General features: G+C 40.4%; 5 protein-coding genes across 9 annotated transcripts; 4 read left to right on the top strand and 1 right to left on the bottom strand.

Annotated features, from left to right (window-relative positions):
- Positions 1–58,068: 58,068 nt before the first annotated feature.
- Positions 58,069–215,838, top strand: LOC121193612 (receptor-type tyrosine-protein phosphatase F). Of its 3 annotated transcripts, none has more exons than XM_041056006.1 (33): positions 58,069–58,345; positions 111,544–111,718; positions 123,200–123,345; positions 124,089–124,230; positions 144,777–144,965; positions 149,409–149,519; positions 156,963–157,232; positions 158,115–158,696; positions 158,860–158,993; positions 159,549–159,693; positions 163,487–163,792; positions 164,616–164,809; positions 169,607–169,633; positions 172,799–172,916; positions 173,337–173,909; positions 174,652–174,752; positions 175,486–175,733; positions 177,412–177,487; positions 178,744–178,968; positions 185,774–185,928; positions 190,099–190,211; positions 194,480–194,577; positions 198,559–198,682; positions 199,105–199,280; positions 203,805–203,924; positions 204,717–204,871; positions 205,344–205,629; positions 206,877–207,055; positions 210,264–210,390; positions 211,894–212,019; positions 213,079–213,233; positions 213,597–213,732; positions 213,855–215,838. In XM_041056006.1, exons 2-33 carry the CDS (start codon positions 111,619–111,621, stop codon positions 213,921–213,923), a joined length of 5,706 nt encoding a protein of 1,901 aa, XP_040911940.1. In that variant the 5' UTR covers positions 58,069–58,345; positions 111,544–111,618; the 3' UTR covers positions 213,924–215,838. The 3 variants fall into 3 exon arrangements, with proteins under 3 accessions (XP_040911940.1, XP_040911939.1, XP_040911942.1); XM_041056005.1 differs by lacking the exon at positions 58,069–58,345 and adding an exon at positions 95,581–95,889; XM_041056008.1 differs by lacking the exons at positions 58,069–58,345; positions 169,607–169,633 and adding an exon at positions 95,581–95,889.
- Positions 215,839–217,900: 2,062 nt separating this feature from the next.
- Positions 217,901–219,340, top strand: LOC121193776 (la-related protein 6-like). The gene is made up of 3 exons (XM_041056241.1): positions 217,901–217,922; positions 218,002–218,182; positions 218,315–219,340. Exons 1-3 carry the CDS (start codon positions 217,906–217,908, stop codon positions 219,338–219,340), a joined length of 1,224 nt encoding a protein of 407 aa, XP_040912175.1. The 5' UTR covers positions 217,901–217,905.
- Positions 219,341–221,050: 1,710 nt separating this feature from the next.
- LOC121192613 (neurturin) lies at positions 221,051–231,698 on the top strand. Its single transcript, XM_041054359.1, has 4 exons — positions 221,051–221,932; positions 222,102–222,553; positions 228,454–228,790; positions 229,249–231,698. Exons 3-4 carry the CDS (start codon positions 228,481–228,483, stop codon positions 229,683–229,685), a joined length of 747 nt encoding a protein of 248 aa, XP_040910293.1. The 5' UTR covers positions 221,051–221,932; positions 222,102–222,553; positions 228,454–228,480; the 3' UTR covers positions 229,686–231,698.
- Positions 231,699–265,969: 34,271 nt separating this feature from the next.
- ranbp3b (RAN binding protein 3b) lies at positions 265,970–277,567 on the bottom strand. 3 transcript variants are annotated; one of them, XM_041055981.1, is made up of 17 exons: positions 277,526–277,567; positions 275,466–275,521; positions 274,620–274,656; positions 274,442–274,519; positions 274,265–274,336; positions 271,723–271,788; positions 271,456–271,548; positions 271,146–271,255; positions 270,635–270,754; positions 270,239–270,339; positions 270,057–270,132; positions 269,851–269,947; positions 268,808–268,932; positions 268,594–268,714; positions 267,960–268,102; positions 267,165–267,360; positions 265,970–266,313 (listed from the first exon to the last, which is right to left on the bottom strand). In XM_041055981.1, the coding sequence occupies exons 1-17, from the start codon at positions 277,545–277,547 to the stop codon at positions 266,270–266,272; spliced, it is 1,557 nt and encodes a 518-aa protein (XP_040911915.1). In that variant the 5' UTR covers positions 277,548–277,567; the 3' UTR covers positions 265,970–266,269. The 3 variants fall into 3 exon arrangements, with proteins under 3 accessions (XP_040911915.1, XP_040911916.1, XP_040911914.1); XM_041055982.1 differs by having other exon boundaries at positions 275,466–275,479; positions 277,526–277,557; XM_041055980.1 differs by lacking the exon at positions 277,526–277,567 and having other exon boundaries at positions 275,466–275,564.
- A 6,431-nt stretch (positions 277,568–283,998) lies between these two features.
- Positions 283,999–286,503, top strand: ccl25a (chemokine (C-C motif) ligand 25a). Its single transcript, XM_041054328.1, has 5 exons — positions 283,999–284,127; positions 284,743–284,828; positions 285,035–285,152; positions 285,278–285,407; positions 285,736–286,503. The coding sequence occupies exons 2-5, from the start codon at positions 284,765–284,767 to the stop codon at positions 285,763–285,765; spliced, it is 342 nt and encodes a 113-aa protein (XP_040910262.1). The 5' UTR covers positions 283,999–284,127; positions 284,743–284,764; the 3' UTR covers positions 285,766–286,503.
- Positions 286,504–288,358: the final 1,855 nt, after the last annotated feature.

Below are 288,358 nucleotides of genomic sequence, written 5' to 3'. Positions count from 1 at the left end.
CACCCTCATGCATCATGAACAGTGGCCTCTTCAAATAAGCGGCATATTGTCCTGTGGACGGCCAAGGTCAAGGGAATTTGATAAACAGTAATGATCACCTCATCAATGGATCACCATATTTTTTCAGTGGAACACACGCCCCTGTGCTCAGTCGTGTCGCCAGTGCAGCGCTGATAGTAAAGCAATCTGTGCGGATCATGTGATAATCTGTGGGTCATATGACAGATGTAAGAGGTCTAATCAATAGATGTGCTCATGCTTTTACTTTAAGTGCATCATTTATTATTCAGTAGCTTTATATATGCATATTGTATTGAATAACCAGTGAGTGGGACTGATGTCCTGTTGTGCGCCGCCTTGTAATGAAACTGTCCAACTCCTCACTGTGAGTGTGAAGTCTTTTTTTTTTTTTTTTTTGCTCCATCATCAAGCGTTACATCATTGTTTCCCCCTGATTGAGTTGAATGTGCATCATGGCCTTGCACCTCAGTCATTGTAAGCATTTGCATTTTATGTTTTTGTCCCCCTTAGTAATCAGTATCTCAGGGATCTGCTTAATGGTCTGGGACGGTTTAGTCAACAGATCCCATGATGAACAGCCTATTTCTGCCCAGTCGCTAGATTATGTTTTCAGGAAGCAGTGCATCAGCATTCAACAATATGTTATTTCTGCCTGTGTGGAATTACACTGGCGACTCTGAGCATTTAATAAAAACTCGATAAAAAATGACGGTGGTCGCAGTGCCGAAGGCAGAGCAGCTAAATCTCAGCTAAAGCGTATTCAAATCTACCCTGTGCTTGCCTGTCTTTCCCATCATGAAAACACTATTATGTTTAGTCATTGAATTTTATGATTACGCATAACAACTTGCCAGATAGGAAAATATAACAACAGACAGCAAACCCAATTACTGTAGCCCGACACCTAAGTTTGTTTGCTCTAATTTATAGCCTGGCTGGACTGATGGCTCGCTGGTGACAGTAGAGCATGAAAGGCCAGCAGCTGATTTATGCAATAATATTTGTTGGTCAAATTACAGGGTGGGGTGTAGGGGTTTATTCATATCTCTGACCAGCCTCTTTTGTTTCTACCCCTGTGTATACATACAGCCTCACACAGCCTTCAGATAGTGGGGGGTCTAGCTCACTTATGAAGATGTTTTCCTGTTAAAGCCAACAGCTACGGGCTTCTACCTCCACGGGGAAATAATTTTACCTTTTTAACTTTTAGATAAGAGCTCAAATTAGCTGCTTTTGCCTAGAGCAGTTTGGTCCTTAGTACAGCTGCCTAATCTTGTCTCTTGTCAGTGAGAGTAGAAGTTGAGCCCCAGGGATTGCAGGGCTTTAACCTCAAGGGCAACAAACCTTTTTTGGGTTTGGGTTGCATATCACAGCGGATTAAATTGTGCCCAATATCATTTCAGAATTTTGTCTCATACTTAAATTAGACACTTGTAATCACAGCTCCGACACATTCTCTGCGCTTCCCGGTGGCTCCCAGCAAACCATTTGCACTCCTAAAACAGGTCCAGGGGGCTGATGTAGTTGCAGGTCAAGGGTGTGAGATACGTGATGAGCAAGGGGAAAAAGTGCTGTGGAATTCAGCACTTCCCTCAATACTCCGGCCGTCATACAAAGGACATGCTGCACACTGAGTCCAGACAGTCACGCAAACACACACACGCACACACACACACGCACACAGAGGCTCCCAATGGAATGTGTGACCCTTAACCCTGATACTTCCAGACAGTAATTAAAGGCAGACAGTGTATTATGTGACAGTGTGGCAGTTGGTCAGATGGAGATAGAGAGACATGGGGTAAAGGGGCCTTGGGGACCAATGCGATGTCCAAAATAGACCTTGGAGATTAGGGGCCATGCTGAAAAGCGCCCACACTTGTGCAGGAATGTCACAGCTTGCCATGGTTTTGTATTAGGGCAGGCAGCATCCTTTTCCATAATGACTAAATTCCTGTGACCGTGAAGGCTATCGGGCGACTCCCACTAGCCAGCCCCTCCCTAAGAATGCATTACATTCCTGTGGATTCATCTCAATTGGCTTTGAAGGTTTTCGGTGACTAGGTCTAGTCCGGGATCAAGAATAACATGCGTGGTAGCTGCATACAACATGCATTGTGTAACTTGACTACTTACTAACTTTCTCCCTTTTCTGTTTTCTCCTAGTTAGCCAGGAGACGTATGTAGTCAGTACTTCATTATTTTTTTTCTTTGCTGAAGAGAAGTACTGCATTGTCCTAGTTACACAACAGACTTAGATACTACAAACGTACTACGCAAACCTCACCATTTCTGCATCAGGTCACCCACTGTTGTGTACGACAATGAGCTTCATTATAACAAAGTGTGTTGTTATATCTTTCACTGCTCCTTTGACTCGTATTTGCCAGCGAGCATTATTAAAACTCACAGCTGGGCATTTTATCATCTGTTTGGCAGACCAGGAGTCATTTTGGGCGCATTGTTTCAGAGGGAAAAATGACGTGTGGCTCCTGTTGGAGGATAATACAGAACGGAATTGTACTGGCACAAGGGAGTGTGGTTAACTTCTGAGTCATGCTGCAGATTTGGAGGATTAGCGGAAGAACAATGAGAATCTTTCAGGGACCGAGATAAGCATATTGTGAAAATAGATGGGCAGCGATGGTGCCAGAAACTTTTTTTTTAGGACTGACAGATAAAAGACAGAGATATGGTCTCGGAATTTGTGTGATGAGAAAAATTAATTAAACACTTGAATGTGTAAAAACCCTCTGAAGAAGAAAACATCTAATTTAAGCTAACAATCTGATAACGACATCAGAATTATAGCATCGGCAATCAAAGGGGGACGCAATAACATTTTTTCTTTATAGCACTCATCATATGCAGTAGCATTATAGACACTGCACTGTCCGGGTCCAGCCTAAATGAGACAAGGAGCCGTCTGCCTGTCTTGCAGTGCACGGTGCGCAGTATGCAGTAAAATACATCATCTGCAAGCTGCTACCTGGGAAATGATATTCATTACGCGTGAGCTCTTCCTGGCACCAAATACATCTCTGTGTCTCACAAATTAACTGTGCGCCAGCCTACAGACTTGTTTTGACGCAATTTGTCATGCCAGCTTCATTTGCCCTGTTTAATGTGGCAATTAGAAATTGGCTGCATTGGCGAAGCCCTGGGGTAAGTCACACAGATACAGTTCTTGACCTTCGCACCCGGCGATACTCAGCTGCCAGTGGCCTTGTTGATGATCAAGAGTGTTGCATTTTTACACCCTGAAGGACGCTCAACATGTTAGTCCCTAAGGTATAATCCAGTGATGCATTCTGCTTCATTACCATTTCAAAATGCAGAATTACCTGTCAGAGCTCTATTGGGAGTCAGTGTTGCCAGCACTCCCACACCCACAGTAACAAAGGGTACTGCCTCTGAACACATAGATTGTCATTAAACGAAACTGGAGCTATTTGTAGGTTCATTAATTACACCCTTTCACACACCGCTTCCCTTTCCCCCGGAACAAAGGGAAGGTGAACGAGGACTTCCATTTTTGCTGTACATCAATGTCAGATTACAGCCGTCCTGGCTTCGACTTGCTTCTCCTGCTCTCTCAGTGTGCCCTAGAGATATGCGATTAATTATAATGAAGTGGGAAAAAAAAGTGACATTGATGTCGGTGTGTATACACTGTCACCTCAAACTTTATGCAAGAGTCATGGCCGTGAAATTGGGGGTAGTGGCTGAGAATTTTTATGATCGACGCGTCTCGCCCTGAACTCATGATTTCACGTCTCGTTCTGTGAGAGGAGGTTTGAGATGTCATTCAGCGCGTCGTTCATTTCCTCCAGACGGTTGAATGCTCCACTGCAATTAGTTCAGAGGGTGATATTAGTCTTGACTCATCATTCCGGTATTGTTTGGCTCTAATGAGTAACTGGAACATATCTGGTTGTTTGTCATGGAATGTGATACTTTACCGTACATTAGGCACTTTGGAAGATAAAACACTGTACAGTAGAGCTGGAAGAAAATGGGGGGAGGATAGTGTTTCCCACTTTTCATAAACATAAGCTAATGAGCCACTGAGAGTTGACTAGCACACAGCAACCTCTCAGCTTTATGTCTGTGCTGAGATTGACTACGTGCAGCTTGTGTTACAGCAGGAAATGTTTAGTTTAGCTTTTCAAATATGGCAATCTGTAGCGCTTAATAACGCCACACACTGCACACAGGAACATGCATCTATCTGCCGTCTATGTTGAAATCACCATGTAATTGCCATGACAAATCTGTCCCGTTTAACATCCTAATTAAAAGAATAAATCATAATATCCCCATGTGTCACACTCTCTATTACCACTTGAATCCGTCCTCCTGTGTAACGAATCACAAAGCCAACAAAGCTAATGAAAGTATATCAAACTCCAGCCCCTTGTTGAATGAGACAAATTTGATCTGTATCTTTCAACACACACCAGCTGTCTAAATATATCTGAGGTGTCACGGCCTCTTAATAGAAATTGCTGCGGACAGGTATCCAGAAAAGGACTGAAAATAGTTAAAATCTGTATTATGTTTGCGCAGATAATAGGTCCTTTTACTTTATCATAAACAAACAGAGAGTGTTTCAGAGGTCCTCACCCTTGATGCATTACGGGTGAAGCGCTCTGCTGGAGTAATGAACTTCACTGTGTCTATATCTGATAAGAACTGTGGTTTTACACTCGATTTATGGCTGTATTAATCTGTGAGCCTTGTATTTTTCCAACCTTGTTAAAGCTTGTAGAGTTATCTTCTAGGTGCAGATGTGCATTTAAATGATTTCCCGATCGTTCTTCAGTCAAGTTAAAGAACAAAATCTCATCAAGCTGTTACGTAACATTTTCATGACCTGCAGCCAAGCAAATAGACGCTTCTCTTCTTATTTAAATTCAATTCATACCTAAATATTTACTGACACTGGCATGTTGTAGGTGATAAATGGCCACAACTGGAGAGCACACTTATTATGTATGCTGTAATTAAATGATAGTTTATCAGTAGCATGGTTATACCCTGTGATGTGAAAATTGAAAATGATGTGAAAAATTGCTGTGGTGTTGTCTCTCTCACCGCCAAGACTCCCCACCAATAGATGGATGTCACAACTGCAAACCACAATACAGCTTGGATGATTATAGGCACTAGTCCATCACTGATAATAAGCTTTATTCACAGAGCACTTTTTCAGCAAAGTTTGAGAAGTGTTTCACAGCAGATAGAGACACATTTACATTAATAAAAACCACACAATAACAGCAAAATAGAAACAAAACAGAACCACCATACAATTTCACAAACAAAAATCCAGTCTCTGTAAAAATAAATAAATAAATAAAATCTTCTAACATGGGATTTAAAACAAGGTTCAGTGTTTCATCCTCTGATCTTCTCTGGTAGGTTGCTCCAAAGTCTTGATGCTCTGGTAGCAAAAAAAAAAAAAGGCAAGGTCACTTTTTTTCTTCAAACTTGGATGTTTGAATGACCAGTAGGGCCCCATCTGAGGATCTGTGTGTGAGGGGCTTTGGATTGGAGTTCAACGTTCAATCATACAGCTCGGGGATAAAGCCAGCTGTTCTTTTAAAGTCAGTCAGTAAAAAAAAAAAAAAAATCTGTGAAATCTACAAAATCTGCCCCAAAACTGACAGGTGACCAGCGAAGAGATAGAAGGATTATGGAAGTGCTATGATCCCCTGTCTTTTCAGTTAATTCTTTCAGCTGCATCTTGAATAGGTTCGACCAGTTTCCATAGTTTTCTTTTTCTTTCTCATTTTTCGTAGTAGGTATGATACCACAGCTGTACATGCACCTTTACCCTTAACACTAACATTTCTACAATTGGAGAGAGAAAACATTAAGATATTTGGTTACTATGGGTAGTTTTAGGATCTGGATCACTTTGCAATCAATTAAGTGATTCCTTCGGCATCACCTAATCTAAATCCATTTCATATAAACACGTAAATACTGAAAGCAGTTTGCATTTTCCATGTTGTTTAGGTTTATATAACGCTTGACTTTAGCAAACTAAATCATGCTTGAAACGGATGATGGACGCCACATGCAGTAGTAAAACTGACTTTCCACTGCTCTTTGTGACAGTAACGACCTCAAAGGACTTTGAGTGTTGAAACAACTTTAGCAGAATTCTTGAATTATAAGGTGACACAGAAGAAGCTGATTACAGGCTATTCTATTGCTGACTGAAAAACAAGGAAATTTCTAACACTGCATTTGGATGATCACATTGTTTTGGCCAGAGACATTTACGTCAAAGAATCGATGATAAATTGCCACAAACAAAAAAAAAAAAGGCTCTGCTCTTTCAGGAAACTTTTAGAGAAAAATTCAAGCAGCCAGGGTTTGGGTGGCTGAGGGAGGACTGAAGGTTTATGGACGCTGCCTCATGCATGTGCATTAATGTGGTTGGAGGTTAGTAGTCAGGTGGTAGCTCAACAGGTGATGTGTCAATACAGTAAGCCAATCATACTGAGTCTTGATGACACAGCTGATGACAAACAGGCAATGCGAAAGCTTCATTAATACACAATTCTAAAGTGGCAGGGGAGGAGTACAAATAAAAATGCATGTTTGATGAACTTAATCTCCTGATCACCTCATTTTAAAGTGAACATTAATCACAATGTGACCTTATTTCTAACTCTAAGCCTGATGTAACCTGGAACTTATAGACTGTTAAAAGAATTGAAAGTGTCACCGCTGAATATCCCGAATAAATGTGACCTGTCTGTGACACATGACCTGAGTGTTGGTGTAGTTTCATACGCCCAGGACCGACAGTCCGCCGGCTGGTCTCATTTTCCGTCGGGACCTGTGCGCCCTTTTTCCTGCCTTTACCTACATGTCTTCTGCCAGCAATTTCCAACTTTGATCTTTGCTATCTGGCTCTCATCTTATGAGGTGTGTCTGGGGCCGTGATTGAAGGTGATGGGGTGAATATTAGAGACTGACATTTCTCTGTCATCTGACATCACAGGCGGCACATCTCAGTGTTGCCTGTACAGGTGGCGTGTCCTTCATAGCTTTCCATTACTCTTCACAGACCCTGAGCTGTGATTAATTATTGATTAATTGATTAATCATGTAGATTAATCATTTAGCCTATAAAATGTGTGAAAAAATAGAAAAATAGCCACCAGTCCTCGCATTAGAACCAGTGAAGTTTTTTTTTAAATGCACTGTTGCCTAATAAATGACTTTACATTCCTCATGTAGACAGTCTGCTGCACCTTTTATGTGCTCATCAGTGCTGATCGGTTGGATTGATGTGATTATAGAACAATGAACATGCAGTAATTATTTGTGGACACCCCTGGGTTGCATCTCTGAACATAACCGAATGTTTTACGGTAACAGAAAACTTGGATTAAATGGCTATAATTAAATTTGTCTCCCTGCAGAGCTTCAGCTAATGCTTGCTTTTGTATTTTGTCCCTCACTGATTGAAGTTTTGAGAAATTAAACCGGTTTAAAAGCTCGCACTTTGGTGGGGTGAGATAAAGAAGCACCACCCTCAGAAATGAGACTGGGTTTTAGTCAGCTTTTAGCCCGCCTTAATGAGGCCTAAACCAGGGTCATTTCTCTTGTCACCTTTATCTAGTAAAACAAACACATTATGTCTTTGCTGACCACGGCCGCCTCCTCTTTTTCTCCTCCTTTTAATCTCACACTAAACCAAAACTGACCCTCCCAGGCTTTCTTCTGCTTGAGGATTCAGATTTGTGTCTTGTCATCTGAAATGGAGATGTATGGGCTTGTGCCGCCAGCCTCGATTGAGCCTTGACGTGTTGCAGGGTCTCAGGTGTCAGGAGCCATTTCCTGGCCAGGGTCCCGACCAGAACGAGATTAGGTCCATTTATCTGATTCCAGATTGCGCTAAACCCATTTCAGCTGTCATTTACTCTCATTAGTCCTACATCTGTTTTGTTTTGCGCCGGGCCTGCGGCTGTGGGTCTGTGTGTGTCTGTGTGCGCCTGCATGTGTGTGTGTGTGTGTGAGTGTTTGATTGGATAATACTGAGATCAGCAGCGCCGTATGAACATATACAGTAAGACTAATTTGCCTGTCATGTTCTCACCAAGATAAAGCCAAGAATGACAATTGCTTGCAGTAATTACTGACTTCTGTTTGATGGTATTAAAAAAAGTGCATTTGAAGAGATTTGCACAACAACATGCTAGAACGAGAGAATGCCTTGGTTTTATAAAGTTTTACACATAACTGGTGATATTATTGACTATGTACAACCAAATAAATGAACTATATACATCTTAGTCTTCTTAGCTGTTGCCATTCTGGTACGTCTTTCTGCTCATGTCATTTGTTGAATAACAGAAACACACTGGCTGATAAATGATGATACTTGAGTGAAAAGTTTTGTGTTGAGACCAAACGATTCGAACACACAGCATCTTTTCTACTCCAGCGATTCTTTTGGAAGCAGGGCAAATTGAACTGAAAGCCCCTAAGAAACACAACATATTGCCTCACTTGGTATCCAAAATATAATAGAATACATTGGAAATCACATTGATTTCCTCAGCTGTGCCAGATTGTTCAGCAGTGAAATTCAATTTTGTGAGGAATGAAACCTACTTACTGTTGTGTTAGATTTTCTTTTAAAAGATTACAATGACTGAGGCTTTTACAAATGACTCTGGATTGGTCTCCACTCCGTAAAGCGGTATTGAACTTCTTTGTTTATTCTGTCACATCCTGTCAGCCTGAATTAGCCTTACACTTGATGATGGGTTTCAATCCGGATCTAACTCAAATGCTAATGGTAAACAGCTATTGTTTTTAGGCTGCTCGCCTCCCATACAGTCACTGCTGATGGGTAACATTTTGATTAATCTGACAGGACTTTCCTGGTGGGATAACAGCAAGCTACCTCTCGGAAGATTATAGAATTATCTGTTTCAACCGGCAATTACCTTTCCCTGTGGATGACGTAACGCAGAGAGCTTGCCAGAAAACCATTGTTTATTCAAATCAGGTTGCATATGTTGCTGGCAGACAGCCTGATAATCTGTTACAACAACCACAAAATTGGATGTTTCCAAAATGGCCAGGGTCATTGTTTGTAACTTGTGCATCCCAGCTAGACATGAGCCATTTCTGCTGGGTCTGCAGAACATTATAATGAGAGTCCTTGTCTACATATATATTCTCACAGGTGTCCATGGTGTGGGTGGCCCTTCAGCTGTGTTTCTCTCTCTACAGGCAAAGCACACTGATCACAAGTAACCTAGTTACTAGACAGGGTTATAATACTCAGTCTGTTTAATATCAGATTCTTTGTCTTGCTTCAACAGTAAAGATATTTTTATCTACTAACAATTGCTCGTTTGAACAGACTTTGCCTGGAGGTACTTGGATCAGGTCTAGATCCTAGACAGAAAACCTACATAAACCTGAAGCATTTAAAATTATTGTCCAAAAAAGACAATAGGTTTCCTATGCTGCCAAATTTTTCAACTGACAAGCTCTGATAAATGGGAATAGGAATGATGCTAATGTTGCTCCAGCCCTGCTGAAGGTATAAATAGTCATGCATTTGCTAACATGAAGCAACACCATTACATGGCAATAACATTTCAGATCTTTGGAAAAAAAAAATAGAAGTTTTTCACAACCAGGAAAACAAGGTTTTGTTTTTCTTTTTACTGAAAAGTAATAATTTCTTCTGTCTTGGTAAGCTAGCCTTATTATGTTAGCCTTGCTTGCTAATCCGGTGTATTCTTGACATTGGGAGACATGGCACTGTAAATATTGTACTGGCAGCGGGCTTTGTGGATATGGGCAGAGCTTCATGTTAATGTATTGTACTGCATATTCCAACATGGCTGGCTGAGAGCCTGGTGCTGTAGCCATAATTTATAATACTGTTGATAGTGTATAATAAAATATACTGGTGCTGCAGTACGGTTTTGCTGTTGCTTTCCCAGTTTCAGGTTTACAGAGACAGAAAACTAGTTTACTGTTAAAGAAACATGCATCTGTGTTGGTTTGTTTTCGTGCAGATTTTAGTCTAATTTCCAGCTGTGTGTGAGTGGATGTCATTTCTTTATTTAGAAGCTATTCATCTGAGAGCTACGATTTCAGAGCTTGCCAAAAGCCTACAAGGACTTTTTATCCCCTTGATGTTGTTTGTTCAAAGGACAGCTGACTGTCCTGCAGTTTTGAGTTACTTGTGTTGCTTCTGTGCCTTAATTTCGAGCTATAGTCTATATGTTACACATGTGATATTCTAGTAATAGTGTAAATAGGAACAGGTCTTGCAGTTGTGGACTTACAAAACAGCATGAAGCTACATGAATCATTAGCCTCTTCCCTAAGAAGAAAGCATTAATTCTTTTTTAGTAGCATTCCCATACTTGTTTGCATGCCCCTTCCTTGATTCAGTGTCCAGCTTGTGCTCCTGCTTCCTCCTCCACCTCCACCTCCCCCCCAGGAGCCCTCAGTCCTTCCCTGTAATGAGGACATTCTTCCTGTTGGAAGGTTAATGGCAGACAGAGAGAGGAACCTGACGAATCCAAAACCTCCTGACTCCTCAGGCAATTTCACATAGAATCTGTTTTTTTTTTCACTGGAAGCAGAGTCCATTCACTGTGTGAATGAGTCAGGTAAATCCAATTCCAAAAGGCAATGGGATTTGAGATGGGGAGCAAATTGCACCAAGGTGATGCCGGACTGGTCAAGAGACCCTTGAGGAAAAAAAAAAGTTAGCTCGTTCCAACACAATAGAGGACACTGCTGTTATCTTTGCTGTTAGTCGTGTTTTTATAATTGATTTCCCCCTCTGGCACAATGGCTGGGCAATAATGAAAAGCCTGTCATTCCTGTTCCTTTGTGTTGTACGTTGATGAGGTCACTGGCTCAAGGTGGCCAGTGCTACGGACTTCATGGTCCACGCAGAAAGTGGTCAAGGGGTTGAGGGCATATATGCAATCTAAATTCATAAGAATCTGGCAAAAGTGAAAGTACTGTAAATTCAAAACATGTTGTAGATTGAGGACTAATCACTTCATGCTCACTGGATGTTTTTTTTGTCCGACAAAGTGTTTATTGGTGTGGTTGCATTCCCTGCAAGATGGAGGAGATAAAACTGCCCTCTAAATCCTTTAAAAGCAGAAGGAAATGGCCATAGCCATCAGAGAAATGAGTGGAACGTGAACTAAGGCAATGCTCACCAACACCTGAATCAAAGGGACAATGATAAGCTGTAGCTTGATTGAAGCAGCAATGGACATTAAAGATTTAATTATTAATATCAGCTCAATTTATCTCAAAAAGAATGCATTGTAAACTCCATCTGTCTGACAGGCTAATGCATTTGATCAGAATATAATAATTAAACAGGCTGTTCTGTAGATGGCACTTAGTAAATACTGCTCCATCTTCAAATCTCTGTAAAAGGTTTTGTGACATACTTTTGTCCCATAATTGCCCCAAGGCAACTCAAAGAAATTTGATTTAAGCAGTCATTCTGAGAATCTATCAAATTAATACACTGCAGCCTGTCACCTGCCAAACCACTTAAACAAGAGAAGCCATTCGATGCATTCACAAAGCGGAAGGTGATGAGGAGAGAGCACATTTGATGATTTTAGGTAGATGTCTTTTTAAAAAATTTTTAAGCATTTTGCATTTTCACTTGGAAATGAAAGAGAAAGACAGAGATGACGTGTGACTAAAGTCTCCAACTGGACTTCACCACCACACAAAAAAAAAAAAAAATATAGAAAAAAAAAAGTATATTTTATTGTTAATCTAATGTGGGCAATACACAGCATCATCAGTGCTGATCAAAGACAGGGCACTGAGGCTCTAAATGTGATGGTGGTATTGCTAAACATTATCGACAGGCACAAATGTTTGTTGACAGACAGGGGCATTATTGGTAAAGCCGGTGGTAATGGACTGAGAAGGTGGAGGTAATTAAAAATAATGAGCTACATGGGTCTTTTCTTTATCATCTGTATCGTACCTAACATTGTGTCAGATTAATTAACCACTGAAATCCATTAGCTTTTGCCAAAACACGCAGACAAACACTCAGATTATATGATCTTGAAACATCGTCCTCAAAATAAGGAAACACCATTTACAGCAGGCCTGTTTTGTTTCCATAGTGGCTTATTTAACCAAGTCAGTTTCCTCATGTAAAACAAGTAATAATTTAGCATGGAATTCACTGAAAATTGTGTGTATCTCCCTGTGACAAAGGTGTCGGAAAATGCACCCCGTAACACAGCAGAACTGCATTTTAATCACATTAGTAACCCTCAGCCTCAATAGCTGACTCCCTTGTTGGTGAAAAATATTATGTCACCGTTATATTTTGAAAATATTTCTATGGTAATGGTTTAAAACAGTCTGAACAGTAAGGCACCACCTCCTGGCACCACTGGTACCACAAAAAACCACAGTACTTCTACTGACAGTTACACCACAGGGTAGATTATTAATGGCAATTAATTGACAAGTGATTAATCACCGACATCTCTAATATCAGTATAATATTACCGAGGTACACCCAGTAATGGGAAGAAATGTGATAACCACTCGGCCGTGAAAGTTTACAATGCATAAGTCAAACTTCAGGGACGTGGTTACAGAAACCCGGTCTGTGGCAACATGCAGGGATTCTGTAACTGCCTCAGAGATATAGCATCAAGTGTTACGCCACTTTATCTTGGGGAAACTTGTAGCCTGAGAGTCTGTGTGCAGGAGCTATCAAGACTTCAGATTTCAAAGGCAGGAAAACACGGCGAACAGTTCCTGCACCTGGATGAGTTCACCTCGTGTTCACCTCTGGAGTCGCAAATTTGAGACATGTCTCTGAGATTATCAGTGAAGTGAAATGATTGTAGCAGAACTCAGTGCAGTTTCCAAAAAAAAAAAAAAAAGACAAGTATAAAGTTTGCAGTGTAACTCACTGGAAGTATACAGACCTTGTGGCTGGCAAACAGATGAGTGGATGTGATTCAGCCTCCCCACAGAGATACATGGAACTGTGCGCCTTGCTAGCTTCACTCCGTGGGCTTGACATAAAGTCACAATAGGATGGATGAAGAAGAGCAAGTCCGATTTGGTGAGAAATTACATAGCCAGGAGGCTTTGATCCACAGTCCTGCTTGTGATGCACCTGATGATGCCGAGATTTGGGGAAATGATAGGTTTTCCTTGAGGTTTATATCTCCCTCCACCTCCATCTAATCTTTGCACGTAATCACTCTCCCCCACTGAGCAACAGAACATTCAACAGTACTGTACATGAAAAACGAGGAGGTAAAGTCGTCATGACAGCTTGCAGCTCACTCGTGTGCACGGAAGCACTGTACACCCCGGCAAGAATACAGGCCCACATATTCATCTCTTTCACAGCGCGACTCGCATCTTTCTTTCAAGCCAACACATTTGTCCCTCCAACGGCGTCTGTCTGCAGACTCCGACCTGAAGGGACAAGAGGGGATGAAAGTGGTTGAGATGAGAGCAAAATCACACTTTCCCAGCTGGCGACTAAAGCTCATTTGAATTCACTAACACATGTAACATAATAACTCAGTGGGTTTTAGCTAAGAACCGCTGTTTCATCCTCCCGTATCGGCGGTTTGACCCACACATTGCTTCTCTCCCTTCAGATTTAAATCTGGTTATTGAAGCAGGTCAGTTCTCGGATTGTGTGAGAGGGGGGCGGGCTGGCATTCTTGTATATGTCCTAGTTTATGACTGCTTTGATTAATTGTGTGAGAACATAAGTCTTGTTTGAAACAGAGCTTGTGTAATTAACTATCCACTCAGGGTCTGCCTTGAAATTAATAACTGTGATGTTTAATCAAAATTTACATCAAACAGCGGTATTGCCGTATGAATATTTGCTCATACTGTGCCCTATCAGCCCTATACTCTCTATTATTTTTTTTCCCCCCCACATTCCCAGTAGTGATATTACTCAAAATTATGGAAATAAGCTGAACTTGATCAGTTATATGTGGTATCAACACCTGCCTCTGAGGTACATGTTCTTTAATTAATTGAACAGTAATTAACAGTTAAAGTCCGGATCCTGAGAGAAAGTGAACTTGAAAGGCAAATCTAAACTAATGAGATTACTTTGAAGTAATGAACTCGCTGGGTTTAGGGTAATCATGGCCTTCTGGGCTTCAGTCAATTTTTCTAGAAGACAGTGAACTGTGCGGGGATGTACAGTGTTGTTCTGTTCTTGAACTTTTTTTTTTTTTGACAACTTTTAGTTGCATCTTCACTCTTTTATTTATTGTTACAACACAACAACACATGACTTTTTTTTTTAGGGAGACACTGGCTGTTGACAGAGGTGAGTCTCATTGGTGAGGTTTTAGCTAATTACTTCCAATAGGTAAGCAAAACACGGTGCTCACCTCCTGGAAACAGCCTTACAGCTGAGACCAAAGACATACCTACCTCATCAACCCAGCAATCAAAGACAGTAATTTGGACGTCTGTTAAAACATTAAAAGTTATCACTCCAATAATCAGTGTAATTAATGATGTTGGATATGACCTGGATATGACACCTGAGAAGTCAAATGAAATGATCCAAATAACGGACTGTGGTCCTTTTTCTCGTATTGTCTAGTATTCTCATCAGACGTGACTGAAATAAGATGTGTGAATAATTCATTTTTGATTTTAGCAGTCATACATTACTGATGTGAACAGTTCTTCTTTCAGGAAATGCTTAGTACTTTTTTTTTTTTTTTTTGCTTTGTTTCCATGAATTAACCCGTAAACTCAGAGCAGTAGTTGGCTTTAACAGACTAGCTGCTTCTCCCTGTTTCAGTCTGTATCGTAATCTAAGCTAATTGCCTTCTGGCTCTAGCTCCGTAGTTAATGTACAGACATGAGCGTGGTATCAGTCTACTCATCTAACTCTCAGCAAGAAAGAGAATAAGCATTTTCCCAGAAACGTCAAGCCACTTGCCTCTTGCTTAACAAAGCAATCCATCAGAGTATACTGTAATTTGTTTTTACCTTATTAGTGGATGATAATTGAGTTACAAAATGCTCTCATTTGAAAAGTCTAGCCTTGAGGTGTGGAAGTGAGAGACACTTGATTCACAAGCTCGGCTGTCGAAAAATGTAAACCAGAAGACGAACAACAAAACGTGTGAAAGAGATAGTGTGAGTGTGACAGCCCTGCAGTCAACAGCTGTTGGCATGTTTTTGAGAGGCCACGCTAGGTGACTGAAGGTGCATCTGGAGTGTCAGTGATTGAGATTATTTTTATTCAAATAAAACTCTCAGTTTTTATTTGAAAACAAAAATGTATATATATATTAAAAAAAAAATTCTGTCTCAGCAAGTACAGATAAAAATAGTGAACACTCCTGGCATTCATGGTGGAAATGTGTGCGTGTGGGTGACACAGGTGCAGACACACATGTCCACATATACACACACACACACACATTTGGCACTCACACCAGCAGCCTGTCCACCTGACTTTTTCAGCGACAGAGAGGAGAGTGAGGCGATGGTGGTTATTATAGCTCTGCTGTCATTAATATCACTTTTACTTTCTCAGGCATGCAGAGGTGCTGGTGGGGCTTAGTCATTGATGGTGGGGGTCATTACATCTTGGCGGCTCTTGTCTACCTGTCTCTGCCTCCACAGGACACTAACAAACCCTGCTGCCTCCAGTGAACCATCCAGCACAGGAGCAACCAGATAGAAAATAGGTGTTGTGCCAGTCACCCCTGTTACTGACATAGCTGGGTCCCAGAAGGACAGAATTAACAGCTCCCTCACCACTGCAGCATATGAATAATGGTTATTAGACCTGCTACCACCACGGGACTTAAACTTTGCGGTTATTACTTCTGATGATATGACCATAAACAATGCCAGGGTGTCACCAGGCTAACTATGGCCAATAAATTTTAATGTACAACAGCATCTGTATTGGTCTGTTGTAGCTCAGTGGGCAGAGCCGTGCACTAACACTGAACTGGTGAGTTTGAGCTTTGTTGCCTTCTTCGGGCTCACCGGGCAACACTTCCAGTGCATTTTAATAGGATAAGAATGAAAGAGGAAATAAAGCCAAGCAATCACACATAAACTATGACAGGATATTTACACATGTGGCCATGAATGAGTTTAGTACATGGTCACATTGTTTTACACGAATCAATACTTGCTGTAACACTGCCGGTTTTATGGGTTCAATTTACCCACATGCTAAAATATATACGCCCATTAAGGCTGGATGATATGGATATCAATGTCATGATATTAATTTAAATGTTTGTTTTTTTTTCTGATATCAGTATATACTGTAGCATGAAGGCAAATTTTAAACCGTTAAGCGCTTCGATCACGTGTGTAAAACAAAAATAAAAAATCTGTAACTAATTTTCTTGGTTTTTAAAGGAGCTCTTGCATAATTGTTGTAGATTAAAATGATGCACTGAAAAAAAATGCACTGAAGCCTCAAACACGTCTCCATAAGCATACTGCATGTCATGAACATGTTTACATCCTCTCACACACTGACCCACACATACCCACGTAGAGCCATGTGTTGTAGGCCCTACAGTAGTTCATTGCAGGTGTAGCATTTTTATGGCCCGCAGACAGATTGCGTAGACTTGTGGTTTGCTGAGGAAGGCAGGGAACAGTATTAGTCTCCATCCCCTTACGTCAGTGGTCATAACATTTGCCATTACTTCCCCTGCAAGATTCAATCACCAGCACACAAAGCCATGCTTCACGCACAATGAAAGGCGAGTGCTTTTTGTCAGGCATTCTGCAGAGTGAATTGCATATAGAGTGACTCCGAGATAGCATTGTTTCTGGCTGCCATAAAAAATCTATTTAAGGCAAATCTAATCTTCATAATCTTCTCCCTCAGAGGTGGTGAACGGTGATGGGAAAGATTTCCATCCAAGTCCTGGGTGTCTGGTTGGCAGTGCACAGGGCTCGAGGATGTAGGAAATTGCTGGGAGCAGAGGATATTAAACTTCAATTTGAGAACACTGATAAGCACCGAATTGGTGATTTATTTAGGAATATTGTCAACTGAATCATACTTAACCACTGGACACAAGTATATTCATAAACACAACCCTCCCGCTTGCTTTACAATTCTATTTTTTTCTATATCTTCGATCTGAACTGCGGGGTAAATACTGTGTGTCCTCACACAAGTTAGAGATATGGTTTTGAACGAAGATAATTTTCCCAGCGATTAGTTGTGGTGTAGCCTAGCAACCATGGGTGGATGTGTGTGTGTGAGAAGGGAGATGGAGACAGAAAGCAAGAGGTAGCTTCCTATCTCTTCTGTTTCTCTTTTTCCTTTCTTTTTTTTTCCCCAGCTTAAACGCTTTTGCTGCTAAAGCCGCTCTGCACATTACTCCACCGTGCGTCATTTCTGAGCGTGTAAATGGACCGGTGTGCTTCACTAAGAGAAAGGGGGCCCTCCTAAGTCCGCAGCAGTGGATGAATTATTAATGGGTATAAATCCCAAACAGAGGGATGGGGCCGAGACTAATGTCCACTGGCATGAGTTCCGTAGAGATGGGCAACGTCTCAAGGATAGCCGGGCAGCCTGGCAGCTTCACACCGCTGTCAGCTGAGGACACTAGATCACTGCAGTGGCAGGGACACTCAAAAAAGATCATCCTCACCTCCGTGCTGCATTGTAAACATTAGCAGCAGAGTGTGCGTGTATGTGTGTGTGTGTGTGCGATCTTTTATTTTTCTTCTCGTGAGCTTGAAGTGTCCTCTCAGGGATTCTTTGAGGGATTAGTTTATGCACAGGGTTTAGGTTTAAGGTTAACTTCAGAAGAAGGATTAAGTTGCATTTGAAAGGTGGTGAAGAGGTCAAGGAGTGAATCTAACCAATTATGCGATATAAGAATAGTAATACGTAACGTATGAATGCAAACAGCTACTTCTTGTGGGTGTGAGTTTGACTGTAAACAATCAGCCATACATCTAGTTCTGCTTCTTTCTGTTTGTGCCTTACTTTGTGTTTGCCTACGAGTCACAATCGTGCAGAGGTGGGAGGGATGGGGAACCCTTTTTTGAAAAATCTGCTAAAAATGAAGGAAAATGAATTTTGCTACACCTGCTGTTTCTGTTAGTAGAAAAAGCACCGCTATATCCTCATTAATTGTCTCGGCACCTCGGGCTGCCAGAAGCAACCATTTACAGCCCGTCCTCATGACTCATCATAATGAAAAATCTTCACACCAGAAAGTCTGTAGTATTGAAAATAGGAAAAGTTTCATTGCAGAGTGAAATACCACTTGGAACAGTGGCTCACTTTTACAGAATGATAAGTGAAATAAAAGTGAAACTTACTGTGGATTAAAATGAAGTAATTAGCCAACTCGCAAACTTCGGTTGGAAGATAACATTTGCTAGAATTGGATCATTTGTCATCATCAGTTTCAGGAAAGTCTGAAAATGAATGCACGCAGTTTTTAGGAGGAAACGCTTCGGTTACTTTTATTGCAGTTTGTTTATGATATTAGACCTACATTCTTTTTAATACAGACCTTAATTATGTGAATAAATCCGGTAAATCTGGCACATAGATATGTAACCCTGGTGTATTACAATGCAGTCCAACGGTCTTGCAATAAATAAGTGTTGCATTTGTGTCCATCGACTTCATTATATAATTTATTACAATGCGGTGCAGTACAACACCAGAACAACGCACAGCCTAAAGTTTTCATAAAATGGTCTGAACACACACACACACAATTAACTGCAGTAAATAATTGTAAATCTGAATAATTTATCAGTGAATATGACAAACTTTAGCCCACTGGTTTTTCTACTTTACCACCTCACCCAGACTTTAGCTGATTTAGCTGTTTGTCAGACATTTTAGTTGAGTAACTGCTGATTTTGCAAGTGATTTCTGCTAAGACCGTCTTTTTGGGCTTGCAGTCTTCTCGCATGTGACACCGTTTCTCCTGGCCATCGGAAAGACAACTCTGTCTCATCGACTTCTGCAGTAAAGATATCACATGAAGTTACTACGTTAACATAGTGAACATGGCAAATATTACCTCCTAAACACCAACACGGTCACATTGTCGTTGTTAGCATGCTGTCAGCTTTAGCAATTAGCTTAGAGCACCACTGCAAAGCCTGTGGGAAGGCCTCACAGAGCCGTTGCTCATTTGGGACAAAGGGGAAAAATATATTCATGACCAATAAAGTATTCTTTGCAGTGCCACTGTGTGCATTGCATTAAGTTGCAGATTTTCTGGGTAGTATATGTACAGTATACAGTATATACTTTCAAAGCCCTGTGCCGTGCATTGTGCATCCTGGCCGTTCCATTAAATTTAGTATTGACAGGACAGACCTTGGTAACAAGGCAAACAGAGAAGCCAGCTGTGCCTTTGGGGAGGTTTGCTTATTAACAGGCAGGGAGTCAGAACACACACTGAGACACAGAGACAGGGATCACTATTGAGCTGTCTGTCACCAGGGAAATTGCTCCTGTCCATACACTGCAAAAAAAAAGAAAACCAGCCACCTCAACAAGCGATTTAGTCATTTCATCAGTCCTAAAAATCACGGCTCGACGAATGTGACCACCTGAAGAGAGGGTGAGGGGGGGACTTCTAATTCATCTCTTCATTCCATACTTTCTTCTTTTGTCCATCTGTCCGTCATACTCTACACAGTAGCTCAGGTGAAGTTGATGCAGATTTTCAAAATCACAAGTTTAAGTTTGCATCGTTAATTTTTGTGTTGTCTTTTAACTTTTCTTAATTTAGTCATTAAAACAGGATAACTGTGCTTTCAGTGCTTTTTGACAGGCTAATTAATTTTCTCTTCTTAACTTTAAATGTCTACAAATCAATTAGATTACTCTAGTGACAGGACAGTATCACCATAAAAACCCGAAACAAGTTGATGTACATCAGAATTAATTAGTGCGTCTTATGCATCTCAAACTTTCTACTTATTTTCATTATTTATCTGGATCCTCTACATGACGACTCTATAGGATGAAGTTCACTTAGCATTTTACATTAGTCATCACGCTGGGCCGGCATCGTAGGAGGAGAATAATGAAGCACATTGTTTGCACTGAGAAGTCTGAGATCTGTCACAGCAGGTGAGGCCCTTCCTTTCCAGCTGGTGCTAATGAAGCCTGCTAGGACTCTGTGGTTTTTCCTCTCCACTGTCAGAACGGGCTTTAGAGATTAAGTCACATAGAGATCCGGTTCTCTCTTCTTTTTTTTTTTTTTGTGTGTGTGAAGTGAAGTTACATAAGAACACGAGGGCCGAACCATGCGTCATCTACCCATTCCTCCTTACAGTCTGTAGGCATTTCCATGTGATTGCTCCTCTGAAATGGACCAGTGGACTGAAATGGAGCTTAATGTGCCGTCGACTTTATGGAATGTTAATCAGAGTACAATAAATGTTAGAATTAGAATTAGGATATGTTGTCATAAAAAAAAATAAACCAAAAAATTAAAAAAATAATATTGTTAATTTAACAGCATGTGTGGTGTAATCTTGGTAACAGTTTGATATACAGACCAGGGAAGCAGCCCATTATTATTTCTACTATCGGTTGATAAAAACAATGTAAGAAAATTGGGGAAAAAAATCATTTGTGCAAAATCACAGATTTCATCTTAAGCGTGTCTGTTTTGCCTGACATTGAAGAAGAACCTGAGTCAGCAAATGTGTGGTGCTCCTTGCTTTATAAATTACCAGCGACGCTTTGTTTTACAGGTCCAAAACCTGCTAGAAGGTTTCCTTGAAAGAACTATTACATTTGGAGCTAATATTAGGGAAAAGGTGCATTTCCTTGAAATAACTGCTCCATTTAAATCCAAGTAAACATTCACTCGTTATTTATTTGTTATCGGTGACTTTGTTTTCCATATTTGTTGAATTGTTTATATGCCTGTAGGAATTTCACATTTGTGTGATTGTCTGCTCAGTTGACCTGTTGTGCTCTGAGTAAAAGACAAAGGATGTGGTAGCAATTAATTAGAATTAAATAATTGCAGGTGTACTAATTGAACACTCTGTCTGTTTTCTCTATAATTAGTACCAAATTACACAGCTCTTTCAGGAAACTTTGCGGTAAATTATTTGGAAATCTATATTAAATGATTATTTACTTATCATAATTGTTTTGGATTAGTTTTCTGTCAGTCAACTAATCATGTGAGCACTTAAACAGAATGTCAAATACAGTCAGTCTTGTACGTCTTACATACTACTGCGTTCAGGCATCTTGCACAAGGTCATCTCATCCTTTTATTTGTCTTTTTATCAAGAATATCTTCTGCCTCAAGGGATCTGACTAACTATAAAGCTATGGTGGCTAATGGAGGTCTTACTACATTAAAGTGGGGTCTTCTGATTATAAAATGACTTTCATATGCTAGAGGTTCAGATTAGTGAGGTTTCAGTGCCAGTGAAACTGGGATAATGTCTCTAAAGGTTAATTTTTTTTATGTAGGTCTAGGTTTCACCAGCCTCTAAGCTCGGACAATGCGAGGCCCAGTTTTGTCACTCTCATGGTTTTGTCTGCTCCCAGTGAGGCCCTAGGTGCAGAGTGAAATGAATCTTGGGTAAAGGCTCAATTAAAAGGCGGGATCCTTCGGCATGCCGGAGGCACACTGCGGTCTCTCTGGTCTGAATAGAAAGTGTCAGGAGGCGCTAAAGCATTGAGCGGTGACCGTCAACTCAGACTGACAGCATGTCATCTCTCCTCTTTCAGCTTCACCAAGCAGTGCCCCCTTCTCAACGCCCCCGCTAATACAAACACACACACTAATACACATAATGCACATACCACATCCATATCCCCATCTGTACATACTGTACATACCAAACACACACAAGTAGAGCCTCCCACGCTTTAGCTTTGAGGCTTTTAGTAACTCTGGTGAGTAACTCATTGACTCAGACAAATATTATCATATTCTCTCTCTTGCTCACTCTCCTCTCCTGCTTACACACACTTATCCATGTAGCCCAGTGCACATAAAAGCATACACACACATTCACGCGCTTGCTCGGGAATGCACACTCTCACAGATGCATGTGTATGCACAGTCACAGAGTAATTAGTGGGTAGGAGTTCAGAGTCCTGGTGGTTTGTGGTCTGGTCGCAATAAAAAAAAAAACAAAAAACCACCCCTCCTGTTAGCCTCATTAATCTTGGTTTCTGCTCAGGGGACGTTAAACCAGCATCCCTTTTTTTCTTACCTGCAACTCAACATTGTCATCATTGTATGGTGATTACAGCAGCATGTCCCAGTATAAAAATGGCCTTGATGTGAAGAGGTTTTATCAGCCTCTCTGTTGAGCTGGGCGCTGGAAGAAACATAAGCGCTTTGTTAATACACTCATTCAGCGAGGTGAAAGTGTTTAAACGGTTGACCCAAATGTGCCCAACTAAAGCACCGTTAGAAAGAAAGCAGAGTGGATCTGATGGGGGTAAATAGCACAGTCGTTTCTAACACATGGACGTTGGGTGCGGTGGCATGCTGCCGAGCTGGGGCCATTTCTATTCAAATGACTGAAGTCACGTGTTTCAGGCCGTTTGCGCTTGGCTGAGCCCGGCACCCTGGTTTGGATCACCAATTTAAGGCCCCTGATTAGAATTCTGAAGTGGATCAGCGGATGATTCACCTTCCCTTGGCTCCAGCGTCAAGCTATGTATGTGTCTGCATGCCTTTCAGCAGCACACTGAGCTCAGTGCAGTAACTTGCAATATATATTGTCTTAGGAGGAGCTTATGTGTACAGTTATAAACTGGTAATCTACACAAACTTGTTTGTTTTCATTATGGTGACACATTTGGTGCTAAGCCATCGGTGCTCTGGTGTTTCTGAACTGGACTTCCCAGTACCTCCCCACTTGGCAGATGACTGGTGTGACATCGCTCTCCTGGAATGTTTTGGTAAACTGATTTAGTATCTACGTATCCGTCTTTTTTGTTTTTTGTCTGTCCTTACATGATGGCGTTGATCTCTCATGCACTGATCCTGAAGTCATGTTCTTTGCATTTGGCTGTTTTGACATGGGAGGAGATTACATTCACTTTTAGGCCGATTCTTGTATTTTTGAACCTTGTGTTTTTCAACTACTATTTTATGGTTGGCAGCAGGGCGAGGGCTTTAAAACAGCATTGAGACATTTGTGTTGCAAAATAAAATGGTAACGCTTTATCTGACAAGTGTAATTTCCCTGGAAGTTTTAGGAAAATCACACTGAAATCTGGCAGTAATCATAAGAAAAGTAGAGTGAGCCTTTTGAGACACTTGTTTTAGTTCGTTTAGTTAGTTGTATTGAGTTTATAAGATGTTGTTGAATTTACTTGAAATGATCAGTTGGGGGAATTAACAAGATAATCCTGCACCCGCTTTATTAACAACGATTCCTCAATAAAATTCATACAATCAGACAGCTTCAGAACCATAGATATGTATACAGCCTGGGAGAAATCCACCAATCAGAAGGCAACAGCAGCACTTCACAGAAGACATACATAAAAGGTCAATGAGCTCTTCTAATGGTAAACAAAAATAATAAAATGTAATGTCAGAAGAGAAACCACATGGATACATATCCTCTAAAATGATACCTCCATGTACAAGGCTAAATCAATACAATTACCATAGAAAAATACAGTGTCAAAGGATTAAATAAGCAGAAACATCTTATACAACAGGCGCATTTTTTTCAGTGTGAAATTGGTGTAACTCACTATGTGGAAATGACTGTGGAAATAGGACTGATTAATCAACCAACTGTTGACATCAGTTAATTATTTTAATTTCCAAACAAGCCACTGAAACCTAAAGCACAATATTTCCTGTACTCCACTGAATTTCCTGTAGCAGGCACCTAAACTGTTGAATCACTGTTGTAATGTCACTATTGCATTATAGATCCATCAGTGTTAGGGAAAAAAAAAAAAAAAAGGTTGCAGAACGTGCATTTATTCACACAAAAATTTTGCAGAGCATCACTTGAATAAAGGTAGACCACATAAACTCGATTACATAGTCCAGTGAACTAGGAGAAGTTACAGGAATCTATTCTGTCAAAGCTCGTAGCTGTGAAATGTATTTTATGAGAGGAGAATACATTTGCTCATGTTTTGTCAGTCTTTCCCAGTTCGGCCCTATAATTGCAGATGTGCATTGTGAATGTCAGAATTATTCAGCCGGTACTGACCCGACCGCTAGGACTGCGTCGTCAATAATTGATGCCTTCAGACATAATCGGTATTAATATACTCGCTGGCACAGTATTATATTTTACCCAAATTTATTTTAAGGCCATTAAATTTTTCTATCTCTCATTCTAAAATAGCCTGGCATTTGTTAAACAGCTCGCAGATGGATGCCTGCCAAAGTTGCTTCATATCTCAGTTGGATAGAGCTGATGGAAAACTGGTTCACTGCTGTTGTGCTGCTGTAAACGAAGTAACAGCACATCATTTCTGGAGACGTTTAAATCTTATAAGACTTTGTTTTATTCCAATTTGCGATTCATTAAATCATTTGTCTTAACCCCATAATCACAGCTTCTTCTTACTTTGTTCAGTTTTATGTAGTATTTTGTTTTTTTGCAAATGGCCTGTTGACTTTTGTCCATCTATTCACCAAACTTATTACTAATATCGGTGTGAATTAGAGTTGTTTGACAGTGAACTAATGGCTGTGACCAACACAGAAAAAAAACTCTTACACTCAGAGTTGAGAAAATAGCAAAAGAAAAGAAAACGGAGACACTGACAATTCCTGTTGCATCAAAGCAGCTACATCAGGTGAAACCATATTTTTTACTTTTCTATCAAGATTTAGGCTTGATATCATCATCCACGCTGTGGACTGAAGACTTGTTGTTGGTATTCAACTGATAATTTCTCTGACCCACAATCCTCTTTGGTTACCCAGCAACAGGCTGACTGACGACGTCCCCCAGGAGGGAGATTTGGTTTAGGAAGCAGGAGAAACAGGGGGAGGCTGGCCTATGGCAAGAGACTGAGAGAAAAAGAGAGAGATGCTATCTTTTATCAAGTATGGCTGTATGAGCCAACCGGCACCAACTTTATCTAATACAGGTGCCGCAGGATGCCTCCCGGTCAGCTGCTGCACGAGCAACAGAGAAGTATGGCAGAAAAAAAAAAAAATCATGCACTGTACCTAACATGAGAAAAAAATATAGGGCAAAGGCAGCTTGGCAAGAACCTGTCGGTGATCTTCAGTAAAAGACCATTAACGTTCCACAGCTCAATATTCTTTGTGTTGGAATTTCATGTTACGAAAAAAGTTTTTCACGCGGTACACCTGTAATTTCTCTTTCTGCTCCCAAGGTAATTTTGGCAGCGTGAATGCATCACCTGCTTGAGGGTAATGTGTTGCAACATGAAACAAAATGCAGACTGTGATCTGGAGGGAGGTCTGCTCTATGTGCACCTTTTCATACCTGCGAACAACACACAACCACTGCTCCGTATCAAATATGTAGTATGGAAATAGTACAACGAACGCTGATCGTGTGCGTGCAAGGCTGACTTTTATCTTGTTATCCTTGACCATGTGTTGGTGGAAGACAAATAGTTGACTTTCACCATTACATATGCTGGATTCAAATCGTCTTCACGCACGAGGGACGATGCATGTATGTAATGCAGCATCGCTGTCTTTAATTTTTTATCTTTCATCAATAAGAGCCTCAGTGTTTACTGTTCACTTTCCTGAGACCATATCAGAAACTGTATAAAGTTACAGCTAATGGGAACCGAACATTTCCTACTTGTGCTGCTTCGCATCAAGAGGGTTCAACTGGTGAAAGTGCTCATTATGGGGTAGAATGGCTCCTGTCAGTGTTAAGTGATTATATATTATATTATTGGATTGTCATTACTGATGCATTTGTGTGCGAGCTGATTTGTACTGCTACTGCTACTTCATACACTCTGCATTGTATTATAGCTACTAGTATGTTTTGTAAATGTAAAATCATGTTCTGCAAAGTAGCCAGTAACTACAACAGCAGTCAGACATATGTAATGTGGAGCAAAAAGTACAGTGTTTCCCTCTGAAATGTTGTGTAGAAGAAGTGTAACGTGGCATCAAATGGAAATACTCGAGTACAAGTACGTCAGAATTGTACTTCAGTACGAAACTTGAGTTACCGTACTTCGTTACATTCCTCCACTGCCTGCACGTATACGTTTTTTTGGCAGTATCTTTATGGAGATTGAAAAACTGCGTTCTGTGTTTGTGCACATCAGAATAACGATTGATTTTAAGTCATGCACACATGAAGAAAACCTAAAAATATTTGATGATGTCTGCATCCGCAGGAATTCACAAGCAGACATCTTTATTGATGTGTGCACCTTTTCCATTGTTGCGGCTGCCCCAGCACAGACATCGATTCTAAATTCACCCCGCAGACGACTGAGAATCGATCCCCTTTTTGTGTCGCCTAGATCTTCTGCCAAGTACAAACCTGGCGAATGTCTCCCTTTCAGATGAGAGAAAACGACTTTGTGTTCTGAGAAAAAAAAAAAAGCACACCAACACTGAAGGCAGAATGTTTTTTTTTCCTCTTTTTTTTTTGTCTATGGTTCAGCACCCTAATTGAATTTTTTAATAACGTTCACCAAAAGAGGAGAAGGTAGTTTGCTCCCTCTCAACTGAGCCTCACTTCTGGATTTACAAGGCATTAACATTCTGGAGAGAATGGGCTGCTCTCCGTTGAGAGGAAGGAAAAAAAAACATTGTCAGGAAGCAATTGTCTGTAAATGAATGGCAGGGTCACCCACCACAGTAAAATGTTAATGAGGAACAGTACACTGGTTCAGAATGCAGGAGGGCTTGAAAGAGGCAGTCTTGAATACAACACGCCACGGTAATTGAGGCGTACTCTCCTTGCCACAACCACTGAAAACAAACAGTATCAAAACATATGGCAATGTGGTCCCAGTTTGAAATTGTTTTCCTTACGGAGCCACTTCCATAATAAGGTTCATGTGTCGACAAATAACATTTATATTTTAGCATTTAAACTTTCACTCTCCTCTGGAGTAGCTTGCTGAAGGCTGTAGTGCCGTGACAGAAGACAGCTGAGATTTCAGCTTAGTAGAGAGGAGAGACACGAGGGCAGAGTTCAAAGCCGCTATGCTCCGACAAAAGATGTAAACATATGTGTACCCACAACATTCATATGTATGACAGAAATACCACAAAAGAACAGGCAGGACGGAAGCCTTTCCTGGAAACAACACATTTATAGTGCTCATTGGGTTTTCTGTGAGATTTCACCTGGCAAGGCTATATGATGTAAACATCTCATGTGAAGGCTGTGTATTCTGAAGGACAAATTCACTGAAATGTCACGTCATAGCTCAGGTAAGGAGGTGTCATTGCAAGTTGTTTGATCAGCACTTGACGGACACGTTATAGAAACAGCGCGACCTTTCTGCTTCTCTATCAGCAGTTTGTGGAGGTGGTACACAACTCGGTTGCACGCATCCACTTTGCAGATACTGTCCTTATAGAGGGGTTCCCGAGCCTTATCACTTCAGAGTGTACTGAATTTTAGTTTCATATTAGGATGAAGTTAGACTTTTTCTATCTTGATGAAGGTGTTGCTTCTCAGTGTTGCCACCTCGGTGAGAATATAACTAAAACCTGCAGCTGCCTCAGTAAATCTGTAGAAAGGAATTAAAATAAACACGCTGGTAGAACAGCCGTGGATCATAGAAATACAGAGCAATTTTCAGAAAAAGGACAGTGTTTTCCTGACGTAAATAATGATCTAGTAAGTAGACAAACTAAAAGGAAAGAGATGAAAAGGACGTTTGAGACCAATTACAAGCAGGGAGGAGGAAAAAGGATGTGAATCAGTAGGTATATTGTGACAGCAGTTCCACATTTTTCACCTGTTTTTTTTTTTGGGTCTATAACACAAAACAGGAGCAGACTGTAGGTGATCACAAGAGTGAGTTTGGAGAATTAATACTTGAAAGACCAGCGAAAGAAAAAAAAAAAATCAAGTGGTAGCAGCTTGTTTCTGAAAAGCACTGAATCAAGGACGATGTGGTATAGAATAAGGCGCTCAAGAACAGACCGTTACACGCTATGCTCATAAAGCTGGAACTCATAATAAGTTCCCAGATGCCTGTGGATCTGCACACTGACTGCTTTCTTAAATGGGTCATAACCACTTACTTTAACATTACTTTGTTATTGTAGTACATATATAATGAATTAGCTTCTGTTTTTGTTTCACCTTGTAGACAGTGAGGCATCATAGTGAATAATTGCAAGGACTACATTATTAACTTGCCATTACTTACATACGCTACTTGCATTTGTGTGCCAGCTCAAATGAAGTGAACCACCAAAAATAGCTGAGTTTTTACTGTCGACTGAATCAGGAATGACACAAGCTGGGAACATGAAAATTCTCCAAAAACAACAGCAGCACAGAAAAGGACAGGTCAGAGGAAAAGCAAAGTTCCTCAGGCTCTCTTAGGCAGGGCAAGGAGACCAGTGAGAGAAGTTGTATTAAAAGCCTTTCTTTAGCTGAGGATATTGTTTGAAGCTCCAGCAGGTTTTGGACCTCACAGGGTCTTCATCAGGGGCAGAAATAGTAAAAACAGTTTCCTACATCTGATGAAGTTGCTCCTTACACATTCTGTAACTGTTCTCGGATGCGTGTGCAATACAATGTCCTTTAGATAATTCTTAAATAAATGTATTTCTTTTCCATTTATAAGACTTCTAATTATCACTTCTCATGGATTCATGTGTCCTGAAACATTTCCCTCAAATTAAATCAGGACTTGTTCTTCCCTCAGTTTTATGCTAATCAGGATGAGGCAATCGTACCCTTGTAGATTGTTCACTCACCTGACTCGTGATTGCCTGAGACGCGGCGCATAGTTCACAAAGTCAAACTCGTGGAATGCAACACAAGTTACTTCTCCCGCAGGGTCTGACATCTGTGCACAGCCGAAAAAAAAGGAAAAATAGACTCTCCTAGGAATAATGTCTGCTTAGGCTTTTAGTTTTTCTTATCATGATGGTGTAAAAGGAAAATTAATTGCTGCACGTCTCTGTAGCCTTTTGGCTGAGATTCTTTCCACCGGGTAACCATGTTTTTCACATAGCAGCTGAACAAACTAAAAACTTTGCACCATGTGCAGCACCTAACTCACAAGTCATTGGCCTTCGTTACCTGGGGCTGGATGCTGTACCTGGAAAATGATGAATGTATGAATGCAACACAATGGTGAGGTTTGTAGAGAAAAACTGCAGGACTGCTGTAATCCCACGACATTTTTTCATCCATTAGCCTTTTTTTTTATTGGAGAAGCTGTGAAATAACAAATGAAAGTCCAGTTTCCATTATATATATGATGTGAATCTTGGTACCGAACACCAGGACGTGTTGTGCTTGTTCTGACTCTTCAGGTCAGTTTCCCCAAATATGTCTGCCCTGAGCATACACCATGGTTCACCGAATCCCTTCACCCGCTACACTGCCGCTGTGGTTTAGGGTTTTTCTCATAGCAGTACACTTCCCCAGTGTACTCTACCAATAACTGTGAAATGTTCTCTAAGGTACAGTATATAGCATGTTAATTGTAAAACCCTGAGGTGGAGGTTTTCGGAGTGAAATCAATCATTTTCCAAAAACCAGTTATTCAAATGTGCTTGCACTTAATGAACGTGATATCTATCATCTGTGGCTCATTAGGTTCCACATAAGCACAGTCCATCATAGACACATATTTAGATGATTCATGTCCTCGTCAAATGGGCAGTGCGTCGTTATCTTCGCGGGATAGTTTTCTATACTCTGCGACACAGATGATAATATGATCCTAAATTAGACAGCACTGAGTCTGAGGCCGCCTCACTCAGTGTCTTTATAATTACCGCAGTCAAAAACTATAACATTAGTCAAAAACAGATCTCAGGAGTCATTTCATAATGGCAGGTTGACTTGATTTGTTGTCATTTTTAGTAGAGCAAATTTATTATAAGGTCTTCTTTTAAAACAAAACTTCAGCTCATGCTGATCAGGATTATCAACATAAAGTTACAGTGCAGTTACATGCATATATATGTAACCCACCACACACACAAAAACAAAGAACGAAATAAATAAATAATAGTTAAAGTAAATAATTGTGTTAAAGACCAAGATTTGTCTCTTCCGACCCATGTACCTAACAATTTCAGTAGTTACATCACCTCCCTGATCCACTGGGTATGAGTCAGAGGACTGCTTCCCTTCCAATTAAGCAATACAAGACGGCGGCCGAGCTGCAATGCAAATGCTATTGCATTTTTATGGAGGCAGGAAAGCCCTTTCCCATCCTTGACTACTCCAAAAATTGCTGTTTAAGGATTAGGGGATATCGTTTCGCTGCCTTTTGCTGAAAGCGATTTAAAAACAGAAGTCCAAAAAATTTGTCTGGGGACTGGCACGGCCCAAACTATGGAAACTGGGGAATACTTACAGCTACATCTTTAGAGAAATAAAGGTCAGCACGATAGCATCAGCAAACTCGTTTGGTTATTTTCCCTACATAAATCAGATTCATTCAGCTTGGTTTCACACCACATTTTCCCCGTGGTCATCCACGCCCTCCCTGCAGTCGCTCTATTCCCCCTCAGAGAACCCCACCCCCCAGTTTAAGAAGAACTGCTTTATACAGGGCTAAATATGTTGCGTAATGACTCCATCTCTGTATTTAAAGCACAGACATGAGAATAGTATCATACTCTATGCTGAAACTGAGATAATGCAGGTTTATCAACCTGGAGACATGAGCAAATTTTGTTTTACATATAAAGGTGGGTCACGAGAGTTGAGGTGGGCTTTTGCCCCCACGATCACAACAACCCCACTCCACACGTTATTCAGTGTGTATTGGAGGAGACACTGGAGAGCTGGTCAGGTTGTAAGTGCTTTGGTCTGTAGTGTGCGCCATGACCCCTGGCAGGGCCTATTAGAGGAAATGTCTCTGTGGTCTACATGCCTCCAACCTCTCTGGCAGCCACCGAGCAACATCAATTACACCCACAGCAGCTCCAGCCTATAGCTACACTAGTATATTGCCATCACCACAGGGGTAATTGGTCCACTATATACTTCCAATTCCGAGCAAGTCGCAGCCTATTTTTCCAGTCAGTCAACATTGGTCCATGTTAAAATTGTTATTATAGCCTGTGGCTTCACTATGGGGTCCTGAGATTGAACAAGAAGGGGGGAGGAGCAGAATACTGTACCAGCAGTGATCACAGAGATCAGTTTTGAGATACTGATGCATGTAGGACTGATGCAGTTTCTGTTTTGGCTCATGAAAAGCTTTTATCAGCTGTGAATCAGCGCATGCAGCACAGTTGACTCAAGTAATGAGGAGTGTTTTTTTTTTTTTTTTTCCCTTCGCTTATTCCTCTGAGATGGACGTACATGCATGATGCGTCTCAACCCCCGCGGCGAGTGTGACTTAAATGTCCTCCTCTGCAGTGATGCACACATAAACTGTTGTTGGGATTGGACCTGTGACCTTTTCATTCACAAGACAGTCTCTCTCCCCACCAGGCCAAAGCTGCCGCTTAAAGTGACCGGACAGACAGGATGACAACAATAATTAACTCCATTTATTACAGAGTCCAGGATAATGTAAATGTCTCGTGTCATTTCTGTTTGGAATCCTTAACTTGACTGATATTAGTCATGACAGCAAGAGTGCACACACACACACACACACACACACACACACGCACTCTAACACCACACAGCCACACACTTGAATGCTTAATGCCAAACACACGTGCGATGAAATTATGCAGACATGCATACACTCTTTTTTTTTTAATTCAATTTAATTCAATGAGGCTTTATGGGCATGACATTTTGATTAGATTAAATGTTGCCACAGCTCAAACACTCAGTAAACAGAGTCACAGGGAGATAATAAATGCAGTGATTCCCACACATAGGCTCTACTTGAGAAGCTCACCCAGGCATACGAAGACCTAACCATATAGATAAAATCACCTGGTTTCAGCTTCGATAGATTTTACATTCGATTGGCTTTTTCACTTCTTTCACACACCTGGCCACACACCTGTCTGAGTTGGGTGCACTGCAGTAACTAAATGGGGACTAGAGGCTTCTCAGGTGTTTAGGGAACGTTGGCAAATTACAGCATCCACCAATAGTCTGCCTGTGAGGCGTTTAGGGGACATCTGTAAATTTTAGCATGTTACATAAAATAACCCGGGTCGCACCCTCCCCCTCTACACTGCATGAGTCTCTGGATGCACATTGGACACACTAAGTATATTCTCAACTTGTGGGAAACACTGAAATAAATACAATAAATACTCATATTTACCAGCACATGCAAGCATATACACATCTACAATAAAGCTACACATATGCATGCATGCATACAAAATAAAAAATAAAAAAAAAATCACTGTGTGTGTCCGCTGTGGGTGTTTGTGTGTGTCGGCTCAGTGTGGATTGTGCAGCAGATGAAAGGTCAGTGGAAGTACATCCCAGCCCAAAGCGCTCTATGTGGTGTACATTCAAAATGACAAGGAGCGCAAGAGCCACACACCAACACACACACACACACACCTGAACAGAAAGATTTTCACACATTCAAAAGGCAGCTCCAGAATGCAGATGTGTACCACACACAGACAGATGTATTCAAGAAGAAAATATGAACACAGAGCTGTGTACCCTGCACCACAAAAAGACAAAGACAGACACATGCAGAAACACACATGCACACACGGGTACACACATACAGAATCACCAGGCCCTCTGGCTGAGGCACTGGGGCCAATTAGGATGCCAAGGCCAATGCATCATCTGAGGGAGCCAGCTGTCTGTGGGCTGCCCTGATGTGGCTGTCCTCACTGTGCTCTGTAAGCCCTGTCTGCTCCTGGGGGTCTGGACCAGATCTGACACACACACAGGCAATCTCTCTCTCCCTTTCTCTGACTCTCAAGAAACAGGAGACCTGCAACACGCAACAGGTTAACTGGTTGGCTCGTGCAGCCATTGCAATCCCATTTCCTTCTTTTAATCATTAATGCAACCCCCATGTTGCATTTTTAAACATTAAACAAGAGCATGGTCGAGATGATCTGTATCTTCTTCCTTGCTGCAGCAGTGTTGTTAGTGGTGATGTTTTTCAGAAGTAAGACTTCATTTCTCATGAGTAATGTTGCAGCTTCTCCAAGTAAAATTTTCTTTCTTTGGCCGTAGTGAACTGGGTAAGCATGTGCGAAATCTTCTTGTTTTTCTCTCCATTTTCCCTGACTTTGCGTCTCTCTCATTCCACCATCTGCCGCTGTAAAATCTTGAAATCTTTGTCTCTGTTTGTGCTGGATAAACAGCACCGACCCAGTGGCGCATAAAGCAAAATTCATTATAGAGGCTGGAAGAATCTGCCAAGTCCAACAGTTTCCTTTTGCTTTTGGTGATTATAATAATGTCTCAAAATATATAGAAGTCACATCATCACACATGCAAAGTTTAAGAAAACACTGAATATACACAGAGGACTTCAGTCTAAATGAATCACATATACTTATAGAAGTGACTCTGATCAGAGAGAGACTGTCATACCCTTTATATTGTCTCTTTTTTTTCAAGACTAAGACACAGTTGACGTGCAGCAGAGTCCAGTTAAGTGCTCGACCTTGACCATCTGCTGGATGGGAAAAGGGCTGACGTCTCCCAGAGGACAGACAGAGGTGCTGCTGAGGGTGAAGGAGAAAGAGAAACCAAACAGACTGACAAGAAAGTAGGGCAAATGCAGTTTGATATTAAGGACAGTTTGACATGTGAAAGTTAAATATTTTACATTACTTAAAATTCTAGATGTAGCTCTTCTTCATACCAAGGATTAATATGCATTTTGTTGGTACAGAAGTTAAAGGATAAGATGCGGTCATCCAAACTGTTCTTAGAGCTAAGCAGCTACATACTATTCATTACAAATAACCTGATAATAGATTTTAAAATAGGACAGAGATAAAGGCAGCACCATACTTGAAAGATTTTGAGAGAGATTTTCAAATCTCAGTTGAAATGTATTTGAAAATCTCTGCCTAATAAAAAAGTGGCAGCAAGTGGAGACGGTCACAGTGAAATTATTTGAAACCAGGAGATATAATGTAAGTCTCCTTGATCTTGAATTACACATGAATCCTAGAAATGCAGCCCTGCTGTAAAAGAAGGATCAGTCCACTTATAACATCCACAAAATAATTAGTTATTTATCGTTTGTGTTGTTTTTTCAGTTGCATTACATTTGCGAGTTCCTTCCAGAAACAAACGATTCTATTCATAATGTGCCAGCAAGAGAAAAAAATTCTGGACATCTGACAGTGACTATGGAGGCGACTTCGCAGTTTCAATGATGCCACCCGGGGTAGCTATGAGGGGATATGGGCACTTTTTCCTGTTAATAACTGTTAGCACTACAGCGAAATCATTTGGGTGTAAAAGCTCAGACAAGCGTTCTGTGAGCCAACAAAGTGCAGGCACCAATTAATTGTCAGTGGAATAGTTCCAGGTTTTGTCACAGATCACAGGATTTCTTGCCCAGTTTCTTGATTTAGCAGACATTTGTTCATTTTAGCAATTAGAATTTAAACTCCCACATCATACAACCAATATACTGTATATGCTCTTTTTTTCTTCTTATATGTTTTCGACACGCAAGAAGAGTGACCCGATGCCACAAGAGGTTTTGCTTCGATTAAAGTTTATCTTAATCACAGGGCGTGTGTGTTTGAGCAGAAATGGATTTTCGTCGTGGTACGGAGAGAAAGCAGTGCAGACATTAGCTACTGTGGGTGCGACACAAGTTCCTCTTGAGAGCAAACAACGCGGAGGCCTGTTGCAGGGGATGATAATTGAATGAAATAGAGATTGGATTCGAAGCTCCTGTCACTGCCAGACACATTGGCAGGTTGATGACTCATCGCCCCAGGCCCCCAGGGTCTGGCTGGTGAGAAAGAAACAGCCTGTTTGGAAGGCTCTGTGCTTTTGCCTTTAAACAACTGTCCTGCTCGGAGCAGGTGGGATTTAACTACACATGGACAGTCATATTTTTATCCAGCACAAACACCAGTGTGCGATCTTTCCTTCTCCTCGTAAATATGCAGATACTCTCACAAACTGAGGCTTTCAGTTAAAAATAAGTATATGTACACACACACACACACACACACTCAAACTCGCACACTGAGCAAAAACAAAGGAGGGAATGGGAACCCTTTCAGTTTTAATTAGTCACTGCTGCTGTGTTTTGGAGGCGGTGCAGGGGTCAACAGTAATTGGGTTGTTTTCATATAGAGGCATTCAGAGCAGAACGGAGGGATATGGGTCACAGCGAAGTGATCCCTGAATCCCACTGCCTGCTTTCCGCCCTCTCTTCCTGCCGCCCCCCTCCTCCTCCTCCCCCTCCTCCTCTGCCTCCTCCTCCTCCTCCTCTTCTTCTTCTGCTACCCCCATCCGCCCTGGCACTGGTGCGTTCGCTGAAAAGACTTGTGGATCCTGGCAGGCCTGGCAACTGGAGAGGGGCCACGGCACCACCCTCCCAGCGCAGCTCCAAGTCAGTTCTCACCAAGACCAAATGGAGGAATCTGGAGAGCTCGACCGTGCCATGAAAGAACAGGCTTCTGGGAACATGTCTGGGAAAATAGAAGGAGGCGAAGACTCAGAATGAGGCGGTGGAATCACAGTCCCTGGAAGAAATGCCAGGATTTTCTTCACCACCAAAACCAGGAGCGCCAAAGTGTGGAGTGCCAAGCCAAACTGAGAGAAGCCAGCTTAGGAACGTAGAGAGTGAGATGATAGAAACGGTAAGACGACGGAAATGATTCAGTAAGAGCACTGCTGTGGAGGATAGACACCATCCAGATGGTCAGCTCAGTGGCTTTCAATAAATTATTTATCAGCTTCTTTCAACGTATGACGCCCGAAGCATAAAACTTTATTTTTGCTTCGTATTCGTGGATCAAACATGAAGAATGAGTAATCTTATGCACACTTGTTTTATGACAATTGCATCACTTTAATATGGAGATTTAGCATCAATTACACACAAATACATAATGAATGTGCATAGGCTCTCCACGCAGTGAAGTGCCTTTAAGGGGTAATACGATACAGCGGGGACAATGGCAGTGGAGTTTTCCAAGCTGATTGCACTAGGCAGGTTGGAGTGCTATCAGAGTGATGTTGGAAGGGCCACTTTCTGACAGACGTGCATTAAGATGAAATGGCCTTGAAGGGCTCTGATATTGCACGGCTGGTCGTGATAAATTATAAAACCAAGAAGCTGCCAGGTTAAGGTCTCTGCAGGGGTACCTCTCATGTACAGTTGGTTAGTGCGTTATTGTATAATTGCATTATTATTTATATATTCTTCATTGACTTGCTGTTTTGGGGTTTTTACTTTGGGTTTGTCACTGAAAAAGACAAGTGGAGAAGATCAGTTAAATCTAATATTTACACAGATTTTATGCCCCCATTCTCCAAAAATTTCGTACCTTTTGATTTTATTAATCACCTTTTCAAATCCAAAAACACAAGAACAGAAATGTGCGGAACAGTGTGTTTCAGTCTGCTCCAACATGAGCCACTAGATTAGGTCACATCGCTAAAGAAATTTATCAACAGTAGTAATTTATCCTTACCTTCCAGGGGAACTGTTCATGTGCAGTGCTATAGTGAAAAGCTGGTTTGGGTTTAATAATTAATAATGAATTTTCCATTTGGTCTTTAATAGTCTGTTAGCACCAAGACAACTTGAATCTGTGTTTGAAAAATAAAAATGGAAAGTAAATACCCCTGTTCACAGATTCACTTGTACATAACACTCAACACATGCTGCATTCAGTTCCAGGACAGTAAACAGGGTTTGCCACAGCACAGCAGTGCTCCTTGCCTTCTTACAGCTGGAAAACACACATCAGTCCTTGCCAGGGATTTAACATCTTAAACATCTTTCTCCTCACTGGTTCTCCTCTCTAATTCAAAGCCAAACTACCTCCACAACATCCTCACATCTCTCAGCAGCATTGGCATCCCCTCTCTTGGGTGCTTTATTTCACTTCCAGCATCCACATCAAATTATTTGGAATATTATGTCTGCACAAAGCCACCCAAAGAAAAATCCCATTGCAGACGGCCAGATTTCAGTTTCACAGGAAACAGAGAAAAACTAGAGGAGCACAAGTGATTTTCGCATTCTGCCGTGGCTCACGCTTTGAATCATCATTAGTGTGATTAATTTTCCCTCCAGTCCTACAATCCTCATCGGTGATTCCCCTTCAACACTTTGGCCACGCTCCGGAGAAGTGACAAATGTGTTCCCATGGAAACAGACCTGTCAAGCCATTGTCACCGCTGGCCTGTCACATGAAATCCAGCTCTGCCAGAGAGGAACCAGCTGGTGACCTGACTGATCTCACATCAGTACAACAGTGTGATTTTTGACAACCGAGTTGCTTTTAAACTGCGTGTGAGCTCTCGCTGTCATTGCCGGACACATGCATGAAACGGTTTCTTTTGGTCTCTTTGCCTCTCAGCCTCCCTTTTCCCGCTCTGTCTCTGTCTATCTCTCATCATACATCTCTTCTTTTTTCTTTTTCTCCTACGGTTTGTCTTCTACAAAGGCTCAGCGCATATCTCTTCGATGACACTGGCCAGTTGAAATACAGCTGCCTTAGGGGGGGCAAAAGTTTTTCTATCCTATTCGGCCAAAATGGTCAAGAAATGACTTCGTTCACATGGCTCAAAAAAAAAAAGCTCAGAAAGTTCCCAGTGATCAGAAAGAAGGTAAAGGATATGAGAGACAAATAAATCTTTTACTTTGCCGAAATTTTCCAACCCCACTGGGGAAAAAAAGTAATTCCCTTACAAGTGAGTCACTGTGGACAACTACAAGTATTAATTACTGTATAGAGTTGGTGTAATTCACAAAAGTATGTACTGTAATTTAGTCCTTTCTCCCCTCACAGTGTAACTGAATAATGTGACTTCAGACTATAAAACAAATTGGATGCACTTAAGAGAAAAAGTTTTGCTCTGTTGGCCTTGTGAAGGCAACGTTACCTGGAAGTGGTAGTTTCATAGAAACAATCAGTCCTTTGAAGGAAACACCTTTAATACTAAACTGCTTGAAAAGGAAGTCGGTTCCTAGTAGATTATATTTTAACATTATGTGTACAATTTCATTATTAAAGGAGTAGTAATAGTTGCCAAATGCACTTATGTAGCTTATGTTGTGTAAAGCTGGAGCTTAGAGGCAATTAGCTCAGCATTAAGCTGAATGACAGCATAATAAAAGAACTACCTGGCTCTGTCCAAAGTTTAAAAAAAAAAAAAAAAAAAAACTACTCTTACCAACGCCTCTAAAGCTGACTAATTAAAATGATGGATCTTGTTTGAAAATCCCTGCACAAACAGAAATGTAAAAATGACATTTAGGGGTCTCCAGGAGTTATGTGCTGTGACTGTTTCTTGGTGAACAACAGCTGGGTGTGACTTTCCAGAGTCTTGTTAACACAGTGAGGTTGCTAGCCAACCAGCAGAGACGCTGCACAAAGGCGCTCGGGAGACTGATAAAATGTTCATTAAGAAAAATGAATAACTCATTCTAAAACAACGAATTGCATTTGTGCAGTATTTTTACATTACTCTTTCTGCAAGCATTAAACAATATACAGTATATTTTGTTCCTACCCTCGGATACGACCCATAGGAACGTACCAGCTGCAGGCATACTGGACCTTTGTCGTCATAGTAACAATAGTAAACACGTGGTTAAGATGGTGCAACAATCATGGTTTGGTTAGTTTTGAGGTTCATCATCATAGTTACAGTAATAAATATATAGGTAAGGTTATCGAATGGTCGTGGATAGACGTATGGAAGACATGTACATATGGGCTGTAATAAGCTGCTTGCTCATAGGTGTTGGTGGTTGTATGTTTGAAGCTTGGACAGAGCCAGGCTAGCTGTTGTGGTATTGTACTTTGAAGAGCATGAAGATGTTTTGTTTTTTTTAAAAACCTTTAATTCATCTGGCTAAAATCATGGCAATAAAGTTAAGCAGCCCTCATGTGCACAAAATAATGACAGACAGAATTATTCAAACTGTATGCAGTGCAGGCTTGAGGATGAACACATGCGGTAAACGTGACAAAGGCATAATGAAAGCAGGGGCAGCAGTTTGGTTTCTAACAAGCTTTATTGAGCAGGTAAAACATGTTGATTAGCTTCAGGTTCCTGTGTTTTCTGACTTCATCACAGCAGTAGGCAGCAGTTTAAGCGCTAAAGAATGCCTGTCGTGATATGAACACCTCTTTCCATCTGCTACTGTTTTAATCAGTCTTATTGTGCAGTGTCTGTAGGCTGTTTATCTGTGGCTAACTGAGTCTGCCCACAGCTCAGCTCAGTGAAGTGCATCCAACACGTCGACCTCGCTCCCCTCTCGTCTTAATCCAACCCTCAGTGTGAACGTTCCCCTGATTAGACATGGCTCTCAACATACGTGTCTTTGCTTTCACATGGTGGGAGGAGGCAAATCAATAGTCTCACAAAAACTGTCTCTGGATTGTAGAAATAAAGGCTCCAGTGAGTCGTGTGTGTGTGAGTGTGTGTGTGTGGGTCAGGTGCCATTTGTTGTGAAATTTCTTTTCCTCAAAATACAGTCAGGACTTGAGAATACATAGGCCAGCTTCCCTTTCCATGTTAGCGACTTTCAAAGAGACAAATATTGATGAAAGAGTTACATAACTCTGTTCTTCCTCTCCTCAGCTCTCTGTTATCTTTTTCTCTTTTCCCAAAACAGTTCATTAAAAAAAAAATCTAATCTTCAACTAAACCAAGTGCTACTGACACTGGTGAAATCCTGCTTTTTATTGTAATGCATGTGCTGTATGCACCCGCTGCTGCATCTGCTAGACTTCTGCTCCTCAATAGGTGATAAACTGATTAGAAATATCTACATGAATTATTAATGGGACATTTTTGGAAGATTGTTCATATTTGAGGTGTCACAAAGCTCAAGGAGTGTTTTGACAAATAATCATGAGGCAAATTTAAATACGTCTCTTAAATTTTCTGTGCAGTGTACAGGGAAAATCGACTCCTGTAGCTGCAGAACTAACCAATGCAGGCTGATGTAAATCTTTATAAGATGCATAAAATGAGAGAAAATGATCACACAGATGCAAGTTATACAACTTAATCGAGTACTTTTCTGGTCTACATTTCCTTATGGTGATGGAGGGCTAGAGGTCATAGTTTACACACCATTTTACTGCCCCCTGCACGACTTGGAAGAGATAGATGCAGCTCGACAGTGGCTATCAGGGCTCTGTCTGTGAACTGTGGTGGACTTGGCCACAGACAGAGGACTCGGGACATATTGCTTTGGTTAATGACTGGTGACACTTGCAAGATTTGTGATCTTTGAAGGTCGTGCCCCTGCTGAAGTCACACAAGGAGGGGAATAAGTCGTGGGCTGATCCCTGCTGAAAGCTGCAGGAACGGACATCGTCGTGATTCATCTCTGTCTCATCGCTCCTGCTGCTGGGAGCTTCCATGGACGGACGCTCTCTGTGACACCTCCTTCACTGGCCAGCTCTCAGCCGGTGACAGGAGCCATGTGCTAAAATGCAGGCTAGTGTGGTAGAAATGGAAGCACTCTGTCTTCCTCTGCACAGCTCAGACAAGTGTTTTATAAAGTGTAAGTGTGAAAGCACTGGTTCGCTATTCCTGTTTATTACAGCTGGGGTCTTATTTTTGTAGTTTTGACCTTCGTTACCTTTGACAATAATAGTATGGTGGTCAATTTTACTTCAAGGTTCAAATAAGCTGTGATATATGATATTTTCCTCTTTATGAATAGACGAAAACCAACAATCTACTGATCCTGTTAACAAGTAATGTCTGTGTGGCCAAAGCCTTACGTTCTCTGTGCCGTTATAGTGCCGTTTTTGTTTGAAACACATCAGTGAGCCACACCATTTTAATGGTATATGCACTGAATATACTCACTAGATACATACTGCTCAGTAGTTTTCCAAAAACTGCTATAGCCAGTTGTATTATGAAATTATTGGACTCTTTTAAAAACTGAGTTATGCACTTTCTGACCTATTTTTAAAGATTTATGTCCTTAGTAGGCACCAGTGGGCTCAATGCTGAGTGCCACAGACAGGGTGTGGAAGTTGGAGAGATATACACGTACAATTATTGTGAGACAGACATTTTTCGTTTGGCTCTTTTCATGAGATCTGTTAAAAGTCAGAGGAGTATGAAATAGTGCTGGCATTGTCTTTTAATTGCTGAAATCTGGGAATAAAAAGATGTCCATCACCCAAACCCTCCAGTTAGCCACAGCTGTGTGAAAGAGAAAACAAAGGGGGGGGGGGTAACAGTGAAGTTACTGGATCACCCACACTGTAAATTGTAAAAAGACATCTCCAAATACAGTGTTTTAGATGATCTGGCTGAACTGTTTAACCTCTCTGATTGTCTCATTTCCACATCTCAGCAGTGACTTTGGTTGTGAGAACAGTATTTTTCTAACTCATGGAAAAGAACGACAGAACTATGTTAATAAGACCCAAGTTTTAGGAAACTGGAATCATCCCTTAATCCTATTTCAAATACAGTATTGGGTAGAAAGCATGATCAATATGTGACAGCCAGGTCTCATTTGCGGTCTTCCCCCCCTAGACAAAAATGTCTGTCTTTTGCAATACTCACTCATCCTATGCACAGTGAAAGTATTAAGATTCATGCAAGGATTCCAAGGAATTAAGCATGGTGGATTTAAACACCCTATCTCTTGTGTGCTTTGTCTTCATTAACCCAAAGATCAATATGTCATTGGCTCAATTACGGCAGACATTGATGACATTGAGCCCGCCATCCTATTTGTTCCGAGTCACTTCATCCCACCCTTAACCCCGTTGTAGTCCATTCATATACCAAACAACCTTCTGCATCTCCCACCATCTTGGGTTTTGCCTCCTGCCAGACAATTTTCATAATAGTGTTTGTGGAGTAAACACAGCTTGTTATGATTGCGTGTGCAAAGCTCGTACACATGCCCCCATGGGAGAGGTTAGCTAATAGAGATTAAAGGGTGGCGAAAGGAATACCAAAATATCAAAGAGAGAAAATGCAACTGTACAGGAAGGAAATACTGCTGCAGTTGGACCGACGAGGTTTTTAGCTAATTTTAACAAAACTGATAAATCTGAGCAGTTCATGTCTCCTCAGTCCAGTGAATGCTTCTACAAGGACTCATTTAGAACCTAGAAAGTTGTGCTTTGTATGCAAGTGGTTTCAAATGTGCACACATAAAAAGGGAGGGTCCTTCAAAGTTGGTCTTGATAGAACTGTATTTTCTGAAGAAGGAGACTTCTAAGAAAATGCAGACAATAAAGGACTCAGTGCTGCTCTTAAAGTTTTGATTGCTGCTTTTTGGATGATTTCATGCATTTCAAAAGTTTTTTTTTTTTTGTTGTTTTGCTTTTGCTTTTTTATTTTTTCAGTGTAGAGCCATTTCAGCCCAGTTCCATAAAGAACCATTTCAAAAGGGTTTTACATTACCCCATTACATTTTTCAGTTTCATCATACAGAGGCAGAGACAGAAAGGCTCTTATGCCGCATCACAAAAGTGCAGACTAGTGCTGCTGATGAAATACTCACCCAGTGAGTTCCTCAAGCTGCTCTTCGTCTGTTGGACAACGACACCAAGAGAAATGATTCAGGCTCGTGTGATGAAGATACAGGTCAGCAGAGCCAGTCGTTCCCTGGTCAGAGCCGAGAGGAGCAGGTGTCATGAAGCCGTGTTTAATAGGATCTCCCCAAGCCTCTTAGACATATTCCATGACTCCAGAGCTGTGCCCCACTTTCTAGGTGATATTATTCCTCCTATCTTTGGATGATCTGGTTTGTTTCCGTGTTGTGAAACAGCTGGTCAGTTGCAGTAAGTCTTATCTGCGTACCTCTTATTTTCTCTAATGGTACTGCAATTTTTATTACCTTTGGGTAATGCTTTTAATAAGTATGTTGAGAAATATTTGACTGTAATATTTCGTATTGAAAGCAGGGAGATCAGGTGTCTGCATAAATACACTTATTTTAACAGGGATTTATTCAGTAGCCACTTTATGTTTTAGATATATTTAATTAAAAGTCTAACACTTGTACGTGCTGACCCGCTTTTCAACCTTTATTTTAAAATACAAGCAGCGTGAGAGACTTTACCTGACTGCCATACATAAACAACAACAAAAGTCAGGCCTGTCATTCCCAGGGCAGGACCTTAAGACACACACGAACGTACACAAAAACACACATGCCTGCCCAGCCTGTGACCCGCTCAGACAGCCTGGCACACTGAACCGTCTGTCGGTTGTATGGTCAGCTGCTCATCTCAAAGCCTCTTGACAGCTTTTGTCTTTATTTAGTTCTGTCACCTAGCTGACTGTGGGTCAGCTCTGGCTTGCAAAAGGGCTTATTTCTTTACTTAGGTTGCCACAGCTCACATCCCCGGAGAGACAAAAGCCATTGTAGACTTTCTGTCTTCATCACTCACCAGGCTGCCTGCTGTGTCCGCAGGAGCTTTGGCTGCTTTGTTTGTGGTGGTGAGAAGAAGATCAAGGTTTGTCTGTGGTTAAATTTAGATTTTTTTGTTTTTTCTCTGAGCCCTTTACAACGCCAGAGTGGACACTACAAAGCCATGAAACGTTCTCAGAGGTCAGCGGGAGTTCTGATCTGGTTCAGTACCACTCTGATCTCTAAAAGAGAGTTTTAGAGAGATTTTTAAAGAATAGTTTGACATTTTGGGAAATACACTTGTTCCCTTTGCTGTTGAGAGTTTAATTAGAAGATTGATAGTAGCTTGTTTGTGTGTTAAGTATGGAGCTGGAGCTGAGAGGTGATTAGCTTTGCTAAGCAGGGGGAAACAGCTAGCCTGTCTCTGTCCAAACACGCCTACCAACAGCTCAGAAGTTCATTAATTAAAACATTGTACTTTTTTGTTTTAATCGGAAAGTAGCTGTTTCCCGTGGTTCTAGTATTTTATTCCTAGCTAAGCCAAGCTAATGGGAGTGGTATCTGTTTTCTCTTCTAATTCTTGGCAAGAAAGCAAATGTGTCAAAAATGTCAAAGTAGTTCTTCAATTTTTGAAGAAATTAATTTTTTTTTTTTTTTTTAGAGTGGTAGGATTGATAAAGTAATCTTATCTTAAACCTACTCTGGCCTACTCTCTGCTATATAAAGATAATAGTGTGCCATGCAGTAATTACTCAGGATGGACATATGGGATATCTATATACAGTAGATATGTAACTTAATAGTTGCACAACCCTGAGTAGCTCCATGCAGCACTTACTGTAGAGGCGTCTGACCCCTGCATTAACCCCTGCTCTGCCACCACTGAGGCAAGCATGGAGATTGATATGTTCAAAGCAAACGCAATTAAACCTGTGGGTTGAAATACATCACTAGAGGCGATGTGAGGGAGATGCAAGCATCTGTATCCTGACATGTTGTGCAGCTTCCTGCCTCCTCTCACATAATGCTGCACATTTGTCACCCCCGCTCACGCCTACACGCTGGGCCGCTGATGTGCAGGAGAGTTCACGCTCTTTGGAGTGGCAGCCTCACTTTTATAGCAGCAAGGTGGTGTGGGGCGGACACGCTCACCGGTGGACATATTCATTATTCAATAAACATTTTACATATTTCCAGTTATGAAAGCACACTTCTGTCCTGGTGTGATTGTCCTTTGTGGCTGTGCGCTCCAGGAAATCAGGAAGAGATAAACTCAGCATACCAATGATCAGAGCCTCCCAGCAATAATGCAGTAATGATGTATGAAGTCAGATTTGATAGAAGGGGGTTTTGAATATTCTGTCAGTTCTTTAAAAGTCTTAAAGTTTCAGCCGACTGTAAATCAATGTTAGGCTGAAGTGCAAATAATTTATTTCCACTGACGCTGACATTGAAAACCACTTTTTGTTTCTGTAGGCGCACATTAAATCAGGAATACACATATTCAGAGATTACATACTGTGCAGTGTTAGAGTTTAAAGTAGAATCAGGTTAGGGGTTAAGGTAAAGGTTAAGGTTAGGTATGTAATGTTGAGGGTTGGGGTTAAGGAATGAATATACACGAATAGAGTGTCCCTACACAGGGGGTTGCAGCGTGTGTGCATGTGTTTGTGTGTTTATTTTTGTGGCTGTGCGTCTGTGTCTGTTTCTGCAACGCTGGGCTATGTTGAAAAGATAATCTGTGTTTTTGTGCCATTCCTGCCAAAAACAGTAGACTGATAACCTGATTTGCCAGTAACCTTACACTTGGGGGACACTGATGACAAATACCTTCCTGGGAGGCCTTGGCAGCTGCAGCCCATATATTACTGAGGGGTCACCTTGGCCCGGTCCCCATCTCATCACAAAATAGCGTTCAGCACCCTCTCACTGTGGACAAAGCCATACTTCATGCTGCCATATATCTTACCTGCCGGAGCATCTCCGGGTGTATCAATATAAATAGCAGAAAACTGATAAACTCAGTGCGGATCCTTGCGGTGTTCTGCAAAAACGATAATATTTTCTACAACGTTCCGGAGATAAAAACTGCCTGCTTTCTGTTTCCAATGAGAGATGGGACTCGCACACAGCACAGCACACACACATATAGGCAGACACGCACATATGCATGGAGCCAGGCATCCAAACAGACATGAAAACAGTCATGCAGAGTCTCATCGAAGAAAAGTATAATGTAAAATTAAGTATTGATATGTCACAGCACCATAGCCCGAAGTAGGAAACTGTATCTGGTGTGTGTTACAGTAACTACAAAAGACACTATTACAAATGTGGAACAGACCGTGTGGCAACTGTGGGATGCAGCAACTTAAGACATGTAATATAAGTAAAAACTACAATTAAAAAAAAAGGGTGGGGGGGTGGGAGGGGTTGATAAATGCCGGTTACCTAGCAACAAGAGAGAGAACTCAGACAATAGCTGTGGCCTGTGTTCTGCGGGCAAGTGTCATATCATTTGTTATGATTAAGCATAGTGAGGCAAGTCAAATTCAGAGACAAACAATCATGGCGGTGTTAATGGCTCGGCTGTTACTGCCAAACCATTAGCGGAAGCTAAAACTGTGAGTTATTGTTTTGTGGGACCATTTCCAGATAGACAATAATCAGAAATGGTTACAAACGGTCACCGATTTGTGGTGTTAGGTGTGTTTGTGACAGTGTGGCCTGTGGCACAAAAAAAAAAAAAAAGAAAATCAGTTTCAGAGTGTGGATCTAATGAATAGATATTTTGTCTGATTAGTTCAGCACAGATGAATATCGGTGTCTAGCTCTTGTGCTCGGTGTGTGTGTGTGTGTGTGTGAGTGTAGTGTTGAGTAGGAGGAAAAGTTTGTGGACTTGAATGCCAATAGGAGTGTGTGCGTAAACAGTTTTTGTGAGCAAACTTGAGTGTGTGTGTGAGTGTGTGTGTGTGTATGTGTGTAGAATCTGATAGGTACTCCCTTTTTCCTCAGTGTTTCACCTCCGATCAATGGCCTCCCACTGGAGACCCTATGACTTCACTTACAAAGAGATTCTGTTACCTTCTCCCCCTTGTCTAGGAAACAAGACCCTCATAAAACCAAAAAGCCTTTTTTTTTTCAGCCATTTTCCTTTTGGGGAGCCTCCATTTCATTATCCAGCCTTTTGTGTTACCATCTTATCTGTTGGAAAGTCCCACTGATATGTACATGCAAACACAACAAAAATACGTGAAACAATGACGATGAAAAGTGCACTTGTCTCCTGCTAGCTGATTCCCATCCAAACCATCCGCTGTTAGATGATGATGTGTTAAAACTGAAATGTGTAATATTTTAATTGATATGTGCTTCTGTTTGTTGGGTGGGGCTGCGCTCTGTACCCTCTGCAACTGCAAAATATTGATCAGGTTTGCCAAGTTGCACCAGTTCAGTAGGAATTGCCATCTAATTTCATCACTTCAGTAAGTGACATATTTGAATTAACGTTACCTGGTGGGTCGATGGCATTTTCACTGCACAGAAACAGCAACGAGGTGAATCAGCCTCACAAACGTGATGCTCTATCAACATTTCTGCAGTGCAGGGGGTGTCAGTTCAGCAGCGGCTCTGGTACGATTATTAACCACATTTCCCTATGTGGTCCAAGACCGTTGTCCAAACTCTCAAACCATTAGAAAAAAAAAATCACAGAAAATCATAGAAAATCTTCACAGTTCTTAGGTTTTGTTTTTTTAGTTGAAGCCATTCAGTCAGGTGTTATAATATAGGTGCAATAATGTTATCTTTTGCCTTTCTTTTGTTCATCTACGTAGGTCTGGCTAACCTAAGGGTTTATTTAAATCAGTCTGACCTTCAAACTGCTCAAGTTTCTTGCCCTGTTGTACTGTTGCTGTTGCTGCGTTCATAGATCTTAGCAATTAACTTGGTCCGTACAATGTTATTAACACTGATGTGATGGGGAATGATGGCCATAACTACAAAACATAAGATACAGGTAGTACAAATATGGAAATATCCTCTAAAAATCTGACTTCACATTATTAGTACCTGCGTGAATGTATATGCCAGCCTTGAAATTGTCTTTATAGCTTATTCGTTTTTAGCTTTTAGCCTAAACTAAACACCCCGTTCAGTTCAGCACTCTGTAGAATGGGAGCAGCCTCCTGATAGGTGATAAACCCAGTGACAGAAAAGGACAAACTGTTAGATGCTCTGTGTGAAGTTAAGTCTCATGGTCCACCTATATTTTCCAGTTTGTTGATGTTAAAGCCATGGCTACAGAATACACGTCAGTGCTGCCAAACTGTATGCAAAACAAAATAAAGAAAAAAATAAAAGAACTGTGTGAAAGAACAGGAGAGTTAAGGGCATTGTTTTCAAGACAGAACCGAGTAACAGGTTGCAGGCCTTTGTTTCACCCCTTCAGTGAAGTATGCAAGCTGACTCTAAGAACTATGGTTCAACAAGTTTGTGCTTACGGTGGCATTTTTAGGGGCGTCTGAAAGTGGCTGCCGACTCATGCAGAAGGAGCGGGTTGACAGAATGATGATTCTCAGCCTCTCAGTGCTTAGCAAATACAGATGGTACAGTGTGTAAATGGAGGCTTAAGGATGGCAATACAGGGGAGAGGAGAGGGGGGGAGAGATGCAATGAGACGTGTTCATCCAAATTGAGACAGTGAGCAGAGCCGAATGGAAACAGAGTGTGTTGGAATTAAAGGGGAAGATAATGGCACAGAAAGAGAGAAAGAGATGAAGAGCAGCAATCGAGGTGGAGTGAGGGAACACGGGGAAGATGCAGTGAATGAGCAGAGAGTGGGCCGAGCTGAGAGAAAGAGCTGTTTACCAGAGAGAGGGGAAGGCAGCGAACGAGAAAGAGACTGCAGTAGAAGAGAGAAAGATAATCGACGTGGGTGACAGGGAATGAGAGAGGGGGCGGTCGAGAGTGAAACAGACAGTGACAGAGTGCACAACGGGTAGAGAATAAGATAAAGGTAAGCAGGGGGCGGAGGTTGTGAGGGAGAGATTTCCAACAAATGGGTGACAGTTGTAAGGAAAAAAGAAAAAAGGGAAGGAGAGTTCCCATCTTTCCTCCTGGGCACAGTCCTTGAGCCAGCCAGAGGGCAGCCAGCACGGATGCAACCCTGGTTGGGGCTGCGGAGGGCATCGGGCAGGACGAGCACTCGCAATAGGGATATTAACAAAGCGTGAAATTAAAACTGCCATGCTGCTGGGACCCTGGGCCCTGCCTTAACCCGCCATCGTCATCACTCCTCTGAGGCCCGCTCGAAGGCTGGAGGGAGGCGGTGGCGATGGGGCATCGACAGGGTGCTGAGGGGTAATAGAGCCTGCTGTATTACTGTAATGATGTGTGGAGAAAGGACAGAGGAGGGAGATTATAAGAGGAGGCTCTAATCACTCCTGCGTGACAGCATGGCTCTATCTGGTACCACAGGCTGGCACACACACACAGGTGGCGTGTACTAAATGCTGACAAGGCGTGTGTGTGTGTGTGTGTGTGTGTATGCACGCTTTCCAATTTGAGCAAACGTGCACCTTGTCACTCACTGCATTACACCTGCACTCTAGTGGAGTTCAGCTGACACGATGAGGTGACATCCTGGTAAACACATTATTCAGCATTTCGATTTATAGCTGACGCCCTGATGTGAAACAGCAGTGGACATAACCGTTGGTTTCTACTGCAGCTGTCACTAAAGTTTCTGGGTTTTTTTTTTTTTTCTTCTAAGTGAATGACGTGACTCGTCTGCAGCACACAGCTTTTCTCTTTGCTGAGTTTTCTAATTCACCTGTTGTTTGACCAGAGTACGAAGTTTGTGAGACCACTTGTTGTTCTTAGCTTCCGCTGACCTCCATTCATTTAGGTGCATCAGTTAGCCTTACTGGTTTTTAGCAATTGACTAGTCAGACTTATATTACTGGTACAAGGTAATGCTGTGCAGACTTTTCAAACCAATCAGCACTTTCGACAGTCTGCTAACTGATGTACATACAAAAATGAAATCACAATCACTTTGTACCCAATTTACCAAGGAACCCAAACTCTCAGACACAGTTATTTTATTTTTGAATTATTTGTCATTCAAGAGTGCTGAAACACTCTGTGGTTCCCGTCTCTCAAATGTGAAGAATTTGCTTCTTCTCTGTTCTGCATCACTGTAAATTGAATATCTTTAGTCAGAAAAAAAAACCCATTCCCACGAGCATTTCTCACAATTTCATTTTTCATTTAATAAACTAAACAATTAATTGATTAATTAAAAAAATCAACATACGAATCCAAGATAAACTGATAATTTCAGCTCAATAAGATTTTATGTTGATGCCAGTTCCACTCTCTTTCTATTATCATAAAAGGGAGGATTATATAATTAAAATGTTATTTCCTCAAGTTGAAAGGGCAAGGTGGCGCAAGGTCTAGCAATTTGAGCTTCCATTTAAAAAAAAAATACTGTGACAACAAAAATTTCTTTCTTTAAACCTCCTTTGAATCTAAAATACTGTCAGCCCCATCATCAGTCCTCCACTCTCACCCACGCTCTGTTAGAAGATGAGATGGACCAGAGGACAGCGTTATATTTTATCCATGTACGTGTCACTGTCGGGGGAGCGCTGGTGCTCTGTAGCTGTGGCGGCCAGTTAATAACCCTGGTGTGAGGTCTGGTGACGGGACATCATCAGCCAGCTCTGTGCTGCTGTCAGGAGCCATTTACCCCAAGCAGCTCCTCGCCTAATGGAACATCTGAGTCAATAAAAACAATCATCACTGCCAATCCTACTGAAAGCAAGGAAATTATTTTAGGTGGTCAAGGAAAACATGGCTGAGGTGTTTGAATCTATCTGTCCGGGGAGCATCTTGATGTGCACTTAGCCAGACAGCCTATTACAGTCTCCATCTTCTGTATTTATATTCTGTGAATACACCGATGATCGCAGGAGGGTTTTCTGCAGCAGTACAAAGGCAAGCGCGGCCTTGCAGTGAACCAGCCATTGTTTGAGCATGCAGATCCTGCATTTTGATCTCTCTTGGTGGGCTTGGGCAGTTGTTTGGTGGGAAACAGAAATCTATGTCTGGCTGTGTTGGATTGGGTACAGACCTTATCAACAGCCATGTTTTTACTCCCACCATGGCTTAATGAACCGCTCTCAGCATCCACTCAATATCTCTTCAGTGAGGACCTCCATTGTGCCTCTGAAAGGTCAATAGCTGGACAGTGTGTCTTTGAGAGGCTTTCTGCCTTGCCCCAAGACTCTTAATGGTGTTCAATGGAGAGACCCACACTGAATTCCCAATGGGCCGTTCCCAGATATCCGCCCGTGATACCTAATCCGGGCCCATTAGCTCTGCTACCAGCCATGAAAGAGCGCGGCTCCCTTGCATCTCAGGAATTAAAAATTAACCAGCTAATATCCATTTGTCTGATGGGGTGCTCTGCGCGGTTGAAACAGCAGATTCCCCCAGCGATGGTCTGTGAGGGATGACTTGTGGAACCCAATCTGCTGGAGGGAAAACGCTGACAGGGATGGCAGGAAGAAACAGAGGGATAATGCCTGTCCATCACATCCATCATGACTGACTCACATCTGTAACAGCTGGCTACCGAGAGATGACCTCCCCCATAAAACTGGAGTCTATTCCCGAGCTGTCATGTAGCGCACATTACTCTGTGCTGTATCCTGTGCAACACTCCATCATGACCTTGCTGTTAGTGTCCTTACACGTGCAGTATCTGCACCCATGAAACAACACGCCCTGTAATATATATTTAAAATTTCATGAATAATTAGTGAGTCATCACATAAGATGCCGTGTTTGTTGCATTAGGGAGTGCAGAACTGTAAAAGGAAACCACTGCATATAGTGTTAACGTTTTCTTTAGTGCAAAACCAGCATTCAACACTCAGCACAATCCTCCACAATGGAGAATATAAAACAATTTGTGCTGTGTCGCCTCCTATTCCTTCTCAGATCTTTGTGCTCAAGTGCCTCGCCAACCTGCTGGCTACCATGCATCTCTCTTCTATTGCTGAGAGGCTAACCATAGTGGGAAAAAAAAAAACAAAGAGGAGGAGGACAGGCTTGTTTCTCTGCCCCCATCCCTCTGCAGGAATTTTCTGCCTTTGATTTCTTCTTTTTTCAATAACCAAGGGCTCTTTTCACTGTTGCCAACTCAATGAGAGCTTATGTGTCCTTCATCCATTTCCAACCCACCACTCTCTCTCTGTCTCTCTTGCCGCTGCTGTCTCTTCCTCTTCGTTTCTCTGCATTCCGCCTTTTAAATATAGCTTCTGTGAAAATGCTGTGTGTTTCTTGTAGCTCCAGTCTTTGAAGGAGGGAAGTATTTCAGATCATTCATGTTTCTCTCTAGTGGCTTAAGAGGTGCGCTTGTGATGCAGTAAAATGCTGTTTAGTTGATCACATCATGTTATCTAAAATAAAGGGAATCTTAAAGGGAATTCATATTTTCTTAGCTTGTTAGAGAGAGGAAGAAATCTGTGTTGTCACTGAGAAAAATCTGTTCTCCTCCTCTGATAATAAAAAAACATATTTGACAAGTGATTGCTGAAGCTTTCATAATCAAAAAGGTCTCATTATTGACATTATTTTCTATATTATTTGCGACTGCTCTGAGGAATAAAAACGCACCAATAACACAAAAATGCCACTATATCTTTGGTTGACTGGCACTGAGGAGGCTCCAAGATTTCATCATCAACAGTCTCTATTCTTACAGAATATTTGCAGCCTGAGCCAATCAAAGATAAAGGAAATTGGTGACAATTCAAGGCCTTAATCTGCTGAGCAGCATAACAGTTTAATAGTATTTGTATCACCAAAATACACCAGTAGTATTCTACTAGTATTCTCTAGAGTTCCTTCTGCTCATTTATGTTGCATCCCTGCTCAGTGCAATTTGCAACAGTGAGAGTATGACTTTATTCCTCCAACCATTTCCTTTTAGGAAATGCAGCAAGGTACAGCAGTACCTCATCGAGTACTCACTTAAAATCGGGTCTTCGTTCTGTCCAACCGCTGAGATAGTAACCTCAATCATTACCATGTCTGACTGCATGTTGGTTAATGATACAAAGAGCTCTGTGTGTTCTCATTATTAACTTCCATTAGCTGTTTTCCTGCCTCATTGAATCCTGCGTTAATTGTGCAACAGTTATAAGATGAAAGCATCCTGCTCTGGAGTCTGTGTAAGGTCTCCGATCATTATGCATCAACTCCAGTTTTGATTTTTGTGTTCGACCTTTTGGGCAAAAAAACACCTTTAATGTGTAATTCAATTAAAGATAGATGTAACGTGTTAACAAATAAAATATCACTCTGCCAGTTTCTTATTGATAAACCATCCTTTCTCTATGAAATTCAAATCAAACTGGTAACTACAGTTTATCAGATAAAAAAAAATACAGTTTTATTCTAATTGCATGGGTGAACAAAATACAGTTGAGACTTTTACAACAGGGAAGTTAAACTGACTGTTGAATGCATGAGCATATGCATGCTGAGTCTGAGAATTAATTTATTAGATTAAAATGGGAAGATCTAATGTTTTCAGATGATATGTAGATGGGATGTAACACACTAACAACTGTAATCAGTCTCATGAGCAAACATTTTTCTGGTAAAACTCCAGGAAGAAATCACAGAATAAGCAGAATCTAACTCGGTTTAATAGCACTGATTAAAGCTGGAGATGCACCACTAACAAAATTAAAAAAAAACAAACAAAACACAACAAAGAATTGACGCAGACAGCTGAGAAATAAAGATAACTGTGAGCTGAAATGAGCTAAATTCCACTCATGACACAAATATGAATGCGGCCAAGGGAAATAGTCAGATATTCTGAAAAACTATCAACCATCTCACTACAAAGGCAAAGGAATTAATGAAAATCTTAGGGCAAGGGGGAGAATAACTGAGGACATCTGTTGTACAGCCTCCATTTTCTGTCTGGACTCTGTGCAAGAAAGGACTGCAACAAATGATCTAAAAATAACATCAAATACTAATATCAGTCTGTTTTTTTTTTAACTGATGAAGAACTTGAGCACAAAATAATTTCCTCAGAAGCTCGAAACCATTTATGCTTGTTAACTTGACCAAAAAAAACCCCATTTTCATTCCTCCCATTAAACAGCTGGACATATCTCTTATTACATGGAAACTAGTTATTAAATGTGGAGATTGCGCTGGAGCCAGTAATAACTTTTTATTGTGTTGACAGAATTGTCATTGAACAACTGAAAAACATCTTAATGCTGGTAATTTTCCTCTATATAATATGCAATTTGGCTTCAGAACAAACCGCTGCTACAGCTCTATACAGGCATTTCTACATGAATGTAAATCAGTTATTTCATTTCATAAGAGTTTTCTGTTTTCACCGTTAGATTAAGAATCTCCTTAGTGTCGAATAATGTTAATCAGCATGATATGTATGGTTAACTATATGATACTATACATAGTACACAGAGATCAGTACTGGATGACGCCATATTTAGCTTGTACATAAACACAGCAGTGGACTGTGGTGTGAGTGAAATGTAGACTGATGACACTGTTGTATATTTGCTAACACTGCAGAGCTACTTCAAAGCCATGGCTAAGATTGCACAGTGGTTCAGTCAGCCGTGCTTTAACCTGATGATTGGGATGATTGTTCCCTGACAAAAACAGAAACACTTAATTCTTATTTTGAGTGGCCAGAAATTGACAAGATCTGATTACAAATATTATCTCACTCTCCAGTCTAGTTTTAAACCGAACAAGCAGACAGCTGAGTCTCCACAGGGGCAGATAATCGTTCATTCCATGATCCCTATCTTTTTGTCTCACTTTGGAACAATTCTGGACTGAGAAATAAATAGCCAAACGATCATTATACAGTTCCTGACTCACATGTAAATTAAAAAAAAAAAGTTAAAACACAAGGTTGGAAAATAAGACTCCCAAATGTCTGATTGACAGGGCTTTTAAAACATGGACTACTTTAGAAAATGACTAAATTGGAGTCAACAATCTTGTCTGATGATGTGAAAGATTTGTTTAGATCAGTAGTGTCAATAAAAAAACTGAACTTATTCCACCATTTTCCCTTCACCGTCTTTTGAAAAGCACACAGCACAAAATCCTCTTTGTGCTTCATCCAATGCTTCATCTGTCAGTCAAACTCTGAAATTACATATGTGACACACAGTTACCTGTGTGTGTAATACATCTTTTGGATAATAAGGCAACACAATATCATCACCACACTTCATACCAGTGGGTACTCACTTCCTCAGCTTTAGAGTTTCAGATGGGAAGGATAATCAAACATGCAATTAGAACTGACTACTGCTGGTTGTGTGTATGTTTTTTTGGGACTGTAATTTATATTTTTGCTCAGAGAGTGGTGCGGTGTATGTACTGTTGTTGTTTATTGTAAGGTGCCAAGGAAAGTGAAATCTGGTACCACCCAACAAATGACAAATCGTGCTTAGTCCCTAAAATCAAGAGTTGATGTAATTTCTCTGCAACACAAGTGTCTTTTACACCCTTTGGTTTCAACTTACACGTAGTCCACAGAATATTCTGTTTTTAATGAATCTTTGTAATATGGACAAAAAAGTAACTGCACCAGCATTAAATCAGCCTTCAAACCATCAAGCACCAACTGAAGGGCTTCTAGATAGAAATGAATCTCTTTACAAGTAATTTCTCTCAACTAATTTCCCCATAGAGTTCAATAAAAAAATTAATAAGGAGGAACAGCTGATAAAGGGACCCATGTATGAAGCTTCATTCCAGGAGTGTTATGGTTAGAGGATGATTTGGTACCGCAGACCCTTTTTTGATTTGCAGTAATTTAGCCAGCCATTTATTCCAAATCATAGCAATAATTAAGAGCAGGAAGAAGTTTAGAGCGGGAGTTTTGTTCCTATACTCTGATGGATATAAGTTGTGTAACTGACTGAAAAAGTGGGTTTATGATTCTTTATGTCATTCGTTAATTTATGCAACAGTCCTATGCAAAAAAAAAAAAAAGCTGAAGACTTTCTTAGTTATCAGGTGTTGTCAACAAAACTATAGTTGTGTGAAACCTGACTGGAATGAGGTGAGTTTATCATGAAGGATTCAACAGCAAAAGCCAGGAGGTTACAGGGCTGCCATATCAAAAATGTGTTGTTATACAAACATTTGATGCTCATGGTACAAAATATGTTATTTGGTGGATGCTTTTATTCAATGTCTGTCAAAAGACAAAGCATGGTTGTCCTCACAGGACTCCTTAGTCCCACTGCTGCAAAAAAAAAAAAAGAAAAACCACCAGACAACACTTTGACCTTCACAAGCAAAGGTTGTTTATAGGTCTCCTCTGCAGCCCACATGAGATGTCTGAAGCTGAGAAGCAGGCTTGGCGTTGGCCACCAGAGATACACAACAGCACTACTGAGCACATGCACCAATTTCTCTGTCTGGCACCTACATATTGATGATCGTTGTATCAAAACAATGGCTTCCCTCTGAGTGTAATAGCGCTGGCTGAGCCTCTTATTTGTCTGACAGGATCCTATTCCTGGAACATTGTGCACTGACCAAGGTTATCATTTGTAAGCTAAAAGGAACAGAATTCCCTTTCAATCACTGAGAGGTCGCATAGCAACTCATTTCGTTATATGAAGTAGAGGTGAATGTGTTCATATGCCTGTTTGTGTGTGTGTTGAATGGAGAACCCACCTGATTGCCCAAGTGCAAGAGACATTTATGGCAAGGTAAAACCTTGTGTAAACGTCATTTGTACCAGTTATTGTGGAGGGTGTGGTGGATAGCCGGGCCGCGGTTCAGCGGGGGGCTCTGCCAAGCTAACGATTGATCACGGTAAGGTTAGAAGGCGGAGTAGATGGGTTGTCAGAATCCTAAAGATATTCAGGTTCCTCATTACTGGGGGTCACAGCGTCCATGCCCTGCACGTTCAGTCGAGTCGCTTGAGTGCTCATGCACTAACAGCCAAGCTGCACTGTAAGCAGAGCCCTGTCTCTGTCCCTGTTACGTTGCTTCACTTGTGAATTTTTCAGTTCCTGAAATCTGTCCTTGATTGCGAGCGGGTTGCGATTCAGCTGGAAATGCCAAATGTGGAATTGAAGCATTCTTCATACCTTCTTCAAAAATCTAATTTACAGTGTAGCTGCAGTGACTGTGCAGCCTGGGGTCTATCTTACTGTCGTTCTCAGCATTTAAATGTGAACAAGTTGCAAAATCACTGCAGTATCCATTGTCAAAGGCAGCTTGTTAACATGTCTGTGTGTCAGTGAACAGTGGTGAATGTTTCCTGCAGCCTTCTCCCAAGACTGTCTTAAAAAACAATTTCAAGTACTGGTGAAAGAGCCCGAAAGTTGGCCTGCACCTATAAATTATAAATTACAGTCTTGTCCTGAGCCTTCACAAGGTGAGAGCAAGGATGAGGAGTGGGGCTGTGGATGCATTTTATTTGCTCTGGAAAATGGGGATAATAGGGCAGTATTTATAAATGTGCTGTTTTCAGTGATGATTCATGACGTTGCTTTTTGCAGAGGCTCCCAGACTGGGGCCTGGGGACCACCTGGATTGGCTGGAGGGGCTCCCCAGCACAAAAAAAAACAAGGAATAGTTTAGTAGTTTAATAGTTCCCAGTGTTACAGTGTTATAATGTGAGAGTGTATTAAGAAGTCTGTATTTACCCTGAATTGTGCTTCCTGCCCTACTTCCTGTCATATTTATATACATATATGTAATAATTTTGTGCTTCCTGTCCTACTTCCTGTCATATTTATATACATATATGTCATAATTTACCTACAAAATCACCTCAGGCAGTTTCCCCTTAAGCAAAATCGATGCAAATACGGGTCCAGTTCCCTTTTTGCCTTGTGCATTATTTTTTTTCTCAGAGGCTGCAGGACTTGAGGGGCAGGGAATGGAGTGGACACAGCAGCGAGTATAGCCGAGCGAATCCGAAAATCCTGCTGATCGACCTGTATTTGTTTTCTCCACAGAGGCTGAAAGAAGCGTGACTGCGAGGGGAGAGACGTAACAACTCCCTTACCTTCCCCGGCTCCTTCTGTGGGGGACTGTGGGCGCACTGTGTGCTCGCTGGATCAACTTGAAAGAAAAGAAATTTACTTGCAAGAAAAGAAGTAAGACCCCCCCCCCCCCCACCTCCACCTCCTCCTCCTCTTCCTCCCCGTCGCCCTCTCGCATGCATGCATGCATGCAGCGACACTGAACACTTGAGCGAAGCTGACGTTAACCCGTTAGCAGCGAGACACGGGAGCTGCCACGAATAGATCCAGTATCCACGACCCCCGGTCGGCCGACCAGGATAGGACCTCGTGTTCCCCTGGCAGTGGACTCGTAATCTCTTTCTGCTCTGCGCTTACTGTCCTCGGGGGCTGGTTCTGTAGTCTTTCTGTCTTGTGGCCGGTGATTACGCGAAGTGGATTTTTTTTTTGTGCTGGCTCCAAAACTGAAGACGGGACTAAACGTAGCGGTTCGGAGAAGGAAGGAGAGAAATGCCAACGGCGGTGACAAAGAGGAGATTCAGTAAGTGCACCGTTATCTTGTTTGAATGCCCCCCATTGAACTTGAGACGCAGCTTTTTTTTCCCTCTCTCTTGTCTTTTTGCGTTGCCTTTAGCTAACTTTCTGAAATTGCTGCAACTGCGTTCAATTTATTTGCTTGTTTGTCGTGTTTCACGAACTGGAAATACTTTGAAAATAGCCTTTAAAGATGTAACGGGGTAGATATTGTAAGTCTGCTCCGTCTGGCAAAATCGGGCTCCGGCTAACGTCAGACAGCCACGCACACAGTTTGTTGCTGTTTTTTTTTTTTTTTCCTTTTTAATTTATGCTAACTCTGAATGTTTAGCTTACAACTTTTTTTTATTATCCGTGCTAAATGAGAGAAGATACTAGTAGGTCTGCGTGAGGGAGTCTCACAGATATATTCAGTCTTTGTTTTAACAAAAAAAAAATATATATATATATATATTATTATTATATCCAGAGTAATTAAGGTGAGTGGGGGGAAGAAATGTGTTCGTCTCAATCACTTATTTCACGAGTGATTTTCGGCGCTCAGACCTGCGCAGAGTTGGCGTTGAACCGAGCGCAGGCACTTTCCAGTGAGCAAATGGACGTGGCTGTAGTCTTTGCAGGGATGAAAGCTTCAAATCAGGCAGAAAATCTGTCGAGGATCTCTAATGAAATAATAAATAGGAGCAGTGATGGTCTGCGGGGCGTGAGCCTGTCGCCACACTTTCTCTCTCTCTCTTTAAACGTGATCGCAATTTGATAATTTGCTCCCGTTTCTGACCTTCTGTGGAAAACGATTTGCCATGAGGTGTCACACAGCTTCCTCCAAACCTGGCTTTTCACTTCATGTGTGCCTGTGCAGGAGCCCCGGGCATGTGAAATCTTTGCCGTTTTCTTTATTTATCAATACCACAGGGACAGGTATTTGAGTTCTTGTGTGCCCCATCAGCTGCTAAGGCTCTTGTCATGTATGTGTCATTCATCTGCCCTTAAAAAAAAAAATCACTACTGCTGCAGCACAGGCTGCAGAGACACGTTTGATGTCATGTATTTGCACCTTGCAGCTCAGACTAAACATAAATTTCAATACTCATCCATTAGGGAATTCAATTGTAAAACAGTTTGTGTGTGACAGCTTTCACAGGTGTCACTGCATTAGCAATAGCCTGAAACTCTCATTGGGTATTGAACAGATCTGTGTTTAAAAAAAATAAATAAAGAAAGAAAAGAGGTGGGTGGGGGGTTATAGAAAGATTCTCAGCGTTGCATCAAGCCTGCAGCCCCGTGGGGTATATTTAAAGAAAGGATTGGAAGCAATTTTGCAGGGTGACTGACATGCTGAAGTAGCCTCATGGCCATCCTTTATCAATACACAAGTCCGATTATAGCTGTCACAGACACAATGAAGAGACCTCACCATGAGCCAAACTGTAACAGGATGATACAGGGTGGGTTAGTTTCTTGGAATTGCATCAGAGGCTTTCTGCAACTGAATCCCAGGCCCTGCCGCATGTTTGGGTTTCTAACCTTCGGCTCCTGCCAGTTGAAAAGAAAGTGACATGGTGTATTTCTATTCTAGATTTAGAGTAATTTGATATTAAACTGTCCTTGTAGAGGCTGTAGCCCACACAGTACTACTGTCTGAGGCCTCAGAGGGTCAGCCTACTGTATTGCTGTTGTTGCTTTTAAGTGTAGATTATTTCATAGACACTGATAGACACATGCATGCTGATTAATGGAAACACACTAATTTCTTGTGCAAAGCAGGTGACTTTCTCTGGTGCTGTTTGAGTTGCCTGCTGTTATCTGTTAAATGGATATTTTATCACTAAAACCTATGTTGACAGGCCTGTGCGGTGCCATGCTGCTGAAGCATTAAGGTTTTCTTCAATCATAGTGGCTAGATACTGTAGGAAAGCTGCAGGGTTTCCTCACTGTGTTTATTCTGGTTTATCTGCTTGTTTATTCTCTCTTTTTTTTGTGGGCTGCAAAAGCCATTATACAACGAATCTTTGACTTTTTGACTTTTTCTGTAAAATACATTAATATTTCTCAACATGTTTTAAGCATTAGTTACCGCGAGTGTTTATTTGCTGAATATTGGTGCGTTACCTCAAGCTATTAGGCCTGCTTATGCTCAGACCACTTCAAAACAAAAATGATTCACAAGAAGACATTTGATTTACTCGACCTAATCCCCATGACTCCTGAGGGATTATAGTGTGGCCCACAATGGATCACTACATCTTTCTTCTTTTGTTTCTTGCCAGACGAGTCGACAGTTCAGTTGGTGTTTCTGTTGGAGGTTTTTGAAAGAGTGCCCGGGCCCTTAGCGGGTGACGTCATCTGCTCGGCATTCACACCGGCAAAAGCTAGGTTATACAGAAACAATTGCCAAACAGCTAACTGACAGTGTTGTGGTTTTACTTAGGGCAAACATAGGATTTTTCACCATGAAAATCATAGTTTGTTGACATATGTAACTGAAAAGAATGACCTAGATGAGAATCAACATTTATTTTGTGTCTCACTTGATTTATTCAAAATTTAGGCTTGTTTACTATATTTAGTTTACAACCAGTACTGATCAGTAAATCTCATGGTTTCAGTTATTGTTGGTTATTATTCCTTTTATGGAAAGACCTGTTGATTAAGTAACACCATTAACCAACCAAGTACATTTACTCCCCTCTTTTATGCTGTATGTGTTCTCTTGACCTGGCTTACACCCCTGACCTGTGTGAGCATTTGTACATAGTTGTGTCGGGTATTTCCTTGCAGGCCTGGTCTAGGGCTAGTAGCCAGAGCATCTGCCTCAGCTTCCTCATTTGCCGGTGCTCCCTGGCAGGGGCCAAGCTGAATGGCACTGTTAAAGAACTCCAGCTCCTCTGTGGCCACATGCTGAAAAACCACTCGGCACAACCCTCTCCCAGCTGACGCTTTCTCATGCTTTCCATATGGGTAAAATCTTGGTAATTTCAGGGCCCTGGAGTTCTAATGAGAGGTTTTGCCCATAGTGTGTTGGTCTGTGGTGGGCGGGATCAGCGTTTCTCGGGTTTATAGGGGATTATAACTGCTCTGAGATGCCTCACTGGCCCACTGTCAGGGCGTTGGCACAGGGAAACCAGAACTCTTTTTAACCAGGCAAACTGGTTCAAACTGGTTGTGATGGGGCTTCTTTGGCATGGGGGTTACATGAGCGAGGCGATAGGCAACAGTTTACATACAAGGCTGCAAATCGGGTCAGTTACTGCAGGATCAAGATTCAGATTCCGCTACAGATACAAAACGTGCTGAATTTCTGCTTAGACATCAGGATGTTTTGCTCTCTCTTCTATACAGCCTTGAGCAACTGCTATTGTCCTGTTTAGCATCCCATCCCCACATACAGACAGGGTGCTCTTAGTAGCACGCTTGGCGGATTTTTAACAATGCTTGTTCCTTAACGTCAGCAGCGTAGAGGCAAAGAGTGATTTACTACTCTGTCTGCGAGGGTAATGTAGGAGCAATTTGACTGCTGATTGAAACCAGGTCTCCCATTTCAGAGTCCACTGGTGGCATTATAAACCATTTACACCGATGTTTTACAGGACACCCCTGCAATGGGGAAAGTGGAAACAGACGCATGGCCTAAAAATGGCCTACGTTACCACGAGAGGCCTATTTTTATCCATTCCTTGTGTGATTTGTTGTTTTTACTTCAAAGTATGTGAAAGCTGCTGAGTGAAGTAGTGAATATGGATGAAACTGAAAGGTCAAATGTTAGGTTAATCAGTTCTGTCTGTTTTTCATTTAGGCAGAAGGACCTCCTAGATATAGGGGGCCTTCTGCTTTGAATTATACAGCCTTTTCTGTAAGCGGTGGAGCTTTTTTCCCCCCTCCAGTCATTACGTGCGAATGAGAACTGCGGTCCAAATTCTGTGAAAATTAGCTCATTTTTGCGCTTGTTCTGTATCAACATGTGTTAGAAGGTAGCCATTACATAAATGGACCAAGCAGCCTTAATTATATTTTTACTGCATAAGCCTTGAAAAGCTCACAACACATTACAGAGTCAAAAGTGCTGCTGAAGAGCAAGATTAGCAGACTTCTGGAGAAGAAAAGGCATAAAAGCTAACGAGTTAAGGATGTTGGAATTTGATGGCTGAACCTTTAGGATGTCAGTATTGTGTTAATGGCTAAAACTCAACATTAGCTGCAGCTGCTTCATAGTAAAAGCCTCTGCAAAGGTAATTGACTATAGCTTTAGGGGAAGCAACTAAAGAACGTATAGAGTTACGGTCATTAGTGGTGCCAAACCTCAATTTTATTAGGTTTTTAAAAGGGTTGGTTTGGTAAAGATGGTGTTGGTCTGCATTTGGATATTTTCACTTTTTGTTTTTGGGCATCCGATTACCATTTTGTAAGTGTTAAAGTGGAGATACCAGTGTCAACATAACCACAGCCAGGGAGTTCGTGTTTGCTTAATTAAATTGGATTTTTCAGGCACATTCACTGTGTAGAAATCAGAGATAAGAAGTAGGTCAAGGTTTCAAGTTATCAGTTTGTTACTTGCTGACAGCTCAAACATATCACTGCTCTTTTTGCTCTCGAGAGATTTTCTGATGCGAGAAATGGAACTTTCAGACAACTGTGGAATATCATACACACAATGTGCAATTAGCTGCCTATTGGTATTCATAACAAAGTCTGTAGTGAGATGTAGAAACTGTTGCTATTCATCTGCCGTCCCTGTGATCTCAGATGGTCCTAGATGGCTTTGCATTCTCACTACACAGGCCATCTAGTTAAAATTTCTAGCCACCAAACACAGAAAAGAGGGTTGTTTTTAAGTGTTGTTTTTTTTTTCCATATTTATGTTTCCCATACTAGGCTACCAGCTTATCTAGCTGCTTATTTTACTTCTCTCCACTGACATTTAAGAGGTTATGTAAATCGTTTCATTTTGTGTAGAATGCAGCTGTAAATGCTTGAAAGGTCCTCAAGTTTTCCTGACTGTTTTTATTCCATTACTGTCAGGGATTACTCTTTGTTAAATAGGTAAATATCAATAACATTGTGTTTAGCAAACCGCTATTAACATCAGTGACATTGTTAGCTCAACCATGTGAAAATAAATTATTGTTTTTGTCCAGCCATAGTAATTACAGGTTTGTGTGTGCTTGATGAGTTAGGTGCTTACTCATGACATGCCTGCTGGCAGCGTAGGAAAAAAGTTTTCCTTCAAGGTAATATAACATCGTACGTGTCTGCTATCTGCATTTAAAATTAAATAAACTCGAGAACTGAAATAACTGGTTAATACATTGACTTAAAGTTGAATATTTTGATAATTGATTAGTCATTAAGTAAAAATACCAAATATTTGCTGGTTGCTAAATTTTCAAATGTGAGGATTTGCTGCATTTCTGAGTTATATATTGTTGTATAACCAGTGGCCAACCATTAGCCTCATATATTGGCAATGTGATTAAATTGGTTTGGCTTTAAGTTACATGATAGCAATATTGGTAGTCTGTTTAGACTGATGATAACATGCATTGTCGGGGTACAACAATTTAGTATCATTGTGCTTGATCTGGCATATCTGGTGAATCAAACAATTGACCATGCAATTTACTCAATATCTGTTAAACAATACAGTGGTGTGATTGTTCTGCTGAAGTGATGTCTCCTGTTTTGACACCACATGTGATTGCTTTTGTTGTATTGTGAAGCGCTGCTTTTGTTTTTTTGTCATCCCGCTGAGAAACCACTTGAAATGGGACAAAACTCCATTGTTTCATTTTCTGCTCTCAAATGATATACTTTTATACTTTCATAAAGTTGAGTGTTATAGTAGATTGAAAAAGGAAATGTGAGACTCATTTCAGGCAGGCCTTATTTTTGCAGGGCTGAAAATATATAAAATTGTAATGCCTCTGTAATGCATCAAATCCAACTGTGAATTTTATGAATCATTAGAGCCCAAATAGCTTCACGTCCTCTACAGTTGTCTCTGGTGGGTTATTAAATCTTTGGTTGGGGATCCTATCATAGATTCTGCGTGGATGCTCATCCTGGGTTATGGCACAGCGGAAGGTTTTATCACATCTTGTGTATTGGTAAATGTACCAAGGAGTTGACAGGACAATGTGACACGCGTGTTAGACCTCAGTGCCTTTGCTGTGCGTTTGCCCAGTCAGCAGAAGTGCAGAGATGACGCACTCTTTCATTTCAGGCAAACACTGGATGGGGACAAATGGAGCAACGGCTCGCCGGCTGGTGTCATTCATTTTGCTTGTCATTGTCAACCTATTCTTTTCAGGTTCTCATCTAATTAGAACACACACACACACACACACACACACACACACACACACACACACACACACAGAGACACAGACACAAACACATAGACACAGACAGACACAAACACACAGGCTGTACTAGAATTGATACAGACCATTACATGAAGGTCAAACAGTCAGCTGTCTTATCAGGCTAGACTTAAATGTCACACACTCCATGCTTCAAAATGGAAGAAAAATTACAAATTCACATAGGCTATGCAGATTAAACACTGACTGCAGTGAACAGTGAGCCAGTTTTCACACTGAGCTTGGCTGGATTCTCAAAGTTATCAACAGTAATTTATTATAGCAGCACATGCTAGCAAAAATATCCTTTGAGAGAAAGAAAACATCCTTCTAGTCATGCATTTACTTTATTATTCACTATTTATAGTGAATTTGCTTTATCACAGTTGCATAACGGATGATGGGATTTGCAGTGTTACAGTTATAAAGCTATTCTTTATTCATGTTTTTGGAAAGGGAATCATGACTTTGCATGTTTCAGCTCGCATGCTTTCTTTCATTGGAAGGATGTCAGCACATCATAGCTTTTCCCTGTGTTTTTTCTTTTCCTCTAAAAAGCTTCTTTCCTCAAGGGAGTCTCTGTCCAGGCCATTACCAGTTTTGGCGAGAATACGGTTATACAAGCACACGGACATTTTGTGTGCACTTTCAGGTGCAAAAGTCATGCTGACTGACAAGGATTACAAATCAGCATCAAGACACTCTGTCAGGACACTCCACCAGGTGGCTTTTAGCTTGGGGAAGTAGTATGAAGGTAGTTCACGGCTGGCAGTTGGAACTTTTTTATTAGGCTGAATTTATGGCAGCTGTGTCAAGACGACCTACAAGCGATTTTATGCAAAGAGAAATAACAAAGAAACCCCAAAACATCAGTAACTGACCATGTGTTGATTGTGGCAATCGAAGCCTCGGACACAGGAGCCCTCATTGCTACTAGCTGGGTGTGCTAAAGCACAACAGTGAATGGCAGAAAAGTGCATTGCTTGCACTCCGTCTGCCCCGCTGGTACAGCAGATGGATAGGATTTTAGGGAGTGGGGGCGGGGCTCTTTGGCAGTGAGGGACAGAGATGACAGCTCTTCGTCCGTGGAGGACTACCAAGGGCCTTGGCTCTGAGCACCTACTGTGTCCTCCTGACAGAGCCTTGATGCCATCAGAGACCATTAGCGTTGACAGCATGTCATCATGTCACAGTGGAGCTCATGGACAAGCAATGAATAAGTAAGAACAGTAAATAAAGATGGCGCACTTGGAAATAAACAGGATTTTACTAATTCTAGTCCGAAGATTTCTGTGCTCTTGTCTCCAGCACTTTTACATATACTGTAAGCTTGCAGTATTTCTCCTGCTGTCCAAATGCTGTCTTAGCCTGTGGCCTTTGCTTCGAGACACAGACAGTCTAGAAAGCCTTCAGAGTTAGTGTTGGAGATGTTTTTCGAGATGCCGTGATTTGATTAAACCCAAATATATGACACAAGTGAAGATGAGTGATTCTAATAAAACCAAGTAATGCAATACTTCAGTGATTGAATTAAGGGCTGAGCAAGGCTTAAAAGAGTGTTGTTCTCACAGCTAGGCTGAAATTCCACAAAAACAACAGAGGACTTAAGTGTGAGTCTACTTACTGTAAATTATTTACTCTCTGGGCTCCGGCTTGTGCTTGTCAATTGCTGAAAGAATGCTTCTTATGGTCAGACTCTAAGGAAGTCTGTCAATTGTGTTTAAGGTCTGTGCTGTTACCAAGTGACAGATTTAAACTGAAAATTTGAGATAGTTAACGCAGACGTCTGTTCTCTTCTACCTGTTCACATATACAGTAGGTGCAGTACATTTTATTAACATGAAATAGTAAAAAAGAAGGTGCATATAAACATTTTGTCTTCAGAAAATCAATACTCTATTTGGCACTGAATTTTAAATCTCATTGCAATCATTATTACATATCATTTTGTCCATCTAGCCCATCAGTATCAGTGCTGTATAGCCCTTTGGATGCTTAGATTTAATAGTATACCTTTCTCAAAAAAAAAAAAAAGACACTTTAGCCATACTCTAGTTCTTGTTATATAAGTCACCCCAGAGTGATATTACTTACTTAAATTAATCACATACTATTTAAAGTTAGAAAACTGCCAACAGATAAGGCTGAAATTCATAATACTTTCCATCAGCGGCATGGTTTTACTGCTCCACTCTCATATCTCTGGGCAAGTAAATGAAGCAACAGGGAATGAAGAAGCACTGGATCTTTTGAACTCGCTTTAATAGAATGTCCGTTCAGTGACTGAAATGATAAGTTGTGTCCTGTATCCTGTTTATATATAAATATAGGCTGTGATAATATAAATGACCCAATACATAGTTGCACATTACCAGCATTCATCAGACTCACAATAAGTACGTTTCAAGGTTACACACTGTAGTGCAGAGCTGAAATCATGTCGAATTTTCCTGACTGTAGTCAGAAAGTAATGGAATATCATAGCGTGAGGTTATAGGGTGGCTTTGGTGGTGGAGGGAGGGAAACTAATTTGGCTCTAACTGTAATAAATGGAATTTATTGTATATTTAATGTTTATGGACACTGGATGAAAGGCTGTTTTCCATTTCAACAAGGTCCTACAGGTTATTTTCCATTGCACCACATACATGAACGTGGTAGATTCTCCATATAAATAAATTATCTTTTTGTCATTTTTATGTTTATTTTTATTGGGACAGATGAGCAATCAAAAAGCATTGACTACATCGGCTGCTGCTACATATCATAGCGTTTACAGCCTGAGCTAATTTGCAATATTTATTGCTGATGGAGTTTTATTAAATAAAAATACATATATGGCGCCTGACAAAATACATATGCCACTGTAGCCACAAACATGAATATAAAAAACACATTAAAATAAACGTGCTATAAAAGCACATAAAATTCTGAGGGATGACGCCAGATCAACCATAACTACACGCCTGATCAGATTCAGAAAGATCCCAGTTTTTTTTTGATCCACTGCAAGTTGTGCAGATAAGGAGTTCCACATTTTGAACCCCTGAAGTGAAAAAAGCCGTCTGTCCAAAGGAGGTTTTATGAAAGGACATTTTGCGAATTCCCTGTAGATCAACACAGAATAAGTGAGCCAGAAACGCTGAGATGTTTAACCGTGTGGCTGAGCAGCTCAGGAAATCCTGGTCATGTGGATGTTTATAGTCTGCAAGACTGAATGTGTAAATTTAATGATAGTATTAAAACCTAACATACATACTTTCTTAAGACCATGGCAATAGTGAGATATTACCAACTCCCAACCGAAAAGTGTTATTGTGTGGTTATAATAGCGTCTGAATACATTACTGCTTCTAAATGACCTCAGACTTATCTTTGGCACCTCTGCTTTTTTTTTTTTTATGGTCATTAGTTATTGAAAAGGAAATATTCTTAGACACCGATAAGCAGATATTGGCTGATATATCGGCTAGGGAAAAAATTCTATTCAGTATTCACTGGAAAATATTCAGTTCAGTGGCGGATGGCAAACAGCTTTTAGGTAAATCACCACCACCTTCAGGTGGTTGGTTACTTACCACATGTTACTTACCACAAGGTGCTGATTACAACCTGGTCAATTTATGTCCCCTTCAACATAGTCAAGTTTAACTATTGTGGGAAAGGCCTCATCAGTTAACTTACATAACATATACATTTGTGATAAACAGTCATATTGGTGTAATAACAAGGAAGCACTACAGCAAACTTTTGATTTATACTACTTCTGAACCCGAGTCCTGTCTGTATACAACACAAGTGAGTTATATTTGTTGTTGTGAAACATATGATGTGGTAGTGCCATTCATCCGTCATCTCAAGGGATGATATCTCATTGTACTCACCCAAATTGCCTCATTCTCTGGCACTAAAACACAGAGCTACGCGATTCAGATTTGTCACGTAGTGAGCTGATCTTTACTTACTATGGAGGCACTTCCTCTGAGCTTTGAAGTGAAGCACTTACCCTTTAGGTATTTGGCAATATTGTATTCCTACCCATCCAACTATCAGTAGTTTACTGTGGAGGTGGCACCACCAGAACCTGGATATTATCAGGACTTCATAACTTGACTTTTGGAACTCCTTGGTCATAGGTCAGACATTTCCTGCACTGCCACCCTTGTTTCTGCCTACCAGGAAAGAGTCAAGAGGACCCTATGGACACAGCAAGGTGAGATCCATGCTGCAGCTCCTCTAAAAGGGCAATGATTCATGAGGCTGGCTCTCCTGTCCCTGGGGCTGAGAGGAATAGCTGGCATTATCTTCTGCAAATGGGTCTGAAAATGCTCTTGGCCAGGTTGACCAAGGCACTGATTTATAGCTCAAGAAGCGCTGAACGGTTAGGCTCTCTTTCCCAGCATAGGTATGAGCCCCCACCATTGCTGCAAGCCTGAACACGCACTGAAACTCACATGTACACTCACACCTCCCCTCTTCCCTGCTCGCAATCTGTGCATCATCAGTTTAAGTTTTCTTCGGCCATGTATTTAGAAGAAAAAGAAGGAGAGAAATAAATTTATGACACCAAAGTTGCGGAGTGAAAGAAGTGGCCTATTGTTCTTAATATGTCAAGCGCAAGGATAAGCAGTTTTTCCACCTTTATCTTTCTTTGTCAAGGCCTATATATAGATATGAACCTTATCCTTGACTTGAAGTAGGAACCACTGTCAAAAAAATAGGAATTGCCTCCTAAAAATGGTTCCTTTAAATCTTGAATCTGAAGAGAAAACTCTTCTCTTTGAAATAGTGTGAAATAGTGTGGTTAAGCCCTTCTGGATACTTAAGTCTTAAGAAAGGCTGCTTGATTGCTTTGTGTGTCTTCCTCCCTAATAAGCTTTATATCCATCTCTGAGCTTTGGAGCCTCCCAGCAGTTCTGAATTTCTGCTTTCAACCAGGTACTATGGCCTACAATGTTGGAGATAATTAATTGACAGAGTAAACCGAAAATGTTTGAAAAAGCTTGAGTCACTTGAAATGGAGCAGATTTATTTAAAGCCTTCAATTGTCACTTAGCAATTAACATGGCAAACAATTTCAGTGAGCCCCTCAAAAGGGCTAAGGATTTTCTCGTCCTTTTTAAGTTGGACAAACTCTTGTCTGATTCCCACACTGACTCCTGTGCATTACACAGAGATGGTTTTATGCTTCACACGCAAGCAGGCATCAGTGTCATTACTAAGTCAACAAGGATTACTAATGGACTGAGTGTAAGTGATAGTCATGACGAAATTATCAGTATGTTTTCACATCAAGCATGTTCTTTCCTGTGATTGTGTTTAGTTTGTTCTCAGCAGAATTGCCAGGCCTGGAAGGACCAGGGGGCGGGATAGTTAGACTGCAAACAAGGGTTACATAAACCGGTTTTGACTTACTTTGTGAAGCGTTTAAAATGCAAACTGACAGGGAATGTTTTAGCCAACATCACCTGCTTCTAGTGTTGCAGTCCACCCCATTAGAAAATTCCCAGTTCTGTCTCACCATTGTTACGTAAGATCTGCATAAAGGCAAAGAGGGGACTCAAGTCTTGTCTCTCCAAGGAGCCGCTGGAAAACTCCGGGAGATCAGCAGCAGTTGCTTTGGGCTTTAATGAGTGACATCTAAAGTCTGTATGTCTCATAGGTCTCCACATGGTGTCTGTCCACGCTATCATCCATCTTCTAAACCTCCTGCGCCCTCGTCAGAAAATCACCTTTTCCAGGCTGGATGTTAATGTTTCTAAACGGTGTACTTAAAAGTGGATTATTTAAAGGCTACGTGTCAGACAGATCTTTATCTGGTGGCTTGGCAGCTTGACTTGGACTCACTTGGTTTCCTGTCTGTGCATGTTGATTAGCTTGTTTTTCTCTTCTTTCCTTGCTTTGCTGTGTAGTCTTCTGTGCTAACTCACCTCATGTGATTTGGGCCAAATTACAGATCTCCCAGGGAATGGTTAATCCTTCTCAGTCGTGTGTGGAGTAATGACTAGCCATGTTTTGTGCACAAAATAGAGAATAGGATTATCTTTTTCATTGTGTATCAACAGTGTGATCGCCCATATTTTGACTCTTTGTGTATATGTCTCTACAGAGGAGTCCTTAAACCTTGAAAACTTGGGCATGTTGGGCAGCTATTTTCTCCTGTGGTTAATGCTTGGTATGATTTTTCATGAAGACTATTGATAACGGTTGGTAAAGTGTTGGTGGGGCTTGACTTGATAAAATCTTGCTGAATGCAAACCAGACAGAATTAGAGTAATTTTTCTTTCCTATTTAAAAATTATTTGATATCACATTTTTGGTTAAGTGCTCAGACTATCTTTGAACACTTTTAACATTTTCATCAGCTTACTGTGCAGGGCGAAAACATTGTTGGCATCTTCAGCTTTGAGCTTGGTGCTTTCGTCATGTAAAGCAAGGTAATATTTGGCAGAAAAGTGCATTTATTCACTGATATTCAAGTCTAAAAAATTTTGCAAGAATATCACATCAAGGTTACGGAGCTTCAAATGAATCCCTGTGCTACATGTTGTTTTCAGTGAACATTTTTAAGGTAGATGGAAAAGTACATTGATGGCAGTATTCGTGATTGCTTCTCTTATATAAAACTCTGAAGTGACAGAGGGAAATGTCAAGACTTGCCCACCCATACAAAGCTTATAAGATGGGGTTTGAAGTGAAAAGCAAGAGTCCTGCTGAGAGGCTGACCCAAGGCAAACGAAGAAAACTGTTTAAGCTTTTGTTATCTTTTCATCTTTGAAAAAGATCATCAGTCTTTGATTTAAGAAAAGCCCAATGTAATATTTCAACAGCCATTACAACTCTTTTCTAGCATTTTATATTCGTCTCAGTCTGTGTCTCAGTCTTTCGGTGTGTAATGACTCATAACGCCGTGCTTTGTTTTATAATCAGCTCTTTGTTCTAAAAACGGATAAAAATGAGGCAAAGGAAAGTACAATCACTTAATAACAAGACATACACTAATGTGCAGCAGCATGGCCAGAAAAAGGTACTTCTCACTTTTGCTTGCTGCAAGCCTTATCTATGCTTTTATACCTGCACAAAGCCGAGGTACTTTGATCTGATCTGAAAGTAATGTGCAGGCATATTTTATCTGCCAAAGGAAGCACCACAACCAAACAAACAAACATCAAAGTAAAGTCCAGCTAGTTGGGAAATGACTAAGATTATTTTAATTGAAAAATTAATTGGAGTTCTCTTTTTGAGGTAAACCTTTGGATGATATCTGATAGAAAGCACAGAACATGGTAAGATACTAAACAGTCACACAAAAAGTTAAAAGGCTAACGGTTTTAAAAATGTTAATTACGAAACTACTTAGGGTTTATGTTTTGTACAGTGTCAAATTCTGCCATCTTAGGTCACTAACTTTCTTGTCTTAGTCCCTGGTTACAAGTTGGTTGGTTTTGGACAGGTTTTGGACAGCCTCTCTTCTCTGCTAGCATAAACAAAGTATGTAAATAAGTTTTTTTTTTTTTAAATGTAAAAAGTAAAAGACCAAAATAGAGGAAAGCAAACCTCCCCCCTCAGAAAACAGCTCTACTGGCTTTTCTCACCAGTGAATGCTAATAATCATTAGTAATTGTAACAATGGGCCTTTAGCTTTTATCTCTGTGCATTGGGTAATGGTTACTGTGTTTTAATGGAGACCAATTGGACATTCTTGAGAGCTAGTGTACTAAACAAACAAAGGGTTGGAAATGGGTGTTTTATATAGCCGATATTGATCCATTAAAAAATGGCTGGAATGGCCCTGTTCCCCTCTCAGGACATTCATCTGACCACAGAGGAAACTCCAACTGCATCAGAAAATCAGCAGGAGTGGTCTGAACCTGAACCCGCTTGTGATTGCATCACCTAAGGAAAATTTACATCACAAATGGTAACAACTTTTCCGTACCTCGGGGGTTTAGTGAACTGAGGTGGATTTTTTTTAGAATCAACAATCTGGAGTCCTCCAAAATGCAAACAAACAGAAAACCATTTATATGCTGGGCAAAAATAATTTGTAGTCGTCTGCATATTCATTGCTGACTTGTCCCATTATTCAGAGGCTCATTTACATTTTAAGCAGCATATCATGGTCAAGGACTGTGTATACCTCCATACCCATGAGGCTCTGCAGCATTCCAATGAGTTTACTCTTTGAGGGAAGAGATGAGCCTATTGATTAGAGACAGCCTGACCTGTGGTGGTAGCAGATGAGCAGTCACTTAGTTCTAAAGCTTCAAAGAGAACCGATTGACCTTGTTCAAACTAAATTAAGACAACAAAAAACGTTAGAGCTTATTTTGTAATCATCACTTAATATGCATTAATAACTTAATTGAGTTTGTCAGATCAATGGATTTCTTTTACTGTGAAGTTTTAAGGAAAGGCAGGCCTTTCAACTTCCGATTCGTGTCTTGCCAATTATCTGGCTCCCTCAGGCTTTCATCTGCAAGAATTTTTGTCACAGATGTTAAGTGCAAGTAAATGTTTGTCAATAATATGTCAGTCCGTCTGGGCTGGTAAATATACGACATGTGTTGCTTTGGATGTGTGACAACCTAAATATCAGCCACAAGTGAGGCTGTCATAAATTGTGAAATGTCTAAATAATTGGGTGATGAGATGAGATCACCCCAGCCTTGGTTTTTAACCCAGGAAAAAACAAATGTGTGGATTTCTTTAAAATAGAATGGGGTCCGGTACTCTGAGACCAGTTTCTCACCTTCAGACATTTGGACCCCACTTTATACTGTAGTATCTCGCTAAATCCTTGTATCTCCAGAGAAGAACTGATATTTTAGAGATAGGTTAGACAGCCATATGTTTTTGCAGTTGGGGGCACAAGACCAATAAATTATCCACCAATAAACCGGAAAATGTAATTACCAGCCTGTTATATTTTCCAATAATGGAATTTCAGCAGGTAATTACAACCAGTATTAGATGATGTTCGACTGTTCAGTATGATACTGTGTTTTTTTCCTAGATGTTGAGCAATTTCCGCGACTGGAGATACAATTAATTGTATTTTTCATAGGGATGTGCAGAAGTGAATATAGTATTTAACATTTTGGGTGAGAGCATCCCTCTATGGTGCTGCTTAACACCCAAGGCTACAGAATGATGAATTCATTGTTGCTTCTTCTGCACTGTTGTATCTTTTAAACTGATGTTCAAAGATCACACTGGTGTTTTTGCATGTTTTAACCCATTCTAATATGTGCTCACGCTGTGCGTTTCTCCACTTTGATTCAGCAGTCTGCATGGGGGCTGACACTCGGTGTGGCGTGTGGTGCATTCATGGTGCTCTTGGGAAACTCTGACTCCTGACACTTTCAGAGAACTTTTGATGCTGTTGAAAGCAGCCAAATTCACATCATCAAGCGAAGCGGTTGATGCTGGTTAGCCTACTGCGTGTTTTTGTGCTTTCTGTTAAATGCACTTAGTGGATGAAAGACGAAAAAGTCACAAAGACCATTTTGTCTTAATGGTAATTTTTTTTTTGATGATGTTATGTAACTATCCACCTTATAAACTTTTACGGACTCATTTCTCATGAACTGAGGATTATAGTTTCAGCTGGTGTCAAAATGCAAAAGTGTATAAATAGATTTAAATCAGCAAGGTTCACCACACTGAGCATAGCTCTCTGTTATAGTGTGTTTTCTGTGCAGTAAACTCGGATACAATTTTTCAGCAGTTAACCACTTATCATGATGTATATTCCTACAATCATAAAATATAGTAGTAACAATAAGCTATTTACTATGAGACCATACAGAACAGTGGTTACGTCAGCGTGAGGTATAATTCATAAATGGAAATACCCAGCATTTTGCCTAGTGTAGGCTGCAATTCATCTGAATATATCCAAATATGAACTGAATACAAATCCCGTAAAGCCTGTTGAGTAGCAGACAAATTGCCCATATCCAAATTAGAGAGGAAAAGCCGTGAAATTAAACAGTTTCTTGTCTGTGTGATACATTTCAAGGTTATCTCCGTCATTAAACGACAGGAGAGACTGACACTTCAGGGTTCATGGTGGATATTAAAGAGCGCTGCGGCAGCCACAGGACCAGAGCTCAGTAGGTGTCTGTCCTGAGGCTCTTCTCCCCTCTGGTGCGCTGCTCTAATGTGAGCATGTGCTTCTTCGTATTAGCAAAAGCAACACCGCAGCTGCCATTTGACTGAGCTGTGTAACGGGCCAACGCAGTGTTTGTGTGTGATGCCGACACAGGAGGAGCAGCTCACACAAGACTGGATCCTCTAGCATGTGTCAATAAACAGCCAGGAAAGATGAGGATTATATTGCTTCTGTCAGTCTAGAGAGTTAAGTAAAGTAAATAGCAGTTTTGCCTGCGGATGACTCCAAATAATGCAGTACACTTTGGCTGCTGTATATGTTATTAATCTTCATAATGCGGATTAGACCCACCAGCAGAGTGTGACAATAAGAATTGTCCTGTCGCTCGGGGCCAGTTGCTCTGAGTTTTTGGTCTCAATATTTGCTTAGTGATCTAAGACTGTTATGTTTTCCTCTTTGCTTTGCCATGATCCCACTCACTTGTCTTCTCTTCTAGCTACAAACATAAATTCAAATAGGCAAGTATCTAGTGCTTCAGGTACTCACAGATGGAGTTACTCAAAGGTTGTATCAGACGCTGTATCGATTACTATTTGTAGAGTTTAGTCAAGCAGTAATAAGATAGCATCCACTTGTAGACAAAGATATGCACAGATGTGTAGAGCTATATCATAGAGGCTCTATATTGAAATTAATCTAAAATCTATAAAAAAAAAAAAAAATTAGATATGTTCATAAAGGGCTGCTGTGGGTGCAGATGTCAGTTCTAACCCTGTGCCAATTTGAAAATGAGGTAATGCTAGCTGTAGTTGATCTTATCTGTCCTTGGTCGTCCTCCATAATGATAATAATAATAATACTTTTCGTATTCCTTTTGGTTTCCATTATGCATATTCATTATTGGCTACATTTTAATTATAGTTCTGTTGTGAGTTTTGCAATCAAAGCTTTCCCACACCGACCTACTTTTAAAGTAAAAAAAAAAAAAAACACTGAAGCTTAATTATTCCTTAAGTTTAATAAATAATTACTCTTATAAATATATAAACTTTATTACAGGCTCAAGGCCCACAACTTGATCACAATACAAACATCAATCAAATGATAGGATATGCAATTCCATGTACTGTGTGAGCGCTGCTGATTTGTTGCATGATCAAAACGCTTTGCAGGGTTACAGGCTTATTTTGTCACTGAAATAAGCAAGGCAGAAACTCAGTATCTTGCATGAAATTAAATTTGTAATGTTTTTCATTTTGTGGATGAAACTCACGCAAGCTGCTTTGGACTTTGTTCCCCCGTTCTAGTGATGCATTAAAACAAGACACAGTGAATGTTTAACATGTTATAAATAGAGCTGATTCTGTACACCTGGTCTTTCAGAGTTCATATTATGTTTAACTTTATCCTTTAAAACTGAGGAATTGAAGCATCTTATTTATTACTTGTAGGAACAGTCTGTGTGAGCTGGGTGTGCATGAAAGAAACAAAAGACTTCCAATGAACTTGGGAGCTGGTGTAATTTGGGATGTTTTCACTTTAGACTGAAATTTAAATATTGAAATTTGTTCTGACAGCCTCGCTGGGTGCCACCTCAGAGTGAGTCAGATCGGCACTTGGAGCAGATATGACATTATGTCATTAGGCAACTTTGACGCACAAAGAAAAAGTGTGTGTTGTTTTTAAGGTTGGAAATGATCAATACCATACCAAGTGTAGGCGATTACTGTGTACGGCAGATGTATCTGGCTGGCTTTTTAGGAAAATTACTACAAACACAGACTAAATGGCCAGACTGTAATGAGAGCCAGCAGCACCTTGTCTGTATGTTGGCATTGGAGCTTTGTTCCACCCCCACATCAGGTCCCATTAATAAACTGGCAAAACGGATGTGCAGACTAACTAGCCTCACGCTATACTCTGTGATTTCGCATGTTAGTGCTGATTACATTTACAGCTTCTTTCTATTAGGTAAAGGGGGCTGACTCATGAATACGAAATGTGCAGCGAGGGCCAATTAATATTATGGAGTTGTTAAAAATAATACATTTTAAATTATTCAGAGTCAGTTAAAGGAACACTAAGGGATTTTCCCAAGGATTTTCCCTAAGGGCTCTGCCTTGCCCTGTAAAATAGCCAATGTAACACAGAATATTAATTAATGAAAAGATTAATCTGGTTAGTCAAAAATGATTAATTCATTTTGTTGCCTGTTCAACCCAAAACAAAAAACTAAAGCTTAAATTAAAGGTCCTTTTTCCATCCTAGGGGCTTCCCATTTTAAAAATGCCACACATATTTTTTCCCTAGTTTTATGTTTTTGCAAGTATCAAAGTTATTTTCTTTTGTTTCTTGTTCTCCTTTAAGGCCGAACATTCTCACACTCATCTCTTCTGTCAACCTGTAAGATATAATTATCTTTCAGAGCTGACCTGATAGCCAGCTAACACACTGAAAACACATAATTTAATCCCCCACTTGACATTCAGAAAAGTTTGGGTTTTTTTTTAACTTTGAGTCTTTGTAAAACTTCTTTTCTTGTCCACTGTTGCTGAAGTTGTTCCTTCATCGCTATGAGAAAATGAGAATGATCTGCCGCATTAAACACAAGAAAATTAATGTTATCCACTGGGAACAAATGACACTAAAAGCCATGACACATCCTAATGGGCTTCCTATGGTTGAATGGTAAAAAATACCTTAAGAAAACACACATTTTAGCAACAGAAATCCTGAGCAACAGACTAACACTCGACACACAGGCCTGTTTTCAAGTGCCGTATGACATCAGAGATTTTTTTTATGGTATGTTCGTCTCGATATGGGATGCCTCATGAACCGCCCCAAGATTTGTCCCATCAATCTGCTACGAGAGAGTGGGCTTCTTCACAGGCTGTCTGCCATTCTTTCATTCTGGCCCTGTTGGGAATGGTGATTGGATCCCAGTCAACCAGCAATAGATGGATTGGCCCTCGACCAGGATGATTGAGTGGCGCTGCTGTCTATGCACATGTATATGGCTTTGTGTGTGGTGGTGTGTGTGCTTGTGCGTGCTTACCCTGTATGCATGCTGCTCTCGCCGAACAACAGCACATCTGTTTCACTCCATCTCCTCGCTCTCATTTGAATTTTGAGTTCTCTCAATCATTGCCAGTGCTCTGCTGTGCTCTGTTCCTGGCTTCTGGGCTGCAGAGTGGGACGGTATTCCTGTGAACAAGTATTCTTCACTTAGCCATCAACTTATTATCAAGACACAGCTGAACGTAATCCCAGTGGAAATGAGCGTTTTAAGATGACACTATAGCTGTATTGTAAGATAAGGTAGCATATGAGACGAGGAATAGAAGGAAAACTTGTGAAACAGTGATTTCAGTGTGTTTGTATGCAGAATCTGTCTGAACTAAATCCGAGATTGCACAAAAATGTAATCCCAAGAGTTTGACAGGACACACAGTTTGTACACAGAAGTATCACTCTCATTGAAGACAAGCCTCCTCACAGGCTGATCTCGAGGCATGTCACTCATACTTGTGTGCACCATGTTGTATTAGTCTATTTCTTTTTTTAATGACTTGGTAATTGCTTTGTCCCTGGTTATTGAGATGACTGCCATGCACTATTACACCAGTTTAATGGTGTGTAACTATTCCTCTTAACAAAGCCATCAATCACAGGTGTTACTATGGTAACTGCATTAGCCATTATGTAGACGTAATCAAATGCATGTCACACCTAGGTAGCGCAAGTACTGCATACGGCTTCCTTCACCTGAGGAAGTCATCAGGCTTTATGAGTTTTTATGAAGAAAAAAATGTGACTGAATTCTGTTTATAAATTGTCTGCCTGTTTTTGTTTTGGGCTTTTTTTTTTTTTCCACGCTTGAGCTTCGCTTTATGAAAATCTGCATGGCCTGCAGAGCAATCAGCAGAAATTCAATCATCTGTTTTGTGTAGAAGGGCCAAGTTATTACAATCAGAGCTGCTTAAACTCTTGACTCATTCCTTTTTTGCTCCGCTCAAGTTGTTCGGTAGATACTATACAATTTTTCCACCTAAACCCATGTTGCATGTTTCGGCCTTGAGGATGTTGAACATAAAATGGAACATGCTAATACCAAAGACATCACGTGTCTGTCCTTTGAGCAGGCTAATTGTGATGCAGATGAGTTGAATCTGTAGCCGTGGATGGCCATGGTTTAAGTACTGTGTGGTATTGGCCCCTCTGGTAATAACAGAGAGACAAAGGTGTGTTTGAGTGTTTCTACTTTAAAAGAGGAGGTTGTTCAAGATGTTTTCTTGAACAACCTTGGAGTTGTAGCCTCCAGCTTGAGGAGGTAAGAGTCCTAGTCCAACAGGCTGTTTACAGCTACTCCTTCGCTTCTCCACCTTCAAAAGAGGTTGGGTACATGTCTGGAAACGCTAACAAGCAATATGCTTAAACATTTGTGACAGCAATAGACTGTCTGTACCAGGGTCTGAGCAATGCTATAATGTTCCTCCACATTGTGCCTTTGTTCCTGCACCGTACAGTGTAAACCAGTACAAGCTGCTCTTGTCCAGAAAGAACTTTGCTGGAATTGGTTCTCTCCGCTGATGGATGCACCCGCAGGGCTACTTAACTGTGTGAAGTATGACATTAAATTGAGTCTTGCCTGAGTATGAGAATAAACAGTTGAAGTGAATGTGAAAAGCTTAAATTGCACCACTGGCTATAATTTAATTTACCTATTAATATGCTACGGTTGTCATAATTTTTGGCTAATTTTATGGCCAGTGAGCCGTCACTTAATGTATATGCTTTTCAGAACAAATGAGAAAAGAATATTTTAGATTCTACGCTTCTTTTATTTTCACTGCAGTGTTAAAACCGCTTTGAAGCGTGACCCCAAAACTGATGTATGAATGGTGAAATTTGCGTGGCGTTCCACCCCTACAACAAAGGCATTCAGTTTACATTGTTAAATTTAGAAAAGCAACAAGTCCTTCGATTAAACAAACAGTAGCCTCATGTAATTTTAGTTGATAAAATTGTGATTACTTGATTTATTTTTTGTCAGTTAACAAAGTGTTAATCTACTTATCTTTGCAGCTCTAGATGAAGGGTTGTTTGCCTAAGTGACTGTCTGGGGAGGGAGTTTATTTGCTTGGTGTCACATAGTTTTCCTTTCCTGTATAAACGTCAGACTAAATACATGTATATTTATTATACTTTCACATTACCGTGCCATGCTATGGATAATCTGTCTCCCTCGAAATGAGTTCTTTGGCTATGGCATTGTGATAGTCTTGGCTGTGCCCCACTTACCTCCCCCCCCACCCCCACCCCCACCCCTTGACCTCTTCATTAGATAAATAGGGCAGCCTATTCTCTGGCTTTCACTTGTGATGGACAGCATCTGGCTGTTTCCGATACCCGCCGTGAGAAATGTGGAGACAAAAGCCTCCCTCTCCTTCCCTTTCTCACAGTTTCCTCCCGTTTCTTGCTCCCTTGCTTATGTGTCTCAAAAACTGCGCATTGTATGATATCGTATGTCTTTGAATGCACCGCAGATATAAGAGAGGGCGGGACACAGCAGATGCCAATTTTCCCCACTTGCCGTGTTGTTTTTCAGGAGGAAGTTAAATTGATTGGTCATGCTTTGCACAAGGACGGTGGTAATGCGTTCTCCTATGGCAGCAATGCAGTGCTGGATGCCATTTTTCTCAGACATATCTTCATGCATTCCTACATGGATTTAGACACATTAACAGATTTATTTGGCGTGTTAAGTCAGTGCAGCAGTAACAGCTCCTCAGCTGATGTTCTCACCGCATCCTGAACACTTCTTTGCTGCATACTTCCTCTTCGATTTTGTTTTAAGCATTACTGAAAGTGTAACTGCTAATTGAGAATGCGTCTAATTCTAAGGCGACATTTTATCCTATAAAATATGTTGAGTATATATTGTACTTGTGTGAACCTGCATTAGAAACAAAAAATACTACGTTGATAACGCTGGGTTTCTGAAATGTCGTGGAATGTCTTGACAGCCCGGGCCTGTAGGTTATGATGTGCCTGAGAGCTAAGCAAAAGACATTTTATCAGCACTTTGTCTCCTTACTCTATGTGCACTAGTACAGGCAGACAGACAATCCATCATCAAGCAAATATAGTATGTGTCACTGCAAAAAGAACTCCGACAGCAGAGTGAGTGCCACACACATCCATATTTTTAATGTCCACATGTTATGTGAGGTCTCCCTTGCTTGAAACCTTCGAAACCTTGGCTCTCCTCCCAAGCATAACATGTAATTTGCTGAAGGCTTTTAAAGCTACCATTATTTTTGCCGTTATTGCTTGGATTTTTCTTTCATTTATTTATTTATTTGTTCTTAAATTTTAGAAATGTTTTATAAAGCCATAATTGCTAATTGCTTCTTTTTTTTTTCCCTCGGAAATGTGTCACATTTTTCACAGTTGGATGACAATTTACAGGGGGTGGTATCTAAAAAAACAGAATTTAATTTCTTTTCTTTTTTTTCCACATTCAACCAACTTCACTAAGATGGCAGATTACCAAATGAGGCTTATGCTTATTGTTAGATTAGAAGTGCTTTCTGAAAGAATGTTTGCGTGCTCCTCCTTTGCAGCTCATTTGGTGCAGGGCAGGCTGACAGTTCTGAAAGAACAAGCCTAAGGGAATGCAGTGCACACGTCTGATGTCGTATCTCCTTGGTCCAGCACTTGTTCTTTTGGAGCTCTGCTGAACCAATCCTGCTCCCCGTACTTACCAGACCCTCAGGCCCCACTTTGATCTCCCTTAACAACCAGGACAGCAGTTCAAGCATCTTGTTATATTTGACTGTTTAATCCATCAAATGTGTTTGTCTCAGCAATAGGGTAATGAACATCTCTATCTAGGCCTTGCTGCTGTTGAATAACTCCTGTGATAACAAGTTTATGTAGGATGCACTTGTGTGAAATTTTAAAAGGATAACGGCTTGTTTCTGCAAATTGCTTGTGTCCTATTGTCAAGTTTGACGCTCATTTTCCACACCTTGACTAAAATAACATGACTTTGAATGAAGAACAGCAAATTATTCCTGTCACATTTAGCATGGAATTCTAATACAGTGTTCTCTGCTCTTGGTTGTATGGCACTGTTTTACACAGTTTTAGTGGAGCACAGGATTTAGACTCCTGAATCAGCCTTTTAGGTTGTGTCCTTCTGCTAGCATGTCCAATACAATCCCCCCTGTGGCTAAAATGCCAAGCCACTAAGCAAAATGTCTCAACTAATTAGGAGCTTTAGAGCAAAGCTGTAGAAATGCATCATATGACTAACTTTTTCTTTCTTCTTTTCCTTTTGTCCAGACCTGCTGTATTGGTCTTGTATTTAGACTTTACATCAGTGACTTTTTCACTTAAAAACCAAAGCAATTAGAGGGCAGAGTGACTGACAGCTGATCTATGTTAAGCCCTCAGTTCTCAAATTCTTGCATCCCAATTTAACTACAATTCTAAAGCTTTGCATGGGATATTAAAGTGATATGGGAAACGTCTTTAATTGGAGTCCCATAGCCAAAATGTATTTTCACCCTTTGAGAATTCTGAAATCCTCAAAAACGGCTCTGAACTTTATGTCTGAAAAATACAAAACTTAATTTAACGGGAGTGCAGCTGTTTACAGCCATGTTTCTGGAATGATCTACTGCTGTGTAGAATAGACTACAATAGCAAAGACTTTCATCTAAAATGCTGCTGGGAAAAATGTTGGAATATCAGCAGGAGAAGACAAATCTTGAATTAATGTGTTTGAACTCCAGGGAACCAATATCCCAAATGTGTTTGCCCAGATTCACAATTTGCCCAGATTTCTGCTATTATTTGATTTTTGTATACTTAAAATTATATGCTCTTTTAACTGCACAAATTTACATTTTTAATGCATTCAACCTTGGCACCTCCATCAGAAGAACTTCTTACTAATCAAAATGACAGAATCTTTTTACAGTCAGTCTTGTGTTTCTGGGCAGGATTCTTAAGTTTACTTAATAAGCAGCTGGATTTAATGATGACAACAATGTCTTCCCGTTGTAGCGATTTGCGTATATGTCAGGATCAGTGTTAATTTCGTTAATGAAAACTGGCGCGGAAAATATTTGCAGACGAACTATTTTTCACAATGAAAACAAAAACCAAAATTAAATCAAAAAATTACCTTTGAAAAAAGAACTATGACAAAAAATGTACAATATTTTTCGTCAGTTAAGAAAAACGAATAATGAATATTGCACTACTAATAAGAAACAACTTTCTTTAGGATTTTTCACTGTATTTTGCAACACTTTGTTGGGAAAAGTCTCGTACAAATTAGATTATTTGTACAGTTAGATGCGTTTGTAGCACATTCTTGTTCTTCCCCACGCTTCTGTTACGAAATCCCACTGGGAGCCATACGTTTTTGCAACTAATACAATTTCTACGCTCTTCAAGGTCTGTTTCAACTCCTGACAGACATTTTACTGGTTCACGTTCTCAGTGCTGCTGCTCCCAGATGCTCAGCACATCTGATCTGTGTTTCATAGCCGTTCACACAGTACACTCCCTGTCACTTTACGTTCTTTTTTTTTTTTTCAGATTTTGTAAAGAACCTTCAATTAACTCCATCTATTTTTATATCTTTGGGGTGGTGCTCCTTTTGTCTCGGTAATGTCTTTTGTTGCCGAAAACAAAGCCACCTGGATCCTGTGTAAAATCCATAGGGGGTGGACAGGGTAGACGAGGATGTATCCTGTTCACGAGGATGTATGGACTATCACAGGGATTGTCAGTTCTCATTTGTTTATTTCATGGCAAGCACTCTGGCGACGCAGACTGACTGGCTCTCCTTGAGAGTATCTTGTGCATGTCAGTCTGTATTATTGATGCAGAGAACCATGTAGAAAGGATAGGCCTCAAGGATGTCTGTCTCCGTGAGAAGGAAAACCTCTGTTGCCCCTATTTTCTAACCTTTCTGAAGCGGCAGACTTACCAGGGTTGCGTGCACTTTTTCAGCAATTTCCTGCTTGTACCAAGTGTTACAGACATTTACACCTGGAAGTAGGGATCCTAATGCTAATTATGACACCTAAAATCAGATTCCATTTAACACCGGTGTTCTTCTTTCTCCTTCTCTTTCAGAAATGTTTATCTCACATTTTGAAATTGGTTTGGATCGTTAACATGACACCCTAACTACTCACTCACTAATTAGCTATAAGTATTATAAGGTGATCATACATCAAAATTATTTTCTGGCTTATGCAAATTTTAGGGATAAATCTGTCAGCTGTTTTTTGATTAATTGCTTGGCTGTTTAGCTCAGAATAATGTCTTGTCTTGTCCGACTCCCAAACCCAAAGTGATTCAGTTAACAATGATATAACACAGAGGAGGGTCACAGTGTTCACATCTGAGAAGCTTGAATCAGCAAACTGTTGATAATGTTATAATTTTATAGCTTCACTGACTAGGAAACAGTATTTAAAGGAGGTCGGTCTTGTATGACTGCAACCCGATCACCTTAATTAGATTGGTGCCTGAGCTGACCCGTCATGTTAGAATGATGCATCAGTACCTGAAATTGTAGTTTTTCACTGTTGGCCACTGATCGGTTCAAATGAAATGAAGGAGGTTAAAGACTTTCTCCTTGGTGCAGACTTCCCCAGCTGGCATTCAAACCAGACTTGGCTGATGCTGCCCTCTAGTATACAGCATACATTACCTCTGTTTGCAGCTTTCAGTGTGTGTTTCACTGCCTATTAAATTTAGGGCTGACACTAAGCTTGCTGAGACTTGTTTGCCTGCATATAATGCTGCTACTCATAATTTTAATGTGGAGGGTTGTGTCTTAGGCTTCACGGTGTCCTAAAATTACGTTACAATATTCGGTATTTAAAAACGCAAGACCTGAGCCAGGTGAGCTCACATACTTTGATACACTGGATTTCCTGCACCTTAAGTGAAGACATTGCTATCGTCTGTGGACTCCTAGCATGACTCCCGCTTTCCACCTTTGCAGTTTGCATAGAGGTTTGATAAACCTGACACCAGGAGATGGATTTCCCAGCCAACCTAGCTCTGAAGTAATGGGAATCCAGAGCGTAACAAATGGTGGTGCCAGTACAGAGCTGGCTCCACTGGGTGTGCAGGTGGTCCTCCATTCCCCTTGTCAAACCCCCCCCACTACTCCCCCAAAGTGGCCATGGAGACTTGGGCAAGATTATTTTAGAGTTCAGGTTACAGACCAGCTCTTTCACTACCTATTAGTCACACTCCAATTTCTGTGATGGGGATTTTTTTTACTGTCCCCTCACATTTTGTAAATGTATACACAGCCTTTCCCCCTCAGACTTGAAAGGTCACAGCATGTTTTTGTAATTTCTTGTCTGCTCTGATTACTTTCATCTTAACTGGGGTGCTGTGCCCCTGGAAAGCTGATGTCGTTTAGCTTTTACATTTGGAGATTGTTGTGTGGTCTCCATTTCACACAAATGATGAATAAAAGGTTTGCAGTACAGTTACTAGGAAATGTTCATTTCACATTTCAAGTTAAAGAGTTCAAAGGATTTCCCCTTAGACTGGATCCTTACAAATCCTGGCCCTCACTGAGCCAATAATGTGTATTGATTGGATTTTACTGGCCTGTGTGCACTTGCAAATGGAAGCCTGTTCGTTGTTTTATCCAGGAAACGCTACAGGATTTTGTGTCTGTTAGCATATCAAGGCAGGAGAATGTGGATTATTTTGAAGTCACTAAACTATGAGAGTTAAAGAAAAAAATGTACACAGAAGAAAACCCATAAATCATAAACCCTGACTCTTATCTGATGAGCAATTCATGATAGGCAATCAAACAGCAGGCTGACTGGCATAAGCTAGTAGTTTACTCTTTAAATATAAGTATTAAGCTAACGTGACACCCTTGTCGGGTTTAATTGTTAAGAGTTGATGTGGCTGACCAACTTGGTGTTTAAAATTTGAGTCGTATTTTGCCCCAGAGACTGTTCTCATTCCCTCACTTGTATTATGTAGTTACAGTTTAACTACTTGATTTAAATTGCCAATTTAGTTCAGGGTTTTTGACATGTAGACTAATTTACATAGTCAATTTAGGGACACAGGGTTAGTTTAATTCAGCAGTGAACATATTTTTCTGCCATGGTGGCTGTCCGCCCACAAGTGTTGGCCATCTGGTGACACAATTTCAAAACCTCTCCCCAGGAAAATTAGGCGTAGGGTTTCCAGAAGAGTTATTTTCCCCAAGAATACGTTTTTATCACCAGGGTATTGTACAGGGGGTGGACACAATAACATAAACACCTGTACAGTGTAATTGAATCTGACACAATGGCCGTGATATAAATACTGTCTGTTATAATGTTCCTATTTAGCTGCGGTTTTCAAGGCTGTATGTCAGTGGTGTGAAGGATATTCATGTTATTTTATCCCTCTGCATAAATAATGCTGTCTCACAAATTAGACCAAAATAAGAATAATTTATTTCATTTTACAGTCTTTGAATAGTTGTAACCTTGTTAGCCAGTTGCCCTTTTGTTCTAAAATCTTTTTTTTTTTTTTTTAAAGGTTCTTAAATAGAAAATACATACTAACTATACAGATGTTAAAATTAGAACTCATTTGTTGCAGTTACACTTTTATTTTCAATATAAACTATCATCCAAATTTACATAAACTGTCACTTGGATGCACCTAAAATGTGAGATCCAGGTTAAAAGTCAACATTAGCCAGTGGCCTGGCTTGCATTCCTAGCAGGTCTCATTAATGTGTGGACATAATTTTGGCCACCACCTTGGTGTGGCAAGTATTTGTATTTAGAAGATAAATCCATATACGGAGGTCACATTTAAGTGTCAAAGCATCAGTGTGTTTTCAGCTTTGCCACATCCAGACACAAAGGTCACACTGAAAAGACAAATGTAACCCCAGCCATTGACGCCCAGTGACAGAGAAGTGGCATTTGTCCACTGCAGTTGCTGTCCTTAATATTGCCAGAGAAATAACCGGAGTGGCAAAACTCATTACAGAGATCAGACTTGATCTGAACATTTTCCTAGCGGGAAGCCTCTTCATAGCGGAACACCAGGCGAAACGCATCAGGAGATGCTGAAGGAAATTACATCACGGTTCACCTACCATTTTAGTTTGGGGCTGTCCGATGGGATCAGCTGCATGGCTCAGAGCAGAGGGATCGACTTGTGGAACAAGTAAGGGCCGTACCTTTTCGACAGTCTAACCTTAAACCATGCAGCAGCTCTTAAAGGCTGACCTGTGATCATGATGGCATGCTGTGTTTACTGGGTAGCGACACCCCCATCGTGACCTGCAGTATGGATTTGACCTCAGCCCGAAATATTTGATTATTGTGGGAAGGGGTGGGGGTGTTCGGGGGTGCTTCAGTGTTACCAGCGCGGTGGCCCCATTAATGCCACTCTGGTGGGTCAGACAGTAGGGAGCCTTAATGGAATTTAGTAACGCTAAGAATGCTGATCCCTTTGCCGCGCCCAGTGCGAACACTCAGTGATACTACACCCTTGATACGAACAAACCAATTTCATTTTAGGATAGGGTTTAGTTTTATAACTGAATAACTATAATAACTTCATATCTGAAAATAATTAAACGTTGAATTTGTTTGGCAGTTTAATGACATTTCACTCCTCAAGGTTCAATATTAATTGAGATCTTGACTCTAAGTGGATTCAAATGGTGTTGCATCTACTTTCATCTGCTCTTTTTCTGATATTAGCCTCATTATACTCAAGGTTAGGGATTTTGGAAGGGAAACAAAAGGGTTAAATATAAGTAAATCAGTAATTAGAAGTAGAACACATGGTTTTGTTCACATCCCTAAAGTCGCTGCTTGGTTTTTCCTTCACATGATCCACTGGTGTTTTAGAGTGAGCTGACAACTTTGGCCTGACTTGACTGTCAAAGTCCCAGAGGTCTTAGCAAGCTCAGACGTTGAGCTGAAAGCAAGAGAAGGCAAACATATGGAGGAAGACATTCTGGGGGAATGTTTTTGATACCCTTATACATTTTCCACTGAAATGATCTAATGATCTAAAACCATCTACTAACACCTAAGGATTAGTAGATAGATAGAAATAGAGGTCCTTAAGAGCATGGAGCTTGGTGGTTAGAATTTTTATTGCTGCGTAAATTAAGGTTGGGATGTGCAGGTATTTTTCCCAGACTAGGTTTCCACAGGCAGAATTGTCTCTGAGGTTCAGTGAGGTTTTTTTTTTCTTTCTTTTTTCTTCTTTCGCGCCTCAGAGAGCAGTGCACTTTAGCACTTTACATTTAGCAAAACTTCCCCATCAAGAGGTAAAAACGGCACAGACAGACACACACGGCGCTCTGGACTATTTGAAAAAAAATGTACCTTCCCTCTGGAGCACCTAAGCTCAGATCCTGGTCATTATTAGCTTGCTTCTTTAGCCACAGAGTCTTCCTTTATAACGAAAGAGACCAATGCTCTGAACCGAGTTTGCCTGATCTTCTGTGCACCAGAAATCCCGGAGATAAGTAATAGAAGGTCTAACACTTAAAAGGCTAAATGAAGTTGAATGGGAGGAAAGGGAAATGACTGGCTTTCTTCTCCATTAGCGCTCAAATTAATCCACTCATTCCTTCTCTATAAATTTATGAGGCACCGATTCTATAATAAGACGTTTTATGTTGAATATTTAATTTTCTTAATTATTTTGGGATACCTTTCTAGTCCTTTGTTGAAGTCCATTTGTTTCTCCTCGTTATGGATGGCTAATGGGGAGAACAGCTCTGAGGTTTTCTGTAAAGCTGGGCTAGGCTCAGATTAATGTTTAGCTTTGGTCAGTTATTTAGTAACATATTGAATGTATTTTAAAACACTGGGCATTTAATTTTCAGGACAGTCATTCTATTTAAAGTTTAGACTTCAGATTTAGGCATTAAATATGACAGTAAGACCACCATTCATTTTTTTAATCAGTTTTTTCTACTTGTAGTTTTTATAACCTTGGATGCTAAATATTAATTTCCATACAAAACGTCATGTAATTTTAGTTTCTTTTTATGTTGTAGAATGGTGACTTTGCCATTGTTTCTCCATGTGTTCACTGTTTTGGTCAACAGAGGGCCCTTATCTTTCTCTGTCAGTCAAGCCATTGTTGAAGAAAGGGACCCTGCAAATGCAAAATGGCACGAGTGATGGATTACTCTTTTATTTGGCAGGCTTTTCATCTGTTGAAAAGCAGTGTGTGTGTGTGTGTGTGCGTGTGTGCGTGTGTGCGCGTGTGTGCGTGTGTGCGTGTGTGTGTGTGTGTGTGTGTGTGTGTGTGTGTGTGTGTGCGTGTGTGCGTGCTCACACATGCATTTTTTTGGTGCAGTGTATTTTTAGATTTTTCTCGCTCGTTTGGAAGAACATGAGCTGATGTTGCAAAAGATACCTGACTTGTGAATGTGGAGCGTTTAAAGACAATTTACCTGCAGTTTTACTCAGAATTCCAAAATCTCAGATTCTGTTTTAGGTTTTTATACAATTAGGTACTGCACACGGGAAGAAGAAGATGTGAAACAGACTACACATTTAAGTTAGTCTTAATCTCGTTGTTGAATAGCAGTCTGGCCTACACCAAATTTTATTTTTACTATTTTTGATGTACAATATGAGTGTAATAATGTAACTATTTAGATATATGTTCAGACTTTTAAACTATTTATTTACATAGTCTAAGCCAAGAGCAAGCAGCCCATTATCAGTTATTCATGCACGAGGCTCTCTAATATAATTTGTGGTTTATTTCCTTTTAGCAGTGGGAGCAGCCTTCTCCAACAGAGGGAATAATTTCAAGTCCCCCTCCTTTTGATTCCAGCAAAGTGATGCACTCTGGTGCAAAGCTTGGGGAGATTTCCTAATGAGAGCCATTAACAATGCTGAAGTTGATTTGTGTTTTTGAATGCATCTCTTTGTGTCCAAGTTGTTTTTCCTGCATGCCAATGGGAAATTATTAGAATTATAAAATGCTTTATTAGAACACTACGGGTTTGCTCTGTGGAAAAAGTAATTTCTTTGAATCGCGAGAAGCACTTCACAGAGTCATACTTTGTTTTTGCCTAATACTGGTATTAACATTGAATATCCACAAAGCTTCAGGTGTTTTTGAAAAACAGTTGACACTTTTCTCTGTAGCCAGTGAGACTACTTGTCTTCATGAGTGCTAGCACCTTATCCTCTGTGTGAGGCAGAAATTTATTGAGGGAAGGCATCTGGAAGGCTGTCTTGTCAGAGACAAAGTGTAGCCTCCTCAGGTTGGAAGAGACTGTTCTGTGGGGCTTCTATTAGGAAACTTTTTCAGATTTATCAAAGTCCACCCAGTGCACAGCATTCTTACTCCATCTGAGGCACCGTAGAAAAGTAGTGGCCCCTGTTTGGATTGTGTTCTTGCCCTGTTCTTTTGTACATTGTGTTTTTGTGTACAGGTTTCATACTTGCTTTGCTGCCATATCGCCCCTAATTTTTCCTCTCAATGCGGATGTCTGCTTTAGAGTAAAATCCACACTCAGACACTTTAAAAGACTACATTTGGCATTGTGTAGTCAATTATCCTTATTCTCTCAAGATTTCTGGCCAAATGTAAATGATAGAGTTTATATCACAAACTGCTCTGTAGAAATAACAGTAGTTTGTAGCAGATAATTTCAAACGTGAGATGAAGACAAGGTTTACAAACACTCAGGAAGAAATACATTCTAGAAGAAGCAGAGATATCAATTTCTTCACTCGAAACGGCCCCACAAAACAGGGTGCATTGTGGAAACAGCTTGCATCTTTGCAGGTCTGTTGACAGTAGTCTGTGAAATGTAACACTGCTAAACAGCTGGTCACAGCACACCACAGCATTGTTCTCTCTCCACAGCGACTTCTCCTTGATTGGAGAGCTAACTAGGCTGCTTTTGCACTCGCTCTCCTCTTTTTCTCAGAAGGCGAGACGTCTTACGTTACCGTGGTCTCGTAACATTTCAGTAAACTTCAAGGAGGCAGATGAATGAGATTTGTTGAGATTTTTGTTGTGTGTCAGTGCTGAGGCGGCTGCCTGTTCCAGAAATGCTCCTGACAGCAGCCTCTGTGGAATGATCATTGATCAAGAAAAACAAATAGAGACCTGAAAAGTAGACCAGAGGGAGACATATTCAGGTGAGAAAAGAAGTGAATTGAACCATGCAGGCTGGAGAGTAGGGAGTTGATGACATTGAAGGTCACCTGCTAAGACATGTTTGGATAAATGAAGCCAACATCCATATCATTGATTGCCAACTTACCCTTTGAAGTTGCACAGAATTGCATCGAGTCCCTTGTCTTGCACGCTGTTCTTGACCCTGCTGTGTGCCTTGCCGCTCAGTGGGGATCTCCGTACTGCTGGAGCAGCAACTATTACTCCCCAGTAGGACTGTGCAGAAAAATTAGGCATGCAAGATGAAACAATAAAAATGATGCTACATCACTAGTGCTCGCCTGTTACAGACATTACCACCTCCCGTATTGCAAATTTCAGCCCAGAGCGACTTCTCTGAGCCACCCGCTTCTTTGCTTTCATTGCCACCCCCGTACTCCTCTCTGAGTGCAGTATGCAAGGAAGTCAGTCTCTGGAGAGGTTCAGGGAGCACAGGGAGCCAGAGGGTAGAGAGGGGGCACAATGCTGTAAAGTGCCTCAATGTCGCTTCATTTCCCCATTTTAATTGGGCTATCTAAATGCATCCCTGGTTTGTCAATACCCGCCGGGGTCCCAGATAAAAATGATTTGTCTCATGCATTCTGCGGCATACTCTGCTGTTCCCCTTAGAGAGCATGCCCTGCCAGTTGTCAGCAGCAGAGTGTAATGGAGAGCACTCGTTGTTTTTGATTTTCAATAGCAGGAAAATAGGTGCCTTCCTCTATCAGTTCTACCGCTCTTGTCTTAGTCGTTTTTCTTTTTTCTGTACTCTCATTCTGTCTGTAACTAACAAGTCAATATAGGCACGTAGGCACACCCGTCTGTATGGACACATATAGGGAGACAGGGGCACAGGACACATGTACAGATTCACATGCTCTACACACACCGACACATATATATATATATAGAGGCGCGCACACATGCCGGCACTCACTGAAGGTCAGCACGGTGAAGCCAGTCTTATCTGTGTTTTTATGTGCTCTGTTTCCCCACTGTCCTTGTCTTTTTCACACCTCCTGTTGCCATGTGCCATCACCTTGCCTCTCAGCGCAGGAGCCAGTGTTATCTGCAGACAGTCCTGAGAAAAATCCAGGGCCAAAAGTGTGCCCTTAGTGTTTGGAATGTGGAGCACCATTTTGTGCTAAACTAGATACTCTGTGCAAATGCTGCTCTTTTTATTCTCATAAGCGATGGATGATAATTTGGTAGTCTGTGTCAAGGGGATGACATACAGGAATGTACAATTAGACGTATGCTTCCTCATGCTTCCTGCACAGTTTCAGCCAAACCCTATAACTTATGCTGTCGCAGATCACAGGCTGAGGTTAAATGTTACGTTGATGGTTTGCGAGAACCCTTAACCCGTGTTTGTAAATTATGACATGATCCATGCATGTGAAATAAGTAACAGCACGATTACAATCTGGAGGTAAATTACTCAACAAACACGCAACAGCAGTAGCCAGGCCTCGGTAAATTGTGAATTGGGCTGGGAATTCTAAGCTAACAGGTGTTGCCCAGCTGTGCTTTTGGACATGATGACATAGTGCAAGTCTTAAGAGCCCATCAGCAGCAGCACACTGACTTTCACAGCTCAGTGTTTACGACACAGGTCAGCATTTTTTCACTGGCATGCAGCCAGAATTGTGCTTATCTGTGACCCTTCTGAATGGGGAGATAAAGCAGCTCTATTTGGATGCCATTTTAAGCATGCTTTTTCTAATTTAATTATTTTAGAAAATAGATAATAGTTCGCTTAGATGTGGTTTTAGACGACCTGACACTGCATATATATAAATACATAAGATTCATTCAGTGAGCGTATGCTTTTCTGATGCTACACCAAGAAATTTTTTTCCCTTTTTTTTTTTTTTACCTTGAAGTTGAACTTTGCTAAAAATGTTTTGGCAGACTTGTTAGATGGTGCAGACAGTTATATTGATAAAGCCCTGGGCCAATGTGATTCATCTACAGCAACCAGCACAAGTTCCCATCAGATGATGACTGTAGCTGCCACAGAGGAGCTGAGGTGTCTGGCTTGATCCAGGTGTTCTTCACCTGCAGATAACTGGGGCTGATTTTGTACATTCAGTAACTCAGAAAATAAAGCCTGAAACTCCAGAAAAACATTGATCTCACAAAATTAAGCTTTCACTGGAATCTATTAACTGGGTATTGTTAGCAGACTGGCTTAAGTCTGGGGGAGGCTGGCTCCTTCAGATTGAAGAGGTTGTCAACCTTTTTCAAGTCTAATGAAATGAGCGGGGGATGGGCGGTTGTCACAGTGTTATAAATTCTCAGACTTGGTAGGGGGTGTTTCCAACTCTTTTCAAGCTTGTGGGGGGTGGGGCAAAAGATAAGCCCTAAAACTGCGTGAGCTACAAGAACTCACTTGAGGCAACAGTTTTAATCTTGCATGGGGGGGTTATTGCTCAGTTCCATTTGTGTTTTAAGTCTTACTTTGCACTAAAACGAGAATACACCACATATGAAACGGCCCGTGTTGTGCAGCTCACACACTACACTATATCACTGTACCTTACAATTAATTTTTCTCTCCCACTCTTCTGTTAAGACGAGCAGTCTTTACTTCTTCTGCTCCTTTTACTTCTGTAGGATTTGTGCAGCAATTTGATTTCAGATGAATGTGACATTTGAGCTGGAACAGACTGTTCACACCCACAAAAATACTTTTTATCCTCTCCTCAGGGGTGTGTAGGTGTAATAATTAGTTTGCAAAAAGGGTGACAGGTTTCCAGAATGTCCAGATTGTTCTCCTTTTTGCAGATGGCTGTGATGTAAATTTTAGGAAGCTTTTGTCCACAGTGCGTGCTTGAAATCTTTTTTTTTTTTTAGTTAGTAACATTAGTAAGATTATTGCAGCACATACATCTGGAATATATTTATATTTTCGGCTGTTCAAATTGAATTACATTTTAATCAGATGACCCAAATCCCATTTGTTCTGAACTAGAATGAAAGTTAAAGATAAAACAATTCTTTCTCTTGCTGAAAAGTCTGTTGTGTGCACAGATACGCAGCCTCCAGTAAAATCAGACTGTCTCCCATTGTTAACAACAAAGAGAAATGTAGAACACGTTGCAATTCGCCGTTTCCTTCAGCAGAGTTTAAGCCTAGAAGACATTCAACTTTGCTGCTCTTAGAGGAAACATTCATAAGTGCTTTTTAGAACCTCTGAATCTCTTTTATTACGTTGGTTTCTTTTAGGTACTGTACCGTATCAGCAGCACTGCCCTGTTTAGATTAATAGGAATTCCACGAACAAACAGTATGGCAATGCTTAAAGATTAATTTCCCTTTCTGAAAGTATCATTATATAATGATATAGCTGTTATGTATAATTTAATTATTAATGCAACACAGTACTATAAATGGCCTCATCTAAAAACATTGGTCCCGGTCTAGGTCATGGTTTGCAGCGTCAGCAATGTCACTGATACACTGAAAAAAACAGTGTTACGTTGAGGGTGAAACACTGTTGAGGAGTTGCTGGATGAGTAAAGTTACAGTCCACACAGTATTATTGGGATAAATGAGCAAACCTCTCCCCAAGGTCCCGAGGCTCTGTGATCTATTAAGGCGCTGTCGTCTCGGATGGTGAATCTCAGAGAGTGAGGGAATTTTTGGGGGGGAAGAGAATGGTTGTGCTGACATCCTCTCTCAGTGCAATCCCTTGTCCTTGTAGAACGGAAGAGAAAAACAGCACCAGAGGCTGACTTGGCTGTTCCTCTGAGCTCCGTCATAAATCCGACTGAACATTTCTGAACATCTGTTGTGGATGATTAGCTCCATGGCTAGCAGAGTTTGACCGAAGGGAGTGAGAAGCAGTGTGTTTGGGGGCTCTCTCTCTCTCTCTGTGTGTGTGTGTGTGTGTGTGTACACTCTACGCCTTGCTGATTTAAGAATGAGGATTTTGCATATTTATCCTCACCCTTCTTTTCTTTTTTATTTTTTGTGAAAGATAGAGAAGGCCAAATTATTTTTGAAACACTTTCATTATCCACAGAACATGTTACTGGACATGTGTTAAATTGGCACAGTCCCCTGGCGATGCTTATATGTTTCAAGGTCACTAGTGTGTTAACCCCTTTGTTTCATTGATAATGACTTGCAAATTGATTTTGAAATACATGCAGGAGTTCCATTTAAAAGTAAAAAATGTAGATGCTGGACTCGTCAGATAGCCTGCCCTCAGTTCGTGATAAACCAGCATATGAGCTTACGTTAGCTCACATTCTTTCCGTGGGAGGGCCATAATGGAGTCTACTAAGCTACGGGAACACAAAACATCACGTGTGCTCGTACCTCAAAGCTTCTTTTTTTTTTTTTTTTCCCCCCTACATGCAGGTGCACCACAAAATTGTCTTTCATTGGTCAAGGTTCAAAAGGTAAGGCCCTGCAGCCTCCTCCCTCTTCCCCACTGAAATTTGACACCAGTGACATCACTTGGTGGGTTTGGCTTCTCCCAGGCAGCCCCTGAACACCCGCTCAGTGTGTGAACAAGCTCTGCCTCTGAAGGATCTCTCCCCAAGCCACATTGCTCTATAGCCACAGCTGGAAACGTATTGCCGGGGAGCCAAAAGACAGTTCCCGTGGTGTAATGAAACGCTGTGAACGGAATAACTGAGCAGGAACTGGAGACTATCTCTCACACACGTTTTTTTTTCCATAAGACATCTTTCAAGGATAATCTTTTGCGGATACTGCTGGGTTTTCTTTTCTAGGATTTTGGATGCTATCTTCCTCTGGAATAAGTGCCTCACAATAAAAAGGAATAGAAGGGATTTATTTGTAAGAGGACCTAATTGACATGCATAGGTAAGTGTAACTTCTGCACCTCAGAAATGTTGAGTATCAGTGAAGAAACAAAAGTTATTACTTCTTACAAGAAGAAATGAGGCACAGGTGCATTTTTTTGAAACTGACTGAGCTGTCCCAGACTCTGAACTTAATCTGTCTGTATCTCCCGGTAGCAGTGTGAGCTATTTTTCATCTCGGGATATACCTTTTACAACTTGCCTCTTACAATAAAAGTAACAAAGTAAGTTGATGTGTTACACTTCAATGGTCAGGTATTTTCTTACTATTCTTTTGTCCCCTTTTCTTTTGTCCTTGCTCACTCTTGCTTGTTAAGCCAAAACAATAGTTTAACCTCGTCTTGGCTTAGCTCTATTGGCTGGCTCTCTGGCAAATTGCCCTGTCTGGAGCGAGCCCTCCCCTACGTATTCAGAGGACTTTGAATAGAAGGGCCATAGAACGTCCCCTAGCTACCGCTGCTAAGGTGAGGCACCCTGCCGTTACTGCATTAGGCCTACACTGAGGCCAAACAACCTGTTTTTCCAGTTGTCTTTATCTCCTTGGGCAATCTGGAGGGTAAAGTTTCAGCGACAAAAATTCCAGTTCGAAGGAGACACTGAAAGGCTTTGAAATCCCAGATAATTGTAGAGGGGAACTTCTGGAAGTCACAAATTATGATTTTCAGAAAATGTTCAGGCCTCGGTTTCAACAAAGTATAACTTGTATGACATGTTTCTTGGCATGATTTAAAGGTTTACAGTTTGTTTCTCTTTATCCTTGATTATCAGCTATATCATAGTTGAAAGAATTTTTTTGTCTTTCAATTTTTGTCTTTCTTTTTGACTGAAGACACCTGAAAACCTTTTGCACCTTAATTTCAACAAAGATTAACCGGCTCTTAATGATCCCTTCAGCTGTAATTATGTCTTAAATCTATATCTGTCTATCTATCTATCTATCTAGCTGTTTTTTCCCAACATAAAACTTTTATACTCTATGAGAAACTTTTGGTCTGAGTTCATCTTGCTCTTGGACACAATAAATGTGAGAGTTGTTGCACAACAATATTTTTGTTGCTTAATACAAGGAGCTGGCATCAGTGGAAAAAATATCCTTTTTGCAACTTGCTCTTTTCCATCAAAGCTGTCTCAAGATTTCAAAGAACGTAGTGTAGACAGCACGTCTGTCTCGTTTTGTTTGGCTGTTGAAATGACTCGACTTCCCCACGGGTCTGTCTTACTGCAGTGGGAACTTTATGTTTTCTCTCTTAGTTGTACCAGATCTGAGCTCGCCTTTTCAGTTTTTATTTTAGATTTTTTTTTCTTTTTAGTTAATGATTCAGGAGTACAACCCTCGCAGTGCAACTCACCCCCCGTTAGTCTTGTCTTGGAGTGGTAACCCAGACTTGATTAAAAAACTGACCTTGAGTCAAAACTCAGTATGTCCACAACTGTTAAAATGTCTGCTCAGCTGCTCAGTAGCATAAAAAAAGAGACAAAAAACTGTCAGCCATGGTCATTTGTACAAACAAAGCCAACTCCTGTCCACACTGGGTGACCCGTAGGTCGTCTTCCTTCACCTCCACCATGCAGGGCACTGACCCTTCATTCCTCTTTTACGACTGTGCCTCAGTCAGTTCGTCACCGGCAGTGTTCCAGAGAAACATCAAGTGATGTCTCGGATATGACCTGAGGAAATTGCCACGGTCATTTGTGTACCGTTTCTCTTTATTAGATTCCCTGACCAAACATACAAAATATCCCTCACTTAAATGACTGTCCTGGCTGGAGCCTTTCCTTCTGAATAAATTACCCTGTGTGGAACAGTCAATCACTCAATCGCTCTCCCCATCGGATTCCTCAAAAGTAATTATGGGCTAGGCATATGGATTTTTCCGTAGAACTTGATTTCTCATCATCGGTGAATTGGGTGATGTGTAATGGCCTTTTAACGCATGATGGATCTGCTTAATCACTCTCGTCCCAGTTGGGACATGAAAGAGGTTGCTTACAATCACAGATCAATGTCTGTGAAGGCGATTGTGTCAGTGGAGCCAGACATGTGTCTATGACACATACCGTAAGAAGACAGGAAAATCGTCTAGCTTTTGTTAAGTTATTAAAGTTCAAAGCTTTGTTGTAGAGGCTGCATAGAGTTGTTTGTTACAGGGTTTCAGACTTTAAAATTACAGCCGAGGCGGGATATTTTTCATTTGTTCTTGCATCAGGAATTGTTCCCTGATGGCGACAAGGTCATCAGTAGTTGTTTTATGATGACAAGGCCCAATTGTCAATCCTCTGTTCTGTGCTAAATAACATGTTTATGCAGCGAGGGGTGAGTGAGCCAGATCCGTACTGCATAATGTGCGATGTCAGTCAGCGGCCACCGCCTGTGTGATGTGTTAGCTGTGCTGATAGTCACTTTCTGGTCTCAGTTGTGACACTTCTTTCTTGCAGACAGTCGCTCATTCATTGTGACAGGTGCTGAGGAGAAGGTTTAGAAAAAAGGGCTTCTTTACCACTAAAATCACCAGTGTTTTGACAAGAACGCTTTTCCTCAGCTGCCCCAAGCAGAGAGCTCATTTGATTGAACTACGTCTATGCCTGTGCTTTGACATCTACACGGGCTTGCTAAACACATGCTAAGGTTTTGACATGAGATCATATCCAAATAAGCAGGCAGGTTTATTTTAAGTAAGGTGATGCTATTTTTGTTGCCAATTAGGGATGAATAGAAATTGTTTTGGAAGAAAAAAACCCACTACATCTGTGGCAGTGCAGCTTTAGCTCGCTGTCTTTTAAAAGTGATTTGAAAACAAGTGGATCACAGTGCTTAGGCTTAGATCATATTCTGCTCTTTTCTTTCCTGCTGCCCTTATCTGTACTTTTTTCCTTTGCATTATATATTCTATTCCGCATTTTAAATGTATCTACCCATATTTTATGCCCAGTTATAGCTCAGCCATCAGAGGTCTGTTTTGTGCTCATAGCCTTGCACCTTTCATTTAAACCTTAGCTCTATGCATTAGAGCCATGGGTTTCTCAATGGGAACACAAATCCGCTTTGCCAGAGAGGACATTTCCCTCCTTGCACAAAACTCATTTCAATTCCACATCATCCCATTACGCCTCCACATTGATTGAAACAGCCTCCATTTTCAGGGGCAGCTGCATTTTTTTGTACTCTGTATGTATGACAAGGCCACAGCTTATACTTGTGCATGTGAAATATGCAGCAGTGCAAGTTGCAGACATATAGTGGCCATGTCAGATATAAATTCTGCTGTGCTTTTAACTATTTTCTGGAAATAGGAGAAGACTAGGGGCAACTGCTTTTGCTCTGTTTCGTGATCCTGTTCATTTCCTTCTATATCATTGAGTTACTGTATGATACTAGGCTAATATCTTACACTTTATTTTTTTTTTCTTTTTCTTCAGAAAGACAAGGTCAGATTGGTCGCCTGTGGGCTGCCATTAAATGGAATTAAAGGTCACAGCTTTACCTTGCTCTTTAGTATGAGGGAATAACTGTGATGCTAAACTGCAGGAAAGCAAGTAAAATTGATTCTAGGCTTGATTTATTTGGTGCTTAGTTCTGGGAGTACAGTCATGTGGTTGATTTATCCCTCTGCCTTGACCAGCACCCTTGTTTGCTCAGCCTCCCAATTTCTCCAAATGCCTCGCTTAAACTCCACATTCCATTCGATTACTTTATCAGCTGTCCTGTCACTTCCTCCTGAGTTTTGACGTCTTTTTCAACAATTCACTGCTGCTGATAGCAGTAAGTAGGACTAGCCTCTCACCATCCATGAGGTGTCATAAAATGGGATAAGAAGTCTTCACATTCTTGGCTGCTCATACACAGACTTGGATGTAGTCATACTAGCCTCTGAGAGTGCAGCACATGTGTTGCATGTTTTACAGTGAGACGTATCCAGCATCAGCATTTTGCGTCTGCTCATCTTGCTGTTCATCCTCAAACGCAGGCAATGGCTCTTCCTCCTGCAGAACTCTCGGGTCCCTGGCTTGTTTTGGGAAGATGGATGGAGATTCATTTGGTTTCATTACAATACCTGACTTATTTATAGCCTCCCTGTGCAGCGCCTTTTGGCCCACTGTGGCCCTGTAAGGATGCTGGGGGCTGAGGCGTTGATGAAACATTCCTGTGTCCAGGGGGTATTCTCTGAGGAGAGCAGTGCTTGTTTAAGGGAGGGCAGCAGGGTGACAATGGAAGAACCATGGGCAAGGTCACTGAAATCTAATTCCACCAGCCCTGCCTAGCTACAGCATTCCTGCTTTCCACTACCAAAAGTCTTGCACTGTGGGGGTGTTGGGATGTGTAATGATACCCCATAGCCCAACAACATGGGAGAAACTATATAATGTGATCTGGTCCCATAAATGTAGTTAACCCCCCAAAAAAGCAGGGAGGGCGAACTTGATTAGAAAAAAATAGTTCCCCTCAAACACACTTTGGAGTTTGGAGTTCCACAGCACCAATCCCAAACCTTTATCTGGATCTCCCCCTTCAGCCGCAGAGATTACTGCCTCACAACCCTGGAGCAGGGATGCTGTCTGCCTGGTAATTTGATGGCTAATCCCCAGCCTCTTCCCTACAAATCTCTTCCCTGATAAAGGGGTTGCTTCTACATTAGTAAACATGGGAGACTCGGCTGCCTTGGCTGACAGGCAGACAAGAGGACTGGTTGAGGAAAGGGGAAGTAGAGGGATAACCAGTCCCCCCCCTTTATAGTCAGTAGGAAAGCCCCTTTACATCTTTTGCTGTAAACTCAACAAGCCTGCTCGTAAGGCGATCTAATTTTATGTATGAGGTAAATAATGTATAGGACATTTTTGCATGTTGGTTAAAGCATGAGGACAGTCCCTCGTGCTCAGTGTCTCATGAGGCTAGTGGTTTTAATGGTTTGCTGTGAATGTCTCAAAGTGTTGTGCTTTACAGAGAGTTTCTATACAGTCCACTGTTAATGCACATTCATTAGCTTTTTGACCTGAATATGTTATCCTGATGATCGCTGTGTTACTGCCACGGCTAGACATGATGGCTCACTTAAAAGGAACTCACTTCCTCAGATCTTTCTACACAGGCTTACGCTCAGCTGTATGGACTTGACTACAAAACCAAGCACCACTAGACTGCAGGCTGTTGTAGTCCTCATAGAGTTTTATTAGGAAATGTCGGCCTATGCCCCTTAAATGATTTCTGTTTCCTGGGTGATTGTTCACCTCCTGTGATGGTGCACCAACAGATCAACAGAATGCTAAGCCTGGGAACCAAAGCTGACGCCTTGAGCCAAAACATGCTTAACCAAGTTTAACAGCTCCTGGCAAGATAGCATTTAACCACTCTATGAGGCAACTTCAGCTTGATGACTGCACCAACGGCAGTGATGGCTTCTCATTTGTTGACCTGACAGAGGCACTTTAGGCGTCAGGGTGGATCTGGTCGGGTGAGTGACAGGTCCTGTCCCTGCATGTCTTTCTGTATGTGTAACGGCCTGGTGTTCAGTCAAATCATTGTCAGAGAGTGAGATATGTCAGGAGGAATTTGGTGAGATCTCTGTTTTCACTACATTGCAGACCAGTCAGACATCACGACTAGATAAATGAAGTGCAGTGAGGGCTCCAAGTTTTGCATGTTTGTGCTTTTCTTTGACTTTGTAATCATGTTTGCAAATGCAAGCACAACACTTTTGCCTCTACCCACATGTCCTTGAACAACATATTTGTATATTGGTGAGTCAAAAAAATGTAGTCATAGCACTAGTTCTGCTCTTATTTCATGTTTTTCGTTCATTTTTCAAAATGTCATTGTAACGCTTGAAGTGACCTAGTTTTTACATTTTACTGATTTTTCCTTTAATGGCACTAGTTTATTTTTTGAAGATTACATCTCTGGCATCTTCACTTATAATTTCTGCTTTTTTTTCATTGACCACTTGATCTAAATACCACTTGATTGGATGTATTTGCACTGGCACAAAATCACTAGAGAAGCTCTTGCCTAGATTTTTTTTATGAAGTGGATTTTTATCTAACTATTTGATTAGTCAGTAAAATGACTCACGGTCAACTCTGAATTTCTTTAACTGGATGTGTCCAAGAGATTGTGTGTGTGTGTGCACTCTGAGTGTATGTGCTGTGTGTGTATGTCTTGTTAGTCAAGCTACAGAACAGTGACTCGACACTGGTGGTAATTGATAGTCTGGAGGCTGTCTCAGCTGCAGGTAAATCCTATCTGTAGCTGCACTGTGAGGCAGAGGGGTGGGGTAGGGGAGAGGGTATAAATAAGTCTACCAAGGACTAGGGATTTCAGAATAACTAGATGGATGGATGGATGGTGGTGGTGGTGGTGGAAGAAGACGGCAGGGTGATAGCAGGAGAAATGTTTAATATGGCTGCGGTTTTCCCTTGAGGACAGTTAAAATTTCTTCAAGATAGCACCGGCTTAAATGTACATTTAGGCTCCATTTTTCTCAGGAACAATTGCTCTGAGGAACAGCCGATCACCCCATGTCGTCTTTGTTCTGTATCCATTGCTTGCCTAGCGCACAACGCTAAGTGCAGAGGCTTAGATGTGGCTTTTGCCTCTTTTGAAACACTTCCATCAGATTGACAGAGGGAAATTCAGTCCTGTGCTTTGCCGGGGAGTTGTACTGTAGAGAGAGCGAGCAAGAAAGGATAGAGAACAGTGGAGAGAGAATGGCCCCGGTGAGAGATTCATAGGTAGTAATGAGGGCGTTGGTGGAGTGCAGGTCGTCCTGTTGTGGCTCCGGCCTGTCAGTATAATGGACCTTGCTAGTCAGCTGGCAATCGATTGCACTGCTCACAACCTCGCCCGCCTGTTGTTCTTCACTCTTGCTGTCTGTCAAGCTGCCACCCAGAGATGGAGGACGAAGCAGAATCTTCTCCCAGACGACAGATACAGTGTCCAGATACTTTCTCATTACCTGAAAGGTGGCCTGAGGTGAGGTGTGGAGAAAAGGCAGGTCTGACTCCACATCTCCAGCCAATGTAACTTAAAGAGATAGCCTCAGGAGTAGCATCCTAATTAATTCCTGTTTATTTTTTTTTGCCTTTGGCTTGTAACTCTCAGCATTCAGTTGCTTTATTCAGTAGTGAACTACACGTATGGTTTTTTTTAGGCCTGTAACTAATTATTTTATTAGTTATTGGTGAATTGGAACCAGTAAATATTTGTAGTTTTCACTTGATAAACACTTACAAAGATTATCGGGTGTTCAATTTTTGTTGGTTGGTGAGTAAGAAGATTTGGGGGCATCTGCCTCTGTTACCAATAGAAATACAGTTTCCTGCTCTACTCACATCATGCAGGACAAAATGTTGGATTAGGCACTCAGTGAGGACAGACGTGCCAGGTTAGTGGCAAGTTTAGAGTCTACATCTTTGTGGTTTATTGCTCTGTAGTACAGTCATAGTTTTTAGGGAGCACTGTACATGTCTGATGGACATGGTCTAAGCTTAGAGCCCCTGCTTCTCTTGCCCTTTATCCACCGGCCCCTGCCTATTCCACACTCATCTCTTTTACATTTTAAATCCTCAGGCCTCCGGAGAGAGATGGGGATATATGGTTCCATCTGCTCCGGCAGACTGGCTCATGGCTCATAGAGAGAGAAAGAGACAGAGAAGGAGACATGGCCAGAGAGAGAGAGAGAGAGAGAGAGAGAGAGAGAGAGAGAGAGAGAGAGAAAGGAGGAAATAGGGGGATGGAGAGAAACAGAGACTGACAGAAAGACAGAACGGCTTATTAGAATCTCGCCTTTTCTCACAAGACAAGGACTGAGAGGATAGCTGCCTGGAATAGAAGGCAGAAAGGCAGTTGGATTAGGACCTTGGGGATCTTCTTTTTCCACATTTGCAATGGCAACTAACCCTTGTTAAATCTGTTAGGACTTAACTGTTTCAGGTAGACCAGTCTTTGCTTTTCTTTGCGGAGCACATAGTTTTTTTTGTTTCAAGGTAGGCCTCAGCATAGCATGTGTTTGTGTGTGCCTTTTAATTCCTCCAAACACATTTAAATAGAGCCTTATGCTTTGCCTCAGACACCATCGGGCACAGTGTTTCTGTTTCCCACCACAAATGCATGATTATACTGGAGGTGCTTTTCCCAGCCCTCTCTGAGTTAGTCTAACCCTTCCCTGTGTCAACACTGGGTTTGTTCTTCTGTACCTTGGACCACAGAGGATTGTTTTCCCTGTATCTTTTATGTGCACTGCTGTAAGGTGAAATAATAAAACCACTGTGTCAATATACCATTTCATCCTCGTATTTCAGCTCTGACTGAAGACAAACAAGGCCAAAACCATCCAGTATGGTATGAAGAATTCATTCTCATAAAGTGACTGTAGACTACAGTCACATGTGCTTCTGTGTTTAGTGGTTGCATGTCCTAAGTGAATATCATTGCTGATAGAACAGTTCCTCAGAAGCACATTTTCATAAAAGAGAGATAATGAGCTGCTTTCCAGATTATAGTACAAGCAGGCCATCCACCCTTGTGCCCATAAACGGGTGACTGATCTTTTTTCTTTTTTTTTTGATTAATAGCCAGTGGTAGTGCTCTGGCTATTTTATTCACAGCCAATTTAAATTTTGAAGGTATGAATAGGCAAACCCCAATTTCTGTAGAAATACTTGTGTACAAAGTAGAGAGAATAAGGAAAATCTCACTTGTTGAGTTCTCAGAATGATGAAGAAATCCTGCACATCCAGTAATGCCTTGAAGCAGCCTGCTCACTGATTTGCATTATTTTCTGCAATGCCTAGACATATTAAAGTAATGGAAAGGGTATAGGGAATTGTCTACTAGCCGCACAATGTACACCCCGAAAGAGCCCAACCCTAGTGCAGAGTATTGTGGCAAACAATTACCAGAGTTGCTGCTCTGTCACTGCGCACTGAGGCCACAGCTTCTTTCACGTGACGGCCTCTGGAGGGTCCCTGCTGGCCAAAGCGCTTCACTCCCAGGCCGTTACAGTCACTAATCTGGCCTGACACCAAGCTGATTTACAATACCCCCCCACCCTAAGCACTGACTGACTAGAAGTAATTGATTTAGAACAGTGTAGACACCTGCTGAAGAGTATGAAGCCCTCTAAAGCCCCACCAACCCTCTTATACAAAGTAAGGCTGACTATTCTCACCTCTGTGCCACCTGTGGAACATGAATACACTTAAAGCTAAAGATAAAGGGACGGTTTCTGTCCAAGTTGGGCAACGCTATTGAGAGAACATGCTTATGCAGCGTGTTTTCAGTTTGTATTGTGTTCCATATCTTCCCATGCTCTATTGTAGATCTCCAATGCTTAACTTTTTTTTTTTTTAAATATTTCAGCTCTTTCTCCTTCTTGCTAAAAATCCACCTATGATAGAGCCATGGATTGAGCTGAGCCCAGACAACAGCCTGTGTTTGGCCAGCTATTGATCTATGGAGCTCTGTATTTGCCAGTCGTTCTGCTCACATGCCTTCACCCTGTTTGTCTTTTACTGGTGGAGACGGGGCTTTTTGCCGAGGAGGTGGTGAGGGTGTTGGGGGGGATTGAAGTCCTCTGCGTGGTGTGAGGGGGGGAGCCCGTGCCTTCTGTGCTGCCTGCCTAGTCATTTTATGGCACCATCTGTCCACAAGCAAACCGTCAAGTGGTGACGTCTTAGCTCATCTTTCTCGCTTGACAGTGTGAATTTCCTTTTGATATATATGCACATCTGCTGTTGAGAATGCGTCTCGGTTTATATTGCTAACTTAATGTTTGGCCATGGCACAGAATCATTCTTAATTATGCAGTAATTCATGTGTATAACTCTCTAAAACGCAAACAAACACAGATATTAAAACTTTTTTCTATCTTTGTACTCGGGAAAGGCAATTGGCTTTTAGAGACCCTGAACTGAATACAAAGCTTTGATATTTTATCGCTCTCTGTTAGTTTTATATAAGCCCCAGGAATTACAAATTGGCCCGAATAATAACAAAAAGGTTTTGTATTTTTGTACCACTTCCTAAAACAGTCAACACAGATAAACAACAAACGACAGAAAGAGATAAACTGTGAGGATTTAGAAGCTAAATAATAAAATAATGTTAATACCTACAATAAGAAGCGGAAGTGTCAAAGTAATTCTGTTGGTATGTCAGAAAACAGGATGAAATTTGTAAGAAATATGAGTTTTCCATACCCAAGCCATCTAATTAAAGTATGCTTAAGATGAACTGGTTTATATTCCATTGATATGGCTCCCAGGTTTGGTTCCACTTTACAGAGAGCTGTTTCATACAGTCGATTGGTCCAGGTATACACAGCATTGCTTTTATTTGATGAATGTCTGTTTTACATTGAGCCTGCTTTTTGATTTATTGCCGGCCCTTTGCCCAGCACTTTGTACTGCAAGCCATTTTCTCCTTGCTCCGCAGCTTGACAATGCCAATAATCACTCTCCAATAAATTCAAATGGAAGTGGCACTCTGGTATGTCTCTTCTACTCTGTGTAATACATATCAGTGTAATACATATCACCTTTCATTCCCAGATTGATTTGCAGCTGAAAAGATTGGTAGCCCCCCAGAGGTGATTGTAAATCCCCACTTCAGTGGCAATTTTATGGAGGTGCTCGAGTTTTGTTAAATGTTCACTCAACCAGACTAAATGCCAATCGACAGTGTATCATATGGGTGAAGCCAATATGCAGTGGTCTTTGCATTCTGTTGAGAGGCAAGTTAGTGCCTGTGTCAGGACATTATCAGGCGTGTGGTGCAATAAGTTCAACCCTCACGTGTCCCACATTGCGTCACAATGCGTCATCGTGGCTCTGTGTCATATGTTGTAAATGACTGCATATATTTCACATGGCTGTTGCATTATTATACTTTATATTATTGATGTGTCCTAAATTATCTGCCTGATGGATTCCTTTGAGTCATCCACACTGGCAGACACTTTACTCATCTGAGTTGTTACCTGAGTGCTTTTATTGTAGGTCACTGTAATCAGTGCTCCCTACGTTCTGTTGCTCAACTTAAGGAAGTGCACTCGACTGTTATGGGTGTTTTTCAGTCTCTCAGTCTTCTCCAAGGCAATAAAGCGTTAACAATTAACTCTGTGGAATCAGCTTGTAAACAGAAATACTGTAGAGCTCCATAGGTCACAGGACATTACCCTTTGTTAGGCGAATTTCAGTGTAGCCCTGTAAAAAAAGACATGCACCATCAAGTCTGTGGATACAGCAAGGCTTTCAGAGTTGGAGTGAAAACCTAATTTGGTTACTTTACACTTTCATTTTGCAATATGTGGCCCACCGGCTTGCAGTAATTCTCCTGGGGTCTTGTGGTGTGCGTTCACCGCTGAGGTATAAAAAAGGAACACAGACTTGTGAGGGTTAGCCTTCTAGGGCATGGAAAACTAATCAAGGGCCAAAACACTGCTGTCGAAATTCAGCTTGTAACTGTGTTTATGGAGCCGTTGCAGGCTGCGCCAACACAAACCGCTCCGTTCTGGGTTTATCACCTCCAGAGATGTCCATGATTAGCTTCCCACACTGCTAGCCATATATCTCAGCTGTCCCACCTCCCCACGCTCAGGATGACCCATTAAACAGAGACGGAGAAAGAGAGGGAACATGAGTAGGAGGGATGGAAACGATGGAGAGCAGAGATGCTACCTGTAGTTAGTGTAATAGTAGTGTTTACGCAGCCTCTGCGCACTCTCTGCGTAGCTATGTCTTGCATTGTCTGTTTGTACACTGCCACTTCTGTATGGGTGGCCACTCCCTTGCCACACACAAACACACACACACACACAGGGGATAATAAGTTGAATGACAGGCACCTGTGGGTGGCAAACAAGCAAACAGGGTAGGTGTGTATTTTTCCTTAAATTCCCCTCCCCGTTGAACTCACACAGAAACTCTTTTGTCCTCTACAGTTTACCGTTTGAGATGTTCACGTTCCATTGTTCCCTTCTTAATTACTCCACTAAACCTCTTAGTCTTCTGCCTATTATACAGTGTATATACTGTATATGTCACGCTCTGAAATACAGGGAACTCCCCCGACACTCATCTCTTTTCTAAAGGACTTAGAGAGTGGATGCCCTCATGAGTGGCTGGCCATTTAGGGTTATTTCTTCTTCTGTATCAATTCAGTAACCTTCTCTTCTCTTTCATGGTGTCTTTGTGTTTAGATAAAATGCTGCCACCACAGGATCCTCTCTGTGTACAGACGATATATGATCCTGACATCTTGACAAATTGGACAGAAAACCCAGTGCTGCACCATAAATTGTGTTTCGTCTGGTTGCAGACCTCTGAATCACCACCTTCATCTCAAATTTTGTGAAGTAATTCAAAGTAATGAATTCAGTGGTGCTGTTGTGAATGGCTGTTCCTTAACAGCAGCTAACCAGCCTAGGAAGCTTCAGGCTTGAATTTATTAAACCCAGCCTCCCATGTGTTTCTTCAATAACATGTTCATGTTGTAAGCGATAATGAGGTGGAAGGATCTAACAAATCTTTGACTTTGCCTTATTATTTTCCTATATTGGCACCCTGTCTGGGTTAGTCAGCTAACTGTGTTTGCATAAATAGAGTATATCAACAATTCTGTTCTTCATAAACTTGTTTAACCTGTACTAACTGTCATAATTCTGCCGTTCACAGTTTTGAAAATATGTGGATCTTTGCTATATATTGTGGCATACTGATTTATGAAATATTAGTTTAGTTTGTGCACTGCAATTTCAAACTGCATTAATTTAGATCATCCTCTGTGGTAGTAAAACAATTTAGCTCCTGAATTCATCCGGACTAATTAATTTGATTATTAATTAGAATCTCAGTTTCTGGTGAAATAATCTGAATGATCATTTCAGCCATAATTATGCAGTGCTAACTTTTTCTTTCTCTCGCACACTTTTCTCTCTCACTCACACATACACACACAAGGATTCACATACAATCTCACAAGGGCAGACATCCACCCCTACATGTTCTTACTGTTTTTCTCTTGCTCTCCCACATAGTGGCAAACAATGTCTTCCTGTGTTCTGAGCCACATGCTCAGATTTTGGATCGCACTGCACCATTTCCACGTTGATGCCCTGTCCTTTTCTCACCGGCACCGCCGTCGCAACACAAACGCACACGGTGGCAAGTGTTGTCCCACAGCATTTGTGTGCAGCTGGGAGGCACCAAGCTGCACTGGGATAAATAAGTAGCTAAATAAATAAAGAATAAACCTCGCTCTAGGAATTTGTCTCATTGAAGATGAAAAGCATCTGCCTCTCTCTGGCATCTGCTGTGAAAGATATCCCTCCACCGCCAAGGGTTTGGAGCACGGCGAGTAGCCAACTCTATCAGCCTCACTCGCTTTCTCTATCCACCGACATGAACCAACGCTACGCTGGCGTACATAGAAATGAGTGTCAAAACAAATTTGTCAGCCAACAAACTTGATATGAGTTACGCTCATTTTGCAAAGCTAACTTGGGGTATTAACTTGAAATAAAAATGGGGCCTAAATGTCTTTAATTCTGGTTGCAGAGTGGGGGTGTGATCCAGTTTCTTGGCACCCTGAGCAGTGCATTTGTGCATTCTTTTTCTTTTACAGACTGCTGCAGATTAACACACCAACAATGACCTGCATTCTCGTTACAAGTGAAGGTTAAGACACAGAGGGAAGCTTTTTTTTTCCCAGAGGTTTTAAATTATTTTAACTGCACTTGTGGGTAAATTTCAAAAACCTACATGCAGGGAAGACAATAATACAGACTGATACAATCACAGCTTGAACTTTCACTGACAACAGATGATGTTTGGCTGCAAATAAATTCCTTAGCTGCAAGGTGCATTGCATCGGAAATTGGTTTAGTAGACTTGCTATAGCCCAGAGGCACATTCTTGTAAGTGACAAACACTAATGAAGAGCTATCCGTCAATGATACCTGTCTGCAACTGTGCCCAGGTGAGGCATTCCACACATAATTTTACTCAGCCATGCCTGCCTGTTCCTTTGCCAAGTGACTTGTCAGCAGAGGTTAAAGCAGAGCTCAAATGAAGAAAAGGAAACTCTTAAAATTTTGCTTTGCTAAGAACTCTACCTTAGGAGTGTTTCCTTTGGTCTTGTTTCACAAAGAAGGTGGTTGAAGAGGTGCCCAGTGTGTGTGTTTTTTTCAGTGTTTCCACATGCATTGAAAAAGCCTCATGAGTAATGGGCTGCTCAACACCTCCACAGGCTTAAGACTGGAAAGTTTTTTTTTTTTCCCTACAAGATACTGGAGGCATTGTGTTCCTGACACTCTAACTTATTTAGCTGAACTGAATAGACTAAAGCTGACCGGCCACCCAGCAAGCCCCAAGATATTCCACATTGTGAGCGTCTCCCTTTCTCTTTTCACAAATATCAGCAATCAGCATTGTTCGGTCACCACTATAAACTGGGCACTGAACGGACGAGCCGAGAAAGTTTTCAATTGCATTCCAATAGGCCGCTTTTAAAAGCTTTGTACAGAATCATTGTCAGGGAGCCCTTGAAGACAAAAGTAGGCTTACTTTAAAACTTTTCAAACTTTTCTCATTTTAGTTCTTTTTTTTTTTTTTCTGAAGTCCTCTGGAGATACTGCTTTAATTCCATCAAAAAAGAGATATCTATCCTTACCATATTGTGGTCTGCTTTACAGTGTTATGATTACTCATCACAGATGGCCACGGGCGAAAGAGTAGGGATAAGAAATTTAGTTAGCTCAATTTATGGGGATACACAGTTACTTTGTTTATAATAGCATTAGACGTTGAAACTGCAGGCTATAACAAACTTAAGGTCATATATCTAATTCTTATCAGTTGGCTTAGTCATTTCCTAAACTTAATCTAATTCCTAAAAAGACAAAGAGTCAGTGCTTGTGCAGATTACTTTGAGGGACAGCCCTTGTTTTTGTGTCTCCACCTACTACTTAAAACGATAGAACAGTGCTTTCTGTTTAATAGCTTGGCCAATTATGGCTAATTTGTGCTACACCTGCTGCTTCTTTGTCGTCCAATCGCGTCCTCCCTGGGCTGTGTTGTATCTTAAATGTTTATGCATGCATACATGTTGTCATTAAATGAGATCATGGCACTTTGTTGATTTGAGCCCATCTGGAAGACACAGTTTCAATTTCTTAATGGGGACCTTTAAGTGGGCGGTGGTCCTTAGGGAGCAGTGTTTAGGAGGTCCTCTGGGTTTTGAACTGATCCTCATTGTGAGAGAACGGCTGAGGAGCTTAATCTTGCGTCCTGACTTCCCCTTTGTTCCTCTTACTTTGTCCCATCATTTCTCTTTGTAGCACTGTACTGCATTTGTTTCCTAACTCTTCCGCTGATGTAGTTTGCGTGTTACATTCGCTTCACTTGTATTTTCCTCTGCCCCGAGCAGGATTTTGTTGTGGTTAGTGGGTGCCTTGTTGATCGCGACCAAAGATCCCCAGTGTTGTGTGCTGTTGTTTTCTTACAAGTATACAAAATTTCAGTTTCCTTTGCTTCTGCTCTGCGACTTGCTTTTGATATTTTTGCTTTACTGTGTCATTACGCTCATTCAAATATATGCAAATGTATGGTGAGTTTGAATACTAATGTTTCTGTACTCCTGTTCTGCATGTGTTTGCTCTCCCAGGTGTTAGTCTTTGATCCTGTCAGAGTGGGACGCGTCTAGCAGGGGACTGAGGAGGGAGCAGTGCCAACTTGGAACATGGTGCCTAATATTCACCTGGCAGTGCCCCTCCTGCCCAGAGGGGCGTTGCTGTTCCTGCTTCTTCTCAGCTGCGTGGTGTTCTCCTCTGTGGCAGACAGTAAGTAACCTCTTTCTTCACGTGAAGCCTCAAAAGTATTTTGATAGTAAGAGCATTTCAGCCCCTCATTCACATTTAGAGAAAATTACAGACAGTGGGAGCTTAAAAGTCAAATTCTTTGAGAATAATTCCAGGTTTATTGCCTTATCTAGTGATCAGCTGAACAAATGCACACTACGCACTCGTTCCTCTTTTAAAGGGAATGACAAGTTGAATTTAATCCACAGAGAATTCACAGAGAACAAGCTTTCTTGCTACGCAGCACATAGCTTTATATAAAAGAGAATATAGATTCTATTTACGTAGGGTGCCTTTCGTGGATTCCAGCGAACAAAAATAGCACCTCATCTAATGCATGTCCCCAAGTATAGAAAGCTTTAGCATCTGCACTAAAAATACGCGTACAGTGCAAGCGGTGAAGCTCCATCAGCCTCTGTTCTTGGCTGTCAATCTGAATGACGCTTTTGGCTGGAAGAAGGCGCTCAGAAAGATGTGTCACCATCGCTGCGCCTTTGGGTCTCGGGGGCAGTCAAGAGGTACTGCCCTGCCAAAGACGGGGTCAAGGACAGAATTAATTCAACACATGACCTCACCTATAGTGCTGTCATAGGGTCACTGTAATTCAATTATACCCCAACCCCTCCCATTCCCCCGCCCTACCACGCCAACTGCCCTGTCCTTTCATACATGGCTCCAATAGGATTTGTTTTTCTATACCCTTTGCCTTCTCTCACTCAGCCCTGTGTTATCATCTTTGTCTCTTGCGGAGTGTCTAGAGTTTTGCACAGTATAAGTGTGAACTTGACCTTACGGAAATGTTTTGCACTCCTGTCTTTTTTCGTGTGGTTTGGCAAGACTGCTCTTGCTGTGCTTGTAATGTGATCAGACCAAATCAGACCTTGACTGGAGCAGCAGTGGTCAAGTAAGACTAAAAAATGTTCCCCACGTTGCACTGAATTCATCCCTAGACTTCAAACACGGTGACATGTATTTGATTCGAGTCCACTGGTGATGCTTTTCATGTACACCCAAAAACTATTGTAGTGTATTACAATATGTCAGATCCCTCCAATGTTTTAAAGCAAACTCAGAATACTAACAATCACTGAAGAATTCAATAAAATATCATTAATTATCTTAAACAAAATAAATTAAATAACCGTAAGACAGTTTTTGGTCTGTAAATAATTGGCATAATACTTTTCTTGATGAAGTATTGTCAGTAATTCATTGAGTTGTTGTGCTCTATGTTTATTGTCATGATATGTTGTGTACCCATTCTCTTCTATGCCCTCATTTTAATTGCCACCAAGGGGATGAACAAAATTGATTCAACTGCATTTGCTTTTTAAAGATCGTCAAAAAAATAAATAAAAATGGTAATGTCAGGTGCGTTGAAGGTGCCAAGATATTATTTAAATGTGCTGAGTCTGTCAGATGCCCAGTGCAGAGTTTGGATGGGACCTTGCTTATTAAGCTGTGCTGCTATTGTGCCGTTTTTAATCTATATTGTGCAGATGCCCATATGCAAAGGCAGATATTAAGCAAATATGCAGGATTGCTGAAGTTATTTAAAGTTTTATAAGAACATATTGTTGCCATGTCATGGCTGTATTTACAGCATTTTATGGGCATGTTGCATATACACTCCATTTGTCAGATTTAAAGATGCACACACAGCTAGACACAGGCTGCTGGACAAAAAATGAATTGTGTTTTACCTTGTTAATTCTATAAACAATGGATTCATGTGGACAGTGTTCTACAGTATCTTTATTGTTGTAAATCTAGTCTTTTTGCGCTCTCCCCCTCTTTCTCTGAGAGCAAGACTGGCCTGGTCACTAATTTCAGTAATCATATCATTTACACATGAAAACACAGAACCAAGCGTTTTAATTAACAGACAAAGATACTGTGCTGTGACAAGCTAGCACAGGCAATTTTATTTTAATGTTATCATTAAACCAAAACACTGATACATGAATAAGGGACAGAAAAAAAATAATTTCAGCTAAAAAAGAACATAAAACAAATAATAACATACAGAAAAGCCTGGCTTTGGTCCAAGGTTAGCCTATAGTTGTAGCTTAATGAAAGCACACATGGGAAAAGTCCCAGACCTGCTATTACCAAAAGCAGTCTATGTCTGTAAAGCAAACAGACATAGAATTAAAATAAGACAGTTGGGGGGCAAAAATAACACCTACCACTAATGGCAGGGTTGTGTGCATGTGGTGCCTGTAATTTGTATGCAACTTACTTATGTGGACTTGATAGTCCTGGTTTGGATTTCCTGTATTACAGGGCAGACACCAGACAGATATTATAGGCGGGGTGCCATTCAATTTTCTGATTACATGGGTTCAGTCTGGTGTCCTTGTCTCCCCGTTGAAAAAGTTAAGCAAGCAAAGCAAGCACAGATGGCACACGCGTGAGACAGTGACAGCCGTGGAGCTTGGCCATCTCCTTACATTAAAAAACCTATAGTTTATTCCGCTCACAGTGCATTGTTTTGCTGATTTAGGATGGCTACATTTCAGAGGTTGTTGTCCTGTGGTTGGTTTGGCATAACACTCACGATGGCACAATTCATCATGATTTAGGAGCACAAATACAGTAAGCACACCACCAGCACTATCAGTGTTATAGCTCGGTGACATCATTCATCTTATAACGTCATTGAGTAGGCACACAATACAGTGTCCAAGTGCTGATCGCAGACGTCCCATCGATCCCCAGGGAGCTCAGCCTAATCAACCAGCTCTCCATACAGCCTCCTTGTACACAATAGGCCACCGGCTCACAAGGTCAGCCTCAAAGTCACACATGCCCAGCACTTAAATGTAATGGTTATCTTTTTGTAGTGCTGTCATTGTGAGTTATTTCAATGGCTTTAATAAGCTTTTGATGTATGTGTCTCCTCTGTGCCTCTCATGTTATAATCTTGGGTGGCTTTTCATGCGAGGTGTGGTAACACCACTGACGCCTCTTTAAGTTTAAAGTGACTTTTTATATCAAACCACTGTCTCATGCGACAGGCTTTTAGTGTCTTATTAGTATTCCCTTATGTACCAGCAATAGGTTAATTGCAGTTTCTTAGTTCTATTGGCAGTTTCTTAGCCATTGTGTTCTTTTATTGTCCAATTGTTAGACCACCAAGAGGTATCCCATGGGGCTGCTATGCAAAATATACATGGCTTTAGTCAGAATTATCCCCCAATAGCTGGTAATCTAACATATCTAAAGAGAATTTTGAGAACAAAAAAGTGCTTGAAACACCTCTGAAATGCACCTAAACCGTCATGTACTACTACTACATGAACCAAGGTCCTTAGATTGATTTGGCAATTTCTAAACCTACTTCTCTGGACTGATGTGATGGAAGTGCTAAACTGGTTTGGAAAGGGGTGGCCAGACGGGGGCGGGGGGGGGGGGGGGGCTGGAAATTGGATTGTACTTTTAAGTGTCCATATGGTCACCCAGTTCAAAAACTGACAGGGATAGAAATTGATTCTTTTTTAATTAAAAGTAACCATATCCGCCTTGGAGAGCCACTTGGAGAGTAATGCAGTTAACACACAGCTGTGGTCCACACACATCATACAGACAGACAGGGAGAGGCTGAGGTGCAGAGAAAGCTAAACAATAGAAAATGTGCTCTGTGAAAGAGGTGGGAGAAAGCAATATATGTGAGAAAAACATCTGCAAGATAAAGCGTCGGAGGAATGCAGTTTAGAGGCTGGAGAGATTCGATGGGAAGTTGTGTTCATAAGGCAGTGCAGCAATGTCAGAATGGAGGGAGGAGAGGGTCATCAGAGGTTAATGATGTGAGATTAATAGTTTAATTAGGGAGCTCAGTAGCAGGGCCAGAGGCAGTCACCCAAACCCTCTGCTGTGTCCCGGATTCGGCGATGCCACAGGATGACAAGAACCGCCAGTGTCCTTCCAGAAAAGGGCAGATCGAGAAAGACATTTTAAGTCTGTGTTCATAGTGACGGCTTTATTGACAAAAGACATTTCAATTTCTTACTGTCCTTTATAACTTATTTCTTAATACATTCTCACCTAATCTTAGGTTATATGAATTGGAATAATCTGGTATTAACATAGATTTGGAAAAATCGATGTGACAGATATTATGTGGGAAGTATTAGAAGCATTAAAGGATGCCCATACAGGTGTTTCGTCACATCCTGATCATTGATTGGACTGTGCTGAGACTGGAGAAATTCAAGATCACTGCCATTAAACAGGACATAATTGAATAGCTCATAGCCACATCACCACACACCCATGTATTGTTTACTTTTGGAGTATCCTCTAAGGTACATTTACAGGCATTTAACTCAGCCCAAACAGCCTGTGGACATGGAGCAGAATAAAACAGAGTCAGATCTCGAGTGGGATCTATTTCATGGGTAAATGGTCACCTTAACTTTCCAAAGATGCTAAATCATAAGGGAAGCAACAAAGAGCCTGCTGGTGCCCGTAAAGCCAGAATTTCTTTGTTGTTCCATGTCCCTACAGTAACATAATTTAATTTCCCCCTCAATTCTGGCTAGCAGAGAGTTGAATTACTTAAGACCTCTGGGCCATGTGGTTGAGAAGATGAGAACAATGGTAGGGGTTCTTTGTGGTCTCTGAGGAAGGGCTAATCTAGGGGAGGCAAATTAATGAGGTTAGTGGGGTCACAAGGGGGTGTGTGGTGATGGATGATGAGCTAACCCTAAATTGGGATCTCCGAAGAAGCTGGGTGCCATCTCAGCAGCTGAGCCCCTAACCCACCCCCTCCCGGGATCACTTAACATTTTCCCTTCATGGGTCTATTGATGAGAAGGTCTGAGCCAAGGTGACCATTGGACTTTACCCAGCACCATTAACAAAGCCACCCATCAGTTGCTTAGATCTTCTCTCTTACTCCCACAGCAACTTTACAGAGTGGTTTGGATTTCCATTACAAAGGTCTCACACTATTTGCTTTATTAAATATTCAAGCTGCATTCAAAATGTACTTTTTCCCTCTCCGTGTTTTGTTTTTGCGTGCGAGTGTCCCCAGGTTGACACTCTGCTACCCGCCCACACATGCCTTCAAATGCAGCAGTCAGTCGTCCTTCACGATTTCAAAATGGAAAAACACTTAGTTTCATGACAGTGTAAATGAGAACATTTCATCAAGTGAACTAAATGAACATTGGAGGTGATGTAGCCCGGGGTTATGCAGATGAGCTGTGCAGTTCGGCCGACACATTAGCTGGCTTGTCTTGTAGGTTAGGGCCACATGCCTCATAAAGAGCTTGTTCACTGGAGACCGGGAATGGTTTTGCATTTTACATTTGCATTGTCCGCATTGTGTTTCAGACTATACATCAGTTGCTTTCAGTTAATGATATGGTAAGTCTCCAACCTGCAAGCAATTATGGGTGTTAGCATTGAGAAAACGAAACTGTCAAACACATACTATGGTTTGCCCTCATTTTCTAACCATAGTTTTAAAACAGCATGGAGTTGTATATTTTTCCCTACACAATTGTACAACAAAAGTAGTTTCACTTAAGAAGGTATAACAAAGAAAACATAGTGCAGTGTCTGCCTTTATCTAATGTCTGTTAGCACTTTCCCTTAAGGAATGAGGTGAGTTTAAAGAAGCCACAGTTAGTGAGTCATCTTTGTCTAGATCTAGTTTGGGCGCCAGTTTAAATACCACAGGTAATATAAAACCTCAGACTCCCAATCGTGTGATACCAGGAACACCCACATCCTCACCATCTAAAAGCACACAATGAAGTGTTTATTCTCCTATGTTTTTTAAACAGTTGCTGTAAATGCCCACTTCCAGGCACTGGTCACCAAGGCACATTGTGGTTTTCTTTTCTTCTGTTTCACCCAAATGTCATGTACTGACTGACAGACGAGAAGAGAGAGAGAGAGAGAGAGAGAGAGAGAGAGAGAGAGAGAGAGCAGACTTGAGAGATTCCTCCCTCTTTCATAATCGGCTTGAGAAGATGAAAGCCATTACATTAATGTTGCTCACACTGGGAAGAGAGGAGTGAAGGGTAATTGCACTTAGAGTTCTTGTTCTTCTCCACTGTCTTGAATAATTCACAGAAGGCTTGAAGGCCTGATAGAAAGCCCGTCTTCGTGGTCTACTGGTTATTGAAAGTTTGATGTTTTTCTTTTTCCCTTTTTCTTCTATAGGTTTAGACATTTTGTTTTAAGTACGGTATCTCAGTGATGATGAATCACATTTCTCTTGTGATTTCTCTGAACTTGTGATAAAGCTTATAAAGCTCCATCAATCTTCGGACACTACACTATCAGTTTCAAAAGCATTTCTTTGGTTTCTGTGTCATCATAAGTGAATGCAGTGTGAACTGACTGTTAATGAGTGGGAGAGGATAGTGCACAGAAACTAGACAATCCAGAAAAAACCTGTACAAACATGGGGAAGAATGAGCCAGCTCCACCCATACCGGTCTTGGTTGGATTTGAAACCAGGATGTTCGTGTTAGGAGGCGACAATATTAGACCCTGAAGCTTTGTGTCACACAAAATTTAGGCTGAAGATATGTTCGCCATAAAAACAACCATACTGTGTCTCACTCTCCATACAATATATATGTTTAGCTAGTTCACAGCAAGGGCAACGGTATGGTGTGATTGCTGCAGCAAGAGTAAGTGAAAGCTGATGGACGACTGTGCTGTGAATGGTGCAATGACAATCGCATCGCTCTTTATAATTCTGTATAATGTGATCTCAATTTGACAGATTTGGAAGATTAAAATTTAAAAACTGGATAATAAAAATAAATCATCTTGACCCTGAAACACATGGACCAAGGAGGGATAATTTTCATATTATTCAGTCCTAAGGTCCCTCCACATAAATTGTAATGTGCAGTGTACATGTGTCATTTGGAAAACAAATAACGCAATGCTCCTTGGTGTTCAGCTGTAAAACAGAAGTGCAGATAGCAAACATTATGTTTATTGGTTTAAACAAACAGCCTGAAGTGCAGTTGACTTCAGCAGGGTAAATAACTTGCAGGGGAGGCAGCTTTATATGGAATTAATTGCAAACAAGTTGCCTGCTAATGGCCAGAAAAGTCCTTAATGGAAGTGTTCCATTAAAACAACCAGTGCTGATGCCATCAGACAAATTCCCACTAAGTGTTGCCTCATGAAAATGATAACTTGCTAATCCATTATTAATAAGAATTAATGGTTTTCTCTCTGCCGCGTGCGTATCGATCCCTGATACTCTACACTACAGAGTAGCTCTCATTGGGCACTCTAGCAGGCTTGGGAATACACTAATTGTTAGCCACACAAGAGCCATTTGCATGAGTCTCCCTGCTGTCTCTGCATTTATTACGAGCCATGCTCTGAGGCCCCCGACAAGGAAAAAAGAAAAACTGTATAGCTACTTAGAAAAATATCATACAGCGCTTTGTGTGTCAGTGTGTGTGTGACCACTTGAATGGGAAAGTGGCCCCAGACTTTTGCACTCCATTGTATGTATGTTTTTGTAAATCCTTTTTCTATTTTATCCGGTCTATTAAAAGCTCGCCTCTGTTCTTGTCCTAAAATATGACCCATATTCATTAGTTTATTCTTCAGCCCATTTTCTTGTGTGTCCTTGACAAAGTCATTTACTGTTTACTGTGCATTGACAGTTGCTCCTGATCATCTGTCCCCTGAGGTCTGGCTACTAACTAATAAAACTTCTGTAGCAACACTGGAGTTTCATCTCTTTAATGACCCCAAACCCTACAGATACTGCTGAAGGCATTAGGTTAACTGAGAGAAGCTGTTTAATCCCCCACACACAGAGCAATCAGCAGCCTCCAGGCTCCCTCTGTGCTGTCTAAACCACAATCTATGCAGATTTGTCAATAGCCCGCTCTGTGGGTCAAATTTAAATTTCACGTCAAAAGGGCACCCATATATGCATATTTGTGATATGTGAGAATACACCTGTTTCACGCACACACTACAGCACAAATGCAGAATATTATGAATTACTTCTAACAAGTACTGCTAGATTAACCTAGCACTACTTTGTGTTAAGTTTTAAAACATTAGGCGTTAAATGGGTTTGCATTAATTTCCCTAATAACACTATGATTTGTTTGATAATCAGTTTCTGTCAGGGTGTGTGGCGTACAAGAAACACCTTGTTAGTCCCACAAAATAAGAGGAGAAAAATTTAAGGTTTTCACTGGTGTGTAATGTTTTTTGCTTTGATTAATTCTCTTATTCCATTCATTAGTTGTAACATGAAAGCCTTTTTTTGCGCTAGTAACAGAAAATGTGTGTTTTTTTTTTTCTCAAGGACCAGCCGTGCAGTTGTGTACAGAAACACTCTTTTGCATGTGGATCACTTTTTTTGATCTTTCTGGTGCATTAATTTGGCAATTAAATCCAGTAGTTTGAATGACTGACTTGTAATCCAGATATGTGTGTCTGCTTAGATTTTGACTAAGACAGCCAAGTTTAAATTTTGACATGTTAGTTGCTGTAATTAGAGTAAGGCCAAGAGTTGATAACCTCAACTCTGAAACCCCGGCAACTTGCAACCAATACTGGGCCTGATAGTTAGTGCAACTCGTTCTACGCATTTCCAGCGAGAAAGGAGCATGCGTTAAAGCTTTGTGTGTCAAGATAGGAGTTTTGAATGCGATGTATCAAAGCTTAGAGAGAGTGCAGCTCAAAGCTTGCAGTCACTGGCAGAGAGAAGGATTTGCATAGGTAGGCTTATGTGTTTTCCACCTCGTCCCTGCCATTGTTTTCATGTGACAACTGCCTGACAGCCAGGAAAATGGGACACAGGCAGAGAAAAAAGGGTCGAGTCTGGATTTTGTCTCTCTAAGAAAAGAACTGACAAACCGAACAGTTCAATATCCTCACCCGCCAGCGGTGGCACAGTGATGGAGGAGCGCTGCAGAGTCTCAGTCCAAAAATAAAAGCCTCTGCCCCTTCTTTGGTGTGTGTTAGGACCACTATTAACCCTGTCCATAAGTCAGGGGTTTGGAACCCTTTGGAGATTCTGTGACTGAATGCTTGGTGAGTCCTGGATTAACAATGGACTTCTCAGAATTTGCCAAAGTTTCGCCTTAGAGTCACAGGTCAACTATCGAAATTCAGGGGAAGCTTGTTTAAGAGGATTATTATGGGAAAATCTCAGCGAGGGCCAGTTTACCCTTTTCCTTCACTTATCCCTAAAAATCCTTATGATTTCTAACATCCAGTGGTTCCTCGCTTAAATGTTTGTGGCAGTGCACAAGCTTACATCTTTTAATTTGAAGCATGTGCTGAGAACTGTTTAATGCTGCGTGATCCTCCCTCTTAGCAACACAGTGAAAAGCCCTCACATCAACTTAAAGGCAACTGTTATGGACAGATGTTAGCAGGAACTCTTTGAAGTCAGAACGGTGATAATCAGGTCTCGAGGATTCCAACTCACCACCCATGCACGCACTGATGCATGCTCAGGCACACACTCTTAAGAGCTTATCAGGTTTGAATCATTAGCACCGCTGCTGCCGGCATGTGTGCCACAGCCACATTCACAAGCTGTAGAAAAGGATTTATTACTGTGCTTTTGGAGTCTAAATCTTGTCCCGTGGAGAACCAGGAGGAAAATATCATTCATATGTCAGGTGGGATTAGGTACTGTGAAGGGGTCACAGGTCACAGATGGATGGATGGATGTGTTTGATTACGGCGCATCACCAAGCACGCACATATGCCTAGTCACACACTACACTGCAGTGCAATACATTTGAACTTAGCACTGTTCCGTAAAATGCTGTGGAGTTTATGGTATTTTTAATTGTTATTGTTTGCGAATCATGACTGGCTTTAAAAGACCATATTAGCTTCCGTTTCGCTGATTTGACAATTATGTGACAGCGACTTCCTGTCATAAAACAGTTTACTTTAAGAATAAATTATATCAGATGGAAACTTGCGCTTTACTTTTTAAAGCTGTGATGAGATGGTATCTCTCAGTGCATCCCTGCTGTTATCTGTCTTGTCATTTGAGATCACATGTGACGCCCAACTGCAACTTGAGTGGTCAGTGGAGGCACACGCACGCGAGGTGCAAATTCCAGTTGTACACTGTTATGTTTCTTGAAGAAAGCTCGTCTGCAGAGGTGTCCTCGAGCAAGGACAGTCAGCACCGCAGCTCTTTCTGTAGCCAAGTGAGGGCAGAGGGTGATGATATAACAGGTAGACCCGAAGAATGTGCTCACTAAAGGTCTCATCCATATCAGAACCTGGTACAATGTTATGCTAACTAGATATTGACCCCCACACCCCACCTCCTCCCAGCAACGTTATAATAGAACACATAAAAAAGAAAAGAAGGGTGGCAGCCATTGCTGGATTTTCCCCAGCGTGTGCTCAGTGAGGGAAGGCTTGCGTCTCCTCTGTGTACACAGCATCATGATTCACCCGTTTGTGTGCGTCTCCACGGAGCGGTCTCTTCGCCATCACTGTGGTTTAGGTGTTCCCCACCTCCCTCTTTAATGACTCTGGAGATGAAACAGAAGCTGACAAAGCTGGTAATAGGGACAGCGAGTTATGTTGTTGAAGCCAGACTCGTGTTATGCACATCTGAGGCTGTAAATAAACATAATGCTTAAAGCATGGCTGCCATAGCATGGTGCAAAGGTGTGCTCGTTGTAGCATCCTGTCAGTTCAGACGGGCTGTCGCAGAAACAAGCTCTCCATTGTCCAACGAACAATGTTGATGGGTGTGGTGCTCGGTAAAAACACCCTGAAAGTAAACACGGGAACCACGGTTAGAGGTGTTCTGTAAGGTAGTCCGCTGTGTTGTTATGAACACACATTATTTAGGAATGTTCAAAGAGATTACAGAATCAAAACACAGTAGAAGACTTGTTTGGATTTTAGGACATGCTAGCTAGTTATCTATATGTATTGCCGTTACTATACACAAAGCCAACAATGAAAAAAATCCACACAGGTCTTGTTGTTTTGCACATCTTCAGCTCAGTCATGGGAGAAACATCCCTTCTTTGTGTGTCTGACTGGAACTGTCTCATGCTGAATGTCTTACTTTTGTTTTCACACCATTTGAAACAGGGCAAAGTTTGTCGCTAAGAAACAATGAAGTTGCAGTCATATGAATTGAACATGAGGGACTTTGTTAAACCCATTAGTTAATGGGAAATAATCAGATAAACTCACATTCTTCCCCAAAATGTCAGCAAGATGCTTGTAAATTAGAAACTTTGGGAGTTAATCAGGTTATTTAACAATCCAAAAGCAAATTTGTGGCTTAGAGGGCATTAAAACCAAATTTTCCATGCTGACGTGACTGGCACAGGCACTAACATCACCTTCACCTCTCCCCCTCCCTTCTGCTCCTTGCCTCTCTCCCTCTTTCCCTGTCACTGACTTCTTTCCCTCCTTCTCCATTTCCCTCTGCCCCCTTTGCTCCCTCCTCCTCAGGCTTGCCAAGTTTCGTCAAATCCCCAGAGGACCAAACGGGTATCTCAGGGGGAGTCGCATCGTTTGTGTGCCAGGCCACCGGGGAGCCCAAACCCAGAATCACCTGGATGAAGAAAGGCAAGAAAGTCAGCTCCCAGCGCTTTGAGGTGAGCACACGTGTGACTTTCAAATCTCTGAACATTTCCATACACAGCCACGTGTACACACATAAATCCACACATGCATGCACGCTTGCAACATTTACACAAAGTATACTCTCTCACAGCACATACAATCGGTTGCCCTGTTGCTGAGCATCACACCATCTCTTCCCTTCTCCAAGCAAGACCAGACAGGCTTCCCTTCTCTTTAATCTCCTTCCATCTTGATTTATGCAGTCCGCTTCATCTCTAAGTCTTCTCACACCCTCGTCCTTCCCCTTCAGTTCCTCAGCTCCACCATCTCTGGCCACACATCCCCTTGATGTATTACTTGCTGTATTGTAACTTGCCCTGTTTCTGACCAGCGTTGCCTCTGTAACATAATGTAGCCATGGTAGCTGAGGGGACTATTGGTTTATGCTCCCTTGATATAATCCTTGTTGTGGTTCTGCTGTGCATCAGTGTTTTTGGATTTGATTTCACGTTATCGTTCACTCTTAACATCACGACTGAACGACAGATTTATATTCTACTTCTGAAAAATTACATTTTGCCGAAGGACATGAAAATAAGCTTTTCAGAAACTGATAAAGCTGCAAAACCAACAAATGTTCAGTATTTTCTCAGGAAAACTGTAATCGGACAGTAAAATTTGATGTTATTTATAAATTGCATTAAAGTGATATCCATGGAAAAGAGGCCCCTAAAAATAACATTCCTGCCCTTTTGCTTTGCTCTGGTTCTCCCAGGTGATTGAGTTTGATGACGGCTCGGGCTCCGTACTGCGGATCCAGCCACTGCGCACACACAGAGATGAAGCCATTTACGAGTGCACAGCCACCAACAGTGCTGGCGAGATCAACACCAGTGCCAAGCTTACAGTGCTTGAAGGTAAGATAAGTCTATTTTTTTCGCTCAGTTTCCCTCTCCATCTTGCCTTCTCTCTCACACATTTCCTTAACCCCTTCTTGCTTTACTGCTTATGCTGGTTTTAAAGCTTTAAAATTTTCATTCCGATATTTTGTGTTTTGTGTTTCCCATCATAATACACACATAAACATTTGATAATTCTAAGGATTCCTGGCATTGGTAGTGCCTTGGATCAGCAGATATACCTAAATGTAAAACTAAGCTAAAAGATTCAGCAACAGTTCAGCAATTCGGCAAATGTATGACGTGCAGTCTAGTTATATTGTGAGAAATATTTGCCATTTATTGGCTATAATCCTACTTCCTCTCTCAGTGAGTCCCTTAATGGCTGATGGCTAAAATGTGACTTAAATAAAAGTTTATAAGTCAGCGATGAACTGCCTATCCTGAGAACTTTAAGAAAAATCCTCCACATGAACCTTTAAACAGTTTTTAGAGTGTTTTCCACATACAGGGCTATCCTCCATGCCTGCAGGCTAGTTTTGACATCCTTGGACCTCCATCATCCTCTCACCCATAGAGTTAGTGTATGTGATTTATGTGGACAGAAGTTCTGCACCTCTCCCTGCTCAGCCTTACATATCACTGAGCTGCAAGTGTGAATGTTTTCTTTAATTGATTGTAATTTTGTCATGTGGGTGCTAGTCTCTGCAGGAGTTGATTTCATTAGAAACTTTCAAGAAAGAAGCTCCAGAGCTAGCCAGCGGGAGGATTAAGGCTGTCCATAGCCATTACACTGGCATTAAAGCAGATCCCCTCTCATTCAAATACAGCAGTTCCATCCCCTGTTTGAATCCCATCTTTCTTACACCCACCCTTCCTTTTTTCTCTGTCCTCGCTGATTTGATGATATCATAGGCTGGGCTTGCGTAATCTTCCCGAAGGGACTTTTCTCCTGCGCAAAGAAAGCTTTTCTTTCTAACCCTCCTTTGCACCGTGTCGTGAGGAATGCTGTTGCCTGCGCAAACAAACAACGCTAACGTGACACGCAGCGCACATGAATGAGATGAGATTAATCACGGTGTTAGTGTTGGGGGGCAAAATAGGATGCGAAGTTCGGATTCCGTCAGTAAGTGGAATAAAAAGACAGACAACAGTCTTACTCAACAGTGAGCAGCTGCTTTCACCAGCAGACGTGCTTTGCATGAAGTCGCCTTCCCTCTGTTATCCTGTGCTCAGTGGTCTAGCTGCTAACCTCTGAGTCAAGTACCACACAGACACATGCTGTAGGATGCACGCTTTTATTTACAGGGCTTTACTACTACACATTCACTGCAGGCACCTTCAGCATGGGGTGGGAACCAGACCTTTAACTACCGCCAGACCTTAAACCGGTCAGTGTTTTTGGCTTGAACCACATGTGCAGGTGCAGGTTTTATACAATATTTAAATTTACTATGAAATGAAAGGTTACATTTTCACAATGGTTGCTATTTCCTTTTCATACTACAAACCTATTTAAAGCCGCATTAAGCAGTGTTCTCTATGATAATCATCACCTGAGCCTGCACCTCTACACAGAGATGAGCCACTTTAAGCTCATTGTTTTGGCCTGACAAACCAAAACAATGAAGATTCATAAAAAACTGTGGGCAGCTGCTCTCAGCCTACAAGCTCAAGCAAGCCAGTTCTACGCTACCTGCTCAGAGTGAAATGGCAGACAGCCAAAGTAAACGAGTGGCTGGTGAAGCTGAAGTCTTTGTGGAACCTTTGGCAAGACAAAGAGAGACAGATATTTATTTCTGAAACCAGGACTCCAATACAATGATGCCAGGTTATTTTGTATGTGTTGGGAGTAAGCAACCTGCCAGAACTGATAATGATAACCTTATAAGCTGATAGCAATTTGTTGCCGTAATATGATTTTTTAAATAATAATAGAAGTTAGGCATACAGTTTACAGTACATTTGATGCAGTCTAGTTGACAGTCATAGTGTTTAATTAAGTGTTCATTAGCATACATTGAGATAAGATAAGATACACCTTTATTAGTCCTACAAAGGGGAAACTGCAACCCTCACAGCAGGAAAGAGACAGATTCAGACACCCAGAATACACTAAAAAATATAATGACTTAAGATTTACCAGAGCAAAAAAAAATTTAAAAGACTAACAAAGCCAAGAAATATATTTTTTGTAAATTTTTTGATAACCTTCCAGTGTGTTAATGCAGCTCCAGTGGCTGGTAAAGAACAAAACCACACATCATATTTAATCAAAATAACTCCTTGAATCTGCTCATTCCGAACCCTGAGGATGTGCTGGACAACTTAGAGTGTGTACATACATGCACATACACACATTCATGCATATTCACCGACAGAAACACACTCAGTACAAACACACACACACAATCACACACCCTCGCGGAGCATTGTCGTCAGTTGGGCTCTATTTTTAGACTATTGTTTGTAGCCTAGTGATACATCAAGTTCATATCAGCAGCACAACACAAGAAAACACTGGGGCAGCACCAAACAGACGGAGACTAATGATCCTCCTCCTTAATGGGCCGTTGGTAGCCTGAAGGTTTGAGTAGTCGGTGTCACGTCAGAATGTTGCTGTTTCGAATCTTGGACCAGATGATAAAATCTGGAGAAAGCAACCAGGAAAAGGTAGCTCTCCAGATGTGTGTGTGTGTGTAAAGAAAAATAAAGCTGAGGAAAAACATGCAACAACTTCATGAGCAAAAACATCCTATTTTTCATTCCAAAAGAAAAGCCCCCCCCCCACCCGATGATTTAAAGTACATGTGACTTTGCATCCACACAAAGTTGTCATAATACATTGAACACCCCCATCCAAAGAGGCAGTAAGAATGGTGAAGTCATTATACCACTAAGTCGATCTGGATTATAGGTTTTAGCCGAGCAAAGGAAGGTCGAGAATTAATTATGATTATTTCATATACTGGCTCTTTATTTTGTTATGCCAATCCTGCAAAATATGGATTATGACAGTCATACTGCCGCAGCTTTACACGTGTTTTCATTATGCTTAGAGAAAGGCTGTAGTGTATAAAGGGACATACCAAGTTTCAGAAGTGCGCTATAGTGTCTGCATCAATTGCTTGTGGTTTTTAATCTAATTCAGTACATCTGTGTTAATTTTGTGTCACTATTGCCAACTGCTTATGTAACACCACTTCAAGAAATCCCTTCATGGGATTTCTTTTTGCATAGAAACACTTGTGAAGTGTCAAAATTAACTTCTCTGGCAGTTAATGCTCTTTCTGAGTCTTTGTGGTTGTCAAACCCAACTTTGTATTGAAAAGTCAGGTTGTATATAAATTGACTGCTTGTCATACTGGACCTGTTCTCAGATTTGGTGACAAACGGTCCCTCTCTCTTTTACTTGACCTGAGCAGATGTTTGGAGTTGGGGCTGTCACTGTATGGTATGGCCTGTCGCTCACCTGCGTGGAGCTGCTAAGGCATGTTTTCACACCAGCCGAGTCGGACTTTAGCACTTTTGCAGTCATGAGTCTCGAGTCACTCTGTAATTCTGTCACGCTGTAACAGCCCTGCTCTTTGTTTGTGGCAGTTCTCACGCCCCCGCTCCAGAGGTCTCCCCACTGAGACTTACATATAGGCCCAAAGTCAGCTCAACCATTCCTCAATGAGTGTGTGAGAGAGAGAGACACACACACACACATACAAGAGTGGTAGAATGAAAAGTATAGTTGTGGTCCTTATTGTTTCACACTGCTATAATCATCTTATTCTCACTGTTATGTCTTGAATAATTGCATAGACTTTGTGTGTGTGTGTGTGTGTGTGTGTGTGTGTGTGTGTGTGTGTGTGTGTGTGTGTGTGTGTGTGTGTGTGTGTGTGTGTGTGTGTGTGTGTAAGAGAGAGACAGAGTTAGTCAGCTGTGTGCAGGTCTGACCTGTATGGATAAATAATGATGCAGACGATGCTGAGGCCAGAGGGAGAGGTGTGACGGAGAAATATTGTTGCCGTCAGTCTTTAATGTCTCTTCCCCCTTCTGTTACTTCTGTTTCTGCCCTCTTGTCTCTATAATTTTTATTTCTATGTATCTGCTCCTCACTCTGTTCCATCCCTGTGTTAAACATAGTGGACAGTGTGGTGTTGGTGGTGGTTTAATGTTGCAAGGTAGTATAGAGAGATGACCAGAGGGAACAATGACTCATTACTTGGGTAACGATGCCCATGTTCTGACCTTGAGCGCCCCTCTTGAATTGAACTGCCTCAGTAAATGTCCAGGTAAATGGTGCTTGTCTCGGTGATGTATGAAATAAACTACTGCTGGCCAGAAAAGACATCTCAGCTCACAACATCAGTCTTAAAAGCAGTGGGCTGCCACTTCTCCATGTCAAGGCAATAGTTCATATTTTCATCGCTGTTAACATTTTATGAGCATGAAAAATGTAAAATGCAGTGACTCAGATCAAGAAATGACTAAGGTGGTGTCAAAAGCATGTCACGACACTAATGGTGATGATAAAACTGACGAGGCTCTGTGGTGCAATGGATAGAGTGATTGTTTTCACAAATGGAAGCTGACAGGTTTTCTGCGTCACATTCTAACAGAACTGATTGAAGCATAATCCTTTAAGGTATGTGGTTTTAATTGGCCTCTATCTGCAACCAGGGGCTTTCAACATTGACAAGCTCTGGGAAAGGTCCATAGAGCCTTCATATTTTCCAAGTAAAAGCAAATCAGCAAGATTCTTAGTGAGGGGATTCAACATAAACATTTATTTTGAAATCACATCACAAAGAAAAAACACTGAACAAACACAAATGTTGCTTTTAGTTCCTTTCATAGCCCGAGAATCTGGATTCTCAAATCAAGAGCACAAGTGTTGAAAGCCAGAAATTTAAACTCCAGCCAAAGTGTTCATAGTCATTTGTAATAATCAAATATCCTATCAAGTCCCAGGAAAGTGTAAATCTTAACCCATATCTGCTTATTCTCACCCAGTGTACCGAAGCTTCTCTGGCAATAGTTTCAGCAAAAGTCCTCCAAAATAAAAAGCTAAAACGAGCATTAAAATGTCAAACTGATAGCTGCAGAGCTTCCTGTGACTCGAGAAGTTTCCTCAAATACAAGCAGAAACTAGGTGTACTCTGTGACTTTTCTGCTGTGCTGGAGTACATTCTCTTGTCCTTTGGGAGACAGCAGACCTGTCTCTAGAAAGGAGGAATGTAATCTAATGGTACCAGATCAAAAGCCCCATCATTACGGGAATCCTTCGCTGTCAGAGTGTGAATTAGAAAGGTTCTCCTTCAGACCAGTTACACGCCGTTTTTTGAAGTTCCCTGGCAACTCCTTTCTGAACATGTAATGTGGAGGAAAAAATTGAATTTTTCGGAAAGGTCAAGCAAGAAATATGCAAAAATTCTAAGATCCTAGAGGTGAAAAAAAAAAGTTCTTTGCTTGGTGAAAACATGTCAAACATCAAACTTTGGTGATACATCTACTTGTAATATAAATAGAGATCTGCCATGAGTCCACTATATGCCTCTCTAATCTTAAAATGGGGATGGAGACCATAATTTTATATCAGTGTTGAAAATACATCAGTTTTTCAACACAGTTTGAAAAAAATTTCAAGACGGAATTCAATACAGTGTCTCAGCTTTTCTGTGTTGACTGTATTTACAGTAGTGGTCCTGTGGCAGTAAACAAATTACAGCCCCACTGGTTAGAAAAGGCCTTTATTTGCTTGCCATGCGTTATGGTCCCTGGTGCAGAGGCAGAAAATGACTGCGACACAATGCCAGTAATAAATATCTCAGGAGCCAGGCAAGTGCGGACAACAAACCTGACTGGATAAACAGCATAGAAATCTCATTGCTCCTCCTCCCAGGCAAGATAAATACATACAGAAGCTATATCGGAATGATTTAATACCGAGCCCTGCTCCTCCGACAACTTAATCCTCTCCTTTCCTTTGCACTATTCAAATCATCCACAATGACCGAAATAAGGTCTGTTGTGTAACTGCTTTTCCCCCACCTTACTTTCTCACTCTCTCTCATTTTCTCTTTGAATGCTGGTAGGTTTCAGTAATGTTCAAGCTGCCGTTTTAATAGCTCTTCCCTCATGCTGTTGAAGAAGGTGAGTGGCCAGTTCATGCTGAGCATTAAATAGTGTTGGTTGTTGATGAAAAATGGTGCAGGGTGTGAAGGTTAGGGTTTAGTGTTGGTAGAACAGGTTTGGCTTAGGCAGGGCTGTTGTTTGTCAAAACATGCAAAAGGAATACAGAGGAACCAACCTGGACACACACACAGAACAATTCAGGGACATGCTTCCTCACACACACACACACACACACACACACACACACACACACACACACACACACTCACTCACTCACTCACGCACCAATCTACAGGTGTACCTCCACCCCACCCCCCCCGCCCCTACTGTATTTCTGAGCTCCATTGTGACGGTCTGTGTCACAGATTTAATTTCTCCCACCATCTGCTGGCTGGAGGCCCAGCATCGTAGATCATATCCAGGCTGACAGATACAAACTGCATCTGTCTTTGCATGCTTCTCTCAAGGACTCACACAATATGGCAGGGTGAAATCACTGTGCTGGCCACCCAATCTGCATCCCCACATCCTTACTTCCAAGGACTTGGGCATTATACGGAGGACAAACATCTTTTTAGGTTTGGTCAGGGTTACAGCATGTTCATTCCGCATCCCTTTTTGACAGAATGCACAGGAAATTAAGAAGAGACACAAACAGAATCCTGTTTTCCTGGAAGATCACCCTGAAAAACATCATGAAAGTGAGCCAGAAAATAGGTTTAACATAAACAGTATTCACAATAATAATAGATTTATAAAGATTAAAAAAAAAAGATTAATATAAATTCCCTTCTTTGTATTTTAACCAAACCGTTGGCATAGGACATTCTCTTCTCTCAGCCAATCATTTGTTCAGTGCACAATAATACAGAACAACGGTTAGTCTGGATTTTAAGGGATGTGCAAGTCAAAACCTATACAAGCATCTGCAGGCTATGGTGACCCAGAAACCAAGTCTTTGCATCCTTGCACAAACATTTTCACCGTTGGAGTTAGATGTTTTCTTGTGGCTTTAACCAGCAACAGCCAGCCTCCCTGCTAGAGTGTCCTTTAGCAAGACATTAAGCTTCGAGAGTCCCTGTCAGCATGTTTTGAGTTTGACCTTTTGCTCTAGTCTCTCTGTGCTCTAATTGATAACTAACATCAGTTACCAGCCACACTGACCCTGTTTGCTTGATCTGTCCCGTGAGATTTGACACTGGACTAAATTTTCCATATTATTTGTAAGACATCTGGATGGAGTCATTCCTCCTTTGAGGCAACATTTTATCATCTGTACTTGTCCATCAATTGCTCCATGCTTTTGGCAAGCTGTGTCTGTAAAGACGGCGATGTCTGGTATGTCTGCGCCGTCATTGCTGATCATGTCTATGCCCTCAGGGGATAGAGAGAGAGAGAGAGAGAGAGAGAGAGAGAGAGAGAGAGAGAGAGAGAGAGAGAGAGAAAGAGGGAGAGAGGTCAATGAATAAAAACGGCAAAAGAAAAGGAGAACAAAGAGAGTCCGATTGTATGTTCATTGTATGGGGATTATGGCAAAATGTATTTAGTCTTATTTTTTGTTTTTCTTAGCACAGGTGGTGAATTGGACCGGTTCTTTTAAAGTAACATTACAACTTTTTGCTGCTTCCCACCACCTTCTACATTCTTGAAAATTGTTGATTGCATGTAATTTGTATTAAAAGCTCAAACACATCTGCAAAACTTGCCCAATGACTCAACAGTGGATTTACATTTCTCTAATTTATCCCATAACTTTAGCTAGGATTTTTTGAAAAGATTTCAGCATCCTGATGTGTTAAGTAAAGGAACATATTTTTCCTGTATTAAGTGGGCTGGTGATTTTCAAAGAGTGCTTTAACTCATCAAAGCTTTCCACTTTCTTTTCTAAAGAACACATTTGCTCAGACTCCCAAGCACACAAAGCTGGAGCAAGAAAATGGCAAAATGAATGCAGATGAATTTCTTCCTTCATCTGATTCATTGACGATGCCGATACCAACCCCTGTTTTTTGGGGGGAAGGCGTCAACGCGATTCCTCTTGGTAGACTGAAAACTAATCATGACTAATTAAAGTTATCTTTGTTGTCTCTTGTGTGGAACCTCCTACCTCATAACACCTGTAGAGTAACAGCCTTGCAATGAATACTGCCTTTGTTCGGAGATCACAGTGGGGAAAGACAGGAGCGTTTCATAGTGTGTCATGTGGATGTATCCAAAATAGCACCACAAACAATACCCATTATAATTATCATGTCTTCTTTAGCATTATTAGTTTCCCACTGGTAGCACTTATTGCAGAGCTATTGTACTGGATTGCACAGTATTGCATTGGTGTTCCTGTTAATATGTCCACACTCTGTACTACATAGCTTGTACAGTAGAACATTGTTTTTTCTGGCTGCTGTCATACATTTATTTGGAGCAGAACTGTTGCCTGTCACGGTTTTAAACTCGAAGTTATGGCCTCTGTTGATTGTCAGAACATATTGAACTCCTCGTCTGGATGCTGTCTCTGGGTTTCAGGAGATATTGGAGATGTGACAAGCCATGCGCATCTGTTAATATCTGCGCATTGTCAGGAACAGAAAGGGATATCCGTGAATTGACATCTGCTATTAAGTATCTGCCACAAACAGCTGCAACAGGCTTTCATTATTCAATTACAGATTTTACTGAAGACTTGTTTGTGAGAGCATGTCCGATGTGATTATCAATAGCGTTTCACCATGCGTGCATTCAGACTTACACACTGCTTTCTCCCCTTGAGTGGTAAGTGAAGTAACAGATAATTTTTTCTTTTTGTCTTTTTCCTGGAATTGATTAAGTTTTTGTATTCCCTGCATTTACACACCCTGGCTCCGGATGATCTGAACTGAGAATGCTTTTATAGTTTTTATTGGAGTGTCATGTTTCTCTCTAAACCAGACAAGAGGCCATCAGGGAGAAAGAGTCACGCATCTGAATGTGAAGATCCAATAACCTTTTTCCAGAAATATAAGCAGTCTCAGTGAATATAAACAGGCATAGTGATGGAAACTGTCACTCACAAATGTGCTCCTGAATCAAATGGATATTTTTAAAGGGTCAAATGCAAGTCAATCGCTCACTTAACACCTGAACACTCTGAACCCTGCAGACAACTGAAGTGTAATTTTTCCATCAAATCAATTTGTTCAATGCTTCATTCTGTTCTTCTTACTTTATTTGTGTTTAGTGTTTTATGCTCAGCTAAGGTTCAACCTGTCCCCCAGTCTTGGTTCCCCTCTGTGTTTTTCACATTCAGCGGTTGCTAATAAAAGAAGTTCATTACATATAATTTCCGCTCCATGGCACAGGAAAACTACAACTGTATAAATTGTATATTTGAATTGCACTGCAATGACTATTAGAATCATAAAAGAAGAAGTTATACTTGAAAATGCACAGAACTCAGTACAAGAAATTACTTTTTTTCCCAAAGAAACCATATTAAATCTGATGTTGCTTTAGAGGCAGCACTTTTGACTTCAAGCTACATGTTGATTACAGACATTGTGTAGACGTTAAGAGTAAAATTACTTTTGATAGATATCTAACAATTCCTTTATATTAGTCGTGGTTTATAATTGCACACTGCATTGTATGGTTTCATAATGATGATTTCATGCAAATGCTTTGATGTTGGTAACAGCAAAAGCTGCCTGCGTCTGTCTCTGTTCATCTGAGTCATATGTAACCAAAGATTAGGCAGTACTCAAAAAAATAGAAATCCCTGTACAATGGTAGATAATATAATATAGCAATATAATAGAAAAGCTTTGCAAATTGACTTACCCTCTCTGTTAATTTTTAATGGTGTTACTAATCTTTTGCCCATCCTTATTTATTTAGTACAACACACCACCTCAAAAATGACCAGTGACCGTATTGCTAGACTTTACTTATTTCAGATTTAACTAGTATTATTTTGCATTCGCATCACATTGTCCAGAAGTTTCTATGTCTGTATAAGAATAATATAGAGTATAGATGTATAGATGACACACAGGCAAAAAAAAAAAAAAATCCTGACATGTTTCTTTCCTTTAATTTGTTAATAATGACGCCCTGGGCCAGTAACCCTGCAGGTAAAGAGCAGGGTCCACCTTATAGCTCTTCAGGCCAATGAGTCAAAGGCTCCCCAGGCCCTGACTGGCTATGGATGGATGGGCCCGCTGCATGTCAGGGGGGTTCTAATACCTACACTCAATGAACTGGCTAATGGGAGTCCTTTCACCCTGACCCCTTTTCCTCACACATTTACACACCAAGCCCTCTTGGCTTACCCACTGGGCCATAGACGGTAGGGGAGAACGGCTTGACTCACTATCAGCTTTATAGCTTGGCCTTAAGCTTGACATTTTTCTCATGTTTAAGAGGCATAGTCCCATTTTGTCTAAGCTGCTAAGCAGTGTTTTTCAAGGTTGTAGATGATCGGTCTGCTTACACCTGTCAAAGGCACTGTTGATTTTGCATGCATTACATCTGCTGCATCAATATTTTTAACCTGTTTTGCAGGGGAACATTGACTGAGCATGCCTGCTCAGGTCTGCCCTGCTTAACACTCACAGTGTCAGAGCATGTTTGGTATTTAGGAGCACTTGTTCTTTTATTATTTGCAAGGTAAACCGGTACTCATCTCACTGAAACCACAGAATTGTACGAACTACCAAACAATTTTTAGTCAAAGGTCACGTTTTTCTCATCTCTTTGCTTCTTTTGACCAGCATTAACAAAATTATTGCATCTTGCCTTTTTTGGGGTTGAGTGTTTAGCAGGTCGTGCCACCGTGCGATAATTTTGCACAGCCGTCACTTCTGCAAACCCCTGCATAATCAAAGTTGAGGCTGTCGACATTGACTCACAGACTCTGTGTATTATTCATTATCTCTGACTGAGAGAATAAGTAAAGGCTGTCACAGGAGCCCCGTCAGTGAGGATTTAATTAACAGAACCTGCCACATTCCACTACATCCACTGCCTTTCTCAGAACTCATAAAAGCCATCCCTATCTGCCGTAATTACACTAAACATGTCACAATAAAGCTCTGCCAATGATTAATTTGAGCTGTGGAGAGGATCAATTAATTCATTTATTTGCAAACCGCCACTCTGTTTCCTTTTGTAGACCCATTTCATTAATCGTCACGCTTCCTGATTTTTGGTCCTGTCCTTGTTCTCTTTTCCAAGACACCTGGAGGAATAACCTGTCTTATTAGCCACATCGCATTACCACAGAAATTTACCATGAGCCCTGAGGTTTTTCCATCTTAGAGGCAGTTACATTAAAATGAGTAGTAAACCACAAACCGTGTACTCCGTAATACCATAATCTCAAGGGTCTTCAATCAAATTCCTGTTAGTAGGACCACAAGGCAAGGAGCAGAGCTGTAATCTCAAAATGAAACCCTACAGCTGTGCTACTCATATAGCGTAGTTAATGGAGGATGTGATTCTGTGCAGCAGTGCTTGTCCCACAAGGTGACTCGGTCAGCATAACCATGTGAATTCAGAAGACCACCCTTGGGTTGCAGTAATGGGTCGGAGGCCACGGTTATGTACTAACTGGTGCGCCGCAGCATAAATAACAGGCGCGGGGGCATCTGGCAGGGCTGTAGATCATACTGACGACAGTGGAAGTATGATATCAGATAGGAGAAAGAGGGAGAAGTAGAGATAAATAGGAAAGTGGAGAGAGGGAGATGATAAAAAGAGAGGGAAGGAAGGAAGGAAAGGATGGAATTGGGGAGGGGGGGGGTAAGATGACTGTTATTGATTATCTGCCTGAAGGCGAGGAAGTAAGGCCAAATGTTCTGCTCAGCCAGACAAAAAAGTGTATTATTTCAAAGGTCATGGCATGCATTACAGTCTTTTACTCCAAGTATACTTGGATAAACAGCAGAATAACAGCGCACCGATACGACCACTTGTGTGTAGGACTCAGTGTATTAACAGCCACATTAGCTGTGTTTTTGTTATGACTGTGCTTTTGTGATGGTCCGTTGCATGCAGGTGTGTCTGTGCGTGCAGTTCATATGTCCTGAGGACTGTTTGTTTGATGCACGACTATCTCCATAGCAACTGCCATAGCACCTGGTCTAGGAGATAGCGTGCCAGAGACAACAGGCTTGACAAGATGTGCAGACGTATTTCAATGCACTTTTCAAAACGCATTGTACATTTGCATTCATTTCCCTGCTGCCTAATCCAAACTGTCGTAAACAGACTTATCTGCCTGATAAAAAGCTGTTGTGTAATCATCAACTACGTCACGGTTCACACCGACTCAGGTCTGTGTTAAGGCTTCCTTTTTTTTTTTTGGAGGTGGGGGGGATTTTGCATCTTGTTGTCTTTGTTTTTCATTCTCCCCATCCTTTTCCATAGAGATTTTCACCATTTTCATGTCATTACAACAATATTACATCAATGGCCTTCTTGCCGGGTCTTTGATGTTGGGCTGTGCCGTGTCATCCCTGCTGAGGAGACCTCTGCAGTGGGAGTTCTGCCAACTAGTATTTCTCTGAAGAGCAGGAGGGTCCTGCTCACATGCCCTTCATGGCAGAACATGTGAGAAAACTCCTTGCCCTCCGATGTTTTGCAAGTCAAAAGCGCCGAGGCACTTACATGAATACCAGCCAGGTCTGTCTGCCTTTCTGTGGGGCCCATTAGTTGCTGCCTGAATGTCACAGGATTTCAGATAGAAACACCTGCAAGTACTACCATACTTATCAAACAAACACATACGCCTACTGAACCACAGGAAATGTTAATAAGCAACAGTTATAACAGCATGCTGTTACTGTAAATGGGAACACTGTTACATCCAGGTTTATTTCTGGATAACCATTACCGCTCTCCAACAGACTGTAACAAAAGCACTACCTTTGCGCTTCTCATAAATTCTTTGCCGTGAAACATTTTCCAAGTGAACTTGCTGAATGTTTTACACACCATCAGCAATCCAACTATTCATAGAGCCCTTTCAGTTGAACTCATGTTAGCTTTGGCTTTCTGTTTGCACCTCCTGCTGCCGCCGACACTTCTCACACACTTCCGTGTCTCAGGCAGATGCAAATGTCTGGCTCGACGATGTTCTTGGCTGGAAACTGCCACAGGCCATGTGCTTTGTTTCTGCAGACAGCTCGTCTGCTTTTCAGTGCCAGATTGACTCAAGACCAGTTGAGACATAGACAACGCGTATTGCTCTATATTTAGTTTCTCTCACAGGTTGGATGAGCAGAAAGGTGAATAATTAAAAGGAGTTATCAGTTAAGCATAGGAAACGCTGTAAAGACTGTAATCTTTGTAGTTCTCACGCCTAACAAATTTAACAAAAAAAGATTCCTCCTTCAAACATGTAGCCATCAGTTAAGAGCTAAATGCTAGACATCCTCACATAGAGGCAAAAAAAAAAAAAAGGCCTACATATTCTCCAGAACTGCATAAACCTTTTCTTTTTACCTATAAAGACAGTGCACTGATGTATGTTTAAAAGGGTAGATTTTAGAGCAGTAATATTTCATGAGGCAAGTGGCTGTGTTGCTGCCACTGTGGTCCTTTGGTTCGCAGTATCAAAGGAGACATCACCTTTAATTGTTGTCATCCATCACTTGGCAACAGGCACACGTGGAGATCATAAGGCCTTTTATTTCTTGCTTGCAATGCGATCTGCTCAGATGTATAAGCTAAATAACTTAAGAGAGGCCCACTGAATCACCTTAATTTTTTATGGCAAACGGTGATCCTGAATTAGATTAACTATTGATACAGAATGAAGCAAGTTGCTGTGGGCATTTTACAAGCGTACACACAGCTGATGTTGTAAGAATGCTTTCTCATGAATATTCCTAGACATATGGTTCCCCTGTATGTTTTATGACTCTGTGTTCTCTCCGAGGAGGACCTTTCTCTGGTGAAAGCCTCACTTGAAGCATTCGTGGAGGAACATGTCACTCAACACTTTGTGCACTTGGGACTATAAGAAGGAAGGAGATACCAGCGCACACTGAAATGGAAATGAGGAGAGCATTTTTTATGCGGAAGTGTTGTGTCTTGTGGCACTATGTCAGGGCTCCCCTCTTATGAAGGGGATGGGGTGTCTGGAGTGTTTTCCCCCATTGAGATGAGTATGTTTGGGTTGAGGGAAAAACGCTGGATGATGTTAGTGTGGGATTGAGCTCCAGCAGCCTCCCAGTGGGACAGAAGGACAGGGACGGGTCTCTTTCAGCAGGGCTCTGATTAGACCCATCGCCCTAGCTGCCACGCTCCACTCACACTGGTAATTGGAGCTGGCAGGAGGTTGGCATGCACCCCTCCCCAGCCCCCTCCTCTTCTCCTCCCTTCCTCTCTCCTTTTTTTTTAACTTTTTTCCTCTCTCTTCTCTCATCTAAATCTTACCTCACCTGCCTGTGGCTGTTAGAGCAGAGGCACACCTCCTTGACACAATAGTTTATGATTACTGTATCATGTTTTGCTTAATTTCACTAATTACCATATTACTAGTGCCTCTTCTCTTTACAAATGATGTTGCCGGTGTTTTCCCATGCCTTTTGTGTATAGGTAAGGCCCCCACAGCTATCCTAATTGAGTAGTACAATCATAAAACCACATTAAGCCTTCCCCTTCTGCCCTCTCCCTTCTACCGTACTGCTGTAACCTCCGTAAACAAGTTCATCTGCTCATATTACAGTATGACTCTGTGCGTGATAAACGGCTGTTGAGAGAACAATGGTCCTATTTACTTTTCAAATCATGGAGGAACCAGTTCATGCGTACCTGTCTTTACCTCTGACGCGTTTCTAGCACTGCCTCTGACCTTACTCGGTTGCAAGTCCAGGGCGTTTCTGCTGCTTTTTGTTGTAACAAGTATATCACAGGAGCACTTTACAAACAAAACAAAGTTAAATACAGATTGGACCTCTCAGTATGAGACATGTACTATGCTACATTAGATCAGTAGCGGTAAAATGGTTTGTGTGTAGCATGCATAATTTCAGATTGTTTAGTCCGCATACATGCAAAATAAATCACCAGTTTGATAGTTAGATTGAGAAGAAGAACACAATAATCTCCTTACATGTCACACATGACACTGGTTTATTTTATTTGTTTTTTTCCCTTGTAGGACTGTTCATCTTAGTAATGGAGCGCCTATGTGACATTATCGCAGGATTTTCGCCTTATTCGTTTTTTCCTGCCCAGACTAGACAGAGGAGTGGACTTTTTTTTTTTTTTTTGATGAATTACACTCCAGCACAAGAGGGCCTTTTTATTAAAAATGCCCTCTATCTTGACAAACATCAACCTGCATTGCCTGCACTATTTCATTTGATTCTCACCAAATTTCCACATCCTTTTTCTTTTCCCTTCAAATTAAAGAGGACTGAACAAAGGCATGTCTTTGTCTTCCTTGGATGACAAGTTGGCAGACAAGGCCAGCCGCAGGAGTTGGAGTAGCAGGAATAGACAGACAGGGCTCAAATCTTACACAATAGCGCGGCGAGATCTTTGATAAGTGCATAGAAAGAACTTTAAATTATTCTTTTTTTTCCCAAAAGCCAAGGACAACTTTAGATGTTAGATGAGGGACGAATGGTTTTTCAACCATGAGAGAAATTTCACCTTTTTATGCTTAGCATTATCTTAACAATCTTACCAAATTATAATCATTATTAAATAATGATTATAATTAAAACATTTTAAATAATTATAATTATCTCTATTCTTCCTGGTTACGCTACCCTGAGGGTAACCAGTGACCTTGCATATTTCCTACTCCTCTAACTGTCCAAACTGTGAAAATAACTGAAGACAAACACTCTATGTCTCCTATATATGTATAACATTTACTGTACATGCAGCCTGGCCAGCCTTCTATTCAGCAATTTCCCGTGTTAGAACTGACACACCAAATGAAGCCACGGTGCACTTCCCACTAATCAGATGTAGTGTGAAAGAAATGTCTGCCAGTTGTAATAACAGTTACACCTGGAATGCAAACATTAAGCAGAAGTAAGGGATAGATTCATGTAAAAGCTGTGCAGCAGCTGTTTGCCTTTTAAATTATTCCCTGTTTGTGCTTCCTGATATGACAGAGCCGCTGACTCGTGTAATAACTCCTTTGGGTTCTTTCACCCTGTTTTACCAATGGCTTGCATTTTTCACAGCCCAGGAACATTTGCCAATAATCTAAATCATAAATATTCCATAGGCACCAACACAAGAGGGTTTGGTGGGAAATATGCTTTGCTGATATTTCAGTTTCTTCAGTGAAAGGCATAGTTCCACAAAACACTACTGCATAAATAGCATTTCCCCCCCAGTAAAGCAATGCACTCTTTTCCGTGGCTAACTGTTTGTTACAAAGCTTAAAGTTGCTGCAGGCATATTGTGGAGGAAACAGATCAAATCTTCAGAAATTCACCTTAAAATATAGTATGACAGACTTCTCAGTCCTCGTCTGTACAATCCCTGAGATAACGGGCTAGGTGTGGATGACAGGACAGTGTCATGCCTCATTCAATCGATTGGTTTCCACCATATAGTTACTATATGCTAGGCCTAGGGGGGAAACTGTAGCATTTTCTCTCTGAGAGATGGAGTGATTTTGAAGCCCCAATCATGTGTTACATGTTCAAACAGCATACATGACATGATGCAAGAACACTGGGAATCAGCAGCGAGACAGACTCAAATGTACAGAATTTTTTCACATCCACTCTTGAAAGAAGATCAGACTCAAGGCTCCAGCGCTTCGAATGTATAGAAATGCTAATCTGTGTTCATCAATGGATTCATTTTTAATCAGAGGATTTACATCTGCGTACGCGTCTTTCTTCAAAAATTTATTTTTTGTCCTTGTTAATCAGTTTCATCATTTGACTGACATGGACTGACACATGTGCAAAGATAAGGCTGTTAATCATTCTAATTTTGTATCAAGATTACTCCTGGGCAATAAAACTGACAATTGTACTGTTCATTGATTAAGTATGCTGTATGAATACAAAAAAAATCTATGAAAGGCATTTTTTAGCATCTTTACTTTTGCCAAAATCCAGATAATAACTCAGTATAGCATGGTGTTGCTGCATCACTGCACACACAAGCATAGCACCTAATTTAGCTCTGCAGCAAGGTCCCCAAACACAACCTACTGTCTCTGAACACAACCACGTGAACCCACACACACTATGCCTCCCACCCCTGTGAGTGCATACATGAGAAAATTGGGTTCATGTCAACAGCCACAAAGGGACCTCCTGTCAGATGATCTGTGGCCGTTATGAACATATTCTAAGTGAATTATAAATAGGTGAGACTGGAGTTCAGCTCCCTCAAGGTTTAGTGTAATCAGATTCAGAAAAAAAACTTCATTGGACAACACGCAGTTAGGGAAGAGGTGGTAAAAAAGCAATAAGTACTATAAAATAGCGATAATAGTAAATACATAGGAAGTGAATAGAAAATTACAAAAACATACCAGCCCTGCGGCGAACAGTTCAGTGTCTGGGCTGCAGAAACGTTACATCCTGTCTGCCCGAACTGTGTGAAAGCGGTCGACGGGATTGTTGTGATGCGATTCCCGAGTAACTTCCTGTAGCCATGTCTCTGTTAAACACATATCACTACACTCACAGAACGTTCCTTACTAAGGCTGCTAGCTTGTCCATCTTGTTGTCCAGTGAGCTCACGTTAAACATGATTAAAGAAGGGACATTTGTTCAATTCACTCTAAAGTGGCAATTGAGAAGTTTTTTTTTTTTGTCTTAAATGTTGACTGCACACTGTAATGACTATAGAATGGCACCATCTGCGTTTAGATTGGTTCCCCATGAGCCTTGCTTTCACTAGACAATTTTGTCTGCCACTGGGTTCAGAGTTGTCTGTTGCCACTTTAAAAGGATAATAGCCTGGGAATCTATTATTTTGCTCATCTTTGGCCTCCAAACTTTCCATTTTTAAAACCTGTCTTCTAAATAAGCCCTCATTTAGAAAATTACTGCAGGTTCAACATTATGTAGGGCGTGTAATCACCGGGCATTTTTCTCCCCATCTCTGTCTCTATCTCTGCCTTTTCCCTTTTCTTTCCCTGTGAAGGTTAGAGCAAGCAAACCACAGAGGAACACAGGGTGCTACTGTTACTGTTATTCATACAATGACAAATTGTACAGCATTATTTCATTGTGCTGTAGTTGTCTCTTTTGTAGAGGTATCCTGATTTCGGTTGGGATGTCTGAAAAACGAATCCTAATCATTAGACAGGAAGTAAGCCTCCACACAAAGATAAGAAGCCATCCAGAGATCTGTCAGCTACATTTGAATATGAGACGATCCGGGCTGCAGGCCAAACACAAGGGTGAGAGGAGGAACAACTGCTCTGCTGGAGATCAGAGCAAAAACAACACCGATACTTGTATTCATGCCCCAGCCATATATGTTTACATATGGATTTTTTGACTCAGACAAGCAGAGTGATCCCTCAGACTCTGTCTTGAGTTACACAGCCTCATTGCTGATGGAATCTTACAGCCAATCAGAGTGAAATCAAAACATAGGTCCATGATATAGATGTCCGCTTAAGGAAGTAGATAATATAACAGGTGGAGCAAATGTGGTCAGTCATGAATGAGTTAGTAGTAGAGTATCATTAGTATCATTTGGTGTTTTTTGTTTTTTAATAAAAAAAAACATTTGGTGAAAGTTTCTTTCTTATTGTTCTCATCCCCTATCTTGACATAGATTCCCTTGAATATGTTTTAATTTTTAAGTAATTGCCAGTTAATTTTTAGTGCACCATTCTGTTACTTCCATTCAGTTTTAATTTTGTGACGTTGTAATCCCATTCTAGACAAAATTTTCTCAGCTTTCCTAAAGAACAGTCTCCATCTTGTGTTAATGTTGTTCATGCTTGCAGACAAAACTATCCTTTTCTCATTGTTAAGCTGCAGTTAGATATTTTCTAGATACCGAACCAAAGGCAGGAGTTACAATCATTAGTGCTTTCATTAGCACACCAAGGACACATCCACATATGAGGCAAAAGATAAAAGAGATTGCATGTTTGAGAGCAAGCTGATAATTAGACCTTGCAAGGACCATCGTGTTTCCTCTTTATTAAGGTTGTTCAGAGGTTAAATTAGGATTTATTATGAGGCTGAGGTCGGGGGCTCTGATTTTGGTTTTGCGGCACAGTTAGGCCATGTCATTGACAGATTTTCTGACAAATGCACCTTTATATTTCACTTAAGAGACTAAATGTGGACTGCAAAACCATTATAAGGTACATAAATAATTCATGTCATTTACTTTAAACATGATAATTAATGATGTGTTATGTCCTCAAAATTCAGCACACTGAGATATTGCTTTGTTGAATCTATCAGAGAGAGGGAAGAATAAAACAGTTGCCTAAGTGTCTGCAGTTTGCTCACCTTTGTTGAAAACATCTGACCGATGGTAAACAATGACACAACTTGTCATTACAGTGTGAGACAGGTGTTGAATGGTGACAGCTAAGTAGCTGTTCACATTCGTGACTAGACTGCAGGTTTTCCACAATAGAAACACATATTGTAAGTGTTTAGTGTCACTGGTAGATACTGTATGCTCGCATGATAGGTAGATAGATAAATAGATAAATAGATAGATAGATACTTTATTAATCCCCAAGGGAAGTTCACAGTTCCAGCAGTGTCCACAACTTGAGATGTACCTGTACCTCATCCTGAAAGGACTTTTGAAATCCCATATGCCAAGACTGAGCCTGAGATAGTCTAGGACTATCTATTGTCTATATTTTGTTAATCTTATCATATGATATCAGTATATATTGACGAGAACAACAACCTTTCACCTTAGTGTCCCAAATTCCGCTTTAAGGATTATACTTTATGTGTTGTCATGGGTATGCCGTAATACTGATTATGATGAGTCGGATTATTCAAATAGGTTTGTTTAGCTTGCTAAGCCTAAGGCTGTTCATTTATGCATGGGTGCCCAAAGGAAGATTGCAGCTATCCTTCCTCTGTTGAAACTTGAGACTCCCCGTGCTGAGTAATAAGCCTGCTATGATAATCAATCAGAGACAAGATGTTTTTAAACCAAATTTGAAATCCAAATCAGCATCAGATCTACTATTCCCCTGTAGTATCTTGTGCTTTTACACTAACATTTTTTTTGTGTGTGTGTGTGCTTTGTGATTACTGTTTGGCCTGTAGCATCTGAAATGTATTTGCTCTTTTTCATCCTCTTCTCTGTCCTTGCCAGCTCAACAGCTTTGGTGCACTCAACACCTCTCACAGCAATTGAGTGCCTATCCTGTCAGAATCTTTTTGTAAATACATTGTTCCTCTTCTTATTTATTTTTTCTCACTCTGTGTCTGTGGGCAATCTAAAAATCTACCTTTGCAAACTTTCAGAGAACCAGATCCCCCATGGCTTCCCCACCATCGATATGGGTCCCCAACTGAAGGTGGTCGAAAGGACCAGAACTGCCACCATGCTGTGTGCTGCCAGCGGAAACCCAGACCCAGAGATCTCCTGGTTCAAGGACATGCTTCCTGTGGACATCAGCAGCAGCAACGGGCGCATCAAGCAGCTTCGCTCAGGTACAGTTTGATTTGATCTGATTGAATTTCTCTAAGATGTTATTCTGCATGACATATGGACCATGTAAATTATAGCAGAGGCAAGCTGTAGGGTAAAAGATGACATTAAATGCCAACAGACATGAGTCATGTTAGACATGAGGATGATGCGAAAACACAAAAGGCCTTTGTTGTCATTTATGACTTCTTGTATTCTCTTTCATCACAAAGGACATGAAAGTTTCATTCAGCTTGTCATTGTCACCTTGATTAGTTGGTTTGGTTCCTACAGGACTTTATTCCTCACAACAGCTGCAGAAAGACAGAAGTTGGAATGAAGTTGTGCCTGCGTTCCTACGATCTTTGCCAGTGATACATGAGCTTGTAACCTTCCAAAGTACAGAAAGTGAATTTTTCACCATATTAAATTATCCTTAATCCCCTTTTAAACATGCAGCTGGGTCACAATGATTCCAGCCGATGATGCATTAGCTCGGATTCAACCTTGGAAAAAAAAAAAAAAAAAAAATCAATGGGGCTCTCTTTGTTCACAGTAGCAGCCTACTTGATAAATAAACAGCTCTTGCCTGACCTGGATCAGATGGAAAAGGTGCAAGGAGGAAAGATTAGTGGCTTTTGACCAGGTTCAGTCTTGTCGCTCCTTACTAAATCTACCTCACTTAGAGAATGTCAGGCCAGGCTGCAGGTCTGAGGCCCCAAAGATTAAAGATGAGAGCCACTCCAGAAAAAGCCTGCCACTAAAGCTGCCCAGTGGAAGCCGAATACAGGTCACTGGAGCATGTTCACTTGGACTGTCCACGTTCTTGCAGTGTTAAATTGTGACTCCACTACAAGCACAACCCAAACTAGATACAGATTCATCACAAATTAGATACTAACACGAGTACTTAATTATTTGATAATGTTTTTATAGCAAGGATAAAACTGTGCATTAAACTGTGATTTTTTTTTTTCTCTTTTACTCCTAGCAACAAACTTTTAATTAGTTTTCTTTCTTGCATATAGTGAGAGTGCCTGAAAATGTGCTGATATGTATTGCCCTCAAACTAACAATTCTTTTTATCCACCATCCTTCTCTTGACATCTGCTGCCATATCAGGATTTACATTACTGCATGTGACCTGAAATTAGGCCAATTTTGTGATGGCAGGAAAAAAGCGCATTAATTTGCTGTCACAGTTAAACAGAAAAGCCAGACCTAGTTCCTCTTATTGGATCACACACTTGCTGGATTTTTAGTGAGCACACAAACACATTTGGTCTGTCTTTTAACACCATCCAGATCATTCACTCGGTAGAGATACTAACTTCTTTTCTATTTAATACCTCTGACCTGAATACTTTTTACTGTGCATCACGCTATTTACTGTGTATGACTTCCATTCATTTCTCTTCGCCATTTCACTAACTGCTATCTGCATAAATGCAGTCTGTACAAAGAGTGGGGGTCATCTTAAATTAGAAAGCTTCATAATTTAAAAAAAAAACAAAAAAAACAAACTTTAAATTCCATACTATTCTAATACTGCTGTGAAGTAAGGACGGATGTGGCTGTAGCTGTTGTCTGCAAACACAAAAGTAGCAGTATTATATTTCAAAATATTTCACCCACAGAAGGCTGTGTTGTTTTTGGTCATTTACAGAGAGCATGTATAGTGCAGAATTTGTACTTGCTTCATAGCATTGATTAAGCCACTGAAATTTGTCACATTGCATTTAAGTAGTTTCTACACTGTATCCGTACTTTTTTTTTTTTTTTTTTTTTTTTTTTTTAAATCTGTGGCCTGTCAGAAGCCATGTTTTTCTCTCCCACTGTTGTAAGTGGATTACTAACTAATCTCTCAACCCTGTTTGCATCGAAATTACTCCCACCTAGGTGGTACACCAATTAGAGGTAAGGATGATGAATAAAGTGTGTTGGAAAATATCACGTCCACACCCTTCCCTCACATCCACATCAGATCCCTGCATTCTCCCCAGCGCCACATCACCAGGCTCATTCACGCTGTTAACGCCAACTCACCCTCTTCCACTTCCCTCTTTGTCTCTCCCCAATATGTTCTGTCTGATCATGTTCTGTCTGCTGTCTGCTCCTTAACAAACAAATGATCACCAACCCCCGATGTCAGGAAAATGAAAACGCAAAAGCAAGTCCAAGGTGTTATCTTGTAAATGAGCTTTTTCAAGGCTCCTCCTATACTGGTAGAAATCGGGCTTATGAGCAAACATACGCACGCGGGCGCGCACACACACACACACATTCTCATGGAAACAAACATCTTTCAGCTACAGCCTCTCCTCTGGCTTTTCAGCAAAAAGGGGCAAGGAGTTGCATTTTAAACTAAAGGCCACCATCGCCACAAGAGGATCTACCTGCCTCCTCTGTGCAGCCTCAATGTAAATCAAAATGGCTGCATTTGCATACAGCCTATGCAGCATTGCCCCCCAGCATGGGAACAAGATGCCTGGTCGTGAAAGGAGTCTTCAACCCCTTTTTATGGAAATCATATGCTTTTCCCCTGAGTAAAAGCATGATTTCCGTTCAACAACAGTGAGGTACATAGTGGACGTCTGGGGCAAGCTGAATATATTTGGAACCACCAGCTGTCTGTCTAAATGTTTGTGCGTCCATGGTGCCTAATATAGCCCATATTCAATTAGCCGTTTAACTCTTTAGGAGTTAAGGTAGCCTCACGTGTCCCTTCTGCTCTGTAAAGCAGTGAAATGACCTTGTAGAAGATCCACCAGTGTTTGAGTAGTTGGAAGTAATTGAAGGAGTTCGAGTGTTGCAGCTCTGACAACTGTCATACCAGTAACCTTCTACATTCCTGTAGTACTCACACTGTTTTCTCCCATGGGAGAGCGGGCAGATTGACAGATTGGTGACACAGACATTAGTATGCAGGTGCATGTCAGTGCTGAATCAGACAGCGATGAGCTCAGCAAGCAGAGCAAACACCTTGGAGGGATGTGTTGTCATGAGATCTGAGGTTGTATTATCACATGTCACTGCCCCGCCCCGTTCCTCACTCCTCTTTTTTGGTCTCGTCTTGATTCGAGTCCCCTATGGTTGGTGGTGAACCTGTTTGTTGCATTCATCTCATACTGCATGATGTGGAAAAAAAAAATGTATCCTGACATCATCTTATGCTGAGTATTTTTGTCATTTTCAAACTGCATGGTGGCTGGCTGCCTTTCGTGCTAGTACCATGCTGTTTTGGAGACATGATAACTGTTATCACTCACTTATGACACGTATATTCATCGCTAAGAAAAGTAGTTTTGTTTTTAAACATGTATTTTTTTAAACCATGGCATGCACGTAAGTTTGCTGTTGTTGGTCTCTTTCCAATTTGTCAAATTATGACTTGCCTCATCTGTTGGGCATTTGCAATTCAGTAGCAATGATTAGGTGATGGTTATGGACATAGAGTGTCAAAATGACCACACCGAGACAGGTCTCCCGGGCTTTCATGCTTTGTTAGAAACAACATGTTAACCTTCTGTCTGATGACTACAGCTACTTGGGATTGTGAATACTAATCTAAGCCATCTGGCAGAGGAGCATCTCCCTTGAGGGCTTTGGTGAGACATGGTCAAATAGTTGGTAATGAAAGAACACAACAATGGCTTCACTTCTAAATGTGCACTCGACAAAGACTGGAGAAAACATACCTGCTCTGCCAGTGATTTGGAGCAATATCTGAGGCCATCAAGCGAGTAATGACTGAGAAGAACTGCTCAGTCATAACTTATATTCACATTTTCTTTATACTTAAATATGGTCACATTTTTGTTTCATGTCATCACTAAGTATCTTTGAAAACATTATTCTCAGCTCGAAACTCAGCGTACTTCACCAGAGTAGCATTCCTCCTGAGGGTCTCAGTAATGTCCCTTGATAAAACCGTGTAAAACACAGTTTTCACAGTTGTTGATATTAAGCCGCAGCAGTTTGATTGCTTCTTTAGATATTGCATCAGTTCATCTGCTTTTGCTGTGCAGTATAGCTGCAGTACAGTTTAGCTGGGTCCTAACATCTGGCTGAGCTAGATAACCCTCCATGGCATAAAGTATTTGGTTTGTCAGTTATTTCCATAAGCAGAAGGCCTAATCAGGCTGTGATGGTTGTGACATGTTATTCAGATGATTAATTGACCCTCAGTCATGGTCTTTTTTCTCCTTAACACAACTAGGCAAATATTCTGTTAGCAGTTTCCTTAAACTTGCCAAATCAGCTAAATGCTCGTGTTGCCGTAAGCATTTTCTTGACAAAACTGCGTCCTTGTATGAGACACTTAACTATGCATGAACTGAGTTAGACTAGTTGACTACAGGCTCTCTAGCGAGTCACTGCACAGATATCTGCTGTGGTTTCATGCCAACTTACATCTCAGATTGCACAACTGTCAAGACAGCTAAATTTGTTAATCCTCTACACAGGAGCTCTACAAATTGAGAACAGCGAGGAGTCTGACCAGGGGAAGTATGAATGTGTTGCCATGAACAGTGCTGGGACCCGTTACTCCGCTCCTGCCAATCTCTACGTACGAGGTAAAGTCAAACATCTCTCTCAGCTCTTGAATTAATCTGCTGTTGTGTCAAGCATTTGCAAACCACAAACAACCAACCTTTTTCAACATCTTGTATGTTTGATTCTAAATGTTCACTCACCATGCATCTCTCCATGTCCTCTTCCTTTAAAGACCCTGTACCCCCAATTGTACACCCACTCAAGTGATTTTTTTTTTCAGTTCTTTTGGGTGATTAAAGCTCTTCTCAGGAATGTGTGGGAGTGGGCAGACTGTGTACGATTGACATCTTCCTCACTCTCTGTTAGCTTTGTTGCACCTGCATGGAGTAATTCCCAGCATAACTCTGCCCAGCTTCAACCTGAGAAAAGTTCCCATCATCCAGGATTAGTGAAAACACTTGCAGGGCCTTTAACTGTTGTGCATTTTCCACATTTAACGACCACATTTGTATCACAGTTTCTCTCTTTGTCTCTCCTTCAACCAGTTCTCTCACCATTATGCTTACTATGCCATTTCTCCCTTACCAACTAACCTCAACCTCCTGTTTGGCCGCGAACTCTACCAGGTGCGGCCTCTGTGAAAACAGCTGCATTGAAACCATTTCCTCTGCTGGCATTGAAAGCCATGCCAGGCCTCCTTTCTTTTTTATTTTGACTGTATCGAAAGGCTCCATTATTCCCCCCGCACAACCCAGAGCTCCTGAAGGCATGGAGGGGCCTAGAGTTTCAGGGTTTGTTTTTGTTGTGGTGTCTCCACGAGCAGACTAATGCTGGGCAAAGGCAGCATTGTACCCATACTGGAAAAAGCTGGTATAGGGAAGAGAGTAGTCTAGGTCAGCCCCTGTGGATAACACCACCATCTCTGATGTACATGAAACAGAATCGCTGCTCCAGTTGTTAGTGTGGGCAGAGGGGGGAGGAGGGAGTGAAAGTGTCAGGGTAAGAAAGAGACATGTTGGCTATTACTTCATAATTTTGTTAAAGCCTATACACTATTGCATCGTGCAGGCTATTTTACGGATCTGTGATTCCGTTGTCTCTTTTTCCATCCATCAAGATAAATTTGAATCAAAAATACTATTTTATACAAATTTCCCACTCAGCATCAGTTTTTTCCTTATAGGGAAGTATCCAAGAAAAATGTTTTTGAAACAGAGCAAGCCTCTTCCTGGATCAGAGAAACCAGAGGTAAAATCATCTTCAAGGGCCACAGAAGCATCAAATTTACAGATTAAACAGCGTGTGCTCCAGAAGGTTTAGATCTTAAATCTTGACAGGGGGAGGTAGTCAGCCAAACAGCAAAGGCGAGGAAGGGATGTAAGTCTTGTCTATTAATCAGGGCATGTCTGTCACAGGTGCAGACGTGGCCTTTTTTCCCCCCTCAGAGGTAATTACAGTAGTTGTGTGGCGTGGCGCCAGCAGGGCCCCCAGGCCCAGCTAGTCTGTAACACCACCCAGGTAGCTGTCAACCCACTGGCCACAACACCAACTTTTCCGCCAGCCTCACCACACCAGTGGAGAGATAGAAATCAAACCAACCGTAACCTTTTAAAAGTGTACTTGTCTGGAATGGAGAACAAAGGCTCAAGCCATGTTTTCTCTCTGTCTTTGTTACCGCTGTAAGAATGAGGAGTTGAGGCCCGGGGCTGTGCTATCACTGGGCTGCTTGATTGGGTTTAAAACATGAGGAACTCAAGACAAGTGGCCTTTGACGTGCCTCTCTTCCTTTATTGTTGTTATGTGATTTTCTTTTGTTCTGAGACACTAGAGGGAAGATTTAGGGTCTCACGTCTGCTCAAACCTGTAAACATAACAAGCTTTGGAAGCAAACAGGTCATTGGACAACTGTTAAACTTTACAGTGTTGATGTGTAGCAGCAGTCTGTAAAACGTTGGTTGATCCAAACTTTTAGTACAATATTAAAATACTTTGGCTATGAACAAATAAACGTAAAAATGATAGAATTCTTAATACCTTGTAATGTACAAGACATTGCTATTTATTTCCGAGATTCGCTGTGTTTCAATATTCTGATAAGAATCTATCACTTGATTAAATGTAGAGCCTTCTAAAAACTTTTCATCCTCCTGGGCAGAGCAATAATTTATTGCCACTACTTGAAGGTGAGATATCAAAAGATTACCATGGGAGAAAATAATTGTGGTATTATTCTCTATCAACTCCCGTGTAACACCAGCTACACACATGCACATACACCCCTGTCAGACTTGCATTAAATGTGCCTGTTGCGGGAGGGTGTTCTGTGTCTGCGAATGTATTTCTGTTTTTTTCCACTCACCGTCGCTACCTGATCCAGTTCCTGTCTGCAGGTAGACAAACATGCTGCCAGCACCACCATCACCATCCTTGTCTTGACATTTTAGAGCCACCAGAGAGTGATGTCCTCATATTTCTGTGTGGGAGGGGAGGGTGAGACTGAGAGAGAGGGGGGGGGGGAGGGGGGCATCTGCCCATGGATTGTTTTCCCTTTCCTGTCTACGTATCTATTTATGTCCTTCCACTTCTCATCCATTAAGAGTGTGTGCGTGTTTCTAGGTGTGCAGGTGAGTGCGTGCCTTGTTTGCTGTGGGTTGCTTTTGGTGACCCTCCTCTAAAGGAGGACTCCATCAACGTGGGCAGAATCACAAGCGTCCTGTGATTGTGCATGAGCGCTCATTTGTCAAGTGCTTATCCCACAACGGAGGAGGGATGTCAGCCTCTGTCTGCTGGCACTCCCTCATATATCCATGTGACATGTCAATATGTCACAGAGGATAAAGTGCTGCAGCTGAGCTTTTCTTTTACCAAAATATCTTCATGCTGTTTTTACGTGTGTGTGTGTCTGGGTGTCAGGGAGGGAAACAAAATGATCAATTTAGGTCAGTTTCATGAAGAAAAAGATTAGGTACAAGGGCACATCGACTGTCCCCTACATCAACAAGTGCTCAAGGAACAAGAAACAAGGAAAAAGAAAGTCCTCATGCACCTCATGAGGTAAAAAAAAAAAAAAAAGCTCAATACCTGAAACTTAAAGGTGCTATATGTAAGTTTTTGCATTCTCTACATAGCCAATTTTACATTAACAGCTTTTCACTTACCAATCTAGAAGAAATGTTGCGAGTTTATCATCAAACTTCATTTGTTTACTTGCTAAGAACTGTCTTCAGTGGCGGAAAGCAGCACCAGTGTTAACTTCTGTTTTGTTTCTGTCACTTATTTTATTTTGCTGAAGTTAGCATGCTAACCAGCTAGCCCCAGCCCATCTTGTGTCGTAATACTGCTTTAGGGTAGAGTCACTGTAGCATCCAGTCTGCCCTCAGTTCAGCATGAGAGGATTAAGAAGTGGTGCTGCTCGGAGGATCTAGTCTAACCTCTTGTCTTATAAAAGCAATGATGCAGCTCTTGGCAAGCCACCATTATCGCCACCACCCCCACCATCTCCACCCACTCCCGCCAAGAAACTACATTCGGCAGCATATAGCACCTTTAAGTGGTTGGTAAATTTGACTTATCATTTGATCACTCAATAATACATATAAAGATAAAGATAAGCCCCCAGATTGTTTTTAAAGTTGATATATATTATGCAATATTTATTGGTTGAAACAAAAAACAAATAAATATTCAAATGAAAAAGCTGAAGAATAATAATGATTCACTGTTAACCGTGAGATTCCCTCCTTGGAACTGTATGTATGCATAACTTCGCTTATCTGTACCATGTCACTAACTTCCATTGGCTCTGTGGAAACACTGTTCTGTTTCACTGTGTTGTCTTCCTCTCCACTTTGTATCTTTTCATTCCATCGCTCACCTCCATCAAATCCCTTCATCCACAAACAGATCAGCGTGAAGGTTGGTCATTTTCACTTTTAATCCCTTCCCTTCAATTTGATGCAGATTTTAGGTGAGATCAGCCATCCCTCCCAGCCCTTCTGACGAAGCCACTGATATCCCTACCTTGAAAAACAAAAATATTAATAATAGCTCTCCCTAATCCCCTGTAGTGTAAATGTGTCGTTTTGTCTACTTGTTTGCATGAATCCCTGAATAGTTTGTGCATGCTTTACAGTGCCACTCCCCCAAAACCGTGTTTCGATTAGCCTTGCCAAAACACACAAGGAGTCCTTGTGCAGCTTGCTTAAGTCATTGTAAGATCTCTGTTGTGTTACGTTGCTGTGTATTTCTCCCAACCACACCCATAGTGTTACTGTTAACGACATCCACCAAAAACTACAGCTTCTTTCACCCTCAGACTTTCCATCCACCTCTGTAGACCCATCAAGGTGTGTTATGGATTACTCTGGTATTCAGGTGGCAACCGGATTTGTCAGGCATTTAGGCAGCTACACCCCTGCTCTCCGACTGAGGGACATGGGTATCAGAACTGACAAAGCCGTTCTCAGGGGATTATGTCTGTTTTACTGCCATGGACATCCTCCACCCAGAGACTGAAGGATGTGATAGGCGCATGTTAGCCTAATATAAAGACATTCCCTCATTTCCCTATGATATTCCTGCAAGAAAAAAAGTTTATGTTGTTTTGCTGAAAGACAAATTTTATTGAAGTTACTGAACATCAACTTCATTATTAACGAATTTCTACAAAGTAATTGATTTGTTCTTGACTTTGTGTCCTTGAGCCACATATTTACAGACTGGGTTTCTGCTTTAGAGTTAATGAATAATGACATTGACATTGTCCATGCGAGGTAATGTTTTGGAAATTATTTCTTCACTTGTACCATCTGCAAAACACTGCCACGCAAAGAGCTGACCTATAGAATATTTAAGAATAAGCTGGCAGTGTGCTGACAGGGGGGATGATCAGCCATCATGGTCGCCCAGTGCTGCTGCCAGGAAACCTGGGAGCCTGCTGACTCTGTGCCAGTTTGCTCAGATATTGATTCACTGAACAGGTTCTGCTATCCTTGGGCACTTTGTCAAGGCAGTTAAATTTATAGGTATCCAGCAAGAAGGCAGGCAGAGTGGAGACGGGGCTTATTTTGTGGTTTTGATAGAGTCCTGGAGCCCGTCTCTCCAAGCCGCTCTCAACAGGAGAGAGGCTTCGGGGGAATCGATAACAATTACCTGCCCTCTAGTCATTTTGTTCCACAGCACCTCTCCAAACTTAACCGCACGCCATGAATTATTCACAACATTAGGTGTTCAATATACACAGGCCCCATTGACTGACTGCTCTTAGCACTGTTTAGTCTATGGAATCATGAAAGAATAACAGATAATTTGAGCCTAATGGTCTTGCATTAGGCCCGCTTCTCTCAGGTTTCACTTTTTTCATAAGCACATGTTGTGGAAAATAGCTGCACTTAGAGATGTTGTAGTTGTGTGAGAAGACACATGTGGCTACGAACGTAAGTGGAATACTAACGCGTTATTACTAACTCATCTGTCATGCATTAGTCACACTGGAAATCAGATGTTCTCTCATTTATATAAGAAAATTAGACTAAGTTCCTCCTTTATCTTCTTCCGCCAGTGTACTCAGGCTTATGATCCCATCCCATATCTTTCCTCAGCTCCGGTGCATGCTTTCCCTGAGAATGTCGTCCCCGTCCTGTTCCCAGGCTGGTAACACAAGTCGGCCTGTCCAGTGTTTGCATGTTAAAAATCAGCCAAATGCTGGTGAACTTCAGAAAGCAGATGTCATGGCTGATAATCTGTCAGTGTGTGTTACTTTTTTCCTGCATGAAACCCTCATTGTAATGTAGTAACTTCTTAAAGTTGTGCCCCAAGTTGTGTTCACTGGGTCATTTTATAAACTTTACATTACTATTAGTGTTAATATTAGATGATCATCAATACTCTTTTGCTGACCTGCTTACTGTTTCCAGTGTTTAAAAGATTTTTTTGTTTGCCACTAACCCTCTGAAAAGGTTGGTCCTTTTAAAAACACCGGAAAGTTTTGATTTATCTTGCACTTTGTGTTAAACAAACTCAAAGACTTCTTTCCAAAACATGTATCATTCAGTCTGTTTTGTGGCTCAGACCAGGGATATTAATATTTTTATGAGATATTGAGCCAAGTAGTTTAAGCCCACATGATTGTATCGATTAAAAACCAGCAGCAGGTCCGTATAGAGCTGCTCAATTATTTTGGGAAAATTCAGATGAGTGTGAACCAGGTTCCCCTTATTATAGTGCGGTCCAGAGAACCAGCGTTTTCCTGACTGGAATCTCAAAAGGTGCTTTTGTGTTTTTCCATTTCACCACATAATGAGGGGAATAACAAGCATGGCTGTAATGACGTTCCGGTTCAAATTAGATCGGGGAGGGAGGGGTGAAGGGTGGGGGGAAAGGGAAGGTGGAGGGAGACTCACATTTGAAAATCCATTTTCATGGAGACCGGTGCAAAAGAGCAATTACAGTCAAGGGCTTTTTTTTTTCCAGAGAGACACAGAGATGTTGTAGTGCATTAGGGGAAACAAGCAGCATAAATTCTGCAGGGATACTTTTGTGCTGTAATGTTTTGAATACATACAACCAGCATTAGTGGGATAGCAATAATGGGTATTCACATGGGAGCTTAATGTTTGGCTTGGCTTCACTTTTCTCCATAATCAAGGTTAAAGAAGTCAGAGCTCCTCCTTCTCACATTTGACACATACTCTTGGTAATGTTCAGCATGTCATAAATTTAACAGCCCTGACATTGATGGATGTTCACGTTGCAGTGTCAAGTAAGGTTTTCTTTACCACATCAAGCAGATAAGTTTGTTGTGGTTGCCAAAAGTTACCAGAAAAAGATCTAAAGTGTGTATATATGGCAAGTATTTCTTGTGTATCTTTATTTAGATAGAAAACAAGTCATATGTAAATGCTGGCTGCCTGTTTATTCTGGGCCAGCTTTTCAGTATTGCATGGAGCCTCTGCATCGGTGTTTGCCTTGTCCCTGGCGACGTCAACGGGCCCTTCTTGTCTCCATGGGAACCCCTTTTTAATGTCAGCCTATCTGCATATCAGAACTGCACAAAGAGAGGGAGAGAGAGAGAGAGAGAGAGTGAGAAAGACAGGCTGAGCAGAAGGAGCCAGAGAGAGGGAGCAGGAGGAGAAATCAAACAATGGCATCTCCACAGGGTCCCTCAATGATGCAACTCTCGCCACCATTTGACACTCTGACAAAAGAGGGCCAGACATAGTCTCCAGCAAAACTGGGCTATTTTTTGATTATATTCCCTTTTGTAGGCAAGAGGATAAAACACCCCCTCAAAGTTTTCTTGTGAGTTTCCAGAGCCATTTTGTGACAGTCCTATTATTCCCATTGTGCTCGCCTGCACATTCGGACAAAAGCAATCAGCCCTCCATTCTGTCAGCTTTTCTTAGTTAGTTTTCAGGCTTGTGGTGTCGTATGGGGCAAGACCAGTCACGAAATCACAAAAAATAACATATTCACCTTACATATCCTACCTTTTCACTCCTTTCTTTTCATCTTTATTTGCTTAGTGCGAAGAGTCCCACCCAGATTTTCCATTCCACCCACCAACCAAGAGGTGATGCCAGGCGGCAGCATCAACCTGACATGCGTGGCAGTGGGCTCTCCGATGCCCTACGTCAAGTGGACGATGGGCCTGGTGGATCTGACCAAGGAGGAAGAGATGCCAATGGGACGCAATGTGCTGGAGGTCACCAACATCCGTGAGTCGGCCAACTACACCTGCGTGGCCATCTCTTCTCTGGGCATGATCGAAGCCACAGCTCAGGTTACTGTGAAAGGTGAGAGCTGCTGTACAGACCAATTGTTTGTCTGTCAGCCTTTGTGTGAATATATGGTTGTTGATTTGAGTCATGCACAGATTCAGATCCAAATAATGAAAACCATTTTTAAATGGACTCTTAAACTGTCTTGGGCATAATGGTGTCTGCTCTTGTCCTTTAGCCTGTGGTTTTTGTTGATACTGAGAGGTAAAAAAATGAAAGGCTGTTGCTGTTCGCAGTCTCTTTGTCAGTGAGTTTGTACATCTCTCTGTCTGCATGTCTGTTGAGTCCTTTTTTTGTTTTGTCTATATCCAAGTGGTTGTGTGAATGTGGCTCTGCCCACCTATGTGTATGTGACTACGCGACTGTGTTGCCTACCCATTGCAGCCTCTCTTATCAGTTGTCGTATGTATTGATCCCACTTTCCACTCAACTGATCAATACACAGAATGTCACAGTCATTTAGAGGGACCACAGCAATACAGACCCCCTTCTTCAAGGAAGCCATAATGAAGACTCTCTGTTTTGTTTGTATTTGTCATTCAGTCACAATGGGAACCACTCTTGCAATTTTCTCCTATTGTCAGTAATGGCTGGGCCGGTTATAAAACACAAAATTGGGATTTCAGTCTAGCTTTTCCATTCATTTTGGGATAATGGCTGCTGACAGTAGTATAAGGATTAGCTTATGAAACAATCATTTCAGTGCTATGAGTTACAGGATGGAGAATTATGGAGTCATGTTTTTTCACCACAAGAGCGGAGTTTAGCTGTAACGTGTCTACATTTTGAGAATTACGGTGTCAAATGTGTCAGACGTCCAATTTTTTTCAAATTACCCACAAATCTTAAAGGTCCATTCCTGATATTAAAGCTAATACCCTGCTTCTTAATTCTCAGCCTTGCCAAAGCCCCCCACCTCCCTCACTGTGACTGAGACCACAGCCACCAGTGTGACTCTCACCTGGGACTCTGGGAACCCAGAACCAGTGTCCTACTACATGATCCAATACAGAGCCAAGACCTCAGACAATGGCTTCCAGGAAGTGGAAGGTGTGGCAACCACCCGTTACAGCATCGGTGGACTCAGCCCCTACTCTGAGTACGAGTTTCGTGTCATGGCTGTCAACAACATTGGCCGCGGGCCGCCCAGCGACCCCGTGGAGACGCGCACCGGTGAACAGGCCCCCTCCTCACCACCTCTCCACGTCCAGGCGCGCATGCTGAGCGCCAGCACTATGCTGGTCCAGTGGGAACCGCCCGAGGAACCCAACGGGCAAATCAGGGGCTACAGGGTCTACTACAGCTCGGACATGACGGCTCCGCTCAGCGCCTGGCAGAAACACAACACAGATGACAGCAGTCTAACTACCATCTCAGGCCTGACGCCTGATATCACCTACAGCCTCAGGGTGCTGGGCTTCACCTCTGTAGGTGACGGGCCACCTTCTGACATCCTGCAAGTGAAAACCCAGCAGGGAGGTGAGCAGCCAACCACTATGTGTGGCTCTATGTGTTTATTAATGTGTGTTAACATATAGACGTAAAATCTACTCACATTCTGGAGACCATTTAGCTTTTGTAATACACTGTTTGTGTCCTTGTTGCTCTTCAACCTCTGTCCTCTCGCACCTCTGTTACTCAGTCCCTGCCCAGCCATCCAGCTTTGAGGCAGAAGCCGAGCTGGACACCCGCATCATGCTAACATGGCTGTGGCCGGTTCAGGGCCCCATCACAAAGTATGAGCTGCAGTACTGGGAGGCCGGTTCAGACCACAAGGTTAGAATAACAACATGAACTTATAACTATTTCATGACCTGGTTTCCTCTTCTCTATCTCTATATACTCTCTATCTATCTGTCTATCTATCTATCTATCTATCTTATATTCTACAGTGGGATTGCAGACGAATGAATCTTGCTCTTTATGATGCAATTTCTGTGAATGGGAAGCCTCAGCTGAAGCAATGTTAGTGTAGTACTGCAGTCAGCTCCCCAGCTGATGAGAACATTTTACTGTAGTAACAGACAGCACAGTTGCTCAGTTCTGTCTCTCAGTGTTGTTGCCCTTCATTCAACTCTGCTGGATGGACCACTGCACCAGCTGTAAACCAGACGACAAATTGGTTTTGGAACAAGATGCTCTCAAATTTGGCTGTATTCTCTACCCTGTATGCATGTAGGAAGGATAAACAGCAGTTTAGTCTGTAGGATTTCTGCTGAACATTATTTCCTCTGTGTTAAAGTGATACAACAAAATCTATCCTTAGAAGAAGTGAAGAGACTTGACACATCTGTCTTTGATTCTAATTTAGTGGCATTTTGTCCCCTCTAGATACATGTGACCTTCAACCCGGCAGGCTCCTATGCTGTGGACGGTTTAAAGCCTGACACCTTGTACCGTTTCTCCTTGGCAGCCCGTTCTGACATGGGTTTAGGTGTTTACACACAGCCCATCGAGGCCCGTACTGCCCAGTCCAGTAAGTCAAAAAAAATCTTCTCTTGCATTGTCTCTCTCATGTGTCTTATCTCTTCGTTGTCCACTAACCAGTGATTTCGGAGGGTAAGAGTCACTCACAGCCAGCTGACGCAGGTTTAGGTCATTATTTTCAGAGCAGGACAAAGTTGACTTTCATAGAGCTTAAAACGTGAGAGCGTGGGCAACTTGAATGTCAAGTCAATTTCAGCACAATATAAAATGCTGACAGCGCAGCCATCCCTGCCAGCTTCACGCTTCCACCACCTCCCCTCTGTCACCAACACTAACCCTCCTGTCCATCTATCTGAGGGCAGGCCCTGTGTTCAGTGTCAAAGGTACGTTTAATGTGTCTTGTTCCCACATTTGTGAGCTGTGCTGTGTTATTTTGCCTCATATCATTATGTGCTTTTACAGTGCCAGCACTCAAAATGTCACTCTGCCAGCGGACTGCTGATTTTTTTTTTTTTTTTGCTGCGGTGGCACCACGCTTGTGCCACCTCACCGTGTGGGCGTATGTGCAGGGTATTTTTGCCTTGCACACATTTGGTTCAGAATTACATTTTTGTTAAAATTAAGAATTTCCAAGTAAATGGAATAATTGTACCGTTTGTAACATATGGTTCTTTAAACCCTGTGATACTGTTGTTGTGGGTGTAGAAAGAAGTACCTCACAGTGCACTTACTAGTGTCTGTACACATTATGTTTTACTTAGCAATGGACACTTTAAACTCAAAGCCAGTAAGTCTTCAAAAGTGTTTTTAAAACACTAAAATGATATCAATACATTTTCCTGTAAATGGACAACTATTCAGATGTGTCAGAGAAATTCCAAAATAAGATCAGATGGACAGTAACGATCCACATTAAAATTTATGTCCAGTCAGTAACACGATCGCTGTGCCTGCACTATTAGAACAGAAACGACTGGACAGACGGTATGGATATCTCTAAGTTTTCCCCATTGGGACACACAAAATCATTGAAGAGCTAACACTTCTGACAACCCCAGAGTTATATAACTGTCAATTGAGATCACGAGTGGTGATGAGTGTGTGTGCCCTTGTGCGTCCTGTCCCCAGCAGACGTAAGGACACAGAATTTGGAGAGCAGAATTTGGATTTCATGCAGCGGTAGGATGCTGTGCGTGAAATAAGCAGCAGCCTCTGGAAGGTTCTGAGGCAAGCAGACGGTGGGAAAGAGTGACATTTTCAAGTGCTGCATTTCAATATTTAGTTTAATTTTTTTTAAGATTCAGAGCAATGGACATAACTGAGCTGCGTTCATATTCATTTTTTGAATATATATGGTCAAACACTACAACTCTACTACTCAGTTAAGGACTTGACAATTAAAGTAACAAAAGTGTAAAGGTTTCATGCTACTTTACCTAAAACTGGACGGGGAATGATGTAAGTAACATCATGGTGACACTTCATAATGAGAGGACACAGGATGGAAGCCTATCACTTATCACAAATTGATTGGCAGACCTGTTACAGTGATACATGATGAAATACTGGACAATTACTCTACATAAGTATTTGTATATTGATGCTGGTAGTGTTTTGTGTACACCATTAGTGTTAAAGACAGCAGTAAATCTGGCCTATCTTTGAGCTATGATCGGTTAATGCCAATTCTTCCATCTATAACTCAGAGGCATTTTATCTTCTTCATTGATAATTTTATTTATTTTAAGCCCAGTGTTTGTCTCGCTCATTTTTGCCTCCTGGGTGTTTGTATTTCCTGCAGTGTTGTCCTCCCCTCGTCCGATTTGACTTTGATCTAGCAGATTTTTCATCAGAACCTCAATTTCACAATCTATTCTGCAAATCACCAGCACCATTTTGATTCAGTCTGTCAGCTTTTTTTTTTTTTTAATACATGTAGTGTTGTCAGGTCTTTGTAGTTTTCTGTCCACTCTCTTGTGGATCAGGGACCACCTGAGGAGACTGAGAAGAGTTTCATGTTCTGGCATTATTTTATTGGATTCACATTTGAGCTCACTGTTCACTGCTCTGCTTATTAAAAAAGAAATTTCAGGGGCATGCTTTGTAAGAACACCTTGCCTTGAATTTTTTCCCTTGGTTTCTCATTTTATTATCTTTTGAAGAGCCCTTTTTTTGTAGAGTTGAATAAGTTTGTGATTGAGTTAGATGCATGGAATTTGCTGTTGAGTTTGTTTTCTGTGTTTTCCATGTTCTCCATTTTGAAATAGTTTATTGGTTTTCTGTTTTTACCTCTGGACCTGAGAGTTGACATATATTTTATGCTGCAGCTGTTGTAAATGATTTAATCTTATTTATTGCAGTAATCTTATTATCTCAGACAGGAGGTGTACCTAGAGATTATCATCTCTATTATACATTATACTTCATGTTTCTGTGTTTCTACACATAGTTTGTGATTATGAAACATAACGGAATGGGATGGACAGACTCTAACTGAGTCTGGTGAGCAGTTGTCGATAGTATGCCTAGAAATGAAATAAAATCCCCTCTGACAACATGTTGGGTCACTGGTTTTAAGGCCAAAACCATGTGGCTGCAGCTTTGCTGGTTCAGTTCTGGCCATTCAAGTTAATGGTGGAGAAGCATGTTGTGTAGTAAATCTGGAACATTTACTGGGGGAATTCGTCCCATCTGATAATAATAATAATAATAATAATAATAATAATAATAATAATGTTGATGTTGATAGTGGCTAGTATTCTTAACTGTTATTGATTATGAAATGATAGCTTTATGTTTAACTTTGGTGATAGCTCAGTGTATCTCAGCTACAGCTCTGACCAGGGTCTGACAGCCATGATGCTACGAAGCATAGAGCTTCTGCATCAATGTGTGAACACCAGTTAACACTGTCAAGCGCTTGTTCACACGCTGGCACATCTATGGTCAGTTTATTGCTCCTTCTGCATACTGTGAGAGGAAGCGGAGAGGGTAATTAGGGACAAATTACGTCTTTATAAAAAGCATTACCTTGTAAAATTTTGGCACATTTTATATTTCATTCACCTCATTGTGTAGTTTCACGGCCTCTCGCATAAATGTAGTGCCAAATGCAACTTCAATAGTCGCCTTATAATGTGTTTTTGCAGCCATTCTCTCAGTCCGGAGGCAGCATCCTGTTAAGTATGGAAGCTTTTTGTGTTCAGCATAAAAAACGAAATGCCATATTCAAACTTGCAATCTAATATTATTAAGTGTATCACCTACAGTATGTGTGCAAAGGATTTGTGAATCTCATCAGCTCACAAGGTGACTCAAAAACAGACATTCAGCGTAAGGTAGAGGACATATCTAAAACATGGAATAGATTGGCTGGACGCTGTTGTAATGTACGTCAGATAGAATCAGTATCTAGTTAAATCTAGTTAAGTAAGGCTTTGTCCAGTACATGTATATTAAATCCAGTTTTCTTTACTTGTAGGGATAATATAGATTGAATTAGGATAAAACATTTCACTGTTACTGAAAAGACTGATGCAGTTTTTCAGTTTTTATTTTCCATGCTTAATTTTGTCTGTCCCTGTGATTTCATTAAAGTGCAATGGAAAATACGACATACAACATACACTCTTATCTGGTGCCTAATTTTGCACACATACTTTAGGTGGTAAACTCAAAAACATTGCATTGACATGTTGAATATTACATTTTTGATTTTTATTCGACTGTTGTACAAAAAGCTTCCACAGTTTTGCCTTATGTTTGCTTGTGTTTTAGTTTGTTTTCTGTTTGCTTGATCCATGCCCCTCCTTCGTGTGGTTTTGCTCCCCCCCCTCCCACAGCCCCGTCCGCTCCCCCCCAAGAGGTACACCTGGTCAGCTTGAGCTCCACCAGCCTCAAGGTGAGTTGGGTGGCACCGCCCGCCGCTAGCCGCCACGGTGCCATTGTGCGCTACACAGTCAGCTACCAGGCCCTGGCTGGAGAGGACACGGAGCGGCACGAGGTGACGGGCATCGGCGCAGATGCCACCAGCTATGTGCTGGAGGGCCTGGAGAAGTGGACTGAGTATCAGGTGTGGGTGAGGGCACACACTGACGTGGGCCCAGGCCCTGAGAGTGCCCCAGTGAGGATGAGAACCAAAGAGGATGGTAGGTAGACACTCCCCCCACCTGAAGCAGAGTACTCATCTCCGGTGCTTGGGGCTGCTTGTCATTATTTTTCTTCGCTTTCTTCAGCTTCTACTGCACATTTCTCTTTGTCCGGTTGATCAGTTATGAATTAATGGGGCAGTAGGAGAAGGGGTCACCTTCTCTTTTTTCCTCTTTCATGCTTGTTCTTCATAGTTTTAACACTTTGCATTTATGGCAGGTTAAGTCTCATCACCCGCGGGCCTCGGCCCTGCACCACTTTGCTGTGCTTTGACTGTTTAAATGTCTTCTTGTTGTCTTTCTTCTGTTCTGAGGAATAGAAGTGGAGCAGAACTCTCCCTCTCCTTTCTACCATTTTCCCCTCTTTCTCTCACTCGTTCCTCGTTTTGTTTGCAGAGTGATAGAGAGCGGCTGCTCCTCAGAGAGAGTCGTCTATAATTAATGTGTTTGAAGTTTGCTGCAACACAGCTAATTTCATACTGGAATTAAGGGCATTACAGACATCACAAGACCACATGCTGTCCCGCATAGGGTATTTTGGGGACACCGTCGTTACAGAAGGTCTGAATTGAATAGAGATGATTTTGATTCATGGCCAATTCTAGTATCACTTCCTTCTACAGAGCAACCAAGTCTATAAAAAACTCAGGAGTCATTATTTTGATAGTTTCTGGCTCCTTATCACAAAACACAGTGAACTGAGGAAAAAACACTAGCTTAGCATATTTTTACTCTTCCCCCCCTCCCTCCCTTTCTCACTGTCTGTCTTACTCTTGCATTCTGCTTTCCCTCCCTCTCTCCCCCTTTTTTTCCCGATTTCCAGTGCCAGGAGCACCCCCCAGGAAGCTGGAGGTTGAGGCCATAAACTCCACAGCCATCCGGGTCACCTGGAAGCCGCCCCTGCAGGGGAAGCAGCACGGCCAGATCCGTGGATACCAAGTCATCTTCTCCCGGCTTGAAAACGGTGAACCTCGAGGGCAGCCTAATATCATGGACGTTGCTTTGCCAGAGGCACAGGTACTGGATGATGTCTCACTTGTCCAGTCTTTCTCTGTCTCACTTTCACTCCCTATAGGTGTCTTATAATCATTTCCCTTTATTTTCATTCTTCACTGCTCCCTTATTCCCTTCCATTCTCTGAGTTCACACCTCATTTCCCCCATAAAGGGTGACACACATGAAATTTTCTTTCTGTCGACTGCAGTGCCCCTCCCCACCTCCCCCTTTTTTCATCTTTCTCCACACGTGACATTCGACTCTAAATTGGTACCCTGCTCCCACTGCTTTGGATTAGCTGTCGTAACAAGATCCATTCTAATTCTACAGTAATAGCTATTAAATATTTTATATGTGTTACATCAGGATGGGGCTTAGTGGAATCAGTGCACCTCTCGTTGCGGTTTTAGCAGTAATACATATGCACTGCCTTGTTACCATGTTTATAAATAAGAGTTATGTTCTTGACGCCGCCCTTTACACATTAATGCAGGCTGCTCCGATTCGCCCAAAGCTGTGCGACACCGTGAGATTGAGGAGAGATTGTAATCCTTAAGAGGGATTCAGAGAATCATGAATATCTTAAAACCAGAAACCCCACTCTCACTTTTTCCCGCTCTTTGGGAAAGGTGAGACCAGCTTAAGAGCCTCCTTTTGATTGTTTGCCAGGAGTAACATTTGCGCGAACACGCATTCACTCGCACCCTTGATGGCCTCCAAGAAAAACATGTCATTTCAACAAGTAAGCGCTCCCTGACCGCAGGAACGCCACCAAGCATCTGGGCAGCCTTGCATGTGTATCTCAGCAGTGTATGCTGATAAATGCCTAGCGGCAGAATTTAGGGAGACCAGCAGGTTGCTGGTTCAGTTCCCAGGCAGTGCATGCTGCTGTGTCCTTGAGGGGAGCTATTAACCCTCATTTGCTTTGGCAAACACCCCGCTGTCTTAAGTCTTATCATGACAGAAGAGAAAACACTTTCAGAGTTACCTTGATATGATTTGTCAAATGTGGTACATCCCAAGTACATCCCTAAGTAGGAGTGTGCGGATGTTCCCGGTTGTGTAACAGGGCATTCAGTGATAAATACATAATGAATTTTTTTTTTATGGTTGTCAAACTACCCAAATGGCCCATCTCGCATGAGACTCTGAAGCAATTTCTTGTTATAAATTTAACATTAAGTTAATTTTGTCCTCACAGCCCTTAATAACTGTATTACAGAGGTTGTGGCTGACATAGTATAACTTGGCGCGGCTCTACACCTGGCCATAGAGTCGGGCTTCAATGCTGAAACACAGTCCAACACCTTTGTTTTACAGCAGTAGTTTCTGGCAGCTGTTTGACAGTTCATTGTTATCTCACTGTGTACTAGAGTGCTTGACAACCAGGGCAGCATCGTTTGGTCTGAACGAGCAGAAAAACATGGTGGCTGCTTGTCTTCCTGGGAGTGTTTTCTTCATGTCGACATGTACAGCGTGACTTTGTTTTGCGCCATGAAAACTGAACTGAACATGACCCCACTTGTTGTGCAAACAATACTCCCCGCCATGCCTCATTTGTGCCAGGTTCACACAATAAACACAAAGACCCACTGCAATTTGGCACTCAGGATAGCTCTCATGTTCCAGTTTGGTGTCCAGGACACCTCTCAAACTCGCTGTCCCCTCCCTGGCAGAAACCTCAATTTCTCCTCCCTCCTGTTATGTTTTTCCTTGTCTCCTTCCTTCCAACTCCCTTCCCTTTCTCTCATGGCCTCCTTTCGCACTCTTCCTGCCTGAGAAGCCAGTTGAGCAATTTCCAGTGGCTCGCGTGCAGGTTTGTTACCCCTGATAGAGTCATCTCAACCAATTGTTTTCTGTGAGACAGCACTTAGTAGCCAACCTGCGCAGACCTGCCCAGATGTCGTTAAAGACCACACAGTCAGCCGACGCTCCCTCATCCTCTTTTGGCCAAACTGGTTTTAGAACAATCCCGACTTTTCTCACACATTTTTCCATTCACGTACACGAACAACAAGTGGAAAAAACAACGCAGATAACATGAGCAAACATGCTCAGTGTTTAGATCAACCTTGTAGTAGGCGTTCCAGCTGGCTGAGCAGAGTTCATGACTCATCCTAGACTCATGCAAATCCCTCAAACGCACACCTGTAATTGATGATGAATAAAAGAAAAAAATAAACAATTTTCTTCCCTCTTGGCACATCCCATAGTGTTTCTCTCAAGAATTTCCCTAATGCGTTGTGAAATCAGTTCCATATCCACCCTTTCACCTGCATTGGATGCACAGTAAGCCTGCCAGGAGGAAAAGAAAAATTCCAGTTTTTCAGCACTCACAAGATACCACAACCTCACCTTAGACTTTAGTCACAAATCTAAGCTGATTGCAAATTCTGTCAAATCACGATCACCTCTCCCCTTCTCTTTGTCTATCTGTTTCTGGTTCCTTCTCTCCTCTTCACCCTCTTTCAGGGTTAGCTGAAACACCGGGAGGAGAGCTAGGAGAGCTTGCCTGTGTGTGGGCGGTTTAAGCGCCTCTTTTCTTTTCAAGCAGAAGCCCACACAGCGCCCTCATTTCCCTGCTAAATTTAAACCAGAGGCCATGTTAACAGTGTGATGTTATCGACCCCTTTCCAGCCTGTTTCTGTTGGGAAAGTGGCCTGAACCTGAGTGGGCAACTCCACACCACATAGCTTGCTCCATCACTGTGCACTCACAGGAACCTTCAGACTCATGTTTTTCATATGAGCATCTGTACGATCAGGTGGTAAATGGCATGATTGAGTTTGAAGTCATTAGCCACTGTCTGTGCTTTCTATGCATTTACTGCACACGTTTGCCTTCCTGCACAAGTTTGCCTGTATTCAGCACTACTTTTCCAAGTTCATTTTGTTTGACCACTCATGCGTTTTTGTGGTCTGTGTGTGTGTGTGTATGCGCGCGAGTGAGAGGCAAGAGAGGCAATGCTTCACTGCCTCTGTGGCCTTCACTGCCTCAGATTGGAGTTGAATGGGAATCGAAAAAAAAAGAGAAAAGAAGCACCTCAGCCCGCTTCACTCCATCAATCATGACAGCTCCTTCTCTTCCACATCACTCGTTCCCCCCTCGTTCCCATTTTTATAGCCGCACATCTCAGCCCATGTCATCACATTTGCATTCACCCGCCTGCAAATTATACCGCTCCGTTTCCACAAACGACGCTTATCAGCAATGATGTGTTTTCAGCTTGCGTTGGCATTCGAAATATAAATGGGGGATAATTTATAATTCTCCCATGGATTTAAGCAGAAACCAAAAGAAGTTGTGATAGAAAGGGATTAAGCCTAAGATGAGATAGGAACTCTTGTGAACCTTAATGTGTTCGCTGCTCTGTTGACATACTGAGTGGAGTCGACGGTAAACAAATTAAGCAATTAGGCACGTCGCAAACTGTTATTCATGGAGTTAAGTAGCAGCTGTTCTTAAATGGTACTCTTTAGTGCCCCGCTACATCAGGGGAGCATGAGGCAGCAGTTTTGATGCACCATGTGTCTCGACCCGTCGCAACTGGGACCATTCAGAGGCCTAGCTCATGCTTCAGTTAAGGCGGTTGGTGATAAAGACCCATCCACAGGGAGTAGGGCGGAGAAGTTGGGTCTTTTGTCTTTTCATATGCCAGCAGTCAATGGAGGATGATGAACACTGTCTCTCCAGTGCACAATGGATCAACAGTGTGTGAGGCTCATTCCCTGTGTTTGTGAAAGTCTGGAGACGAAGACAAAAAAGGAAAGATGGATGAGCAAGAAAGCAGGAAACGCTGGCATAATGTTTTGTATTAAAGGGCATGTGCCTGCGTTACATATTTCATGTTCTTATGATTCTCATTCACCCAAATTACTACAAAATATATTTTCTTGCTACTGTAGCTTTGGTTTTAAAGCATTTTAAAGAATTCTTACAGTAGCAGTGCACCCTAATGTCTGAATGTTCAAACAAAAATGTTTTCCATAAATTTTTTTTCCATCATCATCCTGATCCGCCGTTCTTCTTTAGCCCTCTCAACACCGTCCATCCCTTCTCTGCTCTCCTCCTTGTCCCTCATCAGTGTCACCAGTGTCATCTCTCCTACCCCTTGTCAGCCAGGCCACCCATCAGCGAACTCCTCTGCAGTAGCTGAACTGTGGAACGAGTTGCTGGTAAATGCCAGCAGTTGCGTTCTGCATCGATGGGGTTTGATGTCACAGGGCTAGCATAGCGGCACTGGTAATAGGATTTCATGCTCGGCACCAACGGAGCCCTGCGGCACAAAATGGGCTTTCACTTCCCCCAGGAATCACTTGGCCAAGCACAGCGAGCAAGGAGAACATTTTGAAAACATATTGAAATATAATGAATAAAAGACCCTCCCTCCACGAGGAAAGAGGGAGATACTTCAGAGATTCTGCATTTGGTTTATGTCCACAGTGAGACAGTTTTCCTACTGAGCAGAGGTGTTCTGTGACTGAGGACGAGAGAGAGGTTTTTATTGGATTCATAAGCAAATGAGAAACGAGGCAGTGCATCATAAACAATAATGAATTTCACAACCATTGCTCAACTCGGTTTCACAATTTGTTTTATGCCACTCAACTTGTCTTCATTTCTTTTTTTTTACTCCCTCTCTTCCATCACACTCTCTCCCTCTGTTTTTTTTTTTTTTTTTACTGCATGACTCTGTTGACACCTACATTCATCTGTCTTTGAGCGAAAAAAAGACAAGCGCTTTTTTTCCTTGCCTGTTGTGTTGTCTCTGACTCATTTCTCTCCCCGCCCTGTGTCCCGTGTCTTCTCTCCCATCAGTGGAATATTGAGGAGTCCACCGAGCATGTGAGTAAACCTCATGTGTGCTGCTGGGTTGTCTTGCAGGGCAGACCTTCTCCCCTCTGCAATTTAGGGGTGCTGTGTGTGCTTGCGTGTTTGGATTATGAGATTTGTGTGTGTGTATTTTTTTCTGTGTAATCCACTCGGTGTGAATCCTCATGACAGATCATAACCCCATCATAACCACAGCAAGAGATGTTTCCTAATGATTCCTGGTATTTATATTTATGTGTGTGTGTGTGTGTGTGTGTGTGTGTGTGTGTGTGTGTGTGTGTGTGTGTGTGTGTGAGAGAGAGAGAGCTACTATAACCACAGAGCATGAGGATTTTTTTCCACTGATGATTGCGTACAAGTCTAATATTTCAACATTTTACCACAAGACAAACTGGTAGTAACATCTGGGCATTCACTCGGATCGGAGGCACTTACTGCAGCGAATATGCAGTGCTTTCCCCCCATCACTGAGCGTACAGTGCAGTCAAAGGCTCTGTGTCACTATCCCAGTATGGCGCTGACATTAATCAGGCTCGCCTAACCTGCTGTCTCCCCTACTGTTCCAGATGACATGTCTATCTGAGGGGAGGAGCTGTGTGTTTTATCAGCTCCACACATCTCCAAGATTGCCACTAGCCTTTCATGTTCTTTTCATTTGCCTGGATGGCAGCTCACTGTTCCACGGCTGTCACATAACCCTTTGTTATGGCTTATTACCTCTTAGACGTCATATTGCACTAGCATAAATGCAGAGTCACTTACTGTTCCTAGTCAGAAATTCAATAAAAATCTGCCAGAATAACAAACAGTGTTTTCAGCATTCAAACAAGGGCAAAGAAATTGTTTAAAAAGGGTTTATAACGTTTAAGCAGTTTTGGGCACCTGTTTCCTTTCTGACAGCAAACATAGAAAACTGGTTAATCAAACCGGTGACCCCTGGTAAAGGTTGACGGTTTTTTTGTTTGTCTGTTTATGTGTTAATACCAGGTGGTTTTTTTTTTGGTCTTTGTGAGTGAGCCAGCAGGATGCGCACAGATCATTTTATTTATTTGTTAGCACTCATTTGAAAAGAAATCTGGTTGCACGGCACACATGGCCAGACTCCTCTAGCTACACCCACATGGCATGAGTCAGGCTTGCCTCCTCTCCCTCTCCTCTTAATGTGTTGATTAACACCTGACAGATACAGAGCTAGACGCTGTCAGAGGAAGACATCTGTTCACACGTCTTTATTATTTCTTTAGCAGCCATGTTTAGGCGATAGCAGCCTGTGTGCCAGGTAACTAACGCAGTGTGACTCGCTCCAGACAGATGTCAACAGAAAACACATTAGCATGTGTTGGTGACCCCATGGCTTTTTCACAGAGAGCAGAATTTTGAAGCAGTTTTTTTTTTTAATATTTCAGATAATTGTGACATTTTTAATGCAGACAACAAGCAGAGAACATCAGATGAAATTATCTGACACGAATACATTTGTTTTAACAAGGTTGCCCATTTCTCCCCTGGCATTGTCTACCCAAGTGAGGATTGTGGTGTAGGGAGGCTTGTAGAGAAGAATCCTTTTCTATAACTAGTCGACTTGATAATCTCTGTAATGCCCTTTGGTGCTGCTCTAAGCATTTGCTCTGAAGGAAACTTTGAAGCCTTGCTTTTTCTATTTTCTGCTGAGTTTCAAAAGTGTTGCTAGACCCGATTCGACCTTGCCAGAATAAGGGGAAAAAAGATCTCTGCGGCTGCCACTGCTGAGACTGTTAAAACCATTTTGTATGATTAAAGTAATGAGACTTCCTCCATAAAGTTAAAATGGTTTTATGATACAGTAATTTAGCATTTTCCTCCCTGTCTCTCTTAAAGGCTAGTATGGGAGCACCACACGTCCCTTAAAGAGAGGGGCAGTAAAAAGCATTGTCAGAAAGAGCTGGCTTATATAGACAGTTAAATGTTCTCCTATTGTTAGGAAATTAAAACTTCATTAGTTAGAGCAACAGCATTAGGGTAAAGCCATATAATGTTCCAAGAGTATGAGAAGTTTGCAGGGAGTTCCTACAGGAAGGCTCGTAGGCATCGGCGTAGTCGTCCTCTCAGTGGCCCCAGTCAGAAACAGACAGCTTCACAATGTGTGCTCAAGCCGCAGGCATTAATTTGTTCTTCGTATCGAGTGTGTGCTCATGTCTGCGTGCATCACTGTGTGTGTGTGCGCACATCTGTACGTTAATGGTGTGTCTATACATGCATGCAAGCTTTAGTGCGTGTTTACATACAGTATATATATATACATCGGTGAGTATATGCGTTCGTGTGTGTGTGTGTGTGTGTGTGTGTGTCTGTTTACATATGTGCTTTGTTCAAGCTCAGAGAGTGTTTAATTCCACTGTGTGTGGGTGTGTTTTGATTCAGACTGGTGCAGTCTGGTGAAGTGAGTGCCAGCACTGCAGCAGGTTACCATTAACCGTGTGTTACTTCAGATGTTTGCCAGTTTTCTGTCTGTTTGTTCCTGACTTTTGAGTTACGGATTTGTTCGACCACCTTAGTGTGTCTGTGTTTTTGTGCAAAAACAGTAGAGGACAAACCAGAGGACAATAAATACCAAATATCTAAAAAAATTCTTTCTTTTTAAAAAAAAAGAAAGAAATGTGTGAAATGCCTGATGTTTATTTATCGTTTAAGATATTTTAAAAAGTTTTAACGTGTCCCCTGCTGCAGGAAGAGCAGTGTAGTGATGATCCTAAAATCCTCTGGGTATGATCTCATGCTTATCCATGCAACAGGCAAGAACATGGACACACTGGTGATGTTCTGGTTCATTTGGTTTGGTTTGTTGGTTAATGGGTTCAGCGTGTTCCTTACGATGGGGCGCAGGAGTTTTTCTTGACTAAGAAAAGTTCCTGGTCCTGTTTGTGTGCCTTCAAATCTTTTATCTGTTAAATGCTTAAAATGTTTTGTTTCCTGTTATAGGCAAATTGATCAAGAAACTACAAGTGACTGGAGGAGGGGGTTTAATCTTGATATGGTTTCTTTTGGTGCTGTGTGTTTTTTCAGGGGCTAGGAGCTTGTGTGAGAGGGGTTTGTGTTTCTGTTTTTGCCTTTTTGGGGTGGAGTTTTGCTGCTGAGGCAGTCTCACTCTGCTCACTGAGTCCTTTTAACCTCTCACCTCGTGATTCTTCCATTTTGCAGGAGGCCATCATTGGCGGACTGCAGTCTGAAACCACGTACTCCGTCACTGTAGCAGCATACACCACCAAGGGAGATGGAGCTCGCAGCAAAGCTAAAGTCATCACCACAACAGGAGCAGGTCAGAGCCGGTTTTTATCAGGGTTATCATGGAAAACATAGGATATACGCTATCTGTTTACAGTGAATACTGTGATATTATCCTTAAAGCTCGAAAGTGATAACCTCTGTCTTCCTCATTCAAAGGAGTGTTATGATCAGAAGACTGTCTGCATGACTTGAATGTCATGTTAGTTTCAGTGGTTTCCTACATTTATGTTAGCTTCAGAGGAGTTATCACTAGCTGCTGTTAAAGTGGTGTGAGCGAGACGTGCTCCATTTAAGCTGCCTGTTGGCTGATAGTTGTCATACTAGGCAGTTTTTAGAGTATCTCCATAAATCTGAGGGCTGTTTAAAATAGATCCGTGTTTAAAATTCCCTGTTTAAAATAGAATTACAGCACAGCTTATTCTTTTTCTCTCCACTCTGACCTTATTTCCAGTGCCAGGCAAGCCCACTATGATGATCAGCACCACCATGGGCAACACAGCTCTGATCCAGTGGCAGCCGCCTAAGGATATGGTGGGTGAGCTGATGGGCTACCAGCTGCAGTACAAGCGCACTGATGAGGAAACCTATGCCTCACGTGAGCTGAAGAAGACTGATGACCACTTCACTGTCACCGGACTGCATAAAGGCGCAACCTATGTCTTCCGCCTCAGCGCTCGTAACCGCGCAGGCATTGGCGAGGCCTACATAAAGGAGATCAGCACCACGGAAGATGTGCCCTCAGGCTTCCCGTTAAATCTGCAAGTGACAGGACTGACCCAGTCCAGCACCCAGCTGACCTGGGATCCCCCGCTGCTGGCAGAAAGGAACGGCAAAATCATAAACTACATGGTGGTGTACAGGGACATCAACAGTCATCAGAACAGCACCAACCGCACGGCCGATACTCACATGACTATTCAGGGCCTTAATCCTGACACTACCTACGACATCCGAGTGCAGGCGTATACCAGCAAGGGCGGGGGACCTCTCAGCCCCAGCATTCAGAGCAGGACCATGTCAAATGGTAAGACAACTGCGAGAACACATGGCTGACATTTATATATAAACAAACCAGAGGTATTTGATTTGAAAACATAAAATCAGGGTCACACCTTTAGGCTTACACAACCTCGCATACGTGAGCATATACATGAACAACTGTATCAGCTGCTTATGTTTTGAACATTATCTCTGGCTCTTTTTTTTTTTGCCTTTATCAGTGCCACGTCTTTCTCGTCTACCACTCAGTACTGTACACCACTGTGTTTATTGATTTATAGAGTGCTAATCTCATTACACGCTACAGTCACATTACCATGCCTCCTCATCCTCCCTCCCATTTCACACAAGTCTAAAGCATATCCAGCGCGTATCTCCTTATGCGTTTTATAATCTTATAAATGTAAGATTTATTTATTTATAACCAGTTGTGCGTGTTGCCTTTTTTTAAGACACATGTTGCCTCTCCCACTGCCATCTACATTTCTTGGTAATCACAGTGATCTCGGCCTGTTGCAAATGTCTGCTTGTGAACATGGTGTAATAAATGGAACAGGCTTAGGGAGATGAAGGCGCACCCCCCCCCCCCCCCCCCGTGGCTTGTCAAGTTTGGTCATAAGGTATCACCGCGGAGTATGTTCACATTGTTTACTGAGGGAGTTGCTTGCTGTACCGTAGTGTGAAATTCAATTACACACTGAGATTACATTTTGTGGTGTACAAGATGTCTTACTTGAGATATTAATCGAAGGATTTGCCCACCCTAGATTTCCCCACGCTAAACTTTGGGGTCAAAGCTGTCATGAAAACATCTGTCCTCCTCACCTGGGATTTACCACCGAACTACAAATCCCAAGTGCCTTTTAAGGTGAGTGCCAGCCAGGGACAAAGTCCCCATCCACTTACTCAGTTACAGATCCAAAACATTTGATCAGGAACACAATTTGCATACACATAAACCACACCTTAATGATCACTTTCAGCGGTTTTTAGAAACTACTAGTGATTATTACACCTGAATAATACAGATTACAATAAAGCATTGTAAAATAAAATTAAAAAATAAATACGGTACAGTATTTTTTTTCATCAGAAAGCTATTTCTGTCAATGTTACTTCAGCATGATGTTTAAAATGTATCGTACATGTCTTTGAACATAACGCAACATAATTGTATCATGACACAACACTATTAGCTGTTAACACTTTCACCAGGGTGTGATGCTGTGACTTTGCTTATTTCCACTGAAAAATATGAAAAACCAGATTCATGCTCACTTATGAGGTGTAATAATCTGTCAAAATGATATTATATCAATTCCCACCCTGTAGTAATGGAGCAAGACAATTTGAGGTGCAAAAAAAAAACTATTGGAGATGCACAAATGGGCGAGCGTGACACTGAAGCAGCATGAGATGAGGTGTCAGATTAGATGGGCAACTCCCGTAGGAATATACTGCTTTTGTCTGTGTGTCTGTGTGTGCTTGAGTGAGTAAGAAGAGATAGAGAGAGTCTCATTTCTGTGAATGATATGCTGTACGTGCTATGTATGCATGCTACCCTAAACCATAACTCCAAGTTTTCCCTCGTGTGCTCGCAGATCTTGTACAACCAGCAGAGTGTGGAAGTGCAGGGGAACCTGAAGAGGAAGCTGATCACGCAGCTGCAGCCAGACACAGACTACTCTTTTGTGCTGACAAGCAGGGGCAACATTGCTGGGGGTCTGCAGCAGCAGGTGTCCATCCGCACTGCCCCTGACCTGATTAACACTAAGCCCAGCACACATCAGGCTCAGGGGGGAAAGATGACCATCAACTTGCCCAAGGTCCAGACGACCACACGTGTCAGGTCAGTACTAAGACACACTGGACCGAGCACTCAGGCTAGCTCTGATTCTGGGCATAGAGCCACCAACAGATCATGGCCGCCGTTAACCAGTAGACTTTTTTTTTTTTTTTTTAATGAGCATAAAGGATAATGTAGTTTCATTTGTATTTAATTCTTGGCTGCTGTGAGGACCAAGGTTTCCTTCAGGGATCAGTGAAGTGTCTTGGTAATGTCTTTGCATTGAAAGTGCTGTCTCTCAAAACCTACACTGTGTCACTAAGACTGTGGGGACATTTAAGTTAGGCAGCACTCTTTGTACTGTAATATGCAGAACAACAATCTGGCAGCTGTTAATCATGAATGAATCATTTAGTCACTGACAGTTCAGAAAAATTACATTTACAGTTTCACATTGTGGAAAGTTCAAAGGTATAATTGCTACAAAAACGTCAAATTAAATTAATACTGTAAATGAATGAAGACAAGAAATTAACTTACAAATTAAATGTGTGCATTTCAGGCCTTGTTTGTGGCCCTGGACCCCTGAACAATCACGTTGTTGTTATCACTCCACAGAAACAACAGCACAAGTGGCACACTTGTATCTGGTCAATACTAAACCTATTTTCAAACTTAAAGCTGCAACTTTTAACCTTTGCCAACTTTATGACACGGCAGCTGATGATAATCGAGACTTTGAACATCAGGTCGAGCTGTATTATCTTTTGACTCAAATTGTTAAGAGCAGAATTGTGCCTGATCCTGACGAGTAAAGCTTTTCCTGCAGACACACACACACACACACGTACAGACAAATCTGAGTAGGGGGAGTGCACAGGGTTGATTGGTAAAAAGATTACAGGGCTGTCAGGGCTGGCCAAGCTCCAGCACAGATTGACAGGCAAAGAGCGCAGGTGATTGGGGATGGGAGAGCAGAGTTGTGTGTGTGTGTGGGGGGGGTGAGGAGTCTTGTTATACATGTCTTCTCCCACTCCCAGACTTGACTGACTGTTGAATCACAGAGTGGAGGCCTGGAGAGAAGGGGAGAGAAGCAGCTGCTTTCCCTGTCAGCAGCAGCTGATTTTACAAGTGGCTGAATGCCGCAGTGGGGGAAAAACTTTGAGCTGAGAGGAGATAGACTGGGGGAGAACACAAGAGAGACAGCAAGGGAGAGCCAGCACATAAATAAACACAGACACTGATGCTTGTACATTGTGTACGCACGAGCATGCTTCCCCCATTCATTACCTAACTCTGTAGTTTGACCCTAAACTCCTAAATGTCTTTCTAATGTCTTTCTTTTCCGTCTATTTTTGGTCTTTATAATGATAGCAGTAAAACAACACACACACACCAGTAGTAACATAGCTGGTCCTATTAACCTAAGGAATCCTATGGGGATCTCTATTAACTGAAGGCTCCCCTCACGGGGATGGTGTTTGTTCCACTCTGCATGGCAGATGTTCTTAGTGATTAGCCATTAATTGGAGAATGCACTGCCAGTCTGCTGGTGTTCGACCTTGGTCGGACCCGGTTGCGTAGCACTTTAAGTTGTGAATTCTGCCCAGCAAGCCTCACAGTTAAAGTATGTCTTTCTGAATGTTTTGACTGTGTTATTAATGTGCTTGGCCCACTTTGATCTCAGCGTGTATGTGCTACAGTCATTCTGTCTTAACACAGGCTTTATTTTTCTTGGCAGGTGGTACTACATTGTGGTGGTGCCCGTATCCCAGTCACGGCGGTGGAAGAATCCAGACGAGATGGACCTGGATGAGGTGAGTGCCAGCCGGTGGCTGATTGGCTAATGTGTCAGGTCAGGGGTTACCGATAGCATCTCCCGTTCCAACTGGGTAGGAAGTCACTGGTTGCAGCTAATTAGCTCTGCCCTCCTGGGCTCAGGGAGGGGGGGGTGGCAGGCCAGAGAGATTTTAAACAATGACTCACTCGGGCTGGTGGGGAGTGTCCTGATTGGACGCCAGGTCTGCAGACAGTACCCATCTGCTGAATCCAACAGTCTTATAGCGCAGAGAATAATCTTAATCTTGTATAACTATTGATGAAGATGTTATGCAAGTAAACTTAATTTATATAGCACTTTTCAAAACAGTAGTTGCAAATTACTGCTTTACCTCCATATTTTTCTCTGTGGCCTTTATAGTCAGGGTTTGCCATCTCCACACAAAGTTTTACATTAGGTATTCAAATGAGGATAAAGATTTATGACTGCTTTATTGTTCTATTGAATAAAGGTCTTCCTTGTCCATGAGGGAATTTAAGCTAAATGACATGCCTAAACATTAATAGCATAATTTTTAAGTAAACCGCGAGGCTCGCTGGTTTGGATCGCTATTGTTCAAGCTCTGTGTAGACATAACAGAAGAGACCAAGAGAGGGAGAGAGATGGGACTCCCTGAGTCATTAAACACTGAGCAGGCCATTGTCTCCTCCCTCAGACATAATGATTTAATAAAGCTACATCTGGAGCAGCACATGAGACATCAGTGACAGAAAACAAAATGCTGCTGAAAACAAAATGCCGCAGTGCTGTATGCTCCTGCTCATTTATTAACCAGGCTGGCAGTCATGCTGAGACTGTGTGCTGGAGCAAGTGCTAATTGCTCACTCCGTAGCTTGGCTGCATTGTTTGCAAAGTTATATCACTGAGCAAAGGGCATTTTAGCTGTGTGTAGTCATTATCTTTTATTTGGAGGCATGGTAAGAACCAGACTTGGACATACAGTATAATGTGAATGGGTTTGTTTTTTTTGAGTTTTTTACGAGTTGAAGGAAGGCATTCAGTTGCATTTTTGCACATAAATTATTGAGGATGTTTTTTTTTTTTCACACACAACTCACAAAGCTTCTTTTTTTTTTTTAGCCAATAAGTAATTATTTGCAAATTATTTATTTAGCCACTGATCTCTATGTCACAATATGATGCAGTAAATTTGGTCTTTTTACTTATGAGATATCACTTTGACTGTTTGTTACCAAACTTGACCTTAACCTTTGCCCTCTTGGCTTTCCACAGCTGCTTAAGTCAAGTGAAGGCCCTGCCCTGAGGCGCCGGCGTCACCTGGATTCCTCCAAGCCTTACATTGCCGCCAAGTTGGCCTCACTGCCGACCACCTTTACCCTGGGCGATGAGAAGATGTACAACGGTTTTTACAACAAGCCCCTCACCAGTCCGCAGGAGTACCTCTGCTTTGTCCTGGCCGTACTCCGATCTGAAGGGATAGACAGTGCTGCTAATTACGTAAGACACATGCACAAACACACATATACACACACACTAAATAAAACGGCAGTTTACTGATTAACGACAGACAAAAATTTCTTGAACAGTGTAACTCATATTAGTTTTTTTCTATTTCTGAATAAAGAAATAACCTGACAAAGTTTATCACCCATCCTCAGACTAACCACGCTACCCCTCAAGTGTTTGCAAAATGGCAGTCGCAGCCAAATTGTTGTTGTTTTTACTGCCATTTACCCTTTAAAACGGCCCCCTATAAAAGTCATTGCAGCTTATCCTGATAACTCCCTTATCTGTCAACAATGACATCAGAGATCCAGCTTTGCCATTTCAGCAGCCAGCAGGGCCCAGTGCAGATCTCTTTATAATGCTTATACAAGACTCTTGGCTTTCTAAGTGGAGACCCTATACACTCGTCAAACAGCACTAACACGGAGGCCCAGCTCTCCATTGGATGGTCAGGAGTAAACTTCACTGCAGGAAGAATGAGAGTCTGCAATTGCTCTGGGCTCCTCCGCTACCCGGGACATGCATATTCAGTAGCTGGGCCTTGGGTGACCACAGAGGGAGAGAGAGCGAGTGCTCCATGTCCGAAATCAAATCCCAGACTTTTCACCTATTTCTTTCCCTTCTCTCTCTCTCTCTCCTCTCTGCTTTTTTCTTTCCCTCACTCTCTGCTTTTCTGTATCTCTCCCCCTCTCCCCGTCTTTCTCTACCGTGAAGAGAGCAGAGGAGATTGATTAGTGCGGCTGGAGTTAAGAGGGAGACGAGGGCCTGGTCACAGGGCCTAGGGAGTCTGTAAAGCAGGCCTGATTCCCTTGAAATGCTGCTTTAAATGTCCCTAAAGCCCCCCCCCCCCCTCCAGTAATCCCCCACTCCTTCGCTCTGAGAACGGGAGGGAGGTGTGAAGGAGGCTATAGTGGGCAGCCATGATACACTTGACTTCAAAGGAGATGCTTAAACCCTATCCCTGCACAACACTCTCACTGCACCTGCCAGACACAACATGTTGGATCAGTGGCACTCAAGATTTGTCTCTTTCTGTGTACTCCTCCTCCTTAAACTGTGTTGCACCCTCCCACCTTTAAACTTAATCACTTGGATTAATCAGGCTTCACTCACAGGGTGAGTCAATCAGTGTGTTTACCTTCTCTCCAGTAGCCTGATTATTGACGTAACCCGATTTCATAAACTTCATGCAAACGAGACACCTAGTTTCCTTAACTGGGATAAGGGATTAGGACAAACTGAGTGTAGATAGAGAAGTTGGCGCTGTAACAAGGATTGAAAGAAAGATCTTTACATGTAGCAGTGCATCCCTGTACCCAAAACCATTGTATCCAAGTCTGTCTAAAACTGGAACTGTAAAAATAGTGTAAATACGTTGACTTTTACAGCTAAACCGTAGACTTTTGATAAAAAAAAATTTTAAAAATCAGACATGCACACGGAAAGGAAAACCTATCCATTTGTTACTACAGTCTCTGTCCTCTCACTGAACCACCAGTCCGAATGTTCACGAAGAAAAAAAAAACTCTTCAGGCTACAGTGTCGTACTGTGTCACAAATTCACTTAAAATATGCCATCCTTGGTTCAACAATACAGTATGGGATAGGAAAGAAATCCAATAACTGACCTGCTGCATATAATAACCACAGCTTTTACAGTAACAAGATTATTGCAGTGCATGTAAACAAGTTGACTTTCTCATTTCTCCCAATAACCTGGTTCCTTGTGTACATGTAAACATACTGAATTCTGAGGTGGCGACTACAGGTAGGCTGTCATTGATTGCTGCGCAAATCCCCCAACCGCACTCTTTGGGAAACACAGATACCACAGCGGTGTTTGTTTTTGTCACCCCCAGCGCTGCACTTGCAAACGTTTATTACCAAACACAAACGGGTACAGAAGGTAAAGCATGCAGGGAGATCGAGCAGTTGCTGCCAGCAGCAGGATCTTCACCAGGCCCAGGAGAATAAGACAACAAGTGCTGGAGTAAATGACTTGTGTCTTTACTACACCTCCTCGCCACCACCCAAACTCCCCCAGCGTAGATCAAACAAGACCGCCAGGGTTTAATAAGCCCTCGTATATCAATGGCCACAAACAGCCAGCAGTGGTTGGAGGGAAGTAGAGAAGGAAGGAAGGCAAAGGGGGATGAGAGGGAGAAAGAGGGAGGGAGTGTGCCTTCATGTCTCCCCAGCACCCAAGGCAGATAAACAAGCTGGGGGAAGTGTGAAATGGGATGATAGATGCTGGGTGTGTATAAACAGTATCATTTAATGCAAGAAGAGAGTGAGGGAGGGAGGTAGCATGAAATATTGTGTGATGTGAGACACAGAGAAGGGGTGGCGTTGGAGAGAGGAAAAGAGGAAAGCAATTTTTTTTTCTTGTGTTCTGTCCAGCCTGTGAAGCTTGGATGAGAGAAAGTGAATTGGTGGAAGAGGAGTAGATTGTGCTAATGTGTGCTTTTCTTTTGATAAGGGAGAGGTGAGCTTGTGGTGCAGAGAGAAACCAAAACAGGGAGCGTTCAAATGTGTTTACCACAGTTTTCTGTTTGCAGGCATTTATATTCTACTCACTCTCAACAAGAATTGGCTTTGTAGCGCTAATTCTGTTGGTGCTCTGGGCTCAGAACATCCTTAACATGGAAGACTGACTTCGTTCAAAATTTAAAAGGCTTTGACAAACAATATCAAGAGAGAATTATGAGAAAAAGATGTTTTGTTTTTCTCTAGTGGAGATTATAAGCATATTCAAGCCCAACCTTTCACCAAAGTTCGTAGAAATATAGGCAACATCGATGGTATTCTCTGTTCTGCTGTGCTATGTCACTTCCTCCCAAAGGCTTCTCCCTCTGGTGATGCCTCCAGTAATCTGGATTTCACACAGCCAGAGAGGGAAAAAGTGCAGTTTCTGGTGCAAAGTTTGTGGGAAAGACGGCATGTGAAGGTAAAATGGAGTGGAGAAAAAAAAAAAGTATGAAGGGAGCAGTGCAGTATGAAAGAGAAGGGTCGTCATACAGGGTGGGCCAGACCCTGCAGCTGTTTCTGTTCGTCATAGATAAAGACATACTCACACATACTACCATCTTTCCCTTCCTGTTTTTGTGCTGTAATTTTTTTGTTTTTTTGTTTGTTTGTTTCCATATATCTGTCTCTTGCCTTCTTCCTCCCTGCCTCTTGCTGTCTTTCCCTGTGTCATGAAACGATGAGGAGAACGTGGGCTCCTCAGCCTCTCTGGGGAGGCAGAGACAGCGGCAGATACATAATGGGCGTCTTTGTATGTTTGTTTGTTTGTCTGGCATGCACCCCTGCGGCTTATTTAAGCCACTTTTGGAGAGGCGTGGAGCTAGAGGTCAACGGCGAGTTGAAACAAATGTGCCTGTGCTGCGCGTAGCGGATTCTGTGCTCAGGGGATGGCGGAGCAGCGGCTGACTGGGGAAGCTGTGTAGCCCACGGGCCAGATAGCAGACTTGATATACTGTTCCTACCATAACACCTCTGCCTCGGTCTCTCTCTGTGTCTCCTCACTCTTTGCCATCTCTCATCACCTACTCTCTCTCTCGTTCTCTTATTCTGTCTCAGACAAACACTTACAATCATACACACACACACACACTCTCAGCGGCTGCGACCTAGACAAACACACACGTTTGTGGAGGCTCAGAGGAGCTTGAGAAAAGGCTCAGAAAAACTGATGCTTCACGTATGCTCACACACACGCTCTTACACACATTTGTTTACAGTCCTTACACGCAGTCACACGCTTTCTCTTTCTCTCACTGTCAGATGTACACATGTACCGACACAAGCAAATATATATTTTTATTTTATATTCATTCACTCATAGGGCTTGTATGTACAGTATCTATGTTACAGTAATAGTACTCAACTGTAGTTTCTCTCTTCTGTTCTCACTATGTGGGATGTTCAAATTTCATTTCAATATCTAATCCACTTTCTGAATTCAGTCCCCTTATGAAATCAAATTAGATTTAGTACACAACATTTTTAAGCAACTAAAATTATAAATAACTGAAAACCAAAGCTTTGGTTGAGATCTGTAATCACTTTTTGTTGACGGAGAAGGCACTTCAGTTTTGAGTGGCTCGCCAGCGCAACTTGAAAATGAGCTCTAATCAACATACAATATAAAGTGATTAAAAAGTGATTAAATATACATCTGAAAAGCAGGTAGTCGACTTACTTTACACTCACACGTTATTTCACACATTAATCTCCAAATACTGGAGTTCTGATAAGTTTAACTGGGAGATGCAGACCTATCATATTTATGTGATGCGAATGAAGATTAGATTAGATTACCAGAGAAGGCACCACTCTGCTGGCCTTGTTGAACTGCACAAACACACCATACACCACGGATCATAGCGTTGTGTTAGAGAGCGGCTTTTCGCTCTCTACCAGTCTTCACCTGAGTACAGACATAAGCTTATCCACAGAAAAACCAAAAAACTTTTTTTTTTTCCGGTTAAAAATAAGAAGCCAGCTAACTTCAGTCTGTTATATATCTCTCTTTGCTCCTTCAAAAGATTCAGGAATTTTAAAAGATTTAATATTTTTGGCCTCTGAGTTTAGTGGATCCAGGTATTTTATCAGTGTGGAGCCAACCCTACTCCTTACACACACACAAGCCAACCATGTGCTTACTGTATGCATAAATACACACTGATTCAGAGTGGTAAGAGATACGTATACACATACAGTTACTTTTATGTCTCTCACTGTCTCTGACTCACTCACTCTCAGGCTCACACATTCCTTCACTGCACCATCGCTCCATTGTGATCCCGCTCTGCGAGGGCAGTAGCATTAGGAGCTGCGTGACTGAGCTTTTATCAGATGTTAGGGCCGTTCAAATGGATGATCCCAGTACTTCGCCGTGACCAACAGACAAAAAGCCCTCTCTTTTTGTTGGGCCCTCTCCTCTCCTCTCACTCTTCCTCCCTTATCCTGCTCTGAAAGCACAGCTGCAGTCATTTGTTACACCAGGAAAAAAAAAACTTTTTTCCCAGGATTCCCTGCAGGGCCACATCCTACAGCCTTTTTTGGGCCCTCCCGAAGGAACAGGAAGCCTTGTGGTGCCATCACATCAGCAACGTCCCACCGCTGTGTTGTTTCACTTTGTTCATAGATAACAGGTTCCTCCTGAAGGCACACAGATCAGGAGAGAACTGGTCTCATGTGCCTGGTTTGTGTGTCTGAGTGTTTAAAAGACAGCGACAAATGGAAAATGTTGCTGCTGCTAACTACTGCTTTAATATACAAATGTGAATCTTTTTACTTTCCCACTTGACGTATCTTGAGTCTCTATCCGTGCATGCTGGTTTGCATGTACACGATTGAGACATGCTGTAACACGCCCATACAGTATATTTTTCCGGCAGTTGCCCAAGAGTACGAGAGATAACGGAACTATATGACAGAGCGCAGGACTCTTTGAGCTCATCTCAGCTTATCTTTCCAATTAATATCTGCCTGTGTGCCGAAGAGCAGGCTGCTGTGCGGCTAATGATCCGGATTACTGCTGCCTGCCGCCCCGCCACTCCCGCTGCATGCTGTGAGCCCAATTCCCTTCGAGGGCTGCGATCTGTCACCCATGCCCCTCCGCACCCCCCTCCGCCTCTCCCCGACCTGCATCTCCTATCTTCGTTCAATAGGAGGCACGCTGAGCTCTAATGGCAGATGCCTTGCACCTCCCTCTCTCTTTTTCTCATCTGTCACCTTGCTCTCCCGCAGTTGGACTCCCTCTTCCTCAGACGCTTTTTTAAACACCACACTGCTTCGCCTTGTGCACTGACTCCTCAGTAACAAACTCACACGCCCCTTCCTCCTGCCTCCTCCTTCCCCTCCATCATTTGAAGACGAAGGAGCGGGAGAGATGTCTCATTTACAGCCAAGGTGGAAACGCACCCTCGCAGTCACCTCCTCCTCCTTCTCTTCCGTCACGGTGTGAACACTAATGAAGAAGAGATGAGTCCTCTCCTGTGCCCCCATTTATCTCAGTGGCCAAGGGACATGCACGCTAATCCCTGCCTCTCAGGCTCTACCTCTCTCACTCACCTGTCTCACACTCGCTCTCATCAGGAGTCTCAGTTTCCTCTAATGTGATGCAATGCTGTAATAGAAACATAATAATAACTAGCCAAGATGGTTGTTGGTTGTTTTTGGTGTCTTTTGAGTTTGGTCGATAGTTTTATGGCTTATTCTGCTGCATCCTTGAACTGTGGCCTATTATTAGCATGAAATAACTCAGTTCTCAAGGTGCCAGAAAAAAATCTGCAGATATTTTGATTCCTTTTCCTTATTAAGTTTGGCTTAGCTAACACTCTGTATATTTTTAGTATTTCATTATTTCCAACATTGTTACATTAGGTTTAAAAAATGCTGTATAATAAACATCTGTTTCTTTTTTGGATGATGCCGTCAAATCAGAGGCTGTCTGTTAGCTTATCTGTCATTGTCTCCCATTGTTTGCCACTTTTGAACACAGTTCTGACAGCGAATGTTTGACCCATATGCCTTTGTAAAGTTACCATAATCAAAAGACAGGCATTTCCTATCTTGAGTTTGTTTATCTTATCTTGAGGTTCTGTTGTATTAGCTCTTTTTCCCTGTGATGTGTGGGCTGTTTTTAATTTGGCTTTTTAGGAGGTCTAAGAACTCCATAAGGAAGTTCACTATACATTGAGAAGAGAAATCGTTGCTTGCATCTTATAGCTCTGAAGTGAATTGACTCTCATGCCCCTGTACTTTTCTTCTTTTTTTCCCCTAACAGATGACATTTTCAGCCAGTCCCTACTCAGACCCAATCCAGGTCACAGCAAGTCTGGCTCAGGGGATGGAGCAACCTGAAATGTTGTGGGTCATGGGCCCAGTATTGGCCGTGATCCTCATCATCATCATCGTCATCGCCATCCTGCTCTTTAAGAAGTAAGAGGCTGTGCTTTTGTGTCATTCTTCATTTAGTCTTAACTGTGTGTGTTTGAGGTTGAACTTCAATGACAGTTGTGATTGTAAATTTCTTTTGGTTGCATCAGGAATGGTAATGAGACATGCTCCCCTCTGCCACTTGCACCAGGCTGCTCACACACCAAACTGTAACATCGAATTTCCTTACCATAACATACAGTGTAACTGGAAGGCAACCAAAGGCAGATTGATTTGTCTTTCAGAAAATCCTCATTTCTCCCCAAAAGATTTTGGCCCAGTTTCCCGTTTTTAACAGTACTGTGTGAAGTGTCAGTTGGAATGACAGCTGACATTGCCTCCCTAATGAAAAGCTTTGTTTGGCTGTCAGAAACTCTTAGTTAGAAGTGAGAAAATGCGTTTTGGCCAACACCATTGGTCATTGCAAATAACAAACAGAAGGCTGCAACAGAGGGCTTAACTAAAAGCTCAGTCAATATCTCTTAAAAGCACTTCAGCTGTCCCTGTGCAGCACGCTGTGGATACACACAGGCCAACAAGATGCAGGGGTGGTACGGATAAATGATAAAATTACAAATAATGCAGAAGTAATTAGTTCATCAAAAAATTTCTTTGTTATTTTGATAAATTTTTCTTTTCTTTTGATAGTTAAGGTCATTTATTAAGCAAAAATATGAAACATTTAGTGGTTCCATCTTCTAAAAGGAGAATTTTGCTTTGTTTCTCTGTTTTATATCTCAGTAAATCGAGTACCAAAATATAATTGTAGACCAAAAGATTAATTGATTTATCAAACAAATAACTGACAGAGTAATTGTCTTTGAAAATAATCATTGGTTGCAGCCCTGTATAGAGCCATAGGTTCTTTAGGCTTGTTAGTATTCAAGGATTATTTCTGTGTTGACAACAGAGTCAGTAATGATAACAATAATGTGGTTTGGACCCTATAAAAATACCATTTTACAATGGGAATCTATTACCTATGACCCATTATTTACCTCTCTTGGCTTCTCCCTGATTAAGTGCCACCTCCCTATCTTCTCTTGATGGCTCTATTACAAATTTTCCATTTCCCATCATACCTATTCTCCAACCTGCCATCCGCAGACTGCTGTGTTGCTTCCGTCTCCAGCAGACTTAGAAAGGGACTGGTTAATAATAGGCCTTGAGACAGCTCACTGCTGAGTAGCACATCCCCTGTTTGGAAGCCCTTTCTCCACGTAGACACAGATTGACAGGAGGGACTGTAGGGAGGTGGCTGTGTGCCCTTCTCACTGCGTACTGGCTGTAAATGTGCAAAGGAATAATCACACTGTAGCTCGGGTTGTTATTGCTACGTGCATATTTGCCAGCAAGTATCAGGATATATGCTGTGCTTTCAAAATTTAAATTGTGGTTTAAATTTCTGGAAGAACTAAATTTATCTTTCTGAAAATAGTGGAGTCAGAATGATATTGAGTAAATAAGTTATAGGTTCATATGGGTAACAATTACCTATTAACACCTACACCTTCTTTTTGCCTTCTGTGAAAGCAGCAAACAGGAAAGGTGGGTACTGTCACTGTTATATCCATCACAACTTCATCTCCCACAACCCATGTCCTCTTCATTTGTGTTGTTAAATTGGTGGTGTTCATCAGTTCTGTAGGGTTGCAGACTCAGCTGCCTCTCAGTCAGTTTTACAAAAAAAAAACACTCAAATCATCTTGAGTCATCAATCATCTTTTAATTCATCTTTAAACTGATGTCTTATCTGATTTGCTCATTTTTACAAGACTTACAAGACATGAGAAGCAGCAGACTCTGCGGCCCTTGATGACCGGGGTTAAAGGAGCCCCCAGGTCATATCCGTGTACCAATGCATGTTCCACATCTAGTGCCAGTGTTCCTCTTCAGATCGTCCTGTCTGCCATGGTCTGTCTCCGTGCTGTGTTTCATTATCCAGCCAGTGTCAGCGCACCCCTTCAAGATTGGCCCCATCTGAATATGCCAAGACATCACCTGCTGCTGAATGGGCCATTGTGGAGTAAATGCCAGACGGGGAAACTGCTGAAAAAGAAATGTTCCCATCTTTTAAGCTGACATTTTCCACCGAGACCCATTCCTCCACTTTTAGCCTTTTTTCCCCCCTCACCCTACTTCCTCGTCGCAGGAGTCTCAACAAAGGGCCCTGTTCTACCCTCATTAAGTGCTCCCTGTACTGCACACACACTCATACTCACACTGTGTGTGTGTGTGTGTGTGTGTGTGTGTGTGTGTGTGTGTGTGTGTGTGTGTATAAGTCTGTGTGTACTTACATTCTCACACGTCTTAACCCTCACTTTGAGCGTGGAATGAATAACGCCATTGAGATTACTGCCATGTTTACTTTAGCCCAGCGCTAAAGTGTCATGTAGATTGGCATCTGATTGGGTCATAGAGGGAGAGATGAGGGGTGTGGAGAAAAGATCACAGATGCCCAATTCTTTCAGCCCCCCCCCCCTCCCTCAGCCCAGCCCAACACTAGCAGTGATCCCTGGGAAAACCGGATACGGTCTGGTTCAGCTCTCGGCTGGAGAGGAAGAGATGCTTGTCATAGATTAGCCGTCACGCTGCTAGCATTAGCTTAAGCCTCTGCAGCGTAAGATAACAGGTGGCGGTGAGGCCCAAGCCCCAACGGCTGAGGTGGACCAGGTTAAGGCTGGTGTGCACCACCAGCTTTATGTATTCTCACCACGCTTGGCTTCAACAGAAGGCCCTGCTCCTGCCTAAAACCCACGCTCGCCACTTGCAAATGGAGTGCAATGAGATGTGAAATTTCCACAGGGCGCCCTGATGCTTCCTTCCACCCATTTCCATTTGCAGTCAGAAGGCTTGTGAGTCTGCAGCTGTATCTGTGTGAGTGTGTAGTTGTGAAAGTGAGAGAGCTGGGAAAGCGTGTATCTGTGTGTGCGTATGTCAACAGATGCTGGCTGTCTCCGAACATCAGAATACAGGCAGGATGCGTTTTCTATTCCTCACTCCACCTGATGGACAAATCTACGGTTGACTGAGCTGAGCCGGTCCGAGCTGTGCTCCTCTGTTCTGTGCTATGTTAGGCTCAGCTAGGCCAAGCCTGGCAGCGCAGGTGCTGCAGAACTGGTCTAATTACCCAGTGTTGTGCCACCCAGCTGATGAGCTAATTACAGCATCCGCCTGTTTTCCTCTCAATCTGGAAAGCCAGTAAACACAATGTGTTGTTAGCACACACACACAGCAGCGAAAATCACACATTTGAATCTTTGCTACACACAAACACACAGGCTCGTGTACACATACCCACACAGCAGCTGTCACCTATCCAGCAGCAAACAAACCCAACTTAGCCCACTCCAGGAAAATGATGGCATTTCTTCAAACACATTAAACTCCAGTTGGCAAACTAATGGGGGTAATGCCCTGGTACCTACTGTCTCTTGAATTGCTGGTCCTCAGAACTAGTTTTGAGAACGATTAAAAGTATTGAATGTAGGAATGTGATCTAATTTACATATACTCATTGCTTTTTTATTACCTTTGTGTGAACGGATTGTTACGCAAGTTGAAAGATTCGACCTTCCCTGACCTTCTCGGTTGCCTGTAACAGCACGCAGACTGATTTCTAAAGGAAAGAACTCGGGACGAATTTTCCAGGAAAAGTCAGAGGGTGTGATGTTTGTATTTGCTCCTGAGTTTCTTGCCTCAGTGCGTCTCTTCCACTCCCCTACAGCGCCAACAGTGTGCAACACTAGCTCTAAGAGTCCAGTACCATCAACAAATAATGGGCTCCCAGCACAAAACAAAATGTCTGTTCTTAAGAACCTGTTGTGTCGTACGTTTTATGTGCATTATCTCCAGTCTAATGTTACTCATCCCACTCCTGTCATCTGTTAATATTTGACATTAAACAAGGGTTTTGTGAATGTTACTTATAGTGACTTTAACTATGCCATTACCCTCATTCAGTGTGCAGCACGGTAAAGATGTTTGCTTTTTCTCAGTGTCTTGTTTTCTAACCATTAAGAGGAAACATTAATGTCATTCTTTGTCATCCTGTCGCTGTCAGTTGGAGTTAGCTTGAGGAATTGATGGCTGAGTTAGCGCTCCTGTATTAACCAGTTAGGTGGTGTCAGTATGATGTGATTAACACCTCACCGTCTGTTTCTGCCATCACAGGAAACGGGCGTCACCCCTACCCAAAGATGAGCACTCAGGTGGGGTGAAAGACTCCCTGCTGGCCAACTCCTCCGACCCTGTGGAGATGAGAAGGCTCAACTACCAGACCCCAGGTAACAATCAATAGTCTAACAATCCCACGTGTAGCTACATATGATAAGGGTTGCTCTGTTTGCTTTCCCTCAGCAGCTGCCCCTGAGAAATGAACTTATGCTGCGTTCATGTCAGTGGGATGGATGGTAGAGAATGGAAAGATTCCTACGTTCATGACTGCATTCATGATTATAGAGTTGGTCGTGTGATTGATTGTACATTGACAATGTAACACCATATCCATTAAATCTGGGTTTAACTACCCTGAACATCAGACTTTGACTGATGTAAGGCATCCATATTTGTTTGGTTTTCAGGCATTCCTGTGTTAGTAAGTCGCCAAGATGGATGTATCGGAGCTTTTAGAAAGTTTCCAGGTCATAATTACGACTTGGATGTTGACGTTAAGGACATTTATTATGATTGATTATGAGTTTCCGAGCTGGAAACACGTAATCACAATAACTCAGGTATGACATGAATGCCAACTCAACCTCCACTTGCTCTCGCTGACCTGTATAGTGGTAAACTGAGGAAAGTTTGTTGTACTGGGCAAGTTTGTTGAATTGCGTGACTTTCTATACTAAGTGTGTGAATTTTAATCAGAGCATTGCAGTTTCAGTCAATGTTTCTTTCATAGAAAATGAATAAAAAGTATATTCTGCCTTTGTGACTGAGGATTTGAAAATGAAAATCCTCTGTGAAATTCATCAGTCGGTAATTTAAAAAGACAGATGATACTATCTTCAGCGCTGTGAGAAAATATCTAAAGGTGACTCATACCTATAATAGTGTTCCTTAATATATTTTATTTTCAAGCTTTCCTTTTTTTTTAAATGGTGGATATTGCATCTTTGGAATGTTTTGTTTTTCATCTAAGCTCTAAACAGCCTTTCCAGAAGCAATCTACTTCTGCAATGAACACCTGCCCTCCTCTTCCTTTTGATGGATCTCTCGTTTGTTAGTGCTTTGTAACAGATCTTGCTATGTGAAATTCAAGTGTCCTGCTTATTTTGTCATTTATCCTCGGGCTAAAATTCTGACCAGTTCTTTAAAAACCAGAAAAAAAAAAAAAAAGGTCGATAGGAGAAAATAAACAAATCGTGTTCACCATCACACTCAGCTCTGGCCAGTACCAGTGGAGTCAGGCTGAGTGAATTCAGATTCCATCCACGTGCAGTAGTGAAGTGGGGTGGGTTTTGGCGGTGGGGAGGTGGGGGCTGTGTCAGGGTGCCCGCCTCAGCATCAGCCTTCTTCCTTTTTCCTCCTGATCTCCTCCCTCCTCCCCCTGGTCTGCGCTCCTCCTCCCTCCATGAGCTCCTTTCATTCCACCCAGCTGGTAATGAGTCCTGCTGCCTCTGATGTCAAGGTGAGCCAGGCGGAGGGAACAATGGAGCTGAGAGAAAATGTCAACCCCGGTGCACGCGCGTTTGTGCGTTTCTGTGTGTTTTCTGTCTCTCTCTCTCTGTGTGTGTGTGTGTGTGTGTGTGTGTGTGTGTGTGTGTGTGTGTGTGTGTGTGTGTGTTTATATCCCTTCTCACGGGTTATTAAAGATCCCATTCGCCGTACACACACATACACACACACAGCCCCTTTGAACCCCTGCAGAGGAATTAAGCAGTGCTGCTGCTCTAAAAGAAGCCTGTTCTTCCATCCTCCCACTCCACCTCTTTCCTCTTTTGTCTTCCATTTCCCCCTGTAGGGTAATCTCTCTCTTTCTCTCACTCTATGCACCCCTCTCTCTCTTCATACGTCAACATTTATCTCTTTCTTTCTCTCCCTTTCCACCTCGCTGTTTTGCTTCAAGAGCGGTGATTATCAAAAATCACGTTTGAGACTCCAAGGCTGAGCTGAGTGAATATTGAACAGCACATTCCTCTGTCTCTGGGTCCTTCTCTCTTTGATTCACCCACAGCAGGTGAACATTCCTGCTCTGATTCTGATTTTTGTTAAGTGGTCCAGCAGATTGTAGCTCATGTCTCCAGCATGTTGGTTTGTTAAACAGACCTCGACTGTACCTTTTGGCACTTGAGCAGCAGGCATGTGGTCCTATGAGTAGATGACCTGGTTTATCGCTGCCAGGCCTGGTTCGTTTTGTAGTATTTGCACATACTTAACTGAGATCACGTGCGTTTAACAGTTCAGATAAAGCATGTCGTGCCATTTACAGCTCGGCGCAGTTTGCGGGACGAAGTAACAGGGGAGCATTTTAAAGGGAAATTCAGGTCTCATATAACCTGGGTTGTAGTTTTGGGCATCATTAATCTCTGTGATAATAAGATTGTACTCACCAGGTCCAGTGGAGCAAAGAATAAAGGCAGTCAGACAGTTAAACAGGTTTGAAACAAACTTATTTGAAAGAGGAAACAAAATCAGGTGGTAAAATTATCACCCAAACTGCCAGTTGTAAACATCCATCAAAGTTTATAGACTGACCATGCTAACTGATGGTGTTACGCACGTACACAGTTTCCATGTGCAGTGAGTGGATGTTACCAAAATCTTGGGTGCACTCCCTTTTATTTTCCGTCCATATTAAGGGGTGTAGAGCACCGGGCAGAAATTGTTGACTGTTGTAAGAGAATTCAAATTTCCTTTTACACTTCAGGTAAAACATGTCTTGCCCTTTACGCAGTAGTTCAGTTTACACTGAGCAGTCACAGGAGTGTTTTAAAGTCAGGCTTTGTATGCTCTTCTGTTTTACAGCCTAAAGTACACTGCTTGAATTGTCCTGAGAGGGCAAACACCAACAGCTGTGCACTGCAACTAGCTTGAAAGGTTATTTGCAGATACTGTTTGGCCCTGGTCTGATCCTGAGCCATCTCCATTGATTGAGTGTTCTTCCTCCCTCCTTCACTCTCCTCTCTCCACAGGTCCCAGCTCTCATCGCTGCCCCAACACTCCAAGTTAGTCTGCTCTCTCACCTACTGTGTATTTCCCACACATGCAGTCTCTCCTCCTCTCTCACTCGCTCCTGATCCCATTCCCCTGTTGCAATCCTGACAGACATCACAAGCCCACAAGCTTGAAGCCTCTGGCGTTCGAAGGATGCAGCAGTGTCCTCTCTAGACTGTGAACTTCCCACAACACCTTTTTTGGTGCGGAAGCGGAGGACTAGGTGGTTTCATGGATAGTTGAGCAGTGTGGACAGTTACACTTGCTGTACATTAGCCTTGTTATCTATGACTTCACTCTCCATTTAACCAACAACATGGCTATAAAAGACCTGGCTGAACACGCACAAACACATACACACTGATGTTAATGTGCTTATAGGTCCCCCTGTGTGATAGCATTAAATTAGTATAATTGGTCAGGTCTCATTTTGTGCAGTGGCCATAGTTACTAGGCATTAGCCATTAGCATTGCAGCAATAATGAGCTTGCAGCAGTCGCTCATCTGAAAGCATGATCCCATGACCTTACAGATGTGCTCAGCCAAGGGCACTAATGTTAATCTCTATACCAGTGTCTTTCTGATCTGTGTGTGACTTCAAGGCTATATGTTAGGTTAATGATGCTCCGTGTATAACTTTAGAGCGTCTTCATGCGTGGCATACAGTTAACTTTAAACACATAAGGCAAGTTCCCAGCAATCCGTTTAAGCACAGAGCCTTGCCAAGTTCAGAGGCACAGGGGGAATTTGTGTCGGTAGATTAGCAATAAATCATCCAATAACCCGGCGATGAGAAATCTAGAGAGCGGCAGGGGGGTTGTTTGAAATTAATCCAGCCCAAGCGCTTCAGGCTGGGCCGAAAGATAGTCTATTGTAGGGAAAGAGATTTTCAAAGAAATGAGTTTTGGCTGGTGACCAGTCAGTTTTTTTCCTCTCTGGGAAGTGACAGTGTGACTGATTTGTAGAGACTTGTGGGTTCTTGCTCTGATCCCACCTCTGCCACCAAATGAGCGTTGTGGAGTCAGAGAGATGTCTGCCTCCTGCTTCCTTCCAGGAGCATGCTCACCCAGTCACTCATGTGCATCGCCCAGCCAGCCCCACCTCTGTCCTCCTCACTTAGCATGACGATATCACCAAATGTCACCAGCCTGTTTCAACTTGTGCGCTCTCTCTTCTCTCTTTTCTCCCTCTCTTCATGCATTGTTGAACAAAGTGCACTCTCCTCACCGTTAGCCACAGCCACCTCATGGTCCCACTGGCAGCCTTCACTCACCCTGTGGTCCAACCAGTGTTTGTGTAAGTCGATGTGAATGTCTGATGTAGGAACAGCCAGGTCTCACTCTTTTCTTTGTCTTTTCCCCTCTTCTGCTTCCTCCTCCTCTTCCTCACCCAGGAATGAGGGAGCACCCGCCCATTCCTGTCATTGACCTGGCTGACCACATAGAGCGACTGAAGGCCAACGACGGCCTCCGCTTTTCCCAGGAGTATGAGGTAAGAGCCATGCACTAATAGTATATCAGTATCTCTGTCTTTCGAGCATATAAATGTGTCTCTTTATTGTGTCTGGGAGGAAGTTTAGTGTTTGTGTGTCTTTGATCCCATATCCATGTGTTCTAATGGATTATGGAAGACTTCTTTCATAGACATTCTTCAGTCATTTTTACAGCTCTATTACCAATCCCACCAGGAAACCAGCACTTACATTAAATGCTGCGAGATGCTTTTTCACAAAACTAGCAGGTGGCAAGTTGCTTAAGCAATCTGTGTGCGTCTTGATGTTTCCCCGAAGAATGTTATTTTGCAGGCGGTATCTCCGTCGCAACTCTGTGAGGGATTATCTCTTGTCAGTGTTCTTCCTCAAAAAAAAAAAAAAAAAAAGGGAGCAAATTTGCATTTAAAGTGGCACATAGTTGGACTGGGGACTAAGCAAGGCCAGATGAAGAGAAGAAGTATCCTTGAATGCAGAAAAACAAGAGCTGTCTTTTAGTTATTTGTTCTGATTGTTCGATCTGTTTTGTCTAATCAGCTCTGTTCCTCACATTGATGGATCCAACAAAGCTGTTGGAGTGATTTTAGATCTTTTTTTGCATTCGCCATGACCTAAAAGGTTATGTGATTGCCTCTGTCTGTCTGTGAGCAGCATATGTTGCTACAGCATGAAATTTGCAGTGCAATTTCACACTCCCCAGAGAACCAAGCAAATTAGCAAAACTAAATGATAATATAAAAGACAGACGAATGGACAATGCTTTACTCTTATTCAACAACCTGCAGCTGTGGAATCACACACTATAGCTCCTACTTAGTAAAACAATTTCCTCTGGTGTTCAAAGGATGATTTAGTCGCTTGACCAGTTGCACTGCTATTGAGAAGAAACCTTGCAAATGTATGAGTCTGTCAGTAATGTAATCTGACGTTACCTGAACCAGATTTATGGACTAAATTCACGCACAGTCCATTGAGAATTAGGCAACGAGCTGCAACAAAACAGCTGAGAAAAACTATGAGAGCATGCAGGCAGCACGCTGACATTTATATAAAGGTAAGATAATGTAACTATCAAGTTCTGTGAATGTGGAGGTTACATTATTGCCGCTTTCAGTCGGCTATCTTTAGTGTTGAGTAGGAGTGAGTAAGTTCAGCGGTCCATCTAAATCATCCTTTAGGTGATAAACAAAGATCACGGTATTGATGTTATGCTGCGATAGATCGTCTCCTCTCAGACTAAACCCAGAAAATGAACAGTCTTTCAATGAGCAAGCCAGTGAATCCAGCTTGTGAATAACTCATTGCACAGGTAGCTGCTGTAATGTTAGGTTAGCATGAACAACTGTACTAGATTAGATCAGAGAGAGCAGTTTGGAAATGTTAACTGGATTTTCTGAGGTGAGTCTGTCCATAACACTGCAGACCAGAGTGACATGAACACCTCGTGACAGACACCTGTAGCTATGGTAACTGTACAAAAAGACAGGGAAAGCTGAAAGACATAAAATGTCTAATGCAATCTAATACAACAGCCGTGGGCCATTATAATGCGTGAAGGGGGGCCATTACAACGCATGACAAAATATGCATTATATGTTTGTATGCAGAGTTGCACATCATATAATGTAGTATATAATTCTAATAGATTTTTGATGTGGTTCACTGTGAAATTAACAGCTAACTGGGGAGATAATTAGACCTCGGTAAAAATCTGCACTCAATTAAGTGCTTTCTTGTGTTGCTCAGTGCCTCTCCAGCACATCGCCCTCCCGGCCTGTTGAGTTAGTGTAAACGAATCAAGCCGGAGAAGTGGCTTGTATGACTGCAGGCAACCAGCCCGGCCCCCATTCCCTCCCTGCGCCAGTCATTCCAAGCCAGGGAAGACCCCCTCCATGCCCGGCAGATGGCCGCCCGTCTCTGTGCCAGCCGAGGCGCTGTGGCAGAGCTCATGGCGCTTTGTCACAGTCACGTTCGCCGGCTGCTCCCGTTGTGCCTTACCCCAAGGCACAGAATTTGTAGAGGCTTCGCCACTTCCTCTCCCTGATGTTTTAGGCGGCCTGACACTTCCTTTACCACCAACGCCAGTCCGCATCACACTGAGCAATGAGCACACTGGGTAATGAGCAGAATTTGTCAATCAGACATGCTGCAGCTCCCCCTGACAGTCTTTTTATCGCAGGAAGCAATATCACGCTACAGTCGTCATAGCACTATTATTATGTTCATTTGAAAGCATTTCCAGTGTGTCAGCGACAATACCTGCGGCGTTTGCTTCTCACCTCTTTCTACTATCTCTACCTTACTTGTTTGCTAGTTGTCATCAGTCTTGTGGGCCCACTGTGTTCACTGAGCTCTCAAATGGATATGACATGTTTTGACTGCAGATGAAATCTTTCTCTTCATACTGGCAGGCATGGACAGAGAAATTGACAGAGCTGAGCTCATCAGCAGCAACATGCCTATGCCCACATGACTCTTACCACTGAACGATTTGGAGCCACAGTAGAAGTTTCTTGCATATGAGCACTCCACATTTTTCGTGTCTTGTTCAAAATTACATAGTTTGTACACGGCTGTCTCTGGAAACTGAAATAGTCTGATCTAAAATAGCCTGTTCATGACTTTTATGCCATATTTTACTTATGTGGGTGTCACTTTACTCCACAGGACAAAATAGGGAGAGCTAGAAAGTTGCTTGTGTTGTAGAGCAGTATTGAAAGTCAATTTGCTGTACCTGTGACACGCAAATGAAGTGACAGTTATAGTGGGACAAGCCACACTTGCCTCATGTAGCTTACTACAACATCAGGTTAACACTTAGAACACTTTTACTCGTCATTTTATGGCCCAGGAATCTCTGTAGGCCTCACTTTGCACCCTTTATTTTATCTTTTATCGAATAATAATTGTTATTATGTTTGACCTGTCAAGTTTTGACATGAAATAACCTCTAATAATTAAATTAGTGCTGCAGCCACATTAAGTAAGTGAAGGAATTTCGAAGGTGTCATTCCGAGTCCTGCTGGATTTGTGAGGCGAAAGGTCTGGGGAATTAGTGGACATGGTTCCGGTGAGAGCTGAGGGGGATCGATACAGAATAACAAGAGACTCTGTGACATTATTGAGCCAAGGGATAGGAGGCCGTCACATATCTCCCCAGATCAATATGTATGCAGTCTACTGTCGTCTTTGCCTGAGAGACAAATGACGTAAGATGGAAAGGTTTAGAAGCTGAAAGGGGGAGGGAGAGACAAAAATACAAGATAGGAAAAGGCAACAGAAATAGAAGATGAAAAAAGAAAGGAAGACCAAGAATGAGAGGAATCATGGTTACCGCAAGCAGTCATGCATATGACTTCTCAGAATTGGGTAATTCAATAGGAGCATCCTAAAGGGAAAGGATGGGTTTTTGTGGTTGCCTACAAGCTTCAGCAAAAACACTTCCTCAGCTCCCAGCTAAAAGCAATTCATTCACATCATGTTGGGTTTAGAGGAATATGTTGGCTCCATTGGCAAAATCGATAATGATGATTTGAGCAAAACAAGTGCCTTTATATTCCTGCTTCATTAGCATTCAAGACGTCAAATGCCATGCGAATAATTAACCTGTTAATGCACCAACAGAAGTTGCAATATGGCGCTTTGTGAACTGAAAGCCTCAGCCTGTATAGAGACTTCCACACAATACATAGCCACTTACCTGTAGCACTCCACTGTGGCTTTTCAAGTGACATGATGTCAGTATATGCTCCATTTAAAGGCTTTGTTGTCCATAGTGTACTGCTGTTGAATGGGTGACAGCAGACTGCAGTGTAATTTTGCCCTTTCTTTTTACCAATGTTATACTCAAGTTCCTCCCATTGTGCCTTTATTTTCTTTGCATTTCTTCGCTCGATGTCCCTCTGTCCACTCTCTTATAATCGTTCTCTCTCCATCTCCCTGTTGCTTGCTTTCTCTCTTTCCATTCCTGCCCTCTCCCACAGTCCATTGATCCAGGCCAGCAGTTTACCTGGGAGAACTCCAACATGGAAGTCAACAAGCCAAAGAATCGCTATGCAAACGTCATCGCCTATGACCACTCCAGAGTGGTGCTCACCTCTGTTGATGGTAAGAGGTCATGCAACCACTTAATTTTTAGATAGCCATTGACAGAGGCTGCCATTGTTTGAGGCCTCCTTCACCATTACCATTGACATTTTGTGTTCTGGCAGCTGCTCATTTAGAAATCTCAGTTTTTGTATCCACACACAGCCCATGCACCCATTTTCCTTCGATCCAGAGGGTTGATAATATGATCATTGGAAAGTACCATGCATCACAAGTGATTGACAGGGGCAGGCTGTCTTTGCACAATGTGTGTCAAAGTGTTCAATATCAGCAAGAAAAATATCCATAAGTGTGTCATTCATTTTGATTAAAACGGTTCTGATCTTAATCTAATCTCTGTCTGAGCAATATTATTAGATCAAATAACCACACTGTATAATATATGAGTTATTGAGTTATTTTCTTACCGCTCCTTGTTGCAGCTGTGCCAGGCAGTGACTACATCAATGCCAACTATATCGACGGCTATAGGAAGCAGAATGCTTACATCGCCACACAGGGGCCTCTGCCGGAGACACTGAGCGACTTCTGGAGGATGGTGTGGGAGCAAAGATCCAGCACCATTGTCATGATGACTAGACTGGAGGAGAAGTCAAGGGTAAGGAGAGACACTGTGTGATTTACTATAAAACACTGTCAACTAAGGCAGTCATTGACCTGAGAAATAAACAATTTATGAATTTATAATGGTTACTTCATAATATATTAATGATAAACTAGTGAAAAAAGCAAATAGAAATATATTTTCCTGTTGTGAAATGTCATCAAAACACTTTTGCTTGCAGCAGATTATTGTAGAATAGAGGGTATGAATACATGGTACAAGACCCTTTACCACTGCCTATTTACTAAGCCAACCATCAGGGGGCTCCTATGACAGGGGGGAGCTGCAATACTACTGTCTTGTAAAACCGAAATCAGCAGTACTGTGACGTATCAGACAGTTGGTGTCGTTGTGAAATGTGGTAAGTTGAAATATGGCCAGAAATGGAGTTTTCTTGACATATATATATATATGTGTGTGTATATATTTATGTAGCTCGAAAACAGGGAAGTAACATTACAGCCAACAAAGCCTGGAGGCATATAGACCCCCACTCCTACTTTAAAGCAGGATTTGTCAGCCTGATCAAAGTCACAAGGACTTCAAAGGGTATTTTGGTTGTCTGTGGACAGTATCGCTTCATGTTGCTTCTTTTCTCCTTGAGTCTTCTACAGTTTCTTAAAACTTCTGCATGAAAACCTTATAAATGTTTATGAAACAAAATTGCACAATAGCTTTTTAACCCCCCCCCCCCAATATTTGTTTGCCGATTATGGTGGAGTTACCATGGCGACTTTGCTTATGATGACAACACGTGCATAGCCTCTACTGAAAGTGAGAGGGTTTTTCAGGTAAATTATGAACATGTACAGTGTACTGATATTTAGAGATTCATAATAATGCAAAATCTCTTTTATTCATTATTTACAAATTGCTCAGAGTGTTCAATACTTGATTGCTGCAAATTTAATTTTGCAACACATGCCAAGGCTTTATAGACGTAGAGTGTCTCATTTGTGTGTGCACTTACTGAATTTGGCTCTCGAAAGCCGCAGCACTATAATGAAAACTCTGAAGTTGGAGTTAAGAGGATTGTCACCCAACAACACCCGTGTGCTCCTAAAAATACATCCAAGCTAATAAAAGCAAAAAAGGAGCACATGGGAAACTTGAGATTCAGAATTGGGATGGGTTTATTTAATTACCATCACAAAATCATGCTCATGAATTCCTTGGAGGAAATAAATCAGTGTGGAGCCCTGCCAGTACGTGGTACATTATTAGTGTGTGCATGCGGTGCCCTAATGAAAGAGTCCCCAGACTACGAACTGGAAGTAATAGGGATTGTAAATGAAAGAGTTCATTTCCAAAATCATAGACATTGATTTTTTTTTGTGATTACCTGAAGCTCAGTTCATCTATAGTGAATGTAAAAAAAGCAACCCTTTTTTAAAGACTTAAATTGGTTACATCTTTCAAAACACTATCATCTGTTTTAATTCTGATCTATCGACGATATCAATCATTTAAGCTAATTATGAGCACGCTGAGTCTTTTTGGAGCAGAGCTCATTTATTTGTAACTTGGAGCATGCCTGCAGTGCGGTTATGTTTGATAAGATTACTTTTATTACCATTCAGTCTGTCTCGGAGAGGTTATATGTATCCTGTCAAATACCTTTATGTATATTTAGCATGTCTGAGTGGCAGTTTCAGATCTCTGTGACAGATGACCATGCTCACTTGCTTCGATCCGAGAGTCACAGGCGTGTATATATGTGTATATATATACACACACACGCACACACACACACAGGGACAAAATAATGTAAACCTCACAACATAAGAAACGTGAAATGAAACAGCCTCTCAGCCTGTCCCCACCTCCTACACACATTTGAAAAAAAAAAAATCAATTGGCTTGCCAGCACTGTGGAGAGAGACACAAAGAACCGAACCCGCCCTGCACCAGCTGGGGGTGGAAACATTTTTGCCCACTTACATCAGACTACCTCAAAATCTTTAGTATGTCATAATTATAGGGGGTGTAGGGAGCTTTTGGGCAGTGGTTTGATTTCCAAACCAGGAGAGGGTGACTAACTCCTGTCTTAATCCCCATAAACAATTTTTGGCTGCATTGTTGGCATTTATACTTTTTTCATACAGTGCAAATGTGTTAGCAGCTACAAGAAATGTTTATCAATATAATATGCGTAGTGTATTACTGTTAAGACACAAGTATATATACATCATAGTTACAACCTTCACTACACAGAGTAGTAAATGTTTAGTTACTGCAGTTTGCATTATGCATGTGATCTAAATGTCTGTCACAATTTTTAAATTGCTCTTTCCAATGTGATATGAAGCAACAAACAGTGAATTGGATTGATTAAATTGCCTGTGCAACGAAAATGACATTATTTAATAAGTGGAGCAGTCCTGTAAAATCCTATCAGACTGCAAATTGCATCAAACAAACAATGCTTGCGAGTTGAAAATGAATAGACATTTAATAAGATAATTACAAAACGTCACAGAAAGCTGACTCCTGATTAGACATTTTGTACTGCGACATTTTCAGGGATTTCTGTTATTTTGTCCAGTCCCTTCACATACATACACATCCGCTGTTTGTGTCTTTCTCTCTCACGCACACAGATATACACATATGGTGAGTGAGTCAACCTCCCACCACCCAACCAGACTGATGTCTTATGCCAAACAGAGCAGGAGCTTGACAAATATGATGAAATCCGGCAGCAGGCAAATTTCAGCTTCCTCTAGCGCTATCATTACCAGTTAGTAAAACCCTAAAAGGTCAGAACTTGAAATGAGACCAGAAGTATTACTCACTTATGTGTGTGTTTTTGTGTGTGTGTGTGTGTCTAGATAAGAGGTCTGTGTCCTCTGCAAAAGGCCAGGTGACGACATGTGAGAAGCAGGGTTCAAAGCAGAAGCAGATGATAGTGAAACCTGCGGTCTGTGTGTGTGTGTGTGTATGTGTGTGTGTGTGTGTGTGTGTGTGTCTGTGCTCATTTATGTGTGTGTGTTTGCGAGGGAGAATATGCCACCCAACCTCAGACAGCACAGAGATATTCATTACAGTGGTGACTGCTAATCCATATGTTTGTACTGCAAGCGGTTCCCTATCACTCAATTGAGTTTCTCCTGCAAGGTCTACCTCCACCTCTGAATGGGAGCTGTCACCAGGGGAGGTGAAATGTGAGGGGGTGAATTTTAGCACATTTTGTTTGTCGATTTGTACCAGCTCACTGAGACAGCCAAGGTGCTTCCAAATGTCAGCTCAGTACTGCAGTATCAATATGATAAGCTTACCCGCACCACATCTCTTCCTCTCATGTTATCCAAATCAATAGCAGCAAGTCCTAGTCCCAGCAATACTGGCGTTAGAACAGGAAAATCTGAGTACAGCAGAGTTTTAGTGCTTCTCTGAGATTTTTTTTTTTTTTTTTTTTTTTAGCTCATGCTCTTATTCAGAGTGCCTTTGATTGAAGACACATGGGGTTTGGAAGACAATTGCTAAGGACTTAACCTGCCTCACTGCCTTCACCAAGAATTTTCTGAACACAGAAGCTTCTAGAAAGCTTGGCTGGCTACGCCGAGTGTTTAGATAACGATGTGACTCACCACCTCAAACTTGCAGACTCTGTGAACAACTATTAAATTAGGTGTGAAAATCCATTGAAGCGTGATTGTGTAACTGTATGGCCTATTTTTGACTCTAAATTATTCAGAAGTAGTTTTGGACAAATTTTAACAATGTTTCCAGAACAGACACTTTACTATTGCTGTTTGAAAAGCAGAGCCAAACACAAATGACAGCCACTAGTTCATTTCATAAATCGGGTAAAGAAGGGTTTGTGTAGGTATCTGAGTCAAGAAGAGGAATATCAGCAGTTTCAAAGTCCTTTTTTGTTCCAGTGTAGTGCCAGGTAAGGCTTGCAAACCACAAGGAGTGAAGTGAAAACTGTGGCAGAGGCCAGTCTGTCATTTTAATAGATACACTGAGTGCAGCAAAGCCACTCAGTGCCAGTGCTTGGAGGATCTTCAGCCTCATCCACAGTTAAGTTTGTTCTCTGCACATATGGAGCCAGGTGGCTGAACCTGCTGTCCCTTAATGGCAGGCCAGAACAGGCTTTTAGACACATCTTCCTCCACTATGCAGCACCCAATCATCACAAATGCGCCAAAAGCATACATGACAAAGGGTTGCGAACCACCTGACAATTAGCTAATTGAAAATGATCACAGGCTGGTAAGAGACAAAGTGGGCTTTTTAATGCCCTTTTGAAGCCGTTTCAAATGGAGACACACATGGATGCACATGCATATGCCTGATACACTGCTGCTCATTTTTTTTTTTTTAGGAGATACAGGAGCTGACTCTGAGTCAGGTTTTAATTAGACAGTGGACAAAGCCTTTGATCTGACCTCTCTAATGTTCCCTCCTTGTTAATCAGTGTGATCCTACAAGCCTCTCACCTGCCTCATGGCGGATGTGAGAGGCAGATCCACTCCTGACGGTGAACCCCCTCTCTCTCTTTTGCTCTGCCAGGTGAAGTGTGACCAGTACTGGCCGTCGCGAGGAACAGAGACCTATGGGATGATCCAGGTCACCATGCTGGACACTGTGGAGTTGGCCACATACAGCGTCCGTACCTTCGCCCTCTACAAGGTACGGTACTGCCTTTTCATTTGCAGTTAACTATGAAGCGAAGCATGCTCATGAAGGACATGTTCCGAGCAGGTAATTGCAGTTCATCATTAATGGGGTCATATTTTAAAATGTAATTTCTTATTTTTCTGAAGACCGATAAAGGCTATTACCACTGGAATCGTTTTTTCACCGCTGTAATTGGTTTTTAACATCCTAGATTTGTCTCTTGTTCTCTAAAAAGCAATGAAAGATGTCATTTTTTCACTTTGATTCATATACTTTAGTTCTGCAGTGATATGACTGATGCTTTGTCCTTTTATTTCTCCTCTTATATTAGTTACTCATAATTTCCAGCATTATTGTAATTCCAAATTAAATGCAAGTCTCCAGCTTGAGGAGTTCATTGATTTCAATCAGGAATGGTGACCATGCCAAGAAACTGTTTCCAAGAAACTGCTCAAAGGTTCATTTCCAGAATTATACACATTATCTACACCTACACTTGCAGAATGATCACAGCCATGAAAGTAGAGCACATTGTGTGTGCTGCTATCAAAGTGATGAGCCAAATCAAGACCCTTGCTTAAAATAGCTGCATTTGTGACAATTAAATCACTTGTTCTTTTCAGATTTTAACCGTAGAATTTCGGTTCCCTTTCATCAAATAGTGTGACCTTTACCTGTTCTAATCATTTGTTCCCAGTATGACAGGTTTCTCTTTAAAAAGCAGCCAGTTACATTTCACGATGTCAGAGTATCCCACTAAGCTCAAGCTTATGCCTCTCCTCTTTACTGACTCTTCTATTGTAGAATGGCTCCAGTGAGAAGAGAGAGGTGAGACAATTCCAGTTCATGGCCTGGCCGGATCATGGGGTGCCAGAGTACCCCACCCCCATCCTGGCCTTCCTACGGCGGGTAAAGTCCTGCAATCCTCCAGATGCAGGGCCTATGGTGGTCCACTGCAGGTGGGTGCCTACGCAAACTGACTGACTGAATTTTTGTGCATTTAGAATGTTCTAAATGCATCCCGCCATATTTCAGATGACCGTTCACACATAGAACAACATACAATGTCACATTTTCACACAGTGTGTACATCGCATCGTATACACAGCAAAAGGGACCAGTTATAAGTTAACATTGTTATGTAAAAAGTCACACCTTATAATACAGAACTCATTTGTAGCTCATAAATAAACATAAATCCTAGTGGTCAACATATTAATTCAGTACAGTTGTGATTAAATAGCTTATAAGGCACAGTCCAGCACTGTGCTTTGGTGCTGGTTTTGTCTGTATAAATGTTTAGCAATGTGTTTGTACTGTCTGTGGATGCTGTTATATCGTGTAAACACATATAAGATAATTATCTGTTATATGTAGTGAAATATAAAATCATTGACCCCTCCTCTCCCTCTCTCTCTCTGTCTCCATCAGCGCGGGCGTGGGCAGGACTGGCTGCTTCATCGTCATCGATGCCATGCTGGAGCGCATGAAGCACGAGAAGTCTGTAGACATCTACGGCCATGTGACGTGCATGCGTGCCCAAAGGAACTACATGGTCCAGACCGAGGACCAGTACATCTTCATCCACGAGGCCCTGCTCGAGGCTGCCACCTGCGGCAACACTGAGGTGCTGGCCCGCAACCTGTACGCCCACATCCAGAAACTCACCCAGCCCCCGCCCGGCGAGACGGTTACTGCCATGGAGCTGGAGTTCAAGGTGACTGATAAACAGACTCCTCAGACAAGTATTACCTAAGGCTCTATTTGATTACTTATTCATGGTAAAAAATCAACTATTAAGTTTTATTAGTGTTGTCCTTGACTCCTACGGGATGTAATGAAGCATATAACTTAACGAAAAAAAAAAAAATCGTTTTAGAACAGTTTTCTCTTGGGGGGTGACACTGTACAGAAAGAGATATGAGTTTTTTGATAATTAACAGAAATGGGAAAAACAATGCTTCTCAGTCCAAACTGATCTGCAAGCACCAGGCTGCACTTCCTTTTTCGTTCTATGGCCTTGTCAAAGTGCAACAGACTGCAGAAGCTGACCTTCTGTCGCTGTTGTTCCAGATTTATACATAGAGCTTTAAGCATCCCTGCATGCCAGTGTCGGAAATAATTAATTCACAGAATAAGCCAATGCACAGAAATGTGTATTGGTGACACTGGTGCTGAGGCGTCACAGCAGCTAGCGCGGTAGCATCGGCACAAACAGAAACACATGTTTCAGGGACAAGCAGACCAGAACAAACACTCATAAACACAGAGACACAAACACATCAACACACGTACACGTGGAGAGTTACAAACTGACTGACACTCACCCATACACACAGCTGGTGTTCAAGGTGACTCGCAATCACACGCACACCTTCTGTCAATAGCCATCAACTGTGATGTTATTACACACTTTCCTCCCAGCGCGGCTCTGCCATTAGCCCTCTTATGACCATGATCCATTCTGTTTGAAGTGATAATAGCATCTACACTTCTGCCAACGACAGAGAATGAAAGAGTGAGAGAATGATTGCTTTGTATGTGGGGGCCACAGCCTCAATGCCCACACAGTCTGGCCACAACACACGCACACAAATTCTCCCGAAATACCATGACTGTCCATACTCACTGTGATGTCCATCTGTGCTCTGTCCACTGCCAGTACTGAGCTTCTCACGCCTACAGTCCTCCAAGGAAGCTCTGGGACTCAATGGGACACAAGTCCACTACACTTAGTTATACGAATAGATATCTAAAATACCTGCCAGCCTTCTCTAATTGACTCTGATCCCTCTTATTTTGTTGAATTTCTTATTTATCTTGACAGAAAAACCTTACGTCTGAACAAAGACTTGTTAGAGAAGCATTTCAGACTTCTTTGTTTACTTCAGGTCACAGGTCACTAATTTTTTTCTCTCCATTGCTCTCTCACTGTCTGGTTTCTTCCCACCTTGCAATAAACAGAGACTGGCCAACTCCAAAGCCCACACATCACGCTTCATCAGCGCCAACTTACCCTGCAACAAGTTCAAGAACCGCCTGGTCAACATCATGCCTTTTGAGTCCACTCGTGTCTGCCTGCAGCCTATCCGTGGTGTCGAGGGCTCTGACTACATCAACGGCAGCTGCATCGATGGCTACAGGTCAGCAAAGGACTTAAACTTCAAGATTCGAGCTGAACACAATGACTCTGATGTTGAAGTGCTGACTTCAGGCTTTGAGGGACAAGGGTGGCATTTTTATAAACCTGTCTAATCCAACTGGACACGATGGACCAAACTAAAAGCAAAAAGCCCCCGAGATAAGCAAAATGTGAAGATAGCTGCCTTTCAGGCCTGGCAGAGCATCACCAGGGAAATAACAAGTGTCTGCAGATGTTAATGAGTCATACACTTTAGACAGACATTGACTGAACAGGCCTTACAGCCAAATGTGAAATATAATGAATATGTTTAGGTTTATACTAACTTTGGAATCACTCTGTCTCAATACATAGAAAACTATAATAATACATGGTTCCTCTAAAGTGGATGTAAACATCCTTAAATTAAATCTGAGAGTCAGCGCTTTAACATCAGTCATTATTTTATTTCATAACTAACATCCTGGAGCACAGAGCCAACACAAACAGAAATCACATAACTGTCCTAACACCTTATTGACTGCTCTGAATGTGACAGGTCTGCAGTTTTCTGGCATCACCGATTGTTATAGGTGTGAAAAACACAGTAGGTATTCACAGTGGACTAGATAAAAATGTATGGGAGGGGACTGAAGAGGGGGCCGCAGTGGACAGTATCCAGTTGCAAGAATTACTCCCTGCTCTGTTGATGTGGCTTTCATCCGCTGAGCCACTGCCACTTTCGTATCGAAGCTACTGCATGTCCTTGTGAGCTCTGTGAGTCCAAATTGCTTCCTAGAGGGAGGAAGATGAAAAGGCAGCTCTCTGTTTTATATCTATATAAGTACAGGCAGAGACAGACAGAGCTGACTCTTCTGAGGTTGAAGTGTACAGCGAGGGGATGGATTTAGCAGGCGTGAAATGTCATTCAGTCCATACGGGGTTCTGCTTCGTACTGGGCTGTGACAGACACAACACCTCCACCTCCACCTCCTCAGCCCCCCCCCCCCCCCCCCCCCCCCCCGTCCCTCTTTCTCCAGTCCTTGTTGTTAATGAGAAGGTGCTCCACAGAGGCCAGCCCTCCATTGTTGCTGTGTAAATAGCATAATTGCAGCAAGAGAGATTGTAATGAAGTGTGTTTTCCCAAACTCCTCCCTCCCCTTTTTCTTCCTGTCTCCATGTTCTCTGCTTTTCCCTTTTTCCTTCCTTTTTCCTTCCTTTTCCCTCTCTGTATTTGCCTCCCTAATCTGTCTCCTTCCCACCTCTTTGCTCATTTTCTCTCCCCCACCCTCTTCTCTCTCTCTTTCACCATCTTAATTTCCCAGCCAAACATCATGGCAAAGACAGACATATCCGGGTGGGGACCTGTTGTGTGCACCGACGGCACTGTGTAATTAAGCCGCTTTTAAAGCCCAGGCATAAATAAAAACTAAACAGGGGCCTCCAGTGCCCTTCACCCCAGCGCCTTCAAGAAAAGCCAATAATATGCTAAGCTAATGAGAGGCGAACCATTGATTCCAGCTATGCTATCAGGGGTGCGAGCCCTGGATATGCTCTGATGCAGGCTGGAGTTTTAGCATTGTAATGAGGTTGAAATGAAACACTATGTCCTCAAGCACTGCAGTCATGTGGGATGATGCAGAGAGTGCTTTGTGCTGTTTGGCACTGCGCTCATTGGGACACTGTGTGCAGAGAAGTCAGTTTTGTGTGATACGGTTAGAATTGTTTTTGTTTTGGCTAGGGGCCGTTTTATGGGGAGGTTAGAGGGGTCCACCCTATCAATTTGAAATTTAGCATTCATCCCCTGCTTAGCTTTGCTTTCCCTCCCTTCCCTACCCTCCTCATCTGCTCTTAAATTCCCCTTTTCTACATACTACGTTCTCTCTTCCTTTTCCTTGCTTCTCTTTTCTTCCTGTTCCTCTCTTCTCCCCTCCTCTCCTCTCTCCTCTCCCATCCCCTTCTCTCCTCTCCCTTCCTCTCCTCCTCAGCAGTCAGTCCTACTTACCACTCCGATGACCAGCTGGAGAGAGCAATGCTCACTCTTTTCGTCTCCTCACATTTTCCTCTCTCCGTCTTCTCTCTGTACATCTCCACTCTTTGCTTTGCATTTCTCTTTCCCCCGTTTTCATCTTTTTAATTTGATTCCTCACTCTGTTGCCTTCCCCTCCTCGTATGCCATCTCCTCTCCTCTCCTCTCCTCTCCTCTCCACCAATCTGTTGTTTCTTTATTTGTGTGAGCGAGGCCCTGAGCATATTCTAATCTCCGGATTCCACATTAGTGCCTTGCCTGCAGCACCTTCATTAGTTGTTCAGCCATGGCTCACTGTGTCACTGCGTGCGTGTGTGTAGTAGCGTGTCTGAATATACATGCGAACCTACTGCACGCGTAAATGCGTACACCTGGATCCAAGCTTACATGTGCTACAAACATGTGAGTGTGTACATGCACGATCATGCCTGTGTTTGTGCGTTGGATTACTCAGCTCCCTCTCTGTTGATCAGTACGCTGCTGCCACCTGCTGTTTGACAAAATAACTGCTCAGCTGGACCAAAGTCACGTAGGACACAAGCAGTGGATGAGCTCATCTCTAGTTTTGTGAGCTCTCTCTCGTTCTGTGTTGTGTTACAGAGGGGAAGGAGGAAGAAGGAGAAAGAAGCAGAGGATCTGAACAGGCTTAAATAGCTCAGTGATGGCGATAGCTGCCAAGGATTATTTGCTATGTTCATTAAATTGTGTAGGAAATTGTCGTCAGCATTATTGCAGAGACGTTTTGACAGACAGTACAAGGACAACAGAACCTTACATTATCTTCAGTTTGCAGCTGAGTGCCTTTCAACAACATGCCTTTATGGATTTTGAATCAGTTTCCCACAAGTCATGCTGCTGTAGGTGCCTCGTATTTAAGTGTCCACCAGATGGTTTGTGTTGCTTTCATAGACCAAAGTGGAATAACACAGAAAGCTCTCCAGCCATTGAAATTTATTTGAATAGATTTGCGTCTGAATGACTGATCGGTTTTGTTGCACGTTTCACATCCAGTGTTATTAAATCTTGGTTTGTGGGCTGGATTACCAGCCTTTGCCAACCAGTCTACGACAACAGCACTCTTTTATCACTGAATTGTTTTGTGAAATACTTTATAATACCAGTGTAAAAGCACCATAAACTTTATATTTATGTTGTGTAATGTTTAATCTCCTGCTTTCTCTGTGTGAATTTACGTCCTCAGACAGCAGAAGGCCTACTTGGCCACACAGGGCCCACTGGCCGAGACCACCGAGGACTTCTGGAGGATGCTGTGGGAGCACAATTCCACCATCGTCGTCATGCTCACCAAGCTACGAGAGATGGGACGGGTAATACATGGATATATGCTGTGCTTTATATGAATGCTTGCAGCACCTGTGAGGTCACTGGACCATTTCAGTGGATGATAACTGTCTTTATATGCTGAGCTGAGGTGTTTCAGCTAACTTACTGCATCACACTGGTCAAATATTAATTCATTCCAACCCAGAGCAGTAACTTCAGTTGAAAGGTAACTTCCTTATCACCATGGGAGGAATGTATTTGGGTTGAAACATGCTACTGTGTCAGACTGGTTGCAGTAAGAGCGTACTGATAATTCCAACTTTATTTAAAATGGGATCTGTTTTGGTAACAATGGAGCCAAACTGTGTTTTTTTTATGGTTTTTATACTCAGACCTTTCATGCTGTAGATAGTCTACTTATGATAGTTTGTCAAAGTTCAATTTTGGGACAATGACCTTGGAGAAAGTTTAGGCAGGGAGGTGTTATTGTGCACCATAACTAAATAAAGAAGGGAGTGAATCTTAAATACAGTAGTTTAACAGTTTGTGAAATACACTTTTGCACTTCTTGCTGAGAGGCAGATGAAAAAGTTAATACCACTCTCACATCCGTCTGTTAAATATTAAGCTGCAGTCAGTTAGCTTAGCTTAGCACAAATACTGGAGACAGGGAGAAGCAGCTAGCCTGGCTCTGTCAGGAGTGATTCCCTGGATCCTCTTCCAGTTTTGCCCGTGATTTCAGCTGGTGGGCTCTGCTGGATGTCATACACCTGTCTCTGGCTCTCCTGATGATACCTGTCTGCCTCTACACCGTCAGCTGTCCAAAAAAGGCAAAGATACAAAAAACAAAACAAAAAAAAAAAAAACAAAGGTGCTTGTTAACAGATGTTTTTACCTGTGGGCAAAGCCAGGATAGCTGTTTCCCTCTGTTTCATGGTTGTACCCTGCTGACTCCAGCTTCATATTTAAAGGACAGAGACATGAGAGTGGTATCAGCCATCTCATCTAACGCTCAGCAAGAAAGCAAATAAATCCATCTTCCAAAACTTCAAACTACTCCTTTAAGGACAAAAAGATCAGTGCGCTCATCTTGGTACCGGTTTGATTAAATCCATAATATCTTAGACTGAGCCGTTATTTGTGATTATGCAGGTGATTCTGACAGCACTCAACTGCATTTTACAGCTTTTATCACCCTCTCATCCTTAATCAGAGTCTAAGGGAAAAAAAAACGCTCATGTACATCATCGCTGTAGCTAAGAACACAAACAAATTATGTAAATATTTTGCCACAGAAGATGAATCAGATAGTATTTCAAAACCATAGATTAGACCATCTGGATTTTCATTTGTAAGCAGAGACCTTCTCAAGACTCCAAATGACTAATAACGTACAGTAACCTGTACTAATAATATCCTGCATTAGTATGCCAGGCTTTTATTATGTTGAAGTAATTTTTTTCCCTCTGAATATGTTTGGGAAAGTATTGTTCAAATGTAAGTGCTTAAATTTTTTTTTTTTTTTTTGCGTCTCTTTTCTTTTGTAGGAGAAGTGTCATCAGTACTGGCCAGCAGAGCGTTCAGCCAGGTACCAGTACTTTGTGGTGGATCCGATGGCTGAATACAACATGCCCCAGTACATCCTCAGAGAGTTTAAAGTCACAGATGCCAGGGTAGGTTGGATTCACTGTGTGTGAATATCTGTGGGTTTGCCCTTGTGTGCGTGTGTGTGTGTGTCTTGGTGGGAGGGGATGAGGATTGATTGGCATTTTACACAAATACAACCATCCTACCCAGATCCATCTTAATTTTAGGTTTTCATACAAATGCTGACAGTCAACGCTAAGTGTTAAGAATTATACCGACTGTGATTTCAAGGTAGAGATGATCAGAATGCATCCCGTGTTATTTCTCCTGACAGGTTGACATCAAGTGAATGCGCCATCAAACATGTTTACCCAGATTTAGTAACAGTATGCTTGCTCTATGGATTGTATGTGTGTGATTGCGTGGACGTGTGTATGTGCATGTGTGTTTCAAGATCACTGTGAAAAAAACATGAAAAGCATAGCCTCCAATCCCCGAGGGCCGGCACTGGAACTCCCTGTGATGCAGTAGTTTCAATGAGCTATAAATACACTTTACTGTCATCAGAAGGCCCACAGTACAGCAACACACTAATCCCACATATATTTCTTCTTTCACATATATATATATAGTCTATATGTGCACTGAGAGAGACAGAGATTTGGAAATAAAGTCCTGATATGTACAAAAAAGAAAAGAAAAGCCATTTAGGTCACACATGCTGAGACCACAGTGCTGTCAAATGTGCTGCAGTTCAGTGTTTGTCAGTCCTGGATCTTGGACGCCACATCCCTGCTGGTTTTCTCTACTTCCATGTTGTCAGCTTTATTCATATCACATCCCAGGTGTAAATTAGATGATTAGATGGCTGCCGTGAAAAGCAGCAGGGTTACGATACTCATGGACCTCAACCTGAGAGACTCCGCTGTGGTGTTTTGTTGTTTTTGTTGAGTGCACATAAGAGCGAAGGCCATAGAGGGATGTGCGAGGCACATCCTGCAACGCACTGCAGAGTGTATTTTGATCATAGAGATAAATTAAAATATTAGAGTAAGCTCAGCTGAATTAAACACACAGCATGCATCATACTAGTCTTTGTATTTTTCTCTTTAATGTACTTAAACTCCTCATTTGCTACTCCTCAGGATGGACAGTCCAGAACAATCCGCCAGTTCCAGTTCACTGACTGGCCTGAGCAAGGAGTGCCAAAAACTGGAGAAGGCTTCATTGATTTCATTGGACAAGTGCACAAAACCAAGGAACAGTTTGGACAGGATGGACCAATCACTGTACACTGCAGGTAAGGAGGAGAGACGGCACAGATTAATCATAAATTTAAAACAAACAACATACTAATATGCAAATGTTGTTTGACCCCAGAATGTAGAAAAATAAAATGTATGTATACGGTGCATTATAAGCAAAAAAGTAACAAAATAGATATTATAATGAATGTCACATGCTTATAGTCCAGGTAGACTCTCCTCCCAGTACTTTTTAAAAATAAAACTACATTCCTAGTCGGCCTTTATCAAAGCAACCTGAAGATAGTTTCACATGTAAAGTGCAGTGTGCTTTATTTTACTCATTTTTAACATTAAAGTCACAAAGAGTGACTAGCCTTAGACAACAAATGTGATAAATATCCCTGTGTGCTCCTCAGTGCCGGGGTGGGCAGGACCGGAGTCTTCATCACCCTCAGCATCGTGCTGGAGAGGATGAGGTACGAGGGCGTGGTCGACCTCTTCCAGACAGTGAAGACACTTCGCACCCAGCGGCCTGCCATGGTGCAGACGGAGGTAAGGACGACACACTGACAAGTAATATTTGAGACACAGTATGAAAATGCTGAGGAAAGGAGGATCTGTAATATTCCAGGCCATGCCTATAGACTTGCTCACCGTCGTCTTCTTCTCTTCAGGACCAGTACCAGTTGTGCTACAGGGCAGCATTGGAGTACTTGGGGAGCTTTGACCACTATGCAACGTAACCACTCCCTCCGAGCCGCCTCCCTGGTCAAACCTCTCAGGAGTGTGCCAAGTGTCCCATCTCAGCCACCATCCACTCACTTGACCCCCTAAAATCCAACCCCCTCGCAGCTACCAGAGGGGAGGAGAATGGGATGTGCTTGCAGACCCAGTGACGGGTTCAACCAATCACAGAGATCCACGCCGACTTAACCAACCACGTGAAATTTTGCTTTAAAAATAATAACGGAAACATTACAGTGACTATGACAAATAGAACAACTCTTGTACAGATGCGACAGGGCAGACTGGCATCTCGCCTCTCTGCTCTGTCGATGCCAAACCTCCCTGATTGTCAAAGGCTACTGGTAGCACTAAGAGAGCATTCTCTTTGTTTTTTGTTAGTTTAATTGTCAATATTATGATTCATTATGTCAAATGTTATTGTTAGTATACTTTTTTTGATGTTTTTAATTATCATTTTAACATCAGACATTTCTTCTGTCTTAAACTGCCCAGCCTTGGGCATGCATTATTTTCATAATCGGTACTTTTTTTTTATTTTTATCTTAGGGTACTTTAGCACAAGGGACATGTATTTTTAACACGTTCCTAGGTACTAATACGGGAGGACCACTGTTCTCTGAGCTGCTGTCAGATTTCTTTTATCACATGACATTATTGTTTTATTCATATTATGTGTCATATTATTTGTTTTTGGTCTTATTCAGTTCAATACATCAAAAAATTGCCTTTTCACATGCTGTTTCTGATAAAAAAAAAAAATCAGCTTTGAGAAAATTGATTTCAGAACACACTCTTGATAAAGTTGTCCTTCAGTAAACATGGTAGCTAGCTAAAAAAACAACAACAAGTGAATTAGCGATATAAGAGACTAAATAAGAGGTGTACAGAAATGGAAAGCACATGATTTCTATGGGTTTTTGTTTGTTTGTTTGTTTGTTTTTCATCAGAAGCCTATGGCATTGAGGCCTTCATACTCCACAGCGGAGAACTTACCTGAGGAAAACAGACTTTTATACCCAAAGGGTAGTTGACAGAAAATAACAGCTCCCTGATCTCTGAATATAAATGCTCTTCAAGTCCCTCCCATCTCCTCGCTGCCCATTAGCCTGGTCGGTTTGCTGGAGCTGAACCACACACACACACGCACGCTGAAAAGGAGCGGAAGTGGTTCATATGGGCTGAGGAGTAGAGCCATCAGCGCTGGCACCTGTACAGAATCAACCATTCCTACCAGAGGGAAAGAGACTCAGCCCTTTGGACTGAAACCTGATATTATTTTATACAGAAATAGAACTATAAATATATATATATAATTATGATTGATTATATATATGTACAATTACACATAGATATATACACAGCTTCAAAAGTATATTGTTAAAATGATTAATTCTGCTGATCTACCAACCCTAGAGACACTGCAGAGAGCCTGCTGTCCTAGAGTGTGTATAAATGGAAACACCGTTGTATCTACTGTAATACCATAGTAACTTTGACAGCTGGTTGTCCATCTGAATGAGCAAAAACAGCACAAACCCCCCCACCCCACCCATCAAAATGGACGACTCCTCACTCAGCACAGGCCATCGCACTACTCAAGCACACATCTTCTCCCACACGAGCCGCAGGAAGGAGCGTCTGAACCGAGAGGCCTAAACGTTATGGTGGTGGTGGTGGTGGTGGTGTTGGAGGCGGTGGTGGGAGGGAGAGGGGGGACTTGAAAACGCTGGCGACAAAACAAAAATGTTCATTTTTACCTTGTGAATGCTTAGTGCTGTAGGGGTTCGATCTGTTGTACACACAGTCTGTTTTCTATTTGTTGATAAAGAACTGGAATTTAAAAAGAAACTGTTGATGAAAAAGAAAAAACATTGATGTTAATAAAGTTAAATAATTGGGTTTTTGTACAAATCCTGGCTTGTGAAGTTTTGCTTTTGATTCTGTTAAATCTCTTGTAGTGCAGGTTTGTTCTTACGTCTTTCGCCCTTGCAGACATCGGCAAACTGTGTCTCGCTTTGTCTCCCGTTGCAGGGAATGTTGTCCATTACTCCGTCCAAAATGTTTCCCCATGAATTAACACTATGATAAGTTTAGTTCATTATCATGTCGCCTTTGTTTCAAGTCATTTCTCTCAAACTTCTTGTTCCATTGACACAGCTCAATGTTAATGTTCAGATACTTGGAAATGTGTGTGGTTGTGTGTGTGTATGTGTGTGTTTGCAGGAGTGCAGCGAGGAATTCGGAAAGATATCCACCCCCTCCTATTTTTGGAAAGGTCCCCCAAAACCAGTTTTTGTAATCCACTGCTGGTCACACTTGACTTTAATTCCCCCAATGTAACATGTACAAGCATATATAAACATTTAACAAGTGGTTTCTCACATACTAATGTAAGTTTTAGAACAGCTTTATTTTCCAGTTATTACTGAAATATACAAAATAATCTTAACTCAAAGTCTTCTTACTGTTTTTTTTTTTCCAAGGCTTTCAACCATCTCATCACACAGTCTTCAACAGCAGATGGATTTTGCTCAGTTGCCAGGGCGATGGCTTGGCTTTCATCTCTATTTACTCCATTAAGGTCATTTCACGTATGAGGGTTTTTGTGTTCGTGGCAAAGAACCGGATGACTGTGGTTGGTATGTTTGCTTTCTTTGTCGTGGAGATACCACTGTTTTTCAAATCTGATCAAACTACACCCACACAGTCCTGATGGACCAGATTAGCCGAGGCTGCGTCCAAAATAACTACCTCGAGTAACTGAGGGAAAAAGCAGTGTCCAAAATAATGATGATTCATAATTGTCTTAAATTTGTAATTTATTTTTGCTCACTATAGATTAAACTTCTCAGTGTATATTGTATAGGGAATAAGTCAACAAGGATTTCATTACAATTTCATACGCACAACCTAATGGCAGCTGTCTTGTTGTTTGTTTATGTTGCCATGGGGACGCTGCTGTTGATCAAATGAAGCACATTTGTTGAGTTTTTGAGTTTTAAACTTTGACTACAGAAAAACTAAAGATTCTTTTAGTCAACTTTAACTTTGTTGCTTATTTAGTCACAAATGATCAGTCTCATAGAATCAGGTTGTCATGTGATTTAAATGTTCAACTGTTTTGGCATCACCCCTCTAATGGCTGTTTGCTGTTTCTACAAAGGTGCGTGTTGTCAAAGTGAAGCTTCACCAGTCACAGGAGTAACTTGATCAGTCTACTTGTCACCAGTAGCCCACACAGCCTGTTAAATCACTGTAAAGGTTTAGGTTTTGTATATTTATCCTTTGTGTGCTGATTGAAACATTTGGAAAGGGCACTGATTAAAACGTAAGAACAAACAGGGTACACATTTACATGTAAATGATGGCTTTGTTGTTGCTTTGAACATGTTGGAATGTCATGCAGAAGCAGTATTTTTTTTTTTTAATATTTTATTTAAATGCAAATTTCTGTTGCTGTTTTATACTTTAGTGCTGCTATAAACTGTGTATTTGGGAGTCCAGCAACATCATAATTTTCTTTTAATTTGATTGTGCACTTAACTCTGAACTGCACTGCAGAAATTCACACCCATAATGATGTTGTTGTTCTTTCTAGTTATGATAATAATAGTGAAACACTGGAGTTATTTCTGTTGGGCAGAGTGGGCCTTCATTTTAGCAGTGATAATATTCTGTTTATGAAAGCTAATTGTTTGTTTGCATGACAGGTTTTCTCTTTTTTAACATGTACAGAAGAGTAACTTTGTTTGGAGTGCAAGTTATTATTAGTGGTAGAGGGAGCATTGTGCAATGTAGAATTTTGGTTGTAGCATCTTACAATTTTGTTTTGGATCCCAGAGAACTGACTGACATCATTGTGTTTGTATGAACTGTGTCCAGGTGCAGTTTGTCTTCAGCTCTTATCTAGTCTACTATGAAAAAGCCCAAACAACACTGCAGCTTAGTGACCTGTTATCACTAACCTCAGGAGATACCATGAGTAATCCAACTGGGTAAGGAAATTAGAAAACACATGGTTGACTAATCTACATTGCAGTGTATCATGACACTGAGTCATATGTTCTCTTGTAGAGATGATTCTTGCCAAGATGAAGAAGAGCGTGAAGGTGAGTTGCTCTGCTTCAGGATTAAAGCCCCTTTGGAGGATTTGTTCTCTGACAGTCACCTGGCAGAGGACGGCTTCCTGCTGAAACATGTGCAGAAGAACAAGGAGGGCTACGTGAGTCTCAAGCTCCTCACTTGTTTGAAAAAGGTAAAAGAAAAAACATTTCTTTGCTCTTAGCAAAATTTTGAGGCCTTTCACTGGTGTTTACATTCCAACCATTTGAATAAAAACAATACAGTAAAATGCAAACAAAGCTGAGGTCGCCACTGTTTGTCACAGATAAAGGCCCTGACCACAAACTGGCACATGACTCTAGCAGCTGCAGAGTCCTCAGACCTGCTGGAAGTGAATGCTGAGGGCACCAAAGTGAGGCGGATAAAGCCGCTTCCCAAATGGCTGCTGTGTTCCCCCACCAGCAGGCTCCTCCTCGCCTGGAACTTTTCTGAGGAGCAAAGCGGAGAAGACGGCGCAGCCCAAGACCAGAACCACCTTTCACTTTCAGAGAGGATCCTCCACAAGTTTAGCACTCATAGAGGTGTTACTTCAGTCTACATCCTGCATCCTGGCAAAGAGCTTCCTAAGGAGCTGCAGTGCTACGCCAAACGTCACAAAGAGCTTGGCCAACATTTGTGTGCAGTCGTAAAGTTTGTTAATTTCGAAACAATTCGTAAGGCCTACAATGTCCTGAAAGCAGAAGAGGAGAAGTCTAATGGGAGGGGCATGCGTGTGGTCCCTTTGGGATTCCACTCAATGCATCATATCACCAAGGACAAATCACCAGAAGAAAAAAGTGAGCACGACTCTGAGGACACACTGTCCCAGGAAAATCCACTTGAAAACTCAGGGGACTCAGTCCAGGAGGAGCAACACTCTTCTCCAGTTAAGTTTTCGGACAAGACTCCAGACACAAATCATCCCCAAAGCACTTTGAACAAGTCCGTTGGAAGAACGTTTGAGCTGATTTCTGCCAGCTGTAACAGCCGGTCCCTCTCTGGTTTGAATGAGAGGGTCAGTACAATGAGCTGGTGCTCTGGAGACTGTGATAAAGAGAGTGTTCAGAGTCCCTGGGTGATGAGGCGCAGATTTGCAGCCAGCGCATTAAAGCCCACGGCACCTGGACACCCAAACGCACCCAACTTGATGCAAAGAATTCTGCGTCAGCCTTTTGGCCCTGACGGCACCAAGGGTTTCCAGGGCAGATCAAAGAAAGAAGAGATCAAACTCTCACCTGGATGGAGAAGAACCACCTGTGCTGAGTTACCGTGGCAGATTTGTGGAGCAACAACATATTATACACAAAATTAAAAGCTGATGAAGATATCTCTTGCATTAAACAACAACAGCTATTCAAGTTTTGGAATCTGTTGGTGAGAAGCTGTTTATTCTGAGTGAGGTGTAGTTGTAAAGCACTGACAGTAGGGGGCAGCATTTAGCTTTGTTCACAAATGTGTTATTCGAAGCACTTAGTTTTACTTGTTGTCCTGTAGTTGTGTAGGAAATACATGCACTGCATTGCCTGTAAATAGACTACAATACATATTAGATGAAGGTACAAATTGTAACACAAACTGAGGTGTTAAAGTGCTGAAGTAAAAGTCTCTCTGAATCTGCACATGCGTCTCTTGAAACATGAGTGGCCTCTGCACCTCTGGGGCCTCAGCTCGTCTGGTCACAACGGCAAATTGCAGTGTATATTTGTTCTTCAGCCAGGATGGATTTACCTTGTTACCACTCTCTCCAAGAATGAGGTGTTGTCTTTCAACATGTAACGCTCAGAAAAAAAAAGCCCTCATTGTCCCACTGCATCTTTTTCACAAATGCCTGTTTAGATTTTGGTTCTCTAAAAAGTAGTTTTCCACTCGCTAAGATGACATTTGGCTGAAGGCTACTTGTCCAATCATCAAACCACATCTTGTGCAAGAAGAGCGTAGTAGCAACATTTGTGCCTTATTTCCAGCCTTTCTAATGACACCTCGCCTGGAATGGTGTGTTTATAGTGTTACTGATTGAGGGCTTCCTTAAAATCTTGCCCAAACCTAAACAAAATGTGTTTCTTCACTCTTCCACGCCCAGTGGAAAAGATTCAATCCGATGTGTATGGGATTCTATCATATTCAAATTGGAAACATGCTTTGTTGTTTTTTTTTCTCTTGTATATGCTGAATGTCAGGCTGTCTCCCTGACTAATGTAATCTTAGCTGTTGAGTGAGACTTTGCACTGTATACAGATCAAATGTTTCACTCTGTTGTCTCGTACTTGATTTAGCAATTAACAGCTGTTGGGATTGCATTAGCAGAGGTTGGTCTATGAAAACTTTACACATCTGTGAACAATATGTATGGTCGAGTAGAAACGTTCCTGCCCGATGTCAGGAAATGTTTCTGTGCTGATAGTTCCTTTTCAAGGCTAGGAAAGCACGATATGCCCTGCTAACTGGAAGTCATTATGTATTTACATAGCTTTCTCTGGCCAGTAATTGAGGTGTATGTCAAACAAGTTAGTTGTAATTATTCCTGTGTTTTCTTAGTTTTTTGGTGAGGTGATCTGTGTGATGGTGCACCTGTTGACCGTCACCAAAACATCCTCAGCTTGAAGAAGAATACAAATCTCTTTTTGGTTTGTTGCACAGTTTTTCTTCAGGTTAGCACTGTGAGTTTGTGTTGGCTTTACTTCAGACTTTACATGAAATGTACACTTCAGGTCACTGAGATAACAACCTTAGGATATCCATCAATACACATTTCTGGTATGAGACAAAGCTTGGGTAAAGATTCCTTTGCTTTTTCCATTTTTCTCTCGGTCAACACTGAAGGAATTTTAAGTCCTTGAGGTTAGCATTTAGCCACATCTCCACCTCACTACTGAAACTCGCGCAGTGTGATTTGTGTATAATTTGGCCAGAGGATATCAGAATGACTCACGGTGCTAGAATGAGATATTTGTTAGCAAATAATTTGTTTCCTGTTGTGTTGCTGACTTCATTACTTTAGCACAGAGGTTGCTGCTTTATTTCAACATGTTTGGCTCCAGACCCAGTTCTGAGCCATCGGTTCTGTTTGGATCAGCAGTGTACCTGTATGTTTATTTGTCTGATTCGTGCTCTCAAACAGCACCTGTAAAGCTTTGTGTATCTCCTTCATCTCTCCTCCCTCATGCATCGCTTCACTTGCCTCCAAACTGGTTGGCCTTTGTTTATATATGACTGACCCCACACACCTGACGCATTTCCTCCATAGATGGGATATTTATTTAGATTGCAGTCTGGAGTGCCTGATACCTTCCAAAAGCACAACCATCTGCTCCTCATTTGGCGCTCGAGGCTCAAGGGCTAAAATACCGGTTTGTATTGGAAGAGACGTGAACGTGAGATCCTCAACAACAACACCCCTGGTTTTATCTCCAGCCAACTGTAGATTGAATCATCGTGAAATACCTCTGCTGTGATAATTCTATTTAACTGGGGTTAATGTTGTCTTAGCACCATTTAAACCAATTGTGAACTTTCTTAATTCCCCCTAAAAGATTGAAAAACACTTGCTTCAGCAGACCGATCTGCCCAATTGAGGCTATTACCAATCTCCCGTTTAAGATGGCAGACTCTCTTGCGGCAGAAGGTAAATGTAAGCCCTTGCTCAGGCCAAAGCATCCTTTAGTGCTCCTGGAGCTAGAGCCAGGGAGATTATCATGTCAGGAGTAATCCGACTCGGCCCACAAGCACAACTATGGAGGAGGAGGAGCAACAGTTGAGGGGGGGGGGGGTCAGACGGAGGCATCAGAAAAGCTCTCTGCTCCACTTACGGTAACCACGCTCTCCCTCCTCACCCTAACCCATCTTCTCAACCCACAGAGTTCCCCTCTCTCTGGAGTTGAAGAGAAGACCTACCGCTGGAAGAAGGGTAAGGAGATGTGCATTATCTTTCCAACACCATTCATGCCGTTGTGTGAAGATAAAATGTTCTGCGTGTGAGTGAGTTTCATAACAGATGGATTAAAAGTTAAGGCATCTGTAAGATCTGTTCTTTACATGAAACTGTACCTCAGTTTTGCTCTGCTCCTCTGTTTCAGGATCAAGTCTGAGCAAAAAGGGGAACAAAAAAAATGAGTGATGAAGAATGATGACAGGAGTTTTATGAAGTGAACCAGATGCCAAGTCAGGAGCTTCTCTAAAGACCCATCACTCCTCTTTTTGAATGGAACATCCTGCCATAAAGCCATGAAGCCATGAAGTCCATGCTTACATTCGGAGGAATGTTGATATTTATCTTTGCAACCTAAAAGAGTTCCAAGGAAGTGCAAATATGATAAAAGAATAATACAGCCTGGACCTGATTCAAGTCAGGACACCTCCCCTACTTGCAGGCACAGGGAGTTGTGGTGCTTTTCATGGAAACAAGCAGGAATCCTGCCCAAGCGCCTTGCCTGTGATGATGATGATGGACTTACCTAGCCAGCACTTGACTGTGGAGGTCAGTTGAAGACGACGCCACGCAGCTAAGTCTGGATTAGCCGGCCGAACGGTAAGGACACCACATCTTCTTTTGTTAGTTTAAGCCAGCAGCTTATGGGGACGGCGTTAGGTGCCGCTGACAGGGATGCCTCTCCAAGTGCTTGAGTGGCAGAAAACACACGTTGGATTATCTGTATCAACAAGCGGCCCCTGCAGGAACCACATGTCAATAGCGCACAGCAGCCTGTCACGAAATGTTTGCAAAGTAGTTACCACTGATTACAAGAGGCATGCTACTATGTTGGAAAACAATAAGAAAAATAAATGATTATTTTAATTTTCTTGCAGAATATGAACAACCTTTCAATACACAGACAAGTTTATTCTGTGAGGGAGGAATATTTTCCTTTCCTGTCACTAATCCAAAATGGTGGTTTGCCTCATTAACATGCATAATTGCTCTCCAAATACTTTATGGCTTTCTCAAAGCACTACTTAGAGATCTAACGAAATAGTGATTTCAGCTAATTATTTTTCAGCGTATTTATCATTTCAGAGATTCAGTTTTTGTGCAGAGCTGCACCTTTAATAAATTAGGTAATTAAGAAGATTGGGATCAAATTGCTAAACTTGTTATCTAAAAATATAATGGAGGCACTCTGAGAGAAACTTGATGATACTCACTGTGGGCATTTTACTGAAGTGATGATCCCCTTCTCACTAAGCCCATATCATACGTAGAGATTATACTGTATCTAGCAGAGCCCCGAGAGGCCAGATAGAGGTTAAGCCTAAAGTCAATTGAGCCGTTCAACTTTCATAACATGCAAAAGCTGGTCATAACTGGAGGAAACTGAAGGGGAAGTCGAATTGATGTAACACTCCTCATTGTCTCATTAGGATTTTTTTTTTTTGCCAGATTATTGATAAAATATTCATTGTGCATACAAAAAATGAAAATTTCTTTTGACATGAAGAAAGTATAGGCTTTTAAAGATGTAAAATGCAGTCATATTTCAGGTGTTTGTACTTGCTTGTGCTTGCTCGCGTGGGTCATATTTGAAAGTGGTATTCAGTGTGTGCCAGATGGCCGTCAACCTTTTGTAACAGCAACATCAACATGTTTAACATGGGTTTAGAGGCAATGCTGTGTGTTAAAAGAGGATCTGGCATAGACAGATTAGCAGCCAGAATAGCAGCTCACAGACTCTTCTTTAGAAAGCAGCAGAGACAACATCAATCTTACTCCCAGCTTGCACAAAAATGATGAGATGAGGTGACATTTCCTTGCCAAGTCTCACATAACCTCTCTTTGTCTGTTCGAAAAACTATTTAAATGCATGTCACAACTATACCTTAACTGAACTCTTCCCATAATAGCAAAGGGCAGGCAAATTGGGACAGGTGTCAAATGTGCACCTCATTAACGCCACCTTAACAGCAACCGGTTTGAGCTGTCAGGTTTCGTGCTAGGCTGTTGGGTCACTGGATTAATCTGTATAAATCCGTGGGACACGATAGTAGGCCCTCCAAAATAAATTGAAACTTTTTAAGCCACTTACTTACGTGCATTAAAAGGATGCAGGAATCATGTTTAGAATTTGTAGAATGCGTGTAAAAATGATCACTATTTTTTTCTGGCATTGCCCACACATGTTTTTCCCGTTTTTTTCTACTCAATAATGAACAGCAGCTTTCTCACTAACAAGGAACAGGCTTGTTTTAATTATCCTATGGTTACTGAGTGACAGAGCCAGAGCCAACCAAAGTGGCTGCAAGGCAAAATTACAGCACAGTCTAACCTAAGCCTTTTTCAGTTGCATTAGAACCAGGGCTGGATTTAGAACTGCCAATCCTGGCTCAGAACATCCACTTTATTTTACAGCCTTTTGGCCCACCCTGGTGCCAACACAACAGATCTAACTCAAAGAGCTCGTCACTTTTCTTCTGAATCAGGACAGGTTTTAGACGGAGAAAAAGAAGTGCCTGCTGGTGCTCTCTCAGTGGACCCTGCATGGTGGCCTAACCCCTGAGTTAGAGGTGTCTGATGGATTAACACAGACACACACACACACATACGGCAAGGCCTGGGCTCTGCCACCAACACTGCAGCCAGGTGTTAACCCACGTGACTGCAGATAAAGCCGGCAGGCATTAGTGCTAATCCCGCCCTGATCTTTGGAATATGTCCCTATTACCTCCCCAAGCACTCTCTAGCTGTCCCCAGGCCTCCTGATGCTCACTTAAGAGGGAAAAGACAAGACAAGGCCTCTCTAGGACTCCCTAAAGCACGTTGTTTCCTTGCAACAACACAGTAGGTGCCTTTCCCACTGTTTGTTATGCTCCTGTTATCTTTTCAGTTCAGGTATTTATGGGGTGTGATCAGAGTAGCGCAGAGACAGCTGGTCACATGGGTGGAGCTGAGCTGACACACACAGCGTGGTAATAATGTTCTTTAGGCAGAGGCCTCAGGTTCTGCAGTGGCAAATCCACAATGGTTAGACCTGTGGACATTTCTAGATATCAAGACGCAGCTGTATTATGTAAGCTGGATTATCTAGTGTTATGTGATGGTGCTGCTGGGAGTGTGTGTGCGCCCTGGAAGTGAAGTGGGTGTCTGGACAACAATGGAAGGTTGGACTTTGTCTCGATTTCTACACAAGCCCATGACATTTGATTTGTGGAAAAGTGAAGCCACGCAAATGCTGTATGTGTGTGTTTATGGTATGTGTGAGTCACAGCGAGGCAGTGAGAGAGAGTGAGACAGAACAGGCTGTATTTAGGGAATGTACAGGAACAAATGCTGCAGAGTGGTGGCACATAAAAGTTGGTATCTGCTTTTTTCCAGCACAAAGAAGCTCTTCATTCATGCCTCTCTGTGATCATCTTCGCTCTGTGTAATCATGTCACACTGGTCAAGATCCAAGCAGGCTGACAAGAAGGCCCCCTCCCCGCCCGCCCCGTCTGCTGGCTTCATTCAAAAGTGTTAACCACAGACGCCCCTTATCCCCATTTTTACAGATCTCTAGTTCATCTTCCATGGGCTCTGGCATTCTGTTGAGTTTCTCCTTCTGGCATGGGAGGGACGGGAGGACACGAGTGCCATGCTACTGTAATTACATTACCACCAGCTTAGCAGTGCCGCGGCCACTGACCCAATTATTCCTTTGAAAACATCAATTTTATTGTGTCGTTTGAAATAATACGATCTTTGAGTCACAACAAGAGCTCGGTTGAGAGTTGAGGATCGGACTCCAACTATACGATGCATGCATTTGAGAATACATAATGTGTCAGGAATGGCTTTGACAGACTGAGGGATTCTTGGCTACGCAGTTCACTTTCATGGTTTGCCTCAAACACGTTAATGATCCTCTGAGATTGTTTTCACTCCGCTTGTAGCTCTTCAGGTGACATATGGCTGATAGCAAACATCAGCTGTACCATTTCTTACATACCTCATATTCACTCCTACTCTCACTACAAACACAAAGTCCGAATGAGGACTTTCATGCGTGAAACCTTGTCTTTTCTCCTTGTGAATGGATGATTTTCTCCGTTTGTTTTGGGCCTCAGACGTTTGACCAGCCTTATCGCCGCACACAGGAGCATGCATGGGCACATCAGCGCTGATGCTTTGCGAGGGCCAGACATGCTGCGGCTGTGTGGGAGCTGTTTTAGTTGTCTTTGCTACTCATCTGCACTTTTATGTCTCTGTTTGAGGATGGCTTTTCCTTCTGCTGGAGAGTCCTCTGGGGTTCCACTATATCCTCTGTGTTGTTGCTCTTCTCTGTTTGCTGGAAAACAGCAGCATTTGTCCGTGCAGGAAGTGGAGTCCTCATCCATGTTTTTCCGTTGCTCTCCTAAGAAAACACCAATGTTCCTTTCCCCTATCAATATCCGTATATTTATGTCCATGACAGCAGGGGCCAGTGGTAGATCTTAAATATCTGTGCTGATTAATCATCCATGACCATCTGAACAAGCTGCAGAATGCTCCTTGGCACTTTTATTGGCGCCAGTCGACTGCAGATGGAACTAATGTGTTTCTGAGTGGAGCAATTACGACAATCAAAGCGTCTTCAGGGACATGAGATCAGTGTTTGATGACCAGCCTTCGTCCAGTGTCAGCGACTTAGGCGTTGGAGAACTCATCTGTTTTTCACGAGCTAATTGTTTTATCAAGATGAGCCACTGAGCTAACAGGCTGAGGACATTGATGTATCGCGACCGTGTGAAACAACTAACTCTAGGGATGAGTAATTGTCCCAGACTGACCCTTTAATAGCACAGGAAAACAATGATCTCATCCTTTGCCATATATCATAACAAACCGGCTCTTTTTAAATTGAGAATTAATCATATTTAGAGCAGCAGCAACAGCAAGATTTCTGGTGTTAGGAGTTGGTGTTGAACCAACAGAAACAAAATGAAACTTTCCATTGAGGCTTCTATCTATCATGGCTGGCGATGAAATGCACCAGTGAGAAACAAACTTTAGACGTATAGACGGGCATTGAGTAACATTATGCAGGAGCCGCGGTTCCACATTTGATTTACACAGACTGTGTGGCAAATGTGATTGTTAGCTGAAATGTTTGACTTCCAAATGAATACCATTCTAACCCTTCATTGTGCAGAGGCTGCTTACCATGTCAAACCCATATAGAATTATGAGTGATGAGTCAAGCTTTGACTGATAGGACTGGTTATACCTGTTTATACGCTGTTTATACCACTGCAGCTCATGTGTGCAGCTCCTTTGTACTTTCTCTCTGCGGTGTGCAAAACACTGAGACACAGTGGAGCACTTTCTAAATTTGCCTATAGTTTTTCCTTTTTGTTTTACAAAAAGGAAGAAAAAGTTAAGTTCCACAAGAAAACCAAAATGTTCCTAGTTTTAAACAATTTTTCACAAACTTTCATGTTTAATGTGATCTGCAGAAGCTGCCCACATCCTGAAAGTGCAAATTTCCAGAAATTATTCATTTTAGATTTTTGTTTCCATAGTAAACCCGATAAAAATATGTGACATTTTGTCCCACTGTAAACAATCCAGCCGTCTGTATATCTAGACTACAGAAACCAGTCTGGCAAAACACTTTGTTACGCTGGTCTGGATTTGCTGTTAGTCGCTGCCAGTATACCATTTCCGGCTCTGGGGAAATGTTTTGCTCACTGGTGACATGATATGAAAAATACAAAGAAGTGAGCTTGTAAAACTTCTCAAATACCTGTGGAATGACACGAAGGAAAGAGAAAGCATAAGGAATAAGTCCTCCAACTTGAGTTTTGTGGCTGCTGTGTTGCAGCCCCTACTGAAAGGTAGGGGCTGTAGAAAATAAAGGGATGTACAAGCACACATGTTCACTGATGTTCACTGAGGCCTCATCATACATTGCATTGGAAATAGGTGTGGCTAAGATATTCCTGTAAAGGAAGAAATGAACTCCCCCCCTTTTAAAGGATAACGCAGGAACACTGTTTCTACAAAAGTAGAAGTAAAATCAAGACAAGAAGCTTCAGTTCTCTTTCACATCAGATGTTTCTGATGTAATGCAGGTTTCATGGGGAAAGGGCTTGCACAACTCATCCAGTGTGGCTTCAGTTTAAATAAAAAAACTGCAGCAATTTTATTTCACCCTCGGGCTGCCGCGATACAACTTTAAACAAACGCTGCATTCTCAGGTGTCAACAAGTGATGTCGAGCTCACAGATCATGAACCCACTCAGAGTGAAGATGAGCTGACAGAAGGATCAGAAAAAAGCAAACTGACGGTAAAATGAAAGCCCTGTTAGAGAAGCCTCAGTTGAGAGAAGTGGATTTATGGGAAGGTCACAGAAATGTAACGTCACAGAAGATAACAATTATGGTATTGTTCTCAGTGCTTTAATGTGACATGTTTGGGAGATGGCTCATGACTGAATGTGTGACTGTCTGACGTTTATGCACTTTGCCTCTCTCAACAGAGTTTCAATGCTCCTCCACGTTCTAAGATGAAGTTATGGAAAGGTGCTACTTTTGCCTTCATGCTCTGTGGTGCAGCCCTGTCCGTCCTCCTCATTAGAAACATGGCCACTATTGGACAGTTCAAACCTAAGACAAAATATCCATTCACATCTTCATCTTCATCAAGTCCGTCTTCATCATCAGACTCAACATCCAGAACCTCACCGCCATCACCCTCATCATCATCATCATCATTACCGCCATCATCGGCAGAATCTGCAGCGTTGTCCCGGCAGACGGGTGGTCTTCATCGGAGAATCCGCTCAGCAGACGACATGAACTCTCTCCTCTCAGAGTGTAAGATAAACTGTTATTTTCTTCCTTCCTTGTCTGGTCTGAGGCAAGGTGTTGTGTGAAAGGGTTGCTGGGGTTCAGACAGAACACTTAGTACCTGACTGTTGTTTATAGAAGAGGTTTTAATGTCTCACACTAACCTACAGTCAATTAGCACCTCATAGTTCACTGGCTCACAACAGGACTTCCCTTTGGTTTCTCATGCCTTCTCTGAGAGGCGTTCATCAACAAAATTGTCCCCATGGGATTCTCGTACTTTCTGTGACGATGATGGTGATAAGACCACTTTGTAACTGGCATGATATCTTTGCAGCTTTCATCATCCTGCCAAGTACTGTATGCTATCTCTGTGAAACATCTTCCCTGTTTACTATCTGATTATTTGGAATTCTACCCGACATAACACGGTAATCCAGTCATGTCATCTGTCTATAAATGTTGATATGTCTCCTCTCTTTCAGTTTCCATGATGTTCCAGAGCTTCACAGAGGGCGAGCTCCAGCATGTGGTCGGGACCTTGCTAGAAAGGAAGAGAAGGAAGAGCCGGCGGTTGGGTGAGAACCAGGCTCGAAGGACTAAAAGAGCCCGGAGGCCAAAGCCCTGCTCTCTGAGGGAGCTGGAGCTGACCGTTAGCGAACTGGGTCTCGGCTACGAGAGCGACGAGACAGTGCTTCTGCGCTACTGCAGTGGCAAATGCACGGCCCACCGGCGCAACTACGACATTACCATGGAGCACATGATGCGGACGGGCTTCAGGAGGAAGGGCCGCAAGGACAAGGTTAGCAATGGGCCCTGTTGCCGGCCAACTGCGTTCGAAAAGGACTTTTCCTTCCTAGACAACAACAGCCGCTATCACACGATACAGAATGTGTCGGCGAAGAATTGTGGGTGCGTATGACCCAGAGAAATAGACTTATTATTTCTTCATGCTGCTCAGAGCCTCTGTTGAAAGAGTTGAAACAAGGTTACTGTTAAATGACAAAGACAAGGAAAGACAACTATGGAATATACACTCAAGGAGAAGGAGAAAAAGATTGGAATATGTTTATGGCTGCTCCACAACAGCCATTTTTGACAGACAGACTTTTTGGCATCTGTCACCACAGCTTGGGACCCAATCACATAGACACCAAGTGCTGTGTGTGGATTCCAAGTAAAAAGACAGAAAATGACTGTTCATAACGAAGATTTTTATTATCTTTTCTATCTGTGTAGTAACACTGTAAATTGTGGTGTAACAACAACATAGCAACATTATGTTTGTGATATTACATATAAGTAGTAGTACATGCGATAGACTCATGATGATGATCGGACTAGATTATTGCTGTTACTATACTCCCTATCCATGGGTGTTAAATAAGTCCAAATCCTGCAGTTTACATTATTATAATGGTGACAGCAAATCACCATTCAGGCAGAAAAAGTACTCAAAAGTTAATTCCAAAGCCATAAATAAAACAAACAAACAAACAAAAAAATACATTTAATGCACCAGTGTTTACTGTAAGTTCTGTGCAAGACAGTTTGGACCATTGACCTAATTATAATGTAAGCTGTCTCCAGAGAGTAAATTGACTTAAAGGTGTGTTGAATTGTTATCACAGGGCACAGGACTTTGTGACCTGTTTGTATCCTTTACTGTTACTGATTGCAGTGTTATTACACAGGTAAAAGAACAAGTGTTATTGATAAGAATTTGACGATGAAAGAAAATCCTTTTCTATAGCTCCAGGTTTGATACCCACCTTTAATAAGTGTTTTGTATATTGATATTGTGTAGATTAACAAAAAGGGACCTAGGGGGCATATAAATACACTCTAAATACACTAGCAACAGAACAATATGATCATTTCTCCCATTTGTTCCATCACACTCAAAGAAATTATAATTTTAAGTCTTTTATTTAATTCTTTTCCCATATAACCCAGTATTGCAATTACCCATAATCCTCTGCAATTATTTTCCTCAAAGAATTGCCAAAATACACCAAGTCAATTCAACACATGATGAATTCACAAACTTACATAAACATCTCCAGGTAATATAACCACTTTGCATTCTCTGTGAATGTTTACACACAGAGTTTTTAGTTAATCTTAGGCTCAAGTTTGAAAGAGAAGAATGGTTTTAATGATCAGTAGTGGCATGTTTTTTTTATTTTCGCTGGCATAAAACTAACTATGAAGTAGAGACGTGATCTGGAAATGTGTTTGCACCCATCCATAAAGCCCTGTTACTTGCTATGATCCAAAGCCCACAGTACAGCCTTCTACTGGCCCATCAAATGCCTCCTCGTTGCATTGCCTGGTAGATTTTTAGGGGGAAAAAAAGTTTTTGAAATTAATTATGAAGCGTCTTTTTCAGTTTGAACCCATTGCAACTGTTTGCCTGAAGTACAATAAATTATATTGTTTTTTTTTGTTTTTTTTTCTGAGGAGGTGCAGTGCGAGGTGTGGATGCGGTGCATCTTTATTGTAGTTTATGTTGTATTTATTTGGGAAGTAAATTATGGTTTTGCATATTTATTTAGATTACCACACAGAAACGGGACAGCTTATTATCATTAAGCAACTGTGCCAAAAAATGTTTTATCTAACATTCTATATTGACTGCTGAATAAATATAATTTCAGAGGTACGGATTTTCATCATTTCTCCCAAACTATTGATCTTTGGGTGTCTCGGTGTTTCTGTACTCAGACTGTATTTAAAATAAACAAATACATAACAATAAAATTTTAATCATGCAACATGCTGTAAAGGAAGAAAAGGGCACTGTAAAAAGGTGAACTCTGTGAGGAAATTTAAGGACGACGGCAGAAGGACATGCTGACAATCAGATTACACTAAATGAACCATATGGTAGATTAAAAACACATCAAGCTAATATAATTATAAATATTTCCTGATGAAGCTAGCTCACTCGGTGAGGCTCTTTCTTTGAAATCATCTATTACATAGCAGTTCAACAGTAAAAAACAGCAGTGATGACACAAGCTCAGGGCTTATACAACAGGACTTGCGACCTGACAGTTTGATCCCTCTGACACGCAGGAAAACTCAGCGCCTGGTGGAGGATGTGACTGTGACAAATCACTGACAGAAATTAAGTAAAGTAAGGTTCTTATTATAAAAATGAAAGGAAAAGGTTGTCAACAACGAGTGTTGCCTGTGTAGCCAAAGCCTATTACATCTTATTCGTCTGTACAACAGAAAAGTGATTAAAAACACATGAATCAGCCGCACTGTTGTACTGGGTGACATGTTTCTCCAATGCAATGAAATTGGGAACTGTAGTTTATTTTGAGTCAATCCCACACACAAACTTTAGTGCTGCCAGAAATACTAAAAAAAAAAAAAAAAATAGAACAAATAAATAAATAAATAACTAAAATCACGAGAGCCCAAATGTGCATTAATCCACGGCTAAAAATAGTCTCCAACAAATGACCTATGATGAAATCAGACATGTGTGACACATTTTTTTCTTTTCTTTTCTTCTTTTTTTTTTTTTTTTTTTTTTTTAAAGATTTAAGTCTTGAGTAGGAACCAATGGGCTTGGGGGCTGAGAGCCACCGAAAGCGTAGTCACAAAATAAATGACAGACTAATAAAATTGACTTTGGTATGTTATTTGTTGAGAAAAAGAACAATATTCAATAAAAAATACTTTGTCCTTTCAGTGAAATTATATAATTCTTGCATTTTTCTTGCAGAGTGCAGCCTCTGTGGAGATATTAAAGGAAGACTTTTAGGGAATCTTTTTTGTAAAATGCTTCTCTTTTGGACCAGAACATTGTGTCTTGAAAAAGTAAACTTTTCAAAGATGAGCATAAACATTTTCATTTGACCACCATGCAATTTTGAGCTGAGTTGAAGTTTTTATGAGGGCTTCGTGAGGCTTAGTTGCAGAACATTCCCAACCCCTAAAGGAGCCTTAAATCCCTTTAGACTTTAATAGTTTTGGTTTAGATTTGAACAGGTGTTCAGATATTTGCCTCTTGGATTTCTGCCTCCATCCCAATACAATGCTGGAAGTAAAGAGAATTTTGCTCGGTGGGTTTTCCAACCAGGGAAACACAACACCAGATTTATTTGAATAGCTGAAAAACAATCATGCAAGCAGCAGATAAGAGGTCTTGAGCCATAATTGGTTTCAAGGTGGAAAGTACAAATCTCTTCACTGTTTTGAATCATTTCACTCAATTAATTTCAAAGATTTGTAAGTCACCATGCCAGTCATTCATTTGTTTTCCTAAGTTATACAACTGCAACACAGCTCAAATGCCCTTTTGTATGTAGACTGCCAAGGGAACTGATTCTGTCTCCATCTCAGTGGTACATTCAGTGTATTGTCTGGTTAGAGATGTTATATTTGGTTTAGGAGAAAACAAGGACTATGCAAGAACTATGTATGAGGCTAATAGCCTAGGTAGCAAGATTCAGCATGTGACAGTGGTGACTCAGTGTGATCAGTTCTTTTTGAAGATTCTGTGCTAAAGATTTGTTTGTACATGTACTAACCACCCCTTGCTTGGATTATCCAGAATAACAGGGACCCTGACAGAAATGTCGCTGTTGATTTATTCAAATATAATTTGTTTGTGTACAAATGAAATTCCATTTTATCTCCACCGTATTGGGCTGGAGGCAGCAAGTTCAGGGACAGATATTTCAAAACTTGCCTGCATGGCTAGATGACATAAGATTTTGAGGAACTGACACTAAAGAATGAAAACTTCTTTTTAGATCTATCATTTAACACCAACATTTAAAATCATACAGACACACACAACATAGAAAACTCTCCAGAAGCTAACGCAGCCATAAAACATCTTGCATTTTGACTGAGGAGCATAACTCTTGGTTTTTGCCAAGACAAACCTCTCCATAGGTCTTTTTCACACAAGATACGTTAACGCTTCATGGCAGGTAAAACACAGGTGTAGTTGATTTCACTGACTGTAACAGCATTCCTTTCATGTGCGTCAGGTTCAGGGCCCAGGTAGTTGTGCATGCTGACTCACAGACATGACGTACTGTGATATACACATAGAACAAACCCATCACTGATTTAATCAATTACAAAAAAATCAAAATGTTTGCTGTGAAAAAGGTCACTTGGTGTTACTGTTATTATTGAAATGCACTCTAGGACATCACTAACTGTACTTGAAGCAGAGGAGCCAGGTTTAGGGAATGTAGTTTAATCAGAAAAGCCAACAACAGCAGTTCGTGACAACTCCCACAATGCACTGAAATTCACAGTCTGATAATACAAAACAGTGTGTGAGTATCTGAGCAGGAATTTGGCTTTGAATTAAACAAAATCAAATACACCAAACTCGAGAGTTTTCATGTGACAACAGCTACATACACAGCGTATACTGTATTGTTTTGGAAATAAATCATGTGGAGGTAATTCAAGAGCGTTATTTGTTTGAGGTGTATGCCGCCCTGCAGATGCCAGTTCTGACTTGGAAGTATAGCATATACTGAAAGTCTAGCGAACAGTAATGGTACTGTGCTGTATGTTAGTTGAAGGGTTTTCTTCCTTCTTGTCCCACCCATGCTAAAAATCTGTACACTGTATTGCACTTTGGATGTAAATTATCTTGAATTGAATATGTTATCACCATATTTCACCTCCTGCGTATCATTTACAGTAAGCAGAGAAAGCCTCTTCCTGAGTTAGAAGATGAAAACAAAGTGCTCGTTATCCCCGGAGACACAAATCCCAACTCCCAGCAAAAGCCAGACGACACAACTTACACAACTTCCTGCACAATTTCAGTGAGGCAACACCACCCCTTGGAGTTTACACCATGTCTGCAGGCATTTGGAGGTAACACAGAAGTCAACTTGAGTTATCTTGAGTTTAGAGACAATCAGAAGCAGGTCACGCAGAATGATATGGCTGATGTATGATGTGGGGTAACTGTTGTATATTTTTGAGTGAAAAAAAACCCTTTCCCTTTGGGAAAGAACGAAGCATGTTTCAATTTGACTGTGACTTAATGTATTTACTACAGCTGTGGGTGGAGGAATGACTTCAACAGTTTGTATTTTGAGCAATTTAGTATTTTATGCAATGAAAATCCACTATATGAAGAATTTCCCCCTGAAATGACAACTTTCACTCCAGCTACCAGAGGAAAGAAAAAAACTTTGATAGCATTCCTCCAGCATGTTGTATTTACATAGTTTTCTTTATGTGATTTCCTGATGTTTTTTTTTTTTTTCGTACTCTGAGCACCCAAAATATGCTTTAAAATGTTTATAACTGCATTAAAGTGGACCCACTTTATAAACAGACATTTCCTCTACTTGCCACTGCAGTAAATGGTCTTCAACCAAAATGTCCACAAACCCACTGCAGAGAACAGGACCACCAGGAATGAAAAGATGATAGCTGGTTAATCAAAGCAGCACAGGGGAGAAAATTGAACTGCCTAATAACATGTGGCAGCCATTTGATCACAAACTATGATTAATCTACAGGAATTCATGGCACTTTTGGACTGTGGTTTGACATTTTCAAAGAAGAGCTATTTGTTTTTCCTGACTTTCTTTTCATTGAGTGATAATAGCAGGTTAGACCTTAGGCCAGCCGGAGTTAAAGTCCAAATTGGAAGAACTGAAACTCTTTGCCAACAGCGGTCTTAAACTGAACAGAGAAGATGTTCAGCAATAAAATTAACCCATGTCACCCATTGTCATCTCCTTTATGTGTCTTTTTTCTGCAGGTTTCTTGGGTAATCTGCTTCTGACTTTAGCTTGCAAACTGAACCCTCAGCTGTCTGCACGTTGGTGTCTGAGAAAAGCACATTTTAGCAAAAATTAATGATTATTTGTGTTTGCAGATTTTAAGGAAACCCCCTCGATATTCGTGTCAACATTCTAGCGTGTTGGAGGATAATAGTGTTAGTGTATACAAGACATCTGTTGTTGGTAACAGCCCTGACAAGATCTACAATAAACATGCCAAAGTTTTACAACCCCCTCCCATGTCCAGCTGCAGCATGTTGGTGAGTTCAGACATCTTTAGAGGAAGATAGTGGGATGGAGGATGCAGCGATGACTCTGGAGGACCCAAACAGCCTGAACAACTGCAGCAAGCAGGTGTTTCTCCTCTTCATGAACAACTCTGAACTCTCCAAAGATGAATTAACACAATTCACTTTGGCTGAAGTTTTTTTTTTCTTTTTTTAAAATAATGAAATGATTACATTAAAACATTGGATGTTACATTTTTAATTACATAAGATTTATACAGGATTGGTTTTGGAGGAAAATGTTAAGTCACAGATACATCATTTTATAATAGAGATAAAGAGAAATGTTGACTCCCCATATTCCTTCATAATTCATATACATTTTGCAGTACACATCCATAAATATTTAAAACCTTTCAACTTAAACAATCATCAATAATTCACTGAATTTATATAACTGCTTAATGAAAAAAATGACATTGTGTGTGTACCATTTATGTTTCAGAGAGGAACTATGCAACTCATAATGGGTGAGTGTCATCTATGACATGTAAACGGTGTTAATTTGTGGCCTGGAGCAAAATAAGGTGACCAGGTCTCTGATCTGACGGGGTCCAGATGGGCCGCTGATGGTGCAGCATAGTTCTCTGATTGGCTGGCCTCGGTTTGAGGCTATGGTACTAGAAGTACAAAAGCTGCTTAATTTGGCAGTGTTGTCTCTAAACAGATCTTGAATGGCACCATCTCTGCTGCTGAAAATAAAGCTGGCCATTCTGTGAGCAGGTTGGCGTGCGTTTGGTTGAACAGAGGATCTACTGTTTTCTGGTTTTGATGTCCTTCAGTTGGAGGCAGTGTCTTTTAGAATCTCTGCAAACAGTCTCACTTGGTTCTTCTTGAGGTAAATGTGGTTGTGGAGATGCTGCTGATAGCTATCTATGTGGAGAGCTGTTGGATATTTGGCAGATGGTCACATTGTTTAACAATCAGCATTCATGTTATTGATAATACGCAGAGATATGTCAGGGCCCTGTGGGAGTGCTGACAGTTAAGTTTGTCTCAGGACAGTCCTTTCTTTCATTCTGTGCTACTTGTGGTAGTGCTTTTGTTAGTTTTTACTATTGGGCCATTTTATGAATATGCCTCACACCTTGAAACCATCAAACTATCCCCTGCTCATTGGATTTCTATATATTAGGTCTCCACGATTCAAACACTGTATGGACAGGGAAGAGGCATTTGAGGTTAAATGCTTTTAGTTTGAATTATATAAAAAAAAAAAGGAAAAGAAAAAAGGGCATTGTGTGCCAGGGTGTTTATTTTTCAGTGTCAGTGGGTGTGTGAGTGTTTGTAGTATGGATGAGTGTTTTGTAGGAGCATCAGGGTGTGGTGATGATTGGGAGTGGCAGGATTTGATGGAATAGGGGGATTAGGACGGACGGAAGGACGGGAGCAATAAGTGGGGCAAGGTGTACTGCTGGAAGGCCAGAGGAAGTGATGATCATACAGATCAACTCACTTGCTCTGGCATGAAACCTCTGCCCTCTTCTCAGCCACACACACACATACTGCATTATGTTGACTATGGATTTTATTGAATGTAATGATTTGATTTCTTTATTCAAAAATGTTTTAGCAAAACTGAATCACATATTTCTCATGTCAGAATAATTTTAGAACCACTTCTCTGTTCATTTGTAGTCACTGTTGGTTAGATAAGAAAGCCAAATCAACAATAATGCATTTATTGTTGATTTGGTATTTGGTAGAATAATGCAGCACGCCCCCAACTTTCTGTTCATGGATGATAATGCTCCACCACATTGTGCCACCTTCACATCAGGAGGCGTCAAAATATGCCAAAAAAAGTCATATTTTAGTAAGGCCACAAAATGTCATAAAAAATGTCACAGTATAGTACGGCATCAAAATATGCCAAAAAAAAGTCATATTTTAGTAAGACCTGAAAACATCATGCAAAGTGTCATACGGCCGCCTTACTATACTATGACGTTTTTTATGACATTTTGACGTGAAAAATTTTTTTGACTTTTTTTTGTCCGATTTTGACGCCTTACTATAGTATGACGTTTTTTATGACATTTTGAGGTCAAAAAAAATTTTGACTTTTTTTGTCCGATTTTGACGCCTTACTATACTATGACGTTTTTTATGACTTTTGGAGGTCAAAAAAAATGTTGACTTTTTTTGTCCGATTTTGACGCCTTACTATACTATGACGTTTTTTATGACTTTTGGAGGTCAAAAAAATTTTTTGACTTTTTTTGTCCGATTTTGACGCCTTACTATACTATGACGTTTTTTATGACTTTTGGAGGTCAAAAAAAATTTTGACTTTTTTGTCCGATTTTGACGCCTTACTATACTATGACGTTTTTTATGACTTTTGGAGGTCAAAAAAAATTTTGACTTTTTTTGTCCGAAAAAAACGCCATACTATACTATGACGTTTTTTATGACTTTTGGAGGTCAAAAAAAATTTTGACTTTTTTTGTCCGATTTTGACGCCTTACTATACTATGACGTTTTTTATGACTTTTGGAGGTCAAAAAAAATTTTGACTTTTTTTGTCCGATTTTGACGCCTTACTATACTATGACGTTTTTTATGACTTTTGGAGGTCAAAAAATTTTTTGACTTTTTTTGTCCGATTTTGACGCCTTACTATACTATGACGTTTTTTATGACTTTTGGAGGTCAAAAAAAATTTTGACTTTTTTTGTCCGAAAAAAACGCCATACTATACTATGACGTTTTTTATGACTTTTGGAGGTCAAAAAAATTTTTTGACTTTTTTTGTCCGAAAAAAACGCCATACTATACTATGACGTTTTTTATGACTTTTGGAGGTCAAAAAAAATGTTGACTTTTTTTGTCCGATTTTGACGCCTTACTATACTATGACGTTTTTTATGACTTTTGGAGGTCAAAAAAAATGTTGACTTTTTTTGTCCGATTTTGACGCCTTACTATACTATGACGTTTTTTATGACTTTTGGAGGTCAAAAAAATTTTTGACTTTTTTTGTCCGATTTTGACGCCTTACTATACTATGACGTTTTTTATGACTTTTGGAGGTCAAAAAAAATTTTGACTTTTTTTGTCCGATTTTGACGCCTTACTATACTATGACGTTTTTTATGACTTTCTGAGGTCAAAAAAAATTTTGACTTTTTTTGCCCGAAAAAAACGCCATACTATACTATGACGTTTTTTATGACTTTTGGAGGTCAAAAAATTTTTTGACTTTTTTTGTCCGAAAAAAACGCCATACTATACTATGACGTTTTTTATGACTTTTGGAGGTCAAAAAAATTTTTTGACTTTTTTTGTCCGATTTTGACGCCTTACTATACTATGACGTTTTTTATGACTTTTGGAGGTCAAAAAAAATGTTGACTTTTTTTGTCCGAAAAAAACGCCATACTATACTATGACGTTTTTTATGACTTTTGGAGGTCAAAAAAAATTTTGACTTTTTTTGGCCGAAAAAAACGCCATACTATACTATGACGTTTTTTATGACTTTTGGAGGTCAAAAAATTTTTTGACTTTTTTTGTCCGAAAAAACGCCATACTATACTATGACGTTTTTTATGACTTTTGGAGGTCAAAAAAAATTTTGACTTTTTTTGTCCGATTTTGATGCCTTACTATACTATGACGTTTTTTATGACTTTTGGAGGTCAAAAAAAATTTTGACTTTTTTTGTCCGAAAAAAACGCCATACTATACTATGACGTTTTTTATGACTTTTGGAGGTCAAAAAAAATTTTGACTTTTTTTGTCCGATTTTGACGCCTTACTATACTATGACGTTTTTTATGACTTTTGGAGGTCAAAAAAAATTTTGACTTTTTTTGTCCGATTTTGACGCCTTACTATACTATGACGTTTTTTATGACTTTTGGAGGTCAAAAAAAATTTTGACTTTTTTTGTCCGATTTTGACGCCTTACTATACTATGACGTTTTTTATGACTTTTGGAGGTCAAAAAAAATTTTGACTTTTTTTGGCCGATTTTGACGCCTTACTATACTATGACGTTTTTTATGACTTTTGGAGGTCAAAAAAATTTTTGACTTTTTTTGTCTGAAAAAAACGCCATACTATACTATGACGTTTTTTATGACTTTTGGAGGTCAAAAATTTTTTTGACTTTTTTTGTCCGATTTTGACGCCTTACTATACTATGACGTTTTTTATGACTTTTGGAGGTCAAAAAATTTTTTGACTTTTTTTGTCCGATTTTGACGCCTTACTATACTATGACGTTTTTTATGACTTTTGGAGGTCAAAAAAAATTTTGACTTTTTTTGTCCGATTTTGACGCCTTACTATACTATGACGTTTTTTATGACTTTTGGAGGTCAAAAAAAATTTTGACTTTTTTTGTCCGATTTTGACATCTTACTATACTATGACGTTTTTTATGACTTTTGGAGGTCAAAAAAATTTTTGACTTTTTTTGTCCGATTTTGACGCCTTACTATACTATGACGTTTTTTATGACTTTTGGAGGTCAAAAAAAATTTTGACTTTTTTTGCCCGAAAAAAATGCCATACTATACTATGACCTTTTTTATGACTTTTGGAGGTCAAAAAATTTTTTGACTTTTTTTGTCCGATTTTGACGCCATACTATACTATGACGTTTTTTATGACTTTTGGAGGTCAAAAAAAATTTTGACTTTTTTTGTCCGAAAAAAACGCCATACTATACTATGACGTTATTTATGACTTTTGGAGGTCAAAAAATTTTTTGACTTTTTTTGTCCGATTTTGACGCCTTACTATACTATGACGTTTTTTATGACTTTTGGAGGTCAAAAAAAATTTTGACTTTTTTTGTCCGAAAAAAACGCCATAATATACTATGACGTTTTTTATGACTTTTGGAGGTCAAAAAAAATTTTGACTTTTTTTGTCCGAAAAAAACGCCATACTATACTATGACGTTTTTTATGACTTTTGGAGGTCAAAAAATTTTTTGACTTTTTTTGTCCGAAAAAAACGCCATACTATACTATGACGTTTTTTATGACTTTTGGAGGTCAAAAAATTTTTTGACTTTTTTTGCCTGATTTTGACGCCTTACTATACTAGACGTTTTTTATGACTTTTGGAGGTCAAAAAAATTTTTTGACTTTTTTTGTCCGAAAAAAACGCCATACTATACTATGACGTTTTTTATGACTTTTGGAGGTCAAAAAAAATGTTGACTTTTTTTGTCCGATTTTGACGCCTTACTATACTATGACGTTTTTTATGACTTTTGGAGGTCAAAAAAAATTTTGACTTTTTTTGTCCGATTTTGACGCCTTACTATACTATGACGTTTTTTATGACTTTTGGAGGTCAAAAAAAATTTTGACTTTTTTTGTCCGATTTTGACGCCTTACTATACTATGACGTTTTTTATGACTTTCTGAGGTCAAAAAAAATTTTGACTTTTTTTGCCCGAAAAAAACGCCATACTATACTATGACGTTTTTTATGACTTTTGGAGGTCAAAAAATTTTTTGACTTTTTTTGTCCGAAAAAAACGCCATACTATACTATGACGTTTTTTATGACTTTTGGAGGTCAAAAAAATTTTTTGACTTTTTTTGTCCGATTTTGACGCCTTACTATACTATGACGTTTTTTATGACTTTTGGAGGTCAAAAAAAATTTTGACTTTTTTTGGCCGAAAAAAACGCCATACTATACTATGACGTTTTTTATGACTTTTGGAGGTCAAAAAATTTTTTGACTTTTTTTGTCCGAAAAAACGCCATACTATACTATGACGTTTTTTATGACTTTTGGAGGTCAAAAAAATTTTTGACTTTTTTTGCCCGATTTTGACGCCTTACTATACTATGACGTTTTTTATGACTTTTGGAGGTCAAAAAAAATTTTGACTTTTTTTGTCCGATTTTGACGCCTTACTATACTATGACGTTTTTTATGACTTTTGGAGGTCAAAAAAAATTTTGACTTTTTTTGTCCGATTTTGACGCCTTACTATACTATGACGTTTTTTATGACTTTTGGAGGTCAAAAAAATTTTTGACTTTTTTTGCCCGATTTTGACGCCTTACTATACTAGACGTTTTTTATGACTTTTGGAGGTCAAAAAAATTTTGGACTTTTTTTGTCCGATTTTGACGCCTTACTATACTATGACGTTTTTTATGACTTTTGGAGGTCAAAAAAAATTTTGACTTTTTTTGCCCGAAAAAAACGCCATACTATACTATGACCTTTTTTATGACTTTTGGAGGTCAAAAAATTTTTTGACTTTTTTTGTCCGAAAAAAACGCCATACTATACTATGACGTTTTTTATGACTTTTGGAGGTCAAAAAAAATTTTGACTTTTTTTGTCCGATTTTGACGCCTTACTATACTATGACGTTTTTTATGACTTTTGGAGGTCAAAAAAAATTTTGACTTTTTTTGTCCGATTTTGACGCCTTACTATACTATGACGTTTTTTATGACTTTTGGAGGTCAAAAAAAATTTTGACTTTTTTTGTCCGATTTTGACGCCTTACTATACTATGACGTTTTTTATGACTTTTGGAGGTCAAAAAAAATTTTGACTTTTTTTGTCCGACTTTGACACCTTACTATACTATGACGTTTTTTATGACTTTTGGAGGTCAAAAAAATTTTTGACTTTTTTTTTCCGATTTTGACATCTTACTATACTATGACGTTTTTTATGACTTTTGGAGGTCAAAAAAATTTTTGACTTTTTTTGCCCGATTTTGACGCCTTACTATACTAGACGTTTTTTATGACTTTTGGAGGTCAAAAAATTTTTTGACTTTTTTTGTCCGATTTTGACGCCTTACTATACTATGACGTTTTTATGACTTTTGGAGGTCAAAAAAAATTTTGACTTTTTTTGCCCGAAAAAAACGCCATACTATACTATGACCTTTTTTATGACTTTTGGAGGTCAAAAAATTTTTTGACTTTTTTTGTCCGAAAAAAACGCCATACTATACTATGACGTTTTTTATGACTTTTGGAGGTCAAAAAAAATGTTGACTTTTTTTGTCCGATTTTGACGCCTTACTATACTATGACGTTTTTTATGACTTTTGGAGGTCAAAAAAAATTTTGACTTTTTTTGTCCGATTTTGACGCCTTACTATACTATGACGTTTTTTATGACTTTTGGAGGTCAAAAAAAATTTTGACTTTTTTTGGCCGATTTTGACGCCTTACTATACTATGACGTTTTTTATGACTTTTGGAGGTCAAAAAAATTTTTGACTTTTTTTGTCTGAAAAAAACGCCATACTATACTATGACGTTTTTTATGACTTTTGGAGGTCAAAAAAAATTTTGACTTTTTTTGTCCGAAAAAAACGCCATACTATACTATGACGTTTTTTATGACTTTTGGATGTCAAAAAAAATTTTGACTTTTTTTGTCCGATTTTGACGCCTTACTATACTATGACGTTTTTTATGACTTTTGGAGGTCAAAAAAAATTTTGACTTTTTTTGTCCGATTTTGACGCCTTACTATACTATGACGTTTTTTATGACTTTTGGAGGTCAAAAAATTTTTTGACTTTTTTTGTCCGATTTTGACGCCTTACTATACTATGACGTTTTTTATGACTTTTGGAGGTCAAAAAAATTTTTGACTTTTTTTGCCCGAAAAAAATGGCATACTATACTATGACCTTTTTTATGACTTTTGGAGGTCAAAAAATTTTTTGACTTTTTTTGTCCGATTTTGACGCCATACTATACTATGACGTTTTTTATGACTTTTGGAGGTCAAAAAAAATTTTGACTTTTTTTGTCCGAAAAAAACGCCATACTATACTATGACGTTATTTATGACTTTTGGAGGTCAAAAAAAATTTTGACTTTTTTTGTCCGATTTTGACGCCTTACTATACTATGACGTTTTTTATGACTTTTGGAGGTCAAAAAAAATTTTGACTTTTTTTGTCCGAAAAAAACGCCATACTATACTATGACGTTTTTTATGACTTTTGGAGGTCAAAAAAAAATTTGACTTTTTTTGTCCGATTTTGACGCCTTACTATACTATGACGTTTTTTATGACTTTTGGAGGTCAAAAAAATTTTTGACTTTTTTTGTCCGATTTTGACGCCTTACTATACTATGACGTTTTTTATGACTTTTGGAGGTCAAAAAAATTTTTGACTTTTTTTGTCCGACTTTGACACCTTACTATACTATGACTTTTTTTATGACTTTTGGAGGTCAAAAAAATTTTGACTTTTTTTGTCCGATTTTGACGCCTTACTATACTATGACGTTTTTTATGACTTTTGGAGGTCAAAAAAAATTTTGACTTTTTTTGTCCGATTTTGACGCCTTACTATACTATGACGTTTTTTATGACTTTTGGAGGTCAAAAAAATTTTTGACTTTTTTTGTCCGATTTTGACGCCTTACTATACTATGACGTTTTTTATGACTTTTGGAGGTCAAAAAAAATTTTGACTTTTTTTGTCCGATTTTGACGCCTTACTATACTATGACGTTTTTTATGACTTTTGGAGGTCAAAAAAAATTTTGACTTTTTTTGCCCGAAAAAAACGCCATACTATATTATGACGTTTTTTATGACTTTTGGAGGTCAAAAAATTTTTTGACTTTTTTTGTCCGATTTTGACGCCTTACTATACTATGACGTTTTTTATGACTTTTGGAGGTCAAAAAAAATTTTGACTTTTTTTGTCCGATTTTGACGCCTTACTATACTATGACGTTTTTTATGACTTTTGGAGGTCAAAAAAATTTTTGACTTTTTTTGTCCGAAAAAAACGCCATACTATACTATGACGTTTTTTATGACTTTTGGAGGTCAAAAAAATTTTTGACTTTTTTTGCCTGATTTTGACGCCTTACTATACTAGACGTTTTTTATGACTTTTGGAGGTCAAAAAAATTTTTTGACTTTTTTTGTCCGAAAAAAACGCCATACTATACTATGACGTTTTTTATGACTTTTGGAGGTCAAAAAAAATGTTGACTTTTTTTGTCCGATTTTGAGGCCTTACTATACTATGATGTTTTTTATGACTTTTGGAGGTCAAAAAAAATTTTGACTTTTTTTGTCCGATTTTGACGCCTTACTATACTATGACGTTTTTTATGACTTTTGGAGGTCAAAAAAAATTTTGACTTTTTTTGCCCGAAAAAAACGCCATACTATACTATGACGTTTTTTATGACTTTTGGAGGTCAAAAAATTTTTTGACTTTTTTTGTCCGATTTTGACGCCTTACTATACTATGACGTTTTTTATGACTTTTGGAGGTCAAAAAAAATTTTGACTTTTTTTGTCCGATTTTGACGCCTTACTATACTATGACGTTTTTTATGACTTTTGGAGGTCAAAAAAATTTTTGACTTTTTTTGTCCGAAAAAAACGCCATACTATACTATGACGTTTTTTATGACTTTTGGAGGTCAAAAAAAATTTTGACTTTTTTTGTCCGATTTTGACGCCTTACTATACTATGACGTTTTTTATGACTTTTGGAGGTCAAAAAAAATTTTGACTTTTTTTGTCCGATTTTGACGCCTTACTATACTATGACGTTTTTTATGACTTTTGGAGGTCAAAAAATTTTTTGACTTTTTTTGTCCGATTTTGACGCCTTACTATACTATGACGTTTTTTATGACTTTTGGAGGTCAAAAAAATTTTTGACTTTTTTTGCCCGAAAAAAATGGCATACTATACTATGACCTTTTTTATGACTTTTGGAGGTCAAAAAATTTTTTGACTTTTTTTGTCCGATTTTGACGCCATACTATACTATGACGTTTTTTATGACTTTTGGAGGTCAAAAAAAATTTTGACTTTTTTTGTCCGAAAAAAACGCCATACTATACTATGACGTTATTTATGACTTTTGGAGGTCAAAAAAAATTTTGACTTTTTTTGTCCGATTTTGACGCCTTACTATACTATGACGTTTTTTATGACTTTTGGAGGTCAAAAAAAATTTTGACTTTTTTTGTCCGAAAAAAACGCCATACTATACTATGACGTTTTTTATGACTTTTGGAGGTCAAAAAAAAATTTGACTTTTTTTGTCCGAAAAAAACGCCATACTATACTATGACGTTTTTTATGACTTTTGGAGGTCAAAAAAAATTTTGACTTTTTTTGTCCGAAAAAAACGCCATACTATACTATGACGTTTTTTATGACTTTTGGATGTCAAAAAAAATTTTGACTTTTTTTGTCCGATTTTGACGCCTTACTATACTATGACGTTTTTTATGACTTTTGGAGGTCAAAAAAAATTTTGACTTTTTTTGTCCGATTTTGACGCCTTACTATACTATGACGTTTTTTATGACTTTTGGAGGTCAAAAAATTTTTTGACTTTTTTTGTCCGATTTTGACGCCTTACTATACTATGACGTTTTTTATGACTTTTGGAGGTCAAAAAAATTTTTGACTTTTTTTGCCCGAAAAAAATGGCATACTATACTATGACCTTTTTTATGACTTTTGGAGGTCAAAAAATTTTTTGACTTTTTTTGTCCGATTTTGACGCCATACTATACTATGACGTTTTTTATGACTTTTGGAGGTCAAAAAAAATTTTGACTTTTTTTGTCCGAAAAAAACGCCATACTATACTATGACGTTATTTATGACTTTTGGAGGTCAAAAAAAATTTTGACTTTTTTTGTCCGATTTTGACGCCTTACTATACTATGACGTTTTTTATGACTTTTGGAGGTCAAAAAAAATTTTGACTTTTTTTGTCCGAAAAAAACGCCATACTATACTATGACGTTTTTTATGACTTTTGGAGGTCAAAAAAAAATTTGACTTTTTTTGTCCGATTTTGACGCCTTACTATACTATGACGTTTTTTATGACTTTTGGAGGTCAAAAAAATTTTTGACTTTTTTTGTCCGATTTTGACGCCTTACTATACTATGACGTTTTTTATGACTTTTGGAGGTCAAAAAAATTTTTGACTTTTTTTGTCCGACTTTGACACCTTACTATACTATGACGTTTTTTATGACTTTTGGAGGTCAAAAAAATTTTGACTTTTTTTGTCCGATTTTGACGCCTTACTATACTATGACGTTTTTTATGACTTTTGGAGGTCAAAAAAAATTTTGACTTTTTTTGTCCGATTTTGACGCCTTACTATACTATGACGTTTTTTATGACTTTTGGAGGTCAAAAAAATTTTTGACTTTTTTTGTCCGATTTTGACGCCTTACTATACTATGACGTTTTTTATGACTTTTGGAGGTCAAAAAAAATTTTGACTTTTTTTGTCCGATTTTGACGCCTTACTATACTATGACGTTTTTTATGACTTTTGGAGGTCAAAAAAAATTTTGACTTTTTTTGCCCGAAAAAAACGCCATACTATATTATGACGTTTTTTATGACTTTTGGAGGTCAAAAAATTTTTTGACTTTTTTTGTCCGATTTTGACGCCTTACTATACTATGACGTTTTTTATGACTTTTGGAGGTCAAAAAAAATTTTGACTTTTTTTGTCCGATTTTGACGCCTTACTATACTATGACGTTTTTTATGACTTTTGGAGGTCAAAAAAATTTTTGACTTTTTTTGTCCGAAAAAAACGCCATACTATACTATGACGTTTTTTATGACTTTTGGAGGTCAAAAAAATTTTTGACTTTTTTTGCCTGATTTTGACGCCTTACTATACTAGACGTTTTTTATGACTTTTGGAGGTCAAAAAAATTTTTTGACTTTTTTTGTCCGAAAAAAACGCCATACTATACTATGACGTTTTTTATGACTTTTGGAGGTCAAAAAAAATGTTGACTTTTTTTGTCCGATTTTGAGGCCTTACTATACTATGATGTTTTTTATGACTTTTGGAGGTCAAAAAAAATTTTGACTTTTTTTGTCCGATTTTGACGCCTTACTATACTATGACGTTTTTTATGACTTTTGGAGGTCAAAAAAAATTTTGACTTTTTTTGCCCGAAAAAAACGCCATACTATACTATGACGTTTTTTATGACTTTTGGAGGTCAAAAAATTTTTTGACTTTTTTTGTCCGATTTTGACGCCTTACTATACTATGACGTTTTTTATGACTTTTGGAGGTCAAAAAAAATTTTGACTTTTTTTGTCCGAAAAAAACGCCATACTATACTATGACGTTATTTATGACTTTTGGAGGTCAAAAAAAATTTTGACTTTTTTTGTCCGATTTTGACGCCTTACTATACTATGACGTTTTTTATGACTTTTGGAGGTCAAAAAAAATTTTGACTTTTTTTGTCCGAAAAAAACGCCATACTATACTATGACGTTTTTTATGACTTTTGGAGGTCAAAAAAAAATTTGACTTTTTTTGTCCGAAAAAAACGCCATACTATACTATGACGTTTTTTATGACTTTTGGAGGTCAAAAAATTTTTTGACTTTTTTTGTCCGATTTTGACGCCTTACTATACTATGACGTTTTTTATGACTTTTGGAGGTCAAAAAAAATTTTGACTTTTTTTGTCCGATTTTGACGCCTTACTATACTATGACGTTTTTTATGACTTTTGGAGGTCAAAAAAATTTTTGACTTTTTTTGTCCGAAAAAAACGCCATACTATACTATGACGTTTTTTATGACTTTTGGAGGTCAAAAAAAATTTTGACTTTTTTTGTCCGATTTTGACGCCTTACTATACTATGACGTTTTTTATGACTTTTGGAGGTCAAAAAAAATTTTGACTTTTTTTGTCCGATTTTGACGCCTTACTATACTATGACGTTTTTTATGACTTTTGGAGGTCAAAAAATTTTTTGACTTTTTTTGTCCGATTTTGACGCCTTACTATACTATGACGTTTTTTATGACTTTTGGAGGTCAAAAAAATTTTTGACTTTTTTTGCCCGAAAAAAATGGCATACTATACTATGACCTTTTTTATGACTTTTGGAGGTCAAAAAATTTTTTGACTTTTTTTGTCCGATTTTGACGCCATACTATACTATGACGTTTTTTATGACTTTTGGAGGTCAAAAAAAATTTTGACTTTTTTTGTCCGAAAAAAACGCCATACTATACTATGACGTTATTTATGACTTTTGGAGGTCAAAAAAAATTTTGACTTTTTTTGTCCGATTTTGACGCCTTACTATACTATGACGTTTTTTATGACTTTTGGAGGTCAAAAAAAATTTTGACTTTTTTTGTCCGAAAAAAACGCCATACTATACTATGACGTTTTTTATGACTTTTGGAGGTCAAAAAAAAATTTGACTTTTTTTGTCCGAAAAAAACGCCATACTATACTATGACGTTTTTTATGACTTTTGGAGGTCAAAAAAAATTTTGACTTTTTTTGTCCGAAAAAAACGCCATACTATACTATGACGTTTTTTATGACTTTTGGATGTCAAAAAAAATTTTGACTTTTTTTGTCCGATTTTGACGCCTTACTATACTATGACGTTTTTTATGACTTTTGGAGGTCAAAAAAAATTTTGACTTTTTTTGTCCGATTTTGACGCCTTACTATACTATGACGTTTTTTATGACTTTTGGAGGTCAAAAAATTTTTTGACTTTTTTTGTCCGATTTTGACGCCTTACTATACTATGACGTTTTTTATGACTTTTGGAGGTCAAAAAAATTTTTGACTTTTTTTGCCCGAAAAAAATGGCATACTATACTATGACCTTTTTTATGACTTTTGGAGGTCAAAAAATTTTTTGACTTTTTTTGTCCGATTTTGACGCCATACTATACTATGACGTTTTTTATGACTTTTGGAGGTCAAAAAAAATTTTGACTTTTTTTGTCCGAAAAAAACGCCATACTATACTATGACGTTATTTATGACTTTTGGAGGTCAAAAAAAATTTTGACTTTTTTTGTCCGATTTTGACGCCTTACTATACTATGACGTTTTTTATGACTTTTGGAGGTCAAAAAAAATTTTGACTTTTTTTGTCCGAAAAAAACGCCATACTATACTATGACGTTTTTTATGACTTTTGGAGGTCAAAAAAAAATTTGACTTTTTTTGTCCGATTTTGACGCCTTACTATACTATGACGTTTTTTATGACTTTTGGAGGTCAAAAAAATTTTTGACTTTTTTTGTCCGATTTTGACGCCTTACTATACTATGACGTTTTTTATGACTTTTGGAGGTCAAAAAAATTTTTGACTTTTTTTGTCCGACTTTGACACCTTACTATACTATGACGTTTTTTATGACTTTTGGAGGTCAAAAAAATTTTGACTTTTTTTGTCCGATTTTGACGCCTTACTATACTATGACGTTTTTTATGACTTTTGGAGGTCAAAAAAAATTTTGACTTTTTTTGTCCGATTTTGACGCCTTACTATACTATGACGTTTTTTATGACTTTTGGAGGTCAAAAAAATTTTTGACTTTTTTTGTCCGATTTTGACGCCTTACTATACTATGACGTTTTTTATGACTTTTGGAGGTCAAAAAAAATTTTGACTTTTTTTGTCCGATTTTGACGCCTTACTATACTATGACGTTTTTTATGACTTTTGGAGGTCAAAAAAAATTTTGACTTTTTTTGCCCGAAAAAAACGCCATACTATATTATGACGTTTTTTATGACTTTTGGAGGTCAAAAAATTTTTTGACTTTTTTTGTCCGATTTTGACGCCTTACTATACTATGACGTTTTTTATGACTTTTGGAGGTCAAAAAAAATTTTGACTTTTTTTGTCCGATTTTGACGCCTTACTATACTATGACGTTTTTTATGACTTTTGGAGGTCAAAAAAATTTTTGACTTTTTTTGTCCGAAAAAAACGCCATACTATACTATGACGTTTTTTATGACTTTTGGAGGTCAAAAAAATTTTTGACTTTTTTTGCCTGATTTTGACGCCTTACTATACTAGACGTTTTTTATGACTTTTGGAGGTCAAAAAAATTTTTTGACTTTTTTTGTCCGAAAAAAACGCCATACTATACTATGACGTTTTTTATGACTTTTGGAGGTCAAAAAAAATGTTGACTTTTTTTGTCCGATTTTGAGGCCTTACTATACTATGATGTTTTTTATGACTTTTGGAGGTCAAAAAAAATTTTGACTTTTTTTGTCCGATTTTGACGCCTTACTATACTATGACGTTTTTTATGACTTTTGGAGGTCAAAAAAAATTTTGACTTTTTTTGCCCGAAAAAAACGCCATACTATACTATGACGTTTTTTATGACTTTTGGAGGTCAAAAAATTTTTTGACTTTTTTTGTCCGATTTTGACGCCTTACTATACTATGACGTTTTTTATGACTTTTGGAGGTCAAAAAAAATTTTGACTTTTTTTGTCCGATTTTGACGCCTTACTATACTATGACGTTTTTTATGACTTTTGGAGGTCAAAAAAATTTTTGACTTTTTTTGTCCGAAAAAAACGCCATACTATACTATGACGTTTTTTATGACTTTTGGAGGTCAAAAAAAATTTTGACTTTTTTTGTCCGATTTTGACGCCTTACTATACTATGACGTTTTTTATGACTTTTGGAGGTCAAAAAAAATTTTGACTTTTTTTGTCCGATTTTGACGCCTTACTATACTATGACGTTTTTTATGACTTTTGGAGGTCAAAAAAAATTTTGACTTTTTTTGTCCGAAAAAAACGCCATACTATACTATGACGTTTTTTATGACTTTTGGAGGTCAAAAAAAAATTTGACTTTTTTTGTCCGATTTTGACGCCTTACTATACTATGACGTTTTTTATGACTTTTGGAGGTCAAAAAAAATTTTGACTTTTTTTGTCCGATTTTGACGCCTTACTATACTATGACGTTTTTTATGACTTTTGGAGGTCAAAAAAATTTTTGACTTTTTTTGTCCGACTTTGACACCTTACTATACTATGACGTTTTTTATGACTTTTGGAGGTCAAAAAAATTTTGACTTTTTTTGTCCGATTTTGACGCCTTACTATACTATGACGTTTTTTATGACTTTTGGAGGTCAAAAAAAATTTTGACTTTTTTTGTCCGATTTTGACGCCTTACTATACTATGACGTTTTTTATGACTTTTGGAGGTCAAAAAAAATTTTGACTTTTTTTGTCCGATTTTGACGCCTTACTATACTATGACGTTTTTTATGACTTTTGGAGGTCAAAAAAAATTTTGACTTTTTTTGTCCGATTTTGACGCCTTACTATACTATGACGTTTTTTATGACTTTTGGAGGTCAAAAAAAATTTTGACTTTTTTTGCCCGAAAAAAACGCCATACTATACTATGACGTTTTTTATGACTTTTGGAGGTCAAAAAATTTTTTGACTTTTTTTGTCCGATTTTGACGCCTTACTATACTATGACGTTTTTTATGACTTTTGGAGGTCAAAAAAATTTTTGACTTTTTTTGTCCGATTTTGACGCCTTACTATACTATGACGTTTTTTATGACTTTTGGAGGTCAAAAAAATTTTTGACTTTTTTTGTCCGAAAAAAACGCCATACTATACTATGACGTTTTTTATGACTTTTGGAGGTCAAAAAAAATTTTGACTTTTTTTGTCCGATTTTGACGCCTTACTATACTATGACGTTTTTTATGACTTTTGGAGGTCAAAAAAAATTTTGACTTTTTTTGTCCGAAAAAAACGCCATACTATACTATGACGTTTTTTATGACTTTTGGAGGTCAAAAAAATTTTTGACTTTTTTTGCCTGATTTTGACGCCTTACTATACTAGACGTTTTTTATGACTTTTGGAGGTCAAAAAAATTTTTTGACTTTTTTTGTCCGAAAAAAACGCCATACTATACTATGACGTTTTTTATGACTTTTGGAGGTCAAAAAAAATGTTGACTTTTTTTGTCCGATTTTGACGCCTTACTATACTATGACGTTTTTTATGACTTTTGGAGGTCAAAAAAAATTTTGACTTTTTTTGTCCGATTTTGACGCCTTACTATACTATGACGTTTTTTATGACTTTTGGAGGTCAAAAAAAATTTTGACTTTTTTTGTCCGATTTTGACGCCTTACTATACTATGACGTTTTTTATGACTTTTGGAGGTCAAAAAAAATTTTGACTTTTTTTGCCCGAAAAAAACGCCATACTATACTATGACGTTTTTTATGACTTTTGGAGGTCAAAAAATTTTTTGACTTTTTTTGTCCGATTTTGACGCCTTACTATACTATGACGTTTTTTATGACTTTTGGAGGTCAAAAAAAATTTTGACTTTTTTTGTCCGATTTTGACGCCTTACTATACTATGACGTTTTTTATGACTTTTGGAGGTCAAAAAAAATTTTGACTTTTTTTGTCCGAAAAAAACGCCATACTATACTATGACGTTTTTTATGACTTTTGGAGGTCAAAAAAATTTTTGACTTTTTTTGCCTGATTTTGACGCCTTACTATACTATGACGTTTTTTATGACTTTTGGAGGTCAAAAAAAATGTTGACTTTTTTTGTCCGAAAAAAACGCCATACTATACTATGACGTTTTTTATGACTTTTGGAGGTCAAAAAAAATTTTGACTTTTTTTGTCCGATTTTGACGCCTTACTATACTATGACGTTTTTTATGGCTTTTGGAGGTCAAAAAAAATTTTGACTTTTTTTGTCCGATTTTGACGCCTTACTATACTATGACGTTTTTTATGGCTTTTGGAGGTCAAAAAAAATTTTGACTTTTTTTGTCCGATTTTGACGCCTTACTATACTATGACGTTTTTTATGACTTTTGGAGGTCAAAAAAAATGTTGACTTTTTTTGTCCGACTTTGACACCTTACTATACTATGACGTTTTTTCTGACTTTTGGAGGTCAAAAAAAATTTTGACTTTTTTTGTCCGATTTTGACATCTTACTATACTATGACGTTTTTTATGACTTTTGGAGGTCAAAAAAATTTTTGACTTTTTTTGCCCGATTTTGACGCCTTACTATACTAGACGTTTTTTATGACTTTTGGAGGTCAAAAAAATTTTTGACTTTTTTTGTCCGATTTTGACGCCTTACTATACTATGACGTTTTTTATGACTTTTGGAGGTCAAAAAAAATTTTGACTTTTTTTGTCCGAAAAAAAACGCCATACTATACTATGACGTTTTTTATGACTTTTGGAGGTCAAAAAAAATTTTGACTTTTTTTGTCCGATTTTGACGCCTTACTATACTATGACGTTTTTTATGACTTTTGGAGGTCAAAAAAAATTTTGACTTTTTTTGTCCGATTTTGACGCCTTACTATACTATGACGTTTTTTATGACTTTTGGAGATCAAAAAAAATGTTGACTTTTTTTGTCCGATTTTGACGCCTTACTATACTATGACGTTTTTTATGACTTTTGGAGGTCAAAAAAAATTTTGACTTTTTTTGTCCGATTTTGACGCCTTACTATACTATGACGTTTTTTATGACTTTTGGAGGTCAAAAAACTTTTTGACTTTTTTTGTCCGATTTTGACGCCTTACTATACTATGACGTTTTTTATGACTTTTGGAGGTCAAAAAAAATTTTGACTTTTTTTGTCCGACTTTGACGCCTTACTATACTATGACGTTTTTTCTGACTTTTGGAGGTCAAAAAAAATTTTGACTTTTTTTGTCCGATTTTGACATCTTACTATACTATGACGTTTTTTATGACTTTTGGAGGTCAAAAAAATTTTTGACTTTTTTTGCCCGATTTTGACGCCTTACTATACTAGACGTTTTTTATGACTTTTGGAGGTCAAAAAAATTTTTGACTTTTTTTGTCCGATTTTGACGCCTTACTATACTATGACGTTTTTTATGACTTTTGGAGGTCAAAAAAAATTTTGACTTTTTTTGTCCGAAAAAAACGCCATACTATACTATGACGTTTTTTATGACTTTTGGAGGTCAAAAAAAATTTTGACTTTTTTTGTCCGATTTTGACGCCTTACTATACTATGACGTTTTTTATGACTTTTAGAGGTCAAAAAAAATTTTGACTTTTTTTGTCCGAAAAAAACGCCATACTATACTATGACGTTTTTTATGACTTTTGGAGGTCAAAAAAAATTTTGACTTTTTTTGTCCGATTTTGACGCCTTACTATACTATGACGTTTTTTATGACTTTTGGAGGTCAAAAAAAATTTTGACTTTTTTTGTCCGACTTTGACACCTTACTATACTATGACGTTTTTTCTGACTTTTGGAGGTCAAAAAAAATTTTGACTTTTTTTGTCCGATTTTGACATCTTACTATACTATGACGTTTTTTATGACTTTTGGAGGTCAAAAAAATTTTTGACTTTTTTTGCCTGATTTTGACGCCTTACTATACTAGACGTTTTTTATGACTTTTGGAGGTCAAAAAAATTTTTGACTTTTTTTGTCCGATTTTGACGCCTTACTATACTATGACGTTTTTATGACTTTTGGAGGTCAAAAAAAATTTTGACTTTTTTTGTCCGAAAAAAACGCCATACTATACTATGACGTTTTTTATGACTTTTGGAGGTCAAAAAAAATTTTGACTTTTTTTGTCCGACTTTGACACCTTACTATACTATGACGTTTTTTATGACTTTTGGAGGTCAAAAAAAATTTTGACTTTTTTTGTCCGATTTTGACATCTTACTATACTATGACGTTTTTTATGACTTTCTGAGGTCAAAAAAAATTTTGACTTTTTTTGCCCGAAAAAAACGCCATACTATACTATGACGTTTTTTATGACTTTTGGAGGTCAAAAAATTTTTTGACTTTTTTTGTCCGAAAAAAACGCCATACTATACTATGACGTTTTTTATGACTTTTGGAGGTCAAAAAAAATTTTTGACTTTTTTTGGCCGATTTTGACGCCTTACTATACTATGACGTTTTTTATGACTTTTGGAGGTCAAAAAAAATTTTGACTTTTTTTGTCCGAAAAAAACGCCATACTATACTATGACGTTTTTTATGACTTTTGGAGGTCAAAAAAAATTTTGACTTTTTTTGGCCGATTTTGATGCCTTACTATACTATGACGTTTTTTATGACTTTTGGAGGTCAAAAAAAATTTTGACTTTTTTTGGCCGAAAAAAACGCCATACTATACTATGACGTTTTTTATGACTTTTGGAGGTCAAAAAATTTTTTGACTTTTTTTGTCCGAAAAAACGCCATACTATACTATGACGTTTTTTATGACTTTTGGAGGTCAAAAAAAATTTTGACTTTTTTTGTCCGATTTTGACGCCTTACTATACTATGACGTTTTTTATGACTTTTGGAGGTCAAAAATAATTTTGACTTTTTTTGTCCGATTTTGAAGCCTTACTATACTATGACGTTTTTTATGACTTTTGGAGGTCAAAAAAATTTTTGACTTTTTTTGTCCGAAAAAAACGCCATACTATACTATGACGTTTTTTATGACTTTTGGAGGTCAAAAAAAATTTTGACTTTTTTTGTCCGAAAAAAACGCCATACTATACTATGACGTTTTTTATGACTTTTGGAGGTCAAAAAAAATTTTGACTTTTTTTGTCCGATTTTGACGCCTTACTATACTATGACGTTTTTTATGACTTTTGGAGGTCAAAAAAAATTTTGACTTTTTTTGTCCGATTTTGACGCCTTACTATACTATGACGTTTTTTATGACTTTTGGAGGTCAAAAAAAATTTTGACTTTTTTTGTCCGAAAAAAACGCCATACTATACTATGACGTTTTTTATGACTTTTGGAGGTCAAAAAAAATTTTGACTTTTTTTGTCCAATTTTGACGCCTTACTATACTATGACGTTTTTTATGACTTTTGGAGGTCAAAAAAAATTTTGACTTTTTTTGTCCGATTTTGACGCCTTACTATACTATGACGTTTTTTATGACTTTTGGAGGTCAAAAAAAATTTTGACTTTTTTTGCCCGAAAAAAACGCCATACTATACTATGACGTTTTTTATGACTTTTGGAGGTCAAAAAATTTTTTGACTTTTTTTGTCCGAAAAAAACGCCATACTATACTATGACGTTTTTTATGACTTTTGGAGGTCAAAAAAAATTTTGACTTTTTTTGTCCGATTTTGACGCCTTACTATACTATGACGTTTTTTATGACTTTTGGAGGTCAAAAATAATTTTGACTTTTTTTGTCCGATTTTGATGCCTTACTATACTATGACGTTTTTTATGACTTTTGGAGGTCAAAAAAATTTTTGACCTTTTTTGTCCGAAAAAAACGCCATACTATACTATGACGTTTTTTATGACTTTTGGAGGTCAAAAAAAATTTTGACTTTTTTTGTCCGATTTTGACGCCTTACTATACTATGACGTTTTTTATGACTTTTGGAGGTCAAAAAAAATTTTGACTTTTTTTGTCCGAAAAAAACGCCATACTATACTATGACGTTTTTTTATGACTTTTGGAGGTCAAAAAAATTTTTGACTTTTTTTGTCCAATTTTGACGCCTTACTATACTATGACGTTTTTTATGACTTTTGGAGGTCAAAAAAAATTTTGACTTTTTTTGTCCGATTTTGACGCCTTACTATACTATGACGTTTTTTATGACTTTTGGAGGTCAAAAAAAATTTTGACTTTTTTTGCCCGAAAAAAACGCCATACTATACTATGACGTTTTTTATGACTTTTGGAGGTCAAAAAATTTTTTGACTTTTTTTGTCCGAAAAAAACGCCATACTATACTATGACGTTTTTTATGACTTTTGGAGGTCAAAAAAAATTTTGACTTTTTTTGTCCGATTTTGACGCCTTACTATACTATGACGTTTTTTATGACTTTTGGAGGTCAAAAAAATTTTTGACTTTTTTTGTTCGAAAAAAACGCCATACTATACTATGACGTTTTTTATGACTTTTGGAGGTCAAAAAAAATTTTGACTTTTTTTGTCCGATTTTGACGCCTTACTATACTATGACGTTTTTTATGACTTTTGGAGGTCAAAAAAAATTTTTGACTTTTTTTGTCCGAAAAAAACGCCATACTATACTATGACGTTTTTTATGACTTTTGGAGGTCAAAAAAAATTTTGACTTTTTTTGTCCGATTTTGACGCCTTACTATACTATGACGTTTTTTATGACTTTTGGAGGTCAAAAAAAATTTTGACTTTTTTTGTCCGACTTTGACGCCTTACTATACTATGACGTTTTTTATGACTTTTGGAGGTCAAAAAAAATTTTGACTTTTTTTGTCCGATTTTGACATCTTACTATACTATGACGTTTTTTATGACTTTTGGAGGTCAAAAAAATTTTTGACTTTTTTTGCCCGATTTTGACGCCTTACTATACTAGACGTTTTTTATGACTTTTGGAGGTCAAAAAAATTTTTGACTTTTTTTGTCCGATTTTGACGCCTTACTATACTATGACGTTTTTTATGACTTTTGGAGGTCAAAAAAAATTTTGACTTTTTTTGTCCGATTTTGACGCCTTACTATACTATGACGTTTTTTATGACTTTTGGAGGTCAAAAAAAATTTTGACTTTTTTTGTCCGAAAAAAAGGCCATACTATACTATGACGTTTTTTATGACTTTTGGAGGTCAAAAAAAATTTTGACTTTTTTGGTCCGATTTTGACGCCTTACTATACTATGACATTTTTTATGACTTTTTGAGGTCAAAAAAAATTTTGACTTTTTTTATCCGATTTTGACGCCTTACTATACTATGACGTTTTTATGACATTTTGAGGTCAAAATTTTTTTTTGACTTTTTTTGTCCGATTTTGACGCCTTACTATACTATGACGTTTTTTATGACATTTTGAGGTCAAAATTTTTTTTGACTTTTTTTGGCCGATTTTGACGCCTTACTATAGTATGACGTTTTTTATGACATTTTGAGGTCAAAAAAATTTTTGACTTTTTTTGTCTGATTTTGACGCCTTACTATACTATGACGTTTTTATGACATTTTGAGGTCAAAATTTTTTTTTGACTTTTTTTGTCCGATTTTGACGCCTTACTATACTATGACGTTTTTTGTGACATTTTGAGGTCAAAATTTTTTTTGACTTTTTTTGTCCGATTTTGACGCCTTACTATACTATGGCGTTTTTTATGACATTTTGAGGTCAAAAATTTTTTTGACTTTTTTTGTCCGATTTTGACTCCTTACTATACTATGACGTTTTTTATGACATTTTGAGGTCAAAAAATTTTTTTACTTTTTTTGTCCTATTTTGACGCCTTACTATAGTATGACATTTTTTATGACATTTTGAGATCAAAAAAATTTTTGACTTTTTTTGTCCGATTTTGACGCCTTAATATAGTATGACGCTTTTTATGACATTTTGAGGTAAAAAACTTTTTTGACTTTTTTTGTCCGAAAAAAAGGCCATACTATACTATGACGTTTTTTATGACTTTTGGAGGTCAAAAAAAATTTTGACTTTTTTTATCCGATTTTGACGCCTTACTATACTATGACGTTTTTTATGACATTTTGAGGTCAAAATTTTTTTTGACTTTTTTTGGCCGATTTTGACGCCTTACTATAGTATGACGTTTTTTATGACATTTTGAGGTCAAAAAAATTTTTGACTTTTTTTGTCCGATTTTGACGCCTTACTATACTATGACGTTTTTATGACATTTTGAGGTCAAAATTTTTTTTTGACTTTTTTTGTCCGATTTTGACGCCTTACTATACTATGACGTTTTTTGTGACATTTTGAGGTCAAAATTTTTTTTGACTTTTTTTGTCCGATTTTGACGCCTTACTATACTATGACGTTTTTTATGACATTTTGAGGTCAAAAATTTTTTTGACTTTTTTTGGCCGATTTTGACTCCTTACTATACTATGACGTTTTTTATGACATTTTGAGGTCAAAAAAATTTTTGACTTTTTTTGTCCTATTTTGACGCCTTACTATAGTATGACATTTTTTATGACATTTTGAGATCAAAAAAATTTTTGACTTTTTTTGTCCGATTTTGACGCCTTAATATAGTATGACGCTTTTTATGACATTTTGAGGTAAAAAACTTTTTTGACTTTTTTTGGCCGATTTTGACGCCTTACTATACTATGACGTTTTTTATGACATTTTGAGGTCAAAAAAAATTTTGACTTTTTTTGTCCGATTTTGACGCCTTACTATACTATGACGTTTTTTGTGACATTTTGAGGTCAAAAATTTTTTTTACTTTTTTTGTCCGATTTTGACGCCTTACTATACTATGACGTTTTTTATGACTTTTGGAGGTCAAAAAAAATTTTGACTTTTTTTGTCCGATTTTGACGCCATACTATACTATGACGTTTTTTATGACTTTTGGAGGTCAAAAAAAATTTTGACTTTTTTTGTCCGATTTTGACGCCTTACTATACTATGACGTTTTTTATGACTTTTGGAGGTCAAAAAAAAATTTGACTTTTTTTGTCCGAAAAAAAGGCCATACTATACTATGACGTTTTTTATGACATTTTGAGGTCAAAAATTTTTTTGACTTTTTTTGGCCGATTTTGACGCCTTACTATAGTATGACGTTTTTTATGACATTTTGAGGTCAAAAAAATTTTTGACTTTTTTTGTCTGATTTTGACGCCTTACTATACTATGACGTTTTTTATGACATTTTGAGGTCAAAATTTTTTTTTGACTTTTTTTGGCCGATTTTGACTCCTTACTATACTATGACGTTTTTCATGACATTTTGAGGTCAAAAATTTTTTTGACTTTTTTTGTCCTATTTTGACGCCTTACTATAGTATGACATTTTTTATGACATTTTGAGATCAAAAAAATTTTTTGACTTTTTTTGTCTGATTTTGATGCTTTACTATAGTATGACGCTTTTTATGACATTTGGAGGTCAAAAAAAATTTTGACTTTTTTTGTCCTATTTTGACGCCTTACTATAGTATGACGTTTTTTAATGACTTTTGGAGGTCAAAAAAATTTTTGACTTTTTTTGTCCGATTTTGATGCCTTACTATACTGACGTTTTCTTTATGACAATTTGAGGTCTTACTAAAATATGACTTTTCTTTGGCATATTTTGATGCCTTACGGCCGTATGACGTTTTTTATGACATTTTGAGGTCAAAAAAAATTTTGACTTTTTTTGGCCGATTTTGATGCCTTACTATACTATGACGTTTTTTTATGACAATTTGAGGTCTTACTAAAATATGACTTTTTTTGGCATATTTTGATGCTTTACGGCCGTATGAATTTTTTTATGACATTTTGAGGTCTTACTAAAATATCACTTTTTTTGGCCTATTTTGACGCCTTACGTCATAGTATAGCTATGTCTACTATACTAACACACTGCTAATGCAGCTGCTACATAAAGAGTATTATTTTATATGCATGGTTCTTTTAAATGTGCTGTCAGCTAATAAATATTCCTAGGGATTCAGTGTGGTAAACACACTAAACATTTGTTTCTGTTGCTTTAACATCCTTGCACCCTGGGATGTTCCCTAGACTCCAATTATAGTGTGGAACCATATCTGACTATTGAGTAATTTATTTATTTATATTATAAGTGAGGTTTGGGCTTTTAACTAAAATCCACGTCATGTTCATTCATTCCGGTTAGTAATCTTACTTTATTTACACAACATTTCCATCCTGGAGGAGGATGCTTCTCGTAACTTCCTCATAGCGGACATCCAAGTCATGTGCAGTGATTCTTATTTTCCCAGCTCTCTTAGGAATTACTTGATTCCTTGTAAGGTAATGAATGACACAAATAAAGAATCATCAGAAGTTTTTTATGGGGGATTGTATAAATGTTCCTGCGGTTTTGATTGATGTTTTTTTATGTGGCCCCTTTTCTTCAGACAAGCTACTCAAAAGGAGGAATATAAAATGACTTTGATGTACAATTACCTCTCTTCAAGGATATAAAAACAATACTCCTCATCCACTCCTCCTTCCGACCATTCCACAAATTCTCATTTCACGTATTTTCATCCCAATCTTTTATCAGCTTTTCCCTCTGACCTTAATCCACTCTGACAGGATTGTCCTTCAAGCACTGCCAGAACTTCATAATTCGACTAAAACTGCATGAGTCATTTACAGATTGGCCTTTTCTAAACATGCTCCAGCTCACAGGTGATAACAGATCTTAAGAATGTGGCATCTGAAGCGATAATTTGAATTTTGCACTCCCTTTTAACTCAGTGAGTTATAACCCCAGAGTCAGCTGTGTGAAGAAGAGGAATGAGTGTAGTGTTAGCAGGTGTAATTTGTTCTCTGTGCCGAAGGAATTCTTAAAAGAAACGGTTTGAGTAATGACATAAGACATTAATTCCTGGGCTTTTACACATTTAACAATGCATATTAGGTGCTTGTCATTCTGACATCATGACATGTATAGGTTTGAAGGTTGTCCAAGTCTACTGAAATTCAGGAGCTGCTGTAGTTGAGAGGTATCACTTTACAACAGCTTCCACCTGGTCTGATGTAATGCATTTGTATGCCCTGTCATTTGCATTTCATGGTAGAAAAACAATACAAATTAGTTCCGTGCAGACACAGAACATTTTATTTGAACAGCTACACAAAAGACCATTTTTACTGTTCCCCAATTAACACAACATACCTAAAATAATGGTAATGTTGATACATTTAGTGCCTCCAGACAAATATAGGCTTTTAAACTAGAGTAATACAACCAAGATAGTGGCTCAAAGTATTACATGCTGCTTCTCTGCCCTGTGCTGTTGTGTTAGCAATTGTTGTGAGTTTGTTTCCAGGGCATGGGGGCATTTCACTACATCATGTTTATTTTTCCTGCTTTTCTTGCCCTTAGAAATTCAATCTGAGAAGGAAAAAAGTCACTCTGTGTCCACACTGAAGTCACAGCCCGTGACAACTGGTCGAAGGCAGGTAGACATTGCCTCATCTTAAGGAGCTGTAAATTTGTATTTCGCTCTGATAGACTGTTTTTCCCTCTCCCTTTGATAAATGTTAGGAATCGCTGCTATGATAATTATGCTGTTACCATGATAACCCCCCCCCCCATCCCCGCATGACCCTGATACCTAAAGAAAACAAGAAAAGGAAGAAGGGCATGATTAAGAAAAACTGTTATGTTACTATACACTTTTGCTGAACAGGTAGGACAAGCTTTGAAATTTGTACTAACTCTGCTTCCAGTGTATTTGTTTATTTTGGTGCTCAGTTCCTGGTGAAGCCTCATAAATCAACAGAAACTACAAGAGAAAAGGCGTGGAAGGGGATTGATTTTTTAATTTTTTTTTTTTTAACTTCATAGGCAGTTTCATGTAATGAAGCATGAAGAAAATCTCATTTGATAACAGTATAACAGAGGAAAGATAGTAGGTAAAACATCATCTTCAACCTTATAACACCATCTGCTTAGGTTTCAATACAAATTATAGGCATAACCTGTTGTGCTTCAGGTCAGGTTTTTATCCAGAAGCCTTGAAAATAATAAAAAGAATAGAAATTACAGTATTGAGAATATGGATTATAGCATATCAGAAGGAAATAGGAGTGAAAATGGGTCTGGAGATAGCTGGGGAAGATAAGAAAAATAAATGGTTACAGACTTACAGACACTGATCACAAAATTATTAATGATGGGTGAAGAAAAAAAAGGTTTAGCTACATTGTTATATGAATTTTCCCTAATGTTTGCTTTTTTGTATATTCTGTTTAGCCACATGTAGAAATAACTTTATATTAAGAGGCCACAAGCTTAAATGTTGGCAGCCATGTCAGCCTACCAACTTGGATGGAAAATATTAATAAAATAAAGAAGAAGCTGGATAGAAAATAAATGTGGTTATTACCTGTGGGTGACCTGCAGTGTTTTTACAAAGAACAAAGGCGTTTGGTATCTGTTGTTCACTGACTGGAGAAAAAGAGGTAATGTTGTGTTATGTGATTTGTTAATGTTATTAATGAATAAATCTCTGTGCTTTCTGCTTGACATTGTCTCACCAGTATCTTGTTCTACCTGTATTTATTTTCACAGACTAAACTGCCCCCATATGCGAGTGGTGGTCTGCCAATCAGTATTTACCTTGAGGCAGAGAGTGGTGTCCTCATGGCTTCAGCTCAGAAGTGTCTAAAGCTGGCAAATGAATGTCAGAACTGGACCATGGGGCAATGACAGAAGTCGGCCTGGTCTGATGAGTCATATTTGTGGATGGTCAGGTACGTGTTCTTTACCTGGGGAGGAGATGGCAGCAGGATGCTCTATGGGAAGAAGGCAAGCCGGGAGAGGCATTGTGATGCTCTGAGCAATGTTCTGCTGGGAAACCCTAGAATTCATGTGGATGTTACTTTGACATGTACCACCTACCCAAACTTTGTTGCAGACTGCGTAGACCCCTTCACGGAATTCGTATCCCCTGATGGCAGTGCCCTCTTTCAGCAGGATATTGAGCCCTGCCACACACAAAAAATGGTCAGGAATGGTTTGAGGAACATGACAGAGCCTCCAAATCCCTGGATCTCAATCCAGTTGAGCATTTGTGGGATGTGCTGGAAAAACAACTTTCAAGACTTACAGAATCTGATGCTTACGTCTTGGAGCCTGATACCACAGGATAACGTCACAGGTATTGTGGAATCCATGTCTCGAGGGATCAGAGATGTTTTGGCACCAGGAGGAAGATCTACACAGTGTTAGGCAGGTGGTTTTAATGTTGTGACTGTTTGGTGTATAGTATAGATGTAGTTCTCTTTTTTTTTTTAAATGAGCATCTCATCGAAATTCTAAGAAAGGCTCCTATTTTGTGAAACTGAAGGAGAATCTAAGTGTTGGATTTCATGGCCTCAGGCAAAACCCCTCCTGTAAATTATGCAGATTTATGTTTTATACTGTCTCAACATCTAAGGTCAGACTTTTTTTGGGACTTTTATTACATGCTGCAGTCATTTACAGGAGACAGTGTAGAAAAATACTTTCCCACTGAGTTACTACAGAAAGGCAGATAAGGAGGAGAGTTTTGGAGCAGCAGCAGTTATGTCCCTAGTTTGAATGTATAGATTGTGTTGGACTGTTACGACAGGTACATGCATCAAATATTCATAACGTTGTGCACACAGTATATGAGCAATGTTTGGTCTGATTCCTGCTCAGTACAGTCAGAGCATAGCATACATCAACCTGTGGGTCAGGTCCAACACATGAATACAAAATAGATGAATGACTCATTCCTTGCATTCAGTTATGTTCAAGGTTGAAATCTGTTATTTCTTTGGCTGTTAATCCTTATTATAGTGTTTTGATTTAATATAGCTAGTTAAGACTATCACTGTATCCCACTGCTGATGTCTTGCTCTAAAAATTTGGATTTTAAGTCAAGATTTTGCATGTAATCAGATTTCATAAGGAAAAATCTCAGATGTCAGTCCAAAATGGTTTATTTTGTAAAGGGGGCAGTTGGAGGAGATGAGAAAACATGGTGCGCTACTAAATGATGATATATTCAAATGTACATGACATTCAAAGGGTATTACAGTTATCACTCAAATTTCCACACATGAAGTTAAGTCTTCATTCCAACATGTTTTCCAAGTGTAAATGGATAAAAAGATTGTATATTTTCAAAATAAAAAATAAAATGTATCAACACAATAAACCCTTGGGATGTCGTAAAGAAATAACAGTTACATGCAGAATGTAGACTGATGAGTTAATTTCCTTGATTTGGGAAAAAAAATCAAAACCCACAAGCTGAATGACTAACACATCTTATTAATTTAGAGAAAAATTTGAGGTGAATCCTTCTGCCCTTTTGTCCTCATCCTTACCTTACCTCAGCAGAAACTGCATTGTTTCAGTCTTTTATTCACTATAATATAGGTCAATAAGAAATATAAGAAACTGCTATTAATGACAACTTGAGTGGTCTTGGCTAGCCATTACAAACAGCACGTATGTGTTGAGATGCCTCATGAAAATGACGGCTCAAAAATAAATTACATTTGCCAAAACCTAACGCACAGACTGGTTGGGATGAGGGGGTTGGACTCGATGTAGGAACAACTGATTGGATGACTAGTCAAATACACTGTGAATGAAGCTCCTCTGGATGTGTGGCGTCCAGAGGTACGGCTGTAGAGTGAGTAAAAAGGTCCCAAAGTAGAAACTGCAGTCTTAACATGTGCCATACTTTAAAATGTAGAGGAAAACACCCTTACGCTCATCAATATGATGAGCAGAAAAGTCCCAAACCAAAGCTTTGAAGTCTTTATTTTTGCTATCGGGGAGAGGAAAAAATACTCGAAAACAAAAATAAAACACAAAACAGGAGAGGGAGGGAAGAAACGACTCCAGATATTACGCTGAATGCAGAGAAGATGAACTGCACGAGTTGGGTGAGACACTCCGGCACAGGGGGTTATTTCCTGGAGCTAGACTTCTAATATCCAAAAGTACTGGTCTGGAGGACCCATGTTGGTCAAGGGGTGTCCATGGAGATGCCTACAGCAAAATGCCTCAACAGCAGCATCTTAGCAGGCTGTCCACGAGTGACGCTATGTGCTTCCTGCTACCTGGCTCTCTCCTCCCTCTGAATTACCTGCAGGAAGGGGGCGACAGCAGGTTGACAAATGTTATGCAGGCAAGTGGTCTGAATAAATGTACATTCAGCTGGCAGTTTATCAGACACACCTAGCTAAAATGAATGTAGTTTAATGCAGCAGTCCTAATAAATACTACCTCCATGAAGGTTATAATGTTCAGTTTTTATTTAAATTGTTTTAAAGCAGCACTGATTCAGCTTTATTATCATTTTTAGGGATGCACCGAAATGAAAATTCTTGGCCGAAACCGAAAACCGAAAATGAGGAAACCAAGGCCGAAAACTGAAAACCGAAACACCGAAAGAAATTATTATGCCAAATATTAGTAGCATTGTACATAAATTAATATGAATGTTTCAAAGAATAAATCAATTTAAACAATATTGTAAAATTAAATATGTTCTCTCATAAAAACACAAAGTGCATATAAGTCAAGTGCATTTTAAAATTTTTGCTGTAGGACTACAACATAATAGTGTATCAAAACAAAGATTGCCATAGCCCATATGTTAAACGTAGGCCTTTAACAACAACAAATACACCAAGAGTTGCAGCGCTTTAAGTTAAGTTTTAAACTCCCTTGCCTTTTCAAAACATCCGCCACAGACGGAGTGGGCGTGCTCGGAGGGATTTTCCTTTTCTGTGCTGCATTCCTCTCATATTCAGCACAGCGATCAAGATGTTTGGATTTCAGGTGATAAATTAAACCCGATGTGGAGAAATTCTCTGAAGATGCGCCCCCTCTTGAAATTTTGACATTACATGTTTTGCAAATCGCTATCCGTGTGTCTTTCTCAGATTTACTGAAATACGTATATTAAAAAAAAAAAATAAAAAAATCACTGACTTGTAGCAGGAGTGGAGGCTGAGGCAGAAGCGGAGGCATTGCCTTCCTCGTCGCTGTCATCCTCGTTGGACTGTGGTACCTCGGCCTCGGGGATGGTTGCTGCCGGGGCCTCAGGCTCCTGCTCGGCCCTGCTCTTCAGAGCCAAGATACGGTGATGTAACGCTGCAGCCAGCTGACCTATGTCCTTAGAGCTACCCTGAAGACGAGAGATGTGGTTACAGACAGGTCAGCCACATAGAAGAACAATAAAATAGAACTAAAAAATATTCATACTTCATTACACACATCCCAGAACATTAAAAGTGAAATAAAGCAGTATTTTAAAAAGAGAAACTCAGAGCAACAAAGATTTTGTGCTGTGGAAATTATCCTAAATTTAATCAAGACAGCAAGTGCACAAGGAGAAAGTTTGAGTTCAGTTCAAATTAACTTAAACAGAACCAAGAAAACTAAAATGAGAACAGATCAGAAAACATGGAGCCTAATTACTAAAATATAAAAATAAATAAATAAAACAAGGAAATTAGGACTAAAGGCCTGTTTTTTAAGTCTTTTTGGAATGAAAGCCTCTCTGCAGATAAGATAAATATGGTATCATGTATGGACAAGCAATATATAATTCAAATATCTCTTGCCCAATGTGTAAAATGGGAATCAAGTTATTACAATGTGCACAAAAAGGCTATTTTCATTCAAAGCTCTCTACTCTGATGTTTTAGAGTTTATTATAATCTCCCTTGAGCTTGAAAATAAATACAGCACAGCCCTAGCCAGCAAAAAGTTTTAAATACATACCGATATTAGGAAGACCTTGACCCCCTGGTCCTCTGTGTCCATGGCAGTGATTCGTACACTCTTCTCGCTGGCCTTGTCCACCTGCATCTGGGGCCAAAGTTTAGTGTTGAGGATCAACCGGAGGCTGCCCTGGGTCCTCATCACTGGAAAATTTGAATCAAAAACAGCAATGAAATACAGGCCCAAGCAGCCACTGCTTTACTGTCTTTTTATTCCATGTTATTCTACCTATGATCACAGTGGTGAATTGTCATGAAATATAAGGGAAAAAATATGGTAGTTATAATAATAATATAGGCCTATAGTCCCAGCAAGTGTCATTTCCAAGACAACTGGGGATTTTAGGATTTCTGCATATGGGGTTTTACCTTCTATTTTGTTTTTCTTGTTTTTCTTTGATAAATAAACACTTCACATTACATCATCACACATATACAGTGTGTCAAACAGCATTCTGTTGTGTCTAGACCACAGAAGTGTGAAATGCGGAAAAAGGGCTCCCCCCTGTGTTCAATATCAGGTATTGTAATAATTATGGCGAAGACCACAACGAAGATTTTACTGAGATAAGTGTTATCTCTCAGCAAGTCTGTTTATTTTTCCAAGCCCAAAAAGTTTCTGCAGGTGTGTTTACCTAGACGGGACTGTAGCGTGCCGTCTTCTGTCGATGCCATGTCGTTGAGCCTCAGCAAGCCTCGACCTCTCTCTATCCACGACTGAGCAGTCTTCTCAAAAACATATAACTTGCACTGCATCTGAGGGAGAAGAGTGCAGGCAAAAGAGGGCTGTAAACGTTTCTGCTACATTTATTTATCGCGTGTCTTTAATTGAGAGAGCCCACCCTCTACCTGTAACACATTGCTTTCAGATTCCTCTCCAGTTTTGACGTCAACTTTCTCTAAGATGCACTTCTTGGCTGTGGCTTTGGTGTATGCTGCTGCAGACTCCTCCAAAGACTCTGACACGCTGTTCACTGTTGAGATAAAACACAATGGTGAGAAACTAGTGCCTTGCTTGAGTTTTCAATGTCTGGTCACTTGGCTTTTCATCTTCAACTCGTGCGTGTGTGTGAAGACTTCTGCTTTTTCTCCCACAATGCTCTTGTTGTGACACAAAAACAATATTCTCTGTAAAAATTTGGACTAGCCAGGGCTGTAGGCTGATTGTGAAGGACACAGGGTGGCAGAGCTGTAAAGTCCACTGCAGAGCATTAGCAGAACAGAACTACTTGAGCTCTGCACCCACACAAGAATGCCTGAACCTGCAGTAGCTATGAAATACTGATTATCTTTTCATTGTCACTGGACACTATCAAACCCCAAAATTGTATGTAGAGTATTAGCTCATCCAGTGAGACCCTGAAAAATTACCAAATACTGGCAATTATGTTAGCACTGACCTTGCTTACAATGTATGACTTCACACTTAATCATTTTTAATGTATTATTTTCCCCCTATAACAAGCAGGCAATATTATCTTGTATGCATTTCCTGTATGATTATCCTTATAGGAAACTGCCTAGTTTAAGGACATGGCTGGGGATAAATCACTAGTGGTATGAAATTTGCATCTCAGGATAAAGATAAAAATTTTATTACACCCCCAGGTCTTTAGGGAGGGCTAATCAAACACCAATTCCCAACGAAATAAGACGCTGCTACTAAAGACTTTATGTAGCTTCTTCAATAGATGAAGATTTATCATTTTTCAGTGACTTTTTGTTAGGATTACGCTTTCAGCATTGCACTTCTGTTGAACTGAACTGTTAAACTGCACAAGGTTTTGTTTTTGTTGTTTACCGTTGTCACTGGAGTGAAGCCAAGTGTCTCTTAAATCTATTAATAGTCTAGCCAAACATTTTTTCAGTAATCAGCGGGGTTGTGGTTTTACCCTTCTCTGGGGTGGTTTCCTGTGATGAGGGCTCTGAAGCAGGGGCAGCTGAAACCTCTTTATTTTCCTCACTTGAGGACTCACCCTTGGGAGGGCTCTGAAAATACAACAAAGTTGATCATTGGAACCTGTTCAAAGCTCAACCATTAGGAGTTTTCAAATTTGGCAAAAGGCAGACTGTCTATGCAACAAGCTGCAAAACTCACCAGAACTCTTTCAGACATGTTCTGCCCAAAAACAAATTTTGCCCCACCGTCTGTACTGTTTGTGGCATTTTTTGAACTGAAAAGAGAGGAAAGAAAAAAAAAACATCAGTGAGCTGATTGAAGTTAATCATAAATGAAGATGAGTTTCTAAAAATACTCAAAGGAGGACACAATTTCATTACCTTGGGGTAGAGATGTACTGTAAGAAATAATTAGTGCCCTCTGATTGAGAGTCCAGTTGCACACTATCCTTTGACTTGTCTTCTGTACTGTTCTCGTCCAACTAGAGAAAATCAAACTATTGTGTTAAATTTGGAGTCATGCACAACCCAGGCTTAAAGACACAAAATAACGTTTAACAAATCCATACTTGATGAAAATCCTGACTAATGTGTAGCATAAGACGAGAGTGAACAGCAAGTCACCATTTCCAAATTATCTACATCTTCCACAAAGATTTCTGCCACAACAGTTCCAGACAGACCACACAAAATGTACAAAATAATATTGGACATTGGCACAAAATTTGTATCACACAGACCAGTGTAAAACAAGTGAACAACTGCAAAACAACAAACCTTTGCTCTGTCTTTGATATTCTGACCAAACACAAAAGATATTGCTACATCTGTCTCCTTCTTCTCTCTTCCGCCTCCATCTTTGTTACCACTTGCTCCATCTTCCTCATTTTCATGTTTCTGAAATGGTTGGGGGGAAAAAAAACACCAATCAACTTTGATGTTTGATCCATTTTCACACGTATTTTTCTGCATACCAGATTTACAAGTCTTTGCACCCCTGTGTAGAAAAAAAAAGCTGCTACCAAATTTCCCTCATGACACGGTGATTCATTTGATATCCAACATTTGCATAATTCGTTATGAAAATTTCTCAAGACCCAACATACTTCCTCATTACACAGGAGCACGGAAGTAACCACAAGTCTTAAGCTCTTCTGTAGAGAACCTAAAGTTGAATGGTTTCCCCACACTTTCTGATGCCTTAACAAAGCCTGAACTGAACTGACTGGCATTGTTTTTCAATACCAAGCCCTTGATTATAACCGGCTGAGATTTAGCCACTCCTCACCAGTGACTTGGCCAGCATGGCTGAGTGCTCTGTGTTGTTCAGGAAGAGGGACTGGGTCATAGATGCCCCATCTGATGACTTTTTCACACCGTTGGTTCCACAACTGGAATCTAAAATGTACAGAAAGAAAAGATTGTTCACTGTTTTTTTTCATTGTACCAAAGAAAATTTACCCTGCAAGGCACATGCAGAAAACACACTGTTCACAGTTATCAGTATACAACGTTAAACGAATTATCAGACTAAGAAGATTTGTATGGTGTTTAAGAACGTTTTGTATCAACTAATAGGTGACTTCAAGCTAACTCACTGGACTCTATATGTGATTTAGAGGGCGGCGCCTGGAGAACTGCAGGGCGGAGAACACTGCGTTGCTGTTCCTTGGGTTTCTGACTTGGGACACCTGCAAAAGACCAAACTTGTCTCATACTTTTTTTCAACACAAAGATGTTCAGGTCTAGATGTACGATTTCCACTTCTGAGAGGACTCATATGAAAGGGTGTGAGTCTGTGTTCAGGTTCAAACTTAGCGTGAGAAAATATGATATGAAGAAAGCAAACAACATCAAACACCAACCTGAACTTGGTGCCTGTCCATGTATGAGAGTTGGTGGCTTTAGACGGAATCCCACAGGCTTCTCCTCTGGTGAGAGAGCACATAAGAGAGAACAGACATTAAAAAAACAAAAGAAAAAGATCCAAGAGTTACACAGCAACTTATAAAGGGTATGTTCCTTCTGTCTTTGCACATTTCAAACCACAGAGCCAGTTACCACAGCAACCCTAGTGGAGCCTCAAGAGCTGTGTTGTGATCCAACTCCTGTGCCGTAACATGACGGGCTCTAAGGCCTCTGATCTATTTCTACCCGTCTCTCCATCTCAGTGGCTTTATTAGCCTGACGTGACCTGGCTCTAATCAATGCTAAAGCAGAAAACTGCATCCTCTTTTTCTTCAACATTTATGAGCCCATTTCAGCGAACATTCAGGTAAGATGAAATTTATTTATTTTTTAAAATTTCATTTAACATAATCCATAGGACACATTTTTCCAACATGTTAAACACATTTTACTTATTTTACTAAATAAATCTCAATTGTTTTTTTCTCTGTTAAAAGCTTCGGTTTATATATTTTTCATCTTTCCTCTCCTTCCCAGCGTTAATCTCGTCCTGTTTAAAGTGATTCCACCACTGTCGATTGAAATATTAATGATGGAAAGGCCTCATTGGCTAAACACTGATGAAATGCATGTGGTGAACCATAACAAACACTCTGTCATACATTGTGAACAGTACAGAACTATTATGTGATCAATGTGATTAATTTTGAGTTTGACCAAACGGGCTCCCAAACCACATCAGAAAGACAGCACCTAGTATGGGATTGAGACCGGAACTCGTTCTGTACCAACATCCACTCAACATCTAACCGACCCTGACTTGTACTGCCAAATTTGAGTCCAGTGCTATATATTTTTTCCTTTTCAAAGAGGCGGATGCAGGAAGATTTTTCCCACTATTTCAAAATAACTTGTCTAGGAACACCGACTATATGTGAGGTCTATACAGTAGTAGGCACAGTGAGCCCCCCCAACATAAAACAAACAGCCTAATCCTTAATGAGCCACTCATCTAGCATGTTCAGTAGTACAACGCAAACAGCAGCCAACTACCAGCATATGACACTAAGAAATCTGCCTTTACCAATGTCAACTAATTTTCCCCACTACTGGCATCATAAATTTGTCTGGTAAACTCAGAACTCGTTTCCCAGCTGAACTTGGCAGCTCAAACAGTCACAATGCAGAACAGAACTAAATTATGTACAGGCATGGTCACAGGTCATACAAAGTCATAACGTTCCCACAACGAAGAAGTCTTCTCTGAATTGCTGTTGATTTTGGGAAACTGCTCTTTATTAAGTTCAGTTTCATATAATACTGACAATTAGCTTACCAGGCTCCTACAACAGATAGGCTTTCTCTGTTGGGTATATTCCATGTTCTATTTGCAACACATGACACAAATTGACACAGAACACCGGTGTAGTTAGAGATGGACAGAGAGGAGAGAGGAGGACCAAATTCCTTTACAATAACCAAATCTCAGGCAAATGTTACTGCAACAAACCAGACCGAACCGATGGAGATGTTCAACTTGACTGGGAATGCACTAATGTGGCACAGTGATTTTTGTCATACTTACAAATTTTGTAAAAATCAATACTACATATATGGGGGGCAGTTGAGTAAATATCTTGTTAATTTCAACTTTTAAATTCCATACATCTTCAATGTGTATTCACTTACTGTTTAAAATTATACTGAAAAAAATCTAATCATGCCTGTGTAATTTGTGCTTTGCATTTTGTGGTTGAACATTTTTGTACATCCACGAATAACTGGGCAGCTAGCTCAGAGGTAAAATTACCACATTAGAGTAGACTAGAGCTGACCAGAGTGAAGGGGGCATTTGCAGATATGAAATATACAAAACTTCACTGACATCTTGACTTTACAAAACGTACACATCGTCAGAAATTATTTCTGACATGTGGGCAAGTAAAACTGTTTACTAATGTTATGCTGCTTTCACACAGGCACTGCAAGCCGGAACTTTTCCATACATTACCCAGAGGAGCTGTATGTGTGAACACAAATGTCTTCTGAACTGGACATTAAAACAACTTCACCCTGCCAGCTCCCTTGTACAAAGTCTGTGCAATGTCCAACTGAGCGGATGTGTGAATAGAGTGGGTCATTGCCACAAAAAATTCACAGCGAGTGGGCGTATTGATGACATTTCTATCCTGACTCCTGCCTGCTCTACCCAGGTGCCACACCTCACCTAAACCAAATGGAGTATTTACAGTGGGTGAGAATGCGTCTCACAGGACAATCTCCAGTTGTGTGCTGCATGTGTGAAAGGGCAACCTTATTCCCCTGACATTCATTCAGTTAAGTAAAAATCTTAGACTGTTGAAATTATATGTTTGGCCTCTGAAACTCTCTCTCTCTCTACTTATATATATATATATATATATATATATATTTTTTTTTTTTTACTGCACAGGTCCTTCAAGTTGTAAAGAGAAACTAATAGTGGTCTGGATCTCTCACCTGGCTCAGAGTCAGAGTTCCCAGTCGGAGACTGGCAGAAACTTGAAGGCATGAATACATTGTTCTTGGGAACTGCAAAGTAGCGGACAGACATTGCACTCAGCATACAAATCAATGTGTACACCACAAGTAATCAAGAAAATACAAATGCTCTATTTAGTCACCACGTGCCATTACCAGAATGTGGGGGTGGGAACGATGAGGTCCTTTCCCTTTTCACTGGGGGGCAATAGCTTGCCTCGTCTTTATCTGAATCTGAAAGTAGCAGTAAAATATTAGAACGATTCCAGATTAAATAAATCTATGAAAAAGATATGTTACCAAAGAAAATGGCCAGTTTGAACATTTTATTTACCTTCTCCATCCTCTGCACTTGAGCCCTCCGCAGATCGCTGAAAGAAAACACAAATAGCTTTTAGTTTTTCTCTCTTCCAAAAGAATGGTCTTCATCACTGAAATCATTAGAAAATTAAGGACTAGGATGCTAGCTGCACTTTGTTTGATCACTATGGCTTTCTGTCCAGAGTTGCAAACATGGATAGAGGAGAAAAGTGTTATCAATTCAAGCAAGATGTGTTTGACTTAAGGTCAACATACTCTCCGTTGGCAGTTTATTTAGGGTCCTAGCCAAAATTAGTATAGGCTAATACAGCAGCCGTGCAATAAATCCTACCTCCATGATGGGTATAATGTTCAGTTTGTGTTTAAACTGTTTTGTAGAGGTGTTGATTCAAATGTGTTGAATTGTATTGCATTATATGGACTGGTGTTTCTATTATTTTCCACCCTATTTATATCATTGAGGGCAGACTAATTAAAAGAAATATCTCTCTGTACAACAAAATACAATTCAACATCACCACAAACTACATACTCCAAAAATCAATCAACACTCATTTAAAACAATTCAAATAAAAACTGAATTATAACCTTCATGAAAGAAGGTTTCAGGAATGCTGCATTAGACTGTATTAGTTTTAGCAAAATGTGCCTAATTAACTGTCAACTGAGTGTATTTTGACTTTTCATTACAGCTTTATTAACAGTTCTGCTAATAGTGAAAGATTTTAGCTCAGCAACTCTTCTGCAATATGCGCTTTTTTGAAAATGCAATCCAGTCTCGATTCAAGTACAAAGTCTGCTAATTCAAAGCATCTGGTTTCAGTCTTGATAAATACTTAAATAAAATAGTGAAACTTACCTTCTGTGCTTTATCTTTTTGGAAAACAAACACAGGAGGCGCTATGGCTGGCTTGTCTGTTAAAAGAAGATGTAGGCTAGTCATCCAGGCACTAACTTAGGAGAACATCAATTATATTCATGCTTTAAGGTTGAAAACAAAATACATAAGGCCATGGCCTGCCCATTATTTGGTCCTGAACGAGCCCTTTAAAAAAAGTGAATGTGAATGCTGATAATCTAGAAGGCTATGTGCATCAGGAATAACCAGCAATCTAGTACTTGATCAAACACCAAATTTCAATGCACAGTAATAAAATGAACAAGCATTAACATGTGATGCCAAAAGTCATTCAAAAAGATTATATATATTACACAGACTGCATGATAAATGTGTTTCTCAAACTTACAGTGCTTTCAGGAGATACTTCTGGTGATGATTATAGTAAGAAAAAACTATGTGACCAAGACTTGAGAAAATAAATTTGTAAAATGCTGGAAAATGGCTGATTTCAATCAATGTTAGCCAGTCAAAAGCAATCAGACTATGCTACAGTTAATTGTGCAATCCTATTATAAGTACCAGGAAGAATGAAAACACATTATGTTTACCAAAACAATTGGACAAAATCACAAATGAATACACATTAATGTAAACAACCATGTATCAAACGTTCAGCCTCCCCATACGGCCAAACAGCAACTATAGCTACTTTTGTCATCAAAAAGGAGATATTATTCATGTCACTCACCAATGTTTTCCGACTCATATACGATATTGAAATAACCAACCAGAGTAGCATTCGCCAGGCCAGGTAATAATCTGAATTCACCTTAGGCCACTTAACGCGTCTACCTTCACACTGTAACCTCTGTAAGATGTGTAATCCTATAACGTTAGCAGACAAAGGTTTGCCTCTGTCTGGGTAGGGCCTATTATACTGAGCAGGTGTAGCATCGTTGTCGTTGTGAGCCCTGTCGGTGCTTAAATGCGTGCGGCAACAGCCAAATAGACGACAGCACACAGTCTTGCAGTGTTTACTGGACCGACATAAAGCGTCTCTATCACAAACCCTCATGGCTAACGCTAGCTGTTTGTATGTGATTCGTGTTTAACTGCAGAAAACATGACAATGTTGCGTGACCTATATAATTCAACACCCAGCCTTGTATCGATCTGCGGCTTGCAGAGCTATCTTAGCCAATAAATGTTAGGATTTCCACTGATATTCACTTCAGATATTCAAGTGGCCCGAGATGTTCCCGGCTTATGTTAAACAGCTAGCATTTACACTATCTGACCCGTTCCAGCAAATACTCGGCGCCACCGGTTGTTCCCTAAAGCAGAACGTAGCTTAGCTTACTGGCTATAGTTAGCTTGCTAATGCGCTCCATCCCGCATGAGTCATCTTGCCCGACAAGCAAGGACACCAAGATTCTCGCCGAATTCTCCTATAGTTTGCAGATCAACACAATGACAAGCAGATCTGAGCGAAATAAACAACAAATATCAAGAAAGTAGAAATTACATCAGAGCATTGCCTCTTGCCTGACGTCTCTCTTTCTACGCGCCTAAATGAACGCCAAGCAACCCTGCAACTGAGCGCTGACTACATTAAATATCGAGGAGGATGTACTGTAAACGTTTCCTTTCAGACAAGGCTACTTACTGGTATTGTGTTTGTATATCGGTCTTGATGGAGGCAAGACTTTTCGTCTTTGGCCTAGCAAGCATGAGTTTACATCCACATCGAATCATTTAGCTCGCCACAAATGGCAAAACACAACAACTATAAATAGCCGGGTGCTAGCGTTCGGAGGTAAGCCAGCTAGTGGCAGGCAGCATTCGAGGGCGTTCCGAGGCATTCCAGGTATTACCCACAGCCCAGCCATTAGCATTGTTAGCCTGCTTGCTAACGTTGTAGTATTGCAAACGCCGCGAAGCATATAATTCACAAGAACTCACCATTTACATGCAACCATGTAGCTTCATTTCAGTTATCAAATATGCAGACCATGTTCAGGCTCCGTTTATAACGCCAGAGTAGCGGTATTGTTTTTCTCATACTGCCACTTACTCACCTTCGTTTGCCAAGTCCGCCATTTTACTTCGACGCTCACACACCCACAACCCACCGCGCAGATAATACAAGTCGAGGCAGAAATGTTTTCAGTGGCAGAGAGCATATGTCACCGTTTACTAATGCATGTGAGCGACCCCCTGTCCTGTGCCCTTCAGTGAGCTACAAAAATGTTGTCTGTCCTGTCCTGCCACAATGTAAAAGCGCTTAATATATTATATAGTTTCAACCAGATCCAAAAGAACAACTTAAACTTTGCTTGGAGAGCTCAACTTACTACTACTAGAGCAACTTCTCAGGCCCCTATAGAAATGTGATACCATCATAACACAGATTTTAAAAAGTGTTATCTGCTGTGATGTGGTCACAATAAATTCACCACTGGGTGACAGACAAAGACAACTGACCCTAAAAAGAGTAGTTTGACAAATAATCTCTGCTCAAAGTTTTTGGACTAGCTTTTTTCAGGATCTTTCAAACACATCTCAGTCTTCCTTAGCTAACAAAGTCCATAGAGACAATTCAGTTGTCATCATCCTTAATGATAAACATGAAACATGTCCAGAGTGCAACAATAATTTACCTCAAAAGAAGTTCCTGAGGTATAGCAGTAATATGGGACTGGGAGGAGGGGAGGCACAAGCAAAAATGAATAATTTAGTAATGAAAATACACTTTGTAAAAAAAAAATAAAAAAAAAAAAGGACTAAGGGAGAGTGGTTCTTATGACAGATTCTTTCCAGTTTTAGTGTCATTATGGTTTTGAACATACAGATTTTGAACCATTTCTTTCTTGGCACTATTATTCTTGTTTATTTACCTCTCCAGTTTCAGCTGCAGCTCTACAGTTTTCCCCAGAAGTGTTATTGTATAGGTAATGGTGGTCTTTAAAATGACAGCCATTAATGTGAAGGTAAGCAAACAAGTCATAGTTCACATTCCATGGATTGAGATTATCTATCTCCTGTAATCACCATGTTTGCATTTATACACATGGTGGCGCAGTTCTGCCTCACAGTGAGAGGGCTCATGGGTTTCAAGCAATATTTTCTATACCATAGAAACACTTGTGTGACAGTGATAAAAATGGGTGCGATGTTCACTGTGATAGATTAATATACATGTTTATTTTCATACCACATGGAAATTGATAAAAGGAAATAACATACAAACCAACAAAAAAACCCTAAAACTCTTTGGTATGTTCTGGTCTGCAGTAATGTCAGGAACGAGAAATACTACAATTATCCTCAATTAACAGACTCAATTAAAGATAGCCTCTCTAGTCATTTACAGTCAGTGGTTCCTCCAACACACTTTATCTGTGTCCTTGAAGTCTACCAAACATGTTGAATACATTTCCTACCTCATAAAACAGTTACAAAGCCTTTTTTTTAATGTTTTGAAACCCAGATTTTTTTTTTATACCAGTTGCCCTTTTATTGGCACTTTGGTACCTTTTATGGAGGCCACAGTCACTATGCTGTGAAGCAAACACGAAAACATCATGGACTGTTCTGCAGTGCTCATTGGTTCCCAGAACTGTAAACAAAAAGCCACGCTAGCTATGCTCAAACCCAGGAGTGCCATTTGCATAGAAATTTGTGGACTCAAGCATGAATCCAAATTCTGACCCTTTTCAGTCTGGTATTTCAGAGCATTACTTACACCTGACATTTGTGTCAGATCAAACTAACTTTATGTGCTTTTAGCATGCTTTATATGCTTTTACAGCTTTACTTTGCACACAGACAATGAGGTGATCTGCTTGTCTGCTGCTGTGCATGTGTCAATTTTCAGTGTAAAGCCAATGCAGATCACTTCACCTGCCACCAGAGGGCAAAATAACACAAAAAGCTGGAGGTGAACCTCCATCATACACAGACAGGTATTCAAAACCAAGGCACACTGTGTTTCATGGTCGGACTATTCCATCAGCTTAAAATACTTAAAATAATGCCTTGTGAATAATTTCCTCAGCCTAACATAACATAACATAGCATAACATAAACAGCTTACCTCCCCGATACATTAAGAAAGGAATAAGTCAAACAGGTAGAATTAAATGAGAGAAAAACAGACACTCCCAATCATTATATATTATCATTTTCATTGATTTCATCACTCATGTAAATTCTTTGCATTTTAATTAACCAGGTTGCTATTCACATCCAGGCTGCTAGATGACACATTATACGATTAGGAGGATATCCACGCAGACACGGGGAGAACATGCAAACTCCACACAATCCTGGCCCGGATTCAAACCCAGAACTTTCTTTCTGTGAGGAGACAGCACTAACCACTGCACACTGCAGAATTTAGGCAGAAGTCATTAAATCACTGGGCAAATGATGGTACATTTTTAGGACCACCGAATAGAACAGATTCACAATACTTGGTAGTGCTCAATGTTGACCAGAACTTTTCAGACAGAATGATAATACAAATTCACCTTCAGGTACCACTCAAAACAAGTCACTGCATGTGTTTTTCCTCAGAGAGCCTTCATCTATCGGAAGAAAGCTTGGCTTGTAGCTTGTATTTCAAGCCAGAATAGCTTTCTTTTTACCCTTCACCATAGGAAATGTCTGTGTCCACTGTATATCAGTGAGTTACCATAGTTTTATTGGTAGCAGGCCAATGAACTTAATTCTTTATAAACTCTAATTATACTCCAGTTGTACCAGGTGTTGGTACCTTTTTGTTGTGACTGACAAAATTGTCCCTGTTACAAAACTGCAGATTTCCAAACAGGCTCTGTAGCTGTCTTTCTGTCCTGATGCATGTGATATGTTTATAATGATACGTGTTCTTCTGAAGTAATGGAAGACCACCTCAGACACACACTGTTACATAACAGACTTATTTCTTTTCAGATGATTGTAACTAACACCTAAAGGTAAAACCCAGGGAAATTTCACTGGAAGAAATATGGGGATAATTATGATGCAGACATTCTTTCATGTAACCCCAAAGCCATCTCATTTGTTGAGTGGTAATGTTTTTGATCTTATCTTATGATTAGAGTCACCTGATTCACTAGTTTCTCAAATACAAATTCTAACCTGAAAACTGCACTCGCAATAGTGCACTGCGACAGCTAAAAACCAGACAATTTAGCCACATTTGGTACTGAAGTGTAAAAAATATTTTAAATGAAATATGCCCTGAAATGGGGAGTGCATCTTCAGTGGTGACCTTGTGCTGCATAGTGGATGTTATTTAAAACACTAACCAGAAGAGTCATCATAAATTTAGCAGCAATCCCACATTTCTATCAGATACAACTGCCTTGATCTCCATCATTCTCCGCCATTGGTTTGCTCTTAAGACTGACCAGTCAGGGTCTAGTGACCCAACTATAACATCCCATCACAAAAGGAAACATATCCAATTACAGAAGTAAGGATACCTTTGTATGGTACCTATAACATTATAATGAATATACTTCTGTTTTAATGTAGTATTTATTCTTCCGGTGATTATAGGATATCCTTCATCTGTCATCTCCTTCTCTCTATATTGTGATAAATTTAGTATCTACATTCGACATTGTTACATTTCCTTACCTAAAACAATCAAGTTATAAAGTTACACTTAGACCAACTTTAGACTCAGACTAATGTATCCCCTGACCTCTTCGACATTAACAGAGAATTTTTGCTTTGCAGAGACACGCTCCTTGCAGGAAACTGATTCACCTACTTCCTGACCTTTCTGTTTGTGTCATCAACACATCAACACACTCTGAACACGTTAAAGTCAGTAAAAATAAAAAATGAACCCTCAGAAACTAAATTCTTTTTTGATCGTTTTCTTGCATGTTTGCTTTAATTTGTCTTTTCAGGTACATGCAGTTTGCAAATGGATGGTTGCAACACAAATAAATGTTAAATCAGTATCATTATTCAATCTACAGCATGTGAGACAGCTCTGTCCTCATTTCGACTGTAGGTTTTTGGTACTGTGTGCCAAAGTAAAGTTTCTCACACACTGACAAATGGCTTCTTGGAGATGTCTTCTTTCATATGCATGCAAAATGACAGCAACGATGAAGGGATAAAACAACATATCATATTGTCTGAAAGGAATGCTGAAGACATTGCACGGCCTGAGTCCAAGTACCCTTGGCAATGGACCATCATCTCCTGACATGTTTGGTGCCATTAATCCATCAGGATTTTTCAAATATGCAATCACAACCAGGAATAGAGATAATCACATCCAACTCTGTAGTTTTTTTTTGATAAAGTTATAGGCTGTTTTGCCAACAAACAGTCAGATCTCTTTCATGTTGTACCATGAGCGAACCCACAGAACTTGCAGGGAACATTCACAACAAGACCAGAATCGCTCAAAAAGACTGAGGCAATTTGTGAATAAAACATAAGAACTGCTTTAGAGCCTGGGTGGCAAGTGGGAAGAAACAGGAAATTTGCAGATTCCTTCTATACGACATAACACACTGTTGTGGTGTTCTGGAGTAGCAGTAAACAACTAAAGTGAGCAGCAGTGTTCTACATGCAGTGGAAATGGAAAGTGCAGGTCCTTGAAATGCCTCACTGGGCTTTAGAAGGGTAAATGTGAGTTCTGGTAAGAGTATAAACAGTGAACTGTGCTATCAGATGTCCACTCAGGCACTCAAGGCTCATTAATATCTGTCACTGAATGTTCAACAAAAAGAAAAAAGAACAGCAGCTTATTTGCAGGAATTAACAGGAAAAGCTTTGGGTGGATATGCTATGACAATGCTGACAAATGTTTTTAATGCAGAGTTTCTCAACTGTCAGAACAGTGTGACTAAAAGAAGGATGTGCTGTGTCTGTGAAAATGATGTTGCTTACATCAGAGTCAAGCTCTTGTGAGCATATCGACAAGCACATCAGAGAAAGTCGACAAGCTTTTTCAGTTAAATTAGTATATTTTCTAGCAACACAGCAACAGCAACATACAGCAACTCAATTTTACATGTGTATATAGAGGGTTATGGCATAAATCAGCAGGAACAATTGGATTCAGACTATTAGACACTGCATTAAAATAGATTTAACTCCGGAAACATGAAGCCTAAAAGGTGATCTGTCATCATACTTACCCGAAATGCAATTAATCTTTGATATACATCCATTTATCACTTCAATATGCAGTGACTAATGACTTATTGACTTGTCATTTCCGGTTTTCAATTACCTTTGAGGGTCAAAACGAGTCTGTCAGATTTTCCATTGTCAAGCTAGGTTAACTATTTTGATCCTGAGATAAGGTCTTTATGACCTGATAAAACTTTGTGTGCCATCTGCTGGGGACTTCCACACACAATTAAAGGTAAACGAGCAACAGCAGAACTTTAACCTTTATACTGTATATCAGCAAGTGTTCTCTACATGACATGCACTTTTATTTTTTAGTCTTAAAAGGCTGACCAGAGACAGGGAACACAATTTATCTCAACATGAAAACAATATTCTGCTGTACACAAGGCAAAATTGCATTGTGTCTGAGAAATATAGAACTAGATAAATATCCAAGTAGGATGTCAGTTCAAAGATGTCTTCAGAGCTCATAGAGGATGTCATGGTCACTCTGGCCATCCTTTATCATTATGGTATTGTAAGCATTGGTGGTAAGGCATCAATTTGTGGGGACTAATGGAACTATGTAGCCAGGGCCACAACATGGGGAGTGAATTCAAAAAGCCAGCCAATAGTCACAACATCACAAACAGCATTTTTATCAAAAGGGCTTTACAATTTTCTTCTCATTCGCACACACATGATTAGATTTATATTAATGATGACTGGTATGATGGTGCCTGCTTGTTATTCAAGCAGACTGACATAATTTGGACGAGAGGATACAGATATCTGATCTGTTTATACCTGATTATGTTAACACATGTCTCTTGAAACTATATCAGGCCAAAGATTTCTGCAGGACAAGATTCAACAGTTGCATCTTAGCACAAAAGTGCAGTCTGTTATTCCATCCTTTTTGTTAAAAGCTGTTATTAAGTGCAAGAATTTCATCAACAGAACTTTTTGGATGAAGGTTGAGACACAAGTTATATAAGAAACACCTTCATTCAACAGCCATTATGGAAGACTGAATTTTTCTCAACTTGTAACTGTCAGAGTGAGGGATGTTAAAACCTTTAAGAGATTCTAATTACAACAATCTCAGGCAATGTGGGTGTTAATTCCATGGTAAAAAAAAATGTCAGTTTCCTATTTCTAAAACTAAATGTAAATGTAGTCTAAGCAAGACATGTCATTTGTTATAGCAGCAACCTCTCATACCCACATGTATATTGCTTAGTTCTTGAGAATTTAGCTACTGCACTGCTAATACTGCTAATACTGCTTAGATTTAGCAACAGACAACAGTTTTCATAGCGATCATGACCCCTTGGGGGGGGGGGGGGGGGGGGTTTAAAAAAACAAATCACTCCTGGGCTGAAATTAAAAAGGAAAAGAGAAAGGAAAATGAGATGATGGGCAAGATCAGTGGCAGATTGCCTGTGAGGGCTTTATAAGAGCGCCTCACCTCCACATGTTGACAGACGCGAGAAGAGAGCTACAAACTGCACCTGGAGCATTAGAGGTGAGCTACAAAAAGAGACACTGTGATCTGTGTTTATCGGGCGGTGCCTCAACAATTTTATCTTTCTAAGAAAACAATGTGTCTTAAGTTTGTGCCACATTTTCTTTTTTCTTCTCTTCTTTTTCTCCTTCTTTTCTTCATTACTTTTAATTTACCAGTGACAGCACACATTTACAACATTGTGATGATTTAGATTTTTTAATTTTTGATTTTAAATAATCACTTTCTTTTTGTTAAGCAAAGGACCAAAAATACAGCTAAATACAGGAAACATTTATGGACGATGGACATCAAGCACAAGTGTGTTGATGTTTAAGAACAACATTTGCTTCAATGAGCATGTGCAAACAAATCCTATGTAAAGACTGAGATATGTTCAGAGGTGAGAAGAGAGTTTTGGAATTGAAAAGCTGGTGGGTTTAAAAGACTTAAGTTGATAGATAATGGGTAACAGACATTTACAAAGAGAGGCAGTGTAAAACATTTGTTCAAAGTTCAAGGTTTCAGATGTGAAAAGGGAAGGTGTGGTAGGAGTGGAGGTTCAATGATCACACAGTGATAAGACTGATTGCAGGTAAACATAATAGTTCCTTGTATTCATCTGGGTTTTTTCAGAGCTGCAACTACAGACTGCACCATGCGGTTCAACGTGCTGTACTCCCTGCTGAGCCTATCTTTTCTCTGTCTTGCACTGGCACAAGGTAAGAGACTGTAAAAGGACGACAGCTAGTATCTGGCAGTAGTGTCACATATGCTGCACCTTCAGCATTCCCCGATTGTGTCAGTGGTCTGTTGATTATTTGACTTGATTCAGTGTACTTTGTCTATGTTGTACATGTTGTACAAATTATATCATACTGTACATATAGTGGCTACACTGGATTGTACTGGATTTCTGATCCCTCAGTGTCCTATGATGACTGCTGTCTGAAGTATGTGAAACACTTGAGCCACAGCATTCAAAAACATGCAACGAGGTATAAAGTGCAGGAGACAGATGGAGGCTGCAACATCCCTGCTATAATGTAAGTACACATCCACACACAGTAAGAACCTCCACTTTAAAGGGGAACTCTCAGTGTTTCCTATTTTAACAGACCTTTTCTATTATTGCCGCTGAAAATAAAAGTCTGTATCGATTGTGTTTTAGCTTCATCATGAGGAGAGGGCGCATGTTCTGTACAGACCCCAGAGAGAAATGGGTCATAGAACTGAAGGACAAGATTGACAAAAAACAAACAAAGAGCATGAGAAATAACAAGAACAAAGGCCCCAGGAAGGTGAGTGATTACTGATGACTGCAAAACTCTCCATGTTATCGAGTCATGTCTTTGCCAGTACTGTGAGGATATTTCACCCTGTTTCCAATTTAAATCTTTACAGTTAATGTATGTTCTAGAAATTAGTTTTTGCATCTTGTAGTATGAAGGACTAGAATCAAGGAAAGTGGCATTTGATTTTGAAAACATTTTAGATGATTTGAAATATTCTGACTGCACTGATAGGTTTATCCACTTAAACAAAGATTTCAGTCGCATGACCTGAACATTTGAGTGTGAATTCATGAAAAAGTGAGAACTTATTTTCAAATTTCTTTGTTCTTCACAGGACCATCCACAGAGACCAAACAGAGTGTGAAGGTGACAGTGTGCTGCCCTTATTCTTCCTTCCACCCTCTGGCAAATGTTATCATTAAGCAATAAGAGGTTTATGGTGGTTTTATAGCGTCTTACTGGAAGGCAGTCGAGGAGGTTGGCCAAATCTTGTAGCATTACTTTTGTTTTCACTCTTTCACTAAGATATGGGCCAAAGGCTTGTGCAGAATTGCAGCAGCACTTTGTTGTCTAGGGTTGGACTGCTGATGCCGAGCGGTGACCACATCATGCAAATACATTCGATAGCATAGCTGCTTCAGTGAGAACATTTGTGACAGTTTCCTTGCCTTTTAAGACATCAGATATATTGTATTGTAATTGTGTAAATGTGATGAGACATCTCTCTCTCTCTTTATATATATATATATGGACATATGGATGTGTATACTATTCTTTCTAAAACTAAAATATTATATACACCATGGGTGTATGCATGATGTACCCAAATATCGATGAAATACTTGTGTAAATGCTAACACTAATTGTTAAATGTGAATTAACACGTTGACAATTAACAATCTGAATTTCTGTAAAGTGTCATAGGAAAGGAGAAACTCTCGTCTTAATTTCTAAATTGTTTAAATGTCTGTCTTTTCATATTTTTGTGTTTAGCTTCTATTACAGAATGTGTTTCCATAAAAGCATCAGTATAATAAATCTGCTTTTCACCTTCCACTCAATGTTGTTTATGTACAAGTACACATAAATGTTTTATACAGTCTTTTCCTCTTGGACCAGTGTTTGTTCTTTGTGCTATTTGAATTGAAACACGTTTTTGCACTGCCTTGTATTTAAACAAGGGACATTTTGTGAAAGTGACATGTCTCTTTTCTTCCTCATACAAATTCAAAAGTCTGGAGAAAAGACAGGAGTTTGGATTAAATATGGAAAATAACATTCCTGAAAGCTGTATGATGTAAGCAGCATTCAAGAATATGTAAATATTGGTTTAGCCCAGGGTACTATGCAGCAGTAACAATACTATCCGCCCACAATGCACATGGTCTAGTCTCAAGGTTCCTTTATGAGACTGCTTTAATTCTCCTACACTACCGTCATTAAACATAGTGATGCTGACTGTATTGTCCTTAATGGCACTTTAAATACAACCCAATTCTATGTAATCAGTGGATATATAACTACCCTCACCTTAAAAACCTTTGAAGTGACTCCACTGCCACAGTTTTTACTACGGATCACTGAAATACAACACAGTTCTGTACTCATTCTTGATTTGTAGGCAGTCATGTACAGTCAGGTGCTGAAGTGACACATTCACCAGTTGACTCAATGGATTGCTTTTTCACACACTGCTTCAATTTCACACAGCTTCACTTTAAGATCTTAATTTTTAGCTCTTTAGACCAGAGTATGCTGTGATAAGTTCCATCCTCCACTGTGACCCTGAACAGAGTAAGAGGACATTGAAAATGAATGGTTGAATATTTCTCATTATTGCTGTATTCTTTTTTTCTTTCCCTATTTATCTTGCAGGGCAGCTTTAAATCTTACCAGTCCCTGGGTCTAAATTTATTTTCTTTGCACAGGATGCACATCTAATTAAGATTTAAATATTTCAGTTCAGTGCAAAATATCTGCAGAGAGAAAGCAGGCACATCTAAAAAACTTCAGTGGGAGTATCTGTGAATGTGATGTGCTGATTTACAACCAGCAATATCTTATCTCACATCGTGCTGGGTTTACTCATTGATCTGTGTGCATTAGTTTCTCACCTCCATGGGCATTCACAAGAACTGCAGGGACATGCAGCTGATATCTTTGGAAGTTTTACTTTGCTGTCTGTGGAGATTGATGATTTCCACATATTGGTTCCTGCAGAGCCTAAAAACATGCCTCAATAGCAACATCAACAGCAACTACAAGCCTGTGCGTTACCGTGTATTAATCATCTGATGTTTGTTGGTTACAGGAAAGGTATGAATCCTCTCAGCCAATGTGCATGTGAGTAAGAAGTGAAAGTAGTAGATTGTTGTTAAAAAGTTTTTAAGTGGGCAATCAACATTAAAAAGAAGAGAATCCTCCATGCACGAAGGTGAAGTATTTGTTTGAATAGGCTGCCAACTTAGCCCGGAGGGAAAGGTGATAGATAGCTGACAAATACATGATAATTACCAAGACATTAAGAGTATATACATTACTGATGGACATCCAAAATTACACTGAGTATGACTAATAGACCCACCACCTTCAGAGGTTGAAGAATTTAGTTTCAGCTTGAAAAGGATTTTGGTACCTTCTTTGACTCGTTCTCTTTTGACGCTTTCTTTCTTCTTGTTTATATCACAGCAGTGCTGACACATGCTGCACTCTTCGTTCTTGCATGCTGGGACAGAAAGAAAAGGTTGGTTGGCATCATGAGCAGAAATGTTAACCTTCTTTTATCAAGGGGGAAAACCGTGAAAGTATGAGACTGGAAAACAATATGTGTAAAAATCACTTTATCCTGAAACAAATGTGATGAATTACAGAAAATGGAGTGTTTGAACACGTACAAATCAGAGGCAGAGAAAATTAGGTTATAACATGTTGCAGGAGGCTTTAAAAACACAAATTAG

This window comes from Toxotes jaculatrix, chromosome 14 (assembly GCF_017976425.1).
Source record: "Toxotes jaculatrix isolate fToxJac2 chromosome 14, fToxJac2.pri, whole genome shotgun sequence".
Lineage (NCBI taxonomy): Eukaryota > Metazoa > Chordata > Actinopteri > Toxotidae > Toxotes > Toxotes jaculatrix.
The sequence above is the reverse complement of the archived record's forward strand: the minus strand, read 5'-3'. Positions and strand labels throughout refer to the sequence as shown.

Excerpts from the sequence above, each read along its gene's own strand:
- LOC121193612 (XM_041056006.1), top strand. The coding sequence starts at position 111,619 with ATGGTGCCTAATATTCACCTGGCAGTGCCCCTCCTGCCCAGAGGGGCG. Across the intron at positions 123,346-124,088 it reads TCAGCTCCCAGCGCTTTGAG|GTGATTGAGTTTGATGACGG; the intron begins GTGAGCACACGT and ends TGGTTCTCCCAG. Across the intron at positions 158,697-158,859 it reads AGTGAAAACCCAGCAGGGAG|TCCCTGCCCAGCCATCCAGC; the intron begins GTGAGCAGCCAA and ends TCTGTTACTCAG.
- LOC121193776 (XM_041056241.1), top strand. Across the intron at positions 218,183-218,314 it reads TCCTCACTTGTTTGAAAAAG|ATAAAGGCCCTGACCACAAA; the intron begins GTAAAAGAAAAA and ends TGTTTGTCACAG.
- LOC121192613 (XM_041054359.1), top strand. The coding sequence starts at position 228,481 with ATGAAGTTATGGAAAGGTGCTACTTTTGCCTTCATGCTCTGTGGTGCA. Across the intron at positions 228,791-229,248 it reads GAACTCTCTCCTCTCAGAGT|TTTCCATGATGTTCCAGAGC; the intron begins GTAAGATAAACT and ends CCTCTCTTTCAG.
- ranbp3b (XM_041055980.1), bottom strand. The coding sequence starts at position 275,549 with ATGACTAGCCTACATCTTCTTTTAACAGACAAGCCAGCCATAGCGCCT. Across the intron at positions 274,337-274,441 it reads GTTCCCACCCCCACATTCTG|TTCCCAAGAACAATGTATTC; the intron begins GTAATGGCACGT and ends GCTACTTTGCAG. Across the intron at positions 271,256-271,455 it reads TAAATCACATATAGAGTCCA|ATTCCAGTTGTGGAACCAAC; the intron begins GTGAGTTAGCTT and ends TGTACATTTTAG.
- ccl25a (XM_041054328.1), top strand. The coding sequence starts at position 284,765 with ATGCGGTTCAACGTGCTGTACTCCCTGCTGAGCCTATCTTTTCTCTGT. Across the intron at positions 284,829-285,034 it reads CTGTCTTGCACTGGCACAAG|TGTCCTATGATGACTGCTGT; the intron begins GTAAGAGACTGT and ends CTGATCCCTCAG. Across the intron at positions 285,408-285,735 it reads AGAACAAAGGCCCCAGGAAG|GACCATCCACAGAGACCAAA; the intron begins GTGAGTGATTAC and ends TGTTCTTCACAG.